The 288358-nt window shown below is 37.7% G+C and overlaps 4 protein-coding genes, 1 long non-coding RNA gene and 1 other non-coding gene across 9 annotated transcripts; 4 read left to right on the top strand and 2 right to left on the bottom strand.

The window, feature by feature from the left end:
- Nucleotides 1–50453: 50453 nt before the first annotated feature.
- On the bottom strand, nucleotides 50454–50548 carry TRNAI-UAU (transfer RNA isoleucine (anticodon UAU)). The gene is made up of 2 exons: nucleotides 50511–50548; nucleotides 50454–50489 (listed from the first exon to the last, which is right to left on the bottom strand). It is a non-coding gene; the product is annotated as a tRNA-Ile (tRNA).
- Nucleotides 50549–53964: 3416 nt separating this feature from the next.
- Nucleotides 53965–82740, top strand: HAAO (3-hydroxyanthranilate 3,4-dioxygenase). Of its 2 annotated transcripts, XM_065753244.1 has the most exons (10): nucleotides 53965–54154; nucleotides 56951–57029; nucleotides 65116–65199; nucleotides 66612–66718; nucleotides 68467–68556; nucleotides 69260–69303; nucleotides 78204–78349; nucleotides 79489–79557; nucleotides 80731–80813; nucleotides 82189–82740. In XM_065753244.1, the coding sequence occupies exons 1-10, from the start codon at nucleotides 54075–54077 to the stop codon at nucleotides 82265–82267; spliced, it is 861 nt and encodes a 286-aa protein (XP_065609316.1). In that variant the 5' UTR covers nucleotides 53965–54074; the 3' UTR covers nucleotides 82268–82740. The 2 variants fall into 2 exon arrangements, with proteins under 2 accessions (XP_065609316.1, XP_065609399.1); XM_065753327.1 differs by lacking the exon at nucleotides 56951–57029 and having other exon boundaries at nucleotides 53971–54154.
- Nucleotides 82741–82746: 6 nt separating this feature from the next.
- LOC136059463 (uncharacterized) lies at nucleotides 82747–88574 on the top strand. 2 transcript variants are annotated; one of them, XR_010623220.1, is made up of 3 exons: nucleotides 82747–82856; nucleotides 87200–87349; nucleotides 88441–88574. It is a non-coding gene; the product is annotated as an uncharacterized LOC136059463 (long non-coding RNA). The 2 variants fall into 2 exon arrangements; XR_010623222.1 differs by having other exon boundaries at nucleotides 87200–87438.
- Nucleotides 88575–135716: 47142 nt separating this feature from the next.
- On the bottom strand, nucleotides 135717–241163 carry MTA3 (metastasis associated 1 family member 3). The gene is made up of 19 exons (XM_065753588.1): nucleotides 241007–241163; nucleotides 239293–239360; nucleotides 237929–238022; nucleotides 223509–223635; nucleotides 212571–212634; nucleotides 211229–211346; nucleotides 202434–202536; nucleotides 198310–198409; nucleotides 192283–192471; nucleotides 187924–187998; nucleotides 183703–183761; nucleotides 181076–181200; nucleotides 180029–180180; nucleotides 179173–179395; nucleotides 170659–170745; nucleotides 166338–166484; nucleotides 158755–158786; nucleotides 151403–151557; nucleotides 135717–135867 (listed from the first exon to the last, which is right to left on the bottom strand). The coding sequence occupies exons 1-19, from the start codon at nucleotides 241032–241034 to the stop codon at nucleotides 135732–135734; spliced, it is 2082 nt and encodes a 693-aa protein (XP_065609660.1). The 5' UTR covers nucleotides 241035–241163; the 3' UTR covers nucleotides 135717–135731.
- Nucleotides 241164–257139: 15976 nt separating this feature from the next.
- KCNG3 (potassium voltage-gated channel modifier subfamily G member 3) lies at nucleotides 257140–268662 on the top strand. Of its 2 annotated transcripts, none has more exons than XM_065752745.1 (2): nucleotides 257140–257762; nucleotides 266127–268662. In XM_065752745.1, the coding sequence occupies exons 1-2, from the start codon at nucleotides 257140–257142 to the stop codon at nucleotides 266770–266772; spliced, it is 1269 nt and encodes a 422-aa protein (XP_065608817.1). In that variant the 3' UTR covers nucleotides 266773–268662. The 2 variants fall into 2 exon arrangements, with proteins under 2 accessions (XP_065608817.1, XP_065608736.1); XM_065752664.1 differs by having other exon boundaries at nucleotides 257140–257795.
- A 13919-nt stretch (nucleotides 268663–282581) lies between these two features.
- LOC136058784 (cytochrome c oxidase subunit 7A-related protein, mitochondrial) lies at nucleotides 282582–287192 on the top strand. Its single transcript, XM_065752538.1, has 3 exons — nucleotides 282582–282793; nucleotides 285433–285567; nucleotides 286377–287192. Exons 1-3 carry the CDS (start codon nucleotides 282722–282724, stop codon nucleotides 286518–286520), a joined length of 351 nt encoding a protein of 116 aa, XP_065608610.1. The 5' UTR covers nucleotides 282582–282721; the 3' UTR covers nucleotides 286521–287192.
- The last annotated feature ends 1166 nt before the right edge of the window (nucleotides 287193–288358 follow it).

The following is a 288358-nucleotide window of genomic DNA, read 5'->3' as shown; positions in this document are numbered from 1 at the left end:
TCATAAATTTATATTATATAAAGACACGTAAACACCACTCACCACTTTCAGCCGTGTGCTTTCATGTATACAACTTCCAGGTTTTACACCTGTGACAATAAGCACATATACTTACAGAATCATTTTCAAGTTCTTTTGACTAAGCACTTTAAAAAGCTTAGTTTAGAAAACTGATTTTCTTCCCCTTCTCCTTTGTTTATTCATTTTAGCTGTTTCATTTTAGCTGTGCGTTGCTGAATATGCATGCTTATTTCAATTTAATAACGTCACTGAGCACTCCTGAACAGTGAATCTTCTGTTTAATGTTGTCCATTAAATTGGCCAAATACTAGATTCCTTTGTAAGAATATGCCACAAGTCAAAGAAAACTGATAGGGCTATAATAGAAGTGTCTTCAGCAAAAGCAGAGAATTTCACAAAGCCAGTGGCATTCATGCATATTTAAATCCTCTCACCAAGCCACCCTGGACTCTGACATTTGCCTCTGAAAATTCTCCAGATTGTACAGCTCACTGCCCACAGTTCACTACTTCTTCTCAAATGTACATTTCCACGTGGGTGATCAGTTAATGGGGTTTGCAGAATTGCCCATAACATAGGTCGTATATATTTCATAATAACATAAAAGCTCTACTTCTGAAAAAAAAAAATTCCTAACAGGGTTATTAGGCAGTAAATAAAGACACTTGTATAAGCAAATTGTGGTCAGTTGTTTTTACAGATCCCCACAGTCATTATCAGAAATTCTTAAAAACCTGATGAAAAGGTGTGCATGGAATAAATGATACTGGCACTGTCTGATTTCATTGCAATTAAGTTCAATTTCTTAAATTCCTCAGTGAGTAAATAAGTGTGTTTTGAGAAGCTAATTTCAAACTTGAAATTACCTATTCACACAAAACAGCAATAGCACTGAAATAGGGATGTTTCTCAGGAATTACTGAATTACATGTGAATTATAGAAAGTACACAGATCTAACTACATTTAGTTATAATTTATCTCACTAAAAGCATTTTTTAAAAATTGCCAGCAAGATAAATCTTCATTTTCTCAATATAACTTGGTTACAGAAATAACTGAAAAAAAAGTCATTCTATTTCACATTTCATTGCCCAAAAGGATTGAGGACAGAACAAAACATGGAAGAAGAAATCTGAGTAAGAAATTATCACCTAATTTAATGAAAATTCCTATTAACTTCTAAGTTGTAAGGAGATACATTTGAGGAGAGGATTGTTCTTTGTTCAGTTTTTTAAATGGAAAAGTAACTATTTTTTAATTATTTTAACTTATTATATAAAAAAATAAAACTAAGGGTCCATCTTGGGACTGCTGTTTTTCAACATCTCAACCAATAACCTGGATAGTGGGAGTAAGTGCACCCTAAAGTAAGCTTACTGATGACACTAACCTGAGTGGGGCCGTTGGTATAGCAGAGGAAAGACATGCCATCTAGAAGGGCATAGACCTTGAAAGGAAAGTAAAATGAAAGGAAAGTACCCATGCAAATGTAATGAAGTTCAACAAGGCAAAGTTCCAGGTGTTGCACTTTGGTCAGGACAATCCCAGATATGCATACAGACTGTGATAACTCATTGAGAGCAGGCCTGCAGAGAAGGACTTGCAGGACCTGGTCATCCTGATGGATGAAAAGCTGGACATTAAAGTGCAAACAGTGTGCACTTAAAACCTAGAAAGCCAACAGCATCCTGGGCAGCATCAAAAGATAGATGGCCAGCAGTGAGAGGGATGTGATTGTTCCCCTCTACTCAGTTATCATGAGGCTTTATCCAGAGTACTGCATCTGTGCTTGAAAACAGCCTGGGAGTGCAGGGAGCTAGATGGACTTGTTCAGCCTGGAAAAGCAGCAGCTCTAGAAAGACCTTACTGTGGCCCTCCAGTACTTAAAGGCAGCTTGTGAAGAGGAGGGAGACCTACTTTTTACATGGTATGATAGCCACAGGACAAGGAAGAACAGTTTAAAACTAAAAGTAGCAAGATTTAGACTAAATATTAGGAGAAAAGGGTTTTTTTGTTTGTTTGTTTTGTTCTGTTATTTTGTCAGAGTGGTCAGCTCTGGAACAGGTTACCCTGAGAAGCTGTGGATGCCCTACCCCTGCAGATGTTCAAGGCAGGCTGGATGAGGTCCTGAGCAACCTGATCTAGTTAATCTTATTTCAACACCATATTTGAAGTCATCTAGGTTTTTTACTTCACCTATAGTACTGGGATTGCCATTTTGGGATTTCATTCCTCGAATATTGACTAGTCTTCTTTTAGTTTCTGGATGAGAAATCACTATTGAGCAGTATATTCTAAATAAACATCAACTCCTGGAGGCATCTTCCCATATTATGGAATCCCACATTTTCTTGAAGGCAATTTTGTAGTATCATTCTTCCCTATAATTTACAACACAGTAGAGACACCATGTCACCAATCAGTACATCTGGTGCTCTCTTCCACAAGATTTCTATCTCACACTACATAAAAAATAAAATTAGAAAAAAATATGGGAAACAAGACATCTTTATGGAACATCCATTTCCGGGGCTAGGAACCTTTGAAACTTTGATCTGAACCAAATATTCTATTTCAACATCAGCTTTTACTATCCAAATATCCAACTATCCAATTGCACTAAGACTTAAATTTTTTTCAGTTACTAAACAGATATATATATTTCTGATGGATGCACAGGTAGCACTTTCCAAATAGTAAAATATGGTTAAATAGGAGAAGAAAAGTTTTTTAACCAGTATACACTGTATCACCACTTTCCACCTGAGACATAGTGTCATACTCATACATTGTTTGTTTGCATCTCAACCTACCTGCAAAAACATGGAAGTACTTGACTCCAGGAAAAAAGAAAACACATTTTATGCACAATAATGGATACACTGGTGCCCAGATGTGCAGTTAGATTGATTTACATGACTGCTCCATTCAGACCTCACTGGAGATAAAATATATCATTTTAAACAAAAGATTTTTATTTCCCCCCCACCCCGTATAATTTGGAAAAGTTCGCAATGAAAGTATTACCTCCAAACACCTGAGTCTGCACATTTATGGTTTTCTTAAAATCAATTCCTTTCATGACTTAAGTCAATAAAAGTCTACCTGCAATCTCATATGCATGGACTATTAAAACTCAATTTCAAAGCTTTCAAAATCAGCTTTTCAGCTTTACTCTTGGAAAATAGGGATCCAAATACCCAAGTGAGAATGCAAACTATGTAAATAATTTGACCCTGAAATCTAACTCTTTATTGCTAATTGCCAGAAATACTCTCCAGTCTTAGGATCAATCTTAAAAAAAAAAAAGAAAAGAAAAATCTATCAAGTACAAATAAATTCAGAGTTATTATTTTCATCTCTTAGTTTCCTTTTTCTGGATCTAACATACAGGCAAATTTGACTTTCCAAATACAAATACAAAATTAATAAGGATATACACAATTTCTCTTTTGGGCGAGGAAAATGGGATGAGTGTTACTTTTTCCATTTTTCTTGTTTACTGTAGGAAAAAAATCCAAAGCATACAATTTATGATCAAGGTAGCAAATGACAGCACTAAAAGACCAAAACTTGTTTCCAACCAGATTTCAGCATGTTATTTACATGCTGGCCAAAACTGTATTTGGCATGCAATTCAATACTTGCATTTTTAAATACTGTTTCATTTCATATTCATAAATGAGCTGCTTTTTCCTTGGCAATAAAATAATATTTTTTAAGCTAGGTCACTTGGCAGAGCACCTGAATCACTGCCAGAATTTCTCATTTCTTATCCATACCTGAAGTTGGTTTATTTTGTCCTTGGTTAGAAAATTACAGATTTTTAAGTGATGAAAATGAAGATATCATTGCAGCATCAAGATACTAACCACATCTGAAACAAAGCTTAACCTTAAAAGAATTTGGGAATAAAAAGAAAAATGAGAAAATGATCTTGAAATAAAGTAAAAAAAAAAAAAAACAAACATAGGGTTCATACAATCACACAATACTTGAACAACTTCTCATTCAACAGTTTCTTCTTGGAAGGCCAAAGCTTGCCAGTCATGATAGTTGATGAGCTGGGGATGGGTTTATTTTTTGTTTTTTTATACAGCTCTTTGGTTTACGCTAGGAAAGAAGTGCCACAAGTCTGACTTCCAAATAACACACCTCGCTTCCAATAAGTACCTCCTCTAAACATGACAATTTCAAAATTAGTAGAATAATTTACTGACAGTTTTGCATTTAACCCCACAATTCCCTGTTCAAAATTCAGCCCAACTTCTGAATTCAGAGACCTGACTTTCAGCACTGGTCCAGCTCACAAAACATTATCATCATCTCTGAACCTCTGGGTAAAAAACCCTCCAGATGTGGTACATCCCAAACTATATATATTGTTTTTAGGTCAGAGCTGAAGTTGACTACACTCATGAAAGAAAAAGGCACAACTTTGAAAGCTATTATAGCTGACTGATCCTAGCTCAGTCCTTTGTGAAACCAAGTAAGACCAACAGCAAGCGATAAACAGCTATCACAGAAATAGTTCTGCAGATTATGAGATTTAAAAATGAACTTGTAAAAATAATAATAATCACTTACTGCCAGACTGACCAGCTGCCATAAACAAAGCTTCAGTTAATCTCTGGAACAATCTAGCAGGCAAATTACATCACCAAGATAGCCCAAGATACAGCCAACAGACTTTATCATACTCCTTTGGCCTCTACCAAAACTTCCGGAGTGCAGTTCTTTAGTATGTCATCCACATTTCCACTGGCAACCCTTTAAGAGACAGCATCTGTGTTCTGTTCTCTTGGCTATAACTTACTGCTTTAGGGGATTTAACTACAGTAGAGAGAAAAGTCAGCAACAGTGTTTTCATCCTGTAGCACATTCAGATGAATGTCAAACTGATACGTACAACTGTCTCTCTGACAGCTGATTTCATTACAGAAAAATACTTTCACAAAACGGAGCAACTATAAATGCTTTGGTCTAAGTTCAAATATGGCAAATGAAACAAACAAAAACCTGACCATGCCACACTTGTTTCTAAGCCTGTCTCCATATCCCGCTCATTATTATCCAGTGTTGTTACTTTTCAAATAAATTAAATTACAAAAAACTTGAAAATTCCCCATCACTACAACAGGACTTGTTGGTTCTCCAATTAGGAGAACTCCTGTTTCTTGTTTCTTTTCCCACAGTATTCTCCTAAGGAAACTGGCAGTCCGTGGTGTGGACAGGTTCACTCTTCTCTGGGTGGAGAACTGGCTGGAGGGCCGTGCCCAGAGGGTAGTGGTTAATGGAGTTAAGTCCAGCTGGCGTCCTGTTACGAGTGGTGTCCCCCAAGGGTCAGTTTTGGGGCCCATCTTGTTTAATATCTTTATTGATGACCTAGACGAGGGAATTGAGTGTACCCTCAGTAAGTTTGCAGATGACACAAAGCTGGGAGGATGTGTCAAACTGCCTGAGGGTAGGGAGGCCCTTCAGAGGGATTTGGATAGGCTGAACAGCTGGGCTGAGCAAAATGGGATGAGGTTCAATAAGACCAAGTGCCGGGTCCTGCACTTTGGCCACAATAACCCCATGCAATGCTATAGGCTTGGGGCAGAATGGCTTGAAGAATGTAGAGAGGAAAAGGACCTGGGGGTGTTGGTTGATGCTCGGCTCAACATGAGCCGGCAGTGTGCCCAGGTGGCTAAGAAGGCCAACAGCATCCTGGCCTGTATTAGAAATAGTGTAGCCAGCAGGAGCAGGGAGGTGATCATCCCCCTGTACTCAGCTCTGGTACGGCCGCACCTCGAGTACTGTGTTCAGTTTTGGGCCCCTCACTACAAGAAGGACATTGAGGCCCTGGAGCGTGTTCAGAGAAGGGCAACAAAACTGGTGAGGGGCCTGGAGCACAAGTCTTATGAGGAGCGGCTGAGGGAGCTGGGATTGTTTAGTCTGGAGAAGAGGAGGCTCAGAGGAGACCTTATTGCACTCTACCACTTCCTGAAGGGGGGTTGTGGTGAGGAGGGGGTAGGCCTCTTCTCCCTGATAAGTAATGACAGGACGAGAGGGAATGGCCACAAGTTGCGCCAGGGAAGATTTAGATTAGACCTCAGGAAGCATTTCTTTTCTGAAAGAGTGGTCAGGCACTGGAATGGCCTGCCTAGGGAGGTGGTTGAGGCACCATCCCTAGCGCTGTTCAAGAAGCGTTTAGATGAGGTGCTAAAGGACTTAATTTAGTAGTTGGGTAGAGATAGTGATAAGAGGATGGTTGGACTAGATGATCTTATAGGTCCTTTCCAACCTTATGAACTTATGAACTTATGAACTTTACTTCGAAAAATCAAACAGCTACTTGTGAAGTACCACGAGTTCCACAAGCTCCATCCCAGAAGGAATGCTTTGTTCAGGCCTCCAGCATACCATTCCTGCTGTTTGTAATGGGACATATTTCACCTGCCTCTCCACTTACTTTTTCCCTTGGCGATACTGTGTAGAAGCAAGCACTTTCTGGACTTGATTCCAAATTGATGGGTGTAAGTTAGACCTGCAGAGCCTAACTGTATCATAAGAAATTCTGTGAAACTAAAACAAATCTAGAATTGCTTTAAAAAGACTGCTAAAAATTTCCATTATAATAGTGAAGTTCTACCAAAGAGCTTGAATGTAATCTTAATTAAAGCCAAATTGAGGTTATTTAGAGACAAGTACAGAATAGCACTTTCCAGACCACAGAGTCCAAGAGACTGTTTTTTGTGACAAGACAGTTCTCTCTTGAAATTCTTGACCTGGCCACCCTTCCTTTTGGCCTTGAATTCATGAGGAAAATGGTAGAAGGCAAGGAAAGAAGTTCCTGATCACAAACAGATTTTTTTTTCCTCACCCTGAACCATAAAAATTTCCTGTCATCCTTGGGGGGGGGGGGGGGGGGGGGGGGAAAGAAATATTAGTACTTCACTGTCTCCTTGAGAAAAAAAAATACACTTCTTCATAAATCTGGCAACAAGAAGCATTGGCCGTAACAGAATTCCTGTTATTTGCTCGTTAAATGTTCTCGTCTGAGTTCTCTATCTCAAATATCATATCTTCTGTTTTCTTTTCCTTTACATTCCCTTTTTCTCCATACAGGAGCACAAATAAGCAATACAGCTTAGCAGAATGACTGGGACTATAAGAGGCAAACTCTAATTCCTAACTGCTTGATCTCAACCAAATTTTTCCACTTGTACAATACAGACAATATTCATGATTCACAAGAAATATGGAATGTAAATAAAATAAATTAAAAACTTGGCTTTGCAGACCATTTCAGGGTAGGGCCTGCACAGCACGATGGGTGAAATTTCATGTACAAGTATATATGTGAAACAGGAAACAGGGCATGTCCTGAGAAGAGAGACTGAGGACAATTGGTTCTCTACAGTTTGGAGAATAAGGGGCCAGGAGGTGATCTCACTGCTCTCTGATGCTACTTATGGAGGAGTAGCAGAGGGAGGAGCTGGCCCTGCTCATGGGAAACAACAGAATGATGGAAACAGCACAAAGCTGAACCAGGGAAGGGTCAGGCTGAACATTTATTCTCTGTAAAGGTGGCAAAAACTGGAACGGGCTTCCTAGTGAGGTAGTTGCTGCTTCGCATCTATCAGCGTTAAAGAAGCATTAAGATAACACCTTCAGTAACATCTTAAGCTTTGCCGGACCACATCAGGACTCAGTGCTGGACTACGCAATCTTCATAGGTCCCTTCCAATTGAACTGTTCTATTCCATTAAATAGCTACATTTTAACAAAGATAGATAGTGGTTATCTGAATCATTCCAAGCATGAACACTAGTTTGGCAATTTTTTTCTTCTGCAAGTGAACACAACATGTAATGCTTCATTTAACATTTTCCTAAGAACAAAAATTATTCTCCTGCCTGCATGATTTCCTAAGGGAGACTCAGAGAGGAATTTAGCAGTTAAAAGTAGTACTATAATACACTAATACACTAAATTACGACAAGACTCCCTTTATATTAGTCCCACTAAGATCATTTAACATTCAATTTTCAGCTATATAAGCCTCTAGAGATTTTCTCGTACAGAAAATCTATGCTTCCTTTAAAACCACAGGTTTTGTCCTTCAATAAAATTTGTCCTTAGCTTTTTTTTCCTACCCTACTTATCTTTTGTGGCTGCAAGTGTCAGTTTTGCAACACATTGGTACCTCTCTGTTTTGGCTTAAGTAATTTTGTAGCTTATTTTGTTTCCATTCCTGTATCTCTGAAACACTACAGTACCAAAGCACTTGATTTCTTATGTATTGTGCAATATCAAACTATATATATTTTGAGTTTTTTCCCCCCTAAAACATATGGCTGCTACTAAATCTCAGTGTCACTCAAATGCAATATTAACATGCAGTAGAATCCTGTTGAAATAAACCCACAAATCTCTAATGTGAAAGGAAATGCCCCTCTCTGTACAGGTATGAAAACACAGGAAGCTTAAAGCATGGTTCAACATCCAGCTGTAGCAGTAATCAAGACATTTCTGCCTCTCAAGTTGAGTGGTCTGCCTTTCTGACTTTCTCCAGCAGAGCTCTGAGGGCAGAGCTTGATAGTGACCCAGCTGGGTCAGGATCTGACAAAAATAAACCTTTTCACAGCAAAACCCATCTCCAGGTTTTCTCTACCTGTATACCCAATGCTGATATGTATTCAGCACTGCCTAGAAGACAAATCAGTTTCCAGCTATTTGTTAATGACATTTGCAGCTTCCATGAATGAGGGCATACTGACACGTTTAACATTTCTACTCAGATGGTTATTTACATTTGACATTTCTAATGTTGCTTTTAAAGCTCAGATTGTTTGTGTCCTTGCTTTCTTCACAGCTCATCTGCCTAATTGCACTTCAACTGCAGTAGTCATGTTCACAATACTAAAAACCTAAAAAAATAGAAAAAAGGAAAAACAAGGAATAATGAATTGATTTTCATTAGGAAATTAAATCCACTTTTTTTTCCTGCAACAGGCCAAGACATTAGTCATATTTTTCCACTGAAAGAAAGTAAAGTCTTCTGTTGCCTGTTACTGTGTCAGTGATGGCGGTTTGGACACTTGTTTGATGAGATCAGTTTTGGGACTTTTCTAATGAAAAAGAATAATGCAACTTGACAAAGGCCTTGACCAACAAGCTACAGAGCTTTTCTTAAGATGAGAAATCCTCCTAGTGAAGTATTTTTTCTTTGCCTAAAAAATAGCTCTTCACTTAGCCAGCAATAGCATAAGAACAAATATGTGGGAAAATGTCTGACTGTAGTTAGAAACAAATAATGTACAAATGTTTGACTTCATGCATAAATCAAGAGAACAGTTCTTGATCTGCAGTTTTTGTGGATTCTGTTTCCATTTCCAAATAAATGGCCGCTCATCTGTACCACCACTATTGTAAATTATTTTTAAAACAGAATTTGAGTATTTTCCTGATGTCAGTTCTCTATGAACATACCTTATAGAAAAATAAACAGCAACAATACATACACAGGTAGAGCGACAGAATAAGAGATTGATCACAACATCCTGTTTGACAGAGGTATTTAGCACTTTCATTACTTGCCTATGACCTGGAACTGAAGTTAAATGCAAAACTATACATATAAACAAAAAGTTGGAAAAAAAACCCTGCTGTCTTGAAGGATAAACGTCATCAACTCTATGTACTTCTCCGTTTCTTTTTAGTTGAAGTAGTTGACAGAATTGATCCAAACACTTGTTTAGCTAAACTGCTGGATACAGGGTCAAATTCCAGAGGAAATCCATGGTTATATGTAGGTAGGTTTTCAGAATATATGTCTTATTAAGGCTACTTCATCTGTTTCCTTGCATTAGAAGAAAGCACAACTCAGATCAACAGCCAATTCCATTTACAGGCTTGGGTTTCAAAATCCAAAGATTTTCCATCATTTAAATAATCCAGCCTCTCCATAGCCAAGATCCCCTCAGCAAACTCAAAGCAAAAATCTGCCACGTAAGAGAAGCTTTCATAAATGCAGCATTTGTAGAATGTAATGTATACTTTTGTAGAAAGTAAACAATTCTATCAGTGAACTGAATTGACCAAATATTAGAAGGTTATTGCACAGAACAACTTTACTAATTTTTATCACACTCCAGCCCAAATCGCAATCATGAGCCTTTATTCCCTTCTATCAAGGGATCCCACAGATAGCTTTGTTCGACTGTGATCAGTGCTCCACCCACTGATCCACTATGCAGCTAGCCCCTAAGGATAATGAAATAAGCTCTCAGATTATTAAAACATAGACTGACTTGCTTATGCAGTAGTCATAGTGAGTGACTTGAGAAACAGCTCCTTAAACCCAGACTGATAGCACCAACTGATAGCACCACAAGACTCCCTCTTTGCCTTAAGTTATACGAAGGAAGTGGGAGGGAAATTCAGGAAAGTTATGGTTTAATGCTAGAGAAAATTGCACTGTAGGGAGAACTCTACAAGGTATTCCAATAAAAGACATTCCAGCAACAGCATGTTCACCATGAACAATTGGCAATAATGGAGAGACAGCTTATTGATGGGAAAAAAAGTCAGCCACATAAGATGTTATGTTTCTTTCCATAATCTATAAAAGAGGCAACAGTAAGACTCGTGTAATCTTTGATTGCTGTTGCTGATTTGACAACTAATTGCACAGCTGAACCTAGTCAGACCAACTCCATAGAAAGAACTAGTTGGCTCATTACTGCTTATATCTAAGACACACAGATAAGGCACTCAAAGCACAGTTTGTATTAAAAAAACAACAACCCTGAAAACTACTGTTTTTTTTTTCTTTTTAAACTCTCCACTGTTTCTTGCCATTGCATTTCAACATTTTCCATAATTATTTTGGATCACACAGTTTGAAGTTTAACACAACATCACCCCTGCTTCCCTTCCATCCATCTCTCACTTTGGTCAAAGCAGAAACCTCCACATTTACCATAACACCATAAGCTTCTACCCTAAAACAAGAAGCAGAAGAAGCTCTAGTCGCATCTACTTTCAGTTGCACACCTTGGAATGCAGTGCTAACTAGTAGCTTTAAAAGGCTGTAGGCACTTCAAAATTAGCAGACTGGTTCTGTTATCTGCTCCTTTGCAACTGTGGTGGTATTTCTACAGAGTCATGCCTCGCAATGCCAGGACTCCCAGGCTCTGGCTGCCGGCTCAGTCTAACACCACACAGTCAGTTCAGCTGAGCAAGTTGAAGCTTAGAGAGGAACTTCCCTCTCAAGCAGGATTTTGCTTTGCTAGGTTGTTTTTTTTTTTTTGTTTTTTTTTTTATACACAGGCAGGATCTCATGTGAAGCATGATCACAGTTTGCAAACCAACCAGACTGCCTGGGTTTATGGCACAAGCGTTAACTCACACATAGAACGTGGGTGAGAAAGGTGAATAAAGGTTTCTAGTTCTCATCTATAACATAAAAAATAAATTTTAAAGCAGAGTTTCTATGAAAAACACCACTGGGGCTTAAAATCCAGCATTTTAATTTAACTGTCATTTAATTTTATTTCTCTTTTGTTTAGGTTTGCACTTCAGACAGTTAAATACAGTCTCCCTGGACAGTTTGCTTTCACAAGCATAGAACAATCCTTACCAAAACTTCCTAGTAACAGATCCCATTAGAAATGGTAAAGAAAGAAGGGATGTCCTACAAAGAAAGGGAAGAAGGAATGGAAGCATAAGATAGCCCTTTCCACTTAATCATAAAGGGGTTTGGTTTCTTAAAAGCAAGCATGTACTTCCCCCGCTTCCACCTTTGTGGCTGTGGGCTTTAAAACGTGAACGCTGACCTACTCACAGCAGCCCATTAATTAGTGCTGTTAAAGCTGTCACACTCCAGTAACACCTGTAAAAAAAAAAGGTTCCTGTTGGCCTATTATCTGACAAATGTTTGAACTGGCATCGAAAGTGACACAGAAGACCCCAGCCCCACAGGTTCCTTGCTTTGGCTTTCTTTTTAACCCAACTGCTTCTGTGGTTGCCCTGTAAGAAACTTAGGAAACATGCCTGCAGTAGGGACTGAAGCAAATCAACCTGAGATGGAAAGACAAGAGAGAAACATTGATTCTGTCAGGGCTTAGACTTTCTAGTACTGAGTGTACAAGTCACAACCTTTTCCAAGGCTCCTTAAGAAATTACACTTTTCAGAAAATAAATCGCATTGCCATCCCTTAAAAAGTCATTCTGAAACCACACAAAATAATGCACTGTTTGTATAGCACAGAATTTGTGTTACATGCTAGACAAACAATCTGGGAAGGAAATGCTTACAATACCAAAAAACTAACAAAGAAAACAGCTTTACTGGGCAGATAGCTTAAATTTACACCTGTGGGCAGCCTACAAATTTATGAGTACTGGAGAAGTTTTGCTTTATGTAACGATTGCATCCAAACCATAACTGCGTGTATAGGGCAGTACTTTTTATCTCTTAACACAAACTTTCAGTTGTTTTCATTAAGATATGAAAGAATTAACACAGCAGCATGTTAATAAAAATTTCACAAGTGAAAATATTAAATCTTCTACAATATTAAATAGCTTCTTGTAGGCAAAGGGAAGTGAAACATTCAAGGAAGTCTGTGCGCACTTCAAATTTTCTGTATATATCCAGTCAGGATTACATAAGGTTATAACTAAGAAAAAAAAACAGCAAAGTGCTACAGTAGAAGTAGCAATATTTTTTATTAACAGCAATATATTTATTAGCAGCTAGCACACCTTAGGCTTCTGCTTAAGCAGAAAATTCTCTAAAAGCAATATAAATACTATTTTCATTCTCTGCAGGGAAAAACCAAAGCAAAGCCTTGCAAACACCTATATATACACTTAAGGAAATAAATGATGAAGTAGATTTATCAGCACTGAAACCAGTATAAAGACATCTTGGTTAGCAGACAACATTTTATAAAGCAGTACAGCTTCCCATTACAATAAATAAAGTACTCCGATAACAGCTTTTTAAGTATGCTGTTGTAATTTAGATTAGCAGAGATCTGAAGCCTACTATGTCAGGCATTTCAAATTGCATCAGACAAGGCTGGCTAGATGAATAGAGGCTCTAACTAAATTAATGCACCAGCACCTGACCAAATAAAGGTGTTTCCAGAATGAATCACCTGCATATACTAAAACAGATGCATTTCTTAAGTTTAAAATGCATAAAGCCAGAGGTTAAGTACACAAAGATTCCCATTTAACCTTTGAAGAGGTGAACATGAGGCCTTGCCTCATTCTACTCATATTTGCCAGTCACTGGGAAGGTTTAGGACTCTATTATACAGAGGAATGACATGTTTTAGCTTTTAATTGCAACATAACAAAGAGCTGAATGTGGTTAAGGAAAAGTCACCAGAAATGGCTAGTCTCCCAGCATCAACAGCTCAGAGAGATAATGGTGCCATGAGAAGTGCAAAAACTTGCCATGTGCCAGGGCGGAATTTTGGCTGCAGAAAGGAAAAGAAAAAAAAACTCCCAATGACTTAAAACAAAACTACATGAAACCACAGAACTACGATTTTATTCTGCATGTTTTCTCAATGAAAAGTAAGGAGCTTGAAATTAACGAAGGCAGACAAGAAAAAAATCATGACTAAGAATACAGTGATGAACAGACAACACTGAGCTTTCTGGCACTACAGCAGTCTGAGGGCTGCTCAAGAATAAAATCTTTTAAAATGCAATTGCTTGCATGAGATTACTACACAACTCAGATTTAGGAGATCATACGCTTACACCTGAATAACTAGTTAATCTAATGCAATATCATTGCATAAAAGAATGTCTATAGTGAAACTTCTATAGTGAAACCATAAAGCAAGAAGAAAAACATCCCTCAGATGCCAACTGTTCAAACAAAGTCCTTGGGCTGCATTTTCAGACTATGAATCCAGATACTGACCTAAGCACCAGACAAATCAAAACAAGTATGATGGAATACACGGGTTTATTATTTATATCAGTACCAATAACATTTACTAATTTAGGAAAATGAAAACACAGAAGGAGTTTAAACATTTGTTACATGATACAATAAAGTTACGTTAAAATTACTTGCAGTCTCTTATTTGTCAAATGATGTTGGAAATTAAACATAAGGGAAATTGAGAGCAGTGTTAGAAAAATATGCCTACTCACGGGAAGACCTAAAGTATATACACACCTTATATTCTCTTCATTTGATCTGAAGAATTTAACATAGTTCACTTCTTCCTAATTTATCTAGAAGTCACTTCTGGAGCAATACTGGAAACAATGGGGAGACAGTCAAGACAGACATCCACTATTCTGCTAGCCCATAGCAACAGCTCCTTGCCTAGTTAGTTTCTCTAAGCAAAAGCTGTTGGGAAGCTTTAACTCACCCACATTATCCAAAACTTGGTCATTTTTATCTCAGTGCAAACTGTACTTCATAAATATGTCCCTCCTCTCTCTAATACACATTTCAAATAAAGAAAAGTAAAATCTAATTACATGCCTTTACCCAAGGAATTAAGCAGAAAATAAGAAAAATCTCCAAACCTTTGCTTATCAAAGATGCACAAACAACCAGCTGAAGTAAACTGATTTAATCAAAATATTTCATTTGACCAGACATAGAGCTCATGCTGCAGAAGAGAAAAAAGCTTTTATATTCCATATTCATAGCATTCTGACTGGTTAATGTTTTCTGCATTTCTTGTGACTTTTTTTTAATTGTAATAAATTACTGAAGCATGATGTTGGTGGTAAAAGCACAAACCTCTGTAACAAATCAACCTCTGTATCTTTTCTTTTTTTAAAGAAAGATACACATGAAATTATGATTCAAGAAAACATGAGGCCACAAATCTCTTACAGAAAAAAAAAATCTATGGAACCTGTTTAGTCTAATTTACTCTTCCACTTAATTGGAAATTAGAAGAGAACAGGTTCATCTTTTTATGTAATTATTCTGTTGACCTGAAAGCTTGAAGCTAATTGTACAAAGCGTTGCAGTAATTACTTGGGATTAGCAGAGGTTCCAATCCAGCTGAAATACACTGCAAAATACTTGAATTGGCTTAGGTTAGCTTTTTACAGCTCTTCAGCAGCCTGCAGAGATTGCTGCATGACTTCAAACAAAAAATAAAAATTTTAAATGCTATTTAAATAAAACTATTTCTCATAAAAAAAAATAGAGTAAATGGACTTAAAGGAACAGAGTGCAGAAGTTCTGCCACGTTAGACAACTGAACTACCGCAAGAGTATTTGTGCTTCATGCTTCTATTCCAGCCCGCTCTCTGAAGGGCAGTGGTGCAGAGCGAGAAGAACAGAAACAAAAACCTGGTGGAACTTCCACCATGAAACTGGCAACGGAAACAGGATGCAAACTGCAAGAGCAGCTTCTGAGACACCACACGCTGCCTGCTTGCCTTACATTTCTCAGTAGAAATATTCACTGTTTTTCAAATATCCATAAAACGAAAATGTTGCATACACAGCACAAGTCCATTTATTCAGAGGGAATCCACAGGCGTTAAAGAAAAGATAATGGGTTACAGTTCATATGCGGTTTATCTTGGCAGTTCTGTTTGGTGTCTTGGTTTAAGCTTGCTGCTTCAAGCACATAGTAGGCAGTAAAAAGACCTGGCAGAAGCTTAACATAAATAGTAATACTTGAATTTTAAAAACCCACAGAGACAAAATAGTTAGAATATCACAGCATGATCCCAGTGCTACAGCAGTGTCACAGAATAAAGGTAAAAAATAAAGGAAATAAGAAAATTGTGCCAGGCTGTAAACAATTATTTGAGCCAAAGACAATGAAACAAAGTGGTTTCAAGAAAAAGGCTTTAGAGGATTAGGAAAGAGGAAATAACACTAACTCACTACCCCAGTGCAATTGCAGGTCACTCTGAAAATAATGCCTCCTATTTATTTACGCAGAAACTGCCACAGATACAAAGATCACAATAACACCAACACTTTTTCAACACAGTCCACCATTAGCTACACATTTTCACCAGTGAGGAACAAGAGAATACATGATGCTCTTATAACAATCCGCACTAGAAGTGACCCACTGTTGCCATCGCCACTTCCAAAATGCACTACCCACTGCCTCACTGTGCTCACATCCACTGTTTTGTCTACAGAAATGTTCAGCAAGCATCGATGATATGCCAGCAGGTGTCATTTTTCTGCTTGGATTCAGCAACACATCTTTGCAACACATACACTTCCATGTCAGACACTATTTTGTCACACTGCCCCCCTCTGCTGCTGTCCCTCACACAGCACTAACATGTAATGGCATACTGGTGGGAAGGTTCAACCTCTAATGTCACACCACCAACATCTGCTGCTGATACTGTGGGCCAACATCAGAAAACAAGGTGTTACCTGTGAGCAACTCCCATAATACGGCATCGCAGCAATCTCAAAGCACACCTAAGCACAAAAACCAGCTTGATTTTGTATTCCCCATGTCACAATTGACACTGATGGCAAGAAGAAACATATAGTGTTTACATGAGCCAACAAAGCAGCAAGCTGCACTAACGAGTATTAGGGTTTAAGCTTATCATCCAATATTGAAGGGATTTACAAAAACGGACATTTACAGGCAGATTATTCAGTCATACAGCCTAGGAAACACGGTTTCATCGTGAGTTTGTCATGATTTGCAAATCCCCCTGGCATCTAGAAGGAAGCAGTGAGAGGACTCCTGCACTTCCCCAGTCATTGCTACTCACTGAGTGTTTGTGGCACAGATGTGACACAGCTGCACCTATCTGCATACACAATCCACCTCTGCTTAGATTCAGGATTCATTTTTGTGCTGGCAAAGCTACCTTGAAAAGAAACATTTTTCATTTGCCCTACCACGTATGTGAGCGCACAACACAGTCTGGAAAGCAGCACTGTTCAGCAAAACACAGCCAAGTGCCACAACAAATTTAGAAGGAAACAGGGAGTGAAGGAGGCAAGGGGGAAGTACTAGATCATTTAGTATTATGCCCTGTTCAAACAAAATGTGTTTATTGTGTGTTTGCGTTAGGTATGTTTGTCTGCGTCCTCTGTCAACTGCTCCACGAAGTTCAGCATAAAGTGCATTGTGTTTCATCTGACAGGGATTGCATAATTAAAGCAACAGATTAGCAAGGCACTGCAAGCTATTCTGACATCCCAAAACACTTTGAGTGTAAGCATGGGCACCTACTTTATCACTGTAGGACAACAATGGCTGCCCTACAAACAGCTTACAACAAAGAACAGAAAAAAGCTTTTTCAACTCACCGGTAGCCCCTAGTCACTGAAACACCCAGCTTTAACAAGATGAATGTGTCAGTTGTCTCCTGTTCATAACCACCACCCTGTGAGAAAAGGATTCAGTGGTACAAGTTGCAGGACAGAGCTGTTCTAGTACAACTGAAGGGAGAAATTACAATGCTGTGGAAGGGACTCCCCACTCAAAGGAAACAGTCAGCACTTGGCATTAACAGTCGCATTCAGCAGTGGAAAATGAATTTTCATGTGAACATTTATGACTTCAAAGCATGACATTCAAAGTCCTCCTTAGCACCTCTGCTCATTCAAAGGGGATGCTGAATTGTTTTGGCCCTCAAAAGAGTAACTTCAATGCTTAGGCAAAACTTAAGCTTGGATGAAAGGTGCTTAGCTCTGCACAGAGCAGTACAATGCACTTATTATTCCTGTCTTATCAAAGTTATGAAGAAGCCTATTTACTTCCTTAGTACATTATTAATTTGACATTCAAGGTTCAACTTCTACACACTGCTCTCCATCTCAAAACCCATTCATACAGTAAGAAGCATGGTGCTGCAGGTAGGCTATGGTCAGGCACAGTACTTCGCTTACTGCAAGTCTTCTCCTAAATAGAGGGTCAAAACTGTCTGATGTTTTGACAGGTGAGCATGATATTTGTTAAAAAATTATTATTCATATACACTAATGCCAATGCCCTTACTGGGAACTGGGAAGGTTTTTTTGTTTGTTTTGTTCTTAAACTACCAATGGCAGAAGAAAAGACAAGGAAAGCCTGATTCTAGTTCCTCTTCTACCAGATATACTCTCCGGTTCATTTCTGTGTCCATGGTGTGAAAGTCTGCAAGGATAATTTAATGAGTCCAATGTCTTCAGCTAAAATAAGGCCCATGCAACTATTCTGCTCTTTTACTGAGATTTTTCAGACAATATTCCATTGAACACTCAAGATCAAAAAATGATTAAATGTCAGCTTCAGGAGACATGTTTCACTGCCAGTTTTTTGCTCAGACATGCAAAGCAGTCTCTACAACCATACTAAACAAAATGAGAAGGAAACAGCTTATAAATAAAAAGAAAAAAGCTGGAAGAAGATTTCAACCAGACCAATGTCATGAGATGCTAACTCAACAAACAAGAAAGCATATACTAGAGAAAACAACCCAACTGTATGCTTAGTAAAGCTACACGTTCATACAATATGCAAATTATAGGTATAACTGTTAGAAGATTCATAGTATATATATACACACTTTTATATGTATTCATATGCATAAACAATGGGGAAGTTAAAAACAAAATTTGCTTCAAGAAATACATACTCTTCCTAGATCTTGTATGCAAGTGCTAGTGGGGAAAAGCAACTCCCATTTGACTTAAAAACTTATGTTTCTGCACAATTGAGGAATGATGGAGAAAAAAAATCAGGGAACAGGGGAAGAATAGGGAAAGACTGAAAACAAACATCATAGCAATGCTGAGACAATTCATCACTGCCTTGCAAGCAGCAATTAAATAGTTGTCTTTAGGAGAAAATAGTCTGTCACCACTGGAGCTGTTATGCATAAAAGCATCCTATTTGCTTCTGTTCTTGCCCTGGGAGAGTACATTGTAAGTGAGAGTGGAATACTTTTAGCATAGAAAACAGCCATAAAAATGCTGCCTACTGTGAAGTTATATTCTCCTGTAACAGAAGCTGTCTCAGTTGAGATAGCTTACAAATGGAGGAATCATTCTTAAAAATTCTGAAAATATAGGCACTGCCTATATTAAGAACCTTCTAAAGCATTGTTATCTCCAAGAGCATAGCAGCTCTCATCAGTGTGTGGGGAACAGCCATGTACATCCATGCCCTAGCAGGAAGGAAAAATGAGGGTGATAAAATGCTGCTAGTGCTTTTTTCCTCCTACAAGGTAATTATGTCAGGAAAAACTTGCTTCCTTTTTGATATTTGCTACCAAAGTAAACTCCTCAAACCAAGAGGTGCAATTTAGGGGACAGACAGAATTTGAACCTGTATCTTCACCTAGCCATAAAGTATGCAAGATAATAAAGAGGGGGTAACAAGAGTCTGGAATACATACAGTACTGATTTATAAAGAATAAACCTGGAGGTGAGGGGACAGAGATGGAGGAGATAATAAATACAATAAGAAGAGAAGCTGAATGAAGGAAAGCACAGTATTTTTTTTCAGTTACGAAGACCACTGGTAAATGCAGACCATGGAAGAAAATGAACTACAGAATGATATGGAAAGTTTAGTCTGGGCAGCAAAATAAGATGCTGGTTTGTTCAAGTGAATGATGTGTTTTTCCTTTTCTCATATTATACCACAAGCATCTTGAAAGTTGTAAATCAATGTGAGAGGAATTATAATTATCCTGGAAGATTACTGCTGAAGAACTTGCTTTGTAGTTCACAGGAGGTAATTATACACTCTCTGTGAGCACTGCACTTTTGACTGGACACATAAGAACACTATTTCCCCTCCGCCTCAACTTGAGCAAGTCATAAAGCACATGGTGTCATCCAGATAACCAATGCTATGACAGAAATTGCTTTATGGAACAGAACTGAAAGATTTTGAACAACATTCAGAGAGTCTGAGACATCTCCAAGAAGCCCCCAAAAGCCCAACTGCATGCTGCAGTCCATGCTCAGGGCTGTCCAATGGTTGAAGCAGCAAATCGCATGCTAGCAGCTTTTCTGTTCAACAGAGAAAATACACAAGCATCCTATGATCTTTATTCCTTTGTATTAGATGTGGATAAACTTATGCTCTGCAGCACTCTAGCTCACAATTAGCTACGCTCTACTTGTTGAAGCAGATTTAAGAGGAGTTACTTTTACAAACTAGAGCATCAAGATCTCATTTGCTGAGGCTGCCTTACTTAATCTCCCTGCTGTGAAGCCAGGAATGAACAAACCTCTGGCCCAGATGACCACATAGATTTCAGCAGTACTTCTAAGCACTGGTTTTTTGTAGTCACCCTTCTCCATTCCCCATCACTACTCTGTTATTAACAAGGCTTCTTGAAAATTACACCCATATCTCCAGCTCCCAGGTAAACAAATAGTCAAATCAATGTTATCAAGCAAGTGGCTGAAGAGACAGGAGGACAGAAAGGCATTGTTTGGAGAAGTGTTCTCTTGACCTTCCAGGAGAAAACAGGCTGGGGAATCTGCTGTGGTCCAGTCTACAAATATTTAAAGAGGAAAAAGAGCTGCATTTGCAACATTAAACTATAGCTCAGTGCAAACTATAAAATTAAGCAACTGCAATATATGCTATAAAATTTATCAGCTGTTGAAGTTTCAAGACATGAGCTAACTAACACTACTCAAACTGAACTTGACAATTATGAAGATGAGAATGTAGATATAACCACAGCAAGTTTCCTACATAATTCACCCACACCTGTTTCATCCGTAGCAAGAACAATCAGATCACAATTAGGCACAATTAAGAGCAGAAGACAGAAATTACCAAGTTCTTGCCAAAGAGGGAAATGAGAAGTTTTATGCATTTAAAGAAATCAAGTTTTTGAGTGTCATAATAAACAAGTCAATGCCTTCTGGTTTTGAGCCCAACACAAATGTTTAAACTACAAAATATGTCTTGCAAGAGTATTCACGACATTTGCAACTATTCTATTGGGTATTCCATGTGCAACATCATGCACTATATATTTTAATATCACTTTGGGCCTTGCAACAGTAGGTTGTCTTTTCAGTACTTTCCTGATGAAATACTCAAGAACCAATAGGACTTATTTCCACCCTCTTCTCAACACTTCTGCAGTGCTTGTGTGTACCGATATCTATATATCTATATAGATATCTACACACAATATATAATAAATATTACAGTTCTTCGTCCCTTCTTTTTCTGTCTTAGCAAATAGATTTTAATCTCAACCTGTAAGTTCTACCTTTTCTTTCAGGTTCTCTTCCCCATGCTACTGGGAGCTCAGGGGCAGTGAGCAAAAGGCTGCTTGCCTGGTTGAAGCACAGCAATCCTTGCAGCACCAAATATTGGGCTCAAAGGATTAATGACAGATCCAGCCTCAACACATTAAGACAAAATTATTATTAGCAGTATAGGAGTTTATCAGCTGCCGATTACAATGCTGATCCTTTTGTTCAGTGTGGCATTACTTGTTTTCAAGGTTGTTTTCCTTTACTCTGGTTGCATTGTTTATCATCTCAGAATGCTAAACAAGGCTTACTTATGGTTTTACCAGTTCATATATAGCATGCATCAAATTATATCCACAAACAGTATAACATGGATACTTGTACTTATTAGTGCCATCATTCTTGGACTTCAGAAGAGTTAACAAGTACATTATCTCCGCCACAGCAAGCTAAAATAAGTATTCAAAATTTTCAACACCTAAGTTATTAGAAGATCTTACTATTATATCTTCTGTATGTGTTTTCAGTTTTATTTATAGTTAAGAAACTATTCAAAAATACCACCCAGAAATCTACCCTGTTAGGATGGTTGTAGATGGCAAGGCATGTGGGAGGATAGGGGCAGGTATCTGCCATGATTATCACCTCCTATGGGTCTGGAACTCACTCCCAAACAAGTGTGGAATCCTAAAAAGCTGACAAGTTTTAAATACTTATGTTCTGATCCTAGCAATGCTTAAGAATTATAGCTTGCTGCACTATGCTGGGGTCTGACTTTTAATTGGTTATTATTTAAGTTGAGGGAAAGATTAAATACAAATAGGCAATTAAATAATTTACTCCTGAAAGAGAGCCTGTAGAGCCCATAGATTGTTCTACAGTTGAAGAATATGAAGACACAGACAATGAACTCACAGCATGACAACTCCTTTCTTGCTAAGTCAAGTGCCTTTGATATGGACCAAGATATATATGCAGACATAAAACAACTTGAAACCTAGTGAGGGTAACAGCAACAACAAAAAGGCCCCACCACTCAACAGAAGCCCTCCAGCATAAACATGCATCTAGGAAACTTTTCTGCATCAAATAACACAACTGTAAACTGTAGACAGAGGCATCTTGTACTTATAGCTCCTCACACATCTCTTCCAATTTAGCAGGAGTATCCACTCAACTTTTAAAGTAGTTTCATGAAACATTTCTGCAGAAAACTAAGGCAGAATCAGCATTCTGTAGCACCTCTACTCTTTACGCCAGCTGGCTGACCTCCATCCACTAACCAGCCTTGGAAATCTCTCATCTAGGACAGCCTCCAGTTAGCCACATACACCTTACTGCAAAAGTATCGATAGTATTATCTTGCTTAAAGTAAGTTTTCCTTGGCTTTAACCCCATAAAGAAGCTCAGCTTCCACAAGATCTCCTGCTCTTGCTGCTATTTGTTCCATTCTGCTTCAAAACACTGAGTATGTGAGGCTGCTGCTGGAGTTCGCCCACCACTGGAGCACAGAGCTTAACAGCAGTAACCAAAAAGCAGGAGCACACTTCAGAGAGATGCTATTTTGAGGGACAGGAATGGAGAAGGCAAGTAGGTGTTAACAATAAAAAAAAAAATAATGCAGGTCTTCACAGTCTTTGAAAAATAAGAGCTGAAAGAGAGGTCAGCTCTATGCTGACACAGGAATTTAAACAAATGCTGGGAACTACAACCTGCCCTGTAAAAGTCTTACTGCTCACAAAAAAAAAAGACAAAACTGTAATGGCTAATGCAAAGCTTCAACCATAGTTGAAATTAGCTAAAAATGAAGTCAAATAAAGCTACAAGAACAACAAAGAAAAACAAAACAATGTAATGACATTTGACCAAGGAAACTGACACATTAGCATATATCTTTCCAGTTTGGAAAAACTCATGACAATTTTCTTCAAAAGGTCTTCAGAACTACCCTGTTCAGCTTGAATGGAATGGAAACCATTAGCCACTTTTGACTCCGTTATTATGACTTCTTACTAACTTTGCAACTTGATTATGATGTCATCCAATGAGATTGCATATAATCAACAAAATACATTTAATGGAGAAATGACATTATTCTGTCATTTTACAAAATGGTTTAACTGAGAAACTATTCTGTGAACGTACTTGTTCCTATTCAAAACTAGACTGTTAACCCAATGTTACTTTTTAGAGCTGAGATTCAATGACTTGCAGCAAAAAGGCCTCCATCTGTCTACCTACAAGTTATGATCCTGGACTTTTTGTTTGGAGAGGGCATTCATTTTTCTAGAGATTTCATAAGATTCTTGGTTTCTTGGATTCTTGGTAGCTCTTAAGGCTCAGTTTATGCATTACAAAAATGGGATGTCATTTTTACTGAAACTTCAAGAAATACAAACTAAATAAAATTATATTAAATAATACAGTTAGTAGGACTGAGTTTATGATTTCTGAGTACTGAAATTTACAACAGCAACCCAGGCACATTCTGCAGGACTGAAATAAAAAAGAGAAGTAACATCATTGCCTCTAGTACAGAAATTAACCAAATCAAAAAACTAAAGAAAACAAAACAAACCAACCACTACATGTCATCACACACTGCTTTCCATCAAAATATCAATCTTTGGTTCATATAAGTAATAATCAGAGAAACCAGGAGGACACAAAGACACAGGAATGTTCTGAGCTCCAAACAGAAGCTTTTTTCCAATTGCTTCAACATGACGGACCCTTTTTAGTATTTGGTACTCAAGCTCACTGCTTTCTCAGGAAACAAGGACCTACTACAGTCTCACTAAGTTGATTTTGGGGCTTCTCTGGAAACAAGCTGGAAGTTCACTGTGCGATAGGGTCCTTTTCACTTTCCCTGCCACCATAAATGCAATATCACACTGGCAGGCATGATCTTCCTGAAACCAACGAAAGAAAGTAGTCCAAAGGAAAGGTGAGCTAACGAGGAACTGACCTTTTGTGAGAAGCTGGTTTTGGAGTACAAGATGGGTCAGACACTGCTTTCAACAATAAGAGCATTTATGCTCTACAACTTTGTAATGAAATGCATGGGGCATTAGTTATAAGCATCTCACCTTAGAAAGCCAAGATCAGCAACCTGGAATACAGGCTTGTGAGCCATTTCTTCAGCTCAAAACTTACTTTAAAGTATTGGTTTTCATTTCTATATGACACACAAAATCATGTTAGAAGTCAAAGAGCATTAGAGATTTCAAACCTGCCTGTCAACCTGTATGAAAGATTTTCTGTTAGTAAAAAGCTCTGTATTACTGGACAAGCAGTTCAGGAACATTAAAAACACGCATCTCAGATACAACTGTGATAGTTGCATAATCAAAGGCCACTCAAAATTAGACATTAGGTTTGTTTTTCTGAATCTTGCTTCATCCAATCTATTTCATTATCATCTATTTTCCTGTTGACAGTTGAGGTCAGGGCAAGACCAGTAAGTCATATCTAACACTTCAGGAGTTTATGCAATAGCTGGCATTCACACAATACTTCTGACATCTGGGAACTAATTTGCAAGAAAAGCTAGTGAAATGAAGCCATCCTGAGTTATAAACACAAGTCTAATGATATCTTCCAGCTTTGCAGATCACTTTTTATAGAGTGGAAACTATGTGATTATGTATATAGTTTCAATTGTTATTACAAAGTCTCCTACACACAAATGTTATTTAATCAATGAATCAAATAATCAGCTCACAAAATTCTCTAACACTTCAAGTTATAATATTAAAGGAAAATCTAAAGAACAATGAATAATGAAATCTCTACATTACATACGCACAAAAAAAAACCCAGCATGGAGACATTCAGGCTTTAAAAAAACCAAAGCAATAATATATTTTGGAGTTTCTAGAAACCATCAGCATCTACTTCTGTATAGCCATTCAGAAGATGTGAAGTCATCTACTCTGCTATGCAAAGGGCATACTCAGAGCTGTTATCTGCTCTGTTTTTCACAACACACTCACTCTAGCTTGAAATGCTACCTGTACATTAGAAGTTAACTTGCAAAGCCATAACCTTGACTGAGACCATATGACCCCAGTTTTCCCTTTGCATTTCTTCTCCAAAGTAAGGACTTCACTCCAATATCACATTGCTATCTTTCCCCAATTCATTACAGCTGAGGTCTTTCCTTGGGTTCCCGTAGCCCTTTTGTCACTGACAATGAAGTCCACCATGAGAATATCACAAAGTTTGTTATTATGAAAACAAGCAACAGTGTTATTTGCTAAAGCAGTTCTGTTAAGTCAATTAGAAAGCTCAAGCAGCACAGAAGTCTTCGCATACAGCTCAAGGACAAAGTCCAGTGCCAGAAAGAAATGGCAGTTTTGTCCTGGCAGAACTGCAGTATGAGCAGACTACCTGTTTGGAGTTGATGGCCTAGTGGAAAATTTCTTCTGACAGCTAGTTCGAGTAGTACTATTTAAATGCTGCACTTAGAATTTAAAGGGTGATTGCTTTTGATTAAAACAAAACACAACATCCTCGTTAAAAGATTATTAGTTTTTAGATAATTTTGTCTCCCTACCAGTGACTTTCAGGAGGAAGAACTAAGGTATCGCTGAACTTCTGAAATGATGTCAGTCACTCTGCAGTATGGTATTGCTAATACAGAAGGGTAACAGCTGAATGACAGAACTGATAATTACCTGATAATCCTTTCAAAATTCAGATAGCAATACTTTGAAAACAAATGAAATAGATGATTAACTTATTCTACATGAGAATTCATACTAATTATCTCATTCCAATTTTAGAGGATTGGATGAAAACTACATCTTAGAACACCAAAATGAGAAAGAAGTGAGGAAACTAGACAATCTCTTGTACGTACTCCTTGGAACACTTTCTTATCTTTATTTTCCTCTCAGTGGATGATTAACAGTCAGGGCCACAGAAAAGAACAGTTGCTCCAGAATAAAGCATGCAACCACACAAAGAAGTCACAGGCAAGGTGCCAGCCCTGTGATCCTCATGGTCAGGCTCACCAGATTTCCCTATGCCTGCTAGTGATCAGTAAACCTGCAGGCAGATCTGAAGTGGCGCACGCAATGTACCTCACTCCCCAATACCTGCATATTCTCAGCATTTCTTCCTCTGCATATTTGCTATTCTCCCACTTTTTTTTAATCAATGCTATATTTAGCATCGTTTAAAAACATAGCTTAAAGATGTGTTTTTATTTGTTTTCACTCTGCTTTAGAAAGAAACCAACAGATAAACTTTGGAGGAAAGTTACAAATGAGCACTTCCTTCAAACCACTCAGTGTGACACAGCTAAGTACACAAAGTGTGCTTATTTGAGATAGAGGGGAAAGCAAAACCAAGATATCATTTCCACTTACTAGCTTCCACAGAATGAATTTGAAAGAAAGCCTTTTTCCTACCAGTTCCTCCCTAATCATCTTTTTTTCCTTAAGAACAAACAAACTCCCATACTTTTAACAATATCAATTCCCTACCCTTATTTTTGGCATGTTTCCCTTGTTACATGAGTTGAAAAGGCAAGAAGGAACTATCGTGACGCACTGCAAATGCAAAAAGCCTCAGACACTTCCAAGAGAAGAAAGGAAGAGGCTTCCATTTTAATCTTTCCTGTATGTTTAGATCAACGTTATTTTTACATTAGAACCACAAAAGCCAAACCAAAACACAAAGGAATCCTTATAGTGCCACTGCTCTCAAGAATGAGCAGATATGAGACAAGCAGTTGCAATAGTTCATTAACAAAAACCTGAAATTTAGTGGTCTGCCATCAACAGGTCTGTAGCAGTTCCTAATTTACAAGGGTAATGTCATACATGAATTGAAGTAGTGTATCTTTTCAGAAGCTGACCAAAATAAGTGCTTCAGGAACTTTCTGTGGGTTTTTGTTGTTGCTTTTCTTCTAAAAAAACAAACAAACCTCTTCAGCATGATTCAAGTATTCTGTAGGTTTTCCATGACTCTTATAAGCAGGCTTTTTTGTTTTTAATCTGTCATGGATTTTCAGCATAAGAATGTGCCTTTTGTAAACATTTCCAGTAAAAGAGATCTAAAGCCAGTGGTCTGTTTCCATTCTAACCATACCCAGGGATTTCAATTGCACACAATCCAGTCAGAGCTCAAACCCTGAAACTTATCTTTCTCCATCAGTTCAAAGTGTGGCAATCCACCACACGCTTCACAAAAGACTCTCCCTTTAGAATTAAGGTAAGTGGCTTCAAGCACATACACACAAATGAAAAGAAAAAGCACTACTGAGGATTGACTAAAACAATTCAGAAGTGTATAATTAAGATGCTTATAAAACAAACTTAAGGATGCTAAATAAAGCCAACCTTTACAAAACCTGATCTAATAACCCAGACGAATCTGAGTTCAAATACACATAAGAGTTTTTTTTAATACATTTAACAACATATATTTGGTGCATTTACATAGCTTTCACTAAGTTTGGCATCTACAAACACTGTTTGCCATACATGTCACATCCACCTCCTTTTATTCTTAGGCTGAAGACATAGCATCGCGGGCCACTCCTCAGTATTACCATTTGATCATCTGTGTGGTTAATTTCTTGATCTATGGAAAAAAAACATAATGGGGCAAGTATGCTTTTAGGAACACAAAGTAAATATGAGGATGACAGAAACCTGGGTGCTCGTTTCATTTCAGGGGATGTTTGCATATAAAGCCAAATTAACACTGAATACTAGAACAGATTGCCTAGAGACATCATGGAAATCCCACACTAGGAGCATCCTAGGGGAAGGGGGAGAGAGCACAGAGGAAAACATACAAGCAATAAAACCTTCATGTTGCCTGACATGCCTAATTACTTTACTATACCATAATTTATCATAAGGGTATTAAGTTCATTCTCAATTGAAGCAAACAGAGATTGCTGCTTTCTCTATTGTACAGAAATTTTCTTTCCCAGGAGTATAACATTCTTTCAGGGTTTCTCTTATATTCTTTATCCTTCAACATCTACAGATGCAGCACTGCTTTCAACAACTAAAAATTCTCAAGAGTCACCTGTTGCAGAATTACTTTTTTGTCAAGCCCTAGTCTCACCTACACATATGCAAAAAGTCAAGTCAAAAGTACAGCTGAGATGAATTCAATTTAAAAGGAAAATCTTCAGGTGTATCTAATATTAGGTTTATACAAAAAAATTAAACCAAAATAATTTTAATCACTTCACCACGAATAGGAGACTTAATGAGGTTGACCTAGAAGCAAAGTTATTCTAAAAACCAGACAAAAATCCACAAGCATTCTTCCCTTTCTTGTCTTTGTTTTATTTACATTTTAACATCTGAAGCTGTCCCTTTCACCTCAGTATTCTTCACAGAAAAAAAAGCAGAAGTCTCATCATTACTTTGCATACAAGTATGATGATGCTTGTGAAAATTTTTTCAAGTGAAAAGATTGATTCAGAGCACGTTTTATGAGGTCTTCTAACCTTCTGCTATATTACTCAAGTGGAGGCCATATTAAAACCATACCCTTGATGACATGAAGCCTCGTGAGCACAAACACTGAAACTGCCCACTACTGGTTCTAATCCCTGTGGTGCTCCTTTTAAGGGCTATAGAGAAGTCTGTAAATAATTCATTCGTGCAATTGTGATCTTAAACCAAAAATGCTGCAAGTAACAGAATTATTCATGATAATGCATGGAGTGCCAACACGCAAACCTTCAGCAAATCTTTCACAACTCAGCTCAGGTTCTGTTTGTAGCCATAAATGAGTTATACCTGAGCAACTTTGATGGCTTGTTTTATCAAGATCTGTCGTTATTTGCAATATACTGGTATACGAGACCCAGTCTAGACCATGTTTCAGAAATAAAAACAAACCAATTTCGCAATGAGGTTAATAACTAGACCACAGGCAGCCTGTAAACACTAGCAGAATGATACCATTTGCGCAGATGCACAGTTTCAAATCTTTTTTGCATGCCAAACAAAAATAAATAAGCAACATTCTGAAAGCATCTTACCATGGTTGTGTGCTTCATTTCTAAACCTATCTGAATGTTTTGCTGAAGCTGTTTCATAGTCCTTACACAATGTTTTATTACCTGCCTTCTTCCCCTTTAATTCAATACACTGCACACTCACATTATAAGTCACAGAACAGTATGTAAAAAAATAATTATTACCTATTGACTAAACTGCTCTAACAACTCCATTCACTAAGAACCTCTTCCAAAATTTTATATTAAACTTGAGAAATGTGCCAAACACCCCCCTTTTAATTTTGCTTGTTCTTCCAGACAAAGTTGATGGGTAAATTTTTCCGTACTCCATCTTCTGCAGCCCTAAGGCACAAATTTAATCAGTTCCTGACTGCTGGTTCCCTGACTTTCTGTACAAGTCTATCCCTAATTCCCATCTCTAAAGGTTCAAATTTGTGCAGCACAGGGAGCAAAGAGGCTGACTTTCACAGACCAAATAAAGAGAACTCATTCTACAGAGGCACATTCACGTCTGGTGGTTTTATTCCACGGTAAAAGCACTCAGTGAGCTCCTACTGCCTTGAAAGCCCTGTTGTTCAGAGAACTAGGGGATTTCACATTCATTAATGCAGTGAGATATACAGAAGTCTTGAAGAAGAGCGTTCATATTTGGTAATTAACAGAATACCCTGGAATTAACACAGATACTAACAGCACTTGGTGAGAAATCCCCAAACATTCCCAAATCTCTGCATCAAGCCTGTTACACAGCAGCAACAGATTTCAGGAGGACAAATGCTCACCATGTGTATCTGAAACACCTGCAGCACAAAGCACATGAGAACTCTGTCAATACATGACTTGCAATCAATCCCCAACAGACCTGCCTGTACAAGCTGCTCTTCCAGCAGCCCACAAGGCACAAGTAATCCTGGCAAAATTTCTTCCACAGAGTTGGTGCACCACATCCCTCTGTGAGCCACGCCAGACCAGAGGTGCTCTATGTTTTCACAGTGTGAACAGACAAGTGCCAATGCCACTGGCTTCAAACAGGAAAGTTCTGGGCAGACACACTGTGCTGCTGTGGGACTGTGGCTGTCTCCACGCAACTCTCTTCCTCTTTCATTTGGGAAACTTGCAAATGGCACAAGAGAGATAGTGGAATGCTGCCATCACTTCAGCATTTTCTTGGAAAGTTTTTTTTCTTTTTTTTTTTTATTATTTTTTTTAACATTTTGGGAGCTTTGAACTTCAGGAAAATCTCCTTCAAGGCTACCTCTGTGGTTGAAAACCTTTAGCACTGGCAGTGAAGTTGGTGGATACACTGTGCAATGGCTAAAATACAACATCCAAATTTAAATAAATAAATAAAAACTGAAGGAATCTATTCTTTCCTAGCTGTTCCATGAAGAACTGGACCCCATCTGACATCCATTAACATTAACAAAAATTACACAAATTTCCACATACACCAATGAGAGAATATTCTTAAATTTAGAATAAAACTGTGCTAGAGAGGAAACACCTACTATTGCTTATATAAAGAGCTGACTGAAGACTTGTTTGATATATCATAGTGCTCTGCGGTTCCTTTGAGGTAATTTATGATTCTTGGCTGTTTTATAGCTTGTTCATTAATTCATGAAAGAGTTTTCCCAGAAAATCTCAAGTTAAGGTAGGGCACAAAATATACTACTGGGTTATGCAACTTGAAAGCAAAAGTTTCCCTTCCTTTAATGTCTAAACAACAAGGTGTGATTTCTACACAAAGAATAGGATCACTGCCCAAAAACTTGTTCTCATTATCTAAGAAATCAGTGCCTGAAGTAAAGTAAGCCAGAAAAAACATGCAGCCCAAACTATGCTTATTCCAGGAGAAAAGATGAAACCCCATTAGCAGTTGTGACACACAGTACATTGTATGTCTATAGAGTCTTCAACAAACTGAAGCACAATGTTTTTCTCACAAAGGTGTCTAGTCAAGAGCAAGACAAAATACCTCTGTTCCTACTTTCATGCAGTATAGTAAAGACACCACCACCAAAAGTCACAGGGAGAAATGGTGGGAGGAGGATTAGAAGTCAGACAGCAGAAGCATGGACACACAGTGAGGAAACAAAGAGGAATTTTGTGCCAATGCATCAACTAGCTGCACACAGTTTGTATTATATTCCTTGCAGAGATCATTTGGGTTAACAAGAGACTTCACAGGAGTGAGATCTAGATGTACTTCACTTTCACTGAGCTGCTCAAAGTCTAAACCTTCCCTTACTCTGCAACAGTGACTGGTTGGTATTCTCAAGAAACACCCCCTCCACCCTCAGACAGCCTAGTTTCTTGCTGCTACTATGGCAGAAAAAGAAGAAAACATACACCACCATATTTCTCAGTACTTCTGAGAAGTATGTCTTCTTCAGAAAACCTTGTGACATCCACAACATCAGCATTTGAACTTATAAGTGGTGAGCCTCCACTAAAGAGATCAGCAAGTCATCTCCACCAACAAGGTGCTGACAGAAGCAGGTACCTGAGTGCATGAGTTTGTCTGTCCTCAGCAGCTACAGAAGATGCACTAAAAACGTAAGTTTCGTATGAAGTCTTACGTATGTCAATAGAGTTTGATACGAAGGACTAAAGCAGCAGCATATTTCTAGTGAAACGTAACGCTTATACGACATGTTCTGGGTTATGTGTGCTATGGTAAAGTGACTACTTTTCCACCTATCTAATACCTTGAAAGTGGAGCTTCAGCTCTGCAGTATTTTCAATCCAGAGACACACTAAGCTCCAAATACTAGATGAACTGCTGATTATCTACTGAATAGATGGGATTATAGCAAAAATGAAAATTAACAAAGTGATCCCACCACCCCCAAAAACACACCAAAACAACTGCTCTGAGGCCTTCTCATGCCTACCTCCCTTTCAGGGTGGCCTGTTATCAGTCTTATTCTAAGGCAAAACTGAAAGTCACTCCCAAGCTAAGGGCACACAGAGTAGCTAGAGTAACCCAGCAATCTAAGGTATAACAACATGTAACTACTGGCAGTCACTTCCATTAAAAATAAAACACAATTTGTTGTTTGTTTGCTTTGTTTTTTTCCATAATCCATAGACTGTTTAAAATATCCATTCAATAAGCACCTCATGTTAGAGGTACAGAATACTGAGGAATATAGCCAATACATTGAGACAACTGTATTTATCAAGTGTTTGCTTTTTGTTTTAATCACTGCTCAAGCTCACTCTGCTCATCAGATTTTACCTTGCATTTGTATTTGAAATAACTTTGGTTTAAGCTGTTGCTATGGGTGGCGTCCACACTCACTCCCTAGCATGAAAGCTGAGGAATACATAAATTAATGTGAAGCTTCCTTTTCCCTGAAGGTTTTGTTTAATTTTAGAAGTGTCAGGGAAATGTTAATGCTACATTTTGTTGCATATTTTCCAGCAGCATGTGGCATATGCTGAGAAGGGAAATAACACTGTTTGTCATTGCACCTTTACAGCCAAGGAGAAAGAAAAAAAAGCACCAGATTAAATACACAATTCATAAATCGGTTAAATATGGTTCTCTTCTAACCAGACCAGAGTTAATAATTTTAAACAGGTACAAAGATCCTTCTCTGCTTACCCAAACTTTAATACAAACCAGGAAAAATTAGTTTTAATCAGGGGATTGTCTACCAAATTTGACTTACCAAGTTGGAAACAAAGTTCTGACAACTAATGCATCATTCTCTAACCAATATTTATTTATGCAACTTTTAAGTTTGAACATTGTAATAATAAAAATCATTAAATGAAACAGAAGCACTTGGGAATAAACTTATCTTTTCACAGAGAAGGAGACATTAAGACCATTCAAATATTTACTGACTCAAAATTTCATGAAATAGGAAAATTATTTTCTTTCCAGCTCAAGTGCTGCTCACAATTCTCCAACGTTTAAGGAGTTAAGTGTGTGCACTCAAGATGAAGAATCCATAACATGTTTTACTTTTGCGTTATTTGCCTGAGAGTGACAAATGCTTATATAAATTTAATTTCCCTTAGGCTTCATTGGAACAAACACTGATGAAATTTACCTATACATCCAGTTAGGACTAGATACTCAACTCCTCCAGCTACCTTAAGCAAGTTTCTTCTTTGCGTCAGTCCTGTGCCTGAACTGATAAAATATCTGGTCCTCACTTTGGTTCTTCTTTCAAGGTCAGCATCCAATAGAGAGAAATATTACAAAAGAAACTAGCGTGATGCTTGTGGTATAAACTAATGCAAAACTGCATTTTACACATTTCACTTTTAGAAGTAAAATAGAGATATAATGGCGACTTTGTCTGACTCCTTGCAGACAATCACTCCGACTAAAAGGCTCTTTAAGTTGAAATTTATTAGAACAAACAAATAATGGGTTTATCTGCCCCTCTGTTTTCCATCAAGATCAAGACTGAGGTAAAGAGTCTGTGTAGTCCAACATTTCTCTGGAATAACTGCATTACGGTCAATGGAGCTGCCTCTGAGATACATCAGTTTTCCACAAATAGAAAATGTTTCAGAACACAGGAGATAAAGGATGTAAAGTTTCAGACTAAATCAGTTTGCCCTGCAAGGTTAAACCAAGTTGTCCACAAAGAGCATCACTGTTTCATTTCTTCCCACCCTTAAAGAGATGCAGTATGGGAACCATACACAAAGCTGACATTATTGTAAACATGTCAAATCAGGATGCTCTCTCATCCTTTCTATATGTGTTTCATACATACTCCCTCAAAATGAATATCAAACCATTTTTTTTTAAATAAAGCATTTCTCCTCATTTGTTTTTTCAAGCCTCCTACCTACATCTAGAAGTGCCACAGGGGACACATAATGACAATGACTACGCAAGTGTTTTATCCAGAATTTCCAGTTTTTACTTGAAAACTTTAAACGTGGAAGCTGTTGATTGCTCAAAACCCTCAACTTGTATCAATTTTCAGATTTCAGAGATTTTTGTGTACTTGGTATGCAGTTATAAGAACTGCCATCTATGTATCTGGAGGTGACATGCACAGTGATCACTGCTCATGGGCACCTCAGTGGAACATAGCCAGAGGAGCAGCTTTTGCTCCCAGGTGATGCATGAAACTCCCTCTGTATTATTTACCAGCACTGCTGGGTCTCTCTCTTCAGGATTTCTGACTAGGACCTCACTGACCCTCAAGCACAGCTTCAGCATTTTTCAGCTTCCTCTACCATCAAAAAGTTATACTAAAAAAAAAAAAAAACAACAAAACACTTTTGTAGGAAGACCAGGGAGACTTAAGTCCAAATCAAGTGTGAGCAGCCTTGTGGCAGGTCCTTGCCTAGTGTCACACCTTCAACACAGCATCCTTAACTAGCTTACAAAGCTGATAAAATAAATCCAAATTAGTGGCTTGGGAAAATATAGAAAACAGTGTTATTAGTGAGGCCAACATTATTTTACTTATATTTCATTCTCTGTAAAGCAGTTGTTTAGATGTTCTGCTGATATTTCCACAGAACATGTCCAGTGGATGCAGAAACCAGAAGCATGAGCTTTCTCAGGCTTTCCAGCAGCATTTTCCATGAATTTGGGTTTTAGACATCACTAGGCTCATTACTGAAAAGACTAGCCAGGGAGACTGTACAGTACTGGTATTATCATAAAAGAGAAATATGAAACTAAGTTTTGCTTGGAGTCATGAGGGAAGAGGGAAAAGCAAACCAACAGAACATTCTGTAATTGTAACTGGAAGATTTTTTGAGAGAAAACAATTAAGGGAAAAACACTAATCCCATCATAATCATTCTCTCATAGAAGCTGTAGAAACTGCTTTATGTAAAAATAATCAAAACCGAACATTTTTGTATAGCCCATAAATGTCAGAACATTGAAGAAACAACTTCAATTTTCTATGGATTTAAAGGATAAGTAATAAGCTGGCAGGACCACTTAGACATTTGTGAGTTCTCATAAATACTACCTACCACAAGTCTAAGTTAGTGCCAGACTCAGGCTTATGTTAGCCTATTTTAACATCTTACCAAATTCTCTGCCAGAAAATAGCTGATCTTTCAAAGGTTTTTGTTGGTGGTATATTTTCCCCCCCTCTTCTGGTGCTTAGAAGATAGCGTCAAGTGACTACCAGCACCCAGATGTAAATCTTCAGATTTTGCTTCCCATCTTCAGGACTGTTACTTCAAATCATGATTTATTAGTTTTTTTAAGAGCTTTTAAAAAAATGATGAAATCTTAACATTAAACTAAATGTTTTATAGCAGTAAGTCTTGCACTGAGTACCATTGTACATAGAATAGATGAGTAAGCATTAGATTTATCAAAAGCAGTGTTACAGATTAACTAGAATAATAAACTTGTATAATAACAGGCTCCACTTCGCAGCCAGGTTCTATCTACTCAAGTAAAATGGAGATTCAAAAGCGTATCACACTCCCATCAATTTAGACAAGCTTGGCAGAGTGACACAACTGAAAACACTGTTTCCTCATCTGAATTTTCACTTCACACATCGGTATACCTCAATCTGTAGACAATAACAGAACAAGCATGCAGGAGACTTCCTTCATGTTCAGCAGGCATGGGGTTGCTGTAGCACTGGAGTGCAGAGCATGAGTACTGACAAAACCCATAGCATGCAGAAAAGCCATGCATTATATTAGCTTCTTCACTAGAACAAGGGAAAAAAACGTGACTTGGAAAGAACAGAATGACTGGATCTTGGGAATTCATTTTAATTGTATTGGAAAAGAAGCGCAACAATAATGCCAATTAAATAAGATCTAGTTTTCCACTTAAAGCCATATGGTAGAGGCAAAGCCTGCAGTCTCATTCCCATATATATTTCCCGATCCGCAGCAGAGGCCCAGGGCAAACACACCAATGAAAAACGGAATCACAGCTGCATCCACTTTGATTCCTAACTGCAGGCAAAGAGTGAAACTCGGGACAGAAGAATTCCACGGCCTCTCTGAAGGCCAGCTGGATGTGCCTGCTTTCCTAAATGGAGGAGTGTCCCTACTTCTATTTCTGAGAAACCTCTGGCTCCAGGACACATACAGCCACAAGATCTGCTGGCGATTCAGACCTGGTTATCTTTTTATAGTAGCACTTCCCTTTCTGCACTTCTGAATTTAATGTCAGGATTTAATGCTGAAATTGCCATAAGGGTTGCTATAATTCCTTAAGATTTGCAAAGGAGTTTTGTTCATTATGTTTGTGGAGGGAATTTCTCAAAAGAAAGAGTGAAATGGGTGCTATAGCAAGCAGCTGTGAGATCAGATCTCAGTGGATAAGAATTAGTTTAAATGAGAGAGGCATACAGGTAAGAATTGCCACGAGTGTTTGAAGCACTAAAATTACAACAGAGTTCCCTACACAATGATTTGTTCTGTTGCTACTCCAGAATGTAGAATAAAAAAGGCAATCAGTCACAGAAAATACTAGCTAATACTGTAAACTCCCACTCCAATTTACAATTTCACTGTTCCAGAGCAGCTTTCAGGTTCCTATATCTGGCAACGATTAACAGTGTAGGCACAGTTGTGTACCTCTGCACAAACCTAACAAGAGGATGACTGCCTGACTCAAGATTACCTGAATTTAGGTGAGACACGGGGCTTTCATTAGACTTTAAAACAAGTAGCCTACATACTAAAAATACTACTTTGAAACAGATGGCTAAACAAATTCCAGAGCAATTCACTTTAAATACATGGTCTCTACTTTCATGTTATGCAACTGAGATAGCAGAGCGTGCTGTTTTCTCATTTAGAAGCTGAGTCTGTCAGAAAGATACTCTCCTGCTGGTAAATGGGATGCTTTAGAAGACAAAAGCAGTCATCCACATACAAATTTAAAAAGCATATGTCACAAGTCATAAGCATTCCTTTTTCTATTCTCTTTGCAACTTTATGTACAACTGCAGCCTTCAAGATAATAAACATGAAAAAAATAAAACTGTACTAAGGAAAAATAAAAAACCTAACTCAAAATAAATACTTTATAATGCTTGTTCTGTTCTTGCCCAAAACAATTTAATATGCTAAATTTCTGACTCCAAGGAGACACAGATCCATTTGCTTTTGTTCCTTATCTACAAGAAGATGATATTATGACTTCATTTTGAAGGGATACTACAGATGAATCCTTTAAACATCTGTGAGATGTTAAGCAGCAAGAAAACAGAGCCAATGAAAGCAAAACGTTTGCAGACATGATGAGAAGGACCGAAGGACCACAGAGAGCTGCATTTCACCTACTGCTTTAGCTGAAAGCTAAGCCTAAAATGATGATTCTTGCTATGCCCATCTGAGAAACAGAGCACTCCTTTACTTCACCTCTTAAAGTGAAATGGAGGCCAGACACACACACAGGCAAAGTCCCAACAAGACCCTTCCACCAGTGAAGATCATTAAGATTTTCTTGTTGAGTAGACTAAGTCACCTCCCTAATTCCACCAAACAAAACAGTTGAATATTGATGTTTTAAAAATCTTCTACATTTCCTCATTTTGTAAAAATATAACAACTGATACATACTTTATTACATTGCAATTTCATGCTATCACATCAAACTGTAGTCCTTTATGCAAAAGTCACAGCCATGCTGGAGATTACATATCACACTCAAAGGGGAGACCATCGCTCCTCTGCTTTTCCACACAGCCTCTCTCCCATTCCCTAAGGCAAACCACATCTTTTCATGTTTGAGAACTCTTTCCCAACCAGAAACAGCTTCCTCTTTATTACCACCTTAGATGTCCCATCCAATGTCACCACTGCTCTAGAGGTACACAATGGTCCAACTGACAGAACTTATCTAAGTAGTCCTGTTCTCCCCTTGTATTAAAGCCTAATACTTCCCCCACAACACACACACAGGTACATGGTCTCAGGTACCCAAAAAATCTTGTATGCTTCTATCAGCAATTACTGAAACATACACAACATTTGAAGGCAGAGATTTTCTTCCTCGTATACTTGAGCACTTTTACTGAAAAGACTACATACACAAACAACACACCACACAACAGAATCCTATAACACTGATTTACTTGCAGGAAACGTGAAAGATTTTAAGTTCTGGGACCACACTGGCCCAGTTTCACCATGTTAAACGCGTGTAACATTCTCAGCCCAGTAAATTATTTTTAACAGCTATAAAGATGTCTCCTTCTTCCAAATGTAGCACAGCCTCCTAGCAGGTCTTCAAAAGCCTTTTTCTTCAAGAAGAAATGTTGATGACACAGGTCAGGAAATCATTTCTTTAGGCAAACTTCTGCCTGCAAGCTCCAAAGTACATCAGGACTGAGATGCTTTGAAAACTGTCTGCCAGATGACTTTGTTCCACTTTGAGAACAAAAGCAACTCTTTAGAAAGTACTTTCTTAAAGCTGTTAATCCTTTAAAAAGGAAACAATTCTTAAATTATCTGCCCTATAAAAGCAAACAGCAGAGCCCAGGGAGTCTCTCTGAATGGTTTACATAGCAATCTGAATAGGTTCCTATTTAAATTTACACAATACGTAAATTACAGAGCCAACAGAAAAGTATCTTTCATGCTGTTTTCTTGAACATGTAAACAAAGAACACTTGTCCTCGTAAGTCACCATCGCCTGTGCTTCCTGAATACAAGATATTTACCAAATAAAAATCAAACCTGTTGCCTTCAAAGCTGGAGACTTGCCTGCCATTAAAATATTAAAAAAAAAAAAACAAAACGAAGAGAAAACTGATGGCATCTCCTGTCATACACACATGCTGACCTACCAGTACTCTACATTATGGGTTACACTTATCACACTACAAAAGGAATTCTGGATGTATCTTAAAATATCTGGATCAGTCCTTAATTACTACATTAACTGTCAACTGCAGCAACAATTTGGGAACTGCTGGATATCTACACGTCAATCACTTCCACTGTCAGCGGCGCTCAGCATCTTAAAGATAAAACAGATCTAAGTAGTTCATGACATCTTATGGAATACCAGAGCCACAAAACGCAGTATTTCCTTGAAATATGTACACATGGTCATTCTAGCAGACCAGAAGCATGTCATTCAGTTGTAAAAGAACTAATTCCAAGACAAAAAGAACTCTTGACATTACTTGGCTTTCTGCAAGATGTTTGTAAGGGCAGATTAAGAGCTTTAAATTCTCTCCTTTGGAACAGGGATGTTCCAAAAGAACAGAAGAAACAATATTGACTCCTTTTAACAAAGCACACTTTTCTCCTTTACATGAGAATACAGCAATATTCTGCTCTCCAGCGGTTAACGACTTAAAGGATGACTGCTCAAAGCATCCAGAATCTCCACCCAAACCTTTAAAACGTGACTGAGATAAGAGATAATTACTAATACACCACAGTATGGCCCCGCATAGCAGTGAATACAAGTACCCCATCGCATCTCAAGAGGAAAAAATTAAGGTCGCTAATCTTTTTCAAAGTACTTTCTCTTGCAACATTAACAAAGCTTTTTTGCTTTGAATTTTAAGAAGGCTCAAGCAAGCTCCATTTAACCACTGATGAAGATGGGAAATTAATTCCAATTCTCATTATTCCACTCAAGATGCAAACGATCTCCAGATAGGCCAAGAAGCCCCTCAGCATAGATCTGCAGTACAAAGCACAACTTTTGTTCACCGCTTCCTGCATTGCTGAGCTCTGACCACCAGATCATGTTTTGGGGACGTGACTAGTGTAAGAGCAGCCTATTTCTCAGTCTGCTGCTACTCTCAAAATTCTCACATGTAAGTGACATTTACATATGCTTAATTTGTTCCAGAATACCCCATTCTGACAGCATACAGCCGAAGAACCACACTCGTTCACCTCTGGAAGCCTGGCACCTGCAGTACTGCTCTTTGACTGCAGAAACACATTAATTCCATTCATTTCATAATATTCACTTCTGTCCAATAGTTTTATGAACATAATCTACAAGATAAGTATGTTTTTAACCTCTCTTCTGAATAGTGGCCTTTGTTGGACCCGATTTCTATTTATTATTGCACTTTGAGTTCCCATTTACATGAGCTGGTCACAATACAGTTCATTCAACGTGTATCGTGCCAAACTTAAAAATAGCTCTATATTATCCTAAGAGAATACATGAAAAATTGAATATTTAGAGAGTTTAGGATTAGGTATATAATAGTTCGACACAGATGGACATCTATCTGGAACAAGAAGATTTTCTCTCAAGAGGACACAGAAGTCAGTCCTTTAGCAAGAAGCAACAACTTTTATTTCCTTCAGCAGCTTACTGTAACACCCATGAATCTGCAAAGGCTGATATTGGGGAACCTTTCCATATGCCCTCAGTGCTAGAAATTGACCAGATACAATGTATACAAAGCACATGCCTTATTGTACAAATGTGTTTTCAGCTGTTTTCTAAGGCAAAAACAAAACTGCTTTATTGCACCTGAATCTTTAAGCACTGCCAATCAGTATCTCTTAAAGGTAACATACACTTAGTTAGAGATTCTGATGATCTGCAGGCAAATTGTGTGTTAGTAAAAAAAAAAATACTAGAAAAGTCGGTGCATTCTTTTCTAGAGAAGAAATGGGGGTAGTCTTAAAGACATAATATGCAGGAAGTTGCTTACAGGTCTACACACATGGTTTGAGTTTAAAGCCTGGCAACTTTAAGAGATTTGCTAATATTTTCACAAGTAAAAACATTCCTATAAAGCATTTTCCTTCGATCTCAAAGCAATTATTTAAAGAGTTAACAAAAAATTTAGGCATGCTTATATTGCTTTTTAGTATAGCGTTATTCCATGCAGCACATTGGTATTTTCCATACAAAACCCACACATCTGGAACAATGCCTAATTATCATCATCTATTAAGACCTGTATTTCAAAACATTTTAGAAGTGGTTTTGGATTACTTCTTAGTTGGCCACCTCCTACCAGACTTAAGAGCAAAGAGCTGCAGTTGGGAAAATGAAGTTACAGAGTACAATGCTGCCATCTGCCGAATACTGCTTGTCTTCGCTATTTCCAAGGGTCCAGTTACAAGCTTTTGAAGACTCATCTCTTTAATTTGATCAAGTTGAGGAAAAATAGATACTTCTAGGTCAAGCATTTATTCAACTAGACAGCAGTTCTACTTCCCACTAATGTGACAGCCACCCAACACTCGCTAAAACCCCACAAATCTGCATGCGATGCACACAACACAGCACTGAAGCCTTGCTGAATGTTCCTCCCGCAGCAGCAGGCCCCTAGAACTGATGTTTCATGCAGAGTGTGACAACTCTGGAACAAGGCATCTGAATCTGTGGCTTCCCCTGGTTGTGCACAATGCAAGCCACTTGCCAAACAGTGCTGAAGAAAAACAAAAGCAAGACTAAGGCAAAAAGATGTGATCTTTCAGGATTTCAGCACAGCTTTTGATAATGGTGCATCTCTGCCTCTAGCTCTGTGAGCAGTTTTGGGTGCTGCAATGTAAGGAGGACAGAAAGCTCTTAGAAAGCACCCTAAGAAAGGCCACAAAACTGAAGGGTCTTGGAGAGCAAGACGTATGAGGAGCACTAAAGGTCCCTAGGTTTGCTCAGCACAGGGGAGAGGCCTGATGGCAGCTGCAGCTCCTCACAGAGAGCAGAGGGGCAGCACTGAGCTCTGAACTCTGTGAGCGACAGCCTTCAAAAGCCCGTGCACCAAATTTTAGTTATGCACGGCCTCAGTAGACAGATGCCTAACTGTGCAAGTCTGATATTTCTTTGCTTGGCGCAGAAGTAAACAAGAACAGAATTCTTACAACACTACTGCATTAGAATAGTACATGATATTCTTTTTAAACAGACTGTAAGAACGCCAATGGAGAAAGCTGAACAGAAAAAAAATAGGTCTTTTACATACAGGATGGCAAACAAACTCAGAAGTGTACCTCTTTGTTATCATCTTTCATTTCTTAAAAAATCCTTAGGAAAAACTCAGCCTCAATCATATCATCTAATTTGGCACAGCTCCATAGTAATTATGATGGATTCATGCTGCATCACTTACACTGATAAAAGGAAATTACCAGAAGATTCCAGAAGCACTTAACCAAACTTCATTCCAAGCATAAACTCCTAAGTGCTCCATTGATGACTGTCAGTTTGATTAGAGGATGAATCTCAAACCAAGAAATACTATCACTGTGTATTTTAAGACAGTTTTATTTCTAGCAGTACTAACAGGGTGAGGAAAAAGTTTTTTTCAAGGATTAAAACACTCATCCATACTTTCATTCACTTGTGGGATGAAGAAAGCCAAATTTTAGGAAAAAGAACATACTGCTTTATAGGTTTATACTGCTATGGTTTTGTAGGTCTGAAGTTATTCCAAGATTCCCTGCAGATTGCCAGCATGGCTAGATTTATACATGGTAATTTGTACTGAGCACTTACTAGGACTTCATTGACTACTAATGGTCCACAAATATCATGGAAACATCTGATCTACCAAAGTAAACGACCACATTAAAAACAAGCACAGGATACAGCACAAAGAACTGAAAATGTTACATCACAGGGCTGGGTTCACCTACTAATTTCAGTGATGCTGTTTTATTAACTGGTATTTAATTGTTATCACTTTTTTTCTTAAAAACAAAACATAACATCTCACAGACACCGAGCCAGATGGTTACATGCAGCTACTTCTAATGCTGCTAATACTCCTTCAAAATTACTTATGGAGCAGGATAGCCACGACCAGCACTTTCATCACTCGTAATCACTACCAGTTTTTCCTCTCTAATTTGTCTGTATAGGTTATAGTTTTCTTGCAGGATATGGCTTGTTAGTATCCAATGTGTATTGTCCACATCTACTAAGATTATTACTCAGCCAATGCAAGTACAATTGAATTTAGATGCATCATTCTTATTTCAACTGTATCCAAACCACAACTGTTATTGGAAACGTCTGGCCTAAGTTGCTTTCCAAATTGATCCTTAAACCCTACTTTCTTATATTGTCCAGCAGCCATTTAGCAGAGTAAGCTACAGGAATTTTCACCCCATTATCCAATAGATTAGCTTCCAGAGAAAACAAGCAACTTAATACGTAGAAATATTCTGTGTAAAAATAAAGTCAGGTTTGCATTTCAGACCAGAATTCATTAAAGACATCAAGGAACTGTAGTCTTCGAATTATCATGCTTCAAAAGGAAATCATCTTGATGGAGCAGCTCACCATGGGCCACTTACAGTCAGCACTGTTAGCTGCTCTCCTCAGCCCTTGACTGTACAGATGTCACACACCGCTGATAACCCTCCCCATCATGAAAAGCCTGGTACACGTTAAGCCAAGGCAATCTGAGTACAAAGAGCAACTAAAATATACCCAAACTAGAGAAGTTACTGTGCTAACAGTTCGTTCTGCTAATTGCCTTAATTGGCACTGCAATTGAGCAGGGATCCTACAGATTTCTGAACAACCCCTTCCTTCCCCATGAACCCAATGGAATCCAGACAACTCAGGCAAAGCGCTACCCAAACAATTCTATCAGCACAATAGTGGCTCTTTTTCGCCTAAATAGAAAGCATTATCATTTCAAATCACATGCAAGAACATAGTTCAGGTAGCACCCTGTTTGTCTACTACAAGACAAGTCTTAGGTCAGTAAAATTAGTAAAATTTTACTAAGTAACATACTAAATAAAATGCAAAGAGATGGACAAAAACAATTTACAATAAATAAATTATCTTTTTCCAGGGTGCAATGCATCTAGACCAATGGTTAACTCCTGAAAATATAAAGCTTTCAAGAATTCACATTCATTAGATCATGTATCAAAGGAGCATTAGGCCACTTATATCCTGCAATCCAGTGTCTGCAATACAGAAAGTCTCCTCCAAAACAATGCCAAGTACAGTAACAATGCCATTATTTACTGCTCAGTGTGCACATACAGATACTGAATTTGATTATGCCCTCTCATTTCAGGTGTTACCCCCAAGGATCATTTCGATGGTTTTAGCAGCTAATGGTAAACTAAATGTGTTCAAAACTGCTGCTCTTCTCCCCAGCAATTGTATTTTACTACTTCTGTTACCTTTAGTGTATATGCATAAGCAGAAGGGGTTTCTTTGGCCTGAGTTATTTACCCTATAATACACCATTCTGTTTTCAACCAGTATTTACTGCTGAATCATGCCAAAAACCACATATACTGAATGATGCAGTGGGTCATACTTTAAAGCACCATGACATTTCTGATTTCCTTTCAGCCAGATGTTTGGACCAAAATAAAGGGAAGCTTACTTCATCCACTTCTAGAGCATGAGGCAAATACACTGACATGGTGAAAATGTACTCATCTGTATTATACTTCAAAAATACATTTCAAAAATAGTTCATCTCAACTGCTTGACAGTTTGATCTTTACTTTTGGAAGCATTTACGTGACAGGCTGCAACTGGAATGCTCCTCAGCTTTCACTAATCCATGGGAGAATGCTGAAAATCATGCTGATGTTTGACATTTAAGTTAGACCATCTCACTAAACTTGATCTTTATGCACTTGAAAAAATGGAACTACCTACACCACTGTCCACAGGCAACTTTAAACACACCTGTGTGCAAGCTATCAGTTTCTACATTTGCCTCATAAAAGCAGCAAGCCCCAGCTGGTGAGGTCTAGGTACTTAAGAGCACATGGGGTAGCCACAGTTTATAGATAGGACATTCTTCAGCAGTGGTTAGTGAAATAACTGCCCGGAATACCAACACTGAGTCATTAGACTCAATATATGGAGACAAGAAACAGCAAAAAGAAAGCAGGAGTTGCACAAACTGATTTTCCAAACCTCAGAGCAACTGCTCACACAAGAACACTTCAAATACACTGTACTGGCAATAAAAAGCAGTTTCGCAACATCTAAATGCTTAGAACTAAGTAGACAAGCATCAGTATCACACAGGCATGCCCTAAGCAGCCTTGAAAGTTTGGCCAAGTGTTTTAACAGCATAAAAATCCTGTCAGGCATTCTGTTAATAAGGCATCTAAAGGAGCTGGGCAAGTACCTTAAATTCTCTATTAGAAAACTGGTCTTCAAGAATTAAGACAGAATGTAGCGTACTTCAATCTAACGAAACAGAGGCCCCTAGCTCCAGAGGACTAGAATAAGAGACACGATATACTAAATGAAGGGGTTGGCACTGAGCTGACCCAAGATCCCAGCCATGACCACTCTACAGCCACGTGTGTCCACCTCAAGCCACGTGGGAAACAGTCCATCTAAAGCAAGGATTCAGAGGATAACATCTGCAGCCACACTGAGACAAGACAGCTGACATAGATCTCAGTGTAACGTAAAATACAAAGAACTGTGGTCCAAAGTGCACAAGTCTGTGCAGGCAGTGAGCACAGAGAAGTGTGGGTGGGGAGGGAGAAGGAAGGATATGCAAGGATGCTTCCTGCTTTCCCCAGAAGGGCATCAGCTTCAAGGTACTCCTTTCCTTCAGAAGCTAAATCCTTCTGCAAGCACCATGAGCATACAGAGGAGCAAAACCCCAAGCCTCAGGCCTGACACTTTGTAGAGATAATTCCTACTCCTCTTGACTGAGAGCACCCTCAAATCTATTATAATTTTCCTGCAAAACCTCCCAAAGCACCCTAAATGAGGTGGTCATATCTTTATTTGTAAGACACTTTCAGCTTGCCACAATGGCATATGAATTTAGGAAAAAGCAGTAGATACATTTTCCAGAATGTAGTTCACTAACAAAGCTACATTCAATTGCATCAATAACAAGCTTTAATATTAAACTGGGCTTCATACTTGCTTGAACAAGCCTGATGTGATTCTTCTTAAAGACAGATGTATATCCTCCCTTCAAACAGTGAGCAAATAATACTTAAAATTAAGGATTAGAATTGATTAACTTTAATGCTTATCCCAATGGCTAGGATATACAGAAAGTAAATGCATGCAGTGAAGCCAACTGATCCAGCATTTTATCATCTTCTTCTTTGCAAATCATTTTTTTTGGTCAATCCGACAACCTCTCTCCAAAACTCAAAAAAATACCTGACTCCAAGCTACACCACAAACTTACAAGACCTGTGGCACAATGTCCCATGTATTTTATATATATATATTTTTAACTTCCCCAAAAGATGAACAGTTAAAAATTGTTGTTTCCCTAACAATCTTCTTATGTCTATTTTGTGGCAAAACTTTTAGATACATGTCCTAACAGTACCCTAAATCTGCTGTCTGACAATGAAAGATCTCTCAGCTAAAGCAGGCAGTAGAGGCTTGATTCCCTCCTTCAAGGGAGCATGCCTCTGCCAATATTTGTAATCACAGACTCTATTCCCTGCCATTTCAGATACTTTCCCAGCTTGTTCTTTCTCTGGGTTTGGTTTAGTTTGTCTTGCTGTGCCTTGAGCCTTTTCCAAGGTTTCAAATATTTAGGCTGAACCAAAACTATTTGGAAAAAAACAGGAGTCTTTTTCCACCTTAAAAGCAGAACCTAACACAGGAAGCTCAGCATAAGCAAGAAAATTAAGTGGGCACAAACACCAGTACTGATTATCCACTTCCTTCCTTTTCCAAGCCAGAAGGATGAGCTCTCCAGCCCTCCCACACCAGCTCTAATCCCTAGAGAGGCTGAGGTCTCCCTTACATTGGTACACTGAAGAAACTACTCAGAACACACAAAGAAAAACTGCCTCTTGAGATCACTCTTAGCTCAAGCAAAATGCGCTGTTAACTTACATTATACAGAGACTAGAATGACTGCCTCATGCACATTCATTGTTTTTCACTGCCCCATGCCACACATTCATACACTTGTAACCAAACAACCTGCCCCCAAAAGCTTCCCCATCTATTCTCTTAACTGCCCTCCCATTCTCTCCTGCATCTCTTTGTCTTCCTCACCTCTGCCCTATCATTCTTGTTACCTCGACAAACTGGGGTTCAGAGAGCAATATATGAATTATGAGCTTTTCTTCTGGACTACCCTTTATTATCCTTTTCCACAGCTGCATATTAAGATTTGGGTTAAACAAGTCCTTCCCCTTAGTTTGCAAGCATCTGCACTCTACTCCTCTTCTCCCAGCCGCCGTTTCTTAGTCTAATACCCCCCTAGCATGGAAACCCTCAACAGGGAGCAGCTGACTAGAGTTCAGGCAGCACTGTAAGAGAGCTGCTAACTGCAGCTCTTCTTGAGCAGGTTTGTTTAAAAGAATCCAAACAGGGCCTGCTATGTTGGCACTTTGAAACAGTACTGAATTCAGACCAACTTCAAAAAACATGACACATCCTGTACACCTCTGTTACTCCCAAAGCCACTAATCAACAGATTTTAATTTCAGAAAGTTCCTCAAGATGTTACTCACAAAAGAGAAATAAATCACTAGCAAAAAAAAAAAAAGTACCTATACTTCCAGTTCACTTGGTTTTAATCTTGGAATTACCCTTGGAATTTTTTGCCTATTGTTCTCTGTCGCGCACAATGAAACATTTGCAAGCGACTTCTATTTTTAGGATGTCTGGGAACACTTCCTTGGGTTTCTCTCTTTCACTGTAGGATCACAGTGCCATCTATTGGAAAAGTTAAGAAAAGCATGTATTTATTTATTTATTTAAAGACTAAAATATTACTTCGGTTTCAAAACAATTAGGGGGACGAAGTGTTCATCATAGCATTTTACAGACATTTTTTGGAGTACAAAAAACTCGATATAACTTCAAGACCGATACACTCAAACTGTATTAAGCAAACACTCAGGAGGCTCACAAAGGTCAGCACTACAACAACATGCAACAAGCAGAACAAATGGCAAGAAGTTGTATCTAAACTCCCATTTCAGGTGGTCTTTTCATACAAGATATATCATGCAAACATAAAACCTGTCCCACAAGCTGATTGCTATTTATCACTCCCAGCACACAATAGATGGATCTTTGTAAAATTCTTCCTCTAGCAATAAGGCCTACAAGCATGATGTTCACATACAAAAAAAGAAAAAAAAAACATGATAGAGGCAAAAAGAAATGCAGCCCTAGGTAAACAGTCCAGAATGGAAGAACAACTACAATACCAAAATGGAGGAGCTCTCCTCCCAAGAATGGTTCCAGAAATGCCCAGGGAACTGTCTGAGAGCCAGATGCTTACAGCCCTGGCCAAGCCAAGATCACTTGCAAGGACAGTGACACACAACAGCAATTCTGAAGGGCACAGACAGCATCTGGCTGTCTACCATCAAAAGGAGAATGAGAGACAAATGAACAAGCTGCTACTAGGGAAAAAAAAGCAGGAAGAAGAGGAATTGCATCTCTATACATCATCTTAGTACAGCTAGCACCTTGCAACACACAAACACTTTCTAGGTATATCATCCACTTAAAGTTTTAGAAAATACCAACCACACGCAGATGTTGTAGTTGCAGTGTAAGGCTATCTTTACATACACATACATAAATATATACATGCTTAAACATATAAGCCACTACCAAATAGATCTAAAGCACTAACCAATAGTTCAGGACCCAAAAGCCCAAGAAAGCAAACAAAAAAAACCTTTAGGATAAACAAAAATACACATTTTCTTCCTCTTTAGCCTTTAAGGGGCACATGTTAGGTTTTTTTTTTTTTTTTTTTTTTTTTTTTTTTTTCAGAAAAATACTTTTAAATGGAAGAACAGTAGGTAGACTGGGGCACTTTATCAGAGCGAAAGAGAGCAGAAGGCAAAACCAGGGCTTCCCAAACCTGAAACTCTATGAACACATACCCCAAGCTCCATTCCCTCACTGTTTCACCAGAGCATAGAGACAGGCAAATAGCAGCAAAAAAGACAGCATGCTCCATTACAGCCTCCCAGCCACGCAAAGGAAAACACAAACTCACCAACCTATGCTCCAAAATGGCACCCTTCTTCCCCCAGCCTCAAACAGCTAGCAATAAAGGCCAGAGCCTCCACGTCAGAATAAAAGCATATCCTAGCACCACCAGGTGCCCACAGACAGGCCGTAAAGAGCCACACCAAAATTCAGATGCTTGAATTTATCTTACCTCACAGCCCCAGCACTCCTCAAAAGGAACTCAGACTTCTGTATAAGTTCTGTTCAGTTTATTTCAGGAATGCAGATAAATAACATCCTCTTGTGCGAGCCAAGTGAATTCCCATTAACTGTCCTGATTCCACATGACTTCCAGTGTGAAATCCCCATTTCAAATCTCTCTCAGGTGTTAAGCAGTGGAGCTAATTAGGAGCGTAGACTTCAGCTGCAGAGATGCAAACAGGTGTTGCTCACATGGCAATTTAGGCCTTTTAGTCTTTTTTTTTTTTTTCCAGAGGAAAGACAGAAATCCCCTTTGAGAGCAAACGCGGGCCAAGGAAGGGTTGTGTGGATGCAGGAAGTCTTGGAGGAGGCTATGCAATTCTTGCTGCTTGTCCTGCTGTTCTCTGGTGCAGCAGAAGCACGTTACAGAGATGCTGAGCTGCTGCTGTGAATGCAGCAAATAGTGTCCATTTTGTGCTCCTTGGATGTGGCAAAAAATTGTGCTACCAGCCCCAGCAAATCAAGCCAGAACCCCAGGTACAAACATAAGGCTCCTGTTAGTCAGGGAGAGGAGGAAGCAGTATTTTTTCCCAAGTCTTTGAAAAAGTGGGTCCAAGCTGGGGAACAGGTTGCCTCTGCCATCACAAACAACAGGCTTTCTGCTATTGTTTTCAGTTGCACAAAAACAGCACTTTCATCTGGATTTCTTTACCACATTAATGTTTCTGTAAACATTACTCCATCCATTCTTTGGTCCCCATCGTTTTGATGTACTCATGCATCACGGAGGGAGAAAATGTGAAACAGCAGAGGATGAATTGTATCTATGCTTTGTTTATTTAGGCCTCGTTCATTCTACTGATACAGTGCACACCTCAGCCACAAGACTACTGTCACTGAAATCAGTGGTGAAGATCCTGAAAAATTCAGAGGGGACAAGGCGGTCACTGGCATAAGGAAGACGTGGTAACTAAAGACTAAAATTCAAAGTGGCACTTCACAGAATTCGGTGCACGCAGTAGCACAACCGTGGGCTGATTTAGGCAAGGGTGATTGCTCTGGCTGCACAACCCCAGGCTTCTTGCTAAACTGCTTATGGAAGTTGCAGTGCTGTAATAGCAGTTTAATATTAGCAGACATTTTTACAGGCTCTTTCGAGCGGCCTCAAAAAAAGCCCTTTCTCCCTCTCAAAAAGCACGGTGCTCCAGGTGAGGCTCGAACTCACAACCTCGGCATTGCTCGGCTTTAGTACTGCTGTATAAGTACCGCGCGCTAACCGATTGCGCCACTGGAGCCCTGACACCAACTCCTCCCGAACGCTTTATCAAGCACTCTCCCAGCCCGGGCGGGGGACGGGCAGCGGATTTCCGCTTGTGCACCGCGTCCCGTCACAGAGCCGCTGTGCCCCGCATCCCGCCAGCAGGGCGTTCTCGCCGTTCCTAGAGGCACAGTGCCCGGGGAGTACCGGACTGGCGGCCGCCTCGCCCCCGGGAGGGCGGCGAGCCGGCGCGGCGTTCGGCACGGAGCCCTCCCAGCACAGGTGCCCGCCACGCGGCCCTGGGATCGGCCCGGCCTCCCCCGCGCGCGGGAAGTGCGGCCGGACGGCGGGGGACTCGCGAGATGGAAGCGCTGCGTGTGGCCATTATTGATGCGCTGGAACAGCACAGTATATACGCCATTTAATACCCAAGGAACGCTCCAGTACTGCTGCACTGTTGAGACAAGGCCATAATCTATTTTTTCCTCCCATCATTATGCATTGTCATCATATTTACTTCCCTAGATGTGAGACAGCTCCGCTGGGCTGCCGACTTAGTCACCAGAAAAAAAAAAAAAAACAACTTGTTTTCTGCCTCTGCTTTACTATGGGCAAATCAACAAGCCCTAGGACCTGTCATCACAGAGCACACGGCTGTGCAGAGCTACAAGAGCACTTGGGTTTCTGTGGCCGCTAAAATGAAATATTCGTGATCCAACACAGTAGGTGACAGGCACTCAACCAGCTCCAAATAGCACTGATGGCCAAAGTTGAGTGTCAGAAGATGCATAAATGAGCTGAAACCTTTTGAGTCTGTGCTGGATAGAGACAGAGTGCTTTTCACCTGTCAAGACAGCCATTCTGCTGTTGGTGCCATTACTTGAGGGCATTACTTATGATCCAGTCGTATGCAGCATTGACAGGTGAAGTAACATAAGCACTGATGAAGGTGACTGGCAGTGAGAAGAAAACCACTGTCAGTTCATTTCTTACAGCAATTCTACATCATTACTCAGGTTTAGATGGCATGTCAGAACATTGCTGTTGTCTTCATCACCCTTAACAGCACATCATTACACTAACAAATAAAATACTTTATACAGCAAAGATTGCTGTGAATGTAATTCCATCCAAAAGAGATGCTTCTTTGGCAAGTACAAATTTGTTAGGATGAATTAAAGGTGAAGCTGTGAATATACAGACAAGTTCTTTATTGCAGATACAGCCATAGACAAGAAAGAAGACCCAACCCACCGGCAACATTTATATATATAATAATCAGTGCCTTCCCATAAAAATGATAGCAGCAGTAAAGATCTAAACAGATGTTGTGGGATCTTTAACTCTTCTGCTTTGCAATGTGATCCACTTGGTTTTGTTTGTAGTTACATTTGTACACCAGCACCATCTGAGGCCTTTGAGAATTGTTTATAAATAAAAAACAGTGAAAACTTGGCTAAATGAACCAGGTTGCACTTCACTAGTCTTGCCTTTCTCTCAGCAAAAGCTGACAAATCTTGAGCCTTCACCTTGAGGTGTCTTCCCCACCTCCAGGAAGGATCTGAGCCAGTAGCAGATGTAGAAACCCACGCTTCTGGAACAGTCATTGAAGGATGGAAAGAGTCACTGAAAAGCAGAGTAGCAAGAAAAAAAATATAGGTCACAGTCAAGTCATGAGGTACACAAACTTAACTGAGTCTCACAGAGACTGCAGCGTGAGGTCTGCTCTTTGCCTCTCCACTACCCTTCACAGAAATTGAGTTTTGTTGCCCGCTACTTTCAGGTTGCACAGATCATTTCTTATCTCTCCTAAAACAAACCAAATGCCCACAACATTCCCTCACATTCACTACATAAATGAGGAGCCCATTAATTGCATTTTTCAAAAGGTTCAAGAGAATGCTGCTCTGATTGTCACCTCCACTTCTTAGCAATGGCGAATTTTGTAAGTGAACTTCATTGGTTTCCTGAATGCTTTTTTTTTCCCTCCTTGTACCTCACTCTAGCCACAAAATGGATTTATCAGCTCGTACTGTGATAGTGTTCTCTGCAAGTGATAATGCCTTTTATTCTGCCTAGTGGGAAAAATGCTGGAGACCAGAGATGAGAATAGGGTGTTGAGATGAAATAGCCCTACAGTTAAAACTTGCACATTAATATTGGCTTTACCAACTCCAGCTCCCCCCCCTCCACCTGTGAATTAAGACTGTCTTATTAAACGTGTCTTTGGTTCTCCTGGTTGGGTCATAATCACCTGATTGGAAGTGCATTTTAAATGGCAGACAGCTTTCTTTTGCAGCTAAATAGCGTGCCAAGTTCTAAGCAAGAGCTCCAACATTAGTTTAAACTCACACTCCTTTTTTTTCCTTCCCCCTCCTCTCCCCATAGGAAAGTTATATTGGTATAAGCTGAAGAACTCAACAGTTTGTACTGTTCCAGCATCCTGATTCTTCAGTCCAGAATCTGCACAGCCTATAGGCACAAATCATTGAGGATATATATTGCTCACTTTTAAATAAATAATACCCTATTGTTATGCCCAGGAACACTGACACACTGAGCACAGTACAGACACTGTCACAAGACTAAGCTACATTAAGAGCTGTGACATTTTGTCGTGAGTTGCTGGTTTTTTGGTTTTACTTTTTTTTTTTTTTTTTGGACTACCACCCATTTCATAAACTCAAGTCCTGAAAAGAGTGTTGTTAGAAAGACAACAACAATAAAAAAAAGCAGTGAGCAATCCAGTAGGAACTCCATAGTTACAGAAAATAAATCAGTGAGGGGATAAAGACTAATACAGCGCAGGAATCCCTGATAATTACCTATTTCTTGTTTGTCTACTAATTTTTTGATAGCATGGTACATTTTCCTGAAGAGCATCACAGAACCACAGGCAGCTCTCCAACAAGCCCTGCCACAGCACTGACAAGGAGTGGAAATAATTAAAATGAACATTTTTGAACAGCTGCAAAAAAATGCAAAAAAACCCCATTTTTGTTAACTTGCAGATGTAGTTCCTAATATTTTCAGTCACATATCCTATCACTTGGCCTAAGAAGCTTGAGGGGAAGTGGGAAAAGGAAATAGGGCTGTTATGAAGCCTGAAACACATGGATAGTTATGTACAAAAGTACATTTTGTATTTATTCTCTACTTGTAACTAAACTTTTAGCACTGGCTCTCAGTTTGCATTGGTGTTTCTATCTTAGACGTGCCCAAGTCATCATAACTTGATGCAATGAGACTATCTCTGTAGAGAGGTAACATTTTCTGCAGATAAGAGAATGAAGCAACCTCCTCTGGGTAAGAATAAGCCTCAGATGAAAATACATTTTCAAAAGCACTGGTCAATTATTAGCTAAGCTGCTGGAGCGTTAGCACTCTTTCCCAAGTAACCTTTGGCTGGTGGAACTGTCCCCTTTGATACTCTAGCCTGAAGACACCTACCCCACCAACCAATCCCGAGCTCTGGGGACCAAGTTTTCTGTGGTTTGCTCGCAGAATGAGCACTGCACAAACTCAAACATCTTCCCCAAAAGCTTCCTAGTAGCTGGTGGACCATGGAGCTTCTTGTGAATGTCAGACAATGGATAGAAGAAAACAAGGCAGCTTTTTTACCACCTGTGTGCAACAAGCTTATGTAAGTAAATGAAGGATGCGTTTTATGTTGTTCTTAGATAAATAAATATTCTCAGCTAGAAGAGGAAACTTAACGTGTAAGAAAGTGTAGTTCCTGTCAGACAGCAGTCACTCACACAAGTTACTTTCTGTTCTTCAAAACTGCAGTATGTATTTTCTGGTGACTTTGCAGATCAACTTGAATATGTTTCCCTCACTTCAGCTTGTAGGCAATTAGGCCACTAAGGGACTTGGCTTCAGGCCTTCTGACAATAAACTTATGGTAATCTGAGAAGATGGCATCCTATCCATAAATAGTAAGATCTAGCCAAGAGATTTGTGCTACCCTCTTAGAAACCAAAACAGCTGCCAGAGCTGCTGAGGGTCATTCCAACATGGCAGAGGGACCAGATATGCAGAATCAGTGAGAACTGGCAGGATATATCCCAGAAAGACAAGGATAAAAGCAGTGGAGGAATGCAGGAATTGCTAGTTTACAGGGCATTCCCAGAGCAGTCAAGGCAGGGGCACACCCTCTGTTCTGCGTGAGACTGAATAAGCAATATTTCAGGGGACTAATTAGCAGCTTAAAGCTATGAACCGTATACTGAATAATTATCCAGCTAACAGAAGGAAAAAAAAACATGGATGTTATGCAGGCTTACAACATGCATATTATCACTATCTAAGCCCTTGAAAAAATTTCACTGTAAATGATCAAACGTGTGATGCCTTCTGGTTACAAAGTTAGCAATGATTTCCTTTGTCACTGAAGTCAAGGACAATATATTTACTCAAACTACTTCTGTGTAAAATTTTCATGAGGGAATAACCTATAAGAAATAACAGAAAATCTGCAAGCAAGAAAACTCACTTTTTTCCCCCTTGTTTTTCAATTTATTTATTGAAAAATTTCTCTTCACAGATACATTTGCTTTTTGTGGTTGCAAAGTTTTTGGTGTTGATGAGTCTCTCCCATAAACACAGCAAAAATAAATAAATAAATAAATGAAATAAAGCCACACTGAAACAAGGGATGTTTTCCCATGATATAACTTGCATAGATTAAGTAAATCAATTTCTACCCCCCTTCCCCTCCCACCCCCCCCCCCAATTGAAGCTTCAGCCTGTGGAGGAGGAGAGAAAAGCCTGGTATTATATAGACCCTGAGTCTCTCACCATCTGCTTCTGGTGCTACCTACATTATTTTCAAAGTCTTGATCATTATGTCCTGAGTAACAGTCGTGCAAAGAAATCTTCTCACTGCCTTCTACGTTACAGGGTGGCCAACATCTTCATTTTAGGTAACTTATGATCCTAAATTTCAAAGATATTTAATGGTTAAAGTCTAGGTCTTACAGCACATCAGTCAGACTGTTTCTGAATTTGCTATGGCTCTCAGATGTTAATTCTTCTACATTCCACTCATTTGAGAAGACCAACATTTTAAATTCCTATTTGGGAATTCAAAACAAAAATCTCAATTCCTGAATCACCATTTAAAGTTTTACCAGAGTCAAAAAAAAAAAACACAATGTTAAGAACTGCAACTTAATGATATACATTTTAATTACACTGCCTTGCAAGCTTAACTACTTATAACCTCAAAGAACAATTTGTGCCAAATCAGGACCCATGACACAGCTGATTCTTACAGGGTCACTAAGGCCCTTTTAAACCTCTGAGTTCAGAATACGGTACTTACAGTAAGGAGATTTCATTGTAGTCATGAAGTATCTCATTCTTCACAGTCCTTGAGACATTTTTAAAAGGCTGTCTGCTGGTTACCTTTTCTTTATGTAATTAGGAAGAGTAATAAGAGTATGTAAAACTTAATAGGCCATTGATTATTATCCTATTCTAAATCTAAAAATAATGTGATCAAGTAATTTCCACATGCCTGAAACCATTGACATTGAAACTGCATTAACTGTGTCCCAGATTGGTCTTAACTGAACCTCTTATTTCTTAACAGCTTTTTCTTCCTAACTCAATATGATTATATTAACAATTTTGTTTATCAGTGTGAACAAAAACTTCTTAGAGTTCCTTCTTGTATTTGGTAGCAGAAATCCTTTGATGGGGCTGATATTTATTATCTAGCCTCACCTTGAAAGATTCCAGGGACAGGGTATCAACAGGATCACTGGGCAGCCTGTTTCACTGCCTCACCAGCATCACTGTAAAAGACTTTCTTTCCTTATACCTAACTTAAGTCTACCCTCTGAGTTTGAAAACATCTCCCTGTGTTCTGTCACCACAGATCCTGCTACACAGATCCTGCTAAAGTATCTGTTTCCATCTTTCCTGTAGCTCCCCTTGATGTTAAAATGCCACTATCAGGTCACCTCTTAGCCTTTTTTTGTCTGGGCTGAAGAGCCCCAGCTCTCTCAGCCTGTCAAAATCTCAAGTAATTCCACCACTGAGAACCAAGTATACTTTAACCTTTAATAACTGTTAAAAAAAAAAAAAGTATTTTATATTGTCTTGAACTAGTAACATCACACTTAAAGGACATTTTCCTGTTTCCTGCATCTTGCATACCCTTTTTTGGTCCTTCCAACTCAAAGCTCTTTCTGCTGTGGTTAAGTACCTTGCTCTCCTTTTTGTACCTGAAGGCACTGAAACACCAGTTGAAAAGTAAATGGCCAGTGGCAGAGCAGGAAGATGCTCCAGATCTTTTCTTTTTCCATTCTGGATGTTGCTCTTCACTCTTGTTTCACCAACTTACCAACCTCAAGGCATTAAAACAAAATTTACATGTAATATAGAACGCTATGTGTGAATGTTGCTTTAAAAAGTCACTTCACTTTTCTAGGCATCGACATCAATTGAACGTGATGTTTGTTGGAGGACCTAATGAAAGAAAGGATTATCATATTGAAGAAGGAGAGGAGGTAACCAGTAACTTGTATTCTGTTGTTTTAATTGACCTGTATGGTTAGAACACTGCTAACTTCCAAGCTATAAATAAGCAGTGCCAATCTTAGTGGTACAGTATTTATTAGATTTATTCAAACAATTAAGCAGCAGAATTGTTTTTACTGACCACCAAATCATTTTTCACGAGAACAACTCAATCATTTCACAGAAACCTTCATTCATTTTCTGACTGTTACAGCTGTGCTGTGTAGTCTGTAGTCATTAAATAACTACCATTCTGAAAGAGAAATTGCCACCTTGTCACTGTCTGACACCTGCCTGCTTTGCAAAGCCACAGTAGTCCCACCACCCCCTCTCAGCTGTGGACACAGCCCTGTCTGTTGAGGAACCTGGATATCCACGCAACTCTATGACACGGTTTTCATCAGCTGCATAGGGGCATCTATGGCCACACCTGGTGCGGCACCAGAAATTTGTTCGAGGTGAGAAGCAGGGCAGTGTGGTACCGAGTTGTGGTTGCTAGGCAGAATTTCACATCAGTCATGCATTTAACAAGAAAATTCCAGAGATACTTGCTGAAGAAAAAAAAAAAGTGTATTTGTCGACATGATTGTGTACTTGGGAAAGATTAACCACATTCTGTAGCCTGACTGCTCAGAAAGCACTGAAAAGAATATCTCATCTATAATAACATGCCATAACAGGAAGGTAAGTGTTGCAGGTTGGATTACAGAAAGTGGATTTTTTTTTTTTTAAGGTCAGTAACATCAAGATTTAGCAAAGCATAAAACCAAGTTAGTCATGGAAGAGAATGAGTCTAAATAATTTGTTGTCCTTCAACTTAGCCTGTCAGGTTTAATACAACTACTTTATTTTCTAGCTTTGAAAAATGTGAGAGTTATAGACTGAAAACAAAACAAAAAGAAGTTTATCTGGAATAACCATAAGATCTACAGCACTAAATATCAGAGAATCACTGAATGGTTTGAGTTGGAAGGGACCTTAAAGATCATCCAGTTCCAATCCTCCTGCTAGGGACAAGGTTATCTTCCAATAGAAGGTGTAATAAAGACAACAATTGTATTTTTTTCCTCTTAAATCTTTATGGTCTTGTCTCTCCCTGCATCTTTTAGTTTGTGCTGCTTTATCCTTTGTCCCTAATAAATTCCTATCTAGTTCCATTTTAAAAACTTGTATTACCTCCTCCTTTCCTTAAATCAAAACTCAGATGAATATCTGAGAACATCCTGAGTGGAAAGGGACCCACACTTATCACTGAATATGATTTCCAACAGACTTTCTTCTTAGCAAGAAATGCTGGAAAGGATTTCGGATCACCTTTGATAAGCTTAAATCTGTTCTATGACTTTTTAACACTATAAAAGTCTGCCACATCCATAGAGAAATGTTTACATTGATATGCATTACATATATATATTGTCACAGTATGTAAATCATCTATAAATTCAGTCACTGGAGGTGAATTGATATCTAACATTTACTTTTACATAGCAATTCTCCTACAATTACTTAGTGATCAAAAACGGAAGTGTAAAATTCCCATCATGGATCCAATTTGTACTCCCTAAGAGAACTCAGTACCAGACAACATGGGACCGTAATTTTTTTTATAGATGCAGTATGGTCAGATGCTGCATTTTACCACAGCATTTTAAATCAGACATTTGCAACTTTCTATGGTCCAGCTAATCCTTTAAACCCGTGTTCTGTACTAAAAACAAACAAAACAAACAAACACCTTTTTACTAGTGAGAGAGCATACTCCTGAATTTGACTTGGGATAAAGAAAAAGTTTCAAAACAGTGTTCAGCAGTAGTAATTATTTTGGCAGATAAAAGAGTAAAGAGATAATTTAAAAACCAAACTAGAGACAATGTACACAGGCCAAATCATGAATGCAAAAACCCAATCATCCTCTTGGCAAACATACCTGATGTTGTTCTACCAGTATTCTGGTGGCAAAAAAAGGTTTGACCTGGAAAGAAAAGTTAAATTTAGAATTGTTTATATCTGTTTAGACATGATTTTATGTCTGTTACCACACACAGCTTGTATCTCACGGCAGGCGTGCTAGTCAGCCTGTGGTTCACAGCAGGAAGCCACTGACACGCAGAGATGACTGGGAGCATCCTCCTCCCGAGCTGTTGTCTTCTGGCATCATTGGCATGCAGGTGTATCAGAAAAATCTGTTCTGATGGCTAATTGTGAGGGAGCCTGGACACTTCATTTGGAAACTATAGTCAAGTAGACTAAAACAGTGCCTGGTTTTGCAGTTTTCCTACTCTCAGCAAGCAGGGGTTCCCTCTATATGTACCTTTACAATTTGTTCATTCCTAGTTTTGGGTGCACTACTGATTTGCAGTCTGTCTGCATAAAAATGCCGTCTCATGCTCAGAATGTTGTTTTCCATTGGATAGATATTATAAATGCAAAATTAAGCTGCACCTTACAAGTGATAAACAACTGACATTCCTGGGCTTGAATTTTTACTATCATATTCACCCTCTTTCTTGTATGCAATTTTTTTTTAAGTTCCATCTTGCAGCCTTCTCCATCAGGACAGGAATAACAAAAAATGCATATATCTATTCAGACAGACTGGAAGCAAAACTGAATTGCTCTGGGAAATGCATCTTATGTTAATATATGGCAGAATGCTGTGAGAAAGCACATAGATAGATACACAGGAAAAATTTCCTTAGTATGCACTGAAAAGAAAGCATTTGTGTCATATAGCTAGTTTGATAAGTTTTTGTTTGAATCCTACATGAAGCACTGAAAGCTTCTGCAGTGGCCCTGACATCATGTATTTGTGGCACAGAGTTAAGGTGTTTACACAGCTCACAGAATTCACAGTGTATTTACTGTATTTTTGCTTACTTGCAAAGCCTGCTCAATTATTTTATCTCATTCATCTTATAGCTTCCTAGAATTAAGGTAGGTGAAAGCTGAAGGGAGCTGTTTGTTTCAGAGGAAGTTAATGACACACAACCTGTGACCATAGCAGAACTGTAGTAAAATCATTTTCAGATTTCATTTATAGCAGTATGTGGGCTGTTTTGGGGGAGGGTGAAATATTCTAAACACAAGATCACAAAAGTAGTTAGACTTCTCTTTACCTACTTCAGTCCACCATGTAAACAATGCGAATCTCAAATAACTGCTTTTAATTTAATTACAATTCATATTCTCTTCACATCTGATGTTGAGTCTAGAAAACTGTGCAGTTCCACACAGAGAAATTCAAATCAGCCTTTCATCTGCCACCTGCAACACATTTACATTGGCACAATATTGCACTTGATTTTAAAAGCCATGCTTCTCATTGTGCTGAATTTCACCTGATTTTTTTTTCCTCAGCAGCCAGGTTGTTTCCTACAGGTACAACCAGCTACATACTCATCCAGCCCCAAAGATCAGAGCTTTGGGATCACTCTTCTGAAGAGGATTCTCAGGATGGAAAGCTCCTTTTCACTCAGATTACCTGGACTAATTAATGCCTTCAGCTTCTTCTAGCACATTTAAATTCTCTGCTTGTGATACATTTCTCTGGCTCTGCAACATGACATAGCTGTATCTGTCAGAGCTATGCAACACAGCTCTCCATTTCCCAACCTGAGCTTTGTTTTCTTTTCCTCCCCCTCAGATACATGGCACAAGTAGGACAGCTCCAATTTCTGACAAATCTACTCGAATGAAGGCAGGCCCCTTCCCCTAGCTTTCACCGCTCTCTAGGCAGCACACTTTTGAGAAACTCTCCCATAGCAACTTCAGTTTCCCTCCAGATTGTATGGGGATAATGAATGCCAATGGGGAGGGGCTCTGACAGACAATCCTGTCAGTCAGCCCCCCCCCCCGCTATAAGGGCGGTGACTCTCCCCCACGGAATAACCCCAGACACACACCCATCACTCAGCAACAACTAAACCATCAGTGTGCTATTAACATTGTCAACTGAAACCAGGGCACACGCAGGGCTGAGTCAGTGATGGCAAATAATCGTATACATTTTTACACATTGGCTATATGCTGTGTTCTAAACGCTGAAGAATAAGCAGCTGTGCTTTCCCTTTCAACCTCTCTTACAAGAGATAAATATCCTCCACTTTACAACTACACCTTATCACTGTTTTTTGGCAGTACTCACATTTGGGAGTAATTGTCAAAGGTTAAGTACAGGGAGAGTAAAACTCCATTAAAAATGTCTGATGAGTCCCTTGGGAGCTCACAATGAATTGCTGTCACTGCCATCAAGCCAGACGGATGCAGTAGTTTCACAAAAACAGAGCCACATCCCACTAGTTTTATGTTTCAGTTCCTCTCTATTTTTAGTCTTTAAGAAAAATATTAAAGATCAGATGTTTTATTATTTAAATATTTACAGTATCACATTTTACAATGGCTGCTTCAAAAGTAGTGCCTTCTATTTTATTGCTTGCCCACAACTTCAGAAGCAGATGCTGGTGGTATGGCAGTAGAGGTTGGACTTTCCCACCAATATCCCATTATGTGTTGTTGCCATGTGACAGATGGCAGCAGAGGGAGTCTAACAAAATGGTGTCTGACATAGAAACACATATCAAGCAGATGTATGTCACTGCATTCCTTCGTGCAAAATAAATGGCATCTATTGATGTTCATCAACACTTGCTACACTGGTGCAGATTTTTGACTGCGGCACGCAGACTCTCATTCAGCTCTGGCAAAAATGCATAGCCCATGGTGGTAATTGTGTTGAAATAGTGTTTGTAGCTGAGAATTTTCTCTATCAAATAGTGTTACCATGCTCTTTGTACCTGGTGTAGTTTCCATGGGAAAAAAAATAGTAAGATTACTTTCAGAGCATCTCTTGAAAGAAAAACTTCCTTGCTACTTATATTTTAGAAAGCACAATTTATCTGGTGAAAACTCTTCAAATATTGTAAGAAACAAGGCTTCTAGTATTATAAAGCAGTCAGAATAATGATCATTTTGCATCAGAAAGACTGTGAATTGGAAGTAAGTTCACTGCATAAAATTGTAGGGGTGGAACTTGGCTAGTATTCATGTTTCACAGGTGACATGTAAATGAGAAGAAAAAGCAACACAGTTCTGCTGGTCTCATGCGTTTGCCTCCCTGACTTTTGGTGGCTGGAACACCTCATAATGTGCAAGGGAGAAAAAAATTGGTTTTCTCTGCTTGTATTGATCAGTTACTACTGAAGTCCAGAGAGCACCAAGTCTTTACTCCCACATCAGAATTTGCTCTTCAAATTGATTTAGTATTTAACAGTCTAACATGCAATATAAGCCAGAATATGCCAAGTCAGAGCCTAATCCCAGAAGTAACTGTATAACCTCAAGTTCCACTTTCAGACACGGTACTCCTAGCACACCAGAAACCACAGATAGCTACAGATGTTTATTAATAAACTCTCTGCCTCAGAAGCACTTTCAGAACTCTGGGCTACTATATGTAGGTAGAACTCGATGCCAACATTGGATATAAATCCACAAGCCATACACTCACTGCACAGCTGTACACAAAATAGACTTCTAGCTGGTCTATGAAAACCAGTCAGAAATAGTGTTCTTCCCCTATGACTTCCTTTGTTACTCTTCTAAGATGCATGCATCTGGATGAAAGAGCAATAGCCCCACCACTTTTGTATGGCAGGAGTGATACCATTCTTCTGAAGATAGCATTCACACTTTCTACTTGTCCAGTAGAATTACTTCCTACAAAGACACTCTCTTACTGAAATAAATATCCTATGTTGACATATCTCCACCCATTTTTGCCAGAAGTGCCTTCCAGTGGCTGCATAACTGGGGTGGAATACCTCTTTACAGACTTGACATTGATTCAGCAGTGGTCCTGCTGCCTTCCACTGAAGTTTATCACAACACTATCCAGACTGAAGCATGATCACACACACACACACACACACACACACAGGCGCTTCATTTCTTAGGTGTGGATTTTTTTTTTTTTTGGGGGGGGGGGGGAGGAAAGGGGGGAAAATACATCAGAAGAAGTTAAAATGCAAAGCTTGGTAAGCACTGAGGAAAAAGATTAAATAAAGTTCCAGCAAAATGACAGCATAATACCATATTGGCAAATTGTCCCATGAAATGGGCATGGACTGTAACTCACTGAGATGCTGAACAAGCTGACAGTTTCCTCAATAAAGTTCAGGGTGTAATGTAAGCAAATCAAGTAGGTTTGGTAATCACTACCTTGCAGAGTGACATCAGATAATTTACAGATGACTAAATCATTCTGCCACTTTTTCAGAAAAAGTTCAAAGAATAGACCATAATTTACAATGAAAGGTACTAGTTAAATTCAGACAGAAAAGCACTTCTTTTAACAATGGATAGCCCATCCTACTCCTCCTTTCCCACTACAAAACAGTTTTTAATTTGAAATTTAGCATTGCGTTGAGAATCTTCCCTTCTGACTATGACGTTCTACTATTGAGCTGAATGGTCCCTTTCCTCTCCCTAGTCTTCTGTTACACAAGAGATGTTCATCCATCACAAGCAGCACAAAACTCTCCTTTCCACCATAAGCATTTCCTTCAAGGCATCAAGGTGTAGCTCTTAGTGGCTATAGGGAAGATACCACTCCAAAACTCATCATTTCAAAAAGATTCTTTCAACTTCTGTATTGTAAGAGCCATATTAGCAAGGGCCTGTGTGATAATCATCGGGATCTTATGTTTAAATAAGACGAGCCTATACAAAATAGGAGAGATCATTTCTCTGTTCCAGTCCCTTTATGTTGCACAATGAGCAGTTCCAGGCTTGACTGACATGCTCAGTAGTGAAGGCTACTGTCACATTAACACAACCATTCAGTAGCACACAGGAAAACTGAAGAGAACATGGGGAAATGGAGTGCAAGGAGGATAAGTAGCCTGGTATTGTGACCACCTCAATGAGAGTTATAATTTAGTCATGGTTATCTCCCTGGTACAAGGTGAGCTCATGTAAGAGCTTTCAGCATCAACTTTTTTCCAGTATATATTCAGTCCTCTCTGCTGTTTCATTCCCTTTCCAGTGTATTTATTCTTACATTTATAAAGGCGTTCCTTAGATCCTCAGACAAATACATCAATCAGTATATCAAAATTCCCAGAAATAACCCTGATTTAAAAACTTGATTAATCTTTTCTACTGTTGGAAAAGGTTCTGATGATGTTTTTTATTATATTTGGGTGATTTCTTCTGTCTTCGGTTAATAAGCTCTTTATTTCCATTTTTTGCTAAAATTGTGGTTAATGACTATAAATAAAAAAAAATTCCATTGTAGTTAAACTTTGAGACATCAGGCAATTTCAACAATTACATAAATTGACCTGTTCAGTTTCTAGCTATGGCAGAGAGAATATGAGAAGTATATACAAGCTTCCCAGAGAGTGGCAGAACAAGAAAAGTCGATTTTTGGATTATTGTTGTCCATTATTACACAACATGAATAAAAATGTGCCCACTTTTCCAGGTCAATGAGAGACCTGCTTGCAGATTGTAGAACAGCTCTGCCATGAAACATGGGCCCAGATCTGGGCACCTCAAAGCCCCAAAGCTACTGCAAAAACTGAACTATGGAAAGGTCACTGAAGACAGAATTACAGGTTCAGTTGTCCTGTCCTTACGTAAGCTTAGGACATACTCCTTTTACATACAGAGTAGACAGAGGAGCACACTGAGGAGCAGCTGTTTCAGGGCTTCAAATTATCCACAGAACGAAGGCAGAACAGCTTCTAAATGAGCAATTATCCCTGCATGAGAAAACTCTTAAAAAATAAACAACACACCTCAGACAAATGAGCATGCATATTTTGAGATATGGAAAAATTGGAAAAAGTGGCATTTGACTGAATTTAACAGTGAAGACCCTGATGCATCTTTATGGAAGTGCAATGCATATGTGCAGATAATGAAATAATACACCACATGAGATTTTAAACATTGAAGGATAGAAGTTACATATCGGTAGAAAGATTATTCACAAACAGGCTGAATTTGTACATATATCCTTTATATATGATATTTTGGCACAAATGACCTAAAGTTACTTTCCTATTCCTTCAGCTTTTTTACCAAGTGAAAGGAGACATGTGTTTGAAGATAATTGAAAACAGGAAGCATAAGGACATTGTCATCCGAGAAGGAGAGGTAAAACATGATTGTTTTTCTATTATTGTTGTACATAGCTGTGTTAATATTTCATGAAGTATTTCAAGATCAGTTTATCACTGCTGCATAAGAGATGGAATCAGGATAAAAAATGCAAGCAATAAAAGCTTGGATGCAGTATAGGAAATGTCACATAATTAACAGTAAACTATAATACTCTATGCAACATTTTACAATTTCAATAACAGATAATATCTAACTGCTAGCTTTCACAACCATCATAATATCAGAACAGTTCTAAAAGAACAGTTTATGGATAAAACATACCCAACTGTATTAAGATGATTTTCCATATGGTAGCAGACTTGCTACAGCACATAGTTGAATGCTATTAAAGAGATTGCTATTAAAGAGATTGTTACTAGATGTTTTTCTTGACGTTACTACTCAAGATGTTTTGCTGCTGCTACTCATTACTGTCCAAAGCTTGAACAGCATTTAGCTTTTGAAAGGATTAAATATTAGATCTTGTGGGGCCACTCTTTAGAGAAAAAGAATCGTAACAGACCCAACATTATAACGTCACTAAAAAGAAGTATTACAGCCTTTTCAACAAAGAAACAGGATGTAAGCTTTCAAACCTATAGATGAGGAGACTTAATTAACTCCACTCTTGGGAACTACAACCACCTCGGCATGTGCCAGAAGTATTACAAGAAGTACACTATGTCCTTAGTGGGATGGCTGACACCAGTCCTGGTGAAGTACTGTCGTTAACCCTGCCTTGCAGACAGAAATTGAAGCTATTTATCCAAACTCAGCTAAGGAATCTGTAGTGCTTAAGAACAGCACAGCCTCACCACCTTCTTACATAGTTACATAGCTGCTAGAAAGACTTGTTTTTAAACTTCAGTAATAGGTTTCCCCCATGCAAGCATTACCTATTCCTTTTCTGTCACTTGCGTGACTAAGTAGTTCCTTCTATTTGTTAATTATTTCTGGAGAACACCACTAATTTTGCAGTCATGTCTCGCTATGTTGTGGGGACACAAGTCTTGAGCTGACAACTAACCATCTTTTTTATTTCTATTTCTGCTACCGAGAAACTGCAGTAAATTTATAGATCTCAGATAGAGTAACTGGTTAGACTTTTGTTTTAATTGTGTCTTGCAATGATGATCAAACCAGGAAGGACAGCACCATAATGCAATAAAGGCAACGCTGACTGCTGAAATCAATGGTCATCATTCACTGAGAAAGCAAGAAGCAGCACCTCCTTGACTACTGACTCTGAATTAAATACAGCTACAAAGGAACTGCATAGGAACACAGGAACAGGACAGTAGGGCATAGTACAACAAAGTACTTAGCAGGTTAGTTGCAGAGGAAGGACTACAAAAGAAACAAAGACCTCCTAACATCAATGCTTTCCTACTTCTTTGTCTGAACAGATGTTTCTCCTACCTGCCAGGATACCTCATTCTCCTCAAAGATATGCAGACACTGTAGGTCTCGTAATTGAGAGACAAAGACAAAAGACAGAAATGGATGGACTCAGGTTAAGTATAACTGTGGGCTAATATGTTAGGATTCATAATATGCAATTAATTTATCATGTCAATACAAATTATCAAGAAGGTGCATGTCAATATTAACAGATTTATCTTGGCAGTTTTATACTACTGTCCAGTAATTTATGTACACGTATCTATAGAGATCTCCCATAGTATTTGGCTTAGTCAAGCAAAGAACAGATTATATGTCCTTACGATATATGCTATGATTATAGCTATCAAAATAAATATTGCTTACTGCTGTCATCTGAAGTAGTGAAGTCTGAGTTTCACAACAATACAAATCAGAAAAGATGTTTCTATCAGTTCTGGCAAGTTGATCATTAATTCCTTCTTAAGCACTGAAAGCAAGAAGATGAAGAGTTTTTCTGGCAAGCATGCAGGGAGCTAGAAACAAAAGTCAACATTCATAACACTAAAACCTCTACATGGTAAATGCATCTGCCTAGATTTTTACTGCTGTAGAACAATGTCTTCAAGTAAATGAGAGTTTTATTTTTTATCCTAGTGAGAGCAGGGGTGAGCGTTGTACTGCAATCTTATAGATTTCATAAGGCTAGGAGGGCAAGTCATGGCAGAAAGAGTTGGCTTGATATTAAATGGATACTGACCAAAGTGAAATTAGTTACTCATGTAATTTAGAAAGATTAACAACTTCAGCAATATCTGTAACGTACTGTTTCTGTCCTTTTGCCTACAGTTTTGATGGTTACATGAGCCATATCATAGCAGGGTGACTGTGAATATGCAAGCTAGAAATATTTTATTCAAGGAAATATAAAGAAATAGGAAACTAAGAAATAGGCTGTTCAGAAAGTCACTAGAATGGATTCCAAGCTGAAGACCAATACAGCTAACTTGAAACAGCATTCATCTATGCACTTTTTTCATTGTTTAATTCTCATAGCAGGTCTATTAATAATGCCAATATTCAGAATTCAAACAGGTTCTGTGAGCTGAAAACAACTGCCTATATGTAACGTCAAAAAAATTAGTGAATTTTAGTCACTAACCCAGGGACATATAGGATCTACTCACAATCACTTGTAATACATGACTGTACTGAAAAATCCCTGTCCTGTAGTCATATTTTTAATTTGCAGGTAAATTCTGTACATGTTGTTTCATAGAGTACAACTATCTTGTCTAATTGATCTCAGCACAATTGTTAAGACAAAATAATGCAAGTAAAACATTAAGTTCCTTTTCAGAAGCGTGAACTAAATATCTCCCAAATTTATGCAGCTGGAAGCCATATCAATTTTCGCAAACAAGTCTGTAAACCACCTTGTGTTCTTATCAGTCCATGCACAAACAATAAGCAAGTAGACTCCTAGAATGTTTATCAAATACCTTAATGGAAGCAGTTACCAGGAACTGTATTCAGTGACAGTTATTTTTGTAGTAACTTCACCCAAAGCAAGAGCTATTGGCCTTAAAGCGTTATGGCACAATTAAGTTTCTAGGATTAAATCTGGAAAGTCTGTGAAAAGAACTTGGTGAATTATCTATGGTTGATCAGCAAAACTACTAGGCCCTCAACACGAGTTTAAGTACCTCACCAGTCTGCTAATCAGAGAAGCGTAAATGTTCCCAACATAATTACACGTCAAAACAAAGTACGCCAAGCTTGAGAATAACATACACTAAGTAGCTGTTTTCTTGAAAGGACTCAAACTACGTGATCTGTTAGTTAATAAAAAACAATTGACTAATGGTTTTACTTTGTCAGATACTATGTGGGAACATCAACTAACGTCCTCTTTGAAAGATGGTTTCACTGTGAAGATCTTGGCACTCAACTTGCACCAATAATTCAAGAGTAAGCTTGTTAATTTCTTTTTTTAAATTAAAACTTTTAAAATTTAAAAGAACATTTGAAATGATCTAGTAGACCTCTATTAGCCTATTATCTATATTCTTCCATTTCTACTTACACTACATTTTACATAGGTATTGTTGCTTTACAAGTTTTAATCACGTCTTGTATACCCTGAACTGATTGAATCAGATTTAAAAACAATTCCCCACAACTTTTTGAATGAGTAAGAGTAGATTTCTGCTAAATATGAGCAGAACTGAATGAAAATCTAGTTTTAGTTAAATGAAGTAAAACTAAAAAACTGTCTCTGGGTTTGTTTCAACTCAATGCTTTCTTTGGTTTAAATATTTTTAGTCCATATTATACATGGATTATCAAGACTGTGGCAAATTTGTCAAGTATGGTAAAAAGCAGCTGCTTTCTGTGAAATACACAAATATTGTTAACATTTACTAATGATGAACTATCCAAATAAAATTGTACAAGGAACAAGCAAATAAAATCAGCATAGTAGGAAATTAAGTGACGTGAATTTTTTGAGGACTTTCAGTCTAACCCTCTGGTAATAAATCTTGTATAACCCCATTGAATATGTGTGATAATAGATAAGGACCTGGCATAGCCCTTCTCAGTATTACTGCTTAATCTCTATTAATACACAGACACAAGATAACTTTTTACTGATGAATGTTTTTCATTTTAGGTTTTTCAATTCCAGGCAATATAAAACAGGAAAACCAAATCCAGGTAATACAATAAATGTCTTCAGAAATTAATTTGTATCTGATTGAACAACGATTGTCCACATATGACTGTGACCATATGACAAATGACCAAGTTCATTTTTCCACAAGATTTGTAAAAGAAAATCATTTTGAGAAGTAATTTCTTTTATTACTCTATTCACGTGTGAGGATTTTATTTATGATTGCCAAAAGCATCTTGGCTGTTCATGTGAAGACATCAGGTAACTATACAGTGCAAAAATCTCATTATCTTTAACTTCCTTTCATGCCAGGAAAAATTTGTTCCCAACTATGGAGAATGAGGTTTTAGTGAGTTGAACCTACATACTGCATATTTCTAATCCTTCATCTATATGCTTTAGAAAGAACAACACCTAGGCAAAGGCACATACTTTTAATTCATGTAGGTACACTGCTGTGATATCCAGCTACACTAATCTTACAGCCACAGGACAGCTAACTTAAATTGCACAGCGTATCATAAGTTAAAGATATATTTTAATTCCCTTCTCTAGAAAGCTTTTTTAAAAAAAATCATTTGCCTGTAGTCTCCATATCCATATTTTCAAGTGTCTTAAACAGAATAGTTTTTATGAATTCCTCTGGTAGAGACAAAAGCTTTATATCCATATTTCTGCATTTCTTAGATTGATAGTGGCTATACAGATATCCAGTCTTAGTCCGTATTGTAACAAGGTTCTTATTCAAATACTAAATTGGGTAAAGATTTCTGAATAACATCACCTTTCTTAAATGTAGTTGCCCGTGTTGCTCCCTCCCCCTCAAATGAGAAGTTAATAGAAGATCCCTATAATGGTTTAGCAACCCTGCAAGCCTCTGCATTTTGAAAGTGTTAAGACAGACAGAAATTGCCTCAAAAACCACAGCTGCACCTTAAATGTTGTGTCTCTGACTATGAAAACACTGTGCTTCACAAGCAAAACCTTCTAGTTTCCTAAGCCTTGCTTATCCATATATGCAACCTCAAAATGTATTTAGTTTAGTTTGAGCTCTTGCAATTTCTCAGAAGGTTACCATCACACCTGCCTGAAATAGTCCTAACTATACGTGAAGCACTATATTAGCACATGCAGATGGCCTGTATAACATGCTTTGCAAACCAAGCACACAACAAGCAATTCCCATATATTTATCTCCTGCTGAGTTGCTTTTTGAGTGGTGGGTTGTTTTATTTTTGAGAGCTACTGTCTCACACTATGCTTTCACAATGACTAGCATAGGAAGTATAATTTCAGATGAAACCTCTAGATGCTGCTGTAATAAAAAGAATATTCTCTCACACATACTATCCATGTTCAATACATAGATTTCCAATAAGTGTCCCTCACAAACATGAATGAAGTGCTTACATCAGAAGCAAGAGATCTGTATGGAAACAGAGAAAAAGAATCAGATTTATTTCATCAGTCTTTTTGCAGAGGATGAGTGAAAGAATAGTCCTGACAATCAGAAGTTACAGTATCTTCAATACCTTTGTAAAACAAAAAGTTCTCAAAAGTTATTGATTAATCCAGTAAATAAGTTTTTCCTTGTAAGCTGTTCAAAAAGCATTACACAAGCCAAAAGGCATGAGAAACTTCAATTAAAGCCTAAAAAAGAAAAGCTTATTCAAGACACAAAGCGAACAAACGTTTCTATTTTGCTTAGAACTCTACACATTTTTCCTCTGAATGTCTTCTCCCCTTACATTAACTTTTAAGACAGTAAACATTTGAAACATTTCCATCTTAGCTCTCGCTACAAGCAAAAGGCAGTCAACAAACTTGCATGGCTGGACTTCTGCCTTGGTAATTTCCCAGTTTTCTCAATCTTAAGTTTTTATGGACAATAAGAAGCTGAAAGCCTTAGCAGTGTCATGTGCATGGAGGATTAAAAAAAAAAAAGCAGGGCAAATTTCTCAGTTATACAGCAGTGACAGGGAAATAATGCTTTGAACCTATTCCCTCAGCAGCTTCCCCTATTACCTTTAAGAAGCAGAATTAGTTTTAATAAGATTAAAATTGGTCTATGCAAAGGGCTGTATTTCAGACTCTCAGTTTCTCTTCAGCAAACCTAGAATCCCTTCAGTTTTAACCTAAGAGTACTTCAGATAGCACTTTAATTTATATGTAAGTCAGAAATATTGCCTCCTCTCTTCAGGGAGAAACAGAAGAAAAACATCTTCAAAGAAAGCCTTGATTGCAGCTCACTCATACAGGAAAGCTATAAATGGAATCAAACACCAATTGCCTTTTTCTTTTAAAATGTAAAACCAACAGAAAAACCACCACACGTAAGTTCAGACTTCTTGATTTATTTATGCTTTCTGGCTTGGCCAATTTTAGGGCAAAGTCCCCTTCCAAGCAGAGTACTCAATTTATGAAGAGAAATAGCTATTAAAAGTGTCCTGGTTTTATATGAGTACATTCAAGTGAAATATAATCCATAGGAAACATACTTTGCATGCAGCCCTTACTTGAGGCACCTTTCCTGGAAAGGTTTTGTACCTAATTATTAGCCTGTTCTGTTAAGTTTTCTCAAGACTTATTACAAACTGTTATCTCCTTCCTAAGGATGAACACATTTAATACCTAGGCTAAACGTGGATCAAAAAAGGAAATTTTTGATTCTCTTCCCTCACCTTTTAAATACTTCCCTCATATCTATAGTGCTGCTTGTCTTTCTGTTTAAACACACGTATTAAAAGAAGCAGCATACGAGCATTTAGATAGTAGAAAGTATTCCCCTTGGCAATGTACTTAGCAAACAGCTAGCAGCAGGTCTGCAGGACAGAACAGTATTTCAAGCTGACTAAAAATAGTCAAGCATCTTGAAATGTCTGGACCCACCATAACTGCACAGAAAACTGTAAGAAACTCCCCAGCCAAATTCTTCTCTCTCCTGAAGGTCACCTATGTGGAAGAAGAAACTAGAATCATCTAATATATACCTACAGTCCAGCAGAACCATGGAGTCTCTCACTGGCTTCATCCATTTCCCTTCAACTATGCTCCATACCACACAGATATGGACCACCACAAGGAACATACAGCCAATAGAGGAGATTAAAAATTCAGATGAACCAGATAGGCCATAACTGGCCTACGTTAGCAATATTTAATACACCAATATAGTAGGATTTCAATGTCCAGGGTACACTGGCCAAACTCTTTAATCCCAAACCTAAATGTATCATCCAAAAGCAAGGAGTCCTGCAAGTTCCTTGGAGCCAGGAGTTGATTTGGGACCCAGAACTACTAATGACAGCACTCACCAAATCAAAACCCATGATCTCCAGGGAGAGTGCTTCTGAGCTGAGCCTCATCAAGGATAGGCAGAACAAACTGCAATCTCTGAGAGTTCTCCTTATGCTTCACCATAGGAAGCAAGACACTGCTGACCTTTAAGAGCATAATGTATATAATAAACCTGCCACAAAAATGGGAAGAAATGCCATATAAAATTGTTTCCCTTCTGTTCAGGCTTCAGGAAAAAATCTAATATTTTAAAAAGCTCTAAAGCTCAGAGCAGTTTCACAGCAGTTACATCTTCTCTAATAAGGTTGCTACCTTTTTCCTCACATTGTTAAACGTTCCCCAGACAGCAGCATCCGAAACAGACAACTCACAGTGTCAGTCTGACATTTTCACTAGTGTTTCTTAGGCTATTTAGTAATAATAGCTCACACATGCTGTACTCATCCCACAAACATAGTGATGGGATATGGCACTTCCTCTATTATAGAAGGAGACAATTAATGAGATACCCACAGCCACATAAAAGGCACATTTAGAAACAAAAGTTAAGCTTCCTGATTTTAGGATTGTACTTTGAACCCTGATCAGTATTTCTTACTACAGCCTGGCATTCTTAGTTACAGTAACCTAGCTATATCATGACAAGCCTTTAAACAGAAAAATAAATTCAATCTTTGTTGTTCTCATTTACACCCTGCCTTCTGGCTAACAACAATATTTCCTTTTGGAGGGGCAGTATTTCTTTACTACAATAATGCTGTTCAAAGCTTTCCATATGAAGCTTCTGATTTGATTAGGAACAAAAGAAGCATTTATTTTCTAGCACAGATTTAATGACATGAAGAAAACTGTGCCTCCAAATAATTACATGGACAAGTCATAAATTATCAGTCATGGCAATTCTCAGGGCATGCTACACAAATAAATACAGTTACACAGGGAAAGGAATGATTACACCCTGTGAATGCTGCATTTTCAATGGAATGTTTCTACATCTATTCTTGACAACAGTGAAATGAACCAACTAACTCCAAAGTGATCAGTCACTGTTGGTCCTTTAGCTCTGGATTTTCATATGGAATAAGTTAACTACCTTGTGAGGGTTTTTTTTTTTTTTGTTTTTTGTTTTTTTCCCTTCTCCCTCAAATCCAGGTGCCTAAAATCATGTCCTTCAGTCTACAAGTTTTAGATTATTTGATGCAGAGGTATCAAACTCTTATTAGCCTCATTGACGTTTCCATTAACACTGAGAACTTTACTCCAGAAATTAGGTAGGCACATGCAGGGAAAAACATCTCAAGGTATATATTATTGCCAACGTTGGCAATTTAACATGAAAACTGTGAAATAGTCACATCAGAGCTATTTGTTATTATATAGCATTGTTTGAGAGATAGAAGGAATAATTATGAAGTGGATAGAAATAAATGAACATATTATTCTACCAACACCTTATCCTTGCCTGGACCATTTTATACCTGGTTAAAGGATAAGGCTCTAAGTACCCTCCTTTGAATAAAGGTGTTTACCTTTTCTACAGAAGCTGACACAATTGCAAAGGAACTTCTTCGTGTCTCTGTTTAGAGATAAAACTACAGCACACAGAGATGGGCAACATGCGATACTCAAGATGGAGGAGCTTTCACAGTTATCAAGAACAGTCCATTCAGTAAACATGATGCAGTTTTCAGCTTAACGTAACATAAATTTATGTGATGGCAAGTATAGCAGCTTTAAACCAGTTTTAGATTACCCAAGAAAAGTAGAATTCATAATCTAGTACATAAGAAGTACTCACTTACCCCTTTTCAAAGATTAAGGGCTTACCAAACACTCCAAAGAAGACAATCTCCAAGCAGAGATGCTTCTCTCACAGCAGCCAGCCCTTAAAAAAGGTTAGGAAATGGTGGAACCTGGCTCCATGCCTTCTGGTCATGCAGGTGAATTGCTTCCACCTGTGCTCCCAGGGCTGTCTGCACCCTATCACCAGGTGTCGAGTCACCGATTCAAGCTGTGACCTAGCAGTTTCCATATACATAATAGCATCACATTCAAATTTAAAGCTGAAAAGACTGGTAAAACCCATAAACAATATTGCTGTAGATATTTATTTGATAATAATGAAGTCCAAAAATGAACTAACTATGGAAATATTTAAATGGATCTCTTGAACAGTACATTTGGAATATATTAGATATGGTTTTCCACTCAGTGGTTCGTCATTTTGAGATGAATATGAAGAGCTTTCAGCTGACTAGCACACTGACTTCCCACATTTTGTTAGCATAATTTTCACCTTTACCATCACTGAGGTCTATTTGTCTCACAGTACTAATAGAACATAAGAACTCTGGAAATAAGCCAACTCACATTTCCTGTTATTGAAAAATGATGTACAAGACTAAGCAAAACCATATACATGCAAAAATATCTAAATATAGGACACGAAGCTGATAAGAAACACTCAGTTACTTTGAAAGCACCAGGCATCAACTCTGGTATATGCAAGATTGCAAAATACTGTGCCATCCTCACTGTAGCTCTTTAGCTCAAGTTCACAAGCATTACAGCACCTGCTGCTTTCCACTTTGTGAAAGGATATATGTCAGTGTTAGATGAGGACCCAGTCAAATGGACCATTAACAACGTCAGATGTATCGTGCCATGTTCATTGTCACAGCACTCTCCTATCAGTCCTGCAATAACCTGTGATAGAACCATTACACTGGGTCATGTTGAACATTCACTTCATCCAGACTCCATTTTCAGTGGCCATTACACTATCACCAGTTAACTTCAGAATTAGGAATAAGCTCTTAACTCTTCACTACGTCCCACTGACAAGAAAGTATCAGAAGACTGATCATCAGCTCTTTAGGGCAGTAATTTAATTTTTAAAAGTATTCACACTCGCTTGGAATTAAATTGTACTTGTGATTCATGGGCACTTTGTAAAAATAATTAAAAAAAAGGACAGTGCACCATAATAAGCATAGAATGTGTTATACATGCTCAAGGCAAAGTGTAAATTACTTTCCTGTAGTTCTGTACAATGAGATGTCCTGTTGAACAGGACAGCTGGAGCTAGAGATCCCAAGAATTAGGAAAACTAGCACAACTAGTCTCACTGAGAGTGAAAAGTTAAGATACTGGCTAATAAGTTTATAATTGCTTCTTATCATTAGATTTCCATTGCTTCTTGCTTAGTTCACAAAGGAATGTTTTGGCTTTTTTACCCCAAATTCCTTGCAACTGATTGGGGCATTTATAGTTCTGCTTCCATTAAACATCACAGTGCCCACTCTAGAGATTCAGCCTGTTGCTGTACACTCTCCAGCAAATGAAGCTGGAACTGACTTCTTTGCACGATGCTGGAATTCTTGGTCTGTGGAGAAGATGCATCCAGTGATGCTGAGCAGGATTCTTACAGTCTACTGGAACTTATATATGTGTGTAAACATATGCATACGTATATATAGCATCCCATCATCTAAGAGATTAACAAATGTGTTTATATATACAGATCTATATCTACCTGTCTGTTTATAAGTATATGAAAATAATATATTAATGTTTGTGTATATATATATATATATTACTAAATACTATATGTGTATGTACTTTATTAAAACCCTACCAATGTATTGTATTCAAAAAGGCTTTTCTGTACTCAATTTTTTATTCTAACAGTAAAGTCTCTGCTATCTTCATACTGATTTAGAAAATTGACTTACTAATAATGAAAGAAAATATTTTAATATCTATTTGAATATTCATTGCTCTGAATACCTTTTGATTAAGCATCTTTACTTTTTTATTCTTGTGTATAAATATGTTTTGTGATTATGTTTCTTTACTTTTTTTTTTTTTTATTTTCATCTGTGTGTGAATCTGAATCATAACGGTATTGTAGACATTTATATTGTATCTATCTCTAACCAAAAAAACTACTTTGCAATACAGTTACCCTTGAGTGTATCCATAATTTAAGGACAAAGTGTAGTGTTTCTAATTATCTCCAAAGGAAAACTGACGAGCCTGTGAAAAATGAGAAAACAACAACAACAGACATACTGCAATGTGAAAATAAATCATCAAGCAATGACCCTAACACTACTTCGTAATCTTATAATGCAAGAAAATATACAGTATTTAGACTGTAACTTCTTAATGCTTACAGGCACAAAGTAAAAGAAATCTAATGTAAAGGTACTCTTTTCCTTCTTATTTTCTCTGATGGAGTTTGCTTTTCTACCTGAATATGCTAAATATGAATTAAGTGATGTAAAAGTAGATCTATTTTTTTTAAACCTTGAAGGAAAAATCTTCTAAAAGTTTTCTTATTGCAGATTACTGATACAAGTTTTATAGCTCCTGAAAGAGGTATTGCTTTGCAGAAACTTATTGGCTTATTCCATTTAGTTTAATGTAATGAAAGAAAAAGAAATTCTAAGAGCATTTTTTTCCACAGAAAAAAATAAGAAAAGGGCATTCCCATCTAGATCTTCTAGAGATTAGTAAGATTAATATAGACACTTGCTGCCTACTATGATCCATTAAATGAGTGCAGCTTATGCAGCAAACTGCTGAGCCTTGGCTGTGCTGGCCACATTTTCATACATCGTTCAAAGGCTGCATCTGGAATAGCTTTCCCTGAAAGCCTGTGGGGATGTATTCAGAACACTGCAGAGAGTGAAAGATGGCTTTAGAAAGAGTTAAAACTCTGAATAAGGAATATACCGATAGTTAATAAAACCTACTCTTCCTATGATTGAGGCTACAATTTGGCTGTGAGTTCGTGAGCTCAATGCCTTTGGGAGACAGCCGTCTAGTGAGTTTTTCCTGCATTTAGGTTGGCATAATTACCTGACATTGTTCTAGAGGCATTCCACAGTGGCTTCTCGGGACAAACTACCTAGAATCCCCAAGGTGACTACACTGTCTGCATTTCACTGTGAGCTGGAAAATGACTAAGGTTAATTTCATATAGCAGTAACACACAGCACAAGTCTTGAATTCTACTGGCTACAGTCACACTGCATTCAGTCCTCCAGCTATTTTAAACTAGATCAGTTATGAAGGAAAAATACTAGAAATTAAATCCACCTACAAATCCAGGAACACCACAAGAAAAGCCTTTTATTAAACTTAAAGCGATAGCCAGTTGGCTTCACTGTGGACAGTGTATTTAATAACATGCAGGGGAGATGAAGCAAAAAGCCAGTACTGAAGCTGTGGGAGTCAGATGTTTGTGGGGGGCTCATTCCATTCTCATGAGGATGTGTAAGGAGTGACTCAACAAGGGTCGGTATCAGTTTTTACTGAGTCACAAGCTTGTCTGAAAGAGACAAAGAACACATCAACAAGAATTATACATGTACTGTTGAGAAGTATTTTTAAGAAGCCTGGACACTTAACAATTCTGACAACAGCTTCAGAGAAGCAGCCTCATCCAGACTCCGAATAAGACACACATCTTAACCTCAAGTACTAAGTCATGATAACTGTAGCAACAAACAGTGCTATGGTCATTGTCTTTTAACTAGACGATGCCTGTACCTTGAGCCCTTCAAGCTGTAAGCAACAGCAAAAGTTTGCAGAGATCCAGTGAAACGTCACTGACAGCCCTCTGCCATTCTTACAGATGAGCTCCTGAAAGAAATGCCCTTCCCTCTAAATTGCACTTCTGTAATGGAGCCATTCTCCTTCCAAGGCTGGCTGAACGATCATCGGGGAGAAATAAATCAGAAGCAATCCTTGAACGTGTTTGGAGATACCTTTGAAACAGAGGTAGGAGTCTTAATTTCTATGAAGGAGTGGGAGATTTTTAAAGGTACAGATAATAGGTGCCTTGTATTCAGACTGAATTAATCCAGGCCTCACAACAGAGAAAACTATGCACCCTTAAAGAGAGCAATTCCTCCTTGGCATGCCTGGCCCCTGTATGAGGCCTGCCTTTGTCCGTTGACCCAGTGAGTCTAGGGCAGGGGCCTGCTGTCTTAGCCATTGCTGTGTGCAGAATCAACCTGAGTCTGATTTCCATTCACTTCCTTTGGGACTAAAACAGTTCTCTCCATCTCTCGCTCCCATATTTCTTGAATCAAAAATACCAGCATGATGCAAATACTACTCACAAGTGTGCTCAGCTTCCCTGTATTTTTCTACAGCAAATGTTTGCCAAGTCTAATTTGAATGTGTAAATACACTGAGGGTTTTTTTTTCTTTCCCCCTTCATAACCTACATAAAATGGAAACAAAGAGAACTGTACAGCACCCAAAAGCTTGGGCAGTGCTAGTGCATTGCACTTCTTGGCCAGACAAACACAGTCCAGTTTGGGTGCAAAATGAAGCTGTCACCATTTGATAGCTCTACACAACAGTTTACAAAACATCGTCTCCCTGAGTTACTCAAAGTCACACTCTGAAGAATCCAATCTATCTGACAGTGGAGTGACAGGGAGCACAGGACTGTCAAGAAGAGCACAAAGTAGATAGTGGGGGAAAAATAAGGTCTGCTCTACAGCTTTTTAATGTTACTGGGAAAATCTTTTTCACTTCAGCAGGCTCTAAACAGGGCCCAGAGTTCACGGGGAGGAAGTGCCTGTTCCAGAACAGAAGCAGGAAGGATATAGATGCCAAGCTGGGAGTGGGAGGAGGCAGTGGGAATAGATAAGTGAGGATACAGAGGAGCATAAGGAGTGGCAGGTGTGATCGGTTCCCTTTTTATCTTATCAGGAGGAATCAATATAAGAATACCAAACATAATGTGAATTTTAATGTCTGTAAAAATAATGTCACATTCTATGAACATTTTTCTTTAAAAATAGAATGTTTAAGTGCTATAGGAAGATGAATATGTACACTTCATTCAAGGGGATGAATCTATTATTTTTCTTTCCTGATTTATTATTTTATTTATTTTTTTTCAGGTTGTAGCTTATGGACCCGGAACAAATGAAAAAAGCAAAAAGAATTCAGATATCTGGATATGGCAGCTTGTATGTGGCAATTTAGTTTACATCTGTTAACCCCTGAGTTCACATTCATGTCAGAGCAAACTGAACAGTAGTATAGACTCTTGGAAACAGAATCAGAAACTGGTTATTGCCTTCTTCCTAATGAAAATCATCATCAACAGGAAACTTTGTTTGGCTTTAAACTCACAATAAATAACTGTAAACTACTACCATCATAAAAATAGTCTCTTTTCCCTCACCTTGTTTGCTGAGGAAAGAACTGCTGTAATCCTCCATCAGGTCTTGGTGAGGATTCTTATTTCTGCTAGGGTATATCTTGTAATATATCAGAATGCCTCTATATAATAAAAATCATCATCTGTTAAGGCATCAAATCCCTCAAAGCATTTGTCCTTGTACTGGAGGACAACTGGAATCAAATAGACAAAACTTAATATCAGATAACTTGTTTATACTGAACAGCAGTAGGTGATCGACATGCCCTTGTTTCTACTGGCTTCTAGGAAATGCAGCTCAAGAGAAACAGTGCAGAGAAAAGCGAGTCAGACTAGCTTGTGAAGCAGATGTTTCTATCAGTTCCCATTCTGCTGAAATTCACAGGGACCATCAACTACTAATTAAAGACATAACAATCTTGAAAGACACTTGTTTACACTGCAACTCGCAGCAGACCATGCAATCAAGACCGTTGCTGGCAGGAATCTGGTTCCTCTGCTTGACAAGATAATGACAAGCGTGTTCTAGTGTAGATTGACTCCTTTTAGTGATTTATTAGTGATTTCTGTCAGCTCCCTGTTGATTCGTGGACTACTTTTCAAGATGGAAAAAAGGTATGAGGAATCAGGAAAGTAGAAAAGGAGTCTGAAGTAGTCCTGGAGATTATCTCTGTAAATTTCCAGAGACTTGAACCAACTTGCAGGCTACTGGGTTAGATTAGTAGCAGTGTATCCCCAAGACATCAAGCAATAAGTTGCTGCTTTGTGATGGGGAACAATGAACCATGAAGCATGTTTTTATTGATGGTAATAGTGTCAGACAGGGGACATCAGCTGAATATTTAGCTAGGCCTCATATAGCTGAGCAAGTTAGAAGTGCTCTTTCAGTGGAAAGATTTCCATACTTATCTGCAGAATTTTCTTCCTACCTATGTCAGAAAACAAAACTAAAAGCTGACTATCTGTTCTTTCCCTTTAGGAGGGTACATCTACTGTCATCATGGATGGCAAAACCCTGACTCTAGCTGCTGGTGATAGCCTACTTGTCCGTGCCCAGTGTTCGTGAGTAGAGATGAATGATTTCCTAGATTCTAACAACATAAATTCTATTTATTTAGTCCATACCAAGCTGTGCATCAGCTGCTGCAGAAACACAGCCTCTGACATTGCAGGATTTGCAATAGCCTGCATTACTCCTTAGGGAAGAAGTCTATTTATTTTGGAGCAAACAAAGCCAGGCATTCATTCTAGCTCTCCCCTTATGATTAAGCTGGGGAAAATACAAAATAAATGCTATCAAGAAAAATCAACATGCAAAAGATCATGAATAAGGGTAAAAGGTGGGAATACACTAATAGGCAAACACAGCAGATACTCTAAGCTTCCAAGCAGCCTTGATCAAAAAAGTATGGCAAAGTTTGGGTGCTAGATCAAGAGCACAGCTCTCCTCCAGGAATAAGATGCATCGGTCTATTTCATGGTAATGACACACATAATATAAGAAAAAAAACTGGTAAAAATAGTTTCCAGAGAGAACAGAAAAGGAAAGTACTTGCCAACTCTAGTGAAAAGTGGCATACACTGATAAAGTGCCTGCTATGAAGTATATTGTACGCTCACTGGTAATGCAATGCACATGATTATAAGTGGTCTTGTTTCTTACAGGAAAACAAGCAAACAAAGAAATGAACACAAAAACAACTATTGAGTAGTAGCAATTATTTTTGCTAATCACTAACACCAGGAACAGTTGCTGAAAGATCTGAAACTGCCCAGCTGCAGTCTCTCTTCACCTCTATACCTGTGATTCCAGCATGTACTCACCTCCTCCACCATTATTACATCCTCCACTCCATGAAATCACTTAATTTAATTCCCAGTCCTGCAGACCAGAGAATGAGGCTATTTTCAAAATTCTGGAATGATGCATGTTCAGAGATCTGCCAGCACAGATCACATTGGATTAAGACATTTACCAGATTTCTACAGTGGATACATGTTATTGTGTATGACACTGCTTTACTGGTACTGATCTCTGGCCATCTCTGCAACTAGCATAAATGGCTAATCCAAAAGGGATGACCACAAGGCACAAATACTCTTGAACTCTTCATTACTTATATTGTTAAAAAACATATGTGCTTATGTGATTCAACCCTCATGTCACTGAGATCAGAACATATGCCTTTCCCCCTGGTTCATCCGTAAGGAGAGAAGTTCTTCCCCACTGTGTCCTGATGTTTGGCTTATACAGAGGTGATGTAGAGTAGTTCCCAAAAATATAATAAGACATGCCAACACAGAACAAGTGTAAGCAGGAGAGAACCTGTTTGCAATTTTGCTGCTTCTCAGCAGCATTGGCGTATTAGTTCTTTGCGTGGATGATCTGTCCTCTCAGATTCCCTATACACATTGGATTATCTCTCTGTTTTTCCAGGTACTGCTGGAAGAGAACAGAGGAATGTGTTGCTCTTTACATTGCTCAGGATCCAAAACGCAAGCGGCCTTATGACTAGCTTCTATGGCTCTTGACTTTGATGATAAAGAAGTTTTAACCTACTTGTCTCATCTAAATAATCTTTTAGTCAGAATGCCTGGAAATGGGAACAGTCTAACACAACGGTTACACTGGAATTAAGTGTAATCAAGTGCTGTGCCTTATAACAACTTATTTTTCCCCAAGTAGGTAAAAAATCAGCAAAATCTACAATCAGTAATTACGTTAAAAACAAAGCCATACTTCTTACACGAAAGCAAATGAAAACAGATTCAAGTAAGAGGATTTGATATATAGTAATATAAATGATACTATCTAGAATAAATTAAAAGTTTTTCAAGTGCAAGTCTCATGCCTACTTACTGAACGCTCTTTTTATTTCCTTACCTCGGTTTTGCCATTTGTAATAAGCTGGGTATGTTAGCCCCCAGAGCACAGAGCTTTTATTTGTGATAAGTTATAGATCTTCTGAGATCTTTGGATAAAAGTACCTTTTTTAAAAAAATAAACTTGATCTGCTCCACTGCTTGAGGAGATGATATAAAAGGGGGAAGGAGCAGCAGCATTGACATCAAGCATTACATAGATCATCACTGTACTTGCTTCAGGTTATTTGTTAAGCGTTTACCAGACCTGACAATGCAGAATCAATCACAGCCATCAGTAACAGACCAGACATAACACATGGGATCTGTCTGCAAACTACACTATCATCATGGCATCTTGACAGCTTTTCAGCTGGAACTCTCTATTAAAAATGGCCTAGGAAGTATGATGGGGGTTATGGGAGAGGGAAAAAATGTTATAATCTCTTTCCACTAAGTGCTACTTCTTTCTGAATAATGATATTTCTTGTGGAAATAAGTGTCATGCTCATCTCCTATTTTTCTTACGGAAACTCACTCAGTTTGGAGACTTTTTTGCTGTCAGGCACTGTTACTGCCTATGTATGGACAGCTCAGTAGGTACTTTGGCCCCACAGTACAATTGTGCCCAGATTTTAGTACCCCTTTTCAATCTGAACTATTGATACACTCTGTCATCTCATACTTAATAAACTTACCTCTGTTATTGCATTTTGGCAGGCTTGAGCTGAACATGCATTCACACAGAGACAGTCCATCTGTTGCTCACAGTTTCTTAGAGACTCCAAAGCAATGCCTTCATACAAATATGCATTCTAAACAAAACTTCATACAGTAAAGCCTGCACGGGCCAGTAAAAGCACATACATGCACTACTTCTCATAAATTATTACACACTCAGGACTGTCCACAGTCACAAGCTTGTGCTGATGTGAAAGCTAAGAAGCACATACAGAGGAGTTTAAATCTACCTGCAAGCATCCATAGAGTTACCCAAGGCCATATTTCACCTAGCCTGGAAGTCAGCAGGAGCTTTCCTCGTTACCTCAAAGGCAAGAGACTCAGTCCTGCCAGTTGTGGGAAAAAGTGTCAGGAGAGAATGCGGTGGTTCAGTACCTTTAATCTGATGAGAAAACTGGTGAGTTTTATAAAGAGAAAGAAAAAATATGCAAAGCCAGGCTGGATGGGACTTTGTGCAACCTGGACTAGAGGGAGATGTCCCTGCCTATAGGTGGGCAGAAATAGATGATCTTAAATTTCTCTTCCAACCTCACTATATTCTTCCTTACTAAGTGTTGAGCTATGGGGCAATAATAAAACATGTTGATCAGCATGGTTCCATTATTTCGTTAGCAATAAAAAAAAATGCAACTTTATGCAAAACACAGGAAAACAGTGATCTTCACATGTTGTAACCAGATTGCAGTGATCAACAGCAGAGCTCAAGATTGTACAATTATTTTTATTAATAGAATGATTAAGGCAAGTTAACCATCAAATGTTAGCTACATTTCAGATGCTAACTGCAATGCATAAATTTACAGCTTGCAGAAGTCAAAAGAAGAGCTCTTCTTCCTCCATTTTTGCTTTATTTTTAAATGTTGCTTGCTCCTTTGAAATACAAACTAATGCAAAATACAAGATGAGATGGATCGCTTAAATGATCAGGTGTGTTGTAGTTAACCCTTTCTTCAGGCCCACATAGAATTTAGTCACACCTATAAACCAATCCGAGGTTGCTGCATTAAGATAATATTTTCATTTTGGCATTAAAAGCATTCATTGTACTTTGATTTCAGCTCTCCAGACATATTAATGTTATAGAACAGATGCGCAAAATGCAACCCTCCCACCACCATTGCATATCAGTAAGAAAAAAATACTTAAGATTTTTAACAAATTCCTACAGAAACAGCTTGTGCTTGTGATGCAGACTTTTCAGTGGGTTGGGGATTCTTTTTATTTATTTTATTTTCAGTTAATTCAGAGTGCACATCAGTGAACACTTTAGGCTGATGAAGGTCATCGTATTCTGGTCTGTATCTGATTGAAAATAAATAGATCAGCATCCAAGAATGCAGCAGAACTTCTGATTGGACCCAAAACAAAACTGTTGATTTTAAGGTAATAATGAGGAAGTCAAAGCTAACATCTACCCTGCAGATCAAAGTTAATACCTCAACCTAAAGTGCTAGCACAGTTTGGCTGTGAAACTGGAAATGCATAAAAACTCTCCCTTTTATCATAACTGAAATTTTGATTAAAGCTTGAAAGCTAGGAAATAAAATAAATACCAAATCAATATATATCAAACAGTTCCCAATCAGCACCTTTGCAGAAGCAACCATAGAAATGGACAAATCTTTGGGCAAATCAAATTCACTTATACAGACAGTTTTCCAGTACAAAACTGTGAATCCTATGGGACAGTTTTTCTAAACTGCTGTTGCTTTAGGTTAAATATACCTCCAAGATCTTTGTCCAGGTAATTCAGACATTAGCACTGCTTGGTATTTCTGAAGGGCAAGTGTACATATATGACCTATGCACAGCTAAATAAGAACTTATCTCCCTGATCTAGATGATAAATTATGCTGAAGTTGGGGCAAAATTATTTGGATTCTACAGAAATTTAGGTGCCACCCAACCACACTCAGCTCTGAGGGTGCTGCAGAGAATGACCTCTGCTGAGGAGGGCTGACAGGACTTGGCTTCTACTTTTTCCAAGATCTGAGCAAAGCTCATTCTCTTCTTGCAAATCACTGCCAGAGATCTATTACTTCAGTTTACCCAGTAGTCTCAGGAAGAGAAGCCCCAGGGACAGCTTCAATCTCTGTGCAGGAGTGGGAAGTCAAACCCTCATTTTGCTGTCCGGCAGGAACATCTCTACTGTAGGCTACGCTGTTTGGGGAGTCTGCACCTTCTTGTTAAATCTCTGCACTAATACGGTAAGACAAATTGAGCCATAGTGAGAGCACCCAGTGTTGCTAGCGAGCATAATTCCTACTCCTGAAAGTTACAGAAAACATTATTCTATAAAACAAAAGCTAATACTGACAGAAAGCACATATCATTACAAAGCCATTGTTTGAGTGACAATTATTTGGCTGAATGTGTGTGATGTGAGCTGCCTGTTAGCTTCTTGGCATACATTACAAAAAGAAGCTGCACACTTTTGGACTTGGGAAAAATAATCTGCAGATTGTCAGACCACAGATAGGTCAGCTTTGTTTACAACAATCAGAAAAATATTAAGAGTTGCTGATTGCTTCTTGATATCGGTTACTAACAACTCTTATGGTTCAAACTCTTAATGTCTATTTGTCATTCTCTAATAGACCATACAATGTCCCCATATAGGATAGTATCTTGCTATTCTCTTCAGGAGAAGAGTGCTAAATACCAAATGAAACGTGGCAAAAACTTGAAAACTTTTGTATGACATTGTGAATGTATGGGAGACACGTTCAGAACAAGTGCACACACCAAAATATCATACAAAACTCACACGATTTGCTGTCTGGACCACCAAACCTCCAACCACAGCATGGAAGTGGAAGCAGAAGGAAAGGAGAACTTGCTAGCAGCTAATCAAGGACCCCAACAGACTAACAATAGTGAACCTGCTGTGTGACCTAAGAGTAATTCACTTTGAAAGTGCAGATAATAAAAAAGCACTGAATGATGCAAAAAGCAATGAAATCAAAAGCTATTTTATGTAAAGATACAAAACATAAAGCAAGAATACTGTATGAGTCCCTTCCAGACATGCTTTCAGTTTAGAGAGCAGAGATCACATACCTCAAGAAGTAAAAGTGACATTTAATAACTATGGAACCACAGGAAATGAAATTGCCATAAGCATTTCACAGAAAACAAGTGTAGCTTCCTAGAGTATATTTTTAATAACCATAAAATATTTTCAGCTATTAGAATTCACTCGACATATCCTGTAGTGATTTTCATGAATATCACAAACTGCAGTAACAAGAGTTTATTCCTAATTTAATTTTTTGATCCCCAACCTATTTGATCAGCTTTATTTTAAAATAATCAAGGCAGAAACCTGCGTGCTAGTGCTAAAATTTGACTGCCTTATCCTTTCAGACAGAGTTTAAAGTGGTGATTAACCAGTTTCCTGGCTTCTGTTATAAGATGGATGTCGGTGATCAACTGTCTAAAGCTCTTTCTTCCATCTTCTGGATTAGTTAGGCAATCTACACCCAATTTTTCATTGAAAGTAGTTTGACACTACTTACATATTGGCCAATTTAGGTGCAGCTGCCCTTATTCATGCCAGTATGTTAATAAAATCAGGCTGGTACACTACAACACTAGTGTTGCTTTACTGCATGCAAAATACCACTGCAGAGTTCTATAGACTATGCATGTGCCTACACATATATAGCCACATGGAGATATGCATAAAGATAATCAGAGAGCATAAAGAATTGCGAAACCCTTTCTTTTCTGGTGAAATTTGTGCCAAGCATGCTGTGTATGCTTGCTGTTTCAGAAAATGACTAGCCAATTATTGGCAGACAGAGATGGAGATTGATACTAAAGGTCACTTTTATTTATGTCAGACACAGGATATTTCAGAAGCTTTTATGGAGCAGCTGCATCTGTGCTCTCTGTGGGTTGGAAGCGCTCCATACGTGCTGCTGGAGGACAGAAAAAGCAAGAGATTGCACAAGAGGAAGGAACTACCCCAGGCTTCACTGGAAGCCAGCTCTGTAAGGAGCTCCACCTAAACCAGCCCTTTCACAGCCTCCCAGCAGCTGGGGCTCTGCAGCTCACAGACACACCACAAAAAGGGCCAGAGGTTCTTTTTTTATTATTATTATCAGATTTTTAATCTAATAGAAAGGCTTCATGGCATTTATTTCCTCTATAGCAAAATTAACTCTACTTGCAAAGCTTCCTCCCCCTCAGAGGGGAATAAGATGTAGGCTCACAAACCCAAATCCGCAATGATATTTAAGTGGCTGAGGAACTGTGCCAGAATGTCTGGCAGGGGAAGCTAAATAGACTCAATTTTGAAAGGAAGTATAGTGAATGGAGTGACAGATTGAAAGCTCTAGAGAATGAAGTACTCCTTTTATCTACTACAGGGGGAGCTATTAGGTGGCAAACGGAACTCTCTCCTTGCTCACTCGCGTGCTTTAATCCACATTACTGCCATCCCCACCACCGTTAGAGGCTGGCCTTTCTTACACCTGGCACCAAGTTGGTCACAAACACTCCTTTCATAACACCAACATCAGTCCAGTGGGAGCTGGACAAAGAGAAATACAGTCTGTGATCACATGCATGTGATCACATGCATGTGATCACAAAGAACACAAAAACAAACCACAGACTTTGTAGAATGGGCTAACATTCTTATTGCTTAAAAGGAGACACATCAAAACAGTAGAAAATGTTTGGTGAAAGTGTTTTATGGATAAATTTATACATCCTATGCATTCTGTCTTTAAACTTCTTTTCTGTATAAAATCAAGGTTGGAAAAGGCCTCCAAGATCATCCAAGTCCAACCATCCACCTAATTCTTAATGTTTTGTATCGAAACCATTTATTTCCTCCCACATCTACACTGAGATAAATGCTGTTCTCAGCTGTATATGCATGAACATGTAGGTAATGGAATTACCCCAGTCTCACTGCACTGCAGCAGAGTACTACTGACCTTTGATTCCACAATGCAATGATGGAGCTACACTGGCACACAAAGGCTGCTTGATATAGAATACACATTATAACTTCAAAATAACATACCCTATTCAAGATAATTAATACTTTTGATGCTTAACACTCCTGCTACAGCCAAAATTGGCTTCACAGAAATGCTAGTAAACCAGAAATCAGCAGCTTCATCCTTTTGAAAAGAAGCAGCTTCTAGACATTCACTGAAATGTGAACATCCTGACACACGCAGAACAAAGCACTGGAGGAAAATGAGAAAGCCATAAATAAATAAATAAATTTACTAACTTATCTCTCATTATTTTGGAATTCAAGTAAAACTTAAATGGAATGAACGTAATCTCTAAACTTAGCTCCTTAATAATCTAAACAACAACAAGAGAAAAAAGTTACAGAATTATAAGCCAAAAGATCATTTGTATTTTCCCTTTTTTAATTATTATTATTTGATCTTACCCTTGCAAAGTTTCCGCTTACTGAGAGTGGACTCAACACTATTGGAATTCAAAAGTATCAAGATGCCAACTGTTTACCCCACACTTGGATTTTTAAAAGCTCAACACACAGAGATGTTAATAAATAATAAGAAGAATTAATTTGAAAATAGTTTAAGGCATGAGGAGTTAATAATTTCTTCAGTTTCTTACATTGTTTCTTCAAATGAGCATGCACTATTAGAAAATTACATTCATTAACTTTACTTGAAGAAGAAGTCTAGGAAAAGTATGCCAGAACAGGCAGAGTAGTTACTGATTGTATGTTTTAAAGTATGCAAAAACCTTTTTACTCTGCTGTATGATGTTCTTCAGGAAATCATAGACCTAGTTTGTTCTCTGCCATAAGGTCTTCACTGAGAAGATTCATGCTGTGAGGATTTCCATGGCAACTTAAATTGACATAAGTGTTCATTTTTAAAATTGAGTGCCCAGGGACACGATTAGCTACAGCAATAGCATGTAAACCATCTAACAGAGATCTTTTGTTCAGGTAAATCAACTTGTCTTTTCCTCCATGGGAACCAACTTCAGAATCAGCCACTAAATAAGTTTGAAAAATCTCATAGCTTCTGTCTGATTTTTTACAAAAACAATAGTGTGTTTCCATATGCACACGCAGCTGAAGTGGTGGTTCTTTAAATTACCAAGTTTGTGTGGTAGTCTACAGGAAGTCTATATGAGGAAGGTTATACTGGAGTCAACACTCAGAGGCATAAAAACAGATTTTTGAGAACATTTCCAAGTCTATGAAAATGAAACTGCAAAGAGACACCAAAAGATAAGTTCTCTCTAGCCCTGAATGAACATATTTTTAAATAAGTACTCACCAATACATTGAATTGAAGCTGCTGTAACACAATGATGTTCTGCCACAGTTTAGCAGTAAAAATGGGGGGGTCCTAAAGTAACAAACATTGCTCCAGAAGGAAGAAACACAAACCAACAACCCAATACCTGCCCCTTGAAATGGGATCAACCAGATCTTTTATACCTGTTTCATTTCTCTCCAGGGAAGTAAACACACTTCTCATCCCAACCTACAGACTCCTCAGAGATAACAACCAGCCAGCCCAGACTTAATACAAGGTCAATTTATAATGTTATGGGGCTGATATGCAGAATGCTCTGAAACTTCTTGGCCCCAGCTAACTCTTTTCAGCAGTGGTCTTCCAAGGGATTTTCTGATCCAGCTGAATGTATTCATCTCACAGAGCTGATGGATATCTTTACTCATCAGCTGAAGTAATACTTAAAAAGCTTTCCTTCTGCAATATAGCGCAGCTGATACAGATCATTAAAACCAGCTTGAAAAATACAGTTTACTTTTGCAATCATTTGAAAGAGAGAATTTTATATCAGCTCAAGTAAAATTCCATAGAAGACCTAGTTTTTATATTCATGTCTATCTCAGACCTCCATTAAGGCAGCATCTCATTAATTTATTCAGAAAAGCATAGTAATCTGTTGGAAGTTTTCTTCATTAAGTAGAGTTAGCTTCTTCATGCAAGACCTACACAGGTGTCCTTTTTTTTCCCCAAGAAGTGTTAGTATACAGAGCTCACGAAGACAGTTTCTTAAAATAAAAGAAAAAACACCTGGAAATAATTTTCTAGGTGATGCACCATCTCATCTCCTTTCCCCTCTGTGTGTTCAAATTGTATAATTCATTTCAAATGACACTTAAGGACTTATTCATGGAAGACACAATGATGGTGGAGAAAGATACCAAGAAGAGCAAATGGGTCAGACAGTCTGCAGCTGCATACAACCGTGCTGCACAGGAACACCCTGAGCAACTCTGAAAAACACTTTTACTCTTTTGAGAGGAGGGAGAGGTTTAAAGGGGCTTGTCCCAGCACAGCACTGAAAGGCAGCTGAGCCTTTGCCATGGATTCTCTTTAATCTGGACAAAGGAAAGGATAAACTGAACTAGACCAGAACTAAGGTAGAATTTGCAAATGCAAAATTCCTATACCTGCACACCAGCTGTGTCCTCAAAGCAGGAACTGGGCACTGAAACAACCCTACTGCCAGAGCCGAGCAGGGAGGGGACATTCATCCTTGCTGACTCCTGTAGCTAACGTGCTACCACTTGAGCTGGGCACTGGAATATGACATATCCTCCTTGTCTTTATTTGTTCCCACTGAGTTCATTAAATCCTTTTGTTCCTCAGCAATGAAAATTGTGAGTTCCTGAGCATTCTATGTGTAGGTTTTACACTGAGGTCACTAACACATACAGCTACAAAACATATGGATGAGACATGGTATGGTCCTCTGTGGCTTCAATGGACTTGGCTCTTGCTGCACGCTCAGAGTTTTGCCTTAGGATTCCCTGTGCTCTGAAAGAAAACTAACACTCTCCTCTGTATAGGTTTGTGTTATTTTTGCAGATCAGGAAGGAAAAGTGAAGCTGCACAGAAGGCAAATCCCACTGTATATGAGTAATAAATAAAGCAAATACTCTATAATGTAAAACTCCCAAACTCAGCAAGGCACTGTACAAACTTAGATTCTGAGGCAATCTGTTTCCCTGAGGCTTATAGGCTAAAGAGCAAGCTTGAAAATGAAAGCTACACAACAAGCAGAGAAAGGCATCTGACAAAACCTCATTAGCCCTCCATTTCCTTCACCCGTGGTGTTTGTTTGTTTCTCATTGCCAATGGCATTTCTCTAGGTCTATATACTCAATATTTACCATGTATTCAACAGTGAGAAACAAAGACTGCATAGTTCTCTGAATTAAAGAGTCATTGTGTTAAAACTTTGCTAGTCTAATCGCTCAGTATTGTGCAAATTTAAGTGCCTCACTGGGAAGAAAAACATCCAGAGTAGAGCAGAGATGACTAAGAAAAACAGTTCTGCTACTTTAATTGCTTTGTATTGAGATATTACCTCTTGGTGTGTAAACATCAAATTAGCAATATTCTAAGGGTGAACAGTAACATAGCAATCATATAACTCCTCCCAGCTATGCAGCCCCAACTGGGAGCTCTCTCTCCCATCCTTCTGTCTTTTCCTTATTATTTGGTGCTCTAAAAATACTTAAAAATGTATTGTTGTGCTGTACTCTACTAAATTCCAGTTATATTATCCCTTTGTACAAACTTCCTAACAATGACTCTTACCAGCAGAGAAAGAGCTGTGTGCCATAGTTGGTTGCAGTGAGCCAGGATGTTACTTTGAGCTCTGTATTTTCACACTCAAGGTCCCCTCATGTAATTCATTGGAATTTTCTTTAGAGAATCTAAAATCCAGCATTATTCAAAACGATTTCAGAGCACTGTTTAAAAAATAATCCAATATTTCCTAGCATTAAAGAGTAATTTTTATCCACAGCATCTTTTTAACCCATATATCTACTTTATTTAGATCAACTGCAATATCACTATCCTGCTTTACAGCATAATATCCTTCATAATCTGAGTACATAATTTATTAGTATCTTAGATATTGTCTAGGGAATCTTAATTGACACTGAAAAAAAAAAAAAATCAGCATTCTGGGCACATACAAATATGACAAAATGGCATTCAATAAATTGTCTTGGACTACCCTATGATTCAGAAAGCATCTCCACTGCAGAACAGGCTAATACAGGAAGCTGGGAGCAGTTCCCAGCCATCCTGCAGCTCTTTTGTATGGCATTCAGGCAGGCTTCCTTCAAAATTAGTGAAAATTCTGCAGTCTTAAAGAACTGCTCCCTGCAGTACAAATGCAGTTGTAGCATATTTGTCCACGCTGCCTGAGTAAACACACTATCTTTTGGGAATGCCTCATTTAGACTGTCTTGTTTTCAAATCAAAACAAGCTAGTGTTATTATCTACAGCTCAATTTCCCATGTCCTCTAGAATTCTACATTTATTCTCTTTCTATGAGGTATAAATTTACCCAGCTATACAAATACACAGTCATGTTTGAATGACTATTTAGGATGGTAAAGTTTCAGTGAAGGCCAGGGGTGTGTTCACTGCTCTCTCAAGTTTGATTGGCAGAAATCCAATGGATGCCAACAGAGCCACAGTTGGGATTTTCATCTGTATAAATAGGAGCAGGATCTGGCAACCATACAAATTACATCTGTTTCATTGCAGCCATCTGTAATTCAATCTCCAAAATATTAATCAACTTTATCTGACGTGATTTTTCCTCCATCATCAGCTCATGCTCAAGGAGCTCATGCTGATGATTGCTCCTTGGTCTGTTTCACCCTTATAGTCTAATAGATTTTTATTCCCTTTAATATCTATATATTTAAAAAAGATTGAATTAGATTTACTGAACTGTGATCAATGTCCTCAATTGTTCTGTACATATCATCTGTTTATTATATGTGGTCCAGTCTTTCCATACACTGTTAACATAACTGAATATGTTTAGTTTTAACAGTACATTTGAATGTTTTTCAACATTGCTCTGCACTTAAAAACTAGTAAGCACCCCATTATCTCAATTTTCATGTGAATTCCCTGAAGTTTCATTTTATTCATCTTCTTTGCCCTGATCTTTCAGGCAGTATTCTAAGTTTGCATTTCATTTTTCTCAATAATAAGTGCTATTGAAGTGTTTTTTTTTCCTCTCTCATTGTTTGTTTATTTTTAAACAAAAGCTTTGACTTCATAGAATCACAGAATGGTTTGGGTTGGAAGGGATCATAAAGGCCACCCAGTCTCAACCCCAGCCATGGGCAGGGCTGCTCCTCCCAGCCCAGGCTGCCTAGGGCCCCATCCAACCTGGCCTTAAGCACCTCCAGGGTCGGGGCACCACAACTCTGGGCAGCTGTGCCAGTGCACCTCAGCACACTTATTCTGAATAATTTTTTTCTAAAGTAACTCTAAATCTATCCTCTTTTTAGATTAAAGCCATTAACACTAGGGCTATCACTTATGGAATCATTTAACACTAGGGCTATCACTTATAATCATTTATGGAAATAGCTGGCTTTCTTGAAGATATTACATATACCATTGGTCTTCTTGATACTCAGATCAATCTGGAAACAAGAAAGTTTTCTAAAGAAAGGTATAATGTTTAATCTACAATTGTTTGAGTAGGTTAACGACCACCAATGTTTGGTCAATCCAAACTAACATCCTTCTAGAAACAAGGCAAATAAAGGAAGGATAGTAACTGTTGTACATTTATAGCAAGGCCCTAGACATTGGTTCACATAGGTGAAATACAAGTCAAGAAAGTACATAGCAGGTGAAAACGTAAATTGAACTTCAAGCAATACTGGTGCTGAAACTGCTAACTTAGATGAGACAGTAGTCAGCATTTGAATTTAAAACACAATCACAAATGGGGATGAACTGCAGTAATTAAAAGGTTTATTAAAAGGTAGAATTAATATTCAAAACTTTTTTTGTTAATCTGCTCTGAACAAGAGTGAAATTCAGTGGGGACCATTGCAATGTGATGCACATAAAAATAAGCAAAGCATATAAAAACACAAGCAACAACATTGTGTGAAAGCTCTGCAGGAGGATATATGGAGGTCTTTGTGGATCACAAAATGAAAACAGATATAGAGCAGGGCATTACATTGGAAAAAACACCCATTATGGAGCTGTATAAACAACTCCTGAAGGATTCCCTTGCAGTCTGTGGGGGACTCAATATGCCACAGGTAGAGGCTTATTTCCAGTTCTGTGAACGTCTTAGGAGTGAGGTATGCCAACTGGAAATACTCTTTGACAAGATGAACAAAGGTGGCAACTCCAATGGGCAAAGTTGGAAGAAATGAGAACTGTCTGGCTTAGAGGTAGTTGTAGGGAAAGGGAGACACACTGACAATACCTATTACAATGCAGCACAGGCTGGTGAAAAGAGAAAAGAAGTAGTTTGTTCTGTGTAACTCTGTCCTTTTGTCATTCTTCAAATGGAAGCTTAAATAAGAATGACCTCAAAGTACCCTAAGGACTGACTGCATCAATGCTGAATTATAATCAAATGGCAGTAAAATTATTCAATTTCTGTCATTGCAGCCCAAGAAGACATAAATTACTATTGCACTTATGAGAGGACAATTCATCCTTTTTAATGAAATTCTACAACTTTGTATACTTCAGGAAAGGCTTTCAATGCTTGATTACTGCTCTGCAAATACTAAGGCTGTAGATTTTTTTAGTTATTCTCAGGCCCATTGTTTCAACATACTACAAGAAGCATATAATTTTGGCCTGACGATATGCCCAACTTTTATTAAAGTAAATCTGAAATAATAACAGGTAAAGTTAGGGGAATTGGTCCTGATTTCAATCACAGCAAATTATATCAGAACACATTTCTTAAACAAAGGACTCAGATGTTTTGTTATATCTAGTACAATGCCTGTTATCTCAGATGTAACCAATTGCATTCTGCAAAAATGTAAGCTTACTTCTTAACAGTCAACATTGCTACTTGCAGATACAGGCAAAAACTACATCACAAGCCTCATTTCAAAACAATATTCAACTTAAATATATTCAAGATATTTATTTCTATCCGTCTTTCTTAAGGTTAACCCATCCCATCTAAAAACTAAACATCATTATCTCAAGAGCTAGAGACATCCAAGAAAGCAGGAAATATGCTGGGATTTCTCTCACACTCTCTCACTGCCAAGTATTATATGACTGAAGAAGAGTTGGCAATCCTGGTTATAAGAGTTAAGATGACAAACTGGATGACTAGGGTCCAAGTCCATAATCCAGCCAAGCTGTCGCTCCTTCCCTTTCCTCATATTTATAACAGCATCTGTTCCTTCTATCCTCATAGTGAGTAGCATAGTTAAAGAAATGAGGGAATTTCTCCCCCCTTTTTTTTCCCCTCATCCTACGTGTGGCTTCTCACCTAACTACTTGCTTGCCACACAGGGCACATAACACGTGAAGCCCATTTTTGACAAGATATGAGCTGCTGAGATTTTAGTTTTGATGGAAAGAATGAAATTTCAAATTGTCATGAGGGCGCTGGGTTACAGAAGGCACCTTCTGAAGCTGCTGCCAGCTCTACAGAACTTGGCTTGGTGAAAGAAAGACAAGCACACAAAGCATGTTTCATCACTGAGTTTTTTCTTCCTTATCAGTAATTAATGTGAGTAGTAGAATGTGTGCACTTCCTCAATAAAAGTAGTTATCATGTAGAGGGACAGAAGTTTTCAAATCAAAGTTTAAAAGACATCAAAATTACATAGACCTTCTGCAGGATCCCTAAAGGGACATTTTTTTTCCTCAGGTTCCTTTCTGCACCTAACTGCAGTGCTAAAGTTGCCACATTCCACAAGCTCTGCAAAGGTCTCATTAACACTATTTTCTGGATTGATCCATTAATCACACAGAGAGAAGAGTTCATCACTATTTCAGCAGGGTCTGTATTTTGCACTGCTATTCTACCTAGCTGCTTTGTTTATCTCCTACAGCAAGATATGCAAGATTGCTAATGTCTGGGGAACAGCAGATATGCCAGGACTTCTGCAATACCCAGGTATCTGCTTCAAAAACAAACAAACAAAAACAGAAAAAAAAACACCAAAACATGCTTTTGAAAGAAACACTTTCTGCTCTATGAATCCCTTACATGAGATACTTTCAGCCCTTTTCTGTCTCCTGCCACCTGAAAGGAAATGAACGTTCTGGTATACGTGGTCACATACATCATTTCTGAAAATACACTTTGAATGCTCTGTGTGTTTGCAGCACTCATTAGAGAGTGCTACAAAAACACATGTACATAATGCATACCTTATATCTTATTCAGCTTAGTTTTGCCATCTCAGAGGGTACCAGTTACCTTCTTTTCCCCACAATACTGAAGACTACAAATTGTCTTTGTGTGCAAGGCTTGTTTTTTAGGTGTTGGAAGTTAGTGTTTTAGATTCCAATCACACAGTAGCTATTTCTTCAAGAAGCATTGCTACAAATAGACTTTAATTTGTTGCACAACATGCTGCAGTGATACATTATGTTGTCCCGTAGAGATGCTCTACACTTGGGTGGGCAGTAAAAGTTCCCTAAGAGAGATAAGAGAGTACAACACAGTTAAAATTGCCAAATTTGCAAAAGCCCAACTGCTTAAAAATCCTTTTTTCTGGGAGAAAAGTCCCAGACTAAACGTAGGGTTCTTCTGTCAATTCCTTCTGTCCATATTCTTTTCCTTCTCTTACTGGTTGTTTCCATGATGTACCAGGTGTGTCAGGCACAAGTCTTCCTTAGGACCCACATCATAGCTTGCAACCATCATTTTACTGAGGTACAACAGTGGAAGAATATTTTTCATTTTAAATGTCCTGAATCACTGAGATATGTGCCAGAATACAAAAGACTTTTTTGGACCCATCAGGCGAGTAGCAGGATTCCCACTGATGCAACTGGAGAAATCTGGTGAGCAAGGCCAAGAAGGATTACTAATCCTATAGGGAATTCACATTGCTTTATTTAACCTGGCAGTAAACCAGCATATAAATGGAAGAGCCTGGGTCTTTATGTATTTTTGTTGCCTGCCAACCTTGTGTCCAGGCCCAACAAAGCCTCCCACCACCCCTGCAAGCTTTATTTCTCTTTAGTCTTCAATCATGTTTCTAACAGCAATGCAAATGTATCTTAGAAATAGAGGTTGTGTCTCGATACTTATTTTAGACAAAAACATTGTATTGACACAAATGAACTCTGTTTATTTTCACTGCTGTTTGAAAACTTTATACTCATGTTGTTTTGTCCACAGTACAAAACTTTCAGTAACTACTGACTTACAAAGACAGTATCTGGGAAGCTAACACCATTAATTTTCACCTTCCTAACACTGATTTGTTCCTTATCTTTCTACAGACTAGAGCCAATTAGAGCACCCTTAATACAGGAAAGCACTGTACCTCTTCTCCCAAGTCTCATTTTATTCCTTTTAAGTCTGATAAATATGATCATTACATTATTCTTCAAGCTAAAATATTTACCATGGGTTTTTGTTTTAAAAATACTTAGCTTTTTAGAAAGAGAAGCATAAAACCCACAAGCTGTAAAAGCTTGATGTTTTGTTGAAGAATATAAAAGCTCATAAAGGACAACTAACAAAAATGACTATCTCTCAACAAAAGACATGGAAAGTCCCAGTAATATGAACTGAAAATGGCATTAAAATATCATCAGAAGTAGTCACTTATAACAAGCATGTATATGACAGACAGTCACATCATGCATTTTTAGGAAAGGCTGATTGTTTCTAATTGTTCTTAGGCCAAAGAAGGAATTGGCTTCTGAATTTGAGGCTTTACAAGGCTAAATAATTTTTCTTTTTTTCATATTTCAGGCACTGAAGTACTCCTATAGACTTAACCTCACCTCTAGATGAAACCCAGATCGCACAAACACAAAGGCTTATAAATAACATTATTGAAAGATAACTAAATAATTAGATGCCTGGAAATTTATGTTTGATAACTATATCAACACATCTCATAAGTTTGTAGTGAAGTGTTTTATATCATCTCAGAGGAAGGGTGAAGGAGTCAGAGTTTGTCTCCACAAAATGGAAGGCATTCTTTTGAAATATTTATACCAAGTTTTCAACAAAACCAGTGGGAGTTACAAACGCCCACCAGCTCCCAGAAAAGCTCAGCATCTTGCTGTAAACCATAAATGAGCAAAAAGATAAAACATATTCCTTACACCATATTTCAGAACTTTTAGAGCAGAGTTAAACATAGGCATATTGGCTGGATAGAATAAGAAATCCACATTACCTCTGCCAGCGGTATGAAGGCTGTTGGTATGGCAGCTTAAAATTTGGTACATGGACTTTTATCTGGAAAGTTTCCTACTCTAGAGCAACAGTGGAAACAGTACACAGAAATACATGTAGTCACCAGCATCTCTGTAGTTCCTTATCGGAGTGACTCATCTCTTGAAATAGAAGATATTATATGCCTGTGAGATTTTCAGGCTTTCTGGTCTGACTTTTCAGCTAGGATGCCAAATACAATTAGTATCAAACATATGATGGCAGTTTCTGGGACCCCAAAACTCTTGTCAACTGATCACCAACTTCAGTCAACTGTTTTACTAAAATATTTGCCATTTTTACTTCTTCTCTTAACAGAGAAAGACTTCAGTAGTTTCTGTATCACAAGAATGGTAAGGTAGAACCATTTATAGGGTGCCTATTTGGAAAGAGATATGAAGATATGGTCCCAGCCATGAACTTCAGATCCTGAGCCCTAATACTCATCTGTTTGCCTGAGTCATAGCTCAACCCATTTTGGAGTGATTTATTTCTTTGTGTGAAGTACTATATATAATACATATGAGGACATTTTAATGCATTTTCTCATATATTCTAATTACCAGAAATAAGATGAAGTGCCAGCTTTCCCCATATGCCTCTCTACCCATTATTATCTCTCTTTATCTGCTCAAACAAATCAGGGCTGGGGAAGATTTGTATTCAAATGGTCAGTGTCTTGAGGGGAGGGGGGACTGAGATTTGCAGAGACAATTAACCTCAAATTAAAATTACTTTTATATGAGCCTATAAATATTATTTTCCTTTTCTGTTGATCAAAGCATTACTTCAATTTTTTTCCACTCTGCCTCTTTCATACACTTAAACTCATACCCTGTGGTACTGGTGACTTTTACAGATCAGCTCCTCTACCACCCATCAATCTTTACACAGAGTATTAATGTTTTATTACTCTTGTTCTGGTCATAATGATTTTTCCCTTCCTCTGCTGACTTTTTTTTTTCTTTTTAAATCAAAAGTAATTTGTTGTGCTCTTCACCAAAATGAGCCCATGCCAATTTTAAATACATCATGTGTGTGTTTTCTGACACTTAGTCAAATCAGAAACTTGACCGATATGCTTTGATGACTTTTAATCAAGCTACATTATGTCATAAATAACGTGGTCTTGTAGGAATTTCCCTAACCATTAATATTAAAGAAAAATGTCATTTAATTCACTTAAAATTCTGCTTTTCTTATTTTTTTTTCCAGATAATATTAACAAGCATAACTTATAACAAAGAATCCTTTTAAAATTATGTATTATGTATTGCTTTGATCTGCAGTCTCATAACAGGTTTCCTCAAATATCCAGTTACGTGTCACTGTTCATGAGACAATCAGTGTGGATTTTATTGAGTGAATTATGAATAACTTAAATGCTATTCAGAATCAATAGAAACAAGGCGAACACCTACCTGTTTTTTCACCTACTAATTATTCTACAAGAAGCAGATATCAAGTTCACCAATACATCACTTAGCAGCAGATCAGATCTACCAAATACTTCCCTTGCAACATTGGCATGAACCTCATTTTCATTTCTCTGCCATGCAGTAGAGCTGTTACTTTTCCCTTTATAAACACACAGCTTTGTCTCAAGTTCACAAGACTCTTGGATAATGATGGTTTATTACTATAGGCATTGTATAGTATTTCTTACTCAATCCAGTAGATATCACACTGTTTCTAAAATTTTAATATTTTTTCAAGATCTTCTCAGCAATAATTCATAATCATTTGCTAAATATTCAGCTAATTATTTATATTTTTCACATTGCTGCAAACAGGAAACAGCTGGTTATATTTATCTGTGAATTTGCTGCAAATATGATTTATAACATGGTTATGCTTTAGCCTCCAGTCCATATTTGTTGACTTATCCAATATGAAGATGAAGGGCTGTGTACTGGAAACTTTTTGCATCTTGGAAGTTTTTCAGAGCTGAAAGCTAGAGATTATCTAGTCCCTTGGCAGAGGGATTGTAGAACACCTTTTTCAGTCCATCTCCCTGCTGTTTAAGAAATATGCTGATGAGATCATAGGCAGTGTTTCTGCCTTCAGACCCTTTTGCCAAAATCCTTCAGTCTACAGAAGAGAGTTTCTTCTGGCATAATGTAATCCCTAAATTTTGAAAAATCTTGACATTTTTAAACAATTAGGAGTAGTGGTTATGTTGCTACGCTGCTTTTCCCATATGGCACAAAAATAATCATTTTTAGGGTTGTTTTTTTTTTAAAAAAACTTTCAATAGCTGATCTCCACTGAAATGTGGAGTTAGACAGCTATCAATTATTATCACACGGAATACTGACAACTAGAGCAGTTAAGGAACTGAAGAGTAAATGCATCTGGGTGGGACAAGGATGCAGGGGTGACTTAGCAGCTCATAAACTGCAACATGAGGACACAGGTTAAGCATCTGACTGAATCTGCATTTGAAAAACTAATTTTAAAATAAACAAGCAAAGCATGACAGCCTATATTACACTTGTCACAGCACAGTCTTTCCAAGCTACAGGCCCTTTAAAGTCCTTGACTGAAAAGAAATGTAAACAGGGAACAATGCTGAAGTCAGGGTTGTTAGACTGACAGCTTCAAGTAGCAGAGGAAAGCACACTGATAAGAATCACGCACCATAGTAGAGACAATACAAGCCTCATATCATTATAGAACATAGAAAGGCTTAGCTTGGAAGGAACTTTAAAGTCCATCCAATCCCATCCCCTTGCCGTGGTCATGGCTGTCATCCACCAGACCAGTCTGCTCAGGGCCCCATCCAAACTGACCTTGGGCATCTCCAGGAAAGGAAACTTTTCCACCACCTTCCATGAGGAAATAACAGTGATCATCTGTATGAAACTAAGAGGAAAATCCACCAGTCTAAGACTTACATTTTAATATGCCACAGAGAAGTATTTTATTTCAAAGTTCTGCTGTGATTTTCTATCAGTTCTCTGCCATTACTCTACTGTCTAGAAGTAAACTTGCTAAATTGTATCACAGATGCCAACCCTACTTAAGAAAGAAGGGTCTTAAGAGTAGGCTGTGAAGCTGAGAAAGAGCAGAAGGCCCCACCACCTCTCATATCTTCAGTACATCTTACAGACATCTTACAAGCAGCTACACATTACCCAGTCTTGCCAGGTGCTAAAGAGTACTGCACTCACACCCTGAAGACAATACTGGGTATGAATAGAGCCAGAGTTCTGTGGAGCATAATTCCAGAGAGGAGAATCAAGAAGCAAACTAGCTTGTGCTGAAGGAATCAAGAGCCAAAAGTCCTGTTTTTTGTTTAAAAAAGAATAAATGAACTCCATGGTCAGGCACTGTTGATAAACTGTTAGACTACACTCAGAGTTCAGGCAATCTCAGCTTTTGAACTCCTCCAAAAGGTGGAAAAGTTAGTTCAGGTATGACCTTAGTGTACCTACAGTGTACTCCTAATGAGCCCTTTTGTCTGCATATGGAACTCTAAATAAAGAAATACCTAAAAGTATTTTTAATCAGAACATAGTTTTCTTGGTGCACTTGTAAAATTTCATCATCTTTTTAGCTCTGTGCTACCATTTATTTCATAATACTGAAGAAGCTAAGTTCCTTTACAGTGGAATTAACCAAAATTTGGCTTTGGGGAACAAAAAATTTTCTACATATTTAGGACTTATTGTGTCTGTGCACGAAGAAAAGTCATTTCAAAAGCTCAGACAGACGGATTTTATAAGCATTGGCTGGCCTTTTTCACACCACACAAGAAAAGACAGTAGGACTGCTTTCAAGATAAAATAGTCCATCTAGCTTGCCTTAATGACCTCAAAACATTAGAACGATTTTCAGTGATATTCAGCATTGAGGAAAATGCATTTAAGAGCTTGCCTTGCACAATGGACAATTGCTTTATTCCTATTCACAAGTACCCATGCAATCACAGAAGTACTTAAGGCTAATTCAGATACGAGAAACAAATTAAATTATGCCAGTGCAGTTCTATTCACATAATGTCTCACCAGGAATAACAAATTTGGAATAGAATATTAAAAAAAAGTCATATTCAGGACAAAACTTTGTGCCAGGAAAAAAACTTTGCAGACCAAATATTCAGTACGTAGTACGTAAGAAATCTCATCAGTGGTTATTTAACTTTTCTTAGAATATAAATTGATGTAAATGCATCTGCATAAAGATCTTTACCCTAAAAGCCATCTCCATCATTTAGAAAGCCAACTTCAGATCCCACTGGTATGTGAAGATACTGTTACAGGAAGATAATGATTTTCAGTAAGTGGCTATATACTCTCAATATGAAGACTGTTACAAGATCAGGCTCTGCTATCTTCCTGCCTATCATCTATCAGTATTTGGCAGCTTCAGTGCTAAAGGATGTGATTTGGAGCCTTATGATATCTAGAGGGACAACATAGCACAGCTAAAGATATGAATATTTAGGAAAACCAGAGTAGTAACACTGAGCTTGCTCCTACAGCCTGCTGTGCTAGACAGGGCCAGGGAGCTCGCAGGCAGATGTGGAGCAGCTGAAGGCCTGAGAATGATCAAAGTGAATTTCCAGGGATCCTCTGGGAACTTTGGCAAGCATAGGATTAATTGCATGAGCTGCAGCCCTGGGACATGCACAATTATGTCTGCTCAGTAAAGTACAAACTCACTGAACCAAAAGGCAAGAGCCCTGTTTCCTAGGCACCTCTGTGCTCTGGCAATACCCAGTATTCATCCATGTCACAGTCACGTTTCTTCTCAAAATTGGAAGTATACAGCACGTATATACATGCATACATATATGGCGGATTGCCTAATGGCTTCTGTGTGATGTTCTGGTTGGTAGGAGCACTTCAAAGAAATAAGCACCTGTCAAGTTTCTTACATGGATTAATGCTCAGAGACTCACAGATCGAGACTCTTCAGAAGCCAGCATTAGCCAAAGTCTAATTTGGAAAAGGGAAATAAAGAAAAAAGAAAAAACAAACAAACAAAAAAATAAAATCAGTGGAATGATGTGTGGGATGAATAGCATTTTTCTGATGTTTATAAGGAAGAGAATCTTTAACAAACAATCCATGATATAAAGTTAGAAAAGAACATTCTACTTTTACATCAAAGATCTGAGGAGGGACTTGCAGAGGAAGTACTGGAACTATCAGAAGGTTTTACAATCCCTCTACAAACACAGTAAATGAGGAAGAAAACAAACAATTTCCCTCTTGGGCACCTATAGAAAACAAAGCAAAACAAAACAGCAGGGAACAAATAAAAAAGATGCGAAATTGCCTGTGAAAGCTGTGATGACCGCTGGCTATGACTAGCCTGGAGAACACCAGCTGTGTGAATTGCTTGGGCTTTTATTAAAAATTCAATTAATGTAAGCAGTTGTAATAATGGAAAAAAACTAAACTGGGGTTATGTACAGTCAAGCCACAGTCCAATAATCTTGTTTCATTTCTCAGTCAAAAGCCTAATAAAAACAAGCACTCAGAGAGCGGCCTCATGGTATAGCAAAGGGAGAGAGTATATATGCTCAGATACTGCATATGAAAAGCAGGGGCTGCAAACCCACAGTCCAAAGACACACAAATGAACAGGCACCTTTCACTCAGAGGCAATTGCACAGTGTTTGAAATGCATTTGAACACAGGTGTGTGTCCTATATGGTCAAAATACCCATCTGGCAATTATTCTGTGTGTATTTTGTCAGTAAGCAGGTACATCTTGGGCTGCAGCAAAAGCTCAGGCTCTTCCAACAGACCTGAGACAGGAGGGAAGAGGCATTGCCTCTCTATGGGCATTCCAATTCCCATTCCTGAATTTCTTCCTTCTTCAAAGCAATTTAGCTAAAGATGAATCTTCTGTAGTAACCTCTTCCTTTGAGATCTCTTGATGACAGACCTCTGTAAGAGCACACTGGGGGAGGCATATATGCTCTAGAGGAAATTATATCACAATACTAAATAATTCAGGACAAAGAAAGAGTAAAAAGAATCTTATTCCATAAATCCTCAAGGAAAATGCACATTCTTCTTTGCCTCCTTTCCAAAAAAGGCATGCAAACAAACCCTTTTGAATATAAACCAGCTTTACTGTGGGCACTATGACAGGAGGAGGGAAGCACCAGACAGAACCCAGTCAAATAACTACAGATGAGACATCTGCCACATCACATGGCACAAAATTAACCTCAGTGGTTGGCACCATTGCGATCCCTTCTGCCAATTCCTGCGTTGATTTGGGCCACAATTTTATGCTCAGTATGAGGGAAAAAAAAAAGAACTGAAATGTATCAAAATTAGCTGTTTTTTACATTTAGTAATGATTACATCATCCTGGAATGGTGGAAAAGCATATATTTGCAACATATAAGCAATATTTGGAGAAGAAATAAAAATAGTAGGAAGATATTTAGATACCGGTATTGGATGCCATCTCATGTATAGGCTCACAAAATATCATGAGTTGGAAAGGACATATAAGGATCATGGAGTCTAACCCCTGGCTCCACACAGGACCACCCGAAAATCAAACTCTGTCTGAGAGCACTGTCCAAATGCTACTTGAACTCCTGCAGCTCGGGGCCGTGCACTCTGCCCTGGAAAGCCTGTGCCATGCCCACCTCCTTCTGGTAGGGAATCTTTCCCTAACATGTGCGTTTCCTTTATGAAAGGTAGCTGTGAATAAATAAGTAAATAAATAATAATCATATTTATATATTTGAGATGTCATGTGTAAGTTGTTAATTTCATGCACGTGTGGATCCTGCATCAAGAATTACCATGACCCAATGTATCTAAAATATATTGAGACATCAGAAGTTCAAAGAAAGCCAGAAGTGCTGTGGGTGAAACCATCCTGTTAAACTCAATAAACCTTGCAGAATTATACAAATATTTCTTGTTAGAAAACTAACAGTTCTGAAATGTGTCATGAAAGACAAATACTGCTGTAAGTTTTAAGCATGAGTTATGTTAAGAAGCCATTCAGCCTAATCATTCTGATGCTTCTATATCAAATATACTCCTGTTAACTCAGATTTACAGAGCAATTTCCTTTCGTTGAATCTCAGAATTTTCTCACTAACTATAGAGTAGCACTAAGCTCCAAGTGCCTCAGTACTAGTGCATGCTCTTTGACTCACAGAATGGGCAACAGCTGCTCCCAGTGATGAAGAAACCAAGGAAACTCTGTCTCTGGCTTCTCATAACTGTTATGGTAACAAACTAACAGGCTTTGGGGATTCTGAACGTCCTAGAGAGCTGTAGAAATGTTTTGTAAAGGTCAAATCAGCATTTTCTTATCCTCTTCACATCATATGACAAAAAAGTCATGTCAAATTCTTAATTTTATTTCAGAATGATTTGCTTCAATTTAAGAATTTCTTCTAGCTTTCAGACTACTGTGATATCAAAGTAAAAAACATCACAGCTAAAATGAAAAGTACTCTAACAATACTTATACATTGAAGAATCATTTCCTTATTTATTTCCTCTGACAGATCAAGAACAGGGGGGTTTTCCACAAGACAGCACACCTGAAATTAATCTGCAAGAACACATTATTTCATGAGGTACAGACATACATTTAAAACTTTTTTTTCCAAATGGCTTTAACTACTTCTATAAACTTAATAAACTTTAAGTCCAATCCTCTGTTCATGCATAATTGCAATTTCCTGCAGATAAGACAATATTTAGGCAAAGAGCAGGTGCTACGTAATATGAATTAAGAGGCTTAGAAAGACATCCCAGAAACAAACAAAATGAAAGAAAAGTTTAATTCACGATGATTTAGAATTCAAAAAGACATCAAAATATTAAACATACTGTTTTAGGGGACAGTCTGGTATATCTAATGGTGGAGCTCAAGAAAGTTTTCCTTACGAGTTAGCTACTCAGAGTTCTTTGCCCGTGATACAGGTGTTCATGGCACCTTAAGAAACAAAGTTCTGAATAGTCAATAGAAAAGAATAATAGATGTTAATATACTTGAAAAGAAAGTTGCATGTCAAAATGTTTTGACAAAAGTTACTCCAATTGTTATGTTGCGGCCATTGGCTAATGACAAGATCTATGTATTCGGTATCCTCCCAACACTATGAAGCCATTTGTTGGTGTTGTTCTCACTGAAAGAGACTTAAAGTCATGTTTTTATTCTAAGTGTGGTTTTACTGGGAACCTGAGAACAGTACAGCTAGGTTTGGCATCCTTTCTCTGAGCAAATACTTCATTAGTCCCTAAGATATCTATCTCTGGAACATTTTGTCCACCATAGTGAGTGCACTATGACTCATAAATTTCTAATAAACATTCCACAACTTGCAACTTCCTCTGCAGCTCACTTTGAGGCTCTTGGTTAGAAAGTAGCCACATTTCCATCCAAATGTGGGCAGTAGTCTTCAAGCAACAACAACAAAGCCAGGTACAACTCTAGAACTGCAGCAATGAGGAAAATGGCAGATGGAAGTTTCTGATCATTCTTTCCTTGTGCTTGCAGTGAAATTTCTTGGAGCATATTCTGAGCTTTTAGAAGACCAAGCACCATATACCCATTCAACATAATTACTGCTTATTTCTTACTGGTGATCATTCTGTCATTTCATACGTACTACTACTTGAAAAGAGAGTACCAGTCTTTCAAAGATCTTTGCTACAGTTTTAATCTATTCACATTGCTACTGAACAGCACAGGAAATGCTGTAATTCTTGCTGGCATGACTTTAGACAGGATATTTAAAGCAGTGAATAAAATATCAACACCTTCTGGTATAGCAATAACAGTTAGGGTCTGTATTACAGCTTCTCTGTTGAACCTCCTTGTTGTTTCCATTAAGTTCATTTTTCGCTCATAAAAATTATATACCTGACTAGTACCTTCCCTGATTTTAGGTATTTCCTGTGTTATCTTGAGATTGAAGCTGTTGGTCAAAAGGGACACAGTCCAAAGAGCTATACAGTGCTGATACACATTGTTCTTTGTTATATAAAACACCTGGTTCTTTCCTGCTCTGTTTGTTTCAGTCAGCACCCTGGAAAATACACCAAAAACTATAGGCATTATGACTGCCTTACTCTGTGCTTTAATTGCGTGTGTATAACTGAAGGGTATGCCTGAATTAACTATCTACTCCTTTTAAATCTAGTGTTCATAAATAGATGCAAAACAAACTCAAAGCAGTAACTCTCAGATGGTGTAACTTCTTCAGAATTGTGTTTGTGTCCCAGAGACTTGCTACAGCTCTTAATTAAATAAAAAATGTTGCTTTTTGGCATGTACATCAAAAAAAAAAAGATGGGTAGCTAATAAAAGAAAGAGAGTAAGAGACAAGTCTGACACACAGCCTCAGTCTGAGAACTGCTGCAGGTCAACAAACTGGTTATGATGGGACTTGAGCACTGTGACCATTTCTGGGCATCAGGTGGCATGTACGCAGAAGGCACACAGCAGGAGTTGGATACACTCAACACAGCAGCACATAGAGGTGTGATACAGAGCAGAGAGAAGCAGACTTGTCTCCTTAGAGGAAAGCCAGCATGATGCAGTTCTTGATACAGAGACCTTAGCTAAATTGCTGATAGCAGGTAGGGTGAATCAGGGTATAAGCGTTAATAATGAAAATGGAGTTCTGCAGTATCATTTAGGTAGTGGAAATCTACATTTATAAAATGTCTGGCATGCAAAGAAGTCCTAGTCTCAAGAGAACTTAGCTTTCATTTAACAAAAGTAGAAAAATCTCTTTTGAAGAGCTAAGCACTCTAAAATATTAGAAACCTGTCTAGTATACCACCACAGGAGCTGGAAATCTATCCAACTGTCTCTGCCTCAAATACTTTCCAATTTCTCTTAGGCAAATCCAGACACAGACAGTGAACCCCATCTCTCAAGATGCCAAGGGGAGTTTTGCAGTTATGTTCAATGAAGTCAGAATTCTGTTTATGAAATGGAAACATGCAATAGAACCGAAGTATGAGAAATGCACTTTGATATGTTCTTTCAGTAACGGGGCTTACACGCTTGACATAAAAGATGTAAGGCTGGTCCAGGCACAGGACATTCATCAAAAAAAGGCACTGAGGTATGAAACAGAAGACATAGTAATAATGTGAGAGCGGGGGTGAACAGATGGAGCACTGGCATTAAAAAGAGAAGCAGAGCTTAGAAGTCATGGGACCACTACAGACTGACACTCAACTAATGAGATCAGAAATTGGCTTCTCACAGTTTAAACGTTGCCTCACTTATAAGAAAATAAAATTAATTTTCCATGACTTGATTATCACAGTCTAGAATCAAGCCAAATTTATTAACCTAAATTTGGTTCTCCGAGTATCCAGTTCAGAATGAGTACAAACTAAGAGAACAGATTGTATAGTCACATCTCAATCCTTTGTTTCCCTTATTACCTAAATTCTTGGGGTGAGCTACAGATCAGGACTAATTTCTGTTAGGTGGTGTGTACGAGGTTATGAATATCATCTTCGAGTCATGCAGGAGATAATTCAGGAATATACTTTTCTTGGTATAACTAGCTGATGCAGCTGTGGTTTCACAGTGTTTTCCTAAAGCAGCAGTTCAGTTCTGCTAACATTGATTAACCTGCTGTTAACTCAGTGTTAACACAGTTGAGACCTTTTCCTTCAACGTTTACATTTTGCAGAATGCTTGTTACTTTCAATGAGAGATGAGTTTACTTAGATTTCACATACCCATCATTCAAAGATCACTATGTTTCAATCCTTACGATAGCTGAATACCTTTTGCCTCCACAAACATTAAAAACCACATTACCTCCTCCTTTCAAGACAGTGAACATTACAAAGTCAATGGAGCAATATCAAAATACAAAGCTAGATAGAATTCAAAACTACTAAGCTACCACTGGGTAAGCAGCAGTCAAAAAACAGCTGCAGTAGGAGAAATATAATTACTTCATCTGCTTTTTCCAGAGTTACATATGTGAGCTTAGCAGCTAGGGATGGTAAGAAGAACTTGAGCCCTATAAGTGCTCTTCAAAACAGTCATTAAAAAAAATGAATTATTTGAGAAAAATAATTCTACTCTTTTTTCCTTCCTCCTCTAACAAGAGCTTCTTCCTTAAAAAACTGATATTCAGTTAGCCTTGATAGGCTTCTAGATGGAATTGGTAACAGATCAGCAGTAGATCTTATCTGAGAGTCTCATTGTAAACATTCAGAATTACCATCCAGATTTATTTTTCATTTAAAAATTCCAGAAGGAAAGGCAATACCATATTGCTACAAAAAGCTAACCTGATCTTCTTCCAACCAAATAAAACCTACCTTATGCTGATATGATGAAATTAAAGCCAGGCTCTCCCTTCAAGGCATTGAAGACAGAGCTGTTTTAAAATCTTTATAAAAGCACACTTGGTTCTTATTGCTAATTTCAAACCCAGCACATGGTCAGAGCCACAGCTGAGTTCCATAAGCCCTTTATTTGTGTGTGGAATTAGTTCCTCATGGCCTAAAGAGACTCTTCTCCTATATTTCATTACTTCTCATGATATTTTCTGTAGACAGACAACTGAGCAGAAATGGAGAAATATATTAAGCCAAAACAACAAGGCACTGTTTTCATTTGCTGTTATCCTGTATTCTATGCAGCATCCCAAAGTTATCCAAAATACAATGAATGGTAGAGAATTTTTTTTTATGTATATCTGAAGGACTATTTTGAACTGTTGAGGAATCCTCCAGTATGCTACTCCTGTATTTTTGGCTTTCAGCTGGTACAGAGTAAGATGTGGTGGGCATTACTCCAAAAAATTTGGTAACCACTGAATGGGTTTATTGCAATTCTTGTATGCAGTGAGAGCTCTCTGCCAAACACCTGTCCAAATATGTTTTCCTCACTGAATGGGTTATTATTCTTCATATGCTTTAGATGGGCATAAATGTGTAAAATTAAAACTCACTCAACCTATTTGGCGTGAACTAGTATTCCTGTGATTACAGACTATCACCATACATTCTGACTCAGGCTGTCAAAACAGTCAGTGACAGGTGCATTAGTTTTACTTCAGGATGTTTCTACAATACTCTCTGCAATTTTCCTTACAAAGGTACAAACCAGCTACATTCACAGGTCCTGATCAAGAAAAAGAAACGTGCATGCATGATATTTGAAATGATTTACTACTCTTAAACAATTATGGGATACATTTCTGTCTATTTAGCAACCTTTTTTTTAATTTTTATTTTTGAAGCATCTTACACTTGTTTTGATTTCTTTTGACCTAATGCGAAGTATGCAAGACTCAAAAGCCAAAGAGAATAGACTTTTATCTGCAACACGGTCCTCGGAGTTTTGAATTAATTATAAGCTTTTCACTTAACCGAGAGAGGAAGAACAATTTCTTGGCTGCAAGTTCAACTACTATTAAAATTACATCTTTGCAAGCAACCTGCTTCCACGACCAGGGGGCGTTTGTGTTTCACACAAAAGTAGTTCTCAGCTGATCCACATCTCCCCACCTGTGACCACTCTGCTCCAGCCTTGCACACATCCATGTTTTACAGCAACTGAAGAGCTTCACTGGGAGCTACTTCTCCACGGAGTAATGTTGGCTGGTTTCACAAGGGAAAAAGAGCTGGCAGCATGACAGTGCTAAGCTCAACTGTGAACCAAGCAAGGGATAGGGTTTGGCTGAAAAAGCCTTGCATTCACACAGGCACAAGTTGAGATTCTCCCTAGGCACTGCTCCAGGGAGGCCTCCATTTAGGCCATCCAGCAGCTGTGCACCCAAGCAGCAGCTTCAGCTTGGGTTCTTCTCCACAGTGTCTGATGTCCACGTAGCAGTATTTTCCCTGATCTCAACTACTAGATGGGTTTATAGCAATGTGTTTACACTGGCTGCCAATTAAGACAATTATCTGATTTGGCTCTGTTTTGAGTGGGGCTGGACCAAATGCCCTTTTCAGTCTAAGGTCCTTTCAAAATTCTGGTTTTCTATGATCCTCTGATATGATCTTTCTTCAGCACAGGCTCTGTTTGCTGTTGACTTTACCCCTTACTTCATTTCAATAAAAAACCCTGAAACAATTTTTATGTAGCGAAAAGAGAAATCCTCATTTAGAACAGTTACCAGGAGAGCTTTTACTCTGTTCAACATCTCTCTCAAAGTAGAGGGGTAGCAGCCAGCTTCTGGAGAACATGTTTTCAGGGCACTTAATCATTGTAATAATTGATGTCTTATACAAATAAAGTATTAGTTCCTGCTGCTGGGCCAACAGCCATTTTTCTCTTCAGAATTGTGTTCAGGCACTGTAACAAGCTGATTCAGTGCTGGAACATATTGAAGAAAAGCTGTGTTGATGTAATATAAAAACAAACCATTGATCATACTGACACACAACAAACAATGGGTCTCTTCAATCTCAGAAATGATGGCTGTTGCATGTGTTACTAAATCATTCCATACTACCCTATAGAGAGTGTTTACTGCTTGACTTTAAAGGTATTTTTTGTTGTTTTTTTCCCCACTGGCACATACTTGCAGCTTTCCCCTTCCAGGTGCTATTTCCTTTACAGGGGAATGGTAGCAGAGCCAGATGAGCTACTTACAGTATACAACTCACACACTGGTTATTATCTGCAGCTCACTAAAGTAAGAAAAGGACCTTTCCCAAAGACTGTCCTGGATAAAAACATCACTACCTGAATTGACTAACAATTCAGAGCTGTAATCCTGATAGGATAAGAAACCAGTACTTTTACATTTCATTTCAGTGACTGTAGACTACTGTGCTTGTCCTTCTCATCAAATACCAATGAAGCATTGCAACGATTGAAGGGTTTTCTGACAGTCTTCTCTTTCAAATGATCCATGAGCAGATGGTGTAGTGATCTGTTGCTTTTTTGCAAGAATTCACAGTACAAATTCAAAACACTACTCCTAGGAATATAAATCAGACCCTAGGATCCCTAAGAAATATTTGTCATATAATTTCAGTAAGTATTCACTGTTTATCAAAGCCATGTGGCTGCCATGATACTTTCTTTACATGTCTTATTTGGCAAAACATAAATATTTTCCACAGTACAGTCAGTCAATGGCCTGAACCACAGCTCCTTCCCATCTATTGAACTTCCTATTTGAGATCAAAGCCCAGTGAACGTTTGAACTTGGTCTCATCCTTTCTACCTTCATTAAATATAGCTTTGAAGCCAGTTGATTACAACTACAAGGTAGCCACCATTTCAAAAATAAATATTTGCCAAGAGCGTCAAGTGCAACTGTTCAAGTAGCGTCAACATCACTAATCAAATTCAACTGCCTACTAATTATAAATGTGATTTAATACTTTTTACCAGCATTTTCTGTTTCCTACTTAAAACATCCATGTTTGAGATTTTATTCATAGGAATATTCACAGAATTGAATTCTGGACTCATGGCTTAGATGCAGAAGGGGATGAATTTATTTTTTTCAAGTGTAATGCATTTGTAAATGTCTATTTGCTGAGACAGAGAACTGAAGCAGTAAGGTGCATTCATAATACAACGTATCACACAACTTCATTATTCATAATGAATACTAAGTACTGATTAAATTAAAAGTAAGTAGAAAACAGATATATCATGGAAGCCTCGAGCAAGAGCACATCAAGGACAATTTAATTGAACTTGGGATCCCAACCTTACAACCTCTGGAAAGATAAACATCATTTTCAAGATACAAAGTAGAAGAATATTTGAATGAAATGTCTTATTATCATGTCTTGGTATGTTGAGTCATTTGAAAGAAAATAATAAAACCAACTGAGTTACCTGTGGAAATGTTTTTGACCAAAACCCACTTTTTCTACATAATAATATTAACTAAAAAAAGTACAGTCAGTCTGACTATTTGGAGAAAATCAATATAAAAGCAGATTGCTTAGGGAAATTATGTAGCTATTTAACTTTGCATTTAGGATAATATTTTTATTTTTGTTGGCAAGGATGAATTTCATGGTGGTATATTGCTTCAGCAGTTCAATGGTTTACAAAGAAACTACACCACGGCTCACTCCTGTACCATGCATGCAGAATGAGTGACATTCAGATCAACCTTTGAAGTAAATATTAATTAGAAGCTTTTGAAATGTAGATACAAGATAAATACAAGCAGGGAACTTCTAAAAATGCAACTATTTCCTATTTAATATGGATACTTTTCTCTCATGCTCCCACATAAAATGTTATTGATTTCTGTGAGATTAATTGCATGTACCTGGGTTGCAAGAACCTCTGAAGCAGAACCCTTGAGCAAACAATAGGAGTGCCTAAACTACAGCTTTGCATTCAAAACCAGTTATGTCTCTGCTTCCATGTGCCGATATCATTACTGCTTCTTCTGAATGTTTACTGTGTTTCAACACTGCACTTGCTAGGTCTGAATTTGTTCTTATCATATACTAAGAAATCATTAATTCTAAGCTTTGTCATAGATCAGTCAGAAAATTGTGCATTTTTTTAGTTATGAATTTAAAGATTCTTAGTTAACAAAGAAAAAAGTAACAAGTAAAAAGGCTTTTCTTTGCTACTTCCACCTTATTTGTACACATCTTTTCTCTTGACAATATATAAAATAATACACGAGTAAAGCTATCCTAGAAGAAAACCAACAGCAGACATGAATTTTCATGTTCTGATGACCACAAGTACATTTTTGATTCCTTGAGTCCGTGGAGATGAAAAAATTTTTGAAGCTGATGGAAAAACTTGAGAATGTGCCTTATGCACCAATCTTGTGGTTCAGAGATCTGAACACCTTTTAAAAAAGCAAATTATTTTTACTGAGTTTGAGGTGCTTTTTAGAGATATGAGTACATTCTCACTGTGCTTTTAATGTGTGTTTAAGTAGTTCTTCATGTAAGAGTTTGTGCATTTGATGCATGACAGGCTGGGTCTGTAATGCAGTAAGCAGCCTGGTTCTGGTGGAGTTACACATTTGAAAGCTCCCTTCTTCCACTCCAGATAGAGGAATGAAATCATCTTCACTACAGCATTTTTTACAGAAGCAATGGCCTCAAACAAACAATGTCTTGTAATGGGTTTTGAAGAGCCATCTATCTCAGGCCAGGACATAAGGCAAGCATAAAGCTCTACCTTACTTCCATCAGTGACTCACAGGGGCTATGAGGAATACTTTGCCACAGAAACAGCAGGCCCAGATTCCTAAAGCAACGCAAAGTGCTTTGGATTTTGAAAAGCTTTGTCCTAAAGGCATGGAGGTCTCCTGGGGTTCCAAAAAAATTAAATCATGCAGCATAACAGGAAAACATCCTTCAGAAAGTGGAGATTTTACCACAGCACTCACTCGTGTGCTATGAGAGCAACGTTATAAATGCTAGCCACCAAGGCCTTGCAGAACACACCTGAGGCACACTCAGACACTGCCTTCCTGTCCAGGGCAGCCATTTCAAGGTGACAGCCATTTCAGAGCTCTCTGCTGTCAGAGCTGTTTCCAGCTAGAAGCTGTGGGACATCTCATTTACCCCTGTTTTCCCTCTCTATATTGATGCACTGGCATGCCCTACTCTCTGCTGTGCAGTGTGGCAGCCTGCATACAGGCAATCAGCTCTGAATGCTCCTGGGTTCCTCATCAGATGAAGAGTCCCATTACCTGCTGCTCTCACCAGGCCTACATCTTGTATAGCAACTGAATGCTTTACGTTTTTCCTTGATTGGTAGCCTCAGATCATGTAGTTGTCATCTAGTTAAATTTATTTCAGGGTGCAGCTGTGATCAAAGAATAGAAATAGATTGCATAGGAACCTGCAAATACTTTATATACTTATGAAAATCAGAATTTAAGTAATAAGAGGTCAATAAATATTTCTCAACATAATCTTTGATGGAAAGGGAGCGTTTGATATTTTATTCTACGTTTAATTCAAAAATGTTTTCCAAATAAAATTAGGTATCATAGGATATGTCAGGTTGGAAGGCACCTCAGCAGGGAGATCATCAAATCATATCTCCTGCTTAGAATAGGGTCAGCAGAGTTAGCATTAAAAAGTCACATTTTGCCTGGACAGGCCTTAGGCAGTACATGATGACAACAATATAACAAGCTGTTTTAGAATTTGAATTATTGTTTGCAGTTGTAATGAATATTAAAAGAAAAAAAGTAAAGAAATGCTTCATTTTTGCTAGCTCAATTATTTAAAATCTTCTTTTCTTGCTGTAAGATCAGAGATGAATAAATAGAAATAAATATATATATAAAAAGCAAAATATTAGGAGTGTAGCCTACATGTGCAACTCCATGTTTCTAGGATGAGCCATTCTTTGCTTTCCAAAGAAAACTCTGTTGAACAAAAGCTGACTTTAAATATACTTCTGTAATTTAGTGAAGAGAGAATGCCGTGTTATTCAGTAATAAATGGTCTCTCTCAAATTGTCAACAAACGCACTGAAAACGAGACACTAATTTTCAAAGGGGAAATATTCCTACTGTGACAGAACCATTACCATGCCTTTACAGTCATTATGTGAAATAATTGTTTTGGACACAATGCTAAGGTGTATTATGAGAGAGAAGATCTCCAGAGCAGAAAAGGAATATTCTTTGCTTTAGAGTAACTACAGTTGTTCATGCAATCACCTTTGTCACAGAAGACTGTTACCATCTTTGAAATAAAAACATTTATTGGCACCTTTCAACATTATCAGGTTGCCTTCACAAACTCTACTTCTGAAGTATTTATTGAAAACTGATTTTCAAACATTTCTACTGTTTCTTTTAAGAATACTGTTCTTAAAAAAATTACTATTCTTAATATATATATATATATATATATATATATATACATACATACATTTTGCAATATACACATCCCAATATATTTATTTTGATATCTGTTTGAAAGCAAGAGGGAAGCAGATGCTATTCTCCCTTACATTATACCAGCACAATTCCACTGGAATTCAGAATCTTCTGCTCTAAAGGCACAGTCAAAATTCATGCATAACTGTTGAGCAGCTGCCAAACTCATTCATAGCTGACACAGGAATGTAGAGCTGAGCTTTCCCAGAAGCAGCTTTCTGGGACTGCACAGATGTGGCACCAGCAGATGGGCTAAGGGAGGAGCAGCTGCTCCATCCACCCTGAATGGGAAGTATGAAATTTCCTGACTGGACTTTCCTCTGGCAGCTGAGGCAGAGGGATGCTCCTTGGAATGTGTATCAGTGTGGTTTAACCCCAGCAGGCAGCTCAGCCCCACACAGCCCTCTTTTCTAGTCCTGTGAAGGTGCAAGGAAGTGTAAGGGCCCCATCTTCCATGAAATCACTATTCTAACCTTCTAACCTACCAAGCAACTTAAGTTAAACACAAAAAGCATCACTACACCAACCCTACTAGTCCTAGGGAGATTTAAACAGAAATAGAAAACAAAACAAAACAAAGAACTATTAAAAAAGGAAAGAAATGAAATATCCAACATGGTGAAGCACACTCAAGTACTGAAATATATATTCTGAAATCAATCTTTTTTGGTGACTCCAACATCAAGGCTGTTCCTGCACAGCATTTCTCCATTGTGAGCTTTGTTACAGAGCAAAATTCCTAATCATGTTTGTTATTACAAAGGAAAGTCATTTCATATTACTTCTTTCCAAATACTAAAAGATGTTACAAGGGCATCGTAGATTTGTCCAGTGCCCTATCTGTTGTGCCAATTCAAGTTTGCCATATCAGTGTCTCAACTGTGGACCTTTTCTGGAACTCAGTGAATGACTGTGTGTTCTTTGTCCAGAAATAAAGAACTCCAGCCAGCTATATTGGGCAGCCAGTGCAGGTTACAGAAGAGTGAAGCACTGTGGCTTATCCCACAGCAAGGAAAGCAAGGGCCAAAATTTGGTATGGGATCTAACTGTGAGATACATTTTTACATACTCCCCTGCAAAGCAAACCAGATTGAGTTGCAGAAATCAGAACCAAAGGATGTAATGTAAACATTAGCATAATGATATCAAAACATTAAAACAAATATGGTCATTACAGCAAAGTTCAGACCTGGAAGACTCTCTATTGTTTTTGACTGCAGCTACTCATTGAGTATCTAGAAACTGTCCAAAAGATAATGAGGTTTCTAAAAGGTGAAGCAGAATAAACAGCAGCACATAAATGCTAAATACAATGCAAAAATCAAATGCTAATAATAACCATAGCTGTAATATTGATGAGACATTTCAAATCTATATTAGTTCACTCTCTGTTTATTGTAATTGATAGATCTGTCTTGTTCAGATACTAGGTTATCCACTCAGTCTGGTAGATATGACACAATGTCTTCAGGTTAGTATAAATACCGTCCTAACTAATACAAAGGAATGCTGACAAACTGTTCCCTCTACAGAACTGAGCATTTAATCCAAGCTGTTCTGTGGGAATGGAGTTTTACCATAGCATCTCACCTGCGCTCTGCTTAGAAACTCCAACCACAGCCAACCTGTACAATGGACACAGAAGTACTTCTCAGCTCTGAGTTCAGAAATTCCCTTTATCACTGTCCTGTGCCATATTTAAGTATCAGAAAGGTGACACAGAATCAATCAAGTCCTTCCTACTGACCCTCGTGCTGTATGAAAGTGCTTGAGTATGTTTCTACCATGCAGTCCATGCTGTGGTGATGACATTTCTAACAGCATGCTTGTGCATTCTTCAAGCTAACTGGCGTTGCAAGTGTCTGATTTCTTTCTGCTCATCCAAGGAACGATATCATTTCAGGAAGTGTGATTTTCACAGCAATAAATCCACTTCCTTCGTTATACATTGAAATGAAGTGCTGAAAAAAAAACCAAAAACCACAACAACAACAACAAAAAACACTTTCAAAGGGCTGGAGGTTTCAACTTTCCTGTTGACTGAAAACATAGTTCCCTTGTTCCATAATTTCGTAAGTCAAGCCATGACACTGCATATCACATTGCACAGTGATCATTAAGTCATTACTTGAACACTGTCAGAGACCTCTTGCCCCTTCAGAAATTCAGAGTTCACTTATCAGCAAGTCAGGCTTTCCTTCTGTCATACTTTTGGGAGGGAGTTTGCCCTGAAGACAAAACAGTAAAATGGACACAGGATCTTAATGTTCTCTTTTAGAGCATGTTTGTACAGAATCATAACTATTCATGATGATAGAGGCCTCAAGAAGATGTTTTCCTCTTCTTTCCAAATAACCTCTTTTAACCCTCTACCAGAATGTTCCTAAGTAGCTCTAAATGTACCTGCAATCTAGTTTTGAAGCAAAAAGAGCTCACTACTTGCAGTTACACTAGTTATTTCAAGTAAAACATTCCATTGCTTAGTGAAAATGATTATATTTTGAGTTAAGTGCTTGGGAGGGGAAGACAAAGCCCTTTCCAGTTGGCATCCCACCTCTGAAAGCTCTGAAAAGATAGCAATTTGAGACACTGATTTCTGGATGAGGTGAAAAATGGGGTAAACTTCTTTAAAAAAGCTCTCTCTTTGTAAGGAGAGCTAAATGCACAACCACTTTTAGGGAACACTTGTAGAGATACTGCTTTTGTAATAAAAAGTGCAATAAAATACTAATTTAAACTATTCAAATACAAGAAAACTGTATTTGAATCCTAATCTTGGGATCTTTAAAAAGCTTGAGTAGGAACATGAAATCCAACCAAGATCCAAATTTTGCCAGTAGAGCTTGATATTGGGGTTTTGGTTATAGCTGAACTGTTTTCATAGATAACTACTCAGAGCATTATGCACCCTTTGGAGAAGTATGGCTCAGTACCTACAGATGGGTTGGAAATAAGCATCTTTCACAGAATAGAACTTTCACAAAGAAATGATGTTTAAACAAAACTTAAAACCATAGAATCATTAAAATTGGAGAAAGCCCCTAAGATCATCTAGTCCAACTGTCTACCTACCACCAATACTGCCCACTAAACCATGCCCCTAAATAAGACACCTACACATCTCTTGAACACCTCCAAGGGTGGTGACCTCATCACCTCGTGGGTGATCCAGGGCCTGACCACTCTTTCAGAGAAGAATTTTTTCCTTATATCCAACATTCCCTGGAGCAACTAAAGGTCATTCCCTCTCATCCTATTATTCTAACTTCCTGCTAAGCCTCAGGACCACAGGATAACAGCTAAATGAATTCTGAAACATGAAAGATCAAAATACACATTACACCTTCACATGCTGTTTTATTAAGAAGACTCAACTTTGATAAAATTTTAATTAAATGTTGGTCTTCAGTGATTTTTCTGTTCACTCACTGCAAATGGAAATGTCTGCTTTACAAAATGAGTCTTCCTAGCATTTACTGGGGCTCCCCACAGAATTGGCAAGTTAATACATTGCAGTAGTTTGCTTTTATGGAAATACTAGAACTTGTTCCACATTTTTAGATACACTTGTGAAAAGAAACCCAAGACACAAAATCATACTATCATTATTCTGCTCTGTACTTAAGAAAGAGAAGTTATACAGCCCCATGTACTAGTACTACATCAATGTCTTCTACACTCTGGAAGCACTTGATGAAAAAAAATCCAAATAAAGTTTGGATTAAATGACAGCACAGAAATGCAGCTATTACTTATAGGAAATAATTCTGGAGAGGACATTTTTTGATGAAGTTTCCACTTTTTCTGTTCTCATAAAAACATACTGTCCTGCTTTCTGATTCAATAAGCAACTTCAAGGTTACTTGCTAGAATAGGAGGAATGTATTAAGACAGATGTAACCTAGCAAATAAAAACAGCGAAAGTTGAAACCAGAAGAAAAAAATACAGTGGCTGTATCTAACTCGAAGTAAAGAATAGAACACAAACAAGAAATGAAGTCAGCAGATACTCAGTCTACTCTTCAGTTGGTGAACAAAAAATATATTATCACTGAAATCAAGAAAAGGTGCATTGATTTACAGCTGCTAAGAGTCAGCTGTATTTCTGATGTGAAATGGAGTCAGAGCTCTGTGCTGATAAATCTGCAGAGACAGAAGTTGTTTTAAGCAGCAAAATTTAGATTGGTTGTGCATAGTCTCTGACAAAGTATCTACAGCTTGGATCATTTTAAATCAGACTGGAGCATTATCTAGTGAAGGCTGCTAGTCATTCAGTCCTACCCTTTCTTAACTATCTTTTGTTTGTTTGTTTCTGAACAAAATTTTTAATGGGAAATATTCTTAACACAACACCTTTTGTGCAGGTGGATACAACAGTGGGTTCCAGAAAAGCCCTATTTCCAAGTGACTGCCTTGAGTGTCCCTGCACATCTTTCTCTGGCTGCTGTTTCTTTCCAACATCTTACTCCTGTTTTTAAGATCCAGACCAAAAGCATCATTAACTTCTACCTCACTGTTAGCTAACTGCCTTCAGGATCAACACACAGAGACTGAAAAGTCTCATTAATGACCAGGCACAAACAGAGAGGGATTAACATAATTTAATCCAATTAATCCTGAAAGCACAATGCGCAATAGACTTGCACAAAAAAATAGCAGTTGGAATTTTCCATGAAGGATGCTTTTCAATATAACTAAGGCCAAATGTTAGTCTGCTTCTCATTTGGCCCAAATTTCCAAACTTAGAGTCATCATATAAAACCTGCCTGTTAAACTAACCAATTATCCTTCGGCTGGTTGTTTCATTTTTATAAGATCAACAACATTTTAAGTATTCTTGGGAGAAGTTCTCACGAGTTAATTATAGGGTGAGGAAATAGGAATATGCAGGCATATGGCCTTCAGACTATGGTGCTTATGATCAAAAAACAGTTGAAGATTGGAGGCCCCTGGACTTAAGAAGTATGCATATTAGAAGTAGAAATGTATATAACATTTGTTTAGTTAGGTAGCCTGTCTTCATCATGCAACGTCAATAACAAACAGCTGGTAAAAAAACAAAAAAGGAACACAGAGAGCTCAGCCTTTTCGTTATCTTCACAGCTGATATTACAATAGTAAGTAGTTAGATGACAGTGTTAGGGAATCCAGTTGCTAGTTTTTCCACAAAATGAAATGAAGAAAATGACAAAATTTTGTCAGAATTATACTGACTCTCAAGATAGCCCTTTCAGAGCCATTTCATTTGTGCTGGTAAAAAGCTTAGCGTGCTAGTGTTCAAACTTCCCCATTCACCGATGTAAGATTGGCAGCTCTCCTCTTCATCATCACCTTTAAGAGTTAACTTATTCTAATGTAAACATTTGGTACGGGACTGTCACAAGCACTCAAACACAAACCTCAGCATTGAAAATGGCCATGTAGACTGTAGGATCTGAGTTATTAATTCTGCCTGGTTTTAGAGTACAATTCACACTGAGTTGTCAGATGCCCTCTCCAAAACAATGATAGCCCAAGCTATTTCACCTATCCGTTACATTTTGTCTTTTACTGAAATTCATTTAGGAGGTGGAGACCAATGAATATTTCCTAAACAGGTATTGCAAAACTACTATTGAAGAAGAAAGGAGTTAAGCCAAATCTAAGTACTTTTAAAATGATACTCTTACGACGAGTGAATACATCTCTGTTTGCAAAGTAGAAATTTCATTTAACAATACCATAAAAAATGAAAACTTTGCTTATTCTAGGAAGGCAGAATGGTAAAGCTCTCAAACTGTAAGCCAAATCCCCTGCAAGATGCCGAATTCCTGTACTGACAGAAAAGAAGTAGTGGGAAGTAGTTATTTCCCATTCAGATAACTTTAATAGCTGATACTACACAGTATATTAACACATCTAGGATTTGAATGTTCAGATTTTCAGAAATGACATGTAGAAATGAAGAACCACTTTCCAAGAGATGGAATTCTTTTTGTTGTGTGTCTTTCAAGGAGGCAAAGCAATTCCAGCAACGGTGGAAGCAACATACTAAGACCTTAGGTTTTTGGCATTTTTTATGCTGCATACCACAGTATAACTTCTTTTGATCTTTTGGTAAGATTGGAATGAAGGCCATACCTTTACAGTGTAGGAGACTGCAAGTCTTTTGATGTGCATGCATAGTGGTGGGGAGTGATTGAAGACTGATAATTTTATAGTTCTTATAAATTACTTCAGTGCTGTGCTCTCCAGCGTATTTCCTCTTGAGGGAAAATACGCAGTTCCTTTCGTAATCAATTTACCCATGAAAGTTCAGATCAGACACAACATCTGGTTTGCAGCAAAATTTTCTTTTCCAAAGGAAAAATGAATTAGTCTTTTATAAATGATTCCACAGTATTGATATTACAATCTGAGCAGAAATAAACATCATAAAACTACCAGACAGCAAACACTACACTTACAGAATGATAGAATAGAATCATAGAGTCACCAAGGCTGGAAAAGACCTCCAAGATCATCTAGTCCAACCATCCACCTACCACCAAAACTTCCCCACTAAACCATGTTCCTTAGTACCATGTCTACACATTTCTTAAACACCTCAGGTATGGTGGCTCAATTACTTCCCTGGGCCCATTCCAGCACATGACCACTCTTTTGGAGAAGAAATCTAATACCCAGTCTGAACCCCCTCTGGTGCAGCTTAAGGCCATACCCTCCTCTACGATCACTAGTTACAGGGGAGAAGAGGCCAACCCCCACCTCACCACAACCTCCCTTCAAGTATTTGTAGAGACCTATGAAGTTTCCCCTGAGCTTCTTTTTCTCCAGACTGAAAATCCCATTTCCCTCAGCTGTTCCTCGTAAGACTTGTGCTCCAGATGCCTTGCCAGCTTAGTTGCCCTTCTCTGGACATGCTCCAGGGCCTCAATATTTTTCTTGTAGTGAGGGGTCCAAAACTGAACACGGTTCTTGAGGTACAGCCTCACCAGCACTGAGTACAGGGGGCTGATTACCTCACTGCTCCTGCTGACTGCTCTTTTTCTTATACAAGCCAGGTTCCATTGGCCTTTCTTTGGTACTTCTGATCAGAGGATGCCTCTAAAATGAGCATTTGCTTCCCGAGATGGTGCTGCATACAACAATCCCACACGCCAAGTAATGAACTGATCCAAACCCGAGGGTGATAGGGTCACTTCCCATAATGTAGTTCTTATCATTTTTAAATCTGGATGATATATTCTGAAATTTCATTTGATGTGTGGCTTTTATGAAAGGTTTGCAATCTTTGCTGCGCTGGAGACAAGATGTCTGGGCAATGAGTCAGTGGATGATAGGTCAGTTTCAAAAGTGTTATCCAAATACAGCTATTAAGCACTAAAAATTTCAGTTATTGATCTGAATTATCTTGGAGTAGAGCGAGGTCTTACAGAAGCGCACGAGTACATGCACCTCTCAAGTTTGCAAAAGTACATGGTCCCATTGAGACCAGTGGTGCTCTCAGTACTCTAGTACCTTGTTTGAACTGAGAAACACCCCAAATTCCTTAGTCCTATAAAAAGTTGATTCTCTCTGTGTAGTTTCACCACATTTGGCTTACAGTAATACTGTCTTGGCTGCATAGGCCACCCCTGATTCATAAAATAATGGCAGTGAAAAATCAATAAAATGTAAAGCCTTGAGTAAAAAAAAAATCACAGTAGCAACTTCTTCCTTTCCCTTCTACCTCCTTAAAGAACCATTTTCTTGACGAACAATTTATAAGCCTTTTTTTGTGAACCAAACAGCAAGTTTTAACCTTCTCTGATTCAAAATTATCTGTAATCCCTGGAAGGCAGAAGTACACAAGGGAGCAGGAGATCTTTCTCTCACCATGGGAGCTCTTGTAGGAAGATGCAGAACCATGACTGATGACAGAAGCATGAAAATTAGTAATGCTGCAACTGTAAGTCTTGTGATACTGAGAAATGTGAGATGGCAGAAGTCACAACAGAGGGACTTTACAACACAGCTGCAAACAAAATGTATTCCAAATAGCAGTACGAAGTTCATTAGCACCAGCGGTAAGTGCAAGACAAGGAGCACATGCTGCACAAAGCAATGATAAGAGGAAAAGTAGCAGCACACTGAACTTCTCATAAATGCACTAGACTGATCCAGGCACACAGGGAAAAAGTTAATCTCTGACTGTATTCAAAGTCTGGGCAAGATCTAGATAACATCTGCCAAGACACACTTAGCTGAAATCTAGGAGCTTGATGGACATATACATATTTATACATATTTGCATTAGGATAAAACAGACATTGATTTTTAATTTTTTTTTACCTGATGGAAATAAGTATTTTGTTTTTATGCATTTCATTTCTTGTGTTAATCTTATGGGCAAACAAGTATTTAAAAATGGTACAAATTAAAGAGCTGCGGTGCCCCTAAGAATGTATAAGTAATCTGAAAGTTGTTTTACAGGAAGTTAAAACTCAGAGATTCACCTATCTCCTTTTGACACTGACAACATACTAGGGCTTCCACAGCTAACTGCCTTGAACTGGCCCTCTATTTTTTTTAATCGTTTTATCATGCACACTAGATGGTGCTAAAGTTAAAAAATGAGTGGCAATGAGTTCCATAGACTGCGTGAGATTACCAAAATCCATGTTCTTCCCTTGAAGTACATTTAAGAAGAAATCAGGAAAATATGCCTAGTTACCTGAGTCTCCTTAGTGCTGATCATAAAGCATTTTGCTAAAATTTCTACTTCACTGACTTGCTTCATAATTACTACTGATTTTTCATTGCATATTTATGAAAGTTCTGAAGAGAGCCACTTGTAGCATCCTGCACTACTGAAATCTGAACGAATTCATGATTATAAGTACACTGCAATGAGAGCTACTCTGAAAGTAATGCCTCCTATTTTATTGTGTTGGCTCACAGGTGAATTTTGGTGATATGGCAGCAGAGGCTGAACCTTCCCAGCAACATGCCATTATACTGTGTTCCCATGTGACAGATGGCAACAGAGGGGCAGTCTGACACAATGGCATCTGATATGGAAGCGCGTATGAAGCAAAGGTGTGTCACTGAACTATTCCATGCAGAAATAATTGCATCCACTGACATTCATGGTAATTTGATGAATGTTTCAGGAGACCAAGCAGTGGATGTGAGCACAGTGAGGTGGAGGGTGGTGTGTTTCAGCAACGGTGACAGTGATGTGAGAAACAAGCCGTGTTCCAAAAGGCCATGCACAGCTGCTATACCATGAAATGAAGAGTGTTTTAATCAACTGATCCATACAAATCAGGTAGTGGTGGTTACTAGAAAAAACAATGATTTTTGAAAAAAAAAAGGTAGAAAAACAATGTTTTTTAGCTGAAAATGTGCTCTCTTGAATAGAGTTATTGTGTTCTTTGTATCAGTTGCACGTTATTATGGAATAAATAGGAGGCATAACTTTCAGAGCAACTTACATGCAAACAATACAGAAAATACATTTCTTTAGTCATCAGAAATTCAGTATCTGTGTTCATGACAGTCTTGTCCTGTGGAAACATCTGAAAATAGGATTATTTCTTCCTCAGTGATCATATTGGATTAACCTATTACTTTATGGAAAAGTTATCATATCACTTGACATTTCAAACAGATAAATTGTACCAAATATGTTCCTGACCTTTACACTAGGTTTAGCCTGACTGCTGAGCAAGTCAGGCTCTTTTCAGACAGCACAGAGAGAAAGGCCCAAGCAATTCAATGTCTACGCTTTTTAATGGGTATCCAGTCCTGGTTGGAAACTGAAAGGTACTTCTGAATTGGCAGTGATTGAACAAGAGGGGTCACAATCAGGCACAAATGAGAACTCGAAACAGGTGAAGAAGAGACACAGATGTCAATTCTGGATTAGTCTCAGGCAGATAAATGCAGGCAGTCAGAAATACAGATCCTCAAATCAGACTGATGGCATTGCGTTGATTGATTGGAGGTAATTTCTACTTTTTCCAATAACCGCATGCAATTATTTATTTCTGCAAGGTTAACAATTTTGTAGGTAAAGTTAGGCTGTGGAGAGATGTCTTCTTCCAGATGTTGCCATATACTTGAAGATACCACTGACCTGTTTGCTTTTCATGGCCACCAGAGCTCTCTCTGCTCCCCTCCCTCCTTGTTAGTGGATTCACTTCAATCATCTTCCTTTCACTTCAGTGAATACCATTTATTTAAGCCTGAGTTTCAGGCTGATTTTGAAGCAGAAAGCTGCAGAGTCCATGCTATTCTTTCTGCTGACAGAGGGCAGAAATCCCCAGCAGAAAATCAGTAGTGAGTAGCTGTTCCAGGCTGACACCTTCAGTCAGCATGAGTGTTAAAGTGAACACCAACCCCACAGCCTTAGCCCAATCCAGCTACCAGTCCACTTTTGGAAACTCTTTTCCAGAATGCAAACCAACGTTCTAGGGAAAAGAAGGTAGGAAGCAAATTCATTGAATCAAATTTGCAAATCCCTCTAAATATTCACACAAAACCTGAAAGCGATCTGGATTCTTTTTAGCCCTCACTTGTTGCTTTGTCACAGTTCAGCTGAAACAAATAACTCCAATCTGCTGGAAATAACAAAAGGCAAGAGAGTGTCGAGGGCTATTTGCACAAAGAGAACTGTGCAATAAAGAAGTTCATAAAATCATGAGCAAAGTTCACCTTTATCCTGTACAAATAACGTTTCAACTTCCCTCTGTCTGTATAATGAAAGAAAAGCAATGTTTCATCCACATCAAACCATCTAGTACCTTTCAGTGTATTATACTGTTGTTTTGCTACGATGTGAAAATAAATAAATATGAAAAAGCCGTGAATAGGAATCAGCCTAGATTTAAATGTAGGGAGACCACCAGGGGATAGTCATCCTCCCCCATCCCTTGATTCAGAACAGAGCAATACATCTTTTCTCCCCCATGTCACATAACAGTGAACCTGTAGAAACTGCTGTGGTGACACCTTCTCCTGAACCCAGTTCTAAGACAACCCTTTGTCTCCTACCAGGTTCTGAACTCCTCTGTCTTTTTTAAAGTATCATAGGCACTTCTGCAAAGCTATACATCTTAAAAGTATTTCCTTTTTTTTTTTTTTAATAATTGCAGGAATATATTAGCCCTAATCTAAAGAGCTTACAAGCTTAGCATACAATCCTGATTCAGAATTCACACAGCTACAGGACATTGACCATAAGGATGTTTCTAGAAGCATCATGTGACTATGGTGATTAATTCTACAGTTCCTATGGTGAGAGTGGGATTTTTTTGGAACATCCCCAAAGAGGATAACTGATCTACTCAGGAAATAATTTCTTTATCTATGCAACTATACGGTGTCATACACTGTTCCCAGATTTGAGCATACAGAGAACCAAATGCTTGAATGAGAGAATGAATCCAGAATAATATCTCTTCTTTTACAGAGAATTGTACCCATAAGAACAGAGGTTTCGAGCACACTGCTACAGACAGCACCTCACTGGGTTGTCAGGCTGTCTCTTCAGTTTCAGTGATGTTTTCACTCTGGTTTTAGAACCATGGATGGAGGTTGGCCCAGATGGGCAGAAGGCTGAAATCAAATCAGGAAAATGAAAAGAGCTAATGAATCAGGTTTTCTCAAATTAACTGCTACTTAAAAATAATAAGCAACTGCAATTGATTATTATTAGTGCATCAAGGGAAGATGGAGAAAATCCAGAGCTAGACAGTCACTTCATTTATATTCTTCTACTGAAATCTATCAAATTTAATCCACACAAACAGTAAATAGAAGAAAGCTACTCAGCACTCACATAGCAGGTCTAATTAGGGTCTGGCAAGGCATCCTTAATAGACACACTTGAGCCAAACCCTGGAGCAGAACTCCTTTAAGCCTCGGGGAAGGAAAAAAAAAGCCAAATAGGTTGAGATCCCAAGTTTGTGGCAAGCTCCTGACATTAGAACAGACAATATACAACAGTAGCACCAAACACTCTAGGAGCTGAATAGATTTAAAATATTAGTTTGGATTAGAATTCTGTTTGGCCAGTACATTATCCAGGTTCGTCACCCTCCACCCTCGTGGGCGATTTGTGATTTTGCAGACTATTGTATTTCAAGCACGACCTGAGCAAATTAGATTAATCTACATCAGTAAAAGAAAGACCAAAATAAAGAAAGGTGTAAGGAAAAGAGTTGTAGAAATAAAAATAGATTTAAACTTGGAAATGATGGAGGGATGAAGGATCAAAAACTTACAGTTACTTATAGCATCTTCTTAATTATAATATTCCTTTACATCATTCTGAAAACTGAGCTAAAAGTCATAGATAGAGACTAAAGTTCAAGGAAGCAGGCATGGCAGGATTAGGATACCTGAACTTAGAAGGGGAGTGGATCCAGATAAGCCATTAAATAAGAGGGCTGGCACATATTTGGTTTTGCAGTGGTGGAGTGGGAGCAATTCCCGTGCCCTCAGCTAGTCTCAGCCATTTCTTAAGCTCTAAATTTCATCGTTGCCAAGAAGCCTGCTTTAGCCCCAGAATAAGAGATTTTATTTAACCATGTCTTAACTGTGTACAAATTGCAGGATGGAGTCTAGCCCCCTTGGAAAGACCAATCAATACTTTGCTTACTATTGCAAATAGGCAAAATAACCACTAGGGCTGGATTAACGACTGGCTAGAACAGAGTCAGGCTCCTGCAAGCAGACCACAGACACAGCTGCTTTATGGATTAAATGCATTTCCTAAGGATCAAAGGCATCCAGGGTAACGTTGCTTAGATTCTCTGTCTGATAAGAGATTAAAATGCTAATGTAAATCTAGGTAGCTCTCCCCCTGAATCAATGCATTTCTCTGTACAAAAGCAGTGCTCCCAACTCTGGAAACTTTTTTGGGGAAATAGTCTACTTTGTCGCTGTTTTTTAATGACTGCAGAAAAGTTAAAACTTTGAGAAAAAAAATCACACACACTTTACGTGCCCAGCCAAATGAAGGAAGGAAAATAAATGTGGAGTCATTCATCCATCAATTTTCATTGCATCTGCTCCAATAAATTATTTTAGCAGTTCCTTCTCAAAATATGCTACTATGAGACTGAGGAAATAGCACAAGTGAAGCAGTTTGATGAATGCATTCAAGAGCAAACGTAGAGAACTGGGAAGAGAAAGGACTGCTTGAAGGATGGTCCAGTCCTTACAGCCATATAGCAAAAGAAAATTATATCCAGTGGCCTATTGTGTCATGTCACGCTATTTTAAGCTTGTACATGCTTTACTTACATTTTAGCTTCACAGAAATACCTGTGAAGTCCCTTTATTGCCACTATTACCTGGAATGTTCTTTTACGCGCCTAAGCAGAAGATATTAGAGAGCCATGTTCAGCCCAAAGGAGACACAAGCTGCTTCCCACACATTAATGAAACTATTGATTCACATTACAGGGCAGAAGATCTCCAAAGTAATAACAAAGCTAGCACGTGAGGGGGAAACCTACCCTGCTAACAAATTAGGGAGTCATCACACTTTCCTGGACTCACTGAAGCCCACATTTTGAGAGGAGATTCTGTAGCCATGAATCTCTAGCTTGATAGGAAGAGAAGCAGCATCAAAATCTGGCTGTAATCTTTTCCCCCCATTATCTAGCTGAAGGCAAAAGAGACTGAAATTTATATCATGCAGGAGATATCATGTTTGTTCTTTACAAGACTCTATCAAGCCAGCTGAAAATAAATGTGCTCATCACATAGTATCACTGACATAGTATCAGTTCTAGTGCTGGAAGAGCCTTCCAGCTACACAAACTGGACTTTGATTTGAGTGTTTATTTCAAAAGCTTATTGGTCAGAGACAGTCCTTTCCCTTGACATTCAGATGTACCATAATATCAGTAACAAATAGATTTCATTTTCATAAGGTTCTCCTGCTTAGCTTACAAAGAATACACAGTTAAAATGTAAATAAATGATGCACATAGCTATCTCCAAAAGTTATGCCTCCTATTTATTTCTATGAAAACTGCAACAGACACAGAGCACAATAACACTATTTGATTGAGCAAAGTTTCTGCTACAAAACACTATTTTTCAGGATAGTCTTCACCACTAGATCACTACATATCACTAGATATGCATTTTCACCAGTGATGAACACGAGCCTGGATGCCAGGTTCATAACAATCTATACCAGTGGAATTGATGAGCATCTCAGACTTCCTACTTTTTCTATGATTCAGTATGGCTTCTTCTAAGCTCTGTTACAGAGATGCCAACTTTCCCAGACACCCCAGCAAAGAACTGTGATCATCTCCTCCTCACTACTGTTATTGCTCACTCAAAAGGACTGATATATGTAATTTATCATCCCAAATAAACCCAAACACCATCGAATTTGGAATCTGCGTAGGCCTCTTGGCAGGAGAGGATGAAAAAAATGAACCATTCTAAGGCAGACACTTGAAATAAAATTTAGAGATGTCTCCAGGATAGATGGAGCAATTAGGAGATGGGAAGAATTGTCTTGGACAAACCTTGGAAGCAGCAGTCCTAGTAGAATCCCAATGTGTGGATCTCCTGCTCTTAAAAAAAAACAAAAACAAAACAAAACAACAAACAAAAACACACACACACAAAACAACCCAACATCAATCCAACATATTTGAAGAAATTACTTTAGATGCTAATAAAAACAAAAAGCTATCCAGTTTACGTCCCATATTCTCATAGAAGTCACCAATTCTAGGTGCTACCAAATGAAAAACAGTGCAAGTTTTTGACACTAATACTGACCTGCAAAGTTCAGATGCCAATGTCAGTGCACTGGAGACTGTTGTAATGCACCCTGTAACTTTTAGAGTACGGTCCTTTACCCAGATTTCAGTTCAACTCTAGATATTTTTCTAGTTCAAATACAATCAACAATACCTCATGTTTCTCTTTCAGCCTTCTGAATCTTTCCTCTTTATCCCCAGACAAATATTTGTGTCTTTAGAGCAGTTTTAAAAGTTCATCAGATTTCAGTTTGCTGTTTACCAAATAGCCTATATTATGTCAATGTAGAAATTTTGTTTCCTGCAAAAAGGACCGAGTCACAAAGCTTGTACACAAAGACACTTTAATGCAAATCAGACAGCAATATATTTCATTCTAAGGTGCTCCACATCCTCAAATGTTCAGCATTGATCCTCCCAGTTTTACCATTCCTTTGAGAAATTCACTTGCAATCTAAAGAAGAGAATTTTAAAAATGACAGCTTTTTATGCTTCTCTTCTTTATTTAATTTTCAACACTGTATTTCAGTAACAATTGTTAAACCTTTATGTAACAGAAGCATATTCTGCAAATCTGTGTTAATCACTGCATAGTACAATCTCAAAACTCTTATCCAAAACCCATACATTCCAAAATTAGGTTTCCTCCCTCAACATGCAACATTTGAATAAAAAAGTCCTGACTTACTCCAAAAAATTCCACTCTACAGTTATATAAACTCAGATCTCTTGACACCCACTCTGGTTTATGAAGACACGGGTTTATATAAAAGACCTTCAAGAAAAAATGTAAAACAAAAATATTTTTGCTGACATTTCCAGAGGATTCTAACACTTCCATTACCGTAGCAGTACACATATACAAATAAACTGTGCCCGCTATATTGTACGTTTCAATATAATATTTCTGAAGGACTATAACTGTTCTCTACACAAGGCCATAGGTTATTATGCTGTGACAATACCAGAAACTACTATGCAGCCATTCCATTTTATTTATAATTTTATAATTATGAAAGTGCTTAGGTTAAAATGGTATTTATAAAAAAAAACACTTCAGATAATAAAAGGTGCACATCTTGTAAGTGCGGATTGTGGTTCATTTTTTTTCTACTCATTTGTTCATTTCATTCTCAATCACCATTTTTTCATACTGTGCTGCAAGTTTTGAATTATAGAAACTATTCTTTGCTTTTGATCAAAACAAAAAACTATTTAAAATGTAGGTCAAATGTGGCCATTGTATTTCAAGTATTTCCAGACTTCATTTTTCCATCCCATATAACTAAAATTTCCTTTAACCAACTAGTAGCTTTCAAAAATAATTTGAAAAAATATATATTAAATATTTCAAGAGGGCAGAATAACTACATACTTGAAACTGGCAACATGGACATTTTGAATTCTAACAAAATCTTCATCCTCCTTATATGAAACCTCTGGACACAAAAGAGCATGTATTTTGCATGGTTTTTGAACTGTATTTTTAAAAGGAGAGGCATTTTTTCAGATAGCTTTCTTATTTAGCTAGCAAGAAAATAAATCATATTTGCAAAATACAGCGCTGAAGCTGCCTAGATTATCTTGCTCACATGCATGGCAAGAACCAAATGTCTTGTCCTTACTTCAGAGGCATATGTTTATACTCAGTGTCATTGTTGATGACTGAGACATGTTAGCTAGGTTTAAAATAACTAGCTTGAGAAGCTTGATAAAAACAGTACTGTGGATATACTGTTATAACTTACACAGGAATGTGCCTTCTTCGCTCAAGGTCAGTAGGAAAAAAACAACCAAACTTTAACTCAACGGACAGCACGGAATTGCAAGATGCTGTGGAAAGAACGGTCACAATTTCTACAGAAGTCAAACCAATCAGGAACATATTTTCACTTAATCTTCCACCAATGCTTTCTGTTGAAATTCACAGGTAAATTCTGCATCCATCCCTGGAGAACATCTCGCAGGAAGGGTAAGATTGAGAGAGAGCAGTTAAATACGCGTCGTGCAGTTTCTCTGTGCACTGTGTGCATTTTAGAACAAGGAAGGTCTCCATGCAGCTGCATGCAAAGCAGTTTGAGGACGGACCAGAAGTTATTTCAGTGAAACCAGAGTTATTTCAGTCTCCACCACCTTGCCCACCAGCATGCAATGCCCAGGGTATTGCAACCAGTGGCATAACTCTGCTAGGCAGGGTCACAGCATTTCTTCCAGTGCTTCCCAATGAATTCCCTCCACTTGAAGCTGCAAAGGAGGACTCTTCCTTACCTTGGATGCTTGATGCAGAAGATAGCTGCATCAAGCCGCATAACAGGGAGTCGTATTGTGAATCTCTCGCTCCTCAGAGGAAAAGAAGGAAAAATGACTTCACAAGAGACAGTTACAAATACTAACACTTTTGTCAAAGGGAGAAACACACTGGCTAGACACTGTACCACACTGACTGAAAGAAAGAATTTGAGTACAAGCTTAATAAGGCAGGGTAAAAAAAAATATCCATCACCTTACAGCAAAAGACACTTTGAAAATGAGTCTGTTGTGTGTGATTTCGGTGATGCCTGAGGGAGACAAAGCTCTTTCTGCTCATGTTTTTTATACTTTCAGTCAAATAGATTGCTGAATAATCAAGTTTTCTTTATTTTAATAGGCGAGAAAGCTATTATGCAGAAGGTGTTTCCATATGTCGTAGTTAATAAAGGCAATTCTTACTAATAAGAATGGGTTGTCTCTGCTCAGTATTTGATGAAAAGCTCTCCTGTTGTGAGGAAAAAGCAGATTATGGGGATAGAAGAGAATTCTAGGGCTGCACACATCGGTGGCTCCTGGAAAGATCTGTAAGCAGATGAATCCCAGCTCTTCTCCAATTGATTCCCAATCAGTGACATTCAGTAGGGTGCCCTGGGTACAAGAAGCACTTCAGGCCAAAACCTCTCCTCCTTATTCACCCTTTGCTTTGCTGGTGAAGGACAGTGGACAAGAACTGGAACCATCACTCTGTAAAAATCATTATGTCCCTTCAGGAGGTCAATGTGCTGTCTTTTTTGAGGAAATATCTGGATGACTGTCTCAAGAGTTCAAAATCTGACATAGTCAGCATGGCTAGTTACAGGCTGGTATCACAGATGCTCTTTCATACTGAAACTAGTAGTGTGGGGGCACGTATTTCAGGAAGGGGAAGGGGGGAATCACCCAGAGGTATGAGATGCTACTTACACCTTTGTCTTTCTAACCTCAGACCTGGGCATACATCCATAGACGGTTAATAACCTGACATCCATACAGTGCTGTTAGAATTACCTATTACTAGGTAACTAGAAAAAGTGTCTTGAAGCTCATCCCAGCTTATGGTGATGTGTTCAGTGTCTGACTATCTTTTAAAAGCCATATGGAAACTAAATCTATTGAAGGACATAACTTGCCTAAGATAATCAGTGTATCTCGGCTAGGTTTACACAGCAGTGCTACACACTGCTTACTTCTTGATCTCAAAGTAGGGCAGAGATTGTTCACCTGTAAGTACCTGAGTAGAAAAAAGACCTGCCTCTGTTTCCATTCCCACTTTCAGGGGAACTGACAGCTTACTACAAGTAGTTACAAAAGGCACATCATCTCTCCTTGGTAAGTCTCCACCTGTAGCCTTACAAATATGAATTTCAAAGCATTCTGCAGCAAGACAACTTCCTTGTCCATATGTATAAAAACATAGTAATTATTTAGTGGAGAGTCATTGCTAATAGGAGATACTCTTATTTCCTCATGTTTTCCTGGGAATGGCATTCTGCTGGTTTTAACTGTTCAGAATAGGCTTAAAGAAATGCTGAAAATCCCCAAAGAAAGAGATGGATGCTCGCAAATATACAGGCAATCAGACCAGTTCCTAACACATGCAATTTGTCCAGCTGGATGTTCATGGCCACATACGAAACTTTCCAGGATTTTAACCAAAGTTAGTATGGTCAGCATTTTGAAAACTGGCCACTAATTCTGGGCACTGCCTAATCTGGTCTAGGTTTCAGAACTGCTGAACAACTCCTCATTTCAGTCTCTGGTTGCTCAGCAGATCAGAAGATCAAATGCAAAGTGACTCAAGCCAATACTAAAAATTTCCAATACCTGATGTCTGCAACACTTTCTGAAGATACAGACTCCTAAAGGCTAAATGCTGCTTCTAAGACACTACAACTGTTTTGAAAGCTGCTTATTTTTGTATCACATCACTAGAAGGCATAGACAAAATTATTGTGGGGAGGTACTCTGCATCCATATTTCTTCCTTGTGGTCAGTATGGATAGTCCCTCTCTGACCATCCAACTCTGACGATGGGGAGGTGGGGGGGGGAATAGCAGGACAATCATCAATAGGCCTGCACAGAGAACCTGAAGTAGCCCTTCCAGAGACAAGGGAGAACAAGGGCTGCTGTTGGATCCTGCCCAGAACACAGAACCCAGCTGCAATGTCCACACAGGTCCTGAAGATGTGGAAGGTCCCATTGTATCTGTTTTCACAATTAAACAAGATTTTAACATAATTGTGTTGCTGATGCTGTTGTGTCTTCAATGTGTGATGGTTCTTGGCTCTATTCGTGCCTGCCTATTGTTCATGAGAGATTTTGTCTTCATAAGAATCGGAGAACAAGGTGTTCTGGAAGCTCTTTTCAGTTGCAATCTGGTGAACTTCTTACGGATTTTTCTGTATGGAGGGGAGGAGGAAAGGAGGGAAAGAAGAAAGAGACAATAGCAGAGATAAATCTCAGTCTTTCACAGGCTGCTGAAGAGATAAGAAAACAAACAAATAAATACTCTTACCAGAGCAGGAAGGCTAGTTCATGGCAAAGAGATTTGCAGTCAACTAGAGGGAACCCTGGCCATCAACTGAAGATTCACAGTTGTCACTAACTAGTAACTGACATTCAGTGAAAAGTGAATTGGTGTAAGACAATATTTGGACAATAACATTCAATTATATGAAATCTTGGGACACAATACTTAAATGGGGAATCCTGGCATGTGATTTCAATACAGGAATGAAGAGTCACAGAAGAAAGAACCCAAATGAATGTGTTATTTCTCTAAAAGTGATAGACTGGGAGCAATTTTCAGCACACTTATTTTCACTGAATCAATTTTGCAAGTAAGAGATAGCCTGAGACTTTGGGCCTTTTGTGCTAGTGCCTTTTGGGTGCAGTAAATTCTCTTTAATTTTAGTCAAACATTAACTAGAGGTGGTCATGTTGTTGGTATTGTAATTGTGTGCATTCAAGGATAATTAATTTGATAGAAAAAGCTTTGTTAAGTTCCAACAGCTCTGTTGGCTCTATATTGTTACAAATCAAAACCATAATACTGAGTATAACCAAAGTAGCAGAAAACACAGAAATGATGAATACATTGGATGTTGAGAACCATCTTCATTGGCAGAGTCCGCAATGTTACATGTTGGTGGAAAATTACTTTTTTTCCACAATTCACTCAAGTTCGTTATACCAGCTTATATTTAGGCAGCTTACAAATCACAAAGATTTTGAGCTTATGGAAATGAATTACAGTGAATGCTGCCCTCTACCAATTAGAGAGACCAGGTTTTCTAATTCAGACTTCCCAAGTTGAAAATCTGACCTGATTGCAAATTACATGGTGCTGATGTGCATCAGAGCGCATCAAGGTTTTGACACAGTAACCAAAGAAGTGATTTTCCCTTTCATCTTAAAGGGCTCCCAACTCTGAAACTGAAAAATCGTGGTCCCCGAAGTTGAAAATACAGGGACAGCTTAAAATATACTCTACTGAGTACTAAAAAGGCTCTTATTTGCATGTTAAATTTTCAAGCACATATTTAGTTGCTGGTTGAGTTTGCCTCAGCAATCTAAGCTACCAACCAAATAGCTGAGCCAGAGAAGAGAATCTAATCAAGGACAAAACAATAAGCAAAGAATCAGGAGAATATACTGAACTCTTACAGATTAAGGGAGCCTGAAAAATATACTTATTGTGGTTTATGTTTTTGAAAGGCACAGGGAAGTATTTGTCTTAGCTGCCTGAAAGTAGGATGTCATCAGCATCTCATGGTCTGGAATATCAAGCGAGGATTTAGCATCATTCAGTACTAAGCAAAAGGAAATGAATTCCCAAAAAGCAAAGCTTCAGCTATTCATGCAGTCCCACAGAAACACAAACTTATTCATTGAGTACTTACTTTACATGGCCATCTCAATTTAAGCTTAAGGAGATATCAAATAAATTGACAAGAAATTGCATTCAGAATGCTAAGATCATAGAAACATAACCTGAAACTGTTAGAAATATGTATTTCTAAAACAATGACATAGCTAGGTTTTGTAAATCTATGTTAATAGATGAGAGCTGTTTCCCTCAAATATTATCATGGGGATCATTCCAGAAAAAGCTTACATAACTGGATCCCTTTTTAATATATTTGTTTGCAGAACTCTGTATTTATTTAAAGAACTGATGTTCTCATTAAACATAAGAAACTCATGGTTTATAAAATGATTAGATTGCCCTTCTGACTTTATAATATAGCAACTTCATAAACTGTTGCGAAGTTCCTAGTGACGAAACAAATATACAGCTCACACTAAATGTAAGGACAGTAAAATATTTGTGATTAGGATTTACAATTGTTATGTAAGGACAGTAAAGTCAGGAGACACAGTTGTCAAATACTGGTTCCAAAGTAGCAAGGAGAATGGCAGAATTTGAAAGAGGAAGGTCTTTGGCATTGCATCAAGCAAACCACAAAACCGGTTGGTCAGCTCTTCATTTAGTACAAATGAAAGTAGCTCCATGTAGGTGGTCAGAAGAGCTAAACTGGTACACATTCTGAAAAGACAATCCAGAACTTCCATTTAAAGAGGATTATGAAAATGCTTACAGAAATTAGCTTTCAGAAATAAAACTGGAAGGATGGAAATTTCTGCTGACTTCATTAAAAACATTATTTGAAAAGTCATTTGGCTAAGCTCAAAACAGTTCTTTTCATAGCAAAAATATAAAGCATGGAGGAAACCAATCTACTCTGCTGAAGAATTTAGCATCTAAAACAGTTAAACTTTTTAAGAGACACTGATTGAGTTTTACAACCCTTCATCAGGTGTTGTTTTTTTTTTTTTAAACACTTGAGCAATCAGGTTATAATGGTAGCTGATGAAAGGTAGGAAATTCAAAGATAAGGTTGTCGGTGTCTCTCTCTCAAAGCACTTCAACACAATCTCCTCTCTCCCCAAGCAATATAGCAAATTAAGGGCAGAGTCACCTTTAACGTTCAATTTCCTGTCCCTTTTTCAGTTAATACCAGCCATATGTTTTCATTACATACAGCTTTTTATTTGGTGCTGGCAAGTAAATGACTTTAATATCTGTAGAGGTGATAACATCCTTTGCAGTTGTTAGGAAAGAGTAATTGCCATTTTCACCTGCTTTTTCATTCGATTCTTGTATTGGTGCTTGAAGCATGATGTGTTAAAGACTTCATTTGAAATGCTAATTAAAAAACGTTTTAACGCCTTTCCATTGTACTTCTAGTCCTCTTGAGACCAAAGGTAGGAAAATGAATCAAACCTTCAAATAGGGGATTGGTATATAAAGCCCACTTCCTTTCTGTGTCAGATGCAATGCATGCACTGTTGCAAATGTAAGAAGGTGACAAATCATTTATGTCCACCTGACAGTAACTGCAGATAAAGGTAAATAAGGCACCTGACAGCTATTCAGAGAAATATGGAAATGCAAGTACTGCATGCTATTAAGACATGTCTTCTCTTTGCAAGTTCTATATAGAGACTGTAATTGACTGCATAGAAATAATAGTTACTCTGCATGGAGCACTTATGCCATGCTTAAACACCAGACAAACAAGTTCAACCCATTTTTAAGTTTTAAGTGGATTCTACAATCTACTGATGGTTAAGCACAATTCTGTTGTGATATCTAGACTTCTCAGGAACAGAGATTTCCATGTCAGACAACACTGTGTCTGCTGCCATCTGTCACATGGCAACAACATGAAATAGTATAATGTTGGGAAGGTTCAACCTCTACTGCTGTACCACCACCATCTGCCTCTGATATTGTGGGCCAACAGAATAACATAGGAAATATTACATTTGGAGCAGCCCTTGTATTATTACATAGTTGTTACTAGTAGCACAAAGAATCTGAACAGATCTGTAGCAAGCATAAGAGAATGGATTAGCCACATAATCAACACTGAAATTTCACTAACTCTCTAGACTGGGGTTCACTGTGACTTGCCAGTTGTACACAGAAACTTAAACCTGCCAGTTTTACAAAATACTGCCACCCTAGAATTAAGTGGAGTTTTAAACACTGACTACAGCAAGGCAGAATTCTGCCTCTTTGTATGTGCTTTATGCAAAACTGGCAATCAGTGTTAATATCAAGACTTGCAAGGAGAAAATAATGTTTCAGTTTTGCCATATTCTATATTTCAAATAACAAAGATGTGTGAAGTGTCTACTGCTGCTCCACAGCAATGCAAATGTTGTGTGCTATGTAAGATCTTTGAGTGCAAGCTAAAGGCCACCTAGCAAAACACAACTATTTAATAAGTAACCATGATTCCTTGTGGCATAATAATCTTAATTACCACTTATTTCTCTGAGGGCTTTTTGTATCCAGAAGTACACTATAACTCTTCAGTGGATTAAATTGCAATAAAGGGGACTATTTTAGGAGTCTGAGAGTCTTTCCATTAATTTCAACGAGGCTTTTGAACTAAGTGAAAAAAAAGTGAGCAATGCTGAGTCTGCTACAAGAAAAATTAGCTGTGATGAACTTGTAGATGCAGATACAGATCTTTGAAACCTGGTAACTCACAGCACTTCCTTCAATTCTACCTGTGTGTATATGCGAAGGGGGAATGCTGTATTCTATTTGTCTATGTGGCTTGCTGATTTAGGTGTTTTTTTTCCCCTTCAACACTCTCAACACTCAAAGTTTACCTACATTCTGTTAAAGTTTTGACCTAACCTCAAAATTATAGCAACTAGGACAATAAGCTCCTTTGTGAAATATACATTTATAAAACAAATTTTTTATTATTTATTATTATTAACAGAAAACTCTTGCCATGAGCAACTGTTTTATATCATAAAACTAATACAGGTAGCAGAGTGTGTTAAAATCTTAATGAGATTAAAGAAGAGCTGCTATAGACACTTGAGCATCATATAAATGCTTTAAGAGCTTGCCTTATTTTTCTACTCCTAGCAAGGAAATGCTTTCCTTAACAAAGTGGTTACCTTCCAATCTGGCACAAATATTCTCTGTGAAAAATTTACAGACACAAAAGCTAAAAGTCATGGTGCCAGATCATCCTGAGCAGGTTAATATATTATTTTCAAACACCATACCACATCAAGGGCATTTTGTGTTTCAGAGCAACAGCTTAGTTACTACAAATATGTAAAGCAGTTAACAATATTTTTAAGCCTTTTCATTATGGAGAGGAAAAACCCAGTTAATTGCTTATAATACAGACTCCTATGATAATGTTGTGGCATGGCATGAGCTGCCTTTCTGTCCCTGTCTACTTGCTGCTGGCTTAAAATCTACTAAAAAAACCCAACACTTCCTTGGAGCAGAAACCTTTGTGTACATTTATAGAGCGGCTCCTAGAACAACAGGGACCTGACCCATTACTGAAATTATTTATATCACTTTTGCTGCAAAAAAATGGCACAGAATAATCACCTCATCCAGCAGGTTTTTCCATGCTCCTGCTTTTTCTGAAAACGTTATGTTTCATTAATATTGTAAAGTGGCTTTGAGTGCTCTGAGACAAGAAATTAAAGAAGAGCAAAGTATTATTCTCAGCATTACTGCTAATTTTTCAGCTGAATGCTGGAACTAAGATAAACTTATCTGTTAACCCCTAAGAACGTTCTAAATAGATGCTGTCATAAAGCAGTCATCACATGATGACTCAACCTCAACAATCAGTGATAGAATTATTCTCACGGTTCATCTGTGAGCTTGGTACTTACCACCAGGAGACTAAATTTACCCACTGCAGATGGCTAGGACAAAAATGATAGCACATCAGTTTCACTGCAACATGGACTTGCTCACTTTTTGGCAATGCTGGCAGCACAGGGGCTCAGATTCCTTCCCAGCTCCCTGTAATTTGTGGTAGGCACCACTGAAAATAAAAATCTCAATATATTTGATAGGAATGACAGACAGCACAGGTCTCCCCACTGATTAAGTAGCTGAGGACTTCCCCTACCTCTCAGGTGGATTTTGTTAACTCAGCAGTGACATTATCCCCTCTTGCAAGCCAAAAGCAGTGCCTACCAGAGAAGCATGCACAGAGCTATGTTCCCTCCTCAGTTTCCCTCAAAAAAGGGAGAAAAAGCTGCCCTGTGGAGTCATAGCATTCAACAACAGTTCCCACCTGAGTAGAGGGAATGAGACCCAGCAAAAGTAGATCAATGGAATGGGTAAAAAGTAAATTATTCATACATCTTAAAACAAAACAATGGTTCAGGCTTCAAGAGACCTGTAACCTGAGCTACGTGACAGCTGCTTTGAACCTTATTTGAAATTAATTAGCCTCTCCTTAGTTAACACTGACTTCAGACAGCTTAAGGCACGAATTTGCTCTATTAAAGAAAGAGTTACTTAACCTCTCTTTTCCTGTCAGCGTACCTACAAGACCACTGCACATATGTCAATATGTCTGCACCCTGTGAATCCAAGGAGCCAGAAAGTCTTCTACAGAAACAAAAAACAGATGATCTCAAAGAAACTCCTTTCTTCTTTCCTTTCAGGATGTGGGTGAATTCCCACACTACAGAATTTTATACTTTGCCAATAGAAATTGTCATCACCATCTAGTATTTTTAAGAAAAATAGTCACTCTGTATATTAAATATAACCCACTATTAGATGAAAATATAACCCACGTGACAGCATACATTTTTTCATTCGACAAAAAAATGGAGAGAAAATGAATCAGAGCTGGCAGAGTAAATGCAGAATTGCTTTCACCTCCTTCCCAAACATCTTGCATAGTAATTCATGATTCTATGTTATTTCAGAAGACAGTTTTTGGTTTTTTGTTTGTTTGTTTGTTTTAATCTGTAAGAAGGGGTTAAGAACATACAGCATCTGAGTTCTCGAACTCTATCATAACTACTTTAGTATTTTATTTATTAGGAGAAGAGCTTCTATGACTTTTCGTTAGCCTTTTTATTGGTTTCTTTTCTCACCTTGTTTGATTATATCAGCTGAGGTTTTTGGCCTGAGCTCTGTGTTTACAATATTACATCTCATAATATTAACTGAGGCTGAACAAAATGGCAATATTTTCTCTTTATCAATAATGCATATACTTCTCCTGGAATAATATATGTACAGATAGAGTATGTTTAGATGAGCTTCTTGGCACTATTTGCTATTAAGCAAAGGAAGAAAATCCGAATTAAAACTTCATACCAGAAAGATATGGATACCAATGTTTACCTTAAAAATCTGTCTCCCAGGGTCCTGCCTCACAGCATCCATCTCTTTCCTCAACGGAGGAAAGCTTTGCCACGAAATGATTTAATATGCTAATTTTTAAGGTAATTCTGATTTAAGATCAGAATTTTTATTTAATATTCATAGAATCAAGGGTCTACTCTAGTTCATTTTCTGACTATACTCAGAAGAATTAATTCTGGTCTCCACTCTTAGAGCCAACAGTTTTCCTGTCAGTATCACACAGTGTTTGTCGGTCTGTTTAATGAAAAAGCGCAGACCATCCTTGAGAGTAGTTGTATATTAATATTATTCAAATTTACAGATTAAAAGGTGGAGCTACTCAGATGTTAATGCCATGTATGCAACAGGAACTGAGAAGCATAGACTTGAGATTTTACGACAGTATTTCTATTGCATTTGGTCAAGTAAATATTTTAACCTCTATTCATAGCACAAATAATGAAAACAACCACTCATCTTGTCTCTTTAAATGTCTGACAAGAACTGACAGTTATCTCTGTGATTGTCTTTCACAGTCATTATGTTCCCTGCAGTATTTTACATTTAAAATCCTCGTGCAGTTCTTATGCAAACTTTTTCACAAAAAGAGACCAACATTTGCTTCTTTACAGCCTTACATTAGCACAACAGAATCATGCGTCTAACAGATCTTAGGGAGTTAAAATACTCAGAAGAGCATAACAAATAAATGATTGAATGTATACACTAAAATATAGACTACTTCAGAATTAAATCTTCTATCAGTAAAAAAATAATCTTTGAAGACTGAAATTTAGCAGCATTGTTTGAGAATTACATCCATCAATAGCTGAGAACTAATGTGATAAAATTCTGGTTTAGGCACAGGAATTGTGAGGGGAAGCTGCTTTTACTCCTGAACTAGAGTTACTCAAGGACTGCTATAGATAAAATCTGCATAATTAATCAATTAATCTTGTCTTTTCTTTGATATTGAAATATGTGGAAGACTATGCCGGTGTGACAAGTTAGTATTTTCATTTTTTTTTTTATAAGTTTCCTAAGGCTTTATTAAAGTGCTTTTAAAATGGAAACTGGCTTCATATACAAAGATGTTTCCTCATAGAAAAAAAAATTGTGTTCAAAATCAAATAGATTTAAACTCCCACAATATAATAAGGTCAAGTATTACAAGGTGACACATTCCCTCTGAGGATCTGGATTTAGGAAAAAGCTGAGGAGCAAGCTAACAAAACGTAAGCCCTAAGACCTTCAGTTAAAACATCCTGTAAAGCAGATTGGGTTCAGCTACAACAAATCTACTGCACAAACACAAAAGACAGCTTCTGAAGGAAAACCTTTAGAAATGGCCAACAGCACTGCAAGAAATTCAAGGTTTGTAAAAGAAACTATAAGAAAACAGGTGAAAAAAAATTGTGTGACATCCTAATTTAACATAATTTGAGTTACTGTATGACACACTCAAGCTCCCTGGCTGCATTCAGTGGGAGCCAGGCATACATTTAAGAGCTTTAATGAACTGGGATTAGAAGGTCTAACAAAATAAACGAGGTTCCTGGAAAAGTTCAGTAATCTTACAAGAGCTTTTCCACCAGCATCTGTGCTTAAGACATTTGTTAATGCACTTACCATCTCCATGGTTTATTTCAGCTCTTTTACCCTCTCAAGGTTTCCTAGGAAAATGAAACTTTGCAAAAAGACTTGTTTCAGGAATTTCCCTTCCCAAATATAAAATCCTCTGGCTACTTCCATGCCTCCTGTCTCAATGTGAAATGACTCTTGTCAAAGAGAACAGAGGATGGGTGCAAGTGGTTGAGTGTCTAAATGTGTCATTACTCTTTAGCTGAGACATGTGAATTAACCATATTTGAGCTCCTACCTTAAATGCAATTGCAAAATATGTTTTGGTATCTAAGCTACCATAGAGAGGCTGCATATGTGAAGTTCTGCTCACAACAGGTTTGAATTCTTACAAGATCATTTTACAAGATCCAACTGTGTGACTTTTCAGGCAGCAGTAACTAGGTCATTTACAACCATCTGTTCATAGCCCCCTGTCTCCCTGCTGCCATCACTGAAGCCATGGACTAATTAATTTTCACCTTCTAATCAGTGAAGATCAGCTCCAAAAACTAACAAACTGCCTAGACTCAGTTAGCAGCTTCTGGACTCCTGTGGATGGCATTTCCATGAGACTTCATTACCAATAAAGGTAAAAAGTGTTTGAAAGGAGTTTCCTTCTGACCTGCTGCTCTGTGTACAGCAGCCCTGAGGAAGAATAATATAGTCTTCATCTAATTATTCAGATGGAGAACAGAATTACCCTCAAATCTCCAACAAAGTATTTAGTCAGCTTATTAATTTCACCAGGAGTTGGGCATCTAAAGGCTTGGAGACACAGGGAACAATGAACTGAATCCAGTTTTCTCATGTCTGACGTAAGTATGTCAACATCTTCCACTTAGCTTGTGGCTTTAAACAAGTAGCTTACTACAACATTACTGAAACATTATCTTAAACAAATCTCCAAACAAATATGGATGCATTTCATTCATTTTAAAGACTAACAAAGCAGAATTCTTCACAGTATGCAATCTTCAAGCCTAACAGCAATCAAGAATAGCATAACTTATATCGAACTAAACCTTAAATGAGAGAATATGTAGAATACTGCAGTTCTGGTTTTGTTTTTGGTGTAGAATCTATTATTCCTTTAACATGTTAAAAAAAATATCTTCTCACATTCTTCAAATGATGCTGATTTTAGTTTCATCAAAGAATCCTGCTCTTAAAAACTTCTGCATTATTACAATAATGTTACTTTGATTCAAAAGTTATCATAACGCAAGCTACAGGAAAAAGACCCGTAGATGAATTGTGTCAGAAAGTATCTGCAGATTCATGAAAACTGCTCAAAGAGAAGCAAAGGGTAAGAGATTATGACCTATTTTCTGTATTACTGGTTGGGATTCTGCATCACAGCACCTCAGCTAGAGCTCAGGGAAGAATTATCACTTATAAGGCATCAACAGTACACAACATTCACCAATATTCACATGAAATAAGATGAAAATAGCAGTTGACTGAAATTCTTAGACTACAGATCTTTGCTCTGATGAAAATGAAAAAATATACTGACTTAGAGCAGTACTTAGCCAAGTAGGACCTCTACCTGGAGCAGGTACAGTTCCTCCCCAGACTCCCCATCTGCAGTATTGTACTAGAAATGATTTCAAGCTCACCTGTACTTAAATGCATCCAGTCAATATTTGCAATCCTATTAACAAGGATTAGACAAAATCCTAAAAGAGATATTCTAATTCTATAATCCCTGCTTTTCAAGATATATGACAATGATATAATACAGCAGAAGTAATCGAACCAGAAAAATGTACCCTTAGAGGTTGACAGTTACTTATTTTCTGATTAGAGGTTTGTAGCTAGTGCATAGCATTGTTAGACTCGAAGTTGATTCTCCAAATATGCAGCCAAGCATCTCCATGCAGACAGACACAGGATGGGAGTCTCATGGCCACAATTCCATGCAGGTAAGAAATGAAATGGTGCTGTGCTCTGTGATCCAACTATGGTGAAATTCAAATCTGGAATTCAAATTCAAATTAAACTGCCTCATCTTTATGAAAAGCAGAGACCACCCCTGAGTGAACATCAGAAATACTTTTTTTGTGCACAACTTTTTGTGCATAATGGAGGAAATTTGAGAAAAAAAGCATACACACATCTATGAGCATTTCTGTGATCAGAAACTGCATGGGTGAAGAGGAAGAATGGATAGAGTAAACAGTGGAATCATGACTTTGCTCCAGACCTGCATGTATCTTCTTTAATAAAGAATCAAGACACAGGAGATTTACTCCTCCACTCGTCCCTTTTCTCCCAGCAACACACTGCAACTGTTAACTTGAACACAGTGCCTGATATTAAAGCCCATGCTGGAAGGACACAGGACAATGGCAAGTTATTAACAACTCATAAAATACTTATAATAATGGTTTGGTTCACTTGAGTTTATGGTTTACACTGATAGAACTACAATGTGTTGAGTGCTAGCAGTATATGCCAGAGCACCAGAATTAGTCTCTGCAAAACAACCAGGCCACTGATGGCAAAAGCAAGACAACATTTTGCTGAATTTATTTTCTGGGCACCACATTCTCCTCTTTTTCAACATGCAACTTTAGATTTAAGCTTTTGTGTGTGGTATGAGACATGCATAAATAAAAATGAGTGATATCAGGTAATTATCACAAACACCGTGATATCAGTACGTAGTACCTCAGCAAATCAAGGCACGCTTTTTTGTTCTAGAGGAAGAACACGATGTGAAGAATATGAAAACTGCCTTTATAGTGCTGCCACAGGGATGCCTCTCAAATCATTTTATCAGCAAAAAGGAAGCAATGCCTGCTGGTAACAGCTAAAGATCACATTCTAATCTTAACAGTTGCAGTTAACTCATTCCCAATGGAGTTGCACTTACCGTGAGAAGGTTTCTAACTGCTTCAGCGCTGAAAGGAAACAAGCATTGAGTCATTCAACTGTAGTTCTATATGCAAGTGTGCTTTTTGGCCCATGAAGGGAAAGCATATGGAATCTGCAGCTATAACCCTTTCAGCCAAACCTTTCCAGACATTTTTTATAATGTAAATGCTGAAAATAAATTTCCTGTTCCACACTGTTTTAGCTGTCCCTATACAAATATCAGCAGCAGCAGCACACACATATAAGGTCTGTTACAGACAGAGCATGTACATAGGAACAGTAAGCATGTTGAGTACCTTGAACTGGTAAGAAAAGTTAAAATCTACAGATACATTTTCCTTGACATCCAAAGGCTATTTGGATTACTAGTTTTATTCGCAGATATCTAAAGCAACTCAACAGATATTAAGCTGATGTATTACATTTTTATTAAGCTTCTCTAGACCACAATAAGGATTTTCCTTTTTTTTTTCTCCCCAATTATTATGCAAGTCCCAGAATGGTAATTCAGTACAAAGAATTTAATTTCACAGAATGCAGCCATTTTTTGCATTAACCTCTAAAAGAATCCACATTACAGTAACAAAATGGGAATAAAAACTGAAAAGATTCCTTACAGCAAAGGTGATTTAGTACAATGTTCTGAAAGAAATTATTTTATAGTTATGAGACTATTGTCTGAGCTCAATTATACACACAGTGGTAGTACAATCCCAGCAGCTAATATCAAAGTATATTAAAAGGAAATAAGTAGAGTCCCTTGGTGAGTAGTAATGAATGTAAGACTCTTTAAAGAGTGAATTTGTAGTGAATCGTGTAAATAGATTTGCACTTTAGAATAAAATCTTGAGCAAGTTATTTTAGAGTAGGAAATGAGAGTTTCTTTTTCATTCAGAAAGTGAGCAAATATAGAAAAATATGAAAATACGAAATTCATTAAAGTTCAACATAAAATTATGATGTAATTTCATGGGAAGTGCTCTTGAACTGTCACCTATGTTTCACCTAGATTAATTTATGCTTTGATTCTGTGACTGAACTGATGTTGAAATCCCAAGTAAGGTGAGCTCTCACAGGTGTCAGAAAGGTTTCTGAATAAAGAGTGCAGGCTGTTACCACTAATGAAAAAGCAGAACTAGAGACCTATATATTCTAGGGGAAAATTCACTTAATGTGCTAATAGGCACTCAGGTCACGGTCTTAAAATTCTAGAATAATTACAAAGACTGCCTTGGAAAAATTAGACTAGTTGTAGTTTCTATATTTACTTTCCATGCCTTGAATACTTAGAATCCTACTCATCCATCACTACCCATACCCTGGAATCTGAACAATTTGAAATACAGTACTGAACTTTATAGAAATAAGATTGGAGCTTAAATTCAGAGGTGGGAAGAATGATAATAATTTCTTTTAAAATATCATTGAACATAAAAGCAAACGAACAAAGATGTATATTCATCTTACCTATCAAAAGACAATAATGTTTTGAATGCTTACGTTATATATCTTTGGCTTCGTTAGAATGAAAATGACACCTCTTTTAGTTCAGCAGCAAAAGGATTATATTTTTGTGGTATAATTTTTTAGCTAAGAAACATTGGACAGAAATGAAAACTGTTTTATACCATACCAATCAAAAAATAATACTGATTTTTTTTATTTTTCTTTTTTTTTGCAGATTGTAATTAGCATATGTCTCTCTTACATGTATTTTTCACAAGCATACATGATAAAGCAGACAGGACTCTGATGCAGAACAATAGGAAAACATGCCTCACAAAGCAAGTCGGTATCTTGACACAAATGTGATGATTTTTTTCTGAGCTGGGTGTACAGCACATATTTAATGGCTGCAAACTGGCAACTGATTTATTGTCATTTTTCATTATATGGCAGGACTGGGTTAATTGTGTTTTGCTTTCACAGTCATCTCCTCCATACATAAGATATCTTTTCCCATTGCAGTCGCGTTGCATTCAACTACATCGTGGCCATGTTCAACTCTGTGAACTCCTAGCACAAGACAGGCCAACTGTCAGGGACTAATGCCTATTTCTTCTTATCTCCCAAGGAACAGAACATTGAATAACTGCCTGGAACATCAGTACACTATTAGCAGCAGGACTAGGTAGGGCTTTCCACTTCAAGTTATAAAGCCTGAAGGCAAATGAAAGCCAAGAGGAGAATAAGCTAAACAATCTCTTCCAAATTATCTTAGAATAAGGGTGAAGGGAATCTGAAAATCAAAGAAAAAAGTTAGAAAGGAGAAAACATCCCTGAAGTTAGAGAAGGAATCAACTGAAAAAAGAAAAAGGAAAAAAGAAGAAAAAAAGAAAAGAGAAAGACCTATGAGAGCAAAAGAACAATCGCATATGAAATGGAGTTTCAAGGGATAAAAGTTGCTGTCTCACACTAATAGCAATTTTGAACATTGCACTTGTAATGACTGAGGTACTCTTAGTCCTGGTGTGATGATGTCACAGAAGATGAGTGCCTGCGTGCTTGTGTTAGACCTACAGCATTAGCTTTTATCAGACTGGAAAAAACTGACAGGAAGTGGCTCAATCAATGCAAGTTCTTAAGCACTGCCTGCTGCACTTCTTTAGTGATGCACTATGCCACTTTTAGACGTTACTTCTTTTGAAGGAAATCATTGAGGTCATATTCCTGCCTATGATCCCCATACAAGGGCCTTTCAAATGTTACTCAAATAATTAAAACAAGTAAAGAAGAGGAAGAGTTGCAGACACAGAGTCATGACATCTAAACTCCTGTTTATCCACCACTATCACTGCAGAAGTGGAGATAGTGCAAGTTCTGCCTCACTCCTCCACCTCAGCCCTGGCAGGGAATGGCCTCTGCAACCACAGAGATGGAGAGGAAGATCTGTAACGTCAGGAGCAGACATAGCTATCCCAGATGAGTGTTTCACAAAGGCAAGATTCATATCATACTTCAATCTCTTAGAATTTAAACATCTAAACTAGCTGTCTGGGCTACCTCTGTGATCAGTGGGGAGAGACAGCTACTGTCAGTGTAGAACTTATCTCATTCTTTGACAGGTACCTCTCTATAATAAATGGAAAGAAAAAAAAAGACATCTAAAACTTCTATACCAGTGGCTAAGGCTACCCATCACATTCTGGCGATATACTCGCTAGGGTCTTGTTTGATACTACTATGTGTGTCTATATCCACTATCAAACAACTTTTAAAATACTGAATTTTATCACTGAGGTAGATATCAGAAGCCAAAGGGCTTATCATTCTCCTACTGTCAACTCTGAATTGCTGAACCCCTCAAGCAAAAGAAAAATGAAGTACCGTATATAAATAATCTTGAAATAACCACCAAATTATCACATATGAATATCTACCATAAACTGAATTAAGCATGCATATTTTTCTTGGTTAGCTCTGTATTTATGTATGTTCTTTCCCTATTCTTATTTTATTATTGACATTTTTCTTTGACAAATGGCCTTTCTAGGCCTGTGAAATAATCACAGAAATGAAGATCAGTCTGATATTTCTTGCCCTAATAATCCCCTTGCTTAAAAGCTAAAGAGAGTTTTAAAGTGCTTTTTAAATAAGAGGTCCAGCAATCAGAGCTTACAAAAATAAGACTAACTTCTTGTCTTACTTGAGTTTAAAACTGGAAATGGACAGACCTTAACAGAGAAAAGGAAAGAATAGAGGAGCCTCCACAAGCAATCTTTCTGTGATATCAAACTCTTCCGGGAAAAGTAAAAGTTAATTAAATTTTACCAATTAATTTGGAAACGATAGACTGAAGAAGATTATTACCTTAGTTGGAAATCAATTATTATCCCAGAAAAGATGCTGACTGCTATATATATTCTCTCTTCTGTGATGTATTTTTTTCTAGTTCTGAAAATTTTTGTGTAGCCTCCCTTGTGGAGATGGATGCACTTTGCTGAATGATTAGAGGTGCCTTAAACTTCACTGTATTTGAACTACAATTGGTAAAAAAAAGTTCTAACCTCTGCCACACAAAGTATAAGACTGAACAAGTGGAATACTTATAATGCTAATATGCAAGAGATGGAAAATTGGGTGTACACTTTGATGTAACAAGGCTCTTTACTGCAACACAACATCAAATAATAATCACTAAAACTGTTATTCAAGTAGTGAATCAATAACATGCATGCAGTTAAGCCTCATTCCTGCTTCAACTTCATTTCTCTTACCTGGTCTCTTCTGTGGCTATAAAGAAACCATCATCTGAAGCATCAAGCCAATTTTGCCTCTGTCTCTTGATCACTGGAATGGCACTTGTCTTAATGGTACTTGCACTGGCTTGCAAGGCCTTACCATTAGTTATATGAACACGGGGAGCAGCATGCTGAAATCATAACAGAAAAACGGGAAAGATATTTGCCTGAGAACAAGCATAGTTCTCAATTTATTCTGCTGTAAGGGGCAGCCTACACACACACTGCCATTCTCAAAAACCAGCTAATTCTTCTCCAATTACTTACCAATCAGATAACATCTCCTGATCATCTGTGCACACTGACATATTTTAGCCATAGAACAGAAAGTTCTTTAAAGCCCACTTATTAAAAGTTTAAAGCCCACTTATTAAAAGAGAAGTGAAGCATGAATCAATGTCATGAACTTGTCTTCAACAGAAACCTGTTGACTTCAGGAGCAAATTCATATCTTCTGATCAAAACCCAGTATCCCAATCAATTTTTTATTTTTAATCCAAGTATTGCATTAATACAATAAAAAATAAAAAAAACATTTCTCACTTTATAGATCCTTTCTGTATTCTGACTTTCTTTTAAATAAAAATCACTATACAGGACAAGAACCTAGGCACTGCTGTAATTTTTTTTTTATATCATCCTGACAGTGGCTATAGTTTGTAAGTTGACTTACTAGTCATTATATATATTCTAGAGCTGACTGCAACAATTCTAGCTTCAGTTCAACGCAGATAACATTAAACATAAATGGTATGTTGATTCACCACTACATATTTAGTTGTACTAATAGTTTAGCAAGATTTAGAGACAGCAGGTGTTCACATCTAATGAGATAAGCCTTCAGATATACGTGCTAGTAGAGAGTGAGTGTTCTCTGTGCTGTAAGAAACATTTTGGAGGAAAATTCCACGATGAACACATTAATTCTTGAATTTAGAGTCTTTGCTGCACAACCAGTTGTCAGCAGGATTAAGTAATTGCACTATTTGATAAAAATAAACATGTTAGAAGACATACAAATTTGAAAGTTTTGCTTATTTTATCTCATGTGCATTCAGCATCACGCTCTCTTAGGAAGAAATATTACTTCTTGCAGAAATAATCCAAATATTTCTCATTACTGATTGCATTTTTGTAATATTCATAAAATATGCCCAATTCTGCACACTCATGGGAGTAGCCTCTAGGAGGACAAAGTCTGCAGTCCTTGAGCTGGAAACATGTACAAAGGTTGGCAGAACACAACATGAAGCTGATCTCTTAAATCATGCCAAAAAAATGTAACAGCCAAATATTACACTTACATTTAATATATTTCATTACCATTATGCCACAGTTTTCAACACAGCTCAATCCAGACCACTTACTCCCTATAGTAGGACAAATTTTATTCATTTGAGGACAAATTCCACCATTCTTTAGTGTAACTAACTGAAGAATCTTTTCTAAATTTTCTTAGATGCAATGCAAGAAAAACAATGATAAATACAATTTGAGTGAGCTGCAGATAACTGAGCAAAATTATTTTCCTTTGTCTTAGAGACAAGGAATGTTTATGGTGAATTTAGTTGCTGTTGCACATAGGGCAACAAATCATCCTTCGTAGGCCCTCTAAATATTTGCCTAAATTTTTTGAGGTTTTCATTCAGTCTAGACTGAATGATTTTCATGTTTAGTTGTGCTGGCTTTCATGGGGAGGAACAAGCAAGAGATATGCTGCTAGAAATAATTCAGCTGTTATTTATAAAAAATTCAGGATAAAATACATAGTTTGGATAAAATTAAAAATCTAAAAGGTATTTAACTGGTGATGTCTAAATGCACAAAATGGATACTGCTCAAGAAGTGAGCAATGCTTCACACATAGAAAACTCAGTCATACACCCAGAAGTACTGATTTCATAGTATATTCCAAGTGATTATTTTTACCTGGCAGTGAGCAGTGCAATATATTGTAGAGGATCATTCAAGGGATTAAAGAGCACTGTATTTACTTTTTTGCTTCCCCAGCCAGAAGCAAGTTTAAGTTCTCAAATATAACAGTATATTTTCCTTTCTAATATGCCACTGAATGTTTCCTTCACAAGACAACCATAAACATGCAATGTTCAGGAATCATATTACAAACAAGAAGCACATTCCATACGGCAAAATCTTTGTAAGGCAGTTAAGCCTTAAGGAAAAATTATGTTTTTCTCATAATACTTCTTCCATGGTAAAGACAGGTGTCAATGCTAATTCTGAAATGTTTTGTTTCCACTTCTTGGAATCTAATTCTTATTCCAGGCAAGATATAGCATTACAGAAAACAGTGCAAGGGTTACAGTATCATCTTCTCTCTCACACATCATAATGATTACTGTTTTTCTTTTATTTCTCTTCTCCATGAGTTCCTTCAATTTATTGGGAGAAATTAATTATACTTTGCTTAAAGACTAGTCTGTGTGCAAGGGACCACATTATCTTTAATTTCCAGCTAATAGAAACAATTGAATTTCTCAAACAATTTAAAAGTAGAAGATCAGTTCAATTTGTTCCTCTAAAAAATATATTTACCCTTGTGTATTAAAATGAGCTTTCAGTTAAATAGTCATACTGACATCAATACCAAGAGCAAACAGACCTTTCATACTAAGTACTTAAATCCCATTCTTTTCCCTTTAATGATGTTTCATTTTTTTATTTTCCTCTCTGAGCATACAAAATTCTAGGAGTATGGGAGCCTCAGGAACACCACTGGTAGTACCACAGAAGATCTACTCTGTCAAACATCACGTACGCAGAATGCTATAGCGATTTTGTTGTAATGCTACTGTGTGCAACTAGGAGCTGGCATTTTGATTTTCACTATTTACTTTACTAACAAGCTGCGATGCCTTTTTCAACAAACAACTGGTATGTTGAGTCCATGTAACAGTGGGAAATTGCAGATCAACAGGGGGTTTATTCAGTCTGCCAGTTGCACGTTGGTCAAATCTGCCTTCCTAGTGAGCAATGACTTCCTCAAACATTCTTCCTTATCCCAGTCTGAACGCATTCATTCAGGTGTCTTGTATCCCTAGAATAAAACTGTTCTACATCCCAAAGGCACTCTGAGAAAACTTTGGAGAGCAATTGGAAGAGAAATAGAAAACACAAGCTGGTGTGCTTTGGGTAAAGCCCCTGAGAGGTAAACTGAGGAAACAGATACTTAAGAGTCTGCCCATGTATCACAATAAATAACTCCATGAAACACATTTCTGAGCTCATGTGAGATGCCTAGAAAGGCACCTCAACACCACAATTTTGTGTTTGGCCCCATAGACATGTGTCCTGATGACGTACTGTTTCAAGTGTGTTAATAAATGAATCAACTGAAGGTTTGGTGAGAAAAAAAAGCTCTCACCAGTCAGCCTTATGGCCCCAGCAGGGAATAAAAAATCCCCATCACAATTTGAAGGCAACATGGCGCATTCAGTACAAACTGGAGTCAGCACAGAGTAATCTCTTGTAAAATTTTCACCTGCCAAGAAGGAGGTTTCCATGCTGAAGACTCAGATATATCTTCAGAGGCTTCTGAAATAAACATTCATCTCCTGAAAGCATTCAGCAAATCTCTGATGAGGAGTTTATGGGATGGGACAATCGTGTGTCACACCTACACAGTGCCACCTGTCCCCTGCTACAACATTTCTCCAGCGGTATAATTCTCTGGCATTTAATCCACTCACAGGCAGGTATGCAGCTTCATTTTTGATAGCTGCTTGCAAGTGCTGCTGTTCAGCACCCATATGGCAGGGACGTGAGATTCCCATTTGTGTACACCTCTCTTCATTTCCTAATGAGCAAGTGAGACACCTCCAATGCTCAGTGAATGCAATACTCCCTCTCAGAGATTACATAAAAAGGTGTTTGAAGTACTAACACCAGCAGGCAGTGTAAGTGCAATGTAAAAACTAATGGGGAATGGCTGCAACTGAAAGAAAGTTTACCTAGATTATTGTAAAATCCTAAGTGGCTTTCAACTTTTCATATCTAACCCTCTACCCATACTTAAGTGACACTTTTTTCATTGCCTAAATTAGTGATATTTGTTTCACTGTTTGGTTTTTTTTTTTACATTTTTTCTCCAACAAAATCAGAGATAAAATCTCTAGACAAAGTAAAAAAATCACTAGAAGAAATCACTCATGCTCAAGATGATTGGCAGTAGCAGTAACTCATATGAATTGCTGCAATTTATTTAATTGACCTAATTATATAGGATATCGTGTAAACCACGGCTAGCCATTGAGTTTAAATTAGGTACTGAGTCTTTTTTTTGCCACACCTGAATGATTCTTACTTGCTCAGCCATTATCTTTCTCAAAATAAATTAATAAATAAATAAATCAAGATTTGGAACTGGTTTAGCTTACTTACTCAGGGAAACTTGAGATGAATGCAAAAATTGCAAAACATGTTTATATGGATTCACTTTCGGTATAGAATTTCATTAAAAAAACCCAAAAGCTATTAAAAATAACCAGAACAATAAATCACATGCAAGAAACCTAAAAAACAATACTCCACAGAAGTATCATTTTGAACATTCTGATTGCTATGTAATCTTCAACAAAATGCCTAGACTAGAAGTAATTCAGAAAATTTTCATCAATAACTTTTGTGCTAGAAGAGGATAAGAAAAAAAAGGCTGACTTTCCAAAGCAACCACATTAAAATACTAGAATGTTCATAACATTTAACCGAATTTACACAAAAGTTCATAAGTTCATAAGGTTGGAAAGGACCTATAAGATCATCTAGTCCAACCATCCTCCTATCACTATCCCTACCCAACTACTAAATCAAATCCCTTAGCACCTCATCTAAACGCTTCTTGAACAGCGCTAGGGATGGTGCCTCAACCACCCCCCTAGGCAGGCCATTCCAGTGCCTGACCACTCTTTCAGAAAATAAATGCTTCCTCAGGTCTAATCTAAATCTTCCCCGGCGCAACTTGTGGCCATTCCCTCTCGTCCTGTCGTTATTTATCAGGGAGAAGAGGCTACATAAAAAAGCTACATAATCTCTGAATAAACATCTTTAAATGCAGCGTTTTGAAGTAAATATTTATTTACATATATATATATATATCAATCAAATTAGTAAGGAAAGACTAACCCACACATCCATTCATAGAATAATAAGAAATCTGTTTTAAACTTAAAATGGAGAAGACCCTCATTCCCATTGCCCACAAATACACCTCTAGTCATTTTTTTTTATTGCTTTTGTTTTGTGTTTAATGAACAGGAATCTGAAACAAGCAATAGGGGACAGCGACTGTATTTGAATGCAGAATTTTTGAGCTTTAAAAAAATAAAGATATACGTAGCGTTTTCAGAAAAGTTGTATGTTCTTCTCCGTAGCTAAGTATAATCCATTCCACACTAGCTTTGATTTAAACACAAATCTGAAACTTTGGAGAAAAGATCAGATTTAAAGTCTTATTTACGCTCTTTTTCTCTCATTCTGTTTGATTAAATATTATGTTTTAATTGTGTTTGTTAGAAAATTGACTATACTCAGTCAGAACAAGTGGACTATATTTCAAAGTAATTATTTATTGCAATAGTCATTCAAAAATGGACTTCAACAGCTTTGCTTTACTATCTCTGTATTGAATAGATGCTCTCATATTGCTTTTAATGTGCTGAATAATGTATTTTCTGGCTTTAGTGATATAATCTCTCCACTGAGCAGTGAGTAAGAAATTTTCCATTGCACATTCAGTTGTTTTATTATAGGAAAAGAGTGGGCACTGTCACAGCCTTTTGACACTGTCTAATTAGCCTACTTATTTTTAATTGCACTTCTATTTATTTAAGTGCAATGGACAATTACAGCATATTGCTTTGATTGCACAGCATTAATCTGAGAGATCTAAGCTTTCAGCAAAGAGGTCTGGGGAGACTGAGAATGCAAGAACTTCAAGAACTCAAGTTATTTAAATATCTCTCTCATCACTTTAAAGTTTGGCCATATCTTGTGTAAGGACACTTGTACAGGGAAAGAACATTTCTTTGGTTAAGTTCTTGCAGCTGTTTTGATAGATTGAAAAGACACTGTCAGAATGTGTGTTATCTTGGGAGGAAAATTAACAGGGAAAAAAATATACAGGGAAATTAAGAATATTTTTTTCAACAGTATCAGCATTAACCTTCTGCTCTCTTTCTGACAATCGCAAAATTTGAAAAAGTACTGAAAAGTGTTTCAATCCCTTTCAACATGCTATAGCAGAGAAATTCCATTGATTAAACACCTTATGTGGAAACAAGTCTACTTAAACCCAGTTAATCACAGCAAGGATTATATCACACTCCGTAGAAAATGGGAACTTTGCTTTCCCGATGTCTCCAACTGCTTTGAATTTTTGTGGTTTGTAGTCTTAACCAATTTCTTATCCATTAGCATTAGAATATTAATGGTTACTGATGATAAAGGCAATGAATTATGTTTATCCCCTCCTTTGTGTTGAATCAAGTTTCTATGTGGGAATTCACATGTCCAACAAATGCTGTACATGCCAAAGAGGTAATTTAAATGAACACTCAATACTGTAGGAATGACAACAAAGGCTCTAGTGACATCACGTTTTTTTCAGGTTGTTTTAAAATTTCCAAGTCTGCCTCAAAAAATCAGTCTCTTCCCAAAAGTGCTCTCACTCCAAATCCCTCCTAGAAAGGCACGCTCCCAGTCAGACCTGTCCTTTAATTTTTATTCAGTTCTTATCTAGCTTTTATTAGGAGGCTGAAAAAGAGACTGATAAAACGTCTCACTCTATAAAAAACACAAGACAGACACTAAATCAATGACATTTTTATGCACAAAACTTTTTAATCTAACTTTTTTAAAGTTTGTCAGTCAGTTAAAGTGTTTCTCTGTTCCTGAAACACAAACTATCAAACTTGAGGTAAAGTCAGAAATCAACCTCACAGGAATATGATACAAGAAATTACTCAACATGTTTAGAACTTTAAATGTGCTCTGACATGTGATATGCACATAGAATGTAAGAAATTTAATCAACTTGAATTTGACATAATAAAAAATAAACTTAAACATACAACACCATAATTGTAATTGGATAATCATATGTCTAAACAGCCAGCACTGTGATTTTTTGAAATACTCATATTTTCTCCAAGATTTCCCATGAAATGACTCATTTAAACTCAACAGCTATACTGGACATAAGAAAACATGCTAGCATGCTGACTTATAATGCAATAATATACCCAATTTGTTTTCAAAGGACAAATCATTTCTACAGATTGATCTATACCTAAAATTTTCTTTCTGCTTACCATTATTGTTCTCGTAGTGTGGCTGGATGATTCTGGAAAACAGAAGAACCACAGTGCATTAGAGTATTGTCTTTACCCACAGAATCCTTATTTTCTTATGTTTATTCAGAAGTATAAGATATTTCTGAATAGCTACATCAAGGAGCATATCAGAAAAGTGGGGACTGGGAATATGTCTCATGAAACAAATGAGAATCATCATTGAAAATACACTGCAGACAATAGTATGCTGTTTCGTGCACTCATTCTCTATTCATATTTGTTCTCTTCTGCAAGAAAATAAAAAAATAGAATTCATATTTCAAGAATTCTTTTTTTCATTTTCCTTTTAAACTGCGGCATCTTCTTCCACGAATGATTAACACTGTAGAAAAAAATCAAACAGTATCAATATAATTTCATAACTATTCCGATTTGAAAAAAATTTATGAAACTACATTACACGGTCCATTTTGTGAGAATTATCAAGGAATCTTACATCAATTGACATGAGATTGAGGATTAGAACTTTCAGAAATTTTAACTACTATCTCATGTGTGACAAAGTTACTAGTCAGTCAACTGAACTCACATTTCCTATAAAATTGCTAAGAAATCATGACTGAGCCAATAGCCAACACAGACCTCATCGAGCTATTTAACTTATAGTACATTTCCTTTGTTGTTGTTTACTTTTCTCACTGAGGACAGAAAACTTTTCCTTTGTGTTGTTATAACACTACACGTGTTACATTACAGCTGTGTTCTCTCTTGAAGTTGTATAACTTAAATAACTAAACATCCTTCTAACCTTCTATCAAAAACAGAAACAAAACCACTATCCAAACAAACTGAAAAAACAACTATACTGAAAAAGAAAATGTCCTGCAGATCTATAAGATGCGAGATGACATTACAATCTCATTTACCTGCTCAAAAATTTGGGTAAAGCACCCTTGGCCATAGTACATTGAGTTCAGACAGGAGGCAATACTACATGCACACACTTCTGCACAAATTGAATCAGAAGTCTCAGTTCTACAACAATTACACTTGGTTCCTCTTGCCCTAGTTCCAAATTGCAATCCTGAAAGAGGTTGGCTTGCTTACTTACAAGAACTCTCCAGGCTTTTTCTTCTTTGTTAAAAATAGTATTAAAGAGACTAAAAGGACAAGAGACAGAACAGCTGCACATCTCTACCTGAAAAATGGTAGTAAAACTATCAAACAAGTACTTCTATCTTAGAAATTTCAATTCAATCAACACTCAACAGTAATTCCAGCAACTAGTCCACATGAGTGCTTTCACAAGCCTTCATCCTTAATCAAATCGATAAATGCCAATATTTTTTATTAATGTCCCATTAATGAAGATTCTGTAAATGTGAAAACCTACCTAAAGCCATAAACAGTTCAGCTGTGAGACTCTCTCCCAAATCCCTCTTCCCTTCTTATTTCTCATAAGAATCACACAGAAAAATAGCTTTAGGCCACTAATCCTCCAGGCAAGTTTATAACTTGCAGTAAAAAAATGAAGTTCTGTTTCCTAATACCTGAGTATATTTGGCACTGTTATCAAGTGAGAGAAGACCACAGTAGAGTGAGGAAACGTATCATCTGCTCAATTCATAGATTTACAGTGAAGTTATTTTTGTTATTACAAGTTTATTTATTGTTTTGACATTCCAATCAAATAACATGTCAGGAATGTTCCTAAGAAAACCCAGAGACAGCATCCATGGAAGGAAATAACTCTTTGAAAAGGACCCATTATTTTTACAAGCCCGACTACCCAGAAACCAAACCAAACCAAAAACAATAACTACATCAAAACAACCTAAAAGAGCATAACTGCATTCCCTGAAGAGCTGAAAATCGGGTTAAACAAAAAGAATGTGGATTCTTCTGTCGTGAAATACAAACATGCACTGCACAGCATTTCCACTCATCCACTAACAGACCGAAACAAACTAACTAAAACACATACTTCCTATATTCAGATATTCCAGAAATACAAATATCTTCACCCTTCTTCAGAGGTACTATCCTTTTGGCATAAATTTATATGTCTAATCCTATAAAATCATGCTTAGTCATGATTCTTCTATCTCTGTTCAAGAATAATATCTTTTTTGAGGGATCTGGGGACTGCAACACATAATAGCAGAAGGTACCTGGAGGCTATAAAAGTATTTTTCAAAAATACATTTACACACACTCTTAATGCAATGCCAACAGCTGTTAATTCCAGGGTTTTAAAATTTTGATAACCTATTAATAACCAAGCAAAGAACTGAAGAAAGAGCTGTTACACACACAGACTGTTTATAAGAAAGTTGAGATACTATTCTCATTTTTTGCACATCTTTTTAGAATAGTTTTCATTGCTGGAGATACTGAAATGTTTCACAATTGAGATTATATCTTCTAAAAAGACTTGAGTATATTTATAAATAAAAAGTTACTGAAAGATCTATTTAAGAAGAAGATGTAGTAAAAGAGATTCTAGATCTAGCAAAGGCTACTTAATAAAGCACTACTGATGCACAATTTAAACTCTTGCATATTCAGTTAACTAAATATGTCTTGAACTCAAAAAGAAATGAGCAAGCTATAAGATGATAAAAATATATACTTCTCACATTACAAGTTGCTTTAAAAATGTTACTGACCGATCAAGTGTTTCTTTCTGTTTACAGGCACTATGAAACTGTAATATTTCACGCTGTAAAACCTGTAATGGGTAAAATCAGAAAGAATCCCCTCATAAAAGAAGGTGCAAACTACCAAGTTACTTCAAGTTTGCATATAATTCCCCAGTGACATTTATTTTTTTTCCCTTAGAGTCTTCTTACCTTAGAGGTAAGAAGCCACATCCTTAATATCACACCAGCCTTTTTCCAACCTTTTTATTCACATAGTTTGCTTATATGTGCTAAACTTTAGTCAGTCTGCTGATAGAAAATTTAGCTGATATTCATTTTCACTTTTTTTATTAAATATATACATATATTTACAGGGTCATCAGCAAGACTAGCAGGTGAGTGTTGCCTTTATATAAACCTTCCCCTGTGAAAGCTTTATCATTACCTTGTTATTGCATATAATTGTAAACTGAGCTTGAATTTATTTGGGGATGACCCTTAGTCTTCCAAGATCAAAATGTGAAATACTAGAGAAACAATACACAGACAAGAAAAGCAAAAGAGCATAGAAGCATACGAACGTATCACAAAGTGTCTTCCCCAGATGCAGGAACTTTCCATTTCACTGTTTAAGCAGTTTTTGAAGGTGCCTTCCATATTGCATTATGCAATGAAACAGAACTTGTACTCTGCAATTGCCGTTTACGAAAAATAATCAAGCCACTTGACAGTAATCATACACAGAATCATTAAGCACAAACTCCAGATCTCAAATCCAGTACATGTAATTTGTGAGGTAATTATGCTCCTAATCCTGTTAACCAACAGACTAGATCGTCTTTCTGCAACTTTAATTCTTTAAAACATTACCACTGGAAAGTAACCAGAAACCAACTCATGGAATGTCTACCTGTGCTGTTTTGTAAGCTAATTTGATTAGAAAGTAGTTCTAATTATTTACTGTTTTAAGAGCTGTTTTTTCTACCAATTATAAAAGATTCTATTGTGGTAAAATCATACCTATGCACTATTTGTATTAAAAGAATTCCCTATTCAGCAGCAGAAACTGGGGGCAGTTCACCATTAAATACCCCACCTCCCCTTGTGATCTCACATAGCTTGTTCTTTCTATTCAACTGCCAGTTTCAGATTTTCCTTACTCATTTGGTATCTCAGCAGAGAATCTCAATGCAGCTGCTTAGAGTTTCGTGTACTTGATGGAGAGTCTCAAATTCCTGATGGAAATATATATATATATATATATATATATATATATATATATATATATATATATATGAGTGAAATATAAACTTGCTTTCCTCGTTTATCTCTTCAATAGCAAATACCATTAGTCGCAGAGTGAGAGAGACTGACCAAAACAGCACCTAGGAGAGAAGGTACAATTTTTTGAGGCCCTTCTCCCTTTATCAATTGCTCATGTCCCTTTCTTATCTTTCTGCGATAGAGATGCATGGGTTCCTACAAAAATGGGCTAAAAAATTGCTTTCCCATTCTTAGATACAGCTGAATCCTTCAGTAATTTATTCCCTGAGGAACTGAAGCGTGACTGCTGAAAGAATTTTCTTGAAGTTACAAAGACATCTCAGGCTGAAATACAGCACTGAAGGTCTCAAAGGAGGAAACAGGGATCATAGGTGCTGATTAAAATATCTTCAGCTATGAGCAACGGATTCTTCTACTTCTGCCCACAAGTAATGAAATTGGTATCACTGAGTACAAAAAAATCTCTGTACTTCATCAGAGACTGTATCATCTTGGACATTCTGTGGATACTCTTGGTTCTGATACATGTGAAAACAAGGAAACACCTGCTGGTAGAGATTACAGTAATGTAAAATAATTTCACCTGATCTTCCCATATATTAGATGGAAAATAATCATTACTCAACCTACCAAAACAACAGCCCGATGTGAAACTTGATTACTTGGAGGTACTGTTGTGCACAGATAAGCAGCTTGAAAGTGAAAGTAATCATTTGGAATAACTTCAGGCACAGTAATTTCAAGATCAGATTCAGAATATCTATAAAGATCTTTATGGTCACGCTTAAGTTTTCTCACCATCAACCCGTTATAAGATAGGATACAAGCAACATTCTACAACACTGATTTTCCAAAAATACAAATTTCCCCATATGAAAGAGACTATCTTCACTACTGAAAAACACTTAAAAACATCTCATGTTGATTTTCCTTTCAGCAGCAATGGAAATTCTGTATCTCAGAGTAGTTAAAAGCACCAGCATACTTGCTGCATGAAAAATCCCCAAAACGCTGTGCATTTTTCCAGAACAGAAAAAAGCTCTCTAATATTTTTCTCTCCAAAATAAATAATAAGAAATAAACAAAAGAAATAAGCATTTATCAAGAAACAATGGTCCAAAAATGACACATTCCTTCATCTATATCAGTTGCACCAGTTTTCTGCTGGAGAGTCATACATAGGACATTAAAGAGAACCTTGTACTGCATTGGCCGTACTCAGGACTCAAGCTAATGTAAGATTTCCCTAAGAGATTGTAATCATGTTCTTATTTAGTCATAGCTTTCTCAAAAGCATTAAACTAAATACTAACGGTCTTTTCTCAGTCTTTCCCTTCTGTTTCATAGAGACAAAGAAATGTTATGTGTGTTTACATCTGAGACAAGGCTTCACTTTGGTCGTAAGAGATTCTGTCAAAACACAGCACTCAACTCACCTGGGCAATACAACTGACTTGAAATATGCTAATCTAAACATATATTTACAAAGGCCTCTGTGATATTTACCTGAATACTGTAAATTATTGTATATCTTGAGTAAACATATTTCTATGGCTTAAAAAAAATATAATACCATTAAAAAAGCAAGTCTGGACCTGCAGACGTTTCTATGTCAACAACATTAAGAAAATGGCTATAGAAAAAGACAATGTAAGCTCACTGTGCTTATATCTGTTTCCTCATTTCATTAAAGCATAAATTGAGAGACAGAATGTATCACCATCTCCACAGTGGGCTTTCTGGAATCTACTAATTATTACAACACAACAAAACCATAAACAGTCAATAAGTAGTATTTTGAAAATAAAAAAGTCAAGAGGACTGCATCCACTACTGAAAAATGGAGATTAAGGTAATCCAAGTGACCGCAGCCAGCAATGATCCTAATTAAAACTATGATTAAGGTTGATTTGTGGCAGAAGATGGCAACACATCTGATTTTATGCTGAAACAAATGTTAAGAAAACTTGGGTATACGTCATCAAAAACATAAGTTTGGGCCAGTAACTAAGTTTAGTACTTATCAAACTTCTGTTTGACTTTCGTTCAACAAAGAAGTCTAACAAATTTTATTTCCATGATCTCTCTTGAATCATATCCAGAATTTCAGAAATTATTTTGCAGTTTGCACTGACTACACTTTGCCAGCTTTTTAACTAAAGGGAAGACTAGGACAAGAATCAAAATAGGCATTTTTACATGAACAAAATACAATTTACAGATTTCCATGACTGTGGATATACATTTTATGATTTCATAGAAAATAGATAAGGAGAAATAATCATTTCCTAAAGCAACAATTTACAGTTCTCAGTAGTAATTTTTCAAATTAGATGCTACTATGTGCAAATTGTCTTAACACAGTTATGTATTTGATACAAAGTAATCAATGTGGCTAATAACAAGTTTTATAAATTCTGTAAGTTTAAGAGAACATTCAAAATTAATAGAAGAAAAACGTTATAAATTTTCAAGCTCATCCTTTTAAAGGGATGTCATTATAATAATGTTTACCTTGGACTTATTGCTACAGCTTTCTTTGCTGTGGAAACGTAGCAACATCTTTATTTCCAGGTGAAATTCATTCTTTACTCAAAAGATTACAGACAGTCTAGTCTAATGGCTGGCATTAGAGAGGAAAAAAGCAGCTTTTGTTCATAATCACATGCAGAAACTACCAGATCAGCACTATGGTACTTCACAATGAACGTTCACAGTGAAAATTCTGCTGTGTGAAATGTTTTGCATTTATAGCTATACCTATTAATGGCATCATTGTATTATCACACAGTTGTCATCTTGGTCCACTGAATAGCTTGTGTTGCCATGAATGTTATTTGCCTGCCATGTGACGGTTGTTTGCACAGTGAGCAAAGGTCCAAGTGATCCTGTCATATGTGTATAGTAAATATCCACTTTTTGTTGAAAAACATAGTGATTTCTAGGTTTTGTTAAATGTAAAGTAAGTATTTTCACTGCAAGATACAAATAACACTGACAATGACAGAAAAGCATGACTGTTCTGGTAAAATAATGGATTGAGCTTTCCCTCCTGCATTTGGAATAGCATTTCTATTATCTTGTCTAAAAAAAAAAATTATTCTCATATCTAACTTGACCTGTTAAACACGAAAACAGAAAGTCACCTCTTCTGTGCTAATAATATCTTGAACAGCCTACTTCAGAACTGAACTTCTTTCAGATTTTTTACTTACAACACCACAGAGCAAACAATTTAATTACTTACAGAAGTTGCATCTCACAAGAAGAATTCAAGAAATGCAATGCATATCTCGGCAAAATATTTCTTCAAATAAAAACACAGTAAGGCAACATCTTTCCATTTTCACTAAATTTGCTTTGTTCCTTTCTTATGCTTCTATGTAGAGTTGAAAGATTAGGAAAAAAAAATGGTACAAACAGGCTTTGTAAGATGTGGCATTAATGAATGCTCACGCTCAATGAGTATGCACCGCCATTAATTGCATTAAGAATCAGTGTTGAAAAGATGCTGTCTATACCTTACATCTCTATGACTGTGCTCTCGTATTTAATGTCATTTCTTAAAAACATATACTTCACAGAAGAGTCATAAAATTTTGCTGGCTTAGGTTCACAGAAAATTGTGCAATTCAGAAAATTAATAGAATGTTTCTTTCATATTCCTTCACTTACCATCAAGACCGTTATGATGGCTATAGTTTCTTTTTCCCAGAATACTTAATGAAGAGTGATTGGAGGGTGCAAGCAGTCGTTTCATACTTGGACTTTGAAGGCTTGCTGTTGATCTGATTACATTGGGTTTCACTGCAGGGTGAATCTCTGTTTAAGACAAAAGGGGGAGACAGATTTGATCTAAAAGGCTTTTAGTCTACTTGGTTTACCAAATTTACACTGTACTTTCTAGTAAAATGGAAGTGGGTTTCTTCAGCATGAATGTGTTTATAGGGCATTGAATAACAATTTGAACACACCTTCATACTTATTGGTTCTTCCAGACAATAAATAATCAAATTAAATTTAGATTGCCTGAGTTTACTACAGTCATGTAAGGTATTCGCAGGTGAAGAGAAATATAGATCAAACTGAAGCAGTTTTGTTTTCATTTTCTTCTTCTTTTGGGTTTTGTATTGCAGCTATATACCTACAAATTGTCAGTCAAGCAAATAAAAGCATTTTACAACACAGAAGCCTCCATTATGTCTTATTCAATTTTTTCTGTCAAAAGAGCAAGTTGTAAGGGATCATCTGAAATACTAGTTGCTAGATGTAAGGATCAGGGAGCAAGCTACAGCACTACCCCAAAACTGCAGCAGGATCAAAAATGTCAAGATTGCACTTGATTACCTAGGCACTGCCAGACTCCAGTACAGAACCATTACTGTAGATACAAATATCCAGAGCGTCTAAAAGAATTCATGCAGGAGGATTGTTTTAGAGATGGAAGAAGAAAAGTACATAAAAGGTGGTGAAACTCATCTACATAGTGAGATTCAGAGCAGGTAGTTGCTGTGTTTGCACAGAAATTTCACAGTAATTTGCCAGATGAAGCTGACAAAGTCACCGGGCAGCTGCACCCAGTGCCACACAGGCTGCCCAAGGCCTGTGGCCTGGCTGAGGCCTGCCGCCCAAGTGCCCTGCCAGTAAAGATGGCCTCTGAGCAAGGCCCTGTGGGTATGGGAGGCTGGAGAGCACATCATCTCTATCTGCAGAGAGCGAGAAAAGAAGGAAAAAATAAAAATGAAGTACTTCTGTAGCCCAGGTTTGCACCTGAAGAGTGCTCCTCTCTGCTTTTTTTTGTTGATAAATTCAAGCACACAAGCTGGGAATATGCAACATCTAAAAGGAGGCCCAAGGAGGAAGGCCTCCAGCCTCTGCTGCTCATGGTAATATTATGCAGAAGAAACCACTGTACAGGAGTCAAAGTCCACTCCGATAGCACATTTCTTTTTCTTTCCAAAGTACTATAGCCCAGTATGAGAGTGCACACACCCATTCTCATTGCAAGCCTTCACACCTACCCGCACCAGGAGTCAGGGAGCTCAGCAAAAGGTCTTAGGCAACCATAACAAACTTTAATTGGCAGAAAAAAGGGAGGTGGGAAAGCCACACAACTTTATCTATAGAAAAGGAGTACGACAGCCAGAGGGAGTCAGCCAGGCTGCTCAGTGGGAAAGGACAGCACCAATAAACTTCACACTGGAAGACTGTCTAATGATTTGATCACAGCATGTCATCTTACTCTTAAAAGCTCTTATCCCAGATGTTTCAAGTGATTTAGATTAAAGAGTGGAGCAGAATAACACATTTTTAGTTGTTAGAATAACATGAAACCAGGGCGTTGGTAACAGCTTCAAAACAGTCCTGTAAGGCTGCGCATATAAAGGCTAGTTCAAAGTCTCTGATATTCTCACTATTTACTTAAGAGCTTGGATTCTAAAATACTCATTTGGCAATCTCTGGCAATTTTCAGAAGGAAATAATTAATATTCAGGGCTAATACCACTAAAATATTACCTCTTTGCAAAAGAGCTCCAGCAGCAAGCAAAATAATCCCCAGTGTTGGATCAACAAACTAGAAGTCACCTGCCTAAAGTATAAAGGAGATATAACTGTATTTCCAGGATGTGCAAACAGCTGAAGAAGGATGCAGTTCCTTCCTTCGACATTTCTTCAGTTTAGAGGAAATCAATCCTCAGTTTGCCACTAAGACTCTCGTTTATCTTTCTGCAGATGAATGAAGTAGCAGGACCAGGTTTTACAAATAAATGTAATTAGGATCATTTCTCAACATCTTGAGTCCTTACACCATCTACTCTCATGCTCTACCTATAGACTTGCTCCGAATATTTGCACTTTGAGGGATCTTTTTATTGCCACTGCTATTACTCTTATTCTACTCCCTAGTACTTTTTTTCACTGAAGTCTCCTATTCACTTGCAGCTTCTACTAACTTAGAGAACTAAATATAACGTGCAAATAATCCAAATTATCCCAATAGCTATGGAACAAATAACCAAGTGGACAGATTCAGATTCCATGATCACTTCTGAAATAAAAATAAAAATGAACTGAGAAGGGAAACGATACTTCAATTACATACTAGGAACCTTTGTTATGAGACTGACTTGCAGCCTCAAGCAATAGCAATAAGAACTCAAAAACTCCCACTTCCACTAATGTCACTGAGGTATTATACACACATGCAAAGAATGCTAAGAAAATTTGAAGTTTCCTGCTGAGTCGCTTAAATAAGCAGCCTGAATTCCATAGGTGCTTAAGCAGCTGTATCTCTCTCATCTCTTCTCAGCACACATCCCTGCTGGAAACACTAGATTGGCTTCCTCATAACTAAGAGGTAATATAGGGCATTGAATTATTCAGGGACTCACCTTAGAAGGGTTTGTTTCATAAGCGCAGTGAAGATTGACAAGATTACAGGGGATTAGCTCCAGCTCTCTAGAGGACAGGGCTTACTTTTAGTACTTAACCTATCTCACCTGGGGAACTGGCAGCCCTGAAGCAGAAGAGACTAAGGAAGGCAATGGTCTAGAATGTGCTGGGCACTGATATCCTTTCTGTCACTCCAGAAGGGATCAAAAATGTTGAGACTGTGAGGTACAGTTAACAGCATTTCAATAAATGCTTGTGGGCACGGCATGGCATGGATTTTAATAGGAAAGCAACTACCTCTTTTGAGAGCTATCAAATGACACTTAACAACAAATTTTAAAATAAATAACAAAAGCACTACTTAGTCACTGGAACACGTTGTTATTACCCAGCCTCCCCATCCAAATAATACCACTTTCTAGCCATCTTACGTCCAGAAGGGTGCACTTCATATCCCTATAACAGGCACTATTTGCTTTCTATTGAGGTATTTCACTTCTCATACACTCAGAAGATACACAGACTGTACAGATACCTTGTATATTTTAGCATTGTTAATCATCTTCACAAAACGCTCACCTAAGTGCACATAATGTTACCTAACATCATCCATCCATTTACTCTCATTAAATCTACCGACCTCTGATCTCAGAAGTACTAAGATGATCCCTTACAGCCTTAACAAAGTGGCATTAAAAACATACAAATTTTCCTAAAATATTCATGCTGTCCTTTCTTTTTCTGGCTACGTAAATAGGGTCAGCCAGATGAGCCATCCCCTCCCTCAACTACATCTCATCCCAGTAAGAGGAATTAGCCCCTCTCTCATCCTTTCTGATAGGAACATAAGTAACATAGAACACATGGCTGGGATGCATGCTGGAAGGTACCACTTTTTCCTTATAATCCAGAGGAGGAAGAATCAAAATTCTGTGAGAGTGGATATCAATTCTTCATTATCCTGTTCTTTTTAAAACTTGGATTTTGTTAAATTTGATGTTCTGGAATAACAGTCATAACCACATTTGTATCTGATTTCTGTACCAGTAAGTCATGAGACCATTACTGTTTATTTGTTGTACAACAAGCAGCCTCCTGTTGGTTTAAATATTGAGCAGAAGCACCTAAGATGAGTTCTTCTTCTGTAGAATGCTGATGATATTCTGCAGAATTACTCCCTGCTTCTGATCAACGGATTGATTTCTGTATTTTTTTCAGGATAAATAAAAAGCCTCTCTGGTATTTCATATCTTAGATGATCATGTAAACATTTAATTGTCAGTTTCTTAAAAAGAGGACTATTTTTTTAAATAACAAATGTTTTCAAAATGCCAGACTATTTTTCCCATTGTAAATTACATCAGCTTTCACTCCACCATTTTGAACCAGTATCAGAAAGACTTCTGCCTACATTTTTCATGATCAATCACACTAATTCCCTGCTGAGTACAGTAGTAGACCAGAATATTTATTGATTTATTCACTTCACAATTTTCCTATTATTAAAAGCAAAATTCTCTCGTTTTATGCATACAGAATTTCTAAGTATCAGTAAATACCAAATAACCACTTTATTTATTTTACACTGGAGGAAGATACCCACCTAAATACCCAATGATACATGACAGTGGTTTTCTGGTGCTTTTGATCTTCAGGGGATTTCCAGCAATTTCATAATGCCGATCTGCATCTAAGAATTTTAAAGAATAAAACTCAGTTTAAATATTTCACCATTACAGATATAAATAGGACACACCAGCCAGTTTCTGGCTTCTATTTTTACCACGAATTTCTTGTTTAATTTCTTCTCTTTCCCCTTTTTTTTTCTCCCCATCAGTGCTAACAATAATAGATATTTAAATGTAGACTATGTCTTCACTTACTTGATTTTTAAATTATTTAAAAGTTAATTTAAGATCTATCAGAAATTCCATTTTGCATACAAAGTCATTTTGGATACAGTCAACTAGACAAATGAAAACATCATAAAATAAAGGCAGCTCTGGCTATTAGCAGGAATTTACACTGACTTCTTCACTTTATTGACTTGGAGGCCTTTAATTCTGAAGTCTGAATTCTGCCATGTTTTACTCCCACAGTACGGTGATTCACATAATTTCACAGTGACTATCACAGAAAGATTAATCTTAACCAAAAAAGAAAACAGTAACAGGAAAAAAAAAACCCTTTACTATAACATTTGAGCTAATTGGCCAACTTGTAACCAAGTATGTATGCCAGAGCTCAAAGGTCTCAAAGACAAAATTCCTGCAAACAAAATGAAAATAAGCAGCTCAGTAACTACCTAAGTTTGATGCTAAGACTACAATCTCACACCTTTGAAGGCACTGAGAATACCCAACCATAGTCCTTCTACATGCCCCAAACACAGAAGTGTTATTACAAAGTGGTTCATCCTTTGGGATTAGAATCTATGGACCCAAGGCAAAAATCCATAGGACTCCAGGTTTCATTAAGCTGTTTCAAGATTACTGGAATAAGCTTTCTTTTTAAACTCCTTGAAAAGAATGGGTCATCTGTTATTACAAGATTACATGAATAATCCCCTATAAAGAGTACTCCTAGAACATAAATATCATACAAAACTGCATTCACATTTTGATTTCATAGATCTAGAACTGTCTCACATATACTTTCTTCTCACATACACATACAACCACGCACATTTTTCTTTGTATGTGTTTCACGTGCACATAAATCTGCATTTTCTAATAAGCTTTACAGGGCTAGATATTAAAAATAGATTATAGTGATTATAATTGCACTTTGTATCCACATGGCATGTTACTAAAATATTCCTGTGTGTTTCAATACCGCACAGAGGAATGAGTACATTACATGCAGTGATTACACCTACATCAAGTGGGTAATACGCTATACAGAACAATCTATCTTTGAGGAAAAACATAACATTTACCATCTATATATATTCTGTGCAAAAAAAGCACAGGTGACGTAACCACAGCAATGACTGAAGTACAAGAGACTGTTCACAGGTAATTCAAATCCAGCAGACAATACTTGGCTTGTTTCAATGCTATTTTTTTTCATAATGTAAGTAACAACATATGTTGTGTTCAGTGAAGAAAACCCATTGTAGCTAGTGCCTGGAATATTTTTTAACATTCCAAAATACTTGAACTATTTTAAGTGACAGTAGAAGGAAGCATTTCCACTGACTCTCTTAGTAAAATAAGCACAGGCTATGCAGTGAATATTTTATAGTTACTGTGGGAATAGTAAAGCATTGACTACAAAGAAATTAGCAAGACATTTTTCCATCTACATGTTTTCACTGTGTATGAAAAAAATAAAAGGCATCATAGAATCATAGTGAGATGCTAACACACTGACTGAGAGTACAGACTGTGGAAAGAGTGTGGTTTCCACACTTGATGCAAAAAATTGTCCAGCAATGGTACTTGGTGGGTATTCCAAAGCACCGCTGTCAGTGACACATTTAACAACGGCAGACTTCAATCCACAGTTTGGAACTCCCATAATAAAGGGTATAGAGCTCACGACCTTTATGTACTACTTGCAAAATCCAACATGTGCAAAACAACAACAAAAAACATCAAACATGACTATCCATATAGACACCAAAAGTCTTAATAAGGCCAGTGGAATTACGGAAGCAATGAGAAATAAAAACAGCATTGCAAAAAAATAATGAACAATTTTTAAAAATGAAGCATTGTATCTTATGGCGTGTATTTTTTTTAAACACGTCAAAAGCAAGAAGCGTACTAGTACCTGTAGCAATATGAGATGATCAAGGTGTGATGCAAATATACAGGACAGTTAAAGACTTGTCAGAAAAAAATAGACTAATTCTTTGTATTGGTGTTCACTGCTGAGAAACTTATGAGAAAATAAAAGCATGAAAACTATTTCACATAAAAGTATCCACAGGAAATATTTCAAAACAAATTGATCAGTGAACAAAAACAAGTCTATGAGACCAGGTAGAATTCATCCAGATAGAAACTACTGAGCATATACAGCACTGTTGTATAGTTATTGCTTAAATCCCTCTCAGTTCATGAGAACAAAAACACAGCAAATATGATAACTTTCTTCAGTGAGTAGTTCTGTAGACTGGCAAAGGATTGAGCTATTAATAGAGGCATACAGCTCAAATACAGAAACACCAAGAGCCAACAATGGCCTTGAAAATGAAAAACACTTCCATTGTGTTCACAGAATTCAGCAGCATGCCCTTGCAACAAAGACAACTGCGTGCTAGGCCTAACTAGCATGGGTGCAGCCAGCACCGTCCCCCTCTTCTTGGCTGTTGTGAAACCACTGTTGAATTCTGGGATTGCCACTACAAAGAGATGGATATACTGGAGCAGTTCCAGCTACTGGAGAGTCACCAGGCTGGTGGCCTCCAGTGCAGGACACATAGAGGCTGAGGGAACTGGGTCTGGCCAGTGTTGAAATAGGAAGGCCAAGGTGAGACTTATGGCCACCTGCAATTACGCCAGAGGGGCTGTAGCATCTCTATCCTCAGAGACTGACAAAAGGCCCTGAGATTTATTTAAGTGGTGGGATCAGAGATTCACAGGCCCCAGCATACACACGTTCTGGAAAACAGTGACTGCAAGTGTCAGGATCTCCTGAAGGATCTTGATACACTCACACACATGTGATCTGGCATTAAAGTTGGAATTTCAAACAGCTTTTGCCAAAACATGTGACAAAAGACTATCACATCATAGCCACTGAAAAGTAAAAGAGAAAGTTCCGTCAGGGATTAGAGCCTGATTAAAAGTAATTATCTATGCAATCCCAAAAGGATCTGCACTGCTCAACATTTAAATTGTTAGGAAAAGATGAGATTATGGAGTTAAAGTTGCCGAGAAATAAATGACTGAGCATAATCAAAACTAAAACTGATTGAAGAGGATATCAGCAGGATTAAACAGTAAACTTGAGGTTCAAGAGTAAAATGACTGTAATATACAGATAAAACAATGAGTTCTGAATGACCACCATGCATTCTCAGTGTCAGTGCAAACAGCTTCTATAAATAGCTGGGGAAAATTTGAAAGCAGTTCCTTGGTGAAACAACGGCGAAAATATTACAGTACTAGAAACTACTATGAGTACTGTGATTGAACCCAGCAGGTAGCTCAGCACCACAAGGTTGTTCACTCACTCCCTTCAACCCCCAATTGAATGGTGGAAATAAAAAAAAACAAACAAACAAACAACCCCACACCCCCCTCCCCCCCCCCCAAAAAAAAAAAAGTAGATCTTATGGGGTGAGATAAAATCTATTTGCAAAGACAAAAGAGAAAAAAATATAATAGTAATTATATACATATATATATACACACACACACAAAAAAAAATCAAGTGATGCACAAGCAGTTGCTCACCACCTGCTGATCGATGCCCAGCATGTACCTGGGCAATAGATGCCCCCCTAGTCAACTCCCCACCATTTTTCATTTTTTCCACATGATGCCATATGTCACGGAATATCTCCTTGGGCAGTTCAGGTCAGCTGTCCTGGTTCTGTCCCCTCAGCTCTTTGTGCCCCCTGGGCCCCTTGGTGGCAGGGCAATAAGGGAATGTGAAAAACTGAAATGTCCCTGGCTACTTATAGAGCTACTCAGCAGTGACTAAAACATCAGTGTGTTATTAGGCTGTTTTTCTTCTAAAACCAAAACACAACATCATACCAGACGTTATGAAGGAAAAGTCAACTCTATCCCAGTTAAAACCAGGAGCAAAATAGTGAGCAATACAGAAAACAACATTATGAACCACAATATGAAATGGATTCTCTATGAGGTTTTAAACGGACTAAGTTCTCAACCTAAAAAAGGGATGAGAGTTGTGAATATCAAGGAAATCAGGCATTCCAAGGAGGTGATAGTGAATGAAGCTTGTTCTTTAGAATTTGAAAGGGGTTTTAATTTATTTAATTTTTTTTTTACTTACTAGATTTGTAGACCTCTTAAGGTTAGCGATCCTCATTTGTGAGTTATTTCTATCATTCCAACATAGCTCTGCCAAAACCCTAACAAATATCCAACAAATTTACAGAAGATATTCTCTGAATTTTTTTCTTCTTAATAACGTTGCAAAAAAAAAAAAAAAGTCTGCATATTCTTTGGATTATTTTGCAGGCTAAAAAAACAAAGATTATAGTAGAGCAAATGTTTTCATCCTACATACAGCTGAAAGATCTTCTGCAGCTATCAAAATCAAGAAGATAAAGAGATTATTTTTATTTCTATACTGGTAAATGTTATTCACTTAAGAAGAATGGGTAGTGTTTTGCCAGTACACAATACTGTATGCTTAGAAAGACAGATCAGTAACAAGACCTTTGCATATACTACTCAATTTTCACTTGTCTTTAACAAACAGTATCGTACGACACTGCATCGTGTACCAAACATCTGTTATCGTATCTGCAGACTTAAAGGCATATATTTTGATCGTAGACAGTATATCTATTTCCATTTACTGTCCACTGAGAACATTTTGTCAACCACATCTGTACAGACAGCGTAACTACCCACATTTAAATTACTGCGATCATTATAGATAATTGTGTCCATGAAACTGTATGTGAGGAAGAAAAAAACAAGCAAACAAAAAACAACCAATGAAACAAAACTTCACAGAGGAAGTGAGGTTCACACATACATGGTTCACTGTCATGCATCAACAGCTTGTAAGATTGGATCTACCGCCAGCTGACCTCTGATTGTGGAAAACAAACCCACTTGAGTTGGATATTTTGCCTGATTTAGAGCATGAAAGTTTTCATACAGAAACAGTTCACCAATTGTAATTATTTCTAAAAAATCCACCAGACAAGTTTATAATAGTCAACAACTAATGCAAGTCTATTATCTCTAGGCAGAATGAAGCTTGCAATTTACATGATGAATTGTTCTCCTAGCGAGAGACCTCCATGCTCTCTCAACCTTCTGGTGACCATTTGGAGATTAAACTGAGATGTGAATGCATCTTCTCCATTATCTCCTGCTGGCACCAGAGCTGAGGTCATGCTACATGGTTCACTAATGAGAAAAATCTAATTCTTTAAGCTAACCAAAGGAATGAAGAGCACAGAATACAGCCTTTTTCTCTGCCAGCAGATGTAACGGGCAGAGGGAGATGATGTGGGTAGTTATAGGAATCAAATAAGTGCTTTGGAATTTGTGGGGTTTTGCTTGTTTGTTTTAGCATTACAAAAGCATCCTCCAAGACAAAAGTAATATCTACAGAAAATTCAAAGAGAATGCAAAAAACAATTTACTTTCACGAGAAAGCTAGTAAAAACTAGAAAATGAAAGCTAGAAATCTGCTTGTTCAGACTTCCTTTCTCATAAAAGGTAATTAATTTTATCAACTGCCTGGCACTTCGACAGTTTGCCTAAGACTAAGAAGGCACAAAACTTGATAAGTTGCTGGGGTTAGAGTGCCCTGCCATCCTCCTTTATTTAGAATTTAAAGTTTCTGAGAGACTAATAACATTGGCATGGTGCCTACTACAATAAGCTGTGAAATGCAGTTACAGCTCCCAGCACTGGCTCTACACACACAGAATTATTTAATTCTTAGAACGAGTCATTAATAAAAGAGACTCAAGTTTCAGTGCACCAATATGGCAAACAAATTTCAAATCCTTAATCAGCTCTTGGACATCCTAACCATCTCGTGCCTGCCATATCACAACCTATTTTGGCCAGGTTATCTTCTAAGCATGAATGTTGCAACATCAACACAAACATTCATTCAATATTGTAACTACTGAGTGGCATTCAAAATATTATTACTGCTAATTCAGTACTTCATTTAAATGATTAATATCAAGCTACCATTTAAAGATTCAAAGCATTCATGAAAAAAGAGTCTTTTTAGATACAACAAATCTACATAGTGCACTGAACACAGGTCAACAGAAAAAAGTACAGGAATGAAACTAGAACAGTGAATTATTCAACAATTTCCTTAAGGGGCTTTACTGGAGCAAGAATATGACAAAAAAATTGTATGCAGGTAGGAACACTAAAGTTCTATAGGAAGATTGCAAGATTGTAAGGAAAATGTGTATATGTGTGAATTTACACACAAACATTAACTACATTTTGTGAGATCTAACTTGCTTTGCAGCGCTATAAATTTATTTAACTGTTCTACTTAAAGAACATCCAAGAGCTGATTTTTTTTCCCTCCAATCTATGCTTATTTTTAGGTAGCAACAACCATTATTTCCCTCCAATCCACAAAACCATGACACAATGTTAGATCTAAACAGGACCATCAGTATTCACAAAGACAAAATTTCAAGGTCCAATTACTTTACGTAAAATGAAAAATAAAAGACAAAAGCTACAGGAAAAACCAAAATTGTTCCTGATGTTAATCTGATGCAGTACTTTAAAGGAACAAAGATGTAGCAGTCACAACATTGTTAATCTGATAAAAGAACGACTTCCATATTGAAAAGTTCAGCTTTTCACCTCTGTTTTAAAAGTAGAGAAGCAACTGTAATATTTATTCTACTATGATGATTAAGGCTTGGATTAAATCTCCCCCCTCCAAATTCTTAAACAAAAAGTTCATCTGCAGTAAGAAATAGAGCTAAAGATAAAAGACTCAAGGTTCAAGTGAACCTAATTCTACAATTAATTTTCCTCCACGATTTAGTAGAAATCAGTACCAATTAAGTTAAAAGGTGCAATCATTTCCTCTCAGAAAATAACAGTTATTTTGTATTAAGGGTTAAAAATATAAGCACAGTCCAGCCTTGGAAACAATTGCCCCATGAAAGTACAACCCATTTAATTGACACAATGGGCATACAGTTTCCTTAAGTATCAAAGTTGCTCTTGACTTGGCTGCTTTCTTTCTTCTTTCAAAGCTGTACAATAGGACAAGTAAACAAATGAGAACAATGAGAAGTAATATTCATCGAGTTCTGGAAGTTGGCAGAAGCAGGTAGAGTTTGCATGTGAGAAACAGTTGGTGTTGAAGTACATTAGGAAAAAAAATACTGAAAAACAGATTTTAAGCCTCTTATTATTTCTTATAATTAACACTGATATCATTGGCCATCCTGGGAAAACATCTAGTATGAATGTAGCGAACATGGCAATGAAACCAATGTCTTACATTCTAAATAGGTCTCTTCAATTGTACTACAGTTGACAGTGTGCCAGCATGACTCGTGTCAAAATACAAAGTGCCTTGCTGGAGAACTGTACTGATGAGGACTGAAATAGAACCAAGCAGTGTGAGCAGCAAAACTATGCACTTAGTACAGATACAAAACCTGCTGAAAAAGAGGGTGATTTCTTTGGACTTTGGAATAGAAACAAAACATATGAACATAGAGTGACTTCCTGATGCTGTCAACAATGACCCATAACCATTTGTCTCGCTATTACTTAATCATTTCTTTGTTTTGACTACAAAAATAAAATGCATAATACAGTATTTTATCTAAAACTTAAAAGTGGAACGGACAAAAAAAATGCAAATGTGGGGAAATGATAAACGTGGCCATCACTACCCATGTGACCACATGACAAATTGCTGCACTGTACATTTAAATTCTTATATATCCACAGCTGTACTAATTCCTTGGCCAATCCCACTAGAGAAAACGTAAACTAAGTACAGTTCTATAATTCCTGTTTCATAAAAGAATAAGCAAACAATATAAATGCAACCTTCTTCCACATAATCTAGTTGTAAGCACGACTTCTGTCACAACATTGATCCTCCACAGGATTTTTTTTAAATGGCACTTTTTGTAAGTGAATGAGGCAATGGCTAGTTCCCTGTTAATTCACTTGAAATGCCCACCACTTTCCCCAGCCCCCCACCTCATCCCCAATCCTTTCAGCACTTTCCAAAACATTCCATTTTTGAAACAGTCTGAAAACTGTTCAAGGCAGCCAGACTTTACGAATGTGTTGGTGATGTGCTAGACAAATGAAAAAATGAAAAGCAAAAGCATATAGACAAGAGATGTTTATTGAAAAAGAAAATAAAATTAAAAGACAAAAATGGGTGGGAAGCACAGCACACAGAACTAAGAATTAAAAAAACATCTTACATTCTGCCTTAATGGCAGCACAGTTAATAGGAACAAAGGGACGTCTCGCTGCCTGCCGCAGCCGAAGGGTATTTTTGCAGACCTGACGGGCAAGTTTTGTCCAGCATGTTGTGTGAAGAAAGAAAGCTTGGCGTGTTTTCACTGCAGACTTTGGACTTCCAGTGTTACGAACCGGAGTTCCTTGTGTGGCCTGCCGGGACATATGAGTTCTAACATGGGATTCCTACAGAAATAAAACAAACAAAAAATCATAACAAATATGAGTTCCACAATCTGAATCTCCCCTACTAGTGACAGGTGTTATCAAAAATACTTACATTTAACAAAAGAATTATCTAGTATTATTTGTTATTTTCATGTCAAGTTGAAAGAACAAGCACCTTTTTTCCCCAAAACAAAGAAAATGAAAAGATATTTTCCTCATAATTACAAAAAAAAAAAAAAATCCAAGAGTTGAATAAATTCACAAAATGAATACAATAGTGTGTAAGCACTATTAAAAAATTGGAGCTTATATATGAAGCTATACAACACAATGGAGAGCTTCACTGTGAATTGACAAGCACTATGCCATTTTAGATGAAATAATGCTTTATAGTTAATATACCAATTGCTTGACAATATGACATTTTTCCACCAAAAATGTATTTAGTGGACACTTGTCCACCTTTCTAAGACTTGGTCAAATAAAGACATATCAGAACTAGCACAATGTTCAGTTGTTCATAAGACAAGAAAAGTTTTATATCATGGTTGAACACATAAATAAAAACACACGCCATTAAGTATTCAAACCACAGTAGTGTTGTGAAGTCGTAACACTTCACTTTAGGAAGGCATATCTACACAATCCTACCTCTGCAGGTTGGCTGGAAGAGAGTTTATCTTCATCTGTCTGTGTGGGCATTTTCAAGCCACCATATTTCTTCCAATAAATCCAGCAAGATGCACACAATCTACACTGCATATTAGGAGGACCCCAAGAGTACCACTGGTGAGATTGTGAAGCTAAGGATGAGAGAACACCACAACATTCAGAACAGTATATCCAAATGCCCTAATACATGGCACTCCCTAAAAGCACTATCAAGATAAATATTTAATCCATTTGATATGGAGAAAATAGTAAATTATTTATTTAAAAGCACCTCAAAACTCCAAAATGAGAATAGGAAAGTATTTCTGAGTTTACTTTGAAACTCAAGACTCACTATCAGAAGAAAGATTTTCTTCCAGAGGACTTTAAAAACAAAACCAACAAATCAAAAAAAACCCAAACAAATAAACAACTCTACTCTTGCTCTCTATGATTTCTCAACATAATGTGGTAAATTGGCTTATTAGGATGTTTGCTACCTAAACAAAAATCAGTGTTCCCACCCTGTTATCTCCATATAACATGAAGCCAGTACTTAGAAGTCAGGAAAAGGGTAAGCACGTCTACTAACTTTTTAGATGTGTGCCCATGTTTTCCCTGCATATGTGGAGTCTCATTTGGAAACATAAATTTCGTCTTTTATTTTGCAATCCAACTTCCACCAGAAAACTACTCTTTAAAACGATAACTTGAATTCAATGACAGACAAAAGTAAATTTAGATTTAGAAGCCTGAAGGTAAAGGAATAACATATCACTCCCGTTACCATCATTCAGTACTTGATTGGTTGGTTGCATACTTACTAAATCTCTCAAGAAAAAATTAATGAAGTGGATGTGAGTATTAACATTTAATTAATTTACTAAAGGCAGTTCTAGTCTGAAGTTATTTCTGCCACACAGTTGATCAAATACTATCCCTTATTTACAGTATGGAAATAAAAATACATAGATTTTGTTTAAGGCATATTAAGATGAGCCAAAACTCTTGAAATATTAAAAAAATTAAACAAAAGATTTTACTTACTATAGCAACTTTCACAAGCCCTCCCTATTAAGGAGGCCTGTGTCTGGTAAGAGGCTCCCATTGCTCCATTGACTGTAGCAGGTTTCCCATTGTTGCTGGATATTTGATTGGGATTTGGTTTATTGCTTTAAAAAGAAGAAAAAAAAAAGTCATTTTTCAGAAATTATTTTCTAACCTGCTAATAAAAATGAAAACAACTTAATTCTGGAATTCTGTCTGGTGACAACATCTGCAAAAATTAACATAAGATTAATTTTTATGTTTCTTCAGTATTTTCAGCACATATTTGTTACATAAAGAGGTGCTTCAGTACCCAAATTTACAGATCTTTATAACATGGTCAAGCCTGCTTAGCAAGCTACTAAAGACAAAGAAAGCCTCAGTGTCAAGCATTGAAAGAAGTCTGACACAGCACAGTCCCCTCTGCAAGGCTTTACAAGATGAGGTTGGTCTTTCTGTGAAATACATAACATGTGAAAGAAGTAGTGTTGCCTGTAATACAGCAATGCTGTCCAGAGTAGAGGACGGCTTCCTGCTGTGTATCTAAAGGAGAAGGATCTAAGTTCCCACTAGCAGCAATATGTTGCAGTCCCATAACCCTGGCAAAGATCTCCCATGCATCAGGTTGTTCTGACTGGGTTGTGTCCTAACCATTCTCATTCCAAGGCCAAAGAACCACTATTGGATTATTTTTTTGTGTGTGATATTTTATTAATATGAAAATTATTTCCCAATGCTTCAGTGACGTGGGACTTGATTCACACCAAATTAACTCAATGAGTTAAGTGCAGTATTTTAAAAGATCCAACTTTGTTAGTGTTATTTGCCCTCTGACAAACTATACTGATAATTCAGTGCAAGGCTGAATTCATTAATTCTTAAGATGATGATCCACTACATTAGGTAGTTTAAAATATATACAGGATTAGCTAAAGCAAAAGTAAGGTCTGTACAGCTATCCTTTATTCTTCACCACTCCTTTATGGTGTACTCCCACCTCCTCCCTTGTTCACTGTATCCAGGAAGAGACTTTCCAATTTTCAAATATCCTTAATTGAGTATCTTCCCAAGGTATTCCAGAGAAGTATACTGAGATAAAGATACAAGGAAGGAATCAGAGGTAGTCAAGTCCTTTTTTACATTACTATCTCTTGCTCAGTTACCTTTTAGAGCAACCATGAATTGAAAGGACTCTTTGGTTACCGAGGACAGAATCATGCTTTTACAGGAAGTACCTTATGCCAAGATCAAAAAGGTATTTAGCTCTAAGAGCCAATGCCACTCAGATTTCAAATACAATACATTTGTCTTGAAATAAAGTGTTAGACCTATGTTTGCTTACAATTGCTTCAGATTGCAGTTATCTAAGACTCAAGTATTCCTGTTCTAACAATTGACTATGGATTTTGTCTTGACATAAAGGTAAAAGATAGTAGTAAAACAGAATGAAGGCAAGTATCTGTAATTCAACAATAGGTTACGTCAAACAACACAGCTAGTCCCTAACAATTTTTCTAAATCAGCTACTTTCCTGACAGAGACAGGGAACATTCAAACAAGACTTTTCAGCATAACCCTCTAGCCTGTAATGTCAAGAAATATCCGCATTGCAAAATTAATGTATGTTATTTTTTTCCCAAAGATGTCATTTATTAGACTTGAGCTGTAGAACTCACAATGCTTTTTCACAAATGATATAAAAAGTCTGAATTTAACAGACTGCTGTTTATATTAAATCCATTTAAGAGAAAAAGTGTATGAAATATGCAAATTAAGATCTATTGTATCCCATTTATACTTGTAATCAGAAAGACGTTTAATCAGAAAGGCTTTTTGAAGTATTTCATCTGGTCTTCTAGTCTTCTGTTACATTAATCCTCGTATTAATGGCTAAATTCACACACAAACTCAATATATCCACAAAAACCTTTAAAGAATGTCATCTGTAATCCGCTCTCATCATAATCTTAAGAAAGTAATAAATATGAAATAGAAATTATATCTTGTATAAGCCACACATTATCCAAAGGAAATCTAGAATCAAGTTAAAACCTAAAGAACTAAAACACAAATCTCTCAGAGGAAAACAGGCTTAAGTAATAAGGACTGATCAAAGGCAAAAGATTTTGGGCCGTGTACTACCTTTAATTTATAGCCAGAACATCTTGCCTCTAACTCAAGAACAGATGATATCAGGAAGATAAAACTGTAACCAAAGTGAATATCTGATTTGATGTGACTACATTAACAGCAGCAGCTATTTTGAAATCCTAAATTTACACAGATACTAAAAGTTGAGCTATGGAGTACTGAAGCAGCTACTCCAGAAAAACTGCTTTTAAATGACAAGACTGCCCTTTCACGTGGAGCAGTTTGTGTATCATTTTATCAACTTCTGCAGAAGTTCTCGCCTTTCCAGAACGGGAAGTTTGGTGATCAAAGATTATGGGCTGAAATAAAGACAAAGAATTTATAGCATTTATAGCATATTTCTGCATTTGTATATACTGCTTGTAGATAAATGCTGAAAGTATTAGGACAATGATGAAAGAAATATCACGTGTGTTGATACACATTACATATTCACCTGTAAGTTATTCAAAAGGGAACTTTATCGTTATACTCACTAGGTGGGGATGTATACTTGTTTCAATTTACTTTCAGCTTCAGCCGCTTTCAGACGTTTCTAGATGAAAAATTAACACATCGAAATACTTTATCTTCAAGTATACAAACTCATAAAACTGCACATAATCCAACCATAAATTATTTGTATTTTATTTTGTAATTCTACAAAAGAATAAGAATAATAATTAAAAAAAAAAGCGTAGAAATCTAGATGATGAAAGTCATTAAAAAAAATAGAGCTGTCTGCTTTTATTACTGGTTTGAAATTACAGCACTTCCTGGCTAAACTCAGAATCAGAATCCTCAGCACATGACAATCGATCCGTAAGAACAACAACTACAGTGTATTAAATTACATCTACAAAAAATGTATGACATTGTAGCTTACCCTCATTGCAGAATAGATAGAAAATGAGAGAATGAGACTGCACATGATGAGTCAAGTCAAGTAACTCAATACTTCATGGATGCTCTATCAGCTCAAGGAAGGTATTTTATAAACAGTATAAGGAAGTGAAACAGGAAAGTCCACCAAGCATCTCCTTTCTTTGTGTCATTAAAATTCTGTCAAAAACACAGCAGTAGCAGGAAAGCTACACTGCTGTAGAGATACCCTGTGATTTTTCCAAGCTATGACTTCCTTCCAACAAACTCAATGAATATTGCAACCAAGGCAGTATTAGAACCTTAACTCCAAGTGGTATTGCTAGTTTATTTAAGTTAGTGTTACTTGTCATGATATGAATGAACTTTTACACATGAAGGTTATCCATGACATATTGCCAAGACACTTACGAAAGATTTATACAGAAGACAATTTTCTCTCAAATGCTTCAACCTCACAGCAATGGCATAAAATCCTTGAAAGTTAACAGAAGATATTTCAGTGTGTTTAAAAACCATGGGTCACATGTCACTGCCTTTTGGGTAAAATCTGGAGTCCCTTGATTTCAGTAAGGGTTTTACCAGTTTTTGCATCTCAAATTTCCATCATGTCAGGCAGCAACCATTCTGTGGTTGCCTGAGAATAGTGAATAAGAGTTTTCTCAGCAACGGCACAAGAAATAGAGTTCAGCTGTCTACTGGATATCTGAAATATTTGTCTCTAATTAAAGTATCAAGGAAAGATATTATTTTCCTGTTCTCTTCTTGTATTCAAGACACTGTGCCTGTTCACACAAAAAATAAAAATGGCCTTGAAAAAAGGTCAATTTTAATAAAGAGGGGAAAAAATGTCTCCGGTATCCTGCAGTAATATGTCAACGCTATCTCCCTGTCTTCCAAGATTCTCCCTTTCTTTTGCAGGTGTTCAAATATCAGTCCTTTTCTCTTAAAGAAGTCAATTCTCTCCTCCACTGAAATCCTATTTTTTGATATCTAATCTTTACAAGGTTTATAATCCGGAAATATACTTCTCACCTTGAGAGAAATATCATCAAAAGACTCTACTCTGGGAGTCTTTTACATGAATCAGGAGGCAAGTTAGAGGTTTTATCAGCTTTCTGGCTGAGTAGCCTGAGTAAGCTTCCTCATACAAACCACTGCTCTTCCATTTCACAAAGTTGCCATCCATGACAACTCTCACTTGCAAAAACTGCATCTTCAAAGAGCAATCTGTGACTGTTGCAAGATTTCTAAGCAGATCGTGCCATCACGCATTAATTCAACTTCAACATTAGAGTACTTTTCATTTTCTTCCAAGATAGGTTGCTTGCAACAATTTTTTTCCCATTCACATATGTCACTTTGTGTTTGGAGCTACAGAAGCGACTTCCACTGACACAATTGGTGCAGCTACAGTCTATCACCAGTACTGATCAACGTTCCACAGGCCAACAGCAAAAATACAAATATGGTCGACATGGGTAAATCAGTTTTTACAAGAGCAAGAAGAAAGAACAACAGCATAACTAAGTTTTACCACACTTTTAATAATGGAAAGGTGGTTTTAAGGAATGCAATTTTAACAACTCCTTCCCTAGTTTATTTACTAAACTGATTCATATATTGCTCTCTGCAAAATAATTCCACAATGCTATTTCAGTATAAACTATATTTTCATGCATTAAAACAATGATTAACATTGTTCCCTACAAGTAATAGAAAGTATCACAGCTTCAAAGCTGGTCAGTCAGCATGAATTCAAGTACCGTAAGAGAAGAAAGGACACAGAAACAAAATCATCAACAGTTAAAATTTGAAATGAACTTTCTGCTTATTGAAATGTAGAAGGCAAAACCTGGGAAACAGAAAAGATTCCAAAATCATGAGAAACGACATGAAGGAAACAAACTTGAGAAGGGAAAGTCTGAAAGTTGAAGCTGGAAGCATTAAAATAACAAGTGCTAGTCTGTAAGGGTAATAAAGGTAATGAAACACTGGAATAACGAAGCAGATCTTTAAGAGGAAAGCCACATGAAAACATTTTAATGAGTGGAATGGGTCATCTAGCTTTCCTCAGTCACTATATAATGTTGTGGAAGGCCAGGATTAGTCTTGCTAAACAGGTTCAGTAAAGATAGAAGACTTCATTATAAATATTTTTCTTTATTTCTAATTTCTATATTATTGCTACCACTCCTAGTACAACCAAAACAACGTCAGGATGAAGTTCTGATCTCTGATCAGGAGGATTACAGGTATGTTTGGTAGCATACAAATGAGAAATCTAGTTTACACTGTTTTTGTTATTGATAATCCTGCATGACTTTGAAAAGATCCTGTTTAAAACATTAAATCTTCTGGTGTCATGCCACATTCTGAGTTAGAACATTACACCTTTATTACACAAGCTCAGTGCATCACATCTTGACTGTCATAGAAACAGAATAAAGAAACCCTACAGTGCTTTAGAAAAGGAGTCCCAAAAGTCTTTTGCCAACTAATCCAGAGCAAATATTTCAAAAAATTTCACAGGAAACATGATCAGCTATGAGAAAAATAGGAATGCTAACAAAACTAAGTTTTCAATTCAATTTATCCTTACTCCAAGCCTCACATTCTCAATAAAATTGTTTTTTATTTGATTCTTCAAGATCCTCCAACAACCATTCAAGAGTTGACAAACAGCACAGCAGAACTCTGCTGGCAACATCGTTTTAAAAGAAATTTGAATAGTGCAAAATATGTACTAAAAAGTGAAACGGAGACAAACTGAAAAGAAAATATGCTTGAATACAGAGCAAGTTATTTTCTTTTTGTATTATTAAGAGAACTAAAATATCTAAGTGATAATTCAAAATTCAATTATATGGCTAAAAAAAAATAAATGAACAGCTTTTTGTACCCCTAACCAATTGATCAACCAAAAAAAAAAAAAAATCCAACCCAGAACACACACACACAAAAAAAAAAACCCAACCAAAATCACACAATAAACTGCAGTAATCATCCTCTGACACATGGCAACAAAAAAACCTGGAACAAGTCCAGACATCCATCTAGCAATACAGCTGTCATCATTCATTAGAGCATAAAATTTATTTTCAACATTCTGTACTTCATGTTTCTACTAAATATACAAGTGAATGAGCTACAAACTGAAACGTTAAATTGTGAATTACAATGGAGTATTTAAAATACTTTGAGCATCTAAATCAAGGAGTAAATAGTGCAATATATAAAAGGCATTAACACTCAAGTTTTACCTAAATCTGTTTCAAATATTGCAGCATAGGTATCCAGCATTATATTATCATTTTTCTCTTCCAGGGGGAGTCAGACATTCATCCATAAGGATGAACTTATTCATTGTGCATGGAATGCTCTCAACTTTGTTTTGATATCTTAGTCATGCCAAAGTAATATTTCAGCATGAAGTGTCAACAAAATGTTCAGAACATTAATAGTCACATTTCATACAATCTGTGTTTCCTTATCCTTTGATTCTTTACACAGTTTCATAGCCTAGAGGATTTGCTCTGTAGCCCATTTTATTTCTCCACACCATAGGAAGATGCAGAAATTATACCGCTACAAATGAGCATACAATCCAAATGGCTTAAAAAGCTCTTCACACCTATATAGTGTACAGTAGGCATTCTAGGATTTGGCAATACACCCTGTGAACAGCACAAAACCACTACTCTGCCTCCTAAAATATTGCCATACGCCTCCTGCCACGTGTTTTTTTAAGAACACAAACGACTTTTTATTCTTTAGCAAGCTGAGATTTTTTTAAAGTGTCAGAATTATTCATGCTGAAATAACCATTAAATTACCTGCTGCACATATCTGTCAGTAGTTTTCCACATGTAGTAATATTCAATGATACTAGTCAGCGACTTCCAAGGGAGCTGAAAAACATATTACAAACTGAAATAGTTCCAAGAAATTGCAGTGTTCACATTTTATTCAACACATGTTAAAATCATGTATAGATTCATGTAGATATCATGTAGAAATTTTAAAATATATATGCATTAAATAAATACCTTAAAATTCCATAAATAAACATACTACTGATAATTACAATCTCTCTTTATAATTAACAAAGAGGCAGAATTGCATCAGTATTAAACTAAACACATCTCATATGGATTTGGATGCTTAAATCAGACAGTTAAACTTAGTGATCAAATCAAAAGCAGGTGCACAAGGAAACACAAAGTTACATCTCTGTTACGAAGCGTGTCAGATTAAGAATGACATCAGGACTAAGATAAATCACCTTGGCATGACTGTGCTGAAGTCTCAATAGTTTTACTCTAAATAAGAAAAAAATCCACTGGCTCTGGTACTTAATTCACAGGTTTATCAAGTCCCACAACAGCTCAGCTGCTCTTATAGTACTGCTGGTTCTGCACCAACCTCTGCGTACTCAACCATTAAGCACCAAACAAAAGGGTGCAAGGGACAAATTTCAATAAGAGTGAAACTGACACAGAGTACTTTGCAAAATTTTCTGAGCAAGATTAGACTAGATGAATATTATTTTTATTACCTTCTTAACAATTTGGGGTGCACATATTTATCAGTAAAGTAAAAATCTACAAACCTAAAATCACAGAATCAGACTAGGTTTATGGGGAAAAAATTAAGCACAGAGCAGCTATTTCTAATTAATACTGAGTTATCTACTTCACAGAAATGCACATTAAATTCTGTCAATTATCTATTACTTAAATTACTAATTCCCATTCAGATTTCATGCGATTTTTATTTATAACCTGGAAATACAGTAGTATTTTGTGCACAGTATTTTATGGAGTCGTGCATGAATGCTAGTAATAATCCGGCTGTGAAAACTTCTCTCTTCAAATTTACACACTCCACATCAGGGGCTTTCTCCACGATAAAAGAATAAGTTCCTGAACCTTTAATGAGTTCTTAAAAGCAGCAGAAGAAAAACCGTATCAAACTGCCTCTGCTAGCGTGCAGGAGCTTACAGTCAGTTTTTAACTCTGCTTGCTTGCAGACACTCAGACTTCAGCTCCCATTTCTACTTTCAGGAGCTGAGATTTGAGTTCAGACTCTGTGGTATCTTCTTTTTCAGTCAATATTTCACAGTGTATAATCTCTGGCCCAGATGATAGCAAGGTTGTTTATTTGCATTTAACTAACAAGTAGCAGTGCAGCAAATACATAAGCTGATGCTGCAAAGAAGCAATAACACAATTCAGTTTACTGAAGTTCTTTCTCTCAAGTAAACATTGCCTTAAGAGAAATCTGCCCAAGAAAAGGCCATTGAGTAGCACACACCTTCGGTGTGAGTTGACAGATGAGCTGCTTCTCAGCATGTCCACATACTTCCTGACATACAGGTGAAACCCCAACTATCTGTTGCTGTGAACTAGTCGATTTTAACTTCTCAATCTCTCTTTTTTTTTTCTCAATATTTATCCTACTAACATATTCATGTCACAGAATATGTTTACCATTTCTCTAAACTTCCATCTGCTACAGCTATGACTGTGACATGAGTATGTTTGTTCACTCAATAGGCAACTGCAATTAATGAAACATAATTAAGGTGGTTGAACTGGATAACCATAATCCTTTCTACACTGAGTCATACATCCAAGGAAACCTGTTTGACACACTGAGTACAAATTGCCTTTAATCTGTTTACTTGCATGCCAAAAAGACAAAACATTGTAGAGGCACAAGAATTTTCCATAATTTGTTCTTAACTGACAGAGAAACCATAGCAGAAAATAATGTACGGTCATTACCAAATTACAAAAAAAAAAACCTAACTGAAAGACATACAAGTGACCATCTCTTCTTGACATTTTTGTAGGACAAAACTTAATGATAAGTTATTAGCAGTATAAAAACAGGAAGAGGTAGTTTTCAATTCCTGAAACCACTCAAATCAGACCAACATGAAAAACATAGGACTAAACTTATTTTAAAATGAACGCGTGAAACTTTAAAACATATTTCCATGATTTTCTGATTCTGGAATCTCGTTCCTGGTTTAAGTTTGATTATCAAGCCATTTCCCGTGTCCTTTGAGATGTAAATATCATACATTTTGTAAAAAACAATGATCATTAAAAACTAAAAATTGACATGCTGTTTAGGAAAATATTTATGTTTGGAGAATATAAAATATTCACTCTTTTCCCATTTTGCTACTGTAATTCAAGTAAACTACATAAATCCAATTAAGTTAAAAATTTTAGGTCAATTAGGATCACATAGCTCCTTAAAGTCAGCAGAACCTCAACAAATGAGCTCCTTTAACAGCTGATGAATCAACAGCAGATGAAAAAGATTATTCAAAGACTAGACAGTAATTTGATAACAAATGAGCTTCTCCTGTCTATTACAAACAATAAAGTCCTTTACACCATTTAATTTATGATAATTATTTTGCTTCCTAATATTTAATGTTTATAGTGCAAAGTTTGAGATGACAGTTTAATGTCAAACAGTGGTGGTTCTTACTAATTGCTGTAAAGTAAATGAGCCTGCCCTTTAGAGAACTGTAATATACGGGCTGCAATTGCATCTTGCATTGTAAACGTGGACCGATGCAGAAGATGACTCCCCTGGGATATAATGACTCAAAGGGGTATGGCATAACACTTCTTCACAGTACTGCAACCACCTCCGTGACACTCTTGCCTGCACAGTGGCGCCACAGTGCTGACTAAGCTGTTTAGGTTTATGTTCTCAGACAACATAGGAATAGATACAAAATGGGTGCTGAAACAAGTTAGCATAGTGTATTAACTTCTTTGTCTAGGCTTCTCCCACATATATAAGACTAATTAACAAGGTATGATAATTGGTAATCAATAAATGTATTCTAATGGATAATTTACCTGCTGAGCACTAGAAATGCACAGCTATCTCAGAGTACAGAAACTTCACATATTATCCATAATCTAAATCTTGAAAGTCTATTTTAGATGGTTACTCAAAAATAAAGGCTTGTTTTTAACACCCTTCAACATCAGAATATTACATAGCAAGCAAAAATACATAACTTTTACATTGGAGAAATTAAGGTATCTCACCAGATTACATGACTGATGCAGTAGAGAGCATCAACAGAATTCAGCTAAATGTAATAACACTAAAATGATACAGTTTCTTTTCCATAAAAAAGAGAAAAAAGACTTAGACTTACTTGCTCACAAGTTGCATTAGTACTCAACTTGTAAACAGCAAATAAAATACTTAGTAGATGCCTTAGCAAAGTACTATGCATTAGGAGACACTTAAGCAGCACATTCAGTTAGACGTCATAGCTACTGAATTACTCTACAATTACATCTGGGGACCCTTTCATCTGCATGATGAATAACAGCTAAATGTAGTTTATATTGATTTAGGTTCTAAAAGTCTATAATACTCCTTTCCCATCATATTTTCTCAAATTTGAGAGCTCTTTTGTCCACAATGCAATTTTCAACTTCCCCCGATAAACACAGTAAATTTTCTCCCTTAAAAATCTAAGAATTAAGCATGCATATATAATACGCATGTTAAAATGTCAGCTCTTCGGAAAAACAATGGCCTTCCCTTCCCACTTTTATTACCTGCTTCATTCTAGCACTGTCTAGCTTAGTGCCTAGCTGTCTTCCCAGTGCCCCACACACTAACTTGATGACTTCTACACTGCACTATACAGTACCTTTTCCTTTCCAAAAGTGATTAGTAATATCTGCAAAGAAAAATAAAGCCTGAATTCTCAGACTGAAATTGCTGTGAAAACATTTAATTCAACTTCAATCTTAAATTCAAACTTTACAGAGTAAAACTTTCCAAAAACACTCAGAGGAGCCCAGCACATAGCTAATAAATTCCACTCAAAATTGTGAAATAGTTCTGAAAATCTTCTGAAGCTTTTACAGATCTTTGTAAAATCCTTGTAAAATTCATGAACAAAACACATTTCTATATGAGATGCCCTATCTGGCCAGAGGATTATCTTCTGCCAACGTCTTTCTGAAAAATTTCACCAAACAAGAAAGAATATTTACTTTCATCTGGATAAAAAGAAATGGTTAATTACATACATTGGCTACAGAAATTTCTCCTCTAACTAATCTTTAAAACCTACAGAAAGCAGTTATGCTCACCCATGTCACAGTAACAAAGTAGTACTCTACTTCAGTACTTACAAAGTCTTGTCGAATATCGTTGAAGTCCTTTCCATATTTTTCCAATGCTTCTTCAAATAAACTAGCTTCTGATGCTGACCATTCCTCCATTTCATCTCTACACAAGACAGGTCCTCCAAGTGGCACCAGAACACTGATGGCACTGCTCAAATCATAGTTATGTTTATGCAATGTATCCATTGCATGAAACTAGGAAGGAGAAGCAGAGAGTGGAGAAAAAAAAAAAGCTTGTTTAATTAGACAGTAGTCCAATTAATATAAATTCAGTTTATTTTCTATATGCTGTGCAACAAGCATCAACTAATGCTAAATTTAGAATGTAATTTGATATCATAGAATTTCCACTGTGAAACACGAGGAAAACAAATTGTTTATTACTTAATTTGGGAAAGGACATCTTAATAAAATGTTTGCTAAAAATAACATCAGTTAATTAGCTCCTGCAAATTACCAGCAACATTTCTGGAGAATCTTTACTTGGTAGAAATTGGTTTCAAGTAACCAAGTAAGGACAACAGACCATACTGACTGAGGAGTAATTTTAATTAGCAAAACTTTTAAATAGCAGCTGAAGAGCTTCTCAGACATACACATGCTAAATATCCTTACTGCTGGAAAAGGGAATAATTTATTGTTTTCATCATCATCATACTGAAAAACAAGTAAGATTCTTGCCCCTTGTAAAACTCTGCAGCTGGGTAAATTAGGTTTTTGGTTTACTTCACTTTCCCTTTAAGTGGAAAAAGAAAACAAACACATTATAGCATTCTTAACTTTACAGGTAACATCAGACACACACAAATTATGGGGAACATGAAAAGTAAGTTGCTACTTCATAGATCAACCTGCACAGAAAAAGAGCAACACACAAGAAGCTTTTCCAGCTCAGCATCCTGAAAGCACCTGTCATCACAATCTTAAATCACTGTGCTGAGGATGGTATAAGAGGTATTAAGAGCAGTACTGTGTGTGATGGCATGCCATTGATCTGCCATATGTTAGGCCCACCACAGCAATAAGCTGTAAGCATAGTATGCAATCTCTCACATAGACCTAAATTCATCTTATGAAAACTGTAACTCTTCAAGAAAGGAACCTTCTTGAATCACGTGTCAGTATAGCACTTATACTGCAATTCCAGTTGAGCTTCTACATACAAAATGCAAATAATGAATTCTCCTTAACTTTTGCTATCTCCTATGAGGTGCTAAGTCTTCCTCCAGCTCTCCACATATCTTTGAAAGCTATCGGGGACAAGATTCTTGAACTGTTTAATCTGTAAGAAGTAACATCACCGTTATCCTACAATAAGTAATTTCACTTACAGTTCAAGTCACGTTCACCAGCCTTGAGAAGAAGCCACTGTAAACATCAAGTATTCTAATAAGGAAATACTGCAGCCTAATGTTTAAAAGCCAAACTCTTCAGATTAGAGAATAAAATTACTGATCTATGGGCTTATCATGTAAGGCAATGAGTAAAGCAAGCTTAAAAATTGAACTCTTACGATATAGGTGTTAAGAAGATTTAAATCTAAACTTAAATCACGGAAAAGCAGTATATCCTGTGAATTTTCCAAGCAGCTACTAAATCCAAATTTTATCATTGATATCAGGGTCCTTAAAAATTGCAATAGAATAAATCCCTGCTCTTGCTTTACATTCATTTTTCCATCTGAAATGAACAACTGATTCGATGAAAGTTTTTTTTTTTTTTTCTCTGATACTGCTGAAATTGACAGAAAAATCTGTGGTTGGAACTATCTTTACTGAGCTGTTCTGCAACACAAGACTGCTGACAAGTTCCTACAGTAACACTCTATCTGCCTTCTGCAGGCCTGTCAGCCCCCACTTCCAGTAGATTCCCACATCACCATGAGTATATTGTGCCAGCAAGATCAAGAACAACCAGAAGACATTATCTGTCCAAGACAAATTCCTGGAGTTTCCCCTTTATATCTCTTTTACCTAGGATGTAAGGATGGCAAGAAACAACTAATGGGTACACAACACCCAAGAAGGAGGCTGGGAAGAGCTGTCAGTCAGTGACTGTCCCAGACAGGACCTGGAAGAACACAAGGACCACCTATACTAAGCAAGCTTGCACTCTCCATCACAACTGAGGGAAGGATTTTGTCTGCACAGATAAAGGGAATTTCAAGTTCAAGGACAGAAAGGAAGAACAGAGCCGGGAAAAAAAGCAGCAACAGAGCATTCTGCAAACAAACTCTAACAGTTCCCAAAACAGCTGAAATTTCAATAATCACTTAAATAAACTAGACTGAACAGCCTCCAAGATAGTACTCAAACTGGAAACTGTATACAGATATATCAACTCAACGATTTTAGACGTGATTATCTTATATGCCACATATACTGAAGTCTAGTAAAATTTAAAAGTCTTGTCATTAAAAACTGGCGCAAAGAGACATCTGTTCTTAGACTTTCAAGAAACATGCAAGAGTAGATGTACTTCTCTATAGTAAAGTAGCATGGGCTCATCAGAACAAGCCCCTCCCACAACCAGTATGCACACTGAATCTGTCAACTTCCTTTGGTTTAAGGGCACTCATCATCATTGTATACACCTTGCAGTGTTTAGAAATTTGAAACAGGAGACCTTCCCAGTTCCCTTTCTTCTCAGAAACAGATTTCATTATAAAACAAAACACAGCGTCTTGGTACACCAGATACATAACCTTCAGCTGTCTTACCAGGGTGTATCATTGTAACATAAAAAATACACTATCATCTAGAATGTTAAACCCACATGGTTCCACATCTTTCATCAAGGTTTTCTAAATAAATTGGTAATTTCCTGCCTTATCTCCTTACCTTCCCTGGATTTTCAAGATAAAAAAAGCTGAAAGTAGCCTCTCATTATTAAGCTCACAAGATCCTAATTGCAAACACCTACTCTGAATTTACTTATGTTTGTAAACTGTGCTATCAGATTGCTTAAAGTCATCTCTAACTGAAACAACTAATTAAAAATACTGGAAGCCCACAGACATGGCATACAGAATCTCCATTAATAAAACCTCAGGTGCAAGGGTTATCCAGCATTAAGAATATCGGCAGTTTAATTGTTTCAGTATTAGGCAACTACATTCCTTCCAAACCATAAATGAGATCCACCACAATTTCTGCAAACGTCTGTACTAACCTTAACTGCTGCTCAAAATATGCTGCTAATTAACATGGGAAAATATGAAAGAATAATTGCTAAAATGACAAATATGTCTTTTCTTAACTTAGAAGGAAGTACATTGCAAAGGAGGGTTTTAAAAAGCTTGTGGGGGTAGGAAAAATGAGAGAGAACAGACAAACACAATAATTAAACCTGGGGAGGCTCCTCTAGTGTCTCATTATAAGATATGCCTTTCATTAAGTGTAATAGAATTTAATGGATCATTTGCAACAGAGAAGCATTTATACAGCACTCAAACGTTAAATGCATCCCTTTATTAGTAGTGCTGCACATTTACTTTCAAACAGAAAGGAACTGCTTTAAGGATTGATCTATTCTCTTAATCACTGAATACAGTAAAGAAGACTGTACATTGAGAGATTTATTACAAATTCTTAATCCAGTGCAATCTTAATAAAATGAAAAATGTCGAACGGAAGAACTGGTATGATGGAATATTTGAAGTATTTAATGTCAACAAAATGAGGTCAGCAAGGTTATATCAGCAAGCATGAAACAAAAAGCAGCATCTCTCCTGATACTGAAAATTTTACCTTTTGCCACTGCCTTTACTACACCACAGTAGTCCAGACTAAGTCACTTTCCTGTTTAATAGCTTTTGAGAGTATATGGTAAAGTGTAAGAAATTTAATATTTTTCTCCTCACACTAATGACTATAATTTACCTTGAATATAAAAAGTGCCCTATTGAATCAGATCAGTCAAACCACATACTGAAGTATTTGGTCCTCGTCAGCAGAACGAGAAAAATATCACTAAGAGAGTAAGTCCTGGGAATTAAAAGTGCTAGATCATCAGCTTTTCTAGGCTCTCATTATCAACATATGGATCCACTGTCTGTAAGTTTTCTAATCACTTTTTACCTGCTAGCATTGCTTGTTCCTTCAAAATCTTGAGGCCCTAAATAGCAGAGGTGCTCTATTGTATAATGCAATACCTCAATTCAAGATTTTCAAGTGATAGTTTCACTGAGTGCTCTCTAGTTCTAACAGTCAATTATCGAATGTAATGGACACTCTTTACTATCATCTCCATACTATACTGCATAGTTGTCCAACCTTTTGGCTTGCCCAGGTCACACTGAGTAAAGAGGAATTGTTCTGAGCCACATAAACATGGGCTGCACCAAAAGTAATGCCTCCTATTTGCTTTCATTGAAACTACAATAAATGCAATGAGCACGGTAACTCTCTTTGATAAAACTCACCTACAAAACATTGTTTTTCAATATAGTCACCATCAGCTATGCATTTTTTCCAGGGATGAACGAGAGCCTGTATGACGTGCTTGTCAAAACCTGCACCAGCAGAGGTGATGAATGGCCACTGTTGCCACCTCTGAAATGCACCACCCACCACCTCACTATGGTGGCATCTACTGTTTGGTCTCCAGAAACTCAGCAAGCATCAGTGAATGTCAGTGGGTGCAATTTCTACTGCATGGACGTATTCCTCTTCACATCTTTGCTTCATCTGCTCTTCTAAGACAGACACCATTTTGGCAGACTGCTCCTCTGCTGCCATCTGTCACACAGCAATAAATGTAATGGAATTTCGCCAGAAAGGTTCAACCTCTATTGCCATGCCACCAACATCCATCTCTGACATTGTGCATCAGTAAAATAGAAGGCACTACTTTCAGAGCCACCCTCGTATATAACTAACATAAGTTATTTTAACTGTTTGTGTTTTAATTAAAGCATTTTTAAAAAAAAACAACAAAAGCATAAAACTAGTGGGATACTTGACCTTTTTTTGGTGAATCTAACATGCCAGTCTGGTTTGATGGCAATTGTTGCTGTTCTTAGGTATTTAAACTTTGCAAGAGATTTTTGTTGAAATTCTACTATACCTGTCCATCATTCTTCAAAACAGTTGTTCACAGATATAGATACTGGGAGAATGTGATAACACGAATAAGGCATGACAGTGAAGTGAGGGCTGTTTTTCTGTGTTAAGAGAGGTCTTATGAAGTCTGGTAAACAGACATGATCAAATTTCTCCTTCAGTTGAACATCTGATTGCAACTTTATAGATTCCATTTGAAAATTCATAAGTAATTTATTTACATCAACTGAAAACAGAATTATTTTTTTCCAGAAACCTTGAAACCTATCCTCAGATTCCTTTATCAGAATGGAAAGCAGGGCTGCGTGTTTTTTTGCTGTTCACAGGACCGTGTGTAGCCAATGTATCAAAACACACACAGTCACTGGCCATAACTTAAGTTAGCACCACACTGAGCCCTCCCTGTGTCCTGGTTTCAACACAGACAGCATTAATAGCAAATTAATATGCAAACATAAACTGTCTGTAATTAATATAAACATCCTCTAAAAGATGCAGGTGCTTATATCATAGGGACTACTTCAACAAACTAAGTAAGCATCCTAAGGATATCCTAAGTAAAACATTCCTGAAGAAGTTGTTAACTAAATTCTATTGCTTATACTCTAGGAAGTTTACAGACACAGAAGTACAATCAGCTTTATTACAATGTATTTTTGATCACACTACTCATCAGTTCTAGTGGAGCTCTATATAATGAGCACTAGTGACCTTCCTGCATGAATCATCACAGGTGAAGATATTTAAACAGATCTCAGTTGAAGCCAAGTGATTTATGGTACAATTACAATGGCAGCACTAACAGGTTATAGAAAGTACACAGGATCATCTACTGTATACATGGAAAAAATCCACACAGGTATCTAGGTGAATTCAAACATCTACGGGACGAAGACTCTGGAGGAATAACAAACATACTACCAAATTCACAGATGTAGAAAAGCTGTAGGGTTTTTAACAAATTACCTACCAGTGTGATATCTCGGGAAGCAGCAGCTGCACTCATGTGTAAGCTAGGTTGCCTGACAGAACTACTGCAGTCCAATGCCCGAGCGAATGTGCCAACCGCGCTGCAACAGAGAAAGAGTAGACAGCAAATGCATAACGATTTTGAAGATCTATACTTCTTTTTTTAATGGCTAGGTTATGCAATATCACAAAGGTGTAATTCTAAAATAAAAAAGCATATACTATAAGATTTCAGATCTTTGATAGTTTTATAAAATTTTATACCCAATACTGCAATTTTGACCTTCTTCCCCAAAAACAACATCCTACACTTAAGAACAACTTGTTTGAAACCATCTAGAAATGAAAAAATACTAATTTTCATGTAACTTATTTATTTGGAAGCCAAAGACTTATGTTATCTTTTGCAACTGTGACAACTTCTTTAAAATCAGAAAGTCAAACCACTGAATAATATAATTTAACAAAGCAACTCATCATCATATTCCTGTGAGGAAATAACATTTTATTCACTTTAGTAATGCATCTCAGCTGTTTCTATTAGTAAACGAAGCACATTACCACCTCCAAAGTCATACTTTTGCCACAGTTGTAAAGTAATAATGAACAAGCAGATCCTTCAGCCTAATTAGAGCAAACCAGTATTACTGAAATGAGAGAAGTTTTTCCCCCAAAATTTTACCTTTCTGTGGCATAGAGATGGAGAACTAGCATAATAGCGTGTCTGAACTGCACACTTTTCTTAAGAGCACATCCATCACATATTATGCACAGTGATAGAAAAGATCTATAAAATAATTTGACTGGGCTCAGCCCATCACAGAAGTAAGCAAAGATGCAATGACAGGTGAAAAAGGTAGTTAATAAAACAAATCACTCCTGTTCTCTTACAGTTGAAAAAACACTGTTAAAGTGCATTGTGGCACTGTGATATTTGAAAAAATGATTTGCTCCAAAGATAACACAATGCAAATATCTCTAAAGTGGAAGATCTAATTATAGTATCTATCGTTTTTAATATAGTGGAAACCTCTGGACTAAAGACTGGAGCTTCTTTCAGTAATTATATCCCTCACAGAGTAATGCGAAATTACATAAGTGAGGTAAGTCAACTTCAACAGACATCAAACTGTCAGACTATTGCACACTACAAACATAATAGTCAGTGACAATACAATAAGCATCAAGAGTTTTACTCACTGTGAATTATTAGATAGTGGAGAAACCTGTAACAACATCTGTTACTGAAATATTACCCTCAAACTCAAAACATTTAGTATTGAACACATTTCACTACACTGCCAAAATCATTTAAGACACAATTAAGTTTAAACAGCAGTGATCCACATGCTCCAGACATTAACTGCTCAAATTTCTAAAGGCTGTGGAGTTAATAAGCAATATTCAAACACTGCTCTGTAATCTTTACTCCTTCTTTACAGTGATAAGACAATGGTGTGTAGATGTCACATAAATTGGTTTTTTTTAATTGCTTGGCTATATTTAAATTAGTATCTGTCCACAGATCAGTTGCAAGAATCTTCTGGGAACATTCATCCTGATAGTCAGTCATCCCCTTTAAACATGCTGGCCTTGGTAAGCATAGTAGCTAACAACCTTTGCTGTGATCCTTCTGTTGCTACTGCTCAAATCACTAAGGCAGCATGTGGCATGACTGTATTTCCCTTCTGCTGCTACCTATTAGCTTATTATTTTCTCCTCCACCCCCCATAATTAACACTATTTTATCAGACCCTTTTTCTAAAATAAAATAGGAACATGTTATGAAAATCACAAAGTTGGTTTTTATCACATCAAACTGCTTACAAAATTTCCAGGCTGACTTCAGGGTAGAAGCACATAAGGATGACACTGCCCTAGAAACTTCTGAAAGACTGAGTTTCTCAAACAACCCCCAAAAAAAAAGTGAATAAATCCTAGAACATTTGGCTGTTAAATACTTACCTAGTCTCACAACTTCACTAATATTAATTTAATTCTAATATGCTGTGCTTCATATAAAACTAGCCATGTAGCCAAAATGTAATCTTAAGTATTTACTTTAAAAATAGTCAAATAAACCTGGCTATAGTTGTTGGTTGTTTTTTTTTTTCCCCCTGCTGAAAACACAGACATAACAAGTATATTGATATAAAGTTCGCACATTTCCTTCATGGCTTTTTCTTGCATGACTTTTTACTAATACTACCATACGACAGTGATTTAAAAACATTAATAAAAAAAATCTTCATCAGTGCTCATTTCCCAATGACACACTAGCATATGTACCTGCTAGCAAAATGAATTTCACTGTTCAATCAAAGCAGCCTAAGCCACCAAACTCTAACTATTCTTATTTATTTATTTATTTATTTTCATCTTTAAGTGTATCCTTTAATGTAAGATAACTAAAAATGTTCTTGGTAATGTTAAGCCTGGAGAAAAGGCGGCTCAGAGAGGATTTTACTGAGGTCAACGTCAGTAACCTCAGATGGAGCCAGATTTTTCTCAGCAGTACCCGAGGTAAGAGGAAAATGCAACAAGCAGATAAAGAAACACCAAAAAATTCACTTAAACACATGGAAAAAAGTTTTTTTTTTGTTAGATTAATCACCAGCATCACAAACTAGGAGATATTTAGTCCACAAGACCAGATTAAAGTTAGCCTAAAATTAAAACTGCACAAGAAGTGTATTTAATAGTGTGGATGGTAAGTCACAAGCACCAAACATTTCATTCTACAAACCAGCTTCTACTGGACTGAGCTATCTGCTGATGTAGACACATCTATAATCTAAGTGGCTGCTACAGCTTCTCAGACTTTGTACTTTGAAACTAGTAGACAAAGAATTCTTGCCATATGACAGCATAATAATTGGTTATTATATATTCTCTTATTTGATTGGAACATAAAAAGGTGCTGGAACTGCCTTTGCCAGAGTATAATTGAAACTGTGTTATCAAAACAAACAAACAAACAAAAAAAACCAGAGTACATCAGCATAAGGGCCTCAAATTCTACTAGCAGGTACTTTTGCTACTTTAAGTAAGACCCCTTCTTCAAATCACGTTTCAGTAGCAGCAGCATTATACTTTCAAGATTTTCAAATCCACAAAAATCAAGCAAGACTCCTTAGAGAACCCAAGGTTAAGGGCCTTTCCTGACTAGTACTCTTAAACTTCACAAAAACTCTACAAATTCTTCTGACACAAGAATGGGATGAAGTTCAACAAAAGGAAGTGCTGGGTCCTGCGCTTTGGCCACAATAACCCCAGGCAGTGCTAAAGCTTGAGGCAGAATGCCTGGAAGACTGTATGGAAGAAACGGACCTGGTGGTATTGGTTGACACTCAGCTGAACGTGAGCCAGCAGTGTGCCCAGGTGGCCAAAATGGCCAATGGCATCCTGGCTTGTATCAGAAATAGCACTGCCAATGGAAGCAGGAAGGTGATTGTCCCCCTGCACTCAGCTCTGGCGATTTTCTAAAGTCTGTCAAAACTCTGTAAAGTGGAAAAACTATTTTAAAAGATATTCATGAATTCCAAGGGCTTTGATGCTCCTTAAGTTTGTTTGCATAATCAGATGTCAATTTATAAAATTGAACTGACCAATTTTATTCCACTAGTAAAAAGTATCACTTCAAAACTTTAATTGACACATTCATCTGAAATAATTGCACTGCATACATTTGTCAGTGTATATGCTAATCTGGCAAGTTTTGAATCCATTTCATTTGTTTACACCGTCTTTATTTCTTCTTCAAATTACACTATGAAGTTCAAAACACTAGTACAAGACAAATATTAGCTCTGAAGGCCTATTTCAAATTACTCTGATGGGAAAACAGAATGTTTACATTTGACAAATGTCTACATTTAAATATCAAAATCTACTACAGTCTGAAATACAGGCAGTCTAGCACAACTCGCTCTATTTTTCTCTCTTTTCTGTACTGGTAAACTCAATTAATATTCAGAAGTTTATGGCCTGATTTTCTCTTTTAGCTAACTGTGGGAAACAGAAGGGCTCACAATATGTTGAACAAGTTGAGTAACATGATAAAGGGGAATAAATAATCAGTACAAAAGGAAAAGGATTTTTTTTATTAGAGGATTTTAATCTTACCGTGCTACAACTAAAAACTGGTCAATCTGACGGTCTGTAAGGGGGCTATCTGGATCCCATATTTTTACTTCCAGCTTTGCCTGTTCTCTGTCATCTAATTCTCCTGTCAAAAGGTAGATGGGACAAAACACTTATTACTCACAATGTTTTTCTGTGTAGTTCTTGAACTAGTTTTAAAAGACATTGTACATTTATATATACACACATCTGGAGTACTTAATAATCAGCAGTTATTCATCTAAATTCCATACTGAATCATTAGTAAAATATCTTTAACATCGGTATTTTAATTTGTTTTAAGGAGGCATTCTTAAAAGTTGCATTATCAAAGAACTTTAATAATATGTACTGAGCTTAAAACCAAAATGTAAATAACCAGTGGGGAATTTAAATTGCTTCTCAACTATATGAAAGTTGGTTTCACTTAAGTCACATGAAAATTAATTTTACACTTAACCAGCTACAGCAATTAAAAATCTAATTTGTATTCCGAATACAACTCCAAAACAGAAATCATTACGAAACAATACTACCTACTACATTTAATTATTTTTTCATCTCTTTCTTCTCAGCCATTACATTGTCTGCATTATTAACATTAATCGTACTATTAAAATTGCAGTGTATGTTGACTACTTAAACCCACTTACAAAATAACAAGTCTACAGCACAATAAAGTTACCATATACTAAATAATCATTTTCTAAGCCCAGTTGTCTAAACAGAGCAATCTGCATATGCACACATGGCTGAAACAACAATGGAGTTTTCAGAAATTTAATTTGTACTATTTTCATGACTAAAAAAGCACTACTCTTCCAAGCAATAGCGTAAAAACACTAAAATGATTCACATTCACATTGTAGCCTAAATCTTTCTTCGTTACTATACCAATAGCTTCTACTGGAAAATGAGAAACTCAAAACAAGTTGATTAAATAAGCAACACACAATCTACTAGTATAAGAATATCTTCCTATGCAACATTGCCAACACAGCTGGAACCACAACAAATGACAAGAGCAAATCATCATTCACCTCTGGTATTTTAGAATATGAGCATGTTCTTCCTTCAGTGAAGATGTGAAGAACTCGGGTGTTCAGGTCGTCTCTAACACTTCTCTCTGGATTCTGTGAGATACTGTAAAACCCACCTTCTCCCTCAAAAAGTTAACCTGTGTACGTATTTCTCATCTCTCTGAGCACAGAGAAAATAACTTTAGTCTCTGTTATTTCTCATGAATTAATAGAAATTGGTAGTCTATGTTGGTAGTCTATCTGTCATATATATAATATCACTAAGACGTGAAAAAGACTGTACACTTAGGAGTCTATATTCCATCCAAACATAAGCATGCACAAGTTAGAATTGCATCATGCTGTTCAGCTAATGTTTCAGGAACACTCTTAAAAAAACTAAAAAAATTTAACTTTTTCTGATGCGCAGGCAATATTCTTCTGTTCTTTGTTCTTCTTTGCTTCTGTTTAAGCTAATTCAAATACAGAACTGGAGACAAGATTTCTAACACTCTTGGGTAGGATTTTTTGTCTATAAACTTATTCAATGGACTACACACTTGTCAATACATTCACTTATTCCATCTGTGGCAGACACATTGTGGGTGATGTTCATTTTATAAATAACCTCAAAGCACTTCATTTCAATCTGTTAATATAGTTTTTAACTACCCTTCCTATTACTTAACCGTTTCAGGACATTATATCCTAGGGATCTCAACTATAGGAGTCAATATCCAATACTTGGAAAAGCCATGGTTCACAAGAAAAAAAACTTCATACAAACATAACACAGATATTCAACCAAAAAAGATGCCACATTCCTGAATGAAGTTTGCAAAAAGATATTTAAAACTGACTAGCAGATGACCTACCGTGAGATAATTAAAAATTTTTAATATAAGATCTTGTTTTATGATAAAAGTAAACCTGAAATACTGCCTAACAATAGTTTTCAATGGCAGAAAAGATAGATAGGATAAAAGCAATAGAGTCTATACCAAAAGAACCCATATGACATACAATGTAACTGTTGCAGTGACATACAATATTTCAAATATGGTAGACAGGAAGGTACCAAAAATATAATGTGGACTACGCCAAAATGCAGTTACGAGTTATGCTTTCCTCCTAATTTTATTGCCAAAATGGCAAGTATTGTCGCATTGGTAGGAAGAATATAAGTCCAAATAGTTTTAAATTGCAGTCAAGCAGCACAACTGAAATATTTTCTTCGGGAACAAAATTTTCATACATGTCCTGAATGAATAAGTTTAAAAAGATCCCATAGAATAAACCAGTCTTCTTTTCAGAGGCATTCTCTCGAAGTCACAGAACTGCAAGGGTCACAAGGGACCTCTGGAGATTACCTGATCCAACTACCCTGCTAAAGCAGGTACCCAACAGTAGATTACACATTAAAGCATCCAGATGGGTCTTGAATATCTCCAGAGAAGAAGAATCCATAATCTCCCTCAGCAGCCTGTTTCAGTGCTCTGTAACCCTCAAAGAAGTTTCTCCTCATGGTCATATGGAACTTCCTGTGTTGCACTTTTTGCCTGCTGCCCCTTGTTCTACTGCTGCTCACCACCAAAAAGAATCAGCCCCATCAATTCAGCACTCACAGTTTACCTATTTATAAACAGTGATGAGATCCCATCAGCCTTTTCCTCTCCAAACTGAGCAGACCCAAGTTACTCAGCTTTTCCCTGTATGGGAGATACTCCAGACCCTTAATCATCTTTGTGGCCCTCCACTGGACTCTCTCTAGAAGATACTTGTCTTTCTTGAACTGAGGAGCTCGGAACTGGACATGGTACTCCAAATGTGGCCTCACCAGCAGAGAGCATAGCACCTTCCTCAACCTGCTTAGCCATGCTCTTCGTAATGCATCCCAGAAAAGAATGGATCTCAGTGAATTCCTACCCTTTATTATTCAGCTTTATATCAGTGAAATGGGTACAATACTTCTTAGCTATACTGCAAGGATATGGAAGATAGCTAACATATCTTACTCTCCTTTAGTTCAGCACAGTATGAAACACAATAAAATTTCCATTACTGAAATACAGGACCAGATTTAAGAGATACAGCTTTTAGCAGATTCCTGTCAGTACTGCTGGGAAGTATATTAGCCGCAGGTAATCCTACATCGTTTTGAATACAGTTTCACACGCAATGTAAAGCTTCAAAAACAAATAATCACTGAAAATGAGTTTTCAATTCAGGAGCCACCTTCAGCCATTCTGAATCTGACACTTAGCCTGTTGGCAAACAATTTCTCTAACTCACAGAAGAGAAAAAGTGTATCACGTTGATTTTTTTTTTTTGTGGTGTTTACCAATGAACAAAGTTCAGATATCAAAATTCCTTGTATAAAGTAAAATCTAAACTTCCTTCTCCAATAGAACTTCCTTAGTTCCCCTCTTAAGCAACCAGCACATTTCTCCTGTATATATATAATGAATAGACAGAGCTCTATTATCACAAGACATCACAAATTTTTTTGTGAACAACCGACAGAAGGATGGAGGGGTGAAGAAGTAGGCTACAAAATTCTCACGTAACTGACACTGGGAAAAGGAGCTTTACATTAAGGATAGCAGGATGACACCTTTCATACTGTTATACAAACTATATTTACTGACACTTCATGAATTCAATTTTACATATACCGAGTTCATTGGAAACAGCTAGATGACTTGATCAAGTTAACCAATGGAAATCATAATCTTTCTCATAAAAGCTCTGCAGACAATTATTACTCTCATTCAACGTTCTAAATGATTTCTGATTCTCGCTAGTATTGGCAATCAAAAATCAACCAGAAAAAGATTCAAAACTTAAACTCAGTATACATGCAGCTAACTTCTCTGATTAAAGTAACATGGGAAAGTTTAGGTTATTTTGATAGTATAAAAGCAAAAGAAAAACTACCTGCTTATTCTTCAATTAGAAAACAATTTTTCCCCTGACCTCATTAACTTGTCTGATAGTAGTACATCCAAGATTGCAATTAAGTCTTTCAGATATGTTCTGTAATTTATATAAAAGGTTTTCTAAAACTTAATACATTAACATAACACACATAAAAATACTAGCAGTGAAAAACAATCTACATAAAGATTACATGCACAGAGACCTCGAAGGACAGTTATCAGGTGATAGAAGCAGATTATTGGTCTACAGCAGGCAATTTAAAACAGGTGCTGGGCATTTAAGTCAATAAACCACATATACTCCAATTGCCTCCTATCCTCTGAAGCTCTAGTCTATAAAAATTTTCAGTCATTCGTCATTGAGAAATCCTTTCCAAATTAAACTTCCAACTCCATAGGCTTTAGTGCTCTCACAGTGCTTTTTCGTGCAGTGCTTTAAATTAGATGCTGGTGAACAAAAGACGAGACCTCACAAAGCACTCAGAAGAAGTTTATTTCTAGAAATCTAGATTTTGATGAATTAAACAGAAAGAAATACTACTGGACTCAAAACAAATTCAGCTGTTCCCAAGCAGTAATGTCTAACTTCTCCATAATGCTGCATCAAGAATGGCTGGAATGTCTGTTCAGGGATGGAAGAAACTAATAATGTTGCCACTTTTGCAAAGCCCTGCAGATCAGTATTCAAAAAGGAACTTCCATAGGTCTGGGAAAATAGAGGTGTAACATCCTCAAAACAGACCATTCACTTTATAGTCTTTACATTAAAGCCACATTTTAAAAAAAAGTCCTTTCATTTTAACTTTTTATGGCAGTTCTAAATGCCATGACACATTCAAATACTGCATAAAATCAGAAGGCCACTTCTGGTTCAAAGGCAAAGGCAGTTATTCTACAGATACCTGAAATTCACCTTTATTTTGGAGCTGTCTCCTTGAACTCCTTTGATATCTATGAATAAGCCTCAACAGCGTGACTTGCACCAAGATTCGTGCTCACTTGCTCCCATTTCAGTTGATGCTTTGCTCAACTTAGTGTAGTGGTCTAACACTAGTAACTACAACAATTTTTCCTCAATTCCTGTAGTAAGAATAAATGAGGTCATGGAGTTTCAGGAAAACATGGTGAAAAATGACACTATGTACAAGCAAAAACATTACCATTCTATATAGAAGCATTAACAATATTTTAAATACTTGTTTTGGGAAGAGTGATACCATAGCACACAAACACTGTGTTCTTTCAAGAGAAAGAAAATACCACACCACTGAATCATAATAAAATCTGTAGTCCTACAATTTTATTTCTTTTCAGATAAACTATGTTATGAGTATGTGCAATATTTGGTTACAGTATGCTAAGCATAAAATAGTCCTATTTATTTGGTTTAAATTTATGCAAACATGTAATTCAGATAAGAACTTTTACTTTTTCTTTAGGATGAAATATATTTTGAATAATTCAAGTGTAAAACATTTCATCTGCATCTGACATTTGTTTTTTATCTCCTACAGAATAAACTTGAAAGAAAAATCATACTTTTAAAAATGGTTACCTTAAAATGGTAAAGGACACAAAACCTGAACATGCAATAAGCCCATTTATACAAATTTACTGAGGTAGAAAAATACTGCAAAGTCAATTAAACCCTAAGACGTTGTGACTCGAAAGGCAATTTGTGAGTGCTCACTGCAAGGCATTACTTTGGATAATAAGCACATACAGGGCATACTATACATAAGTGTATCTTTATAAGGCCAACTACAACACCGAACTCATTTGATATTTGAACAGCCTCAGAGAAGTCTCTATAGCCTTAATAAAGACATCTTTCCACCAGCAATCATGTACAGTCTTCCATATCAATGACATGGTACAGATCATTCATCATGGGCTGAAACCAGTATGCCAAAGATAGCAATCTGACCACTCCCTTCAAGTTGTTGAAAAACAAGATGCTCATAAAAAAAACATATGAAAAGAATGGCAACAGATGTGCATCTCCTTAAGCTGGAAATTATAGCTCTCTCGTTATGAATGCTAAAAAAACTCTGACTTATCCAAGTATAAAACAAAATTGAGAACAATAGTCTTGCTTTTAGGGGGGGGGAAGCCCTCAAACTGTTGCATTTTTTATGAAATGTAATTTCTCTGTTTACATGCGTTTTGTTTGTTCAGTTTATAGTTAAACTGATTAAGAGTCTATAAACATGCATTTAATTGTCCAGCACATAAATCACACAGCTGCCAAGAAAGAGACTGGCAAGAAAAATGTAAATGGTATTATAACCCTTTAAAAGTTTGACATAATGAATATTGTGAAACAGTATTTTACTGCTTTAGATGACCATGCAGTTGACACTTACAGAAACATTACTTCTCTTAGTTTAATAAGAAGAAAAAAATATCTACAAATCATATAAGAGATCACCATATTTCAACTTGCTAATGATCAAGAAACAGCCCCTTCTGAAGAAGATATCACAAAAACTTCCGATGTTAAGTCTAAAGCACAACCAAGAGAAACTTCATTTGAGAAGAAAGTATAACTGAAAACACCTAAGAAGAAACTTCATTTTGGTTTATTTATTGCCTCTGCCAAGATTCATCACATCTACTCTTAAATGTCCTCTAATCTACTCAGGTTACCATCTTCAGTTGAAATGAATCACATCTCTGCATTATTTTCTCTGCTTTGATCATAAAAGCTATCCTACTGAGTTAGCAGAACTGTACCTTTTATGTTTGGCATTCTATTGCAGATTCCACAAGCAGGAACTCCTGAATCTGACTGTGGCATTCTTTATCTCACATATCTTCTGATAAAATTGCTTACTTCATTAAAATAGGAAGTTGTCATCATCTGTTTGAACCAGTGACCGAAGATCTCCCTGCTTCTGACCTACTCTCACTAAGACAAGCACAGAAAGTTCAGAGGCTACTTCCCTCTACAAACTACTTCTGGCTGATGATTTTGGGTTGAATCTCAAGAAACACCTCGTGTTTTCCAAGAGAAAAATCCAAATTTTTATAGGTTGTTGCTTGCTCTATTACCTGAATCACTCACACACTTGGCACATGAAAAGCTTTTTAGTGTATATACCAATTGCATAATCAATGTGTATGGAAGATTTTTAAAGTATTAATGCTGTTATTTTCATATTAGTGTTTGAACTTGCTAATCTTTGGGTGTTATTTATATTTCTAGGCTGAGATTTGCTAAATGCTTCAGGTGCTGTTTCAAGGCTTAATAGAAAAGTCATGCGATATTAAGCACGCTACTAATAGCAATGACTGAGTAGTTAATATCTTAGTACATGTTCAGGTTCATTTTAAAAAAAGCAAAACAAAACAAGTCTAAACATATCACAAAGCAGAGTAAAACAGACCTCTGTATACAAAACAGAGCTAAAAAAATATCTGTCAAAGTCAACAGCAATTTGAACATATTCAGAACTCTTCATAAAAGACTGTTTTTTAACCAAATAATAGTAATGATTATGAACCCACAGCAAATTAGTTAATTTAACTCATCCTGAAAGCCTTCAGAATTCAGTCAACCAGTTAAATCACATTGATGCTTTCTGGTTTCTTCATTAAGCATATTAAGATTGTCAGTTTCTTAATCCACTGATAAATATTCTTCTTGAGCATAGAAACATCTACGTAAATGTTCATTTTTTTTTGTGAAAGGCATATCTGATAGCAAGAATAGCAATGTATCATATTCTAGCCATCGCCTCATTCTTAAGTCTGTGCTCTTTATAAAGAAACCTAGAGTAGTCCCTCCTACAATTTATTTTTCTTATGTTATAAAATAAATAATATTAAACATGAGCTACTAAACTGTATTTAACTTCCTGTTTGCCAAAAATTAATTCCTGTTTTATATAGTTTATTAAATAATTTTTGTAGGAATAATTCCTGCTTAGTACAAGAGACAAGTACAGCATGCAAAAAAACCCATCCCTAATAGAGAACATTCCATTTAAATTTACAAGTCTATGCACATGGGACATTCAGAATTCTTTTGACTTAAAGTACTGTTGCAAAATCATTTTTTTAGTCAAAGAATTTATACCAATGTCCTTAAAAATAATAGGTATGCCTAGATATTTCTCAGTGATCATCATAGAACACACATTTCACTGAAAAAAATTTAAAATTCACTAAAGAAACATGCTATAATTGAAAACACAGACAACTGCTCATGCATCAACGTCCAAACTCTTAATAAATATTGTACTTAAAATTCTGTTTTAAGGAAACAAAATTCCTATGTAGGAAAAGACTAAGGCACATGTATTTGTTGTTCTAAACTTAAAAAAAGAACCTTTTTTCTTTTTTATATAATATGCTAAGGGTCAAAGCCTTTGTTTGAGTACTGCTAAAGAACAGAATTATTTGATGTAAGATAATATTGTCAAGTATATGATCAAAATGGCACGTGCTATATAAGCAGAGTCAGATGAAGAGAAAGAATATTCTTTTCACTAATTCTGTGACCACGTTGTTATTCTACAGAATGGGCTGAAACTCAATGTTTTCTTTCCATACGGCCTGCAAGAACGATCTAAATGGACAGTACAATTACATTAAAAAACAAACAAACAAACATAGAATGTGTAAATCATTAAAGTATTTTCAACAGCTATTCAAGCAGCATTCCTTGTATCTTCATAATACTTGATAACATTCACAGATATTGAAAAACAATTTTCTGAGACCTACTGCTTTGTTTTCTCTGCTTTAATATCAACCAGTTTAATTCAGAATGCAAACATAAATTTAAAAATATCCTTATCACACAGTATAAACTGTACAAAGAGCAAATATTTACCTTCTGCAAGCATGTCAGGCACATCTGCTTGATATCTAGGCCCCACTCTGATTTCTCCTTTGTCTGCTAAAAGCGTTTTCAGCGATGGATCATACACCAATGAATAAAAAAAAGTATCCTAAAAAAGAAGATACATGTGCAATAGCGTAATGAACTTCAGTATTAGCTTTGTAGATCTACCTCACCTTCTATGTGAAAATAATTAAAGTAATTCCACCCCCCCCCCTCCCCACAAGCTTTTGTGAACTACAGGGTTGGTAGACGTATAAAGATTTTGAAAGATTAATCATTTTAAAGAATGCCGATGTTTCACATGAATACTTTTACATGGTTAATCAAAGCCTTTCTCATTGCCGGAAGTTATTTCTAAAGAGAGCAATGTTGAAAGAATCAATACTCATAAAACATACCAACAGATTAAAAAAACCTGTCAACCAACTGCCAAATCTAATGTTTCTTTTCCTAAATATTTTACTATACTGACTTTTCATAAATTAATCTTGAACAACACAAAACTAGCAGTGCACGAAAAGGGCTTACACAAAAACAATACTGACATATCTTGTACATTCATCTGCAGTAAAAGCTAAGTGTTGTCCTCAGAAGCATGCTACAGATTATCAGTGGTTTTGATGTAGAAATATGAAAATAAAGAAAAGCCAATTCCAACCAAAAAAAACCCACCATCTACTTTATAGTATATTAAGACATTCCAAAGGAAAAGACATTTATTTTTAAAGTTATTTTGCATTACAAAACTAGCTTAAAGGCTTATCTTTCAAATTCATGGATAATTTTTTTTTCTTTCTATTACAGCTAAACATCTTAATTTTCTTCTGCAGGAAAGGAAAAGAGACATTTTGTATTAAACAGTTCAGAGTAATAAAAATTAAACCCCTATGCTACGCTACCCTCTGGAAGAGCATCCCTCTTTCATTCCATTAACTCAACAATAAAATATTTTGACTATGGAAGATCTGTCTAGAACATTTCAAGAGAAAAATAACTACATAACAACAGAAAAATCTTGCATTGTGAATTTCCCTGTAAGTATCCACCCACTACATAAAAAAGTCCACATTCTTAGTTTGTGAGATACCATATGAATTACTTTGAGTTATTTTCAAAGAAAGTTCAAGTGTGTAATTCCAGCTTTTGTTCCAAAGCTCTTTCAAGATCAGTGGTCCCAACGTAACAATTTTCTAAAATATTCAATAAGGCATTTTTAATCTACCATTTGCCCATATACGGAAAACACAGACATAAAGCAAATAAACGAACAGAAAAGAACAAACATAAAACCATTCCCAATATTTATAAAAGGAGAAATCACAAACACTACCTCTTTCTCCAGATACGACAACACTGATTCTGTCTCATTCAGAAGTGCAACACTGCATTTTCCCCTGAAAAACATAAGGAAGAATGTTACTTTTGTAGAGCTGAATTATTTGTTGTCAAAAAAAACAAACAAAAAAACCCTATAAATTTATTTTTAACTTAATTTTATTTTAAAGAAACACAAATAGATACAGATGAAAAACATTAAGTGTGCTGAATCACCTTGCTGGAATAGGCTTTTTTTTTTAAATGCAATTATTTCTTTGTAACAGCATATTACTCCTTGCCTTTCAGGCACCTAACTCTAACTCAACTTCTAACAATTTAGGCAGTATATACCATGAGCTTCTAGTTATCTTATACATACAGCAGGACCTCCTCCACAAATCTATTCTCCTATCTGTAACAGATTAGCACACACACATTAGAAAAGACATAATTTATTTCAGAGACCTCTGGGATTTAAAGATAACATTCAAAGATATCATGGCAAAAATCTCTCCTTTATTTCAGAGAACGTTTTCTGTTAAACTCAACTGTAAATATTACATGCCAACTGTTAACTGTCATTAAGAAGAAAAAAAATCTATGAATAAAAAAACCACCAAAAACAAAGCTAATGTCTCTTTCATTACTGTTGGATATCAACAGAAATAGAGTTAAAACATCCACTACATCTGCAATATACAAACTACTGAATTTCTCTCAATCTCAGTATTTGTCAAGAGAATCACAACTCCAAAGGGAAAGGTTGGAAAGATGAGATTGAAAAACCTGAGCACAACATGCAACAGCAAGTGAGAAGATTCCTGTAGTGCAGAATGAAGAAAACATGTCTATAATCAATTATATCTTTGAAGAGTTTGTTGAAGCTTTTGACCTTGATAATTCCACAACATTAATGTCTAAAGATTAACTATATGCTAGACTATGAAGACAGTTCATCAACCCATCAACCTTAACTGATTTTCTTTTTTTGCGGGGGGGTGGGGGTTGGGTTTTTTTGTTTGGTTGTTTTTTTTTTAGAGTGTTAAAGGGTAAGTACTTCACCCTTCCAGTTTACTTCTTTTCTGTACACCTCTAGTACTCCCCTTTCCACTCTAGTCTACCCTTACTTAACTCAAATTATGGCAAAGTCTTTCCTTCACTATCACTGTGGCTGAAAGGGCAGAGTATCAACTGACCTTTTATTTTTCTGCTGTAAGTAAAGCTTCATTTTATTTCATTAAGAGAGAAGATTAATTTCCACAGCACATCTCCCAGCTGAGTGAATTTCTATTTGAAATATTAGATTAGAAATATTAGATTTCTTAGTACAGCATTATGACCACCTAATTGCTGGAATCGTTCCAAATATTTTGTGTATCTACAATTTTTCAGATGCATGGATTACAGTCCCAAGAAAAGAGAATACTAGACTGACTGCTAAAATGGACAAAATAAAAAGCACTTGGAAATAGGTAAAGCAATCTAACTGTATGGAACAAAGCATCTGTATTATAGTTACCAACTTCCATGATCTACAAACATGAAATTTTTACTATAAATTTATAGAATCAAAAGGCATAAAATCCTATCATTTCTATATCTGTCCTCTCTCTCCCCTCCCCCCCATGCCCTAACCAGAAGATCCTCTCAGCCTACTATAAATTTGGTTGAACCAATGCATTTAGCTCTGCATCTTGTCAAACATCTGCTAGTCATGTGTACTTAAGAAAAAACTCACCACAAACTTAAGGTGACACATCCCTAAATATTCTTTAACCAACAACGTACTCTTCACTTCTTCTGCCAATACTAATAATCAAAATGCCCTATGTGAAACTTAAAGTGTCTTAAACCACACTGCAACAAAACTTAGAGAGACAGGCCTCCTGCCTGAAGTGTGTAACAAAAAGTAAGTAATCTCAATACAATACATTATTCCAACTTCAACCTCTGGTTGAGGGTACAAGGAGCAAAATCCATCGTTGCTGTAAGAGAAGAGCAAGTCCAAGATCACCTCACTAGACTGAATGTGTACAAGTGTATAGGATCTGACAATGTGCACCCCAGGATCCTAAAGGAATTGGCTGATGTGGCTGCCAAGCCACTCTTCATCATATTTGAAACATCATGGCTGTTACAAAAAGTCCTCAGTAACTGAATAATGGGAAACATCACTACCATTCATAAGAAAGGATGGAGTATTGAAACCAGACCTAGGGCCCCCAACACAAAGACAGAGCTGTTGGAGCAGATCCAGCAGAGGGCCCCAAAAATGACTTAAGGTCTGGACTGATTCTCCTGTGAAGAAAGGCAGAGGGTTCTGGGCTTGTTCAGCCTGCAAAAGAGAAAACTCTCAGGATATCTCTCTGCAGCCTTATAGTATTTAAAGCAGCTTATTATCAGGAGGGAGAAAGACTTTTTCACATGCTTTGATAGTGGTAAGGATAAGGGGGTACGGTTTTAAGCTAAAAGAAGGGAGATTTAAATTAGAGGTTATGAGGAAATATTCACTCAGAGGGTGGTGAGGTGCTAGAACAGATTGCCCAGAGAAGTTATGGATGCTCAGAGAAGCTACAATCACCCCCAAGGATGAGGCATCCAAGGTCAGGTCAAATGGGGCCTCAGGCAAGCCAGACTAGAGTCTGATTTACTGGTTGGCAACTCTGAAGGGAAGCTGGAACTAGATGAACTTAAAAGTTCATCACTGCAACCCAAGTCATTCTATGATCTACACAGGCGACAATATTTACTAGTTATGAAACCTTCTGATTATTATTCAATTGTGATTCCAATTTAAGCTATACTCCCCTACAAAGCAAGATCCCTGACTTAACAGTTTTCAATAAAAAAATTACTGGTAAATAGCATCAGAAAGAATAAACGATGTTGCTATTAAATTCCTGGTTTTGACTTTGTAATTTAATCCTAAAAAGGCAAAGTTAAGCTGGTATGAATGTTGAATGGATCTTTTCGATACCTCAACAACGTGCAAGTAACAGCCAACAAAAGATAAGTTAGTGTTTATGTCTTCACTTATAAATCCATTTTGATACAATAAAATTGCTCCTTCAGAATCGCTTCTACTCCCAGGGGTACTTAAATGTACCTAAGTGGATCAAAGGTAAAAAGTTGCTCCATTTAGCTGACAACAATACCAACGTAATTTGTCAGAGTATTAAATCAGAAAACAAAAAAAAGTTACTTAAAGATCTTTCAGTAAAATAAAATAACAAAGCTTACCTGGGTATATGCTCACGGTATTACCAATTTCTACTATATAAACCACTCAGGATTCAATTACTTCACCTGTCCTAGAAAGCACAGCTGTAACTCAGCTTTATCTTTAAGCCATTAACAATGTGAAAGTTTTTTTTGTTTTTTTTTTTAAACACACATTACACTTTCATTCACTGCTACACCTAAGAAGTTTTTGTCCAATTGTAAACTTTTTGCTGTATCTTTCAGCTAATTCCACGAATGTCTGACAATTCCTGGCCATATACACACATCAGCTAAGGGATGCCTAACAATATCATTCTTTTTTCATGCCTGCAATCTACTTCAGTTATTTCACTGAAGCCATTCTGGTAAAACACAGACTGAAATCTGAATCTCAGAAATCTGAGCATATTTCACATTAATACTCTATAATAATTTTTTTTTTTTTTGAAAAAAAAACCAAACACCTCAATGATTTTGCAGAAAATAAATTCTTCATTAGTCCAAACAAAGCACTATGTAGTCCTAAAATCAAAATACTAACAAGTTATAACCAAAAGAGCAAATAAACACAGAGAAAGTAGCGAAGGTTATAAATAAAAAGACATACTAGCCATCATGGTATGCAGCAGACCAAAGAGAGTGAATAAAAAGACACTTCCTTCCTCTTTTTCAGGGAGCTATTATTCTGATCATTTGCACTGCCCATACAATCTCAAGACTTCTTAAAGTAATCAATATTGTAGTTGTATTTTACAAAATTCTTTAACAAAATTAAAAAAAAAAACAAAACACAAAACTGATGAAAACACAGATCTTAAAATCACCAGAAATAATCAAAGTCAACAAAAATTTTTATCATTCAATGTTCTTATTTTGGCCCAGTCCATCCTTTTAAACCAATGGAAACCTCTACAATCACTGCTCTGTCACTCTTGCAGGCTATTTCTTCACCTGTTTTCCCCAGATCAGTAAGACAGCCCATGAGATGTAAGCTTGTTTTAATAATTATTTAATTGGACAGGAAATATATTAGCAAAAATTACAGAAATAAATTAAAAAAGAAATGCAGTATTTAAGCATCTGTTAAGCATCACAAGCCACAGAAGTGGAAAAGGCAGCCTGATGGGTATAGCATTACATCCCACAAATTTCCTGTTGTAATGTAGTTGCATCCTGGGTAATACTAGCACAGAGTATTAACTTCCAGAACTCATAGCTCTGGATTCCCACCAAGTCAATGGAACTTGCTGTGCATCAGTCATGAAGATGCTATTTGAAGAAAAAAGATAATATATGCAGCGGTGACCCCATAGACTTTGAAATTCTGCTACTAACAATTACTCATCGCCTTCCTCAATTTGACATGATAGCTCTGGGTAATTACACATGCAGGTAAACTGTCTCTTGTTGATCTTAATCAAAAAATGCTGGTCTCAGTAGAAATTTGAAATATGAAACTTAGCGACTAGCTAGATAGCAAGAACAAACAGCAAAGAACATTAGGAAATTTTATGCTAATGAGGAAAATCTGATTTGATTTTAACATATGCTGTTGCTTCAGTGACAACTAGAGATTAAACAGAAGATAGAGTTAAAAATGAAGAGGGACTGTAAGGTTTTAAGAAAAACTAGACTACAAGAGCAACCCTTCTCCAAAGACTCAGAAAGGAAAAAGAGTACAGAGAGTAAAGGAAAAAGAGTACAGAGAGTAAAGGATGAGACAGCCACCCTAAACGAACAAGGTGTTTCCTGAACTATCTGAAATAGGAAGGTGTTTTGAGATTTCCAAACAACTACTTTGAGCCCAGTTGTGATCCCTTATAAGAAGGATGAATTGCAATGACAATCACCAAATCACATACTAGGAACAGTAGAGTTTTAAGACCTTCCTCTAATTACATAAGATTGATTCCCTGCTTATAGGAAGCCAAGTATGTTTATATATTTTACTTTTAAATGCAGCTCAAGGGGCACAGAACAATTCTTATAAACACAAGTACATAGCAAAGTTCACGTTATCCACATTGCATAGATATTTACAAGTAGCATAAAAAATTGTTACAGTGAATAAAATCTGTAACAGACTCCCCAGCTAGAGATTTTTTTTTAAATATTCAATCAATATCAAGAAGACAGATGAAATACCTGCACCGCATTGGGCAGAATTTATTCATTTACTGAGCTCTCTCAAAGATGATGGGGGAAGGGGGGGAGAAAAAGTCTCACTTGATAAAGGAACACTAATGGGAATCGTGCTTCCCACAAAATGATACCAACTGCCCAAACAGTACAAGACCACATGTATACTAAAAACCTGCTGCCAAAAATCTTGATTTACCTGTTCAACACACAATTGGTAAAGTGCTACTAAAAACAGAATGTACAGCAAGCTGAGTTACGTATGTTGAAATGAAACAGTAAATGCCTGGCACGTGACCAAATTAATCAATCATTTGTATGGTCCTGAGTTTTTATGCTGAATGTGACTGATAATCTGAAAATTCAGTGTTTCAATGTGAATTCAAACTGAACTGATTTTGAGCACTCCAAATTGATGTCATTTAAAGATTAAGTCTGTCTCGGAATGATTATGCACAATTGACACTGTAATTTGACAAAAAATTGACAAAATTCCACAAAGTAATTTACACATAATGTTCAAATTATTTTTTTCTTATGCTTAACTATTCTTGAATTCCAGCTTTCATATTGCTTATACTACAGTTACTTAATGACAACTTCATAAGAAGAAAAAACCTTCCCAATATGAAAAATTCTCATTTTTAAATAATGAAAATGAAGACTTCTCATTCAGTACCATTTATATAGTTTGTATAAACAAACCATTACATAATTTGCAGAAGAGAGAAAGCATTCAGCAACTCTCTGATAAAAACTTACTGTAACAGTTGTAGAAGATGTTAAGATAAAAATATCTATATCTATGAAAGCATACATGTGGGTGGCTAGCAACCCTGCCCACAGCAGTGGTGTCGGAACTAGATGATCTTTAAAGTCCCTTCCAACCTAACTCATTCTACAATTCTCTGAAATTATAACAAGACCGGATTTACAATAATACCTTCTAACTTAAATCATTGATAGCATTTTGAGTTCTGTTGCTGAGAAGGTATTTCAGCAAGAGAACATATACGGAACAGAAAGAATAATGCCAAGAACACAACCCAGATCATAATATGGAAACATTTTCTTGAACTAGGAATAGCAAAACTGTGTTTTCTTATCTCAGTAGGCACAGTGGTACATATACTTTATATAGACTACAATAGGAAACTCAAATCATTGCTCTTTTTCCTCTCTCGGAATTAATTCAGGCTAAAAAGGAAAATAAATTACCTCTTAACAGAGAAGCAGCAATACACACGTATCTAAGAAAGCCATGGGAGGCTGGCTAAGAACAATTTTTCAGCATGACATTACAGGGTCACCTAGCCCAGAAGCAATATTCATTGCCCCTGAACTTATAAGCTTTGCACTACAGGAAATATTTCGACTTCGCAATTATGTCACTGTGGGGAAAACCTATAATTTTCAGGTATTTAACTTTCAACCTTCTACCAATAAACACACTTTTTTCTTATACTCTGTCATTAGTATTCACAATTGACTACAACTGAGAACACAACAAAAATACAATCTAGACCAGCATCTAACTGGTTTAAGAATTTCTAGTTCTACTGTCGAAAGAAAAAAAATAGAAAACGACAAAACCAACAGACATCAGACATGCTTCAAAAGCCACCTTACTCTAAATAAACTCAAAGCAGAAAGAAAGAACTCCTCAGCAACCCAAATGACCAAGTACATGCCTATTCAAAGTAGACTCACTCATTTTACCTAGTTGTCCAATTTACATAAGTAAATAAAAAAAGATTGAAAGCTTATAAATGATCTAAATTTTGTAGCTTATGTATTCATACCCTGTATGCTGAAAACTTCTTGTTAGCTGAGAATGACAACATCCTAAGATAATACCACTGATTCCTAGCATGCCATACCTTAAAAAGTCACAATTCTACTACAAAATGATATAAAACAGGAATTGGGCATTCAGAAAAACAAGCACTTCTCTGGACCCGCGTAGTCTGAAGCAGTAGTACTAGGGTGAGATCTGACAAGAGCATAACGGAGAAAAGCTCAGTATAAGGAAAGTTGTATGATTCACTATGAATCAAAGCTAAGGTGAGTATTGAAAAGAAAATCCAAAAACCAACCTCAAGCTTCAAACATAGACTTGTTAGATGGCAAGTTAGATTAGCCCGTAGCAAGCAAAGATAACAAAACGGTGAGGTGAACCTTGATCACTAAATAAGTTTTCACACAAGTTATATGAAGCATAAATTAAATAGCAAGCACAAATTTAAGAAATTAATGCAGTCTTTTTTAACAATTGTCTAATAACTCTTGAAACCTTAATGAAAAATGAAAGTACAAAGACTAAGATAACCAGTGCATCTTTCCAAGTAGGGTTTGGTTGTGGGGTTTTTTTTTTGGTAAATTGTTATATAAATAGTTGGCAGATCCTTTTCACCACGTGCTGAGTTGCATGATGCATTTTATAACATCAAACAATTTCACCGTAACTTTTAAACAATTTTTTTCCCCTGTACCTTATCATGACTTTCCAAAGCATTATATGTAGTAACGTTAAATCTCTGCAAATCAGAGCTAAAATACACAGCACTTCAGGCCAACTCAGTTCATTTCTGGGACCTGACACTGTTTAAATGAACTATCTGTACCATGAATTATGCGTGCATTCACCACATGATGTGTCAACGTACTCAGTGAAGGAGGGGGCTCAGTGAGTCCACAGCAGTGTTAACACTTGTAAAATTTGGAGATTTCAGGGCACGGCAAAACTGCATTTGTAATAAAAATCAGGAAGGAAGGAGGTAATTCATCACTCCTTCATCACTGGAGGAGTGCTACTAATCTTATACATTTGAGGAAGGAGGGGAAGGAATAGTTTCACTTGTAACTAGACAAGTAGGAACAAAGGTAGCAAGCTTTGCCCTAGAAACACAAATGAGAACATCCTGACACTGTCCTTCACTACATACCATCACTTCAGAAGTCAATGGAATTATCTTCAACACGTTCCACTGTATCAACACTGGGGCTACAAAACAATGCCACATATATTCTGCCCTGTGCGAAGCCAGGAGCTGGAATCCTTCTGGGTCCCTTCTTACTTCAAGATATTTTATGATCTTATATCCGCCTCTGCATATTTTCTGTTTTCTAGGGTCAAAATGTAAACCACTTCCTAAAGTTACTAAAATGACAGAGTGAATATCACCTAACATAAAACACAAAAAGGACTAACATAAATCATTATGTTCATACCAAAATGAATTATAACTTAAAGTTACATGTAAAGTGTTGCGAAACAAAGCATGGGAATATGGACTGAAACAGCATTACAAGATTTTAAAAGCAAATAAATTGTATCAGAATTATTCAGAACAACTTTACAGATCAAAAACTTCAGAATTATTTGTACAACAAAGTAAATTTAATCTGCTATAACTTTAAAGCACATTAACTATAAAGTGGTAGCACCAAGTAAATAAGAGATGATGTCATGCTTTTAATTATGGATTAGAATAAAATAAGTCACAGGTGGGTTTTTTCAGAGGGAAGAATGGAAGAGAAACAACTGTCATTTTCTCTGCCATTCAAAGCTCAAGATCTGTAGTTATCAAGAGCATCTGCAGCTGTTTCAGTCTCCTTTATCATTACTATCACTTTTACCATTCACCTCTTCCTTCCTATGTGAGTAAACTTAAATGCTCTCAGGAGTAAGACATCTCTTTTCCTCCATTCTATTCTATTGTGTCCTTTTATTTTTCTCTTGAAAAAATCACAGATTGTGACAACTAACCAAAATCCACAGAACAGAACTACAGAGACTTTTAGTGAGTGAGTCTGCTAGCTTTCCACATGGAGATTAGTTCGGTAGACCAGTGACAGCAACCAGTGCCCTATGCTGTGACTTCAGCAAAGGCTGCAGCATGTCCTACATGGGCTTTTAATCAGAACCACAGCACAATGACAGAATAATAAACAATGGACAGGAAGTTTCAAAAATGGTAGTCCCAATTAGATGACAAAACACTGAAACAGACACCCAGAGAGACTTTGGAATTTCCATCCTCGGATACATTCAAAACTCAATCAGACAAGGCCAAAAACAACCTGATATAAGTTGGTCCTGCTTTGAGTAGGAGTTTGGACTAGATGACCCTTTTAGATGTTCCTTCAAAGGCATATCATTTCACAGTTCTAAAACCTTTTCCTGAAATACTATTGGAAGAAAGGTGGAGAATTACTGTCTTCACAACATTTCTATCCTCTCTTTACAGGAAAAGATCACAAATAAAAAGTTACGTAAACAATCAAGAAGCACAGAGCGTGTGAATGTTCAGAAGGAGAACTTTGTAGGAGAGCTGTACATCTGGTGAAGTTCTTGCTAACAATTGGCAGTGCTGAACTACAGCATTCACATGTTCTGAAAAGTTACTCAAGTCATTAAACTGCATTTGCCCACTGTACAGTGCTACATGTATTGTGAAATGCATACTGAGGAACCTCTTCTTCCTCTCTGAGTTGTGAGGTAAGAAAACATTTAAAATATTGCTTCTATGTAATCTTCTAATCTTCTCTCTAGATAGAGAATACCTTATTTCAATATCTAAATGTCTAAGTACGTGAAAGAAACTGCAGGATTATCTCTATGCTATAGTTGGAAAAGCAGAGATCAGATATCCAAATGACTTTCTACCAGTCAGAGAACAAGTGGATGAATCAAGTACGGGAAATTAATAAAAAATTCACAACTTCCAGTTTTTATTTTGGCAGCAAAGTCTTTCTTTATAAAGAAAATAAAAAATATAATTTAATATACCCAATTAATATATGTTGTATAATTATTTAATTATATATAAGATATGATGAAATATATATATTATATATAATATATATAATATATAAAATATCAAGAAAGACTAAAAAAATTTTCTTTATTAAAATACATTTGAAAAAGAGGAAGTATGTTTCCCCCTTCCTCTCCCCTCCCAACAAAAATTGTTCAACTCCTAAATAAAAAAAGTCTTGAGCATTTACAATATTTATGAAAGAAATTTAAAACAAAACAACTTTCTGAGCTTTATCAAGCCTCTTCCTACATTAGCATCATGATAATCTAAAACAATACATTAAATGCTTCTGCAACATTTAGCCAAACTCAATCGTTATTTCTCCACATTTACTAAAGTAAGTTGAAGTAATTTTATTTTTAAATGTGTGCAGCACTACATTGCAGATCTGACCACTGAGTCACTGTTGCCATCTGTGGTTTTCTTGGGCAAACAAAATGGTCACTTTTCCTCTGGACAGCAGAAGATTCAAGAAAATCCCTCCAAAGGAGGCACAGTCTCTGACTTTGTACAACATGATCACTCGATACTTCAATTTGCAAGCCAGAGTTCTATCTGTGACTCTTGTCCCTTACAAGGCTCAAATGAGAAGTAACAGAAGGCAATACCAAGGGCGGTACCAAAACAATTCATGGCTATACCCAGCACAACTCAGCTGTACACAATCACTCCCTTTTGTAAGATAAAGGCTTTAGTGTTCAAATAGTTGGGCTACTGGCAGGCAATCCAGCTCAACAGAACACAGAGCAGCAATATTTAATTCTTACCTGATGTGAGTTGCTGGAAGAGACTCATACTGACGAGAAAGGAAGAGCTCTCTGTGTTTCAGCTGATGTTTCTGTTTATCAGTCAAGTCAACCTCAATTGTAGTTTCAGACTCTTCTTCAACTTCTTCTGCAGAGAAGCAGAGCGTAGGTCGAAATTAACTCCGTTACATAATACACTTACACCTATTTCACTTGACATTTCCCCCACCCCTCAGCAACTTCTCTTAGTATTTCAAAGAAAAGATTAATTCAACAAGACTAGTTTATGTAAGTTGACAGAATATTAAGTATTTTGAATTCTATACCTTCTACTTAAACCCTTTACAAATTACACTCCTCTCCTACTGTACTAGGCACTGATGTCTTTCACACAGCTGTTAGAAAAATCCTGACAAAATTACTCATTCTTTGTTCATCTTCTGCCATTTTTCCCTCTAGGTATGCTTGTCCTTGCTTACCAGTACATTCTGTTACTGATATTCATATTACCAGAACTTTTACAAGGATCCTGGAAAAAAGCACTGTATGAAACAAAAAATTACTGAATGGAACAGACCGGCAAATCATATTCAGGAAAAACTGCCTTCCATTATGTTAACCTTAATAGAGACTAACAGCAAATATAATTCATTTGCATGCTTACACAAGATTTGAAAATACTTCTCTTTTAAGCAATACAGCATGCTATTTCATCCAGAAGAAAATTATGTTTAAAACCCAGCAAGTCTTAAGCTATATTTTTGAGGGATTTCTGCAGTCAAGATCTATCTTTTGTTGTTACTCTAATCTGAAGTTGTCTAATATTACACATTATTTATCATATTCAGATAAAATCCAGGGGAGAAAAAAAAACCAACTCCTTTTTAAGATTTAAACTATCTATAATATGCCAACACAGAGGAAGAAATAAAAGCATATACTAGAAAGCATCCCACATAGAGTTAAAATGCAATGTTCACAGCAGTTGCTAATATATCATATGGACAAGCATACTCTCCAAAATGGCTATGTTGGGATATTCAAGGCTGAAATATGCCTTCTTACAGGGACACGGAAAACTCCTACTTTAATTTCACAGAAAGGACAATCTCAGAAATACATCTTAATAAATAAATAAATAAATAAATAAAACCCCACAAAACAAAACAAAACCCACTTGAATAACTTCTCCAAGATTTAGCAATTTTCTACCTGCTGCATTATCCATCAGCTGCAAAACTGAATGTATTAAGATAGCACGTCTTAGGAAATTAAATAATGAAACCTCAGCCTTAGCTAGTAGTTCACAAAGCAACCTTAAAACTAATCACCTCATCTGCTCTTCAAAAGTAACACTTTCTCAAACAACCTACACACTACCTCAAAACAAAGCCTGACTGTATCTTCATGGCAACCCAGTACTATCCGAATGTAATACTACTGTAAGGCAATTTTTTGTTTGTTCCTTCAAATCATGCCTTCCTGTAGATTATTTCACTTCTTCCTACAACAGTGGTAAAACAACATGATCTCTTATAACCAATTCTTTAAACTGAGTTCTATTTACCATTAAGTCTATCTGGTTGTAGGGCTCCAGTCACCATCCCTGTTTTGGCATGCATTGTAGGGACAGCTTAAGCAAAAACAAAGCCTGACAGTCTCACCTTAGACCACAGCTGAGTTCAGATTTATCCCAAAATGTTATATTGACAATAAATAAAGCTTAAAAATCCTGTGCAAATGCAAAGCACTATTAAATCCAGCAAGTAAATGAAGGAAAAAAAAGGAACTAACATGAAAAGGTTTATGTTTCAAGCAAAAAATAACTCTGACTGTTTTCTAAAATAAATGACTACTTGTTAGCTACAATTGTGTTTTAAAGCTCAAGCACTAATATTTCTTAAAATATCCAGATGTGGCAGTGTTTGGTTTTAGGGGTTTGCAGGGTTGTTGGGTTTTTTTTTTTGTTGTTGGTGGTGGTTCTTTGTTTATTTCAGTATATGTATTTTTTGTAGTATTTTAGGGGTCCAAAGTTCTCATTTGGCTATTTACTTTTTCTCCTTCCTAAAAGATACCAAAAGTACAAAGTAATCAGCATTATAACCATTTGAAAACTAATGACAATGAACACTCCATTAGAAAGCAATTTAGACATCCAAACAGAGGCGCCTAAGGCCATTTTAGATTGACATACCCAAAACATCTCACTGTAGGGATGGTACAAAACACAGGAAATGTATGCCAATTTGAAGTGGCAGCACAGAGCCAGGAATGATATTGAAGAGAGTTTAAAATAGCTTTAGACACCTATGCTCAAGTACCATAATATCTCCCTTAGAGAGAAACTTTACATTAAGAAATAAAATTGCGTGTTTATTGTACCCATGCTACATAAGGCTATGTTGATCCAAGCCTGAAGCTGAAACAGAATCTTAGATGCAGCTCTTAAAACATTCCAAGCCCAAACATGAAAAAAATATGATGTGCGGTTTCATTTTTTGTCTTGTTCATGAAAATCTGAGACGCTCAGAAAGCAGGACAAATAGCAACCAGACACTCCGAACGCTGCAGAACGGACAGCAGAGTGAGAAAACACTGGAGTGCTGAGTTATCATACAGGATAGCCACTTTGCTCCATCTACTGACTCATACCTCCAGGGTCTCTCCTGCAGAGCTGCTCCCTCCAGCTCTTACATCTCCATCCTTAATTCCTATCAGGGGTTCTTCCTTCCCATGAGCAGGACTTGGCATATGCCCTTGCCAAACATCTTTGGGTTCCTGCAAGTCTGTTCTTCCTGTATTCTAGGTCTACCAGCCTCTCCCTCAAGGGCATCATCTGGTCTCACCCCTCCCTCAAAGTGGTGTCATCTGCAAACATGAGGACAGTGTTCTGCACTGCAGCTCCAGGTCACTGCAAAAGGTCCCGGTATACATCCCGTTGATACTCCACACACAGCATGAGCCCTTAAACACTTACCCTCTGATTCAGACCATGCCATTAGATTTTCATTCACACAGCAGATCAATTCCAAGTCCTTGACCTAATGTGCTTACCTAAAATGCTAGCAGTGCTGGCACAAAAGAAAACAGTGGGAATGAGAGGCTGCTATTGGGAAAATGTGAGAGGAAAACAAAAAACACAAGACCACTCATTTCAATGGTAGCAAGGAATGATGCTGAATTAAATCAGCAGCAGAACCAAAGACTGAGGTTCCTTAACTTCCTACTTTACACAAGGATTGCAGGGCGTTGAAACAGATTGTCCAGAAAAGCTATGGGTTCCCCATCCCTGGAGAGGTTCAAGGATGGGGCCCCTGGGCAGCCTGATCTGGTGGGTGGCAGCCCTGCTAGGGGTTGGAAACAGATGGGCTTTAAGAACCCTTCCAACACAAACCATTCTGTGATCTCAGCTTAGCTGCATCCAACTTACACAAGCTTTGAGCAATTTATAGTGTTACAACAGCTTCACCAAGTTTTAAATACTTCAAAAATTGTATTAGATCAAGGTAAATTCAGTTCAAAGACTGCTGTTCAGCTTGACTTTTAGAACAGCTTCTAAACTTTTATGATTTCCTATACAACATTTTCTCCGAGCATAGACTCAGAGTAAAATCCATATACATGATAGGTATCACCAACGTATTTTAAAACCTACAGATAAAAGGCTGAGAATGCTGAACAGCAGCAAGTTTACCACACACATCAAAGGAAAGATGGCAGTGTGTAAATCTCAAGCTTAGCCGGCTGCAATGAAAAAATCAAGAATGCATTTGGCAGATGGACACTACAGCAGAAAGAAATTATAAATACAGATTCAAAAGAATAGAGTAGATCTGTGTCCTGTCAAATGAATACAAAAGGCAAACATGAAGCCTAACTATATGAACAATTCTATTCCTACTGTGAATAAGTGTTCTCTTAAGGGAGCAGTTGGCCAATTTACTCAATCTGCATGAGCTTTCGTGCCACATGCTGTGCTGCACTAACTTGGATGTGCTATTTAGCCCCCTAGTGCTGCAGTGAAGCAGTTTAGTCAACTTTGGGAGCTAGACAATGCATGGTTACACTGCCAGTTTGAGTGAGAAAGTGTTTACCATAGCTGAATTAATCAGCTCTACTTACACCATACCTATCAGTACAGTCCTTAGACTGTATGTGACATCTACTTGGTATTCCCTGCTACTGTCAGGTAGGATTAGAAAAATCAAGCACAATGTGTATGGACTGTGAGTCATTTAGATAGTATACTACTACCTCATGCGTGCATCTGAGCAATTTATCAGGTAGAAAAAAAAAACAAAACGTTGTGCTTACGAGGAGCAGTTGTACTTCTAATCCCTGCTAGATAGCACAGATACACTTGTTGCCTGTAAGGGGTTTTCCATCTTTCTTACACAATTAACCAAATGATCCTCCCACACAACGATATCATCACTTTTTTTAAAAGGAGGTCAGAAATAATTGCACTCCACAACCATTAAGAACTAGGATGCCACACCTACTCCTCAGTAGAAAAATATTTCTTAAATCAAGCACAAGGATTTTTCAATATTTTCAAGTGGTATGTTATATAGTAACTACAGTAGCAATTCCCAGGACTACAGTCACATACAACTTGTAGCTACTTCGTGTTTATCTTAGGTCTGTAGCAAAATGAAAACCATGGCAATTCTCATTTGCAGAAAACCACCCCTTCCAAAACTTGATGGATGGAGATTTCTGAGAGTAAGGACCTTTCCAGTGGAAGGCAAAGAATGATTACCTTTAAAAGTACTATGAATCACAACATGCTATGTGAAGAAGTATATATAATAATAAATTAAATGCCACATGAATAAATTCAGGACTAAGAATGCTATGGTTTAAACAGTGCTATTCAGTGCTACAAAACAGTTTATGACAACACCTCAAAAAGCAAAGGTTTCAAAGTCGTGTGAAAATGGTCTCATGCAGGCAGCGATGAAATAGAGCCGGCAATAGTGTATCAAAAACCTAAAGGTAGATTTTGTAACTCAATCACCCCCAACCCATCCTGGTTTCAGTCTCCTTTATTCAAATAGTAACTGCTTCAAGAGAGGAAAATACACTGTTACCAAAATCAAAAAGTGTTTTCTCATGTATACACCTTTGTAAACTTCAGCAACCTGTTGCAGCACGCGCAGGCAACAGTCCTGCACAGTGTGTTCCCTTTAGCAGTTCCTTCGAAAACAGCACGTTCAAAATTGTGCCATGGACAAAGCTATGTGCATTATGATTAATATTTTCAATGTCCATTTACTGGATCAATCTCATTAGCTGAATCAGAGGCCAATTAGTAAATTTTTAGAAGTATAAATACATCTAGGGCTGTGGTAGGAAGGCAAGTGAAAAAGTTTTCATTCTACCTTTGAATCCAGGCTGACAAACTACCCACAGAGCACAAGTGCACACAGGCAGTTTGACACTGCTCAAGAAAAATGAAAAATTTAATCTAACATCCAGATCAAGAAATTTGAAGGCCACCTGCAGCAATGCCATGTAGGTAGGATTCTGCTCTTCTCAACTCAATCATTCCTTCAGAGCAGCACCAACATTATACAAATCATTTGGTACCACATACACCAACTCCTCACCTTTATGATTAATAACTGGATATTGAGTGGAAGAAATCTGCATCTTCCATTTCCATGACACTAATCCTATTAGCATTTTCCCCACCAGTTAGGTTTTAACTTTTCTATACAAACCACCTGCTCTTATGCTCTTAAGACCATTTTAGATGACCCTTCCTTTAAAAACAGTTAACGTATGCCCGATTGAACCAGTCACCAAGAGGTATAATTGCCTCTCCTTAATAAAATGCAGTGTAAATGTTTGAAAACACCTATCACATAGAATACTAAGAGCACTGAAAACCCTTAAGCATTCTTCAAGAACCAACCCAGAGTCTGTATCTAAGATCTATACAGGTGTTTTCTTTTATCATGTTAGGATAATAACCACAAAGTTTCAGAGATTTAAACTGCTTTACCAACAGATGATTTATATCCGCAGTAGCAGGTATAAACAGCTTTTCAAAATTTGTTGGCAGAGGAAAAGCACAGATTGTAGAAGCACTTTCCTCCCCCTACTCAGGATGGCATATGATTCTGCTTATAAAACACAAATTATTTATCTTCTACGATATCTCCTTCCAGAAGGGCTGAATCTGGGAGGAAAGAAAGAATAGCAAAAAAAAAAAGAAAAAAAAAGAGGATTTGTATATCCGGCTCCTGAATAAAGTTAATTAAGACATATTATGATTGTAGATGTAGCTTAGGATTTTAAAATTAAAATATTATCCAAGGTAATGTCCACTCTATGCCAACATAGTAAGAAAATTTTTGTTTATGTTTATGAATTTGATGAGATGAGCAGGTATTGAAGTTCATTCACTTTGATAACATAAGACTCGAAAGTTCATTTTTTCCTTCTTCAACCATCTTAGAGATTTATCTTCCAGGGTATGTTCTTCCCTTGATGCATGTATAGAGATTTTTAAGATTCTAATTAACGAGAACCATATATATGAACAGGGGAATGTAAAAGAAATGAAAATATATGACTTAAAGTAAAAAAAAAAAATCTTCCAGATGTATGAGAAAATCAGTGCAGAAATAAATAACCCATCGTATTAGCTAGTCAAATCTTCAATCTATGTGCCATGCTTTGTTTTTCAAAAAATAAACAGAAATAATGGTTAAAAAAAAAAGTTTTTTCTACTATTCATGGCATTTAGTTTTGAACACAACACATTCAAATACCATGTTTGCTATGGTATCAAGTAAAAATACAAAAAAAAATAATCATTTCCACACTTCATGCATGTTGAATATTCAGTATTTTGATTTTCTGCTTTTTTTTTCATGAAAAAGAAAAAAAAAAGAAAACAGATGAAAGAGAAGAGCATTATTGAGTTATACGAAGCTAGTCACCCTTTGAAGGCAAAAATACAGGGCTATGATAAATGGACAGCTTCTTTTTCTTTTATGATATTTGGCCATTTGAAGCCTTATGGAGAACAATAGCATCAGTGTTTTAATCTTAAAGGCAGCAACAAGGGACATGGCCCAAAAGAACTGAAACACAGGAGAGGACCACAGTGACCTGCAGGACCAGACTCCAGGTCACCAACCCTGACAACAGTACATTTCTGCACTGGATTAAGACAAAACAAGGGTGCACTTTTAATACAGGAAGCTGCAACAAGTCAACACCTCCAGCACTGTACATCATTCACAATCCCTAATGGAAACAAGAACAGAAATTAAAATTTAAGTCCATCACTTAGCACACCAAGACAGCTAACTCAGTTTTTGATAGATGCTTAACCTGCTGTACAAGTAGAAAAACAAATGTATTTACATAACCTCCGGATGTATGCATATATAGCACTTTATGCATAGCCCATTGACTATGCAATCTGCACAAAGATGATAAATCTGCAAACAAGTTTTGGATTCATACAGCCTGCGACAGCCAAAATGAACTACTCAGCTCTCCAAAGTCTTTTAAGAATTTCATAACATAAAACAGGCTTTTACTGGTAAAACTGCACTTTTCACCAGTCAAACTTGTTTTGCTCATGGGTGTGATACATTCCACATTAGAATAAAACATCTCTCTGCCAGGATCCTCACAGAAGCACTTGCATAGCACATATAAACAGGTTCACACAACAAAGCTTCCCCTGCAAAGATAAGGCTACAAACAGTGAGGGGGAAACAGAGTATCGATCCGACAGGCAAATCACATCTCTAAATAGCACAGCTTTTCCCAACACCCACTCTGCTACTCCATGCAGTCCAGGGCACATCAAACTCAACATACAACATAACTTTGAGCCCATATCCTGTTATGCACAGAGGCTACATTTAACCACATATATATATATATATATATATATATATATATATAAATGTAAAGGTAAATCACAGAATCACTTTACATACGAATCTCATCTGCTACTTCTGCCTTTTCTGTAATAGCTCACACCAAACTGCACGAAGTCAGCTGTCAGCTTGGGTAGGAAGTACCATGTCCTTTCCCACAGAATGCCTTGCCCAAGCTAATAAGCTGTCTCCATCATCCTGTGTAAACTTAAAGGCATGCATGAGTATTACAGAGGACAGCTATCACAGACTTCATTTCACTGCACAATGCAGGCATATGCAAGAATTACTGCTGGGAAGCCTTCAAACCACCAGACCTCATCCATGATTCATACACCTAATTGCCACTGTCAGATGGGAAAAAAGTCATTCTATATTACTAGTGAGTTTACATCACTTGGATTTGTAAGTAAGACACTACTGACTCATCTAGATTACCAGAGAAGTCTTTGAAAATGTAAAATGTGTCCCTAATTGGATCTTTAAAGATAAAGAAAATCTAGCAATGTGACTAAAATCTATGCCCTGGGTGCTTTTTTTTTTTTTTTTTCCACTGGGGAAAGGATAGGAACAGTGATCTCGAATGGTTCTAGGAGCTGTGAAACACTCTTCACCTTTGTGAGACAAACAATTATGATCAATAATATCAACTTAAATTTTAACTATATTTTGTAGGTCAAGAAACTGTATAGGATCACACACTGGTCTGCAACATTAACAAACATTACGGTGGTAAAAAGAAGTTAACATCTGAGAGATGATAGCTCACAAATAAAAGAAAAGGAAGTAACAGTAAGTATGGCAATACTGATTCACATATTTAAACTTGACCGAATGGGAACAAATCCTAAAATACACCGGGAAATAGAGAATGCACAATGCTTAAGAGTCTTTTCTGTGAATGCTGTCCCCATCCAACAACTCAAACATGAAGAATTTATTTTGTGGGTAGAACTAAAGAAGTGCCTCCTTCTTTTGTGAATAAGTGAGCCACTCCCTACAGAATAAATAATTTCAGTGAACAAGGAGTATAAACAGAAGTTGGATGTCACAGATTTGTTAAAAAGTTAATCCAGATTTTGGTTTTAATTTGTTTTCACATCTGCAGAGATCAGCAGCAATGTGTTTAAGCCTTTTTGTTTGTATAGAAAATAAAGAGTTTGAAATTTAAAATTGAAAGAAAAAAAACTTCTGTATGTGTCTAAGATCTGTTCTCAAGAGATTAACAGATAAAGCTAGCAGCTAGTTTCCTAGTTCAGCCGCACAGAGTACATACAGTGGACATGCAATAATTTTAACACTCAATGTCCTACATACCTAAACACAGGTCCTACATACTCAAGTGAAAAAATACATATATACATTTTCAAGTCTGCCATCAGAGCTATTATCTCCTGCAACTACCAACTTTATTGGTAACCCGTTCACTTCATTAACATTCACAGTCTAATAAAACATTTTGCACCAAAGGAACTGACTGAACAGGCACAGAAGTTAGTAATTCCACACTATACTTAGAGCTGACAGTAAGGTGGCTAATGAGCAATATTCGATACAGTTAACTACTAATTCCAAAATGTCATTCACAAAAAGACTGTCAGTAGGAAAAAGTTCCTCGTTACTGTTTCTTTATTGTTTTTAACACTGAGGAGAAAAAATGGCAAATACACAGTCCCTGAACAAAAAATGGAAGGAAAAAAACCCACATTATTTATGAAACAATCCAAAGCACCCTTGAAAAAGATAATTGGGAGCCTTGGGACAAGTTTCTCCTTGGTGACAAGGGTGTGATTTTGGACAAGGCTTGCTTTATTTTAGCAAGTCCTGTTCTTCCTCCCCAGTAAATTTTCTGAAGTAATTCTCCTGTGTAAATGAAGGAAAACTTCACACTCTTGCATCTGAAGATTAAAAAAGATCATGTCTTCCTTTAAAGTAATTTTTCCTTAAACTGATTTCTAGTGAAAATTATAGTTAGACTAATACAAAAATGCCTTAGCATAAAAGCTACGCTGCCACTGATTTAAGAATTTGTTACTGGTATCATTCTTAAATGGTCCTCCTAAGGTGTGTCTCACCACATCACAGGCTTGAAGAGGCAACCCAGAAGCAACATAACATACTTAACTCTGCTAGTGCTTAATTACAGTCAACTGATGGAGACATGTAAACCAAGCATAACATGTAAAATTCCAGTCTCAAGGAAGAGATCCATTGGAGCTCATTCTCCCAGGCTTTCCTAGCCTATCACATTTGTTATGTATCTGTTTGCTATTTCATCTTCCAAGCAACGGCCAGTTTTCCAATGGGTTGCTTAAACACTATCAAAAAACTTGTCTTCGCCTCAAAGAAAAGAGGGCAGAAATGCTAGGTCAAAAAAATGGTTTTCTCTTACTTCTTTGGTACTAGAGGAGAAAACAACTAATCTGCAAACAAACAGTAGTTATACTTACAGAAGCCTTGAAATTAGAAAGGCAGCATCTCACTGTACCAGTTACACAAGTCTGCACACCCACTCCTCAGGCATATCTAGCAGCCAACCCTCCTCCTCAAGAAATGTTCTGAGATTCTCCTGTCCTTGATTTCCAACTTTGCCCTCCCAGTCTTTAGCATATTTTCCTCCTAACACTCAGAAAAACGGTATACTTCATCATAAGGTAACACCAACAGATTTGTTTTCTTAACAGCAATCAAGAGATAGGTCCTCTCACCTAGTATAATTAAAAATATATGCTGTATCCTAACAGAAAACATAATGAAGATTACTAAATCTTGTGGGAAAAGAACAGTTACACATCACTGCAAAAGTAACAAACCAATAGAACTCCTGAGCTCTGAATACCCTTTTGCCCCCCCACATCACAACCATAAGTAGGATCCGAATGGTTTTGGGTTGATCCAAACGGATTGGATTTGGATGGATAAAATGCATCACTTGCAATGCATAAATTAACATTCACCTTTGGCACTCATTTGACAAAGCATGCTTCTAATTAAACTTATACTGAGGAGAAAATAAAAGGTGTTCAAGGGAATTAGATCAAAAACAGTCAATTTTAAGTCATCATATAAACCTCAAAAGATACCTTATATTCTAATAATTAAATGATTTAAATTAAGTAACAAGAAAAGTCTCACAGCGTAAAATGATTTTTCAGTAAGGATTTTGATTAAAGAAACATTTTATCCTTCTGACCAGCAGCTCTCACGTTTTATGTACAAAAAATACTATACTGGAAACAAACCAGAATGAAAACAACAATAACTACCACCACCAGAAAAAAAACATATTTCTGTCTGTTATCATCTGATTGGACAACAATAATTCACTGGATTATTAAAGTTTTTAATTACATTCTATCAAATACATGTCTCAGAAAAAAGATTAAAAAAAGAATGACTACAAAGCATTTTAGGCACTTTACTCAGAAGTCCTTCACTGAAACTCCAGGGTATCTACAGACATAATTTTTCTTTTATGAACTGAATATACAAATTTTTCTATTCCTATTTTACTTCCACTTATGCTTGATAAAAATCCTGCAAAGCAAATAAGCTGTGTTTCTTGAATTGTTGAAGAGGATTAAAGAATTCTCATGAGTTCCACCTAACACCGATCACTAAGGCCACCACTATGCAACAGCAACCACGTATTCAGAACCCGAAGTGATTTCAACAAAGAGCATGTGGAGCTACAGAATAGAAAAAAGATAACAGTACCTCCATTAAAAAGAAAAAAATAGAAAATAAGGAAATACAGAAGCTAAGCCTTCGCTGTAGCCCAAAATTGGTGCTCAGCATAGTCCAGCTATTAAAACCTTTCCCTAAAACATTTATAACAACCCCACTTTGTCCAAAGAATCAACTAAATCTTACAGACCAAACTACATTTGGCAATTTCTTACAACTTCCCATACTAGTAAGAAAACATTGTTATCCCACTCATTTATGCTTGCTTCTCCCATTTTCATGAACTGTGTTTTTGTCCAGTCTCTCCAAGTTTATTTCTTATGCACTTTGGTCATCTGTTGCAATAGCTCTTGCCTGCTCTCTTCTCTCTACAAAGCCATACTGTGTTGCATGAAGAAGGAAAGACTGCATTCCCTATGACCCCATGGCAACTGTTACCAGCTAAGAGCTGCTGGGCACTGCACCTTCATAGAACTCAACTACTCCATTTAGAAAACTGCTGAGGATCAAGAAGTACATCTTGGCCAATATTTTGTGCAGGCTTACAAGCTGCACTTGTCAGACACTGTTTTATCAGTGTCTCAGCAGAAGTCAAAGGGGAAAATGTACTATCTCCAAAGGCTCATAAAACATTGAATAGCTTCCCCTGGATTCAAGTTCCTACAGTTATCTAATGAAATTATTTACAGATGTATACTAGCACACACAGTGCTGGTAGACAAATAAAAATGCTACCTTAAGTTGCATCAGAAACACCAGGGTTAAAAAAAGAAATAAGAAAAAAAAAAAGGAAGAAAAGCAACTTCCTCACACATTAGCAGCAGATTATTTGAAATTAAGGGAACTCCTCTATACCTCAGTATCAGGTCAACTACTCTCCCCTTCATTTTTTTCTAAAAAGATTTAGGATATGTATATATAAAGATTCAAAGTATACTGAATTCTTTACCTGTGATTGTTTCACAGACCTAATTCAGTCCATTCTCCCAAATATTGTTTAAAATCTATTTGAAATGCTTTAAAGTTTCTGAAAAAAAAATGAAGTTCCTAAATATTTTCTTATAAAGGCATTTTCTCTTATTAAGCAGAACCTGAATCCACATCACAGAACACAACCTTCAAAAACTTCAGTGTCACCCAAAAAAAGTCAACCTCTCACCCTACTAAAAATCTCAAAATATGCATCTGTCAGGATATTTTTCAACAATCAGAAAAGAAAAGTAACAATCACTAGTAAGAGCAAATGTCATTAGAAAAGGTCAAGCAGATCATATACTTGAGACCTCTCTGAATATCCACCTTGGAGTAACCACTGACTGAAGAAGCATTTTCATTTCATCACAAATCTCCGTCTTTCAGCCTTTATTTTTTAACAAGCCCAGGTAGAAATGTTGAAGCACCAACACATTTAGTCATTTAAACATTCAGTTCATAAATATCCAAATATTTTGTTTAGGTACATCATGTTTTTTAAACAGCACACTGATATTTCAGAAACAAAACATTTAAATGGATTTGACATTTAAATACATCTGCTGTATGAGCTGTACGAAGATCCAGTCCAGCAATTTTACACTACGTGCCATCCTCTACAATGAAATACACATCTCATAAGACAAGTTAGCTGTGCAGATTGGTCAGAGGGAAAGTGCCACATAGAGAGAAAGCATCAACGGAGAAAACTAAATGCTAAGAACAATAGTTATAAGAATTACTACCTGTAAAACACAGAGGCATTCTAAATAGGCTTGTTGGATCAGCTTGAAATCACATCTTTATTTTCTCACATGAAAACAGCAAGGGAGTCTCAATACAGAAAGCACAGAGGAACACTCCCTGGTGCTTCTACTGACCCCAGTGCTAGCATACTGAAGAGAAATGGCAACGGACCGTCAGCAAGCCCTTTATGCTGAAGTGCTGACAAAATGGCAATCTAAACCTCACAGAGGAGTAACACAATCTTTTTTCACTTTTTTGCACTGAATGATGCCAGTAGAACTAACACATTTCTTTTCTGAATTCCTGTTCAATTCCTGTTTTAAAAATCAAATTCAAAAATTACATTTCCAGTAAAAACTTTATTTTTCATCCTTCCCTTCCCCCACACGGAAAAGAGAAAGAAGTGTTGGAAAGCTTAGTGAGGCTCACTACGTTTCTATACATTTCACACAGAAGAACTGAAAAGACTGGGATGGCACTGGAGGACACATACAATGATTTTGAAACCTCATTCATAACTGAGCTGTTAGTTAACATTGTATTATACCTTTAGCTACAGTGTTACAGAGAAGTCCAGTGTTTCAGTTGCTGACCAAAGGGCAGCTGCTGCAAACAGCTGAAGTATGACAAGAGTTTTTCCTTGTTAACTTTGTTACTTCTCTAAAAATAATAAATAAATAAATAAAAAGTGAGGTGATATTTTAATATCTAGTTCCCATAAATGCACATAATAGCTATTTTGCAATGTGCAGTGTTTTTCATTCTCTTGGAGTGAAATCACCTTTCAGATATGTTTACGTCTGACCCAAGTCAAATCAAATTGTAACCAATGCTCTAAAACTTAAAATGATTTATACCCAATATTTACTTATATATAAAAAAGACATACAGTCACTTATTCAAGATTTAAGAAAAAGTATTCAAATGGACAGTTCCCTCATTTAATACAGTTTAAAATTCCAAGAAACAAAACACTAGAAACAGGGCCAACATCAGATAACAATAAGAATCTAACTGGATATTAACTAGCACTTAATATATATCAATCATGCCAAAGAAATGAAATTTGTAGTGCAAAATGCAAACAGGCTGTGATAGGAGAAAATGCCCGTGCAGTCTACTTACTAGCATGCTTATCTGCAAGCATTATGAGGCTGTTGGAAATATCTCTTCGCCTGTAGAAGCACACCACTTTTGCTTCCACGTTTCCATTAGCAGTCTACAAAAGATAAATTAAATCAGAGTGTGTCCCTTCTCAGTTGAGTGACACAGACTGCACGACCCCCACTTGCAATTTTTCCTTGCATTAAGCAGTTCTTACATGAATTGTCAGACTGAGATCAGAACTGCAGTAATTGCTTCCTGACACGGGCTAATCAATTTCATCTCAAATTACAGTATTGATTATAATTATTTACTCAAACATATGCGTAACGTAAATTACTCAGCTACTAAGGAACGTAACACAAACACTATGCTAACATAAAAAACAGTAGAACACTGTGAAGACATATATATATGTGTGTGTGTATGTGTGTATATATATATATATACACACACACACACAGTATCTGGTTTTAGCCTGAAACGAGTATATCAACAAGTGTGTACTTCAACATTTTTTTCTCCAGTCATATTTTATAGGACATAGTTTGTTCAAAAATTAACTTCAGCTTACAAGAAAATTAGCCCCCCCCCTCCAAAAAAAAAAAAAATATATATATATATCACCCCTATTTCCATCACAATAAAGTGTTCTGCTCCTTAACTTTTTATTTAATAGTTTATTAGTAATTTATAATATTGCTTAATGGAATAGTAACAAATAAATAAATAAACACACTGCTTTATTATTATTTTTTTTTTAGAGTTTCAGCAGTATAAGGACTAAAAAATATTCATGCTTTTCCCAAGATGACACACGGAAAAGTCTCCATATCCTGTATAAAAACACACTGGGGATAAAGACAGAGAATACAGTATCAATTTCAACTGACAAGAGCTACAAAGAAGAAATGTAAGAAACATCCACAAGAGCTGTATATTGTTACTGGATCACTGAAAGTCTCACTGACACCTACGAGCTCTTTACCTACGTATCCAGAAGCAGACACATTACATTATTGCTATCGCTCCAGATGGATTCAGTGTCATCATCATGAAAAGAATTAAATTTAGTAACTTCCTCAATCATTCACATGATTGGTTTGGAAATTTTTTTTTTTTTTTTTTTACAGTAGGGAACTCCTATTCACCGAGAATGATAAACTGGGCGTTTCTTTAGATAACAGGGTGGAATTGCAACTTATCACACAGTGGTATTTTAATAACTGAAATACAAAGGAACGCGTAACAAATCTCAAGGAAGTAGAGAAACACTCAGAAAATTCAACCAACAGAAATTTCTTGAGATATAAGTCACCCTCAGTTTTGGAAAAGCACATTGACAGTTGCTGAAAACTGAGTAGGAACCTTGAATGTTTGTGTACCTTGTTAAGCTCTTCAATTCGCCTAATGAGATATGGATTGCTGGAGGAATTTTCAAAATAAACATAATCTGCAATGAAAAAAATGAAAGACATTATGTTATTTCAAAAATAGCAGAGCTAAAAATGTATTTTCTCTGCAAAAGTTTTTCTGAAGCTAGGTTGACCTCTAGATGACCTGCAGAGGTCCTTTTCAACCTCAACCACTCTGTCATTAAGGGAGATTTAAGAAGAGAGGTCTTAGTTTCTAGATTATCGAACTAATACCTGTGTAACATATGTAACCTCACGTTTATTATTGCATGCTGTGGTAACAAAGTTGTCTAGATGAGTAACGTACATTTTGCCATACTTGCTTTTGTTGTCATCTCAGTAACATGCAAGCTACATTAAACAGTAACAGACCCTCAAGTTGTGAGGCTCTTTTGTGCCAAAACCTCTCCTAGGATCATTAAAATAAGAGTGTTTTCAGAGTATAGAGAAATCTGCCAACATCCTAAAAGCTACTCCCATGTAACATGGGAAGAAAAAGAATTGCACACGTTTCCTTCTATAGGTTTCTCAACACTTGTGTCAAACAAAAAAGTAGCCATCAAATGACAATCACACTCCACACTCAGAATTTGACTTTTGCATGATGTGTCTTGCAAGTTTTATTTAATAAGAACAGGGAGTGAGAGGAACCATAAGGTTGAATAAAACCTTTTGCAACGCTTTGACACCAGGTTAAAGCTAAACAGAGCTTCAGGTAGCTCAAAGAGCACTAAAGGAATAGTAAGAACTCTGGTTATCGCTCACCCCTCATATCACAACAAAGAAAACCGGGCCTCAATGACCTAAGAAACAAACCCAACCAAGATGTCAACAGTGCTGTTCAGGTAGGGATTACTGCGACGAGTAAAGGCTGATGGGATTACCGCCTCAATGCCCCGATAAAGAAGTGTGCAGAAGGGCGAGCTGTAGGTATGTCAGCACACCTTCAACCTGCCACGGGAAAAGACTGAAGGGATGGGAAGGAGGGCACGGCTCCCTGTTAGCATCGCGTTCAGCAAGGAGCAGGAGCGGGGAGCAAAAAGTGAACAGGAACGCAGCCACGTCCGTTTCACGGCGGGAGAGAAGGAGGGGTGGAAAGTTATCAATTTCGACAGGTTGAGAGGTGGGAAATCTAATGTTTGTTTCGCTCCTAAGCGCTCTCGCCGTACGCCGCGCGGCCGCCTATCAGCGGCCAAGCCGAGCCGGCAGACCCCTCCATGTACCCGTAGCGACGCGCTTTCCCATCTCCAGGAGATGCGGTGAAGCGCGCACGAACTCGGAGGGCGCTCAGGAGCGGCCCGCGGCGCCCACGGTCAGCCCCGCACCACGCCGCCAGGCCGCAGCAGCGCCGGGCCCGGCCGTGCCATAGGGCCGGGGGTGCACGGCCTCCGCGGGAGGCGCGAAGGGCGGTCGTGCCCGGCTCGGGAAGAAGCCGGCGGCGCCGCTCCCCCTTTCTTTCCCTCCTTCCTTCCTTCCTTCCTTCCCTGCGGAGGGCGGCGCTGCCCTTGTGCCGCTCGGCCTCCCACCCTGCGCGCGGGGCTGCGGGGAGGAACCTGCGTCCTCCGCTTCCCCTCCCCCCCCACCACCTTCCCGGCTCGGGGACACCCGGGAGCCCGTTCTCAGCCCGGCGGGTCGGGAGCGCTGCGGGGCGCGGGGCCGCGGTCGCTGCCCCGCCGCCACCTACCTCCCACTCGGTACATGTTGGCCGCCATGTCTGCGCTCTGCGCCCTCCTCCCGCTGCCGGGCCGGGCTGGGCGAGGAGGGAGCGGCTCCCGCGGCCCCCCCGCCCCGCGCTCGCCCCCACCCTGCGCCAGCCCTCCCCGCCCGGGCACGGGACGCGGCGCCGCCGCTTCCGGAGCCGCCCGGCGGGGAAGGGGTTAATAACCGCCCCTGCCGCCTCCCCCTCGGCGTGCACGCCGGCCCTAAGTCGGGCGCGGGGCCCGGCAGCGGCCCGCCGACCTCTCGGGGGTGCGGCCGCAGGTGGGGCGTGCCCCTGTAGGGTCGCCGCATCGCGACGGTTTGTGCCCCGCTCGGGCCTTTGTTCCCCGCAGCCAAGCGGTTTCTTTCTTCCCCCACTCCCCCGCGGCCGGCTGCTTGCGGCAACTGGGGATAAAAAAGTTTGGCACACGTGTGCGCTCCGGCACCTGTTGATGATCGATTGGGTGAGGGTTTGTTTCCCCCACAAAGAGCGGGATGCGACCCACGAGCTCGCTTTGTGGCTTCTCAAGCTGTCCGCTGAGCGCTGCAGAAAGCAAGCATCCTCGACAGGGCAAAGCGAGACCCCGCAGCACCTCGGCGCGAGGAAGCGCTGAAGGAGCTGCTCGCAAATCCCCTGTGCCTGAAAAAACATCGATATTGATGTTGCAGGAAGCTTCCTCCTTCTGTTTGTACACAGCCCGTACCACCGCAGACAATCTACATGCTTCACGGACAATTTTACACTGCTCCCTTCAAGGAGAAGGGCTTTTTATCATTTCTCTTGCAAGGACGGTGGTGATTTATTACTTATTTCTCCCCCACGTTTTTCTGCACACATCTTGAGAGGTACTAAGCGAGCTTTTCAGTTCACCCCTGGAGAAAAATGAGTTTCCTCAGTGTTTCAAGTGATCTCCCTTTCCATGGATCTGGGCCGATAAGATGAAGGTTTCTTTTACTGCATATTTAACTTTCTGAAACACTGCTTTGAGCCAGACTACAAGAATTGCTGAATGATGTGCACCTGGTGCACAAAACACACAGTCAGGTGGCCCTCTTTAATAAACAGCAACAAACTCAGGCATTGAAATGAAAGATCTGATATCATTCTCTATTTTGTCTCCTGACAAGAACATCTGTGAGAGCTGAAAGAAAGCCCTTGGGAGACTGCAGCTCTATTCAGCTGGTTCCCCACAGACACAACAGCACAACCATACCAGGGGACCCAAATAGAAGTAGCTAGAAGTTAGGTTGGGGAGTTATTTTCATTCTTGTGGTTTACTGCCTGGTTAGTGAAACAGAGGTTAAACTTTGAAGGCAGGAGAACAGTAAAAGCAAACAGTTGGCTTGTTGCAGTCGTTATCAATTAAACAAAATGCCTTCGAGCTCCTTCCCTCAGTTGAAGCCTGCACTGCGACATGAGTGGAATTTCCCACGCTCTGAAACTTACTATGTCCTCATCCAGCAAGGAGTGGATTTCAGTGGAACCAGACTTTCCCTCCTGTGATCTGAAGGTATGGGTTAGACATGAGGAAGACACCTCTTGAAGATACAGAATTTGCCTTTCCGAAATCATGAGCAAACATACAGCCCAGAAATTCCCACAGTCCTGAGCTGCTCCTCTAGGATGACAGCCTGAAAGCAGCAAGATAAAACCTTATTTACAGCTGCCTTACTAAGGCATGCGTAACAGCTCAAATAAATAAAGAATGCCATTTATATACCTTAGCACTGAATCCCTGGGCCTGATTGTTCACGCTAAGGCAGCTTGTATAGTCACAGGCTGCACAACCCAATGTTGTGCAGTGTCCTGGTTTTGCATGGCTCAGAGTTGCTGCTGCAGGCTGGGGAAGGTATAGGCACTCCTTGCTTGCTCGGGTGCTAAGCTGCAGCACTGTTGGTATATTTTATTTTGGTGAAACAAACACAGTTTATTTTCTGTACTGTCTCAGAATAGGAAAAATTAAAGTTGTTTACACATCCTCATTTTTCTAAATTAAAAACAATGGAAAACTTGAATGCCCTCTTGTTTCAACCACACTATTGCTAAGGAAAAAAATAAAACATATAAGATTTTTGTCCCAACCTGGTAAATGAACTTCATTTAGATGCAAACTATGCAGCTTTCGGACAGCATCCTATTTTGGGTCCAGATAACTCCATTTTGAAGATTTCAATCCAGTATCTTCTCTCTAAGTCTAGAGCATGCAAAAACAACAGAAGAAAATAACAAGGAAGAAAATAAAACAAACAAACAAAAATCCAAACAAAACAAAATTAAAACATGAAATTTGCTTGCAGAAGACTCCAGTGATGAAGATAGATCTTCCCACTAAGACTGACAGTTCAGAGGTCTAATATAAAACATATTGATCAAAGTGTGAATAAGACTGAAGTATCTTTGGACCTTACATGTAGGAACATTATCCCAAAATAAAAGAAGAGTTGCTTGTACCTTAATGAAAAGTGCTCAGCTCCTTATAGAGCTGTAATGGAGACACACTGATACAACAGAGAGGAAAAGGCCTTTATGGTTTTCCTTCCTTGAGCCATACTTACTGATCCTAACTCAAAGACCCTCAAACACTGAGTTTCATTTTGGTGACATAAGAAACATTAAGCAGAGGCTTTATTTGTTTGTGCCAAGGGAATGCGGTTGCCTTGTTAGCACATCTTAGCTGCAATGGCTAAGCAGGCTGTATGTGTATAACCCATGCAGAGAGTTAAAGAACTTACATTATTATAGTTCCTTATCAGCCTAAGCTCCTGCTCACACCGAGAGTAATTCATTGCCACAGAGGACTCGGGTAATTCACAGACTCATCCATGAATCAAACATCATTTGAAGCATATACAAAGTCACTTCCATTTAGCATGGAAAAACATGCCAGTTAGTGCAGTTTCAGGTCTGTCAGACTGGGTTATGTACATGCTTGAAAAATCTCATAAATGATTTTTGAGCAGAAGCATAATTGCTATCCCTTATTTAGACACCAAAGAAATACATTTTTCCATATTAATATTCATGAATGTATTCATAAAAGCCTTAGATAACTTCCATTGTACAAAATGTCTGGGGAAGAATTTTAAATCTAATTTACAAGAATATATAATTCAATGTTTATTATCAAAATCAAAAATTGTGGCTGCCTTTACTGAAGTATAAGCTAGGTGCAACCTATATCAGATGTTTCCAATTCAGCTTCCTTGTAAATCAGCAAATAAAAGAAAAAAAACTACCACAAATCCCATCACAAAATAAAATCTTCTCTTGACATTAGAAATAATGTTGGGTTTTTTTTTTTAATCAACTGTGTGAATCAGATCTCTCCAGAGACATAGCTAAATTTGATGTCACTATTTTCATTAAATATGATTTAAACTATAGCATAAAGTTAATTGCTGAATTATCAGCAGTCTGCAGATGTAGAAGCTCAATCCAAATCTTCAAGAATCCTAAGAATGCCACTAAATCAATGTGTAGAAAAAAGCAGTGCTTATGCTGGCAACAAGATGTTATTTGAGTGGGTATTGAAAAGAGATATCGTTAATGGTTTTCCACTAGGCATCATGGAGTTACGTAGATAGATGATATAAGCTGCCATATGGCACTGCTTTAAAGCAATGTATAATCTTATTTCCCATAAATCTTACAATTAAATTAAGGAGATTTCGTGCAAAAAAAAAATAGATCTTGTATCAGTCTTCATATTCTGACTGCATTTGCTATCATGAAAACCACTCTATCACAAATGGAAATATAACTATTGGTTTGAGGGAGGGATATTAAAGTGTGGTTTGTCATGAATCTGTAAGAAGCTACTATTAATCATATACACTACTAACAACTATATGTTCAAGAAATGCATTTATTTCACTCCACAGGCATAGTTCTCACAGGATTTACTAGTAAACCCAGCAACAAAATAAAGATCTTGTTCAGTAATCAGATAAAAAATAAAGGAAAACTAAAAAATAAGGAAGATTTGCTCACCTAGAGCTTTAGATGGTACCTGCCAATGTATTCTGCAGTGCACATCCTAACAGAGAAAAACTCTACAGCTCTAGGATTCAGTTTGGTAGACCATTTTGTTTGCTACCTTCACAGAAGACTCGAGTGCACATCTGGCTTCTCTTAAAGTCAGTTTGAGCTTTGTGGCTGACTTCATTAGGACTAAGATGAGAGCTACTGTACACCTGTGTTAGTTTTGATGTAAGTGAGTCAGAGCAGTTGGAAGCACATTGGTGTGTTGCATCCACGTGCAGTACTCTTAAATGAAGCCATTTTGGTCTTAAATATAACCATACCAGTTAGAGATTAAACACACTGCATCGGATTTACTCCTTCTTTCTCCCCTTCCATCAATTGATCTATTTTTCACACTAAACACCTGCTAAATGCTGTCAAAGGTGCTTAATGACACAGATTTAAGTAGAGTATGGTACACTCATCTGAGCAGAATTAATTTAAGTCAAGGACTCAGCATCTGTTCAGCTCAGTTTTTCTGGGGACTGAGTGATTACAGGCAAGTACCATGCAAGTGCAACTTATTGATCAAAGGTACAGTTGGTCTCTCTGTGCCTCACCACGCCTCTAACCACCACTGTGTGTTTCCATTATGGAAGCGTTTGACCTAAAATTGTCAGTACTGTTTCTATTTCAGCAAAGAAAAATCAGAATCATTGTTCTATGCAGCATGGTGACCCAACAATTGTTTGCTACCCTGTTGCTATAAGAAACATCAGTTCTGAAATGGCTGGGTGAATATCAGGGACATTTTAACTCTGGTGGAATACACGTACACTTTCCTCTTCAGTCACTGGTACTGTGCCTGCTCACACACAGTGAATTTACCTTTGTTATCAAGTGATATTTATTTCTAGAAATAAGTAGTGCCACAGAGGAGGTCAGTTTGCCCGCCTGGTTCACAGGCTGCTGACTTGATGGCTCTCATCTCCACTCAGTGTGTGTGTGTGCTGAGGAGCTGCAGCACTCCCCAGAACCATGGCAGGACTGTTATTTCTGAAAGCATTGGTGGTTGCTTTTAAGCAGGTGACAAACGCATGCTGAAGTCAGCAAAGTGCACAATGTTTTTTTTTTCAGGAAAACACAAAACACACCTTCGGGCAGCAAGACAGCTGGAGGTAGCCCAGGTCACCATGCCAGGCATGAAGTGGTGACTCAGGAAATATTGCAGGATGAGAGGCTACAAGAGGCTCCCGAGGTGCAAAGCTGGCATACTGTTTTGTTTATTTGCTCTAAATCAGCTCTGTGTTATGCCTGAGCAATAAGAAATGAACAGTTTGAAAATACTGTGCCCCATAGCACACAGTGACAGAATGAGAAACTGTTTACACTGAGAATGCTCCTGATATTTTTCTGTTGCTTGCCAGGGAACAGGAGATCTTACATATTTCATAAACAGGAATATAACCAGAAGTGTAACTCTGGATGTTATACCAACTCATATGTCACACGAGTTCTGTATTTAAGGTTTTCTGCTTGTGCTGAGCAGGCATAAGAATAGCCAGATTTGTCTCAAATAGGCACAAACAGAATAACTAAACAAGTGACAGACCTCTGAAGCATTCACATCCAGTGAAGAGCTCCTGATTATTGCAGTCAAGTCTCTTCACTTTGCATGGAAGATAGTTACCAGTACTACTATATCTGATACCCCATGCCCATGCTCAGTCCAACAAGTTTTACTCTTCTCCCTGGCAGAGCGAAGATGTTTAGCCCTTTGATCTTCGAGGCCACTTAGCAGATGAGTCTACAAATGCATGTTAACCTCCACAACTAGACCCTCTTGCACCTTGAGTCTTAGCTACTCCCCAGGATAGAAATCCATAAAATCTAGATAACCGAGATTAAAAGTCTGCACATACCTGAGTTCTAATATTCTACAGTATTGCCTAGAATACCAAGCAATATTATATGTGCTTACAAATAACTCCTATCATTTATACTTCAATATAGACAACAACAAAAAGCAAGGTACACCAGCTCCACTGGGATGCAAAAGTACAGCATATAGCTGAGATAACTGAGCCCAGATTGAATGCTTTCAAGCCTGTCTTCCCCAAACCTATCCAACTATCTACTCTGAAAAAGGGAGCTGGCAATGAGAAGAATTGCTAGAGGAAATCTCAAATTCTGGCTTTCAAGAAGAATACGGTCCAAGAAGTACCTTTTGCAAAATGCTCTTTGAAATGATCTAGATTCCCCGGTCCAATGACTCTGCAATAGAAAATATGGTCCATCCTGTAAGTACTGCTCTCAGACAGAACTCAAAAGTTACAAACAACAAACAAATGTTGTAGAAAAAAGGAGCCTTGAGGTCACATGCATTACAGCATGTTTGGTTTCTTATTCTTGCAAATACAAGAATAAACTTTACTGGAATAAACACCTTTTGTAATGACACAGATGTGTTCCATTGAGGAGTCTGTAAATGTTTTAAAACTAATGCACATCATTAGCAATGATAATATAAAAAAAAAACTACAAAACACACAATACACAAATCAAACCAAAAGAATAAACTAGACAATAAATTACTTGGGATTATTTTCACTGAAGCCAGTTCCTGAATTTCACTTGAGTAACAACTAACAGTGAGGTTAAAATAGAATATGAATGTGAGCAAAGTGCCAAATGACATCAGAGAGAAGATTATTACAGTTTATGGTGCTAGAGCACTTAAATTCTGAAAGAGAAGAGGCCAGCTCATGGATGTTGCCCAAATCTGCTTCTAAAAGTTCTGGTTCTGACTTAATGCCTTTGAGGGTCAGTTGGGTCTGCAGCCAAGCAGTGGTCAACAAACCCATCCCTGAAGGTCTCAGTTCAAACAGGCATTGAATGCCATCTGCTTTCATTAATGTCAGCTGGAGACGCATAGTACAAAATACAGGCCTTAAACTTTGCAGTGCTGGAGAAGTTCTGGTAATAACTATTCATAATGTCAGCTCCCTACAACCTTCTCCATGAAAAGAGTTCAAAATGGTGGACCATGAGAGGTAGGGGACAACCGCAATATTAATTTCCTAGTCATAGGACTGTCAAGCCTTTCAGAATATTACTTTTCTAATGAATATTTTAAGAAGATTACATGTTCTGATGGGTTTTTTTCTGTCAGTTTCCCTACATTTTGTGATAAGGAAGGTTATTTATGATGGTTCAATGAATATTTTACTCAGAACACAAGTTGTGTTCAGCTATCAGCCTTTTCTGTTTAGAAAATAAAGTAACAAATAACTGAATACAGCCTCATGATCTATTGTGATGGGAGAAGCAGGAGAAGGTGTTTGTGCAGGGGTGTAGTGTTGCCTCCTATGGGATGGCATAAGGACACCAAGAAGTTTACACTACTAAATCTGAGGTTTTACCACGATTTCAACAAGCTTGATAAAATCTATAAGGCATAGAATATATTGAAGTTTGCATTGGCTCCTTTCTTAAAAATTGAAGAGGAAACTGTTATTTAAAGGTGACCATATATTTTTAAAGGGCTTTTATACACCCAGTGTTCCTCACACACCCAAAATGTAAAAAGAAGCAAGTTAAAGTATCGATTTAAAGGAGGGAGGTTTAAACTACATATATAATTTTAAATGAGACAAACTGTGCTGCTGAGAAGCTTCCTTATTCACCTACAGATTTCTGTCTCCTACAGACTGAAAGCAGTATTTGCTGCTCTATCAGTTCTTAACAAATTCAAGTACATTTCTGAAGGCAGTGCACAACTTCAAGATCTTTGTTGTTCAGCAGTGAACTGTTTCCTAAAAGCACTGGGAGAACCTCATCACACTGCCAGAACTATTTCCCCACCACAGAGGATAGAAGCAACTCGACTTTTTCACGATCGTTCTGGAATTGAGAATTAAATGGAAATTCACCTTCCATACGCTGTTCTGAACAACAAAGGGTAGTGCTGCTATTTCAGACACATCAGTCTTGCAATCCCCTCTGAGTGCAAAATTTCTGGGCCCAAAGAAACCATCATGTCACTGTTCATAACTTTAAAATTTTCTCCATTGCTATTTCCATTACCAGCTTCTATTCCAAGCTTTATAACTTGGCAGCAGTAGTTTGCAATAGGCTGAAATTTTGTCCTGTGAAGTTTAAGGAACCCAGGAACTAATTTTTTTTTTTTTTAGCTACAGAATTATTTCTCTGCTTGTGGGAAACAGAAGATTGCTTTTCTGTCAACAAAATACACTAAGAGTCTAATGCCTTGCAAACAACTGTACCAAGAATTTTGTCTAAGAGAAATAATTGTTTTGTTACTCCAAATAGCTGTCTCTCGAGATAGTTGACCTAAACATCCATGTCTTTCTTGCAGTGCAGAGTCTACTCCATGGAATTTGTTACTGCAAGGTAAAAAAAAAAATTACTTTAATACATTGAATATTGGAGTAGTAGACAGACTATCATTACTAGTGAGGAAAATGTTTTATATTATTTGCCTGCAGAGACTCAGAAATAGTGGGCCATAACTAACCCTCAGTCATACCAGTGTAAATTCAGTCTAAGAGATTATTAAAAAAAATAAAAAATAAAAATCAACAGCACAAGCAGACAATCTGATTATATATTTGGCAGTGCTGAGTATTTTTTCACATTCTGTTAAGTCACTGAAATATTGAATTCAAGGGACAGGGAGAGTGTAAGGAATATTTAACAATTAATCTGTGGAAATAATGAGACAGAGCACCAGGCTGTGGCACGTCGCTCGATCCTGCTGGGACCCAGCCATGGCAACTGTGTGCATCTTTGGATGGAGGCAGCTCTCCCTAGGCACAGCCGCAAAGGCACCGCATCTCTGAATGGGGGACTGCAGCCCCTCAGTGCTCTGCAGACTGAGCAGGGAAATCCTCCAGTTACACAGAGGCACAAAAGAGGAAGAGGGAAAAATCACTTCTTGGGTAGGTTGCACACAAAATGGCTCCATGTTTTTGTACCTCTTTCTTTAAAAGAAACAAACAAAATAATAAAACCCACAACATTTTTCTTCCCCGTTCCTCTTTGCTTTGGAAGAAGAAATAACTTTTACTAGACAAATTAAACAAAAAAACCAACCCCACAACAATGTGAATTAGATGGATCTCTGAACTAAAGATATAACTGCAGGAGGAAAGAACTCAAACAAACAAGGCACTGCAAACGTGAGATGTATGTTCCCAGTGCGAAGCCTGTTTGGCAGCACAAATGTTTAAACAGATGAAATTTCTATAAAAGAGAGGAGAAATAAGAGTCACATATAAACCTGCTGAGGAAAAAATAGTTCCAATGATCTGATCACAATATTTTTTTGAAAATTCAGGAAGAAAAGTGATCTTAAGGTCACGTGTTGCAGCCTTGAGCATGAGGCCACAATAAAAGAAAAGAAAAATTAGAAGAAGCCCAAATCCCCCCCCAGGAGAAAGAAGCTCCAGCTTCTGAAGCACACCACAAGAATGCTTCAGTTCCTTGGCAGAAATGCCTGCCAAAGAAACTTGTTCCTGCAATTTCCCACCTTTCAGAACCAGGACAATACTGTATTCACTGAAGTGCAACACTGTCTTATTATGTGCTGTTAAGCTTTTCCAGAGGAGATGTACAGATTTCTTCCTCACACATTTTTGAGATTGTTAATGTGTTCTGCCCTGTTCGTGCAACAGACCCTCCCTCCCTCTGCCCTACACACTCCCATCCCTACAAAAAGCCATCACAAACTCCTGGCTATCAAAAGAAAACCTGATTTAGAATCTGAAGCAAGTGCTTTGTTTCATTCCGGCTCTTGCATTTGAAAGGCACATAAACCTGCCTGGCACCTAACAGCAAAAACCAAATTGTACTGAATGTTGACCAAAGATCTTTATCAGAGTAAATTTGCATAGCTCTGCAGACTGCAGCAACAATCTGCTTCTTAGCCATTATTTCTATGTCAGGCAAGATTTATTTTGTTATCAAGACTGTGAAATTTTGTTTTGGCACCAAATCCAGGCTGGAGTCAGTCCTAAGCTGATGGCAAAGTTGAGTTACACATCCCTCCAACCTCAACTGTTAGAGTTCGTCCCAGCAGGGAGATGGAAAATCAGGGACTACTGAAACTACTAACACTGCTGCTCTCCATGCTACAGGGATGTTGGCAAGAGTCAGAGTGGCACTGGCCACCGAAGCAGCACAAGTGGCACATTTGGGGTCTGCATGACACAACCACTCCTGAGAGCACGTACCACACAGGTGAAGGAATATGCATCCTCCAACTGCAATTTCATTATGAACTTGGAATACATCATAGAGGAATATCACTGTCTACCCTCTTCTCTGAATCCATCTCCTCCAGCCCGAAGGGGAGGAGCAGGGAGTTCACCTTCCTTTTCTGTCATTTGCAGGAAAAGAAAAATTAATGAACATGTTACAACTTCCCAAAAAGTACGACCTCAGTGAACCTAAAGCATAGGGACAGGCCTGCCAACATGTAGGTAGGTCAGCAGTTACCAGTAGAGAAACAGAAACGTGTTGAAAGAGGCAAAATATGTGCTTAAAAGAAATCACGACATCAGTAATTACACAAAATGAAACTAAAGTAATTTAATCTAGAGGAGAACATAGCATAAAAATTGAACACAGATTTCTACACTGCAAAAAAATATTTTCTCATGTTGTTGGTTTAATCTCAAAAACTTCTCATGTGTTCTGATCACTTTTTAGACAGAGAGAGTTAACAACCTACTGTATAGTCATAAGGGTTGTAAACGCAAAGAGACCAGCACAAACAAGGAGGTGTTACAAAAAGAAGGAAAATGAGTGCTCACCAGTCTCCAATGATCTAGGCTCACAGGGAAAGAACTCCAAAAAGAAGAGGTCTCTAACAAAAGAGCCTTCCTCAGTGGCACACAGCCCTTAAATAAGGTCTAGGTTGATTCACAGGTGAATCACCTTCACCTGTGCTCCAGGGCTGAACAGACCTTTCCTTCAGGTGCTCATTCAGTGTTTGAGGCTGTGACTCAGCAGTTTCCATACAATAGTCCTAGTGGATTTTGCTGCAAGTGTTTATACCTGATCCGAAACATCTGTTGCTATATCCTAAAGTCACTTTTGACAGTACAGTCACGAAGAATAGCCTACTATCTACACAAAAAGGTAGATGTGGCACCTGTGGTGAGGTGATGGGTTGATGGCTGGACTAGATGATCTTAGAGGTCCTTTTCAACCTTAAGGATTCCATGAAGGGAGAGGAAACTGAGACTCTGGCTACAAGAGACAGTTCTAGTCGTGCAATGGGGATGATGGGACGATGACTCCCAGGGCGTGATTGACGAAGGAATCATTTGATATATGGGGTGAGAAGTTAGCGCTTGTAGAAGCAGATGACAACTCATGCCTGGGATGCAGCAGTGAACTTGGGGAATGTCCATGTTATTTGTTTGGATGTTGAGAAAGATTACGTCAGGATCTGGGGAAGACTATAATACAACTGCTTACAAGCATACAAGGTTAACATAGCCTCTTTGCCAGAAGCAAAGTACTGTCCAACACACTGGAGGTAAGTCAGATGGGTTGCAGAAAGTACTGAGGGATCTTTAGCTTCCATCTACACAGCAATGAGAAACAAACTTCCATTTAACATCCTATGGGCAAATTCAGGTTGGAGAAGCTTTATTAGCTTCCCTGTAGCTGTAATGGAGCTATGCTCCAGTTGTTCCTGAGGTTCTTATGACACAAAGGGCATAACATCTCATTGCACTGCAGAATCGGGTCTGCCAATGTCCTGAGGAGGGAGATGAACACACTGAATCCTCCAGCACTGCAACAGCTTCAGGAAAAGAGGATTTTTATAAGGAGTTCAGGTCTCCCCTTCCCTGAGAAGGGATCTCTTTGAGAACAGAACAAAAGGTGCTGCTGTTTTATTATCTTTTACTGGATAAGTATTTGAGTTTTAGTATTTTAGGAACCTGAGTATCATCTTTAGTTATAAAATAGTCACACAAACATTTTTGTATGTATGCAAACTTGATAATTTTTATAAATTGTAGTAAACAAGGAGACTTTGTAGAATTTCTGGAAGAACATGTAGGATTAGATGCAAAGATAAAAACTTGCACGCAAAACATCAAAGTGATTACATTTTGAATCCTCAAGTGTAATGGTAACAGGATTTCTAAGTCCCACCTCCTTCCCCTGTGAGCTTAAATACCTGAAATGGAAAATTACACTATTTCTCTCTGAGGAACAGAACCCTTTATGTTATCTAATACAAAAAATGTAATATCCCAACAAAATAAAAATTAGTTGCATTCATCTGGCCCAGTTTTTTCCTCTTCTCAGAGCAAACTTTAGATTCCCCTTGAACACAGTTTCCCTAGGTCCCAGCATTTCTCTCCATCTCTGCAGAATTTCTCTTCCTCTTGGTAAGCATTGGTAAGCATTTAATAAAGGATCTCAGTGGTGTGAAACTATTCCTGTGTTCTCTTCTGTGAAAAGGTGCTCGCGACTTCCCCATTAGTGAGTCTCCTTCTAATTACCTTGCTTAGGCAGGCAATATCCTCCTGTGTGTTCTTGGTGTCTTTCTGCCTATGGTTCTCTAACAAGCTGGCTGAGCTCAGCTAGCAGCCATCTCTGATCAAGAGGGCTTCATTGGACCCAATGATCTCTGAAATATAATGACCTTCAATCATCAGCCCAGCACCGTGTTCAAGAATCTTTGCTGGACTTCATCTCAGCATGGAGGTGAAAGACAATGGGGAATGTGCCTCACACCACAAAAATTCAGTCTTACCCACATTGAGAGCCCCTGATATAAAATCCATTTATTCACAGCCAAATTTCCCAAATTGTTAGCATGTTTCATGCAATAAGTTAGTCTAATTCTAAATGTCAACCACAGATTGTATTCTGTGCACATGTATATATATGTGAGTACCCAGCTCTCTCCTAAATGTCATTCAGCCACTTTTAGAAACATTCATATTCAAAATTATTCAGATTTTTATAAGTGCCTCAGTGACAAGGGAACTGGTGCTCTCATGTCAGGTGCCACTGACAATCCCAACTGCATCTGTCATTGGACTTTGCTTTGCAGTTCTACATGACAATAGGCTCTCTCCTCATAGGTTTTACAGGTAGGCTACAAACCATGTTGAAGCAGTGGGGCTCTGGTGCAGAGAAGCCAGATTAAAAAAATGGTTCTAGTAAGAACTGTTTTTCCCCTAAGATCTCGACTAAAGATAACTGCAAACCACAGTCCATCTGTGCACACTGAACCTTCCGAAGCTTTTGTTCTATTCTTTCTTTACTGCCTCTTTGAGTAATTAAGATAAATATTGTCAAAGCAGACTCTTTAATACTGAAAAACAGTTCTCCTCTCCTAATTTTACATATTACATGCTGCATGCTACCTAAGCAGGAAAATCATATGTTCTGTATGTACAAATCCATCATTAGGGGATCCTGCTCCACAGCTGGAGCTTCCAGTGCTGCGGTCACAAAACAACCAAGGATCCTGAGAGAAGACACCAGAAGCCGATGTTACCTGCACCAACAGCACTCAGTAACTCCCTCGATTGGAGCAGAATCCCATCTGGAGTCACGAGAAAAGCCTGCCAGCAAAACACTCTGACAAAGCTCACAATGAAAGACTGCAGTAAGCGACCTCTGTTTTTAAGAGCAAACACAGTGCTGCACTCAAAACACAGAGCAACGGTCTCAGCACGAGGCCAGAAAGATTCGGAAATGGCAGAAAATATTTCAAGTTCATTAAATACCCTTAGGAGGCAATAGCACAGTGCAAGCCAGGAAAATAAATGTTGATACACAAAAAGCTATTTTTACATAATTGCTATTAATTGTGGAGTTCCTCCTGGGCAGCAAATGATACGACTGTAACACCAGGACAAGTGCAGTAGCTTTGATACAACAGACAGTGTGTATTTTAAAACAAGAGCCACGCAGAGAAAAGACAGCCCCCAACCACCTGAAGAGCTGAACTCAACTGCTCTCTGGGTGAGGGCTTCACTGTGCTTTTGGTTTTCAGCCAGCTCAGAGATCCACTTTAAGCTTTCCAACCATGGCCTTTAGAAATGTCTTCTACTTATAACTGCAGTTATATTTTGTGCTTGCATGTTTCTGTTTACACTCACACCAACTCTCAGCATCCTTTCTCTTTCAAGATCTCCATCCTACTCTTCAAGTTTCTTCGCTCACAAAATGCAACAACAAAAGGTTTTCCTGCTCACTGAAACTTCCTGGAAAATAGGACACACACTGAACTGGCACTTGTAACTCCTGAGTAATCCCATGCAGCCACTGGAACTTCCACGAGTTGACCAGTAAAGCTGCTATTCAATATCTACAGCAGTGTGACCAGTCACTGAAAGCCACAAATCAGAACGTTTCTGGGAAATCACAACTCCTGTCTGAAATCTGAATGTATCTCCCTGACAAATTGCTGCTCCTGGTGAGGGAAAGCATGGCTTACAGCTACCTACACCAGCTAGCTACAACAAATCACTATTGAAAGGCAGTAATTGTAACTAAAATAACTGAAGTGCAACATGCCTGACCACAGACGGAAGAAAACGGCAATCAACGTTGTTATCATCAGGTTAGTTTTGCTTACCAGAGTTGATCTAAAGGAGGAAATCACTGCATTCAGAAGAAACTGAAAAACTCACATAGAAACCTGCAATGCCTCACCCAATGGGTCCATTTGAAGCTACAACCTGACTGCAGCACACCCAGCACGTCACCTCCTGTGCCATGGGGCCTCGCAGTGCACGGAGCTTTTAATGAACCGAATACCAAATATTGTAATGATTGTTTCTGAAAGGGCAGAAGAATGTACATAAAAAATAAATGATAATAAGAAGGAGGGGGGTGGGAAGGAGAGGTTTGGAAGCGCTTTTGTTGCTTATGAAATGAACGAGCAGACAAAGCGCATGAACCAGCGGCAGATGCTAGAAGCACTTTCCCAGCTGTGTGAGAAACGAAAGGCACCGGATCGCCCAAAAGAGATCAGAACGGCGCTGCCGTGGGGCCGAGGCGCCCACCTTCCCACCTTCCCACCTTCCCGGTCCGGGCACGGTGGTTCCCCGCTCCTCCCGGCGCTCTCGGGCAGAATTGCGACGCGCGGGGACCTCTAGCGGCCGAGCGGGGTCGGGCGGGGCTCTGGGGCACGGCTCGCTTCGCCGCCTCCTCCTCTCGATCACATCTGCCGCTAAGGAATCCGTTTCTTTTCACACATGTGCAAACCTCGGCTGAGAAAGTAATGTGGCGGCGGCAACAACAACCGTAAAGACAAACACATGTGCCGAGCAACACAGAACGGGGATGGTGAGCGCTGTTTGCGCTCCCGCAGCCTCATCCCGTGCTGAGCCGGGCTGGGAAAGGCGCTGCCAGGAGAGCCGCGGTAGGGAGACGGGGAAACGGACGGACGACGAAAGGGTGGTGGGGAAGGGGTGATGTTCGCGAGTGATGTGAGCCCGGAGCGCTGGGGAGCAGCCAGCCGCTGGCGGGGTGATGATGCTGTGCTGGAACAGGAGCGCGAGCACGAGGGCTGAAGACGCTGATTGACACTTGGAACTACTCACGGCAAGAGAGAGAGAGAGAGAGGAGAGAAAGAGGAGCGCCGCCGCCGCCTCCTCCAGCTGTGCAGGAGGGGAGGGCTGAACGAGCCCAGCGAAGGAGCCGGGCAGCCGCGGTCCGCGCTGCTCGAATCCCAACTCTCAGCTTTTTGTGGGTAAAACGCCCCAAACTTCTCCTGCGCTTGGGCGGACGCTCGCGGGGCCGAGGCGAGGGTTGGGGCTCCGCGCGGCGCGGGGGAGGCGCGTCCCCACCCCTCGCACCCCGCCTCCATCCCGCCCGCCCGGCACCGCCACCGGAGCGGTGCGGAGCGGAGCTCCCGGCCCCGCCGTGCCCGCGGCGCCGCGGCCGCACCCCGCGAGCCGAGCCCGAGCCCTGCGTGGCCGCTGGGCGCCGGAGCGCAGCCCTCCGCCTTCCTTTCTCCTTCTCCTCCTCTCCCCGGCCCGTCGCCGAGCGCTGCGAGCGGAGCCGGGGCCGGGGCAGCCGCTGCCCCCCGCCGCTGCTCGCCGCCCTGCCCTGCCCTGCCCGCCCCCCTCCTCCGTCCCGCCCAAGCCATGAACTTTGGCCGCGGCCCCGCCGTGGTGTTGAACGTCGGGGGCACCCGGTACTCTTTCTCCCGGGAGGTGCTGAAGGATTTCCCGCTGCGGCGGGTGAGCCGCCTGCACGGCTGCCTGTCGGAGCAGGACGTGCTGGAGGTGTGCGACGACTACGACCGGGAGCGGAACGAGTACTTCTTCGACCGTCACTCGGAGGCCTTCGGCTTCATCATGCTCTACGTGCGGCACGGGCACCTCCGCTTCGTGCCGCACATGTGCGAGCTCTCCTTCTACAACGAGCTCATCTACTGGGGGCTGGAGGGCTCCCACCTCGACTACTGCTGCCAACGCCGCCTCGACGACCGCATGTCCGAGACGTGCACCTATTACTCGGCCGAGGAGCCGCCGGGGGAGCCCAGCGCCGGTCCGAGGGGCAAAGCCCGGCGGGCGGCGGCGGCCGAGGGCGGGAAGTGGCTGGAGAGGATGCGGCGGACTTTCGAGGAGCCCACGTCTTCGCTGGCAGCCCAGGTGCTGGCCACCGTCTCCATCCTCTTCGTCATCGTGTCCATGGTGGTGCTGTGCGCCAGCACGCTGCCCGAGTGGCGGGCGCCGGAGAACCGCAGCGTGGAGGAGCAGAGCAGGTACACAGCAGAGTCAGTCAGGGAGCCCTCAGGGTAGGAGGATCCTTTATTTTCCCGCTGTCCCGTGTGTCCCGTCCCGTCTGTCCTGCCGCTCGTCCTCGTTCTCTGTAGCTGCTGCCGCGGCGGGGAAAGCCCAAGTCCCGGAACGGGAGCCGGGGGCTGGGGAGAGGGCTCTGCCCCGACGGCCCGGGCTGCTCCGCGCTCCGGGGATCCGCTGGTGCGGGCAGAGCGCGGCTCCGCTCCCCGTGCAGCGTCTCGGAGCTGCCGCGCCCTCCCTCGTAGAAGCCGCGGGGCTCCTTACCCACGGAAAGAGGTTGGCACGCTCGGAAATCGCGTTAGCCCGTACTATTTATCTATTTAGGGAACCGAACCTTGGAAAAACGCATTTGCCTTCTCTTTCCCTCAGGGAAGGATAGTTCGGGTATTCACACAGGTCCTTCTGCTGGAGCAGACCCAGCGTGTCGGATCTGACCCGGTAAAATCTGGCATATGGGAGCAGCCTCACCCTGTCCCCTTTTGCCACTCAGCATCGCTGAGCACGGAGCTCCTGACATGCTTCGTCCCGTAACCGGCTGGGTGAATGTAGCAGATGTTTACATTTCCTGTAGACAAAACACGTGTAAACACACTACACATTGTGGGACAGTTGCAGAAACGAAGGCACGGATTTTAGGCTCAGCTCTGAGTCCTCCAAGTTAGAAAGACCCCTTTGTTTTTCATCTTTGTGACCTCAGCTCGGGGTTACATCCATGTAACTCTGCCGACATCGGTATCACCACTCTCCATCTTCTGCTCTCCTAGAGAACAGGCTGAGCACTGCTCCACTAAGAGTTCTTTGATAAATAAGCCTCAGACAACACAGATAAAAGTAAATGCTTCTTGTATTTCCCACATCTCTTCGTTTAAAACCAATAGAATATTCAATGAAAGGTGTTCAGCTTCTACTCTGCTCAGGGGGCCCCACAGTGAAACTGCAGCCTCGTCATTATGAAATTACCATCTTTTACCATAGAGTTAATTGGAATGCGATATATCACATTCAGCCAAATTAATTCCTTGGAAAGTATTTTCCTGGTTTCCATTAACTTAATGGAAAGTGCACCTGTATTGCTGTTTGTAGCCAAGCCAAAGCATTAATTTGTGTGAACAACAAGAAAGCAGCTACAGACTGAGAAGCTCTTGGTTCCTGCCCAGAGACAGCTATGTCAGAAGCTGTTCTTACACGTTCTTCCAGTTAGGAAGCCTTACATAACCTCTGCAGAGTTACTTCTGATGGGGGATGCTCTGCGTGACCTCTATGTCAGGCAGCACGTTGCTTAGGTATCCCCACTAGATACGGGAAAATACATGCAACAGCAACACAGCATTAATGACTTTGGCCATATCTTTGGTCACATCTTTATGATGTGGACGTTAATAATTTTCCACTTACTGGAAGTTTAATGTGGACAAGGCAGATGACGTGCAATTTTTCTTTCATAGTACCTTCATCTTCAGGAACACATATAGAAACACATACTTTTACTCCTCTGATTGATTGTATGTTGTGTAATGAGTGTTGGGGTCCTAAGTACTCGCTTTCTGTATAGCCAAGCTCCTGCCGGGATAGGGAAGGCTGCTTTTAAAATGGAAAGGAGCACTGCCAGCAATAGGGTGAGTTTCTTTAGGACTAGCTGTAGTAGTCCAGGCATTGGCAATAATAACGATAACTGTAAAAGTTGCTGTGAACAATTTTGAACCTTCTTGTAAAGCCTGCTGCACATAAACACATAGGCTGGTTCATTTCATGTGTGTCCTGCCATCACTCACATGTAACATGCCTCCGTGCATGTTAATCAATAGCAATTTAATATGAACACACTGACAACAGTTACAGGTGTGTTCCTGCTTGTCCACAGCTTGTCCACTTACAAGAACCATTCCTTTCCTCATTCTGCATCATGATGATAAAGCCTGCAGTGTCTGGAGAAAAGGAGAGTGCTACCATTGCTTCTGAGCAAGCCACTTAAGTTGCAACTACTGACACTTGCCAGAGGATTTAACCTATTATGCTTGGTTGTCATCTCACTTCCTTTCATTTCCATTTCCATAGGTTTTCAAAACCTGAGCAGCTTAACTGAAAGTCTGACCTTAGAAATTGCACAGCAGTGTGTGGAGTTACATACTCAGGCAGTACTGCCTATCAGTGAGAATGCTTGTAGAAATCTGACGCTAGTTCCTGAGCCATCCAAAAGTTCAAAGTGAAATTCTGTCTTTTGTTTATTAAGTGAGGTGTCCTACTGAAATGAAGGAATTCTCTGTAACATATCTTATACAGTAATTATTGTCAAGAGAAATTGTGACATTACTGCTGTACAGGGGTGGGTTTTGACATATGGCACCATAGTTCCCAGTACAAAGACTTTACATTATCCTTAAAAACACATTTCAAAAACTTTTAGAAATAAAAATTGAATGAGCTTATCTAGAACTCATCAGAATGGACATTTTGGATGGAACTGACTATTCAAATCAGTATCAGTCAGCGCTTAGAAGAGATGAGCATTACCTCAGGAAGTTCAGTGACCCTAAAATCTTGCTGATATTTTCAGTCTTTCATAGGTTTACTGATAAAAAAACAACTGTCCTTTTCTCAGTGTTTTGTTATTATGGCTTGGAAAGGTGCCACACAAGTAATTTTTGTGGCTGAACTGAGGTAACCACCCACAGAACTGCTTAGGGCAGCTGTGGTGACAACAGCTCAGGCTGTCTCCTCTCTATCTGGATGTTGTTTCTAAGGACAAGATGATAACTAATTCCATAATTTACAAAATCAGCTTCTTTAATGATGTTTGTAGTAAGGGTTACTACTGCTGACAATTAATACCAGCTGTATTTATATCTTTTTCTTTTTTTTCTGTTATACAAACACCTCTTCACCAGAAGAGGAATTGAGTCCACCAAGTTTTTCCCATATCCTCCTCAGAGATTCTTATATTGTTACGACTTTTCATTGTGATAGCGCTGTCAAAAGGTGAACAGCATATATGTCTGTTTCTGGTCCTCACAGAAACACCCTTCAGAGGGCAACAGGGAACCCCAAGGCTTTTAAAGGAGAGAGGGATGAAGAATCTGACCTCTGAATTTCACAGATCTCAGGGACATTATAATTCCCTCATTTGCAGAGGGATTGCCTTCCTCAGGTCCATGTTTAGGATGAGGGATGAGCTATTAAAATTTTCTCGCATTCCATGATTTCTCTCTCTTCCCAACTTGGCACGTTTCACTTACCAGAACTAAAGATTTGCATCAGATCTGCAGAGTTGAGGAGCAGACAGGAGGGACACATGTCTCCCTTCTGTTGCTTCTGGCAATTTCAAGTCATCTTTGCTCTCCTGTGAACTATGCCAACAGTTGCATACTGAGACTCTCTGTTCACAGACCCATCCATAAACTGACCAGAAGCATCATCTTCTGGAAGGAGTTTGAGCCTGAGATAGGAAGTATTTTGAAGCTGCTTCACTTAGAGCCAGTGCATTTCTACCTGCCTGTCCTTAAACTAAATATGAGTAGCTAAGTAGCATAAAAAGCAGCTGTTGCCTCCTTTTCACTTATGATTAAATTGATATTGAAGTAATCCCTCAGTTGTCACGCATTTATGATTGCTGTGTTGTTAAGCAATAGAAGTTAAACAGCATTTCTTAGTAGATGCCAGTCAGATTTTTTTTTGTGTCTGCAAAACATAATCTTAAAAAGTTTCATTTGAATTTTAGAGGCACAAAAATCATTATTTCAGAACACCCAAATGTTCATGTTCAACACATGTTCATAAAAATAAATTCTCTCTGGGGAAAATCTAACCACATTTTTGCCTAAGTTCTAAAAGTAGATTGAAGGTAATGAACGGAACTCTGGATTTAGTTTAAAAACGCAGATGTGGATTCCTCTTGTGAATTTAAGAGATTTTTGAAAAATCGAGATAACACAAAGATTGGAAATGCCTCAGTCCCTGACCACAGTGGATTCTGAACAATCTCACCAGGGCTGGGTGCTAATCTCACATTCCAAGAATGTGATGAAGTTGTTGAGGACCTCAGGGCTGGGATGTTTCTATCCAGATGTTGCGTGGGAGCTGGGAAGCATTTGTCCCTTCTCCAGGCAGTGCTGGTCGTTACACTTCCCCACAAGAGGCAGGCACTAGCCAACATTTAATGCATCGAGAGATACTGCTACCAGAGCAGGGACAGAAGGGGAAAATGCCTGCAAAACTGGCTGTTCTATGGCCCTTGCTCTGCATTTTGTAGGCAGGCAGAAATCCTGTTGATTTCAAAAGGATTAAAACAGGCTTTTTGCTGAAGTGATGATGAGTCTTCCTGAGCAGGAGTTTGATCTTTCTGGCTACTGCTTGGATGTTCTGTAGGTGACATGGAAATAGGCTTTAGCAACAATTTAACACATCAGTGCTGACAGCCTTGAATCCTGTCATAGACTGTCTTTAACTGTTTTATGTTTTCCTCGTGTGTCTTGTTGATGTGTATGTTCTATTTACAAACTCAATCAGTAACAGTGCCACTAATGAATATTCTGGGGAGATTTCAACTGAATCTCGAGGGAATATTAGAAGTATACAAATTGGCACATTGTGCCGAGGCGTAATACTAAGATGAAATTCTTTATGATGTTATTATACTAAAAAAATAAAATCATATCACAAAAACCGTCAGTAGTGATTGAAAAAAATTTTGCAAGCACTTCAACTTAGTGTACATAAAACTGCCTATTCCGAAAGGAAGTTATCAACTGGAACAGAAAATTAACTGACTGGATTACGGTGGAAGTGAGGCTCAGAAAGGCTTCATTGTCAATGAAATTTATGGACAAAAGACTCATTAAAGTTAATCTTGAAAACCCGTTAAATACCAAGAAGCAATTTCTTGATAAACAAAAAAACAACACACCTGTACTCTTTCATGTAACATTTCATGTAACTGGGCCAGTGAGCAAAAAGTTTGATCAGAAATAACCTATAATTAATTAAAAGTTAGAACTTAATATTCTCTTTGATTATTAATACTTCATGAGCTTGTTTTTCATTTCCTGTCTCCTTTTTGAATATCAGCTATTTTAAAACTGAATTGATAAAACAAACAAACACTAAAGCAGAATGGGTATTACATTTTACCAAATAAAGCTCAAGATTTAATTATACAGTTAGATACAGATGCTAAAGCAGCATCTTATTTCAGGAACAGGCAGTCTGTCATGTCAACATGCAGCAATATTTTAAGAACTGATTACAGTTTAGTAACATTAGTTTTCCTAGTGAATTTCAGTTGGTCTTAGCTTGATACTAAATTTTTTGAAGGATTTAATTTTAATTTTCTTATTAGATATTATTTTTCTATTAACAAGGATATAACTCAGTTTAAAAGATAAGTCACTACAAGGAAGAGGGAGACTAGATCTGAAAGTGAAAACATAGTATGTAGCGCTCTAGGTCTCACATTAGGTCAGAGGTTTGTAGTTGTGCTCACCAAATCACTTACTTACTTAGATTCATTAGGATGGTTGAAATCCACCTGCAAATGAAAAGAAAAAAAAACAAAGATAAACCAACTAAAAAAAATAAAGGGGGGGGGGGGGGGGCTGAAAAGAGAGGAGGAACAACACATTTCTCTTCATTTCACTTGTGTCTAAGTTGTAAGAAAAGACCCTTCCTTGTTACCTCCCAAGCCAAGTCACATGTAATTGATGAGAAAAAAAGGATTGATTAAACAAAAAAAAAAAAGTGGAGTAATGGAAATAATGCATTTCCACTATTTTGATCTCACTTCGTTGTTCTGCATCGGTGATGATCCTTAGCATTCTTGTAATCTACAAGAAAAGGTTCTCCAGTCTTTCCTAAATCAGCATAATTGACTTACAGTCTCTTTCATGCTAAGGACCACTGGAATAAAGGAATGGATTCATCACATTCCATCTAGCATGGATTTTTACTGCACAACTATTTCCCAAAGTTATTCCAGAACACTGAGTCGCAGTGATTAGGACCTAGTTTCCTCAAGACTTGACTCAGAGATAACCTGCCAATTTGGGACAAAATCAAGGAATTACACCACCACTGTTTTAGGGGCACCAGGGGGAAATACCAAATGATGCCATTTTTAATTGTAAAATTGAGACCGACTTTTTCATTCAAATGCTCAGTGTCATAAGTCACAGGCAGAATTATCAGAGAAATCTTGTAAGATGGAATGGAACAAAGTTTCTTGACACTGTAGAATATTCCTGGCTGCAAATTTATTTCCAGCAACATTTTTACTTGTAATAATTAATGGAAGACTCAAGTAGGCAACTCAGAAGCACACTCGTCCTTTATCAGTTTGCCCATTGCCATAACCATGCTGTTTGGTTCCTTTTACTAAAGGAAGTTTTATGTCTTTTCTAGTCATGTATGTAAAAATGACTGAAGTTAATTTAACCACTAACATTTTTCTTGATTTTTTAATGTGAAGTTACGATAATTCACATTCATACAATAACTGTCGTATTTTCTGCACAAGACTTGTTTAGAAGGCGTTGTGATCTGAACTTTCTTTTTAAACCAAATTGGGATCTGACATAGTTACCACTCACTGTTATTATTAACAGGAGCACTAGCGTCTTCAAAAGCTTAATGCTTAAGAGAACACAATTCTTAAAGGAAAGCTATTTTTGAAATTTGTGGGTCCTTACATCAGAGGTTGATAAGATGAACAAGTATTTTATAAGCCCTTTATTAAGAAAGGCCTCTTGCTTACAGGACTTTCATTGGTATTTATGAAACAAGATCATAACAAGATCTGTGGCTGGAATTACAGCATATTTTACAAATACATGTCAACCGATGACTACTATTGCTTCTACTTTTTAGTATGAAACTGAATTGAATAAAGGAATAAAACAAAGCTAAAACAAAACTTTAGTGTATGAAGCTTTTATGAAAGTTGGTTTATGTTCAATTAACAGCAGCTATAGAAGAATTTGTCTCTCTAGCAGCCAATGGTCGTAGTAGTAATGACAACAGATTTCAGAAACAATAAATATATATGCATATGTAAATGCGTTAAGGAAACAAAACGTTATGCTTTAAATGACAGTTGAATTATTACTTACAGATCATTACCATTTCTACTTATTAGAACCCCCGCAGTAGGAAAAAAGTTGAATCTAGCATTTTCAAGTCTCCATTCAAAGGTCACTTTGGTGTCAGACCTGTAGGAAGAGATGGCACTGGTGAGTGGCTTTCTCTTTGTGCAAAAAGTTAGTGAAAAAAGATAAGCAAGGAAAGGAAAGAGGGAAATACTAGTTCCCATTCCCTCCAATATTAAACAAGTGAGCACCGTTTGTTTTCCTAAAGAAAAGGGTTGTTTTGAGATGAGAGATTCAATAGCATGTGCACAAACAGTATTAAGTTATGACAGATAAAATTTATCTTCTATTTCTGTCTTTCAGTGTTTGAAGTTGAGAATGTTCTCAAGTCTCACATGCTCATGCAGGACTTCAAAACACACAAGAGAGTAGTGAACTAACCCTCCAAGACAGCAATGCTTTCTTTTATCAAGGCAGCTATTTGTATTTTGCTTACCTTGACGTTTTGCTGGGACACAGGTCAGATGAAGCTACATTTAGAAGAAAATATAAAATTCAGTAATGTTATGCATAGTGGTAAATGAAGGCACACAAGATTATTACTTTGGTATTATGTGTACGCAATGGCGAAGAATAAAATACTACCTGTATTTAGTGACAATACTATGAAATCTTGAATATAGTTCTAGGTAAGCCCTTGTTTGGGATGCAAATGAGACTGGTTTCAGCTGGTTCTTAAAGAGACAATTTGCATGAATTACCTGATGCAAAAGCTCATTTCCACCTACTCCGTCTTCACTTTCATTCTAGTTTAGCAATCTGGATCAACACATTGCTAGTTCACTGATCCACAGTCCTTGGAATTTTTAAGTAGATCAAGCCTTGCAGATATAAAACCAAGAAGAATTTTAGATTATGTTACACATCGGCATTGGTGGCACACAATTTTCTCAGGGTTCCAGATTTTGTGGGCTTATTTGTCCAGTATTAGGATAGGAGTAAATCAATAGAAAATGATCAGTGAATGAGTTCTTAGCACAGATCAGTTTAAACTCATTAGATCCTACAGTTACTTGCTGAAATCTGGTGCTTCATGCTCAGAATAAAAATAGTGTGGCTTTCTGTTTGTCATTCGTGAAGGACTGAATGTCAATTTGGAAATGTCTGTGAAAAAAAAAACAAACCAAAAAACAACAAACCTCGACTAAAGTCCTTCCACAAAACATAAATGCTGTACTTTCTTTCTTTTGACAGGATAATTGAAGCTATCTGCATAGGCTGGTTCACTGCAGAGTGCATTGTGAGGTTCATCGTTTCAAAGAACAAGTGTGAGTTTGTCAGAAGACCTCTCAATATTATTGATTTACTGGCAATTACTCCTTACTACATCTCTGTTCTAATGACAGTTTTTACAGGGGAAAATTCCCAGCTCCAGAGGGCTGGAGTAACCTTGAGGGTCTTAAGAATGATGAGGATTTTTTGGGTGATTAAACTGGCTCGTCATTTCATTGGCCTTCAAACACTTGGTCTGACTCTGAAGCGTTGTTACAGAGAGATGGTGATGCTCCTTGTCTTTATCTGTGTTGCTATGGCAATTTTCAGTGCACTTTCCCAGCTGCTTGAAAATGGTCTGGACTTGGGAACAAAGAATAAGGATTATGCCAGCATCCCTGCTGCTTGTTGGTGGGTGATCATCTCTATGACCACAGTTGGTTATGGTGACATGTGTCCCATCACAGTACCGGGAAGGATCCTTGGAGGAATCTGCGTGGTTAGTGGCATCGTTTTACTAGCCTTGCCAATCACTTTCATTTATCATAGCTTTGTGCAGTGTTACCATGAGCTCAAGTTCCGATCTGCTAGGTATGGTAGAAGCCTTTCTGCTGAATTCTTAAATTGACCCAACTTGAATTCTGTCGTAGTTAACTTGCTAAGCTTTGTCTTAGAAGAGAATGGTGGAAAGTCCCTTCACATGTCCTCCTTGACTGGACGGTCCTATGGAACAACATTCTCGCCCGCCTGGAGAGAGCCCGTCACTGTTCAGACAGGAAGGATGGCTACCCACCTTGGGCACCTTGCAAGGAGAGAGGGTGATGTTTCAAATTTGAGAGAACAAAATGACAAAACAGGATTCAGAAGTCCTCGACCAGACCAGCTTGGTCTTCAGTTTGCCTTTCCACACAAGAGCAGAACAAATAAATGGGCATAACACTGAGGTCTGTCATTCCCATTATTATATCTCATATCATTCAGAGCAATGCGTAGCAGAAGTACATGCAGCTCTGAATGTTGTAGCAAAGACCTCCCTAACAATGGTTACTTTCTTCTCTGGAATCAAACCTTTAACAGAAATGTTGTACATCATGAAGATCAACATAAAAATACAAGCATTGATAAATGTATTTTCAGAAAGTTTAGTTGGAGAGCTATATAAAAATTTTATATACACTCAAGTTCAAACCCATCCACCTCAAGTTACATATCCATAAGCACATATTTTTCCCCATTTGATTAAACACTTATCTATATCATAGTGAAAGCTCTCTAAGACAAATTATAAAATTCCATCACTTGAAACAATCTGGAGAAAGCACTGAACAAAACTAGCTGCTCCCTGTCAAATGAGACTCTCCATCATCTTTAAATTCACAATCCTTACCAAAGGATACACTTTACGGAGGTTTTAAAAACAACTCCCCAAAAGATATCAAAGTAAAATATAGAAGTGCAAGTTGCACTTGGCAAAAGTGTGTATTCTCCAGTGTAACTAGAAAATTAAAATGAATCAAGTTAGGTTCTGAAATGCTGTTCACTACATTTCTTGTGTAGTACTGCTAAATAGCCTTGTACTGTATAATTCTGAAAAGCTGCTATGTAGAACTGTGCAGTTATATACTAAAACACGTTTAGGTACAGCTTTACAAATTTGGGTACCAATAAACATCAGTGAGGAACCTTATTACTAACCTCAAAGTTCAGAGTTGTCAGCATAGTTGAATTTGGTGTGCTTGCCTTAAAATAATGCATTTAATATTACTGCGCTGTAGAAGCATCTTTTATATATGTATTTGTTAACAGCTTTAGAAATAAAATGAGTACCACCTAGAAAACGCATATTTGGAACTGCTTGCTCAGAGACAAGTATCATGTTGGCCAGAGACTGGGATCTTGAAGGCTCTACGCTGAAAGAGCACTCGAGACTTGAACAATTAATGTGGTCTTAGTCTTAAATAAATACACTAAAATGTTCCTGAAGATCTGAGAAGAATTTTAGCAGCTTTCTCAAAGACAAGCTTGACTTTTCCTTAGCAGTTTTTAAAGAATATATTATTAAGTAACATTACAGACATACCTCCATTTCTTGCCTCTGACACATTCTAGTGTGCAGGTGGTTAGCTGTAAACTTCCCTATTCTGCTCCATTTATGCCTTTTGTATTGGAATTATGTAGTTGAGGAACGTGCTCTTGCATCCACAGAGAGGTGAATATCAGTTAAGCAAAAAATTCTTTAGTGAGATTCACAGCTGATGTTAGCTAGGCAAGTAGTGAGTTCAGAGACACTCAGATGTCTTACACCAGTGGAGATGCTGGCTCTGTATTCCTGCATGTGTACCTATATATATCCTGCATATATTATATATTATAGTCAGTTGCAAAGTTTTCTCCTCCTTACAAAAAAAATTCCTCCTTGATAAAACTGAAATTTCAACTCTAAATCCAAGCACAGCTGTTTGAAGAAAATGACATTTTCATCTTCTAATTAAAAGTTTATTTTGGCAGTATAAGAAAATCCATCCAATTTTCAAGGAGAAAACTTTTTTTTTTCCTATTTAATCTTCTCTCCAATTTTCTTCCCTTAAAAATAAAAAAAAGAAAAAAGAAAAAAAGAAAGCCAACAACCCACCAAAAAGACACCTGGTTAAGATCTTCACCCTACAGATTTTCCTGTTATTTCCCAAGGATTAATTTTGGGAAAAATACCAAGAAATGCCCTTAAAAATGACTTTGTCTTTTGTTCATTGACTAAATCAATATTCTGAGTTAGAACCCTCCTCATCATCAGAATGACAATTGTTTGAAATCGGTTTACAGTAAAAATGTACTTTAAAGTATGTTGTAATCTTGATTCTGTGACAAAATAAAACACATTGCAATACTACCCAATGGTACCACAGATCTACCCTTTAGATGCCTATACAAAGGAAAAAAAATACAAATTAATGCACACATTAACTTGTGAATGCCAACTTTCATCATGAATCACTTTGTGTAAGCAATTAAATACAGGAAATTTTCAAAGATGAACAGATCCAGGTTATATCTGGTATACAAGCAAAATGTTTGATCTTTTATGATTTGTTTTCCAGCTAACAAATCCATTCCCCAGTGTAAAAGATTAGCTACTGAAAATAATTGTGTAAAGAATAAGTCTGTGGAGGTTATATACTTTTTTTAAATACTATGTTCAATTTTTGTAAGGCAAAATGTGGACAGAATGACCTTATGTGTTTTTAATTCAGCTATAATAAAATATTTTGAAACTGCTCTCTTAATAAGCCAAATAAGAAGAGATACCATTGGGTTGGTTCTTCTGTTGCAGTTTTTTTGTTTGCTGGGTTTTTGTTTGTTTGTTTGTTTGCTGTTGTCTTATGATTGTCATCATGTAGACTTTAGTTTCCTTAGAAACCAAGCTGAAGTAACATGACCTCAATAGTAACCTTAAAACGGAATTTTATACTGAGCAATTAGGGTTCCTGATTTTTAGTAGTATATGTTATACCATTTTCTATGGGCAAGTGATTTTTTTTTTTTTAGTGAAACCGTAAAGAGAATGAATTACTTTTGTAGTAAAAAATAAGAACACATTTGAACAGGTGAAATTTTAATGCAAGTATACTTGAGATCATGTTTTATGCAGCCATTGGGTACAGTGCTTTCTTTCAAAATACAGAATCTCGATGCCAAATGAGGACAAACTGGCTTGTTTCTAGTATTTGCCAGTTTCAATCCAATACAATAAAAATATTTATGGGATGGTACCTCTTTGATTGTCAGAAACATTTGCAATTGAAACAAATCAGATAAAATACAAACATAATAAAAGTGAAGATAAATGAAGACGACTTACAGTTATGACCCAGCCTTTCTGTTTATCTAAAGTTAAACCAGTGCCAATGAATTTTGAACTACCTTTATCCATCTCGATGACAGCAAAGGCTTAATCCTACCTTACAGTAGATCACACTTCAGATTTGATCCTCATGACTGATATACTGGGAACTGTACATTGGCTGCAGTCCTTCAGGGTACTCAGTGCCACTTAAACATTTGTTAATTACTGATATCACTGCAATTGAAAGGTGCCCACACTACATCTGTCTTCCTTCTAGAGTTCTACATGGGAACTCAAAAATTGCAAAGAATGACAGAGTTTCCTTTGATGTAAGGCTGTGAAATAATATTTCCTTCATGAACTCCTGCAAAAAATAAACCAACAAAAAACCCCAATTAATTTAATCAACTGGTGATTTTAGTTTTATTATCATAGGGATCGGACCTTTAAACACACAGAATTCATTCTTACTGCACAGTGGTTGATACTGGTGCACACAGCAGCAAGTTTGAAGATAAAAATCCCATTCACCTTCCTTGATACCTATGTATTTTAATGCAAAAGATACTTGTTTTTTGTACTGTCTATGAAACTTAGTCCCTGTGAAGGAATCAGTCTCCAGCTTGTTTAGTGTTCAACTCTGCTGTTTCAGAACGAAAACTCATGTCCTTACGTGTTCAAATCACTTGTCTCTTTCCCTCTTGGTAATGATGAGAAAACCTTACAAGCCTCAAGAGCCTGCCAGCAGTAGCAATACACACACAGCAGACACTGAATTGCATATTCTCCCAACAGCCAGCAAGATGAACAAGGTCTGCTCTGAATGTTCTTCCACATAAGAGGTTCAGGATAAAACAACCAATTAGAATTTTGGTCTTTTGAGGTACCTTGATGTTTTTAATATTATCCTTTCCAATGTGCTTATGTTTTTGCCAGAAAAGAACCTTAGCTCTGCATAGGAAAAAAAATAAATAAATAGATGTGGCTTTATCAAAAAAATAATCACTGATTTTAGAAAAAGAAATTCTTCAGAAAACACTTTGTTACTTGTTTGTGAAAGAAAACATACACATCAGTACACAAGACACTAGTTCTTGCTATATAAAACTGATCTCTGTTTATAGTAAGGAGACTTCCTTAAGTGAGGAAGGTCTTCTGGCTTTGTTAGAGCTACAGCAGAAAGAGTTAGAGCTTTAGCTGAAAATCTGTCCCAACATACATGGAAGAAACAACAACACACCACTTTCATAGCGGAAAACTAATATGATCTATAGCCTCTGAAATGCAACTCAAAGCAGGGAGTGTCTTTTACAGATGATGTAATAGGATAAGCATCAAGAAGGCTGCACTGGGAGCAAGCACATCTGACAGAATGCTTGACAAGAAATTTTAGGAGTCACAGAAAATGAATAATATAAATCTTCAGTCAAATTAAAAAAATATGAATGTTTGCAACTACATGTCAGACTCCTTTATTCTTTACAAACGACGATGTTTATAATTTTATAGAACATTTATATATTTGCTTCTCTGTCAAAAAAAAAAAAAAAAAGTATACAATCATTTGGAAATGTAATGGATAAGTTTTCTTGATGTGAATACAAAATTAGATGCCTAAAATAACAAAATAAAATTTGCTGATTTTGTGAAATATTTTGTGGGCTATGGGTCAAGACAAACATGTTTAACTGTATAAAATGTTTTATTTTTTTTCACAAACTATGACTATTCATATTGGTACCATGGCAAAAACTTTCTTCCTTTAACAAATATTGGCTACTGAGAAGCTTGTCATTAAGAACTTACTCTTAATAGAAAATCTGAATATTTAATCCACAGGCTAATGTGAGACAATAAACAAACAGAGAGAGGGTTATTCCTCTCAATAACAGCGACTGAATATCATAATAATATCCAGACAGAATCACGGACAAGCAATGCCCTTCAGGGCTCAGTACTGAAAGCAATTTTCTTCAGTATCTCCATCAATAACATCAACAGTGGCACTGAGTCCACCCTCAGAAAGTCTGTGGATAGCACCAAGCTGTGTGGCGTGGCCAGTGCACCTGGGGACAGGATGCTATCCAGAGACCTATACAGGCTTAAGCAGTGGGCCAAGGAGAACCTCACAAGGTTCAACATATCCAAGTGCAAGGTCTTACAACTGGTTGAGGGAATGCTGGAACAGGTTGCCCAGATGAGTGGTGACCCTATTGCTTAAGACTTTCGAAGTCAGGCTGGACAGGGTTCTGAGCAGTTTGACTGAGCTGTAGGTTTCCCTGTTCATTGCAGGGAAATTGGACTAGATAACCTTTAAATGTCCCTTTCCAACTCAAACAGTTCCATGTTGATGATAATTATGGGCAACAGAGCTATCTATTAAAAAAAGAACAACAGAAACAACCACAGAGAAGAAAAAGCAACCACGTATCACATGTGTTAATTCTTGGGAATTATTTAGAAAAACAAATCTAGGACAATTGATTGAAATTGGCTTTAAGTTCATTGAAATATATTTATATTCGTAATTCTGGAGTTTCAAAGTAACAAGAAGATCCCCCAGCACAATGCTTGCATTGCTGTGGCTCATGATGAGAGCTAAAGGAACCAAGCAAGAAGAACAGAAATGCACTTTGGTGATTAATTAAGTGCAGCCATTTCAACTGTACTTCCAAAAATAAACACAACTAATGTTCCTTAGAAATAAAGTTTGAATATTTTAAGAGATCTGCGAATTATCAACTACTCTGGCATCAGCCCACTGCATTATTATGAAAATGAACAGACTTGTTTAGAACTCATGAGCATTTTTACTTCTCACTTATTCATCGGTTTTCCAATTTTTTACATAAATGGAATGATATGAGTATGCTTTGCATACATTTTGCTAAAAGAACTTCTGAAATATTTTGGAAGCAAAAATTCTGTTTTTAATGTTTTAACACATTATTTTACAGATACTTTCAGCACTTGCATCTCCTATTAATCCAAGATGCAACCACAATCTAAGACCAAAACATAACACAAAATAAATATCCAGGTGAAAGTGCAAGCAAGCAACACAGCTTTTCTCTGCAGCATGAACACTGCTAACTTGTTGAGTATAGTATACTTTTAAGTACTCAAATACAACTTTTTTCCTTCCCCTCCATTTTAGAGTTGCTCACGCAGAAAGCAGCATTTAGATGATCATTCCTACATTGCTATAAAACCTTTGTCATCTGTACTGGCTGTGCCAAGATAGCACAGCTTCTAGCCATGACTTTGTTGCTAGGGTTTAATATTTGAACTGCATGTCAGTTGAGTCATTTGATGGAAGGCTATGAACAAGTAAAACTGAGCTAATTTATCTGAATTGTATCCAAATCCTAGATGCTATATAAGGATGCTATTGCATAGAAACTATACAATTGTAGAAGAAAAACAATCCCAACAGGGTGTTCTCCAAGCACAGTTAAGCAGAGGCTCACTGAAAAGAAAACCTTCAGTAACAAAATTACTTCAGTAAAAAATAAATTAAAATCTAAAAGCATGGATTCCTGCCACAGAATCTGGCTTGAAGCCTTCAAATTTATAAGGACTCCTTGAGTGTCCCTGTCTTTGGATGCAGTGACTTCAGGCTGCACATGCTGGGTACAAACTGAGCCTATAGGTCACAACAGTTTTTAATCTACATAGCCTCAAGAGACTTAAGAATCAGATACAGCTCAAGAGAAAAAAAGTAGAGATGAGTATGGAATTAAAGCTAGCTTAGATAAATTTTGCTTTGTTTTTAGAAAATCTGCTTGACGCCTGAATTATAGAAGACAAAGGCTTGCATGTACCTTCCAGACTATCCTCAGCAAGACTAGGGACTGTGAAGCTCACTGGCTTCTCTCTGTATAGCAGACACCATCTTCAGCATCTCTATCCTGCTTGTTTCCTTAGAAATTTTCTTTTTGTCCTATCCTCACTCAAGGAGCATTAAGGTTAAACATTAACATCCCACAACTGAGGCACCTCTCACCTTTGCCTTCTCTTCACATCGACTGTCCCAATCACATTTGAAATGCTATTCAGATTAGATAGCTAAGAGCAAATATCCATTACATTTCTCTGTGTTGGCATAGGATAAAAACCTCTCCTCCTCCACAGTGTCACATACAATGGGAAAGAAACTGTCATGTAGAATAAAGCAGTAAGTCATGTGAAGCTTTTACAATGCAGAATAGCCTAAATCATCCACATCCTACCCTTCACCTGCAACTTCAGGCCGGCCCCTCGCATCCTGCAGCCCATTCAAATCCACTCACACATCTGCAGTAAAGTTCACCAGCACTAGATCACCTGGAAGCTGAACAGGTATTGCCAATGGAATGTCCATGTTGCTGATTCGTAGTGTCAATAAAGTAGAACATCCTGAGTTGGAAGAGACCCACAAGAATCATCAAGTTCAACTCCTGGCTCCACAAAAGAGCACTCAAAATTCAAAACCTATATCTAATAGTGTTGTTCAAATACTCCTTGAACTCTGGCAGCTCAGGGCCACATCCACTGCCCTGGGCAGCCTGTTCCATGCCCACCCCTCTCTGGTGGAGAACCTTTCTCTAACCCCCACCTGACCCCCCCCCCGACACAGCTCCATGCCATTACCTTGGCCCTACTGCTGTCACAGGGAGCAGAACGCTCCTCTCCCTGCGAAGAGCCGTAGTTGCCATGAGCCTCCTCTCAGTTCCTCTGCTCTGGGCCAAATAAACGAAGAGACCTCAGCCACTCCTCATGCACCTTGTCCTCCAAACCCTTTACCATCCTCATAACCCTCCTCTGGATACTCTGTAACAGCTTTATGTCCTCCTTACACTGTGGCACTCAAACTGCATCCACTGCTCCAGGTCAGACCACACAGTGCAGAGCTGAGTGGGACAGCTCCTTCCCTCTCCTGGGTGGCAGTGCTAGGCCTGGGGCACATCAGGTATGATTGGTCTTTTTGGCTGCCAGTGTATATTGCTGACTCACATTCAGTATTTACCCCTTCATTTTTTGGTTTATTACTCTAAGTCGTTATTTCTACTGGGCATCTGTACAGCAAATCAGACTAGCTGGAAACAGCACACGTCTGCTGGCTAGACCCTTTCCACCAGTATGCAACAGCAATACTAGCAGCAACAGACAGCAGAGATGGGAATATAGGGATAGGCAGAGGTTAAAAATACTAACTATGCAAAATGCTCTGAGACAGTTATGAAGTCCTTTCTAAAAGCAACTCACCAAAAATTAAGAACAGACAATACAGACGACTCCCAGACACAAAACACAATAGGGCTTCACTGTGCTTTCCAGCCTTCCACCCCATCACTGCTTATGTCCTGCCATGCCCTTCCTGAGAACACATCTCTGCTTTTCTTTGTTAGACTTTTTCCAATCCAAATCCCTTCCTCTTTGGTTCCTACTCTTCATAGCTGCTGCATTTTCTTTCTGTCACAGAGGCACTGGCTTCTGTGTGAGTACCAAACACAGAAACAGACTGCTTTCTCACCCTGCCTATTCCTTTCTGTCCTACTGTCATCTCTGTAGGTACATATATAAATCAAGTGTCCTACCCTTCAAGGAACTGTGTGAAAAAGCAGTTCTGCAGTCCACTCATCTCTTGTAAGCATAATCCAATGGAAATCTGCCTCCTTTGATAAGAAGAAACACTTTCAACCCTATCTTCAGGTTACACACCGTGACAATTTGTATTGCCAAATTTGTGATTTACTATTTCCCTCTAAACATCTTGTGGAAGTGTCTGCCTACAGAAGCAATCTTTCAGACCACAGAGTAGAAAATCTTCCACCATCCCACCCCATTAAGCAGTCGTCTCTCTTTGCATTGACCACTAATGACTATTCAAAAAACATATGGCATCCACAGTAAGATCCAAGGACTGGTTTGTTCAGGCAACTCAGAATACACAAAAAAAGCAAACAAAGGGCTCTGACATAAAGACTCAGAAAAATTACATCTCCTTGAGATGAGTGCTGGAAATTTCTGTGGACATGTGTCATCTCAGCATGGAAACTCCCTGCTCTAGCTTTTAATCATGACTGTTGATAGACTAAGCACAACCTGTTGCTGCTTACACAAGCTGAAGTTGTAGTCAGCACCATGTCAGCCACTCCAGGCTAATACTAACATATGCAGCAAAGACTGCTGTGGTCAGTTCCAGAATCTGGGCTCCTGATATTTTAAAGCACGGTATTCTACAAACAATACTTACTAATTTGCTTTTTAAAAGAGAATGAAACAAAAGCTCAGATGAACTGTCTTGGTGACCACAGCAGGGAGATGAGAACTGCAGTGCTGCATTAGGCATTTTCAGTGCTCAAAGAAGACACACAGATCTGAAACAAAAGGCATTCAACATGTATTGTACATTTCAGAGTAAAAACAGGCTAAATCCATTATAGAAACATGCAGTTGTTTACCAGTAGTCATAAATAACCCATAAGATCTCTACTAGGTTTTCTATTTCCTCTTCATACATCAAATATGTAAATCATATTTCATTCTTTCTTTTTTATTTTTTTTTCGTAACCAGCTTCAAGAAATTTTTAAGCTTTAATCATTCAAAAAGGAAAAGAAGTAAACACATATAGACAGGTATTGTTTCAAAGTGTGAACTGGTTTATGTGCAAAGCAAAGTCAGCTCTTAAATTGCACTGAGTATATATGGACCTTAAGTAAAAACTTTTTAATAGTGTTTGGAGAACAGTTCCCTTGTCTATACCCATACAATTTTTCTGTAAGTCAAGAAAGTAGATCTCGCTCTCAATTCATTTCTCACTGAAGTAGTATAAACATGATGTTATAATGTAATAACCTAGTGAATGCAAAATAAGAAAGAAGGAAAGAAACTAGAGTAATTTGGTTCCTTTTGTTCTAGCATAATCTCTACATTATAGGGCAAGCATTTAGCCGGTGCTGAAATACTTTAGTCTGTAGGCACAGATTATAGTAATCTGATATTGTCTATCTGGTAGCAAATTGATCTGGGATGAGCAATTTAATTGGGGTCAAAGCAGTACATCCGGCCATTTTGAGGACACACAGAGGCAAGTTTCTATTCTGCCTCTGAACAGCAACAGGAGCTGTTGTCAAAAGGACACAGGGAATCCATCAGGAAACCATAATCCATTGCAAAAATCTAAAAGGAGAACTAAATTGGGGATGTGAAACAATCAAGAGAACATGAATTAAAATGCAAGTAAAATCAGGCAGCCAAAACTCAGTTTCCATACCTCCTCATCTTTTCAGCTCCCTGAGGCTACTGAGCAGGACATGGCACTGTTACTAGAACAAGCCTGCACAATGAATGCTTCTGCAAGCTCTGATATTCCCCAGCAAAAGAGAACTCAGATTTTCCCTGCTACAAGAGCCCAGACTCCCATGCATCGAGCCAAGTGAAAATCTTCACAAACAATTTTTATAACAGAACCTATGCAAGACAAGTCAGCCAGAGTCAGTTCAGCAAAATTTACTGGGAAAAACCTTTAACAGACAGGCTCTAGCACTCTTCAGTCATTTTTTGCAGAGCTGCTACTACACTTCCCTCTTCCCCTTAACACCAGATTTTCTCAGTATTCTTCCACATTTGTACCAAATCTTCCCAACTTCTTTCTTCTATGTGGGGAAATGCTATGAGTTGTTTGTTGGTTTTTTTTTCCTATCTGCTTTTTTTCCATCTGGACACCCAGTTTTACATGTCCCTATTCTGATAACAGTAAGAAAGCACAGATAGGTATACAAGAGCTGGCAGTGAAAATATTTTTAAAGGTAAAAATACTTTAACATGGCAAGACAAAGGTTAAAAGCATCTAAAAACTTGCAAAAAACATATCTGAGTTACACTACCACGTGAAGAGACTACACTGGAACAGATACCTGCTTACAGGATGTTGGTAGGCCTATAGGGTGCTGCAAGGAAATTAATGAGGGGAGTTATAAATGTAACTCCAGCATAATGGATCCTGTTGCTGGAAGAATTAAATCCTCAAAAATAAACATTTTTTAAAACTATTCAGTTTTCAAAGCTGAAGACACTGATCACATGGCAGTAATCTATTTTTATTATGTTACCTCTGATGTACTAAATAATTCATAAAACAAGAACATTTTCTATGAGAAAGATTTCTCTAGTAACCACAGAATTGACATTAGTACTACTAAATTTAAGTGTGCCTTTTTATATTTTCCCTTCTGTAAATCAGCCAAACAAAAACCCATTAGAATACAGCCTGTTGAAAAATAATCTGAGCAAAGCTGGGCGTTCTGAGTGGGAATAGCGAGAGTTCAGTCAGCTCTCAATTGCTTTATCTAATGGCAGTACCTGGAATTGTGCCCTAGAGGTAGCAGCGGTGATTCTAAGCAGGCATTGGGATCTAGAAAATCCATCTCCACATCTCATTTTCCACAATGTACCAGGTTTTAACACCTGTGGGAAACAGAGCAGGCAAGTGATGGAGTGGATACTGAGGACTGGACATCCATACAGTGCACGTTCCAGGTAGGTTTATTTCAGACTACTTCTAGTCTTGGTCACTGCTAGGAAAGGATAAATTAAGTCCAAGCACTTCAGAACATTGTATAAGATATGCAGCTGACAACTGAAGTCCTAAGTGTGAGTGACTTACAAGAGGGCAAGAAAAACTTAAGCATTCAAATCAAGCCAGCTGCTATAAGTTGCCCTGTCCACTTTCAATACAATTTTATTTAGCTGTTAATATTGAGAAACAGTAGAGAATCTTTCCTCAGATTGACTCTATACCATTGTCTATCTGTCTCATGTCATATAAATTGCACAGAATGTTTTGTGTGCAGTTTTTGTTTGTTTTACCTTGCCTTATTTAGGGAGTTTGCTTAAATATGCAGTCATCTCTAGACTCCAGTCTTCATGCATTTGCACATGAAAAGACTGATGAGAAGAAACGAAATACTATGACAATGCACCATCTTCCCAGTATCAAATCTGAGAAATCAAGCATTTGCTGTAGATTGTTGGCTATTTGGAGATAAACACTCACAGCCTAGGGAGATGAAGGAAGATTCTGGCAACAGTGTGAAAATACAAAACCTTGCAGATAAATTTCACCACTGGACGTTTAGAGATACAGCACACTTCACTTGGAAACCTATCTCACTACGTGTATAGTATTTAAAAGAAAAGACCAAAAAGCCTAAGGTACTGCCACTCTTGAGACTTGTGTTCTGGTCATAGAGGAAAAAAAAAATTGTCAAAAACACACGTTTTTGAGTTGTTGTTTTCATCAGTCAAAAGCAAAGGGTAAAGGATCCAGTCTTTTAGCAAGGTATTTCCAAAGCAATAAGCATTGTAAGCCATAAAGAGAGGGTACACAAATTTCAAGATTACTTTCTTAAAATTAGCATACATAGGGTGTTTACATAATTATTATTTACTGACAGCCACTGGTGATGTCTCAATCAGATGAAAAGTTTACCTTCAGATCTGCAATTCAGATAATACAGGGAAAAAGAAAAAGCAGAGACAACGTAGCTGGGAAAAAGTGAAAACAATATTTACTGGAGGTTCCTACAATGCTTCTCACATCTGGAAATGGGAGAATCAAACAATACTTCCTCACTAACCTGTAATAAACAACTGCTTTCACAATTTCCATTCTACTATTAAACATGCAAAATTGCAAAGGAGCAGACTACTAAAAGCATAACTTATTGCCCCAGAAGCTTTATTCAAGCACTAGGCTTTACAAGAATTAGATCACCAAGTTTTCAATTCCTTACTTACTTTTTTGAGTTAAGTTTTGCCCCAAAATTGGAAAAGAATATTATATAACAGGAGGTTGATTCTATTAAATCAAATTCAGAGCCTTAAAAACGACTGCTCGTTGACACACTATAGCCAACACAATGTCATTTTTGCCAATACTGCTACTACTAGCACTATACTACTATTATTATTATTATTAATACTACTATTTCTCAAGCAGAAGCCCTACATGAAGACAAAGGAGTGCCTCTGAAACAAAAGTGAAACAATAAATTGTTTCTAAATTCACATAGAAGATAAATATATCTCTTTAACCCTATATTCCTCATGGGAGAAAAAAATCACACAAGGATTTTGCTACCAAAAAGGCATAAAAAATGTGGTTAAATTTATACCTGTATTGCATCTACTTGAATAGCTTTACAATTAAAAGCTATTTTAATCAATTTTCAATATTAAGTTTGTTGAAGAGAACTCTTTCAGCTAACATTATTTCCAAGAGTCATCTGTGATGCATCCAATGAACTAGGCAAAAAAGCACCAGTGAATTCAGGTAGGTTTTATAAACAACCACTACTTGAATTAACATTCTGTTCATAGGCTTTATTTCTTTCAGTTGATAAAACGATTCAGACAACATGTTTACAATGTCACAGTCTCTTACATTAATTGAGCTTATGCTTGGTGATCATCATCTAGTTTGGAGGTTTGTATATATTATACATTTACACACAGACACACAAGGCAAACATTAAACAAATCTCACCTAGTACTTCTAAAAAATGAGTACTGCATAAACAAAACATAAGTGCACACAGCAATTTCATGTTCTAAATCCACCCACACAGTTGTTCGCAGCAATTCAAGGACAGATCTGCATGGGCAGATTCACAGAATTTGAGTTGCAGACATCTGTGCTGAAATGATCAGCATATGAGGGTGTCATTCATTAAGCAACTGAATAAGGTCCTGTTTCTTTATTTATTTTATCCTTAAACCGAAAATAAAAACACAACTATTTTATCAACAAAAACCACAGAATAACCCAAAGGTACTCTGCTTCCTTCACTTACTCCCAGAAATCTATTCCCATAGAAGCATAACCATATACTTCCATGTATGAAATCAGCTACTTTACAAATCTTGGAAAAGTGGAACAGATTAGACTACAGCATAGCTTGTAGATCAGTACTTTCTTCAGTTTCTGTCAATATCACTCCACAAATGAAGGTAAAACAGCCCTAACAGACCAGATGTGGTTATCAGTCCTCATTAATTGCTCATCTAATTATCTAGAAGTTAGAATTCTGCTTAAAGCCTGATGTAGGAAGTCTCTTTCTGCTGGGACACTCTGTTTATGTTAGCCATGCATGCTTCTATGGCTCTCAGAAATGACCCATCCTCTTTTAATCCTGCTAGGGAGAGTGGCCTTGTTTCACCCTCACTTACTTCCTTTAGCAGTACTTTTTCAATCTAATTACATATTCTGTCAGCAAGTCTGATAAGCAAAGAAGTCTTCAGCAAATGTCTGCAGACTAAAAGACAGTTGGATCAAGAGCCTAAACCATAAACATTCTTATTTCTTTAAAAGGAATTGCTTCATATTATCCTTTTTTTTTTTTTACTTTTTTTTTTTTTTCCTTTCAATGGAGTATCTGTATTTGTGTTACAACAGAAGCTTCACTTGTAATTAATTTTAATCTTCCTCCCCTGTATCTCTTTTGCAAGGCAAAGAATTCCCAACCTTCAGTTTTCTGAGCTGAAACAGATGAGAAACAGCCCCTAGGTTTATGTTTGAGCAGCTTACTTGTACGTATTGTAACTCAAATTAGTAAACTGAAAAAGGTGACACATTTGCATATTTTTCACTTCCTCCTCAGAGCTCCTTTCTGTAGCTTTCAGTCCATACTGAACATTTCAAGAATTTTACAACACAGAGCAAGGAAAACGGCATCATTTCCATACGTGAGCCGCCACAATCTTCTCCAAGATTCTGGATGTGTTCATACTGCAACAAAACGTAGAGGAATGAGACACGATGGCAACCTTAGAAAAGGAGCTTGCTAAGCAAACCTATTTGTCTTCATAAATGCTGAAACAGCGGGCCAGAGGGAGCTATGGTGCACATGCAGAAGGCAGGCCCCAGGACGTAAGGGTCCACAGCAGTCACAGTACAAACCAGCTCCTATGTTCATCAATAGATTTGAAGAGTTGGCATAAAAACATAGCCACAATTCCACTCTAACAGAACACTGAGACAGGATCTGTCTTCTTTCATAAGCTCGACTGCAAATCTTATCTTCCAGTTTAGTTTTCCCAGAAATAAGCAGAATTCTGAGCTACAAAGCCCTTTCCACCGGAAAACATACAGCCCTCGTTCCTCATTCATTAATACGCCCTAGCTATAGAGGTTCCGCAATTCCTCCTGTAACGCTCACAAAACGCTTTCATAAATCTCCAACGTATTGAGCAAATAACTCAGCACTGCTGGTTAACGTCCCTAATGCCGCGAGCAGGCCGTGTCACGCACACAGCACCCTGCTGGCTCCGCAGAGGAGTGGGACAGACACCTTCCTGGTGACGGTAGGCACTGCACACTGCGCTCAAGCACCCACAGGGCAGCCCTGCCCCCCCACAGCCCACTGGATCACCTCTCACCGCCAACCCAACAACCACCCGCCCGCTCGCAGCCGCTGCGCAAGCGCAGTGCGGCCCGCCCTCCCTCGGGGCGCCATCCCCGTGCCTGGCAGCCGCTGCCCGCCCGGCACTGCAGCACACCCAGCCTCGCGTTGCTGTGCGGGCGGCCTTCGCTCCGCCCCCGCTCCCCCGGCTCGTCTTCGCGGCGCTGCTTGCAGGCGTTCGCTGCGGACACCCGCGGGCCCTCGCACGCCCGGGCGGCGCTAGGAGCCGGCGAGGTCCTTCCGCTCCGCGCGTGGCCGCCGGTTGGTCGTGGGAGCTCGCGTGCCCGCCATGTATTACAAGTTCAACGGCTTCACGCAGCGCCTCGTCGGGGCTGCGGCCTCCGCCGCCTACAACCCGCAGGTAACGGCACCGCCGCCGCCTCCTTTAAGCGCCGTGTCGGCCGTGACCTTCGCTGCCCTCGGACTGCGGCCACGGGGGATAGCGGCTGGCAGCTGGGCACCGCTGCGCTCGTCCGCCGCTCTCTGGTCTGTGCATGCGGAGAATGCATGAGAGCCTTCCCCCCCCCTCCCCCCAGACACCACGCGGTTTTCTTAAATGAAGATAAACACAAAAACGGCCGTTCCTTTGCACCATGGTTACTGATGTAGTTCAGAAGGCCTTTTGCTGGCAGTAACGTGACTGCTCATACTGACAATTCCCTTATCTTGAGGCCTGTACCGTTCTTTCTGCCTGAGTCTTAGCATTCTTAAATAACTCAGTTTTGCACTTAACGTTTCGTAACATGGCATGAACAACTCAGCCCGGTTGGATGAATGGGAGCTTTCTCAGTTAGTGCAGGTGAGAAGTCAAATAGGTTAAAAATTACTGCCTTTATTTAAGAGGCAAATGACTGCCATAACCACTGCATATACCATATAAACTCTTCACTCAGAGAACGGGCTTGTATTCAAAACAGTAATAACAGGACCCGTTTTCTAGTCTTACTCACCTGAAAGCTTCTCCCTAGTTCTTAAAGGCTGACCATAGCCTGAGTAGTAATTTTGTCATGTTAATTTTGTCATGTTGCTGTACCTTCTATTTTGCTTGTACCTACTAAAAAAAAATTAGAAAAAATCCACTAACCACAGATCTTATAGCTAGGGTGAGTTGCTTGGACTTGGTTGAGAAACTCTACTGTTTAAGCTTTTGTACTGTAGATATACTTCAATTAGAAACAAAGTCACTTAAGTCTGTTGTCACAATGCCACCATAGCTTTATGTGATCCAGTCAAAAAGCATTCTTGTGTTAATGATAGCAAACATTTAACCTCATACAGCAAGGTATGTTCTGCTATGAAGAACCTGCTATTCAGGTGAAAAGTGTCTAGATTCACTAAGCTCATAAGAGTTACTTTGGTGCATGTTCTAAAGCAGTATTTACCAGCTTCCTTCCCAGTTTTCCCTTTTCGTTTTGATCCTTACCTCAGTCTTCTCCATTTTCTTATTCTGTGATTCAGATTGACCAATTTCCCTAACATAGGCAAACTTGAGTGTGGTGCTGTTTCTATTCCTAATTTTTAACTGTTCTGTGCTGTCAGAAAAATGTTTGCCTTGGGACTCCTGTAAGCAAGACAAACAGCTGTATAGAAAAAAAAACATGCCTGGTCTAGAGGAATGTAGGCTTAAAATAATGCAAGTTTGACTTCACAGAACCACACAGTCATAGGGGGTGGAATAGGCAACTGGAGATCATCTATCCAACCCCTCTAATAAAGCAGGTTTTCTACAGTATGTTTCACAGGAAAACATCCAGGCAGGTTTTTAATATCTTCAGAGAACAGGACTCCACAGCCTCTCTGGGCAGCTTGTTCCAGTGCTCTGTCACCTTCAAAGAAACTTCACGTTCAGCTGGAACTTCCCATGTTTCAGTTTTTACCAGTTGCCCTTGTCACATTGTTGGGCACCACTGAAAAGAGCCTGGCCCCGCCCACTTGACACCTACCCATTAGATGTTTTTAAGCACTGATAACATCCCCTCTCATTCTTCTCCAGGCTAAACAGACCCAAGTCTCTCACCTCAAAATACTGTTCAGTTTCTTAAATACTAAACGTATCCTGTAGTCCTCTGAGGAGAAAGCAGTATTCCAGTGCAGCCTTAGCTGTGTAACGTAGATCACTGTGAAGATAAATCACTTCTACTTGAAATATTGCACAAGCAGGGTAACACAGAAGTGTTTTGTCTTTCATTTTATGGCAAGTTAGAAAAAAAAAAACAACACAGTTGTTTTAGGAGCTGTAACGTAAAACATCACTGTCATGTGCTGAAACATAATGGCTAAATATAACAGTAAAGGTAAGGAGGCCACCTCATGGCTACTATGACTTTGTACACATACAGTTTTATTCATAGAACTGGATTACATAGGTGTTATATCAGAGTACAGCCATCTGAACTGAAAGGCAATTGTTCTGACTTACAAGGAGTGGATGAAGGATGAAAAGCTGCATCAGTATGTGAATTAGAGGGTGTTGTTAGACTGTGTAACAGTTGCCAATTCAGGGATCCTTGAGTGTTCTTTAACACCTAGCCTGCACCTTCCTCCCATTTTTTTTCCCCTCCCTTCCTATTTTCTTTTTCCTCCTCTCCTCCTCCTCCAACCCATGCATTTTGATTATTTAAAATTATATAGCAATTGCTTGGAACATTTGAGAGGAAGAGTTGATTCAAGTCTTCTCACTCTGTCTGACCCAAGTGTTGGGGATTCCCTGCTCCTGATCCTACTGCTGATAGGATGTGGGTACTCTGTGCAAAAACAGAATGACTCGGCCCCAACAAAAACCAACCAACCAAGCAAAAAGATTTATGTTATCCCTGCTAAGTCCAAAGTCACAGCTAAGAATTTCTTTCCTTAGTTTTCTGTTTAAGCCATGGGTCTTCATACCAACTACATATTTTTGCAATGTATCCTTGTAATGACTGGGAGCATGCCTGCCTAGTGTGACAACTGGTAAATTTGCAAGTATTATATACTTTTATATTTTAATCTTTATTTATGCAGGGACTCAAACCAATAGTTGCCACTGAATCCCCAGCTCAGATTATTGGGACAACAACTAAACTTGCTTCAGATTTACCAGCAACTGAGTCTTTCTTGGGTAAAAACCAGGTGCCAGACCTACAGAAACTTTTTCAGGTAATGACAGCTTGAGAGTAACTTAAAGAAAACTAAAGAGTGATCCATATATTGCTCTATTTTTATGTGGCTGATGTCATCATTCTACAGTGCCAAAGTTCTTCTAGTTAAGGAAGTACAGTGTAACTTGTATCTCTCCCTCAACCCTGCATAAGGCATAAATACAGAAAGTGAAAAGTCTAAGTTATGTTTTGGTTTGCTTCAAAAAATGCCAGCTGTATTGACTATTGGAAGCATTTTCCACCCAGCATCCAATCACATGACTGAAAGTAGAACAGGAGGAGCAAAGCAAATTGTTGTTCTGTACATTATTGAATATTACAGAGTTGTTAATGCATCATTAAGAAGAGCACAGTAAGGTTTTCAAAGCCAGTTTGTTAGCTGTGCAATTTCTAAGCGTACTGAGTTTGTTGTTGTTAATAGAAACATCAAGAACATGCCTTGTAATGTACACTTTTCTCTTTCATGCCACTTGCATTTGGAATATTTCAGTCTGATTCGGTGAATAAGCTTTTCTACATAACTTTTCACATTCTTTTGTTGGTGACATTCTTCTCACCCAGGTCATCTTTAGAAATATATCACAATATTTTTTTTTCTGCCTGCATTTAATGGCTTTGACTAATACAATTAACTTGCTTTGCATTAGTCTTGCTGAATGAAAAGCACTTAGTATGTCTGATTGTACATAGCCTATCAGTGGGGAGGTTTTCCTCATGAAAGTCTCAGTTCACCTGAGGTATCTTGTTCATTGTGTCTTCTGTCCGAGTGTTTATTTTCGTCTATTTATTTTCAAACTCTTCCCACAGAAAGCAGATGGACTGCCCATACACCTGAAACGAGGAGTTCCAGATAAGCTGCTTTATCGGACCACTATGGCTCTCACAATAGGCGGGACTATCTATTGTCTAGTAGCGCTGTACATGGCCTCACAACCACGAAGCCAGAAGTAGATGAACCGTAACTCACAGGACTCATTTCTTTGAAAGACCCCCTGCGTGTTTCTCTCTTTACCTGCTTAATTCTGTGATCATTTAATGTTCATCTTTTCAGATCAGATTTCTTGGAAGAAAGATGCTTCTTAATCAGTTGCCTTACATGTTCTAGAAATCAATATAAACAATGACTTCAGCTCATCATCTTAACATATGGTTGCAGCTTGGTGTTTATTGTCTCGGAGAAGTGTATGAAGTTGAAGAAAAGCTAAACTTTTTCTTCCTCTCCCCACTCAGCTTCAGTAATGTTGGCAATAGGACAGAAGTACTACTTTCTGGACTAGGCTCCACGTTCCTTAGTGGGAGCTTGCTACTAGTTTCCAAAAGAGTAAAAGAAAATAATTATTATGGCATACCGAGAACCCATTTCTGATACACACAGCTCATTTTACATAAGCAGGTGGCAATGGAACATCTGCAAATGCTGGTATATTACTAAAATACTTGTGCCTCTCATGGTAGGACAAATGGCTATCTCCTTGGAACATGTAAACTGGATTTATTTCACGTGAACATCATGGTACACAGCAGTATTGTAGCATTGGTTGTACCAGTTTTTGGACTTTTCATTTGTCAAGATACTCTCGTGCAATAAAAATAAATACATGAGTAATAAAATGGACAAGTCTTGAGTGTTTCATACAATTTCAGCTGGCCTGGTAGTACTGATGCACTTTTATTCAAGTTAAACTTCTAGATCTCAGACCAGAGAATTGGTTGATCTACCTTACTGTAATATTTTAGGGATGTTAACCCTTTTAGAACTCTATCTTGAAACTCAGTGGTTGTTTTAATTGTGTTTTAGTGAAACAGGTAACTGAATTTCATAACTCAATCTGTACATGCATAAATTTACGTACACATACTGTCCATAACGCAAGAAGGAGGTAAAGCTGTTGGAGCTGTGGGGGGGGGGGGGTGCAGTCCTGCCAAAATCATGGGATTGGAATTGGATGGGCTTTAAGATCCCCTCCAATCCAACCCATTTTATGATTCTATGACACATTAACATAAATGCCCTTTTCTGTGTGGGTAGAGGTGAAACTAATAAAACTAATTATTAGTTTTTTCCCTTTGTAATATCATAGCCTTGAATTGCAAGTTTTACACAAGTCTTTTTAAAAGGTATCCTCTAATTTGATAGATTCTGCTCTAATTAATGAAGAGAATAACCACTTCCACTCACTTGGGCACTACTTATCCAGCACTGGCCTCTGTAGGGATTCATCTCTCTCAGAAAGGTAAAGAAAATGTATAAATAAGCAAAACATGTAAATTAAGCACAACAACTGATGAACATAAGATTACCATTTGTGTTCACTCTTTACTAAAATAACCGATTTATTTTGTAGTTAAGTTCTACTAAAGCCTTATTATTCTTTTTCAGAGAAGAATAGCTGCTTTGGTTGTGATCTCAGGTTTCAGTCAATGCTGATATTTCAGAAGTAGAGAGATTAGGTTACTAAATAAAAGTTTAAGGACAGCAAGACTTAATAACTGTTTTTCTCTGGGAACTTGCAGCTATGTTGCCTCTTCTGAAAATATATTTTACCCTCAGTTGTTCATGCCTCCATAGCACTAAGGCTTCTAAACCTCTCTATTTTGTAAGAGTAATTCAATAAATAAAGCAATATGGAGGTCATTGTCTGTCTTTTCTGCGTATCATGTATTAAGCACTCCCTTACAAGAATCTTCTAATGAAGAATACTTTGCAAACAAACTTCACAGGTAAATTTTCACAAGGATAAGTTTCTGCTTTCTGTTTGTTGCTACAGCAGACGTGGATAAAATAACTG

Source organism: Cyrtonyx montezumae, unplaced genomic scaffold, assembly GCF_038088225.1.
Source record: "Cyrtonyx montezumae isolate F1298 unplaced genomic scaffold, pur_monq_1.0 scaffold_0, whole genome shotgun sequence".
NCBI classification, from domain to species: domain Eukaryota; kingdom Metazoa; phylum Chordata; class Aves; order Galliformes; family Odontophoridae; genus Cyrtonyx; species Cyrtonyx montezumae.
This window is presented reverse-complemented; position numbering and strand designations above follow the sequence as displayed.

What these genes read in the sequence shown, in the direction of transcription:
- HAAO (XM_065753244.1), top strand. Translation starts at nt 54,075, where the DNA reads ATGGAGCTTCTTGTGAATGTCAGACAATGGATAGAAGAAAACAAGGCA. An exon ending in GAGATACCTTTGAAACAGAG is followed by an intron (nt 78,350 to 79,488) that starts GTAGGAGTCTTA and finishes ATTTTTTTTCAG; the next exon opens with GTTGTAGCTTATGGACCCGG. An exon ending in ATATCTGGATATGGCAGCTT is followed by an intron (nt 79,558 to 80,730) that starts GTATGTGGCAAT and finishes CTTTCCCTTTAG; the next exon opens with GAGGGTACATCTACTGTCAT.
- MTA3 (XM_065753588.1), bottom strand. Translation starts at nt 241,034, where the DNA reads ATGGCGGCCAACATGTACCGAGTGGGAG. An exon ending in GAATTGAAGAGCTTAACAAG is followed by an intron (nt 238,023 to 239,292) that starts GTACACAAACAT and finishes TATCTTTTGTAG; the next exon opens with ACTGCTAATGGAAACGTGGA. An exon ending in CAAGTATACATCCCCACCTA is followed by an intron (nt 181,201 to 183,702) that starts GTGAGTATAACG and finishes TTCTTTTTAAAG; the next exon opens with CAATAAACCAAATCCCAATC.
- KCNG3 (XM_065752664.1), top strand. Translation starts at nt 257,140, where the DNA reads ATGAACTTTGGCCGCGGCCCCGCCGTGGTGTTGAACGTCGGGGGCACC. An exon ending in TCAGTCAGGGAGCCCTCAGG is followed by an intron (nt 257,796 to 266,126) that starts GTAGGAGGATCC and finishes TTCTTTTGACAG; the next exon opens with GATAATTGAAGCTATCTGCA.
- LOC136058784 (XM_065752538.1), top strand. Translation starts at nt 282,722, where the DNA reads ATGTATTACAAGTTCAACGGCTTCACGCAGCGCCTCGTCGGGGCTGCG. An exon ending in CCGCCGCCTACAACCCGCAG is followed by an intron (nt 282,794 to 285,432) that starts GTAACGGCACCG and finishes TTATTTATGCAG; the next exon opens with GGACTCAAACCAATAGTTGC. An exon ending in ACCTACAGAAACTTTTTCAG is followed by an intron (nt 285,568 to 286,376) that starts GTAATGACAGCT and finishes CTCTTCCCACAG; the next exon opens with AAAGCAGATGGACTGCCCAT.